This window comes from Balaenoptera acutorostrata, chromosome 10 (assembly GCF_949987535.1).
Source record: "Balaenoptera acutorostrata chromosome 10, mBalAcu1.1, whole genome shotgun sequence".
Lineage (NCBI taxonomy): Eukaryota > Metazoa > Chordata > Mammalia > Artiodactyla > Balaenopteridae > Balaenoptera > Balaenoptera acutorostrata.
In genome coordinates, this window is record NC_080073.1 from 15,693,937 (window position 1) to 15,982,294 (window position 288,358).

General features: G+C 37.5%; 1 protein-coding gene and 2 non-coding genes across 15 annotated transcripts; 2 read left to right on the plus strand and 1 right to left on the minus strand.

The window, feature by feature from the left end:
- Positions 1-21,836: 21,836 nt before the first annotated feature.
- On the minus strand, positions 21,837-229,186 carry CHL1 (cell adhesion molecule L1 like). Of its 13 annotated transcripts, none has more exons than XM_007192457.3 (29): positions 229,118-229,186; positions 223,231-223,340; positions 178,392-178,471; positions 105,479-105,659; positions 99,682-99,787; positions 96,494-96,681; positions 85,424-85,546; positions 84,202-84,372; positions 83,204-83,251; positions 81,272-81,392; positions 76,512-76,696; positions 69,918-70,049; positions 62,538-62,678; positions 62,100-62,211; positions 60,584-60,750; positions 56,018-56,183; positions 49,755-49,879; positions 46,001-46,102; positions 45,620-45,817; positions 43,982-44,052; positions 38,977-39,199; positions 37,608-37,723; positions 37,268-37,472; positions 36,915-37,037; positions 34,115-34,294; positions 30,647-30,808; positions 29,875-30,006; positions 28,126-28,198; positions 21,837-25,519 (listed from the first exon to the last, which is right to left on the minus strand). In XM_007192457.3, the coding sequence occupies exons 4-29, from the start codon at positions 105,567-105,569 to the stop codon at positions 25,303-25,305; spliced, it is 3,678 nt and encodes a 1,225-aa protein (XP_007192519.1). In that variant the 5' UTR covers positions 105,570-105,659; positions 178,392-178,471; positions 223,231-223,340; positions 229,118-229,186; the 3' UTR covers positions 21,837-25,302. The 13 variants fall into 13 exon arrangements, with proteins under 13 accessions (XP_007192519.1, XP_057411091.1, XP_007192514.1 ...); XM_057555108.1 differs by lacking the exons at positions 223,231-223,340; positions 229,118-229,186 and adding exons at positions 169,253-169,276; positions 217,996-218,178; XM_007192452.3 differs by lacking the exons at positions 223,231-223,340; positions 229,118-229,186 and adding exons at positions 198,957-199,100; positions 217,996-218,178.
- LOC114239177 (U6 spliceosomal RNA) lies at positions 140,446-140,548 on the plus strand. Its single transcript, XR_003624375.2, has one exon. It is a non-coding gene; the product is annotated as a U6 spliceosomal RNA (small nuclear RNA).
- On the plus strand, positions 225,306-225,409 carry LOC114239176 (U6 spliceosomal RNA). The gene has a single exon (XR_003624374.1). It is a non-coding gene; the product is annotated as a U6 spliceosomal RNA (small nuclear RNA).
- Positions 229,187-288,358: the final 59,172 nt, after the last annotated feature.

Here is a 288,358-nt window from a genome sequence, read left to right on the forward strand (position 1 = left end):
CTATTACCATTTTCTTAATTGTTTTGGGTTTGTTTTTGTAGATCCTTTTCTTTTCTTGTGTTTCCCACTTAGAGAAGTTCCTTTAGCTTTTGTTGTAGAGCTGGTTTGGTGGTGCTGAATTCTCTTAGCTTTTGTTTGTCTGTAAAGCTTTTGATTTCTCCATCGAGTCTGAATGAGATCCTTTCCAGGTAGAGTAATTTTGTGGTAGGTTCTTCCCTTTCATCACTTTAAATATAGTGTGCCACTCCCTTCTGGCTTGTAGAGTTTCTGCTGAGAAATCAGCTGTTAACCTTATGGGAGTTCCCTTGTATGTTATTTGTCATTTTTCCCTTGCTGCTTTCAATAATTTTTCTTTGTCTTTAATTTTTGTCAATTTGATTGTACCTCGGCATGTTTCTGCTTGGGTTTATCCTGCCTGGGGCTCTCTGTGCTTCCTAGACTTGGGTGGCTATTTCCTTTCCTATGTTAGGGAAGTTTTCGACTATAATCTCTTCAAACATTTTCTTGGGTCCTTTCTCTCTCTCTTCTCCTTCTGGGACCCCTATCATGCGAGTTTTGGTGTGTTTAATATTGTCCCAGAGGTCTGTTAGGCTGTCTTCATTTCTTTTCATTCTTTTTTCTTTATTCTGTTCTGTGGCAGTGAATTCCACCATTCTGTCTTCCAGGTCACTTATCTGTTCTTCTTCCTCAGTTATTCTGCTATTGATTCTTTCTAGTGTATTTTTCATTTCAGTTATTGTATTGTTCATCTCTATTTATTTGTTCTTTTATTCTTCTAGGTGTCTGTTCTTTAATTCTTCTAGGTCTTTGTTAAACATTTCTTGCATGTTCTCGCTCTTTGCCTCCATTCTTTTTCTGAGGTCCTGGATCATCTTCACTATCATTATTCTGAATTCTTTTTCTGGAAGGTTGCCTATCTCCACTTCATTTAGTTGTTTTTCTGGGGTTTTATCTTGTTCCTTTATTGGTACATAGTCCTCTGCCTTTTCATTTTGGCCATCTTTCTGTAAATGTGGTTTTCATTCCACAGGCTGAAGGATTGTAGTTCTTCTTGCTTCTGCTGTGTGCCCTCTGGTGGATGAGGCTCTCAAAACTCCAGAACCCCACACTCTGGAGGCCCTGCTTTGGCCTGCATTGGACATGCTGCCTCTCCCCTTCTGCACAGGTCCTCTGTGAATTCTTAATATCTCTGCTGTCTAGTTACTTTTTCAGTTTGTGAGGAACCTGAGAAAATATTCTTTCTTTAAAATATCATTAGTAGGAGCAGTAATAGTACTACCTAATTTTATTGACTACATAGCTATATGCCTGGTACCACTTTACATGCATTTAAAGATTGTAACCATCAAGACAGAGACTGAGGTGGGAAGAGAGGGAGAGAAAGAGAGAGAATATTAGTTTCCTCAATTACAGTTGATGAAACTGAGTGATACAGACTCTGAGAGATTAAATAACTCCCTTGAAGCCATTTACTTAGCTGGTAAGTGGTGATGCCAGACAGTAAATCCAGGAATGTCTGACTCTTAAAACCTAGGGTTCATAACCACAAACCCAGGAAATGCAAATACCCTGTGTATGTGCTGCCAGTCCCTATTCCTATGTCCACGGCAGACATTATTAATCGATACTGGCACTTTCTATTGGACTACCTCAGTGTGCCTTCCTTCCCCACAGAGCTCTGCCAACAGCCACTACTGTGTGATTGGAGTTGGCGTGTAACATGAGTTGCCATTCTTTCATCAACTATACTGACTTAAAAATTCATACTCTCAGTCACTAAGATATACTTTGAGGAAAAAAGTAGGTAACTCATCATCAATTATTATCACACTGTCAGTAGTAATATCACATAGGCATGGTTATATATGTCTTTTAGTTGGTGACAGGTCGGAAAAGAAGTGAAGGATTGTTAATTTGGACTGCAGTGCATGCAGCCAAAGAGTGATGATCACAGACTTTGTTTGATATGGAATATGCATTTTCAATTATTTAGGCAAGTGACTCATTGTTACTAGTTCCAAAGTATAAATAACACTTTAGAGACCATGTGTCCAACCATCTGCAGGATTCCCGTATAATGTGTGTTCTAATGATCTTAACTATACAATTGGGAGCTGTGCAAGCAATTAGTTGCTTTCTCTTTGTCCTCTGATTTCACCAAGGCTGGCAGAGGAAGGAAGAATTTTGTAAGGAAAAAGAGTAAAGACAAATAGTTTTAATGGGTGGGGGTGTCATGAATGCTATGGCCATTTGCGCATAGTCCCAAAGAAAGTATGAGGGTCCTGAAATCCTTAAAAGCAGGTTAAGGTCTTCTGTGTTACATTAGTTTCCTGAAAATCCTCAGACTATAAAAAATGGAGAACTACCCACCCAAGGGAAGCACAGCAGTGGGCTACAATTAGGAGTCCATAGAATTTTTCAACACTTGTTTCAATTATAACAAGTCCCATACATTTTTCTGAGAAAGGCTGCAGACAATGATCATTTTTGAAGTGATGATTTCAGCGAGAGGATGGAGAAATCCATGATGGCTGTTACAGAAGCTTTACGTCTAGTAGAGTAGAAAGATGCAAGACCTCTGGTGAGATGAAAAATTCAATAGTTCCTACTTAAAAGCTCTTTTCCTATAACTTGTGGTACAGATAGTAGTTAAGACATTAAGATATTTTATAAAAATCCATAACATAAATTGTAAGGGATTTTATATTTTATGTAAGCAGTTATGGGTGTTTCCATATTGACAATCATAGTCATTTTCTTACTTGCTTTCACACATGAAAATCATTACATCTTACAAATACTTACATTTGGCTTAAAGTGTCCAGCAACTATTTGGCAAGAACCTATTTTGTTTCTTGTTATTTTAGTTAAAATTTTCTTACTCATTCCTTCCCACAAACCTGAAAGTTATCATCACAGATGAGAAAACTGAATTTTGAGGGGCTTGCTAGGTCATACAACTGGAAAGTGGGGGAGCCAGACTTTGAAGTCTGAAATATTGGGTTCATATCTACCTAAAATATTGAAGGCTACCTTTTGGATTTCATCACTACAGGTAAGCAATGTGACCTTAGGCAAGTCCCTTTTTCTGAATTCATCATATAAAATAATGATGTTAAACTAGATATCCTATTTTTTTCTACCAAGGGATTCTAATCCTGAACAATGACAAATGTAAAAGCACAAACAACACAGTACATTATAGAGGTTATACATACACACACACATTATATCCATATTTGCATACATACATATTAAATACATATATATTTAAATACAAATATATATAGATATATGTGTATAGATATATGGATGTAAATATAGATAAGAAACTATGCTATATCTATATACATTTTTCTTTATTTCTTTTTTTTTTTTTTTTTTTTAACTTTTTGGCTGCACCACACAGCATGTGGGATCTTAGTTCCCCAACCAGGAATCAAACCCATGCCCTCTGCAGTGGAAGCGTGGAATCTTAACTGCTGGACGCCCACGGAAGTCCCTATATCTATATACTTTAACTACATGCTATAACTAGCACAGTGACTTCGTCAAACATTTTTTTTTTAACATCTTTATTGGAGTATAATTGCTTTACAATGGTGTGTTACTTTCTGCTTTATAACAAAGTGAATCAGTTATACATATACATATGTCCACAAATCTCTTCCCTCTTGTGTCTCCCTCTGTCCCACCCTCCCTATCCCACCCCCTCTATGTGATCACAAAGCACTGGGCTGATCTCCCTGTGCTATGCGGCTGCTTCCCACTAGCTATCTATTTTATGTTTGGTAGTGTATATATGTCCATGCCACTCTCTCACTTTGTCGCAGCTTACCCTTCCCCCTGCCCATATCCTCAAGTCCATTCTCTAGTAGGTCTGCATCTTTATTCCCATCTTGCCCCTAGGTTCTTCATGACGATTTTTTTTTTTTTTTACATTCCATATATATGTGTTAGCATGCAGTATTGGTTTTTCTCTTTCTGACTTACTTCACTCTGTATGACAGACTCTAGGTCCATCCACCTCACTACAAATAACTCAGTTTTGTTTCTTTTTATGGCTGAGTAATATTCCATTATATATATGTGCCACATCCATTCATCTGTCGATGGACACTTAGGTTGCTTCCATGTCCTGCCTTTTGTAAATAGAGCTGCAATGAACATATTGGTACATGACTTTCTGCATTATGGTTTTCTCAGGGAATATGCCCAGTAGTGGGATTGCTGGGTCATTTGGTAGTTCTATTTTTAGTTTTTTTAAGGAACCTCCATACTGTTCTCCATAGTGGCTGTATCAATTTACATTCCCACCAACAGTGCAAGAGGGTTCCGTTTTCTTCACACCCTCTGCAGCATTTATTGTTTGTAGATTTTTTTTTTTAGAAAGTTGTTTTTTGTTTGTTTGTTTGGTTTTTTTTAATTTTTATTTATTTATGGCTGTGTTGGGTCTTCGTTTCTGTGCGAGGGCTTTCTCTAGTTGTGGCAAGCGGGGGCCACTCTTCATCACGGTGCGCCGGCCTCTCACTATCGCGGCCTCTCTTCTTGCGGAGCACAGGCTCCAGATGCGCAGGCTCAGTAATTGTGGCTCACGGGCCCAGTTGCTCTGCGGCATGTGGGATCTTCTCAGACCAGGGCTCGAACCCGTGTCCCCTGCATTGGCAGGCAGATTCTCAACCACTGCGCCACCAGGGAAGCCCGGTTTGTAGATTTTTTGATGATGGCCATTCTGAGTGGTGTGAGATGATATCACATTGTAGTTTTGATTTGCATTTCTCTAATGATTAATGATGTTGAGCACTCTTTCATGTGTTTGTTGGCAATCTGTATATCTTCTTTGGAGAAATGTCTATTTAGGTCTTCTGCCCATTTTTGGATTGGGTTGTTTGTTTTTATGATATTGAGCTGCATGAGATGCTTGCAAATCTTGGAGATTAATCCTTTGTCAGTTGCTTCATTTGCAAATATTTTCTCCCATTCTGAGGGTTGTCTTGTCGTCTTGTTTATGGTTTCCTTTGCTGTGCAAAAGCTTTTAAGTTTCATTAGGTCCCATTTATTTATTTTTGTTTTTTTCCCCATTATTCTAGGAGGTGGGTCAAAAAGGATCTTGCTGTGATTTATGTCATAGAGTGTTCTGCCTGTGTTTTCCTCTAAGAGTTTGATAGTGTCTGGGCTTACATTTAGGTCTTTAATCCATTTTGAGTTTATTTTTGTGTATGGTGTTAGGGAGTGTTCTAATTTCATTCTTTTACATGTAACTGTCCAGTTTTCCCAGCACCATTTATTCAAGAGGCTGTCTTTTCTCCACTGTATATGCTTGCCTACTTTATCAAAGATAAACCCACGTACCTTATCTGCGTGGGTTTATGGTATGATATGGTCACCTTATCTCTGGGCTTTCTATCCTATTCCATTGATCTATATTTCTGTTTTTGTGCCAGTACCATACTGTCTTGATTACTGTAGCTTTGTAGTATAGTCTCAAGTCAGGGAGCCTGATTCCTCCAGCTCTGTTTTTCTTCCTCAAGATTGCTTTGGCTATTCGGGGTCTTTTGTGTTTCCATACAAATTATGAAATTTTTTGTTCTACTTCTGTGAAAAATGCCAGTGGTAGTTTGATAGGGATTGCATTGAATCTGTAGATTGCCTTGGGTAGTAGAGTCATTTTCACAGTGTTGATTCTTCCAATCCAAGAACATGGTATATCTCTCCATCTATTTGGATCATCTTTAATGTCTTTCATCAGTGTCTTATAATTTTCTGCATACAGGTCTTCTGTCTCCTTAGGTAGGTTTATTCCTAGGTATTTTATTCTTTTTGTTGCAATGGTAAATGGGAGTGTTTTCTTAATTTCATGTTCAAATTTTTCATCATTAGTGTATAGGAATGCCAGAATTTCTGTGCATTAATTTTGTATCCTGCTACTTTACCAAATTCATTGATTAGCTCTAGTAGTTTTCTGGTAGCATCTTTAGGATTCTCTATGTGTAGTATCATGTCATCTGCAAACAGTGACAGCTTTACTTCTTCTTTTCCGATTTGGATTCCTTTTATTTCTTTTTCTTCTCTGATTGCTGTGGCTAAAACTTCCAAAACAATGTTGAATACTAGTGGTGAGAGTGGGCAACCTTGTCTTGTTCCTGATCTTAGTGGAAATGGTTTCACTTTTTCACCATTGAGGATGATGTTGGCTGTGGGTTTGTCATATATGGCCTTTATTATGTTGGGGAAATTTCCCTCTATGCCTACTTTCTGGAGGGTTTTTATGATATATGGGTGTTGAATTTTGTTGAAAGCTTTCTCTGGATCTATTGAGATGATCATATGGTTTTTATCCTTCAATTTGTTAATATGGTGTATCACATTGATTGATTTGCATATATTGAAGAATCCTTGCATTCCTGGGATAAACCCCACTTGATCATGGCATATGATCCTTTTAATGTGCTCTTGGATTCTGTTTGCTAGTATTTTGTTGAGGATTTTTGCATCTGTGTTCATCAGTGATGTTGGCCTGTAGTTTTCTTTGTGACATCTTTGTCTGGTTTTAGTATCAGGGTGATGGTGGCCTCGTAGAATGAGTTTGGGAGTGATCCTCCCTCTGCTATATTTTGGAAGAGTTTGAGAAGGATAGGTGTTAGCTCTTCTCTAAATGTTTGATAGAATTCACCTGTGAAGCCATCTGGTCCTGGGCTTTTGTTTGTTGGAAGATTTTTAATCACAGTTTCAATTTCAGTGCTTGTGATTGGTCTGTTCATATTTTCTATTTCTTCCTGGTTCAGTCTCAGAAGGCTGTGCATTTCTAAGAATTTGTCCATTTCTTCCACGTTGTCCATTTTATTGGCATAGAGTTGCTTATAGTAATCTCTCATGATCCTTTGTATTTCTGCAGTGTCATTTGTTACTTCTACTTTTTCATTTCTAATTCTATTGATTTGAGTCTTCTCCCTTTTTCTCTTGATGAGTCTGGCTAATGGTTTATCAGTTTTGTTTATCTTCTCAAAGAACCAGCTTTTAGTTTTATTGATCTTTGCTATCATTTGCTTCATTTCTTTTTCATTTATTTCTGATCTGATCTTCATGATTTCTTTCCTTTTGCTTACTTTGTGGTTTTTCTGTTCTTCTTTCTCTAATTGCTTTAGGTGTAAGGTTAGGTTGTTTATTTGAGATGTTTCTTGTTTCTTAAGGTAGGATTGTATAGCTATGAAATTCCCTCTTAGAACTCCTTTTGCTGCATCCCATAGGTTTTGGGTTGTCGTGTTTTAATTGTCATTTGTTTCTAGGTATGTTTTTATTTCCTCTTTGATTTCTTCAGTGATCTCTTGGTTATTAAGTACTGTATTGTTTAGCCTCCGAGTGTTTGTATTTTTTACAGATTTTTTCCTGTAATTGATATCTAGTCTCATAGCATTGTGGTCAGAAAAGATACTTGATATGATTTCAATTTTCTTAAATTTACCAAGGCTTGATTTGTGACCCAAGATATGATCTATCCTGGAGAATGTTCCATGAGCACTTGAGAATAATGTGTATTCTGTTGTTTTTGGATGGAATGTCCTATAAATATCAATTAAGTCCATCTTGTTTAATGTGTCATTTAAAGCTTGTGTTTCCTTATTTATTTTCATTTTGGATGATCTGTCCATTGGTGAAAGTGGGGTGTTACAGTCCCCTACTATGATTGTGTTACTGTTGATTTCCACTTTTATGTCTGTTAGTATTTGCCTTATGTATTGAGGTGCTCCTATGTTGGGTGCGTAAATATTTACAATTGTTATATCTTCTTCTTGGATTGATCCCTTGATCATTATGTAGTGTCCTTCTTTGTCTCTTGTAATAGTCTTTGTTTTAAAGTCTATTTTGTCTGATATGAGAATTGCTACTCCCGCTTTCTTTTGATTTCCTTTTGCATGGAATATCTTTTTCCATCTCCTCACTTTCAGTCTGTTATGTGTCCCTAGGTCTGAAGTGGGTCTCTTGTAGACAGCATATATACGGATCTTGTTTTTATGTCCATTCAGCCAGTCTGTGTCTTTTGGTTGGAGCATTTAATCCATTTACATTTAAGGTAATTATCAATATGTATGTTCCTATTACCATTTTCTTAATTGTTCTGGGTTTGTTATTGTAGGTCTTTTCCTTCTCTTGTGTTTCTTGCCTAGAGAAGTTCCTTTAGCATTTGTTGTAAAGCTTGTTTTGTGTTGCTGAATTCTCTTAGCTTTTCCTTGTCTGCTAAGGTTTTAATTTCTCCGTCAAATCTGAATGAGATCCTTGCTGGGTAGAGTAATCTTGGTTGTAGGTTTTTCTCCTTCATCAGTTTAAATATGTCCTGCCACTCCCTTCTGCCTTGCAGAGTTTCTGCTGAAAGATCAGCTGTTAACCTTATGGGGATTCCCTTGTGTGTTATTTGTTGTTTTTCCCTTCCTGCTTTTAATATTTTTTTCTTTGTATTTAATTTTTGATAGTTTGATTAATATGTGTCTTGGCATGTTTCTCCTTGGATGTATCCTGTATGGGACTCTCTGTGCTTCCTGGAATTGATTAAGTATTTCCTTTCCCATATTAAGGAACTTTTCAACTATAATCTCTTCAAATATTTTCTCAGTCCCTTTCTTTTTCTCTTCTTCTTCTGGGACCCCTATAATTCGAATGTTGGTGTGTTTAATGTTGTCCCAGAGGTCTCTGAGACTGTCCTCAATTCTTTTCATTCTTTTTTTTTATTCTGCTCTGCAGTAGTTATTTCCACTATTTTATTTTCCAGGTCACTTATCCGTTTTTTCTGCCTCAGTTATTCTGCTATTGATCCCTTCTAGAGAATTTTAATTTCATTTATTATGTTGTTCATCACTGTTTGTTTGCTCTTTAGTTCTTCTAGGTCCTTGTTAAACGTTTCTTGTATTTTCTCCATTGTATTTCCAAGATTTTGGATCATCTTTACTATCATTAGTCTCAATTATTTTTCAGGTAGACTGCCTATTTCCTCTTCATTTGTTAGGTCTGGTGGGTTTTTGCCTTGCTCCTTCATCTGCTGTGTGTTTCTCTGTCTTCTCATTTTGCTTAACTTACTGTGTTTGGGGTCTCCTTTTCGCAGGCTGCAGGTTTGTTGTTTCCGTTGTTTTTGGTGTCTGTCCCCAGTGGCTAAGGTTGGTTCAGTGGGTTGTGTAGGCTTCCTGGTGGAGGGGACTAGTGCCTGTGTTCTGGTGGATGAGGCTGGATCTTGTCTTTCTGGTGGGCAGGTCCACGTCTGGTGGTGTGTTTTGGGGTGTCTGTGGCCTTATTATGATTTTAGGTAGCCTCTCTGCTAATGGATGGGGTTGTGTTCCTGTCTTGCTAATTCTTTGGCATAGGGTGTCCAGCAGTGTAGCTTGCTGGTCGTTGAGTGGAGCTGGGTCTTGGCGTTGAGTTGGAGATCTCTGGGAGATTTTCGCTGTCTGATATTACTTGGAGCTGGGAGGTCTCCTGTGGACCAGTGTCCTGAACTTGGCTCTCCCACCTCAGAGGCACAGCCCTGACGCCTGCCTGGAGCACCAAGAGCCTGTCAACCACACGGCTTCAGAGTTATGTTGAGTGACTGGGCACATGGAGTTCAGTTGAAGGATATTTTATCTGTATGCTGGTGTAAACTTTAGTGGGTCCTTTCTCAGTCCTGTAGACATTTCTGAATCCCAGGGTAAAAGTCACTTGCAGTGTTCAGGTAGGGATCCGTGTCATGGTGGCCAGGAAAAGGCCCTGACCTTCGACCCGGCCTCCATCCAGGCTCTCCTACTCCTTCCTGGCTGCCATGCCCTGCTCCTCCTCAAACATTTTTTTTAGATCTCAGTTTCTTCTTAAATTAAACGTGGGGGTGACTAGATCAGGAGTTCCTAAGAAAGGTGAATAAACTGTGCTTCAGCAAATCCTCCAAACCCTTGTTTAAATGGAAAATTGTGCATATGAGCAGCTTTGGGAATCTGATGAAAGCTATTACAGATTTTTCTCAGAAAATAGATATGTGCAAATAGATTCCAGGCTTATCTATCTGTCAGAATAGTAACTCCCGGACTATGAATTCCGGAAGTTTTCATTGTGACATTCTATCACTGTAAAGTGCTCTTCATAACAGGTTTACTTGAAAATGACCACTTTTAAAATTTGAGTTGTATTGCTATTTTTTCCCTTACAGTTGAATATAAATTGTAGGAAATACAGTATTCTTAATTATATTTCTAGAGTACATTTTGGGACTTCTTCTACATTTTGACACATACTGCCAAATTGCTCTTTTAAAATGTTTTACCAATAAGTGTTACCAGGAGTTATCAACAGTTGACCATCTCCCTTGCTAACCCTAAATACTATGATCATTCTTCCTCTTTACCTATCCTGTGGAGACTAATTGTGCTCTTTCTTTACATTTTAATTTTACTGTTACATTTTTTGCACCCTGTTTGCATGTCTCAGATTTGAATTTGCCACAGCTACAGCCTTGGTTGTAAATATTTCTAACATCACGGCAAAATCTGAGAATGAAAAATGTTACCCTCTGAACAGTTATAGTTTCAGGAAGAAGTACGAACATAGTTGCTTTCTCTCTGGAGTAGTGGGTTCTCGTGTAACTCTAGGAAAGTTCAGTGTTGGTATAATCTGCATGTTTATTTTACCATGTACACTAGGCGTCCCCATTAACTAAAAAACTTTCTAAAGATCTGTGAAGCAGAGGCTTGGAGGATCCTGGGAAGTAGGATAATTTCGAAATGGTTTACAGTAATCTGCTGTAGGCATGCACTTCTGCAGCTGCTGGGATGATAAAGAAATGGCCGAGAGAGTGGGGTAGAAACTGATTAAAGGTTTTGAAGGATTTAAGAAGTGTTGCTTATTCCAGTGCAAAGAGACTTTCTGCTCAGACTTGTAGAGAACCAAGAACTGTGAGATTGCTCTGCCGCAGAACCAGAACAGACGCTGAAGCAATTTTCCAACCATTTCATAACTTCTCAGAGTCCCTCAAGAGTAGCTGTTTCATTTGCTTAATTAAAAAAATATATATAGGGACTTCCCTTGTGGCGCAGTGGTTAAGAATCCGCATGCCAATGCAGGGGACATGGGTTCAAGCCCTGGTCCGGGAAGATCCCACATGCCATGGAGCAGCTAAGCTCACATGCCTAGAGCCTGTGCTCTGCAACAAGAGAAACCACCGCAATGAGAAGCCCAATCACCGCAACGAAGAGTAGCCCCCGCCCGCCGCGACTGGAGAAAGCTTGCACGTAGCAACAAAGATCCAACACAGCCAAAAAATAAATAAAATAAATTAAGTAAAAAAAAAAAAAAAAAAAATATATATATATATACACACACATATATACACACATGTATAATAGGAAGTTGTGCAATTTATCCTAGACCAGCATTTCTTGGGGTAAAAAAGAAAACATCTGTCAGCTATCTGAAAACACTGAAGATTAATATTACTTTGTTGTAGATTTTAGTCCGTAAATCATCAAGGGGATATGCTATTACTTATCATTCTGGAAGTTAATTTACTACTTCTGTGAAAAGAATATTCAGAGAACTGATGGAATGTAATTTTGTTCTTTCTAAATTTTTCTTTATTTTAATGGATTGTTTTCAAATATCGGCATTGTTGTAGGTCAGTTGTTCTCCAGGTGCCATCACCTGACCAGCAGGGGAAGCAGCAACATCTGGGAACTTTTAAACATGCAAATTCTTGGGTGCACCCCAGATCTACAGAACCAGAAATTCGGGATGGAATCCAGCATTCTTGTGCTAACAAGCCCTTCAGGAGTTGCTGACAGTGCAAAGTTAACTTTTATGTACTGAAGTGAAAGTTCAACTTGAGTTTGAAGTTAATGTTTTATTTGTATTAGATGTCAACTCAGATTTCACCTCGTCACTTTTCTTAACAAAATAGTTTGCTTCAAATGGCACTCTATCTTTTACTGCAGAATGATCAACATGATCATAACTACATCTTTTCAGTTAACAGTTTTTAAAAAGTGTTTCATTAATAATGTCATAATGTGTGATTAGCACTTTGCATATGGCTGAGTTATTCACATATTTGAACTCATTTTCATCTTTACAACAGGCTGATGATACAGGTGTTACTATTAATTTAGCTATGCAGATGTTCAGCAGAAAATACTGTATCCTCGTACCTATGGTATTTATAAATTACAGAAAAAAGGAAGAATTATCAATTTGTTTAGAAATAGATAATAATATAAACAAATTGGAGGTCACTTCTGTTTCTACCAGAAAGGAAAAGATGAAAAAGAACATATTTTTTTCATGTCCTAAGTATTACCAACACAATTTCATCATATATTAAGAGTTGAAAAATCCTGATCCCTTAGAAAAGACCTGTATAATTGACAAAACTTGAATTAATGAAGTTCAATAATGACCATAACTTAGAAGTGAAAAAGTAAGAGTAAAAATCTCTAAGTAATATATACACAATACATGCTTCAATCTTGAAAACTGCCTTCAAGGAAAAAAACACCTTGACTGCAGAATGCGTTCTACAAAGGGTATAATATTGTGAAACACTCCCATCTGGTGGTTGACTATTTTAATTACATTTTTATTAAAATAGCAAAATTATAAGATACTTCCACTCTTTAACTTCATCAAAGGGCATGTGTTGGTATTTTAAAAATTAATTGTAAAACATAGTAAATTTTTATACTCTATGATGAAGTGTATTATCTTAGAAATATTTGTCCCATGAAATTATACACATAAATTATAAATATTTAATCATCAAAATCATTCTAATATACATTGTACTATAGTTAACTTCTTTGTATGTAACTTGGTGAAATTTACCTCCCCCCCCCAAAAAATTTGTATTCAATCTCATAAGTGGTTTCACTGAGTTAATTACTGAGTTACATAGTTGTTTTACAAAACATTAAAAACAACTTCTCCTGAAAGCAGAAGAGAGGGCTTGGCATCAGCTTTGAAAAAAATTGTTTTTCCATGATCAGGCCTGCTGTATGTAGTTTTGTATTTTTATTGAGGCACCTGTATATTCTTTTTTAAAACTGAGATATAATTGACATATGACATTATATTATTTTCAGATATACAACATCTGACTGGATCTTTATATATATTTTGAAATGATCACCAAAATAAGTCTAATATAGTCTAAATGTATGAATACTTATAAAATGCAAAATTCAGGTCAACAGGTTTTATTTGAAGTATACAATATTAGGTAAGTTACAGGTGTACAACATAGTTATTCACAATGTTTAAAGGTTAAACACCATTTATAGTTATTATAAAACATTGGTTATATTCCCTGTGTTGTATAATATATCCTCCAAGCTTATTTATTTTGTACATAATAGTTTGTACCTCTGAATCCCCTACTGCTATCTTGCCCCCTCCTCGCTTCCCTTTCTCCAAGGTAACCACTAGTATGTTTTCTATATCTGTGAGTCTGTTTCTTTTTTGGTATATTTACTAATTTGTTTTATTTTATAGATTCCACATATAAGTAATATCATACAGGATTTGTCTTTCTCTGCCTGATTCATTTCACTTAGCATAATGCCCTCCAAGTCCATCCATGTTGCTGCAAATGGCAAAATTTTGTTCTTTTTTTGTGTGTGTGGTTTTATGGGGTTTTTTTTTTGGCTGAGTAGTATTCCATTGTATACGTATACCATATCTTCTTTATCCATTCATTTCTTGATGAACACTTAGGTTGCTTCCCTATCTTGGCAGTTGTAAATAATGCAGCTACAAACATTGTATGTATCCTTTTGATTTAGTGTTTTTGTTTTTCTTAGCTATGTACCCAGGAGTGGAATTGCTGGGTCATATGGTAGTTCTACTTTTGTTTTCTTTGAGAAAACTCCATACTGTTTTTCACAGTGGTTGCACCAATTTACATTCCCAAGAAGAGTTAGGGTTTTCTCCACATCCTCTCCAATATTTATTATTTGTGTTCTTTTTGATGATAGCCATTCTGACAGGTTTGAGGTGCTTTAGATTCGCATCTCCCTGATGATTAGCGATGTTAAACATCTTTTCGTATGCCTGTTGGCCAGAGTATTTCCTCTTTGGAAAAATGTCTGTTTAGTTCTTCTGCCCATTTTTTAATTGTTTTTTTTTTTCTTTTATCTTGACTTGTATGACCTATTTATATATTTTGGATATTAACCACTTATCGGTGATATAATTAGGAAATCTTTTCTCCATTCTGTATGTGTCTTTTCGTTTTGTCAGTGGTTTCCTTTTCTGTGCAAAAGCTTTTAAGTTTAATTGGGTCCCATTTGTTTATTTTTGCTTTTATTTCCTGTGCTTTAGGAGACAGATCCAGAGAAAGATCACTGAGATTTATGTTTAAGACTGTTCTGCCTATGTTTTCCTCTACGTGTTGTATGGTTTCCAGTCGTACTTTAGATCTTTAATCCATTTTGAGTTTATTTTTGTATATGGTGTGATCAAATGTTCTAGTTTAATTTTTTACATGTAGTTGTCCAGTTTTCTCAGAACTGCATATTGAAGAGACTGTCTTTTCTCCATTGTATATTCTTGCCTCCTTTGTCATAGATAATTGACCGTAAGTGCGTGGGTTTAGTACTGGGCCCTCTATCCTGTTCCATTGATCTGTGTGTCTGTTTTTGTGTCAACTTTGTAGTACACTCTGAAGTCAGGGAGTGTGATTCCTCCAGCTCTGTTCTTTCCTGGTATTGTTTTCTATTCAGAGTCTTTTGTGTTTCCATACAAATTTTAAAATGATTTGTTCTAGCTCTGTGAAAAATGCCATTGTTATTTTGATAGGGATTGCTTTGAATCTGTAAGATGCCTTGGGTGGTATCATCATTTTAACAGTATTAATTCTTCCAATCTATAAACATGGTATATCTTTCCATCTCTTTGTGTCATCTTCAGTTTCTTTCATCAGTGTCGTACAGTTTTTGGAGTACAGGTCTTTTGCCTACTTAGGTAGGTTTATTCCTAGGTATTTTATTCTATTGGATGTGATGTTAAATGAGATTGTTTCCTTAATTTCTCTTTCTGATATTTCATTGTTAAGTGTATAGAAGTACAAGAGACTTCTGTATATTAATTTTGTATCCTGCAGCTGTACCAAAATCATTTATGAACTCTAGTAGTTTTCTGGTGGTATCTTTAGGATTTTATACGTGCAGTATCATGTCATCTGCAAACAATGACAGTTTTACTTCTTCCTTTTCACTTTGGATTCCTTTTATTTCTTTTTCCTGTCTGATTTCTGTGGCTAGAACTTCCAGTACTATGTTGAATAAAAGTGGTGAGAATGGACATCCTTGTCTTGTTCCTGATGTTAGAGGAAATGCTTTCAGCTTTTCACTGTTGAGTATGATGTTAGATATGGGTTTGTCGTATATGGCCTTTATTATGTTCAGATGTGTTCCATCTATGCCCGCCTTCTGGAGAGTTTTTATCATCAATGGATGGTCAATTTTATCAAAAGCTTTTCTGCATCTATTGAGATGATCACATGGTTTTTGTTTTTCATTTTGTTAACACAGTGTATCTCATCGCTTGATTTATAGATATGGAAAAATCCTTGCATCCCTGGGATAAACCCCATTCGATCATGGTGTATGATCCTTTTAATGTGTTGTTGGATTCAGCTTGCTAATATTTTGTTGAGAATTTTTGCATCTATGTTCATTCATCATTGATATTGACCTATAATTTTTGTGTGTTATACTTTAGTCTGGTTTTGGTATTAGGATGATGGTGGCCTCATAGAAAGAATTTGTAAGTGTTCCTTCCTCTGCAACTTTCTGGAATAGTTTGAGGAGGATAGGTGTTAGCTCTTCTCTATGTGTTTGGTAGAATTCACCTGTGAAGCTATCTGGTCCTGGACTTTTGTTTGTTGGGAGCTTTTAAATTACTGATTCAATTTCTGTACTGGTAATTGGTCTGTTCGTATTTTCCATTTCTTCCTGGTTTAGTCTTGGGAGATTGTACGCTTCTAAGAATTTGTCCATTTCTTCTAGGTTGTCTATTTTATTGGCATATAGTTGTTTGTAATAGTCTCTTATTATCTTTTGTATTTCTGTGGTATCAGTTGTGAGTTCTTTTTCATTTCTGACTTTATTGATTTGGGCCCTCTCTTTTTTTGTGTGCGTGATGAGTCTGGCTAAAGATTTATCAATTTTTTTTTTTTTTTTACAGGTTTCCTTTATTTATTTATTGGCTGCATTGTGTCTTCGTTGCTGCATGCGGGCTTTCACTAGTTGCAGTGAGTGGGGGCTACTCTTTGTTGTGGTGAGCAGGCTTCTCATTGCAGTGGCTTCTCTTGTTGCGGAGCACGGGCTCTAGGTGCACAGGCTTCAGTAGTTGTGGCACGTGGGCTCAGTAGTTGTGGCTCACAGGCTCTAGAGAACAGGCTCAGTAGTTGTGGAGCACGGGCTTAGTTGCTCCACGGCATGTGGGATCTTCCTGTACCAGGGCTCGAACCTGTGTCCCCTGCATCGGCAGGCGGATTCTTAACTGTGCCACCAGGGAAGTCCCAGATTTATCAATTTTGTTTATCTTTTCAAAGAACCAGCTCTCAGTTTCATTGATCTTTTCTGTTGTTGTTGTTTTCTGTCTCTATTCCATTAATTTTGCTCTGATCTTTATGGTGTCTTCTACTAACTTTGGGTTTTGTTTGTTCCCCTTGCTGTAGTTCCTTTAGGTGTAAGGTTATGGTGTTTATTTGAAATGTTTCTTGTTTTTCAGATAAGCTTGCATTGGTATAAAGTTCCCTCTTAGAACTGCTTTTGCAGAAGATTTTGGGTTGTTGTGTTTTCATTTGTCTTCAGGTTTTTTTTAATTTCCTCTGTGATTTCTTCAGTGGTCCATTGGTTGTTTAGCCTCCATGTCTGTGTTTTTTGCAGTTTTCTTCCTTGTAGTTGATTTCTAGTCTCATAGTGTTGTGGTTGGAAAAGAGGCTTGCTATGATTTCAATGTTCTTAAATTTATAGAGGCTTGTTTTGTGGCCTAGCATGTGATCTGTCCTTGAGACTATTCCATGTTCACTTGAAAAGCATGTGTATTCTGCTGCTTTTGGATGGAATGTCCTATATGTATCTATGAAGTCTACTTGATATAATGAGTCATTTAAGGCCAGTGTTTTCTTATTGATTTTGTCTGGATGATCTGTCCATTGATATAAGTGAGATGTTAAAAATTCTCTACTATTACTGTGTTACTGGTTTTTTTTCCCTTTATGCCCATTAATATTTGCCTTATGTATTTAGGTGGTCCTATGTGTTTAGATGGTCCAAGGCAGCTGACTGCAGAACCCCAAGGAGCCCCAAGGCTAGTGCTGGCTCACTAGTGGTGGGCAGAGTCGGGGTCCAGAAGACTCTGGTGCAGTTGCCAGCCCAATGGTATGTGAAGCCAGGTCCTGGGGTTAGCGCTGGCCTACTGGTGGGCAGAGCCGGGTCCTGGAGTCTGGTTGCAGGGTGCAGGGGTCCCAGAGCTGGTGTCTAATTGCTGGGAGGGGGGGGTCAGTTCCTGACACAGTTGGTATGGGGCCTGGGGTGTCTCAAAGCTTGTGCTGGCTCGCTAGTAGTGAGGGTTAGGGCCCAGCTGGTCCCAGGGCAGGGTCTGGCCTGCTTGGTGGGCATGCTGTGCCACTTGCTGCAGGATTGTGGTTTTCTTATGTCTGCTGTCTGCCCCCTGGTGGTTGAAGCCGGTCCAGAGGCTAGAGCAGGCTTCCTGGAGGGCAGGGTGAGGGCCCAGGGGTTCTGGGGCTGGTGCCTGCCCCCTGGTGGGTGGAGCTGATTCCTGGGCTCTTGGGTGTCCAGAGGCAGCTCAGTGGGTCTTAAGGCAGCCTGTCTGCTTATGTGTTCCTGCCCAGTTATTTGCTTGGCCTGACACATGCCAGCACTGGTGGCCTATAGGCTATTGGGCCAAGGTAGGGCTGGATCCTGGGGCTGAAATGCTAGAGCAAGGATTCCACGATGGTGCTTGCCAACACCAGTATCCACATGGTGGAAGGAGCTCCCAAGAATGGTTGCCACAGGGTCTTTGTCCCCAGGGTGAGCCGCATCAGCACCCTGACTCTCCACGAGACTCTCCAGGATCACCAGGTAGGTCTGATCCAGGCTCCTATCCATTTACTGCTTCTGCCCTGGGTTCTGGAGTACAGGAGAATTTGTGCGCACCCTTTAAGAATGAAGTCTCTATTCCCCTAGGCCTCTCGTTTTTCCAGAAGCAAGCCCCACTGGGCTTTGAAGCAAAATGCTCTGGAGGCTCTGCTTCCTGGTCCAGGACCCTTAGGCTGGGGAGCCTGACATGGGGTTCAAATCATTCACTCCTTTGGGAGAACCTGTGCAATGTAATTATTCTCCAGTTTGTGGATCGCCCACTCAGGGATATGGGACTTGACTATATCACCAGTCTACCCCTCCTACCTGTCTCCTTGAGGTTTGCACTTTAGTAGCAAGTCTTTTCTGGTAGGTTCCAGTCTTGCATCAAGGGCAATTCTGTGAATATTTGTGATTTTGATGTACCCTTGTGAGGAGGTGAGCTCAGGGTCTGTTTCTACTCTGCCATCTTGTTTGATCTTTCCCAGGTCAGTAGGTTTTAATAAGCAGACTAATTTGTGTTTTCCCTTACTGTTATTTGTTGTTTCCCATTTGGTGCTTTAGCTCATTCATTTACCCAGCAATTATCTTTTTGAGATCTATTACATGCTGGGGCCAATTCTGGGTGTCAGAACAGGGAAAAAGACAGGCAAAGTTGCTTTTCTCATGGAGCTTGCATTGTAGTAGGAGCAGAGAAGAAAACAAAAAATCACATAAGGATATAAATTAATACAGTAATGATTGCTTTGAAGAAAGAAAAAGGAATAAAGTAGCAGCCCGTGACTATTTTAGAGTTGATAGTCAGAAACATCTTGTCTGAAGCAGTGACCTTTAAATGGCCTATGAGGCAGTTTATATAAGATTTGGGAGAACATTTCAGACAGAAAAATAGCAATTGCAAATGTCATTAGGTAGAAATGAATTTTCCTGGGCTCTAGAAACACAGAGAAGGTCAGAGTGGCCAAAGCATAGCTCTCTCCAGAAAGAGAGTATGAGATACAGTCAGTATGGTAGGCAGGTCACTAAGATAGCTCATATGGTCATGTGGTTAGCAATTTGGAATTTTGGCTAAGTTCACTGAGAAACCATTAATATAATCTGATTTATACTTTGTAAAGCTCCCTGGGATTGTTTACAGATTGCAGAGGAGGACAAAAATGAAGCAAGAAAACCAGCCCTAGGAAAAAGATGTCTTTTGCTTGGTTTAGGATGGTGGTAATAGTGGTGAAGAACTATGAAAGGGTTAAAAATGTATTCTGGAGCTAGAACTGATAGGAGGTGATGTGAAACAATGAGAGAGAGTGGATCCAGGAATGACTTTCAGGCTTTTGGCCTGAGTCATTGAGTGGATCCTGGGGTCATTTATTAAGACAGAAAACCCGGGGAAAGAACAGTTTAGGAGTGCTAATGGAGATTCTTTCATATTTCTGGACTCGCATTTTTCTCAAGTGCATTCATTAGTTGGGATATCTCCTTGTGACTCTCATTCTTTTATTTATTTAACACATATTTAACAAATGTCTGTCAGATGTCATACACTATACTAGACAGTTGATGTTTCCAGTAAAAAAAAAAAAGAAGATGCAGCCACTACCCTTATAGAACTTCTAGACTAATCAGAGAGATAGACATGGTAATTAAATAGCCATACTATAAAAGTAAAACTGCAACAGTGATTAGTGCAAAAAATGAGAGGTAAGTAATGTTGTGATATGCTAAAGTAGCGTGATTTGACCTAGTTATGGAAGTCTTGGGAGGTCTCTCTTAAGAAACGACATTAAACTTTAAAACAGATCAGTGATCTTGTGAAGAAGAAATAAGAAGTTTAAGGGGTTCATGACGGGAAGAAATTGACCAAATACTTGGAGCTGATAAAATATGAGTCTTAGCCTGAATTCCTTAACAGCAGAGCCTGCAGCAGTCAGGATATGGGCTACTAATTTACTAGGGAGTACCGTCTTTATAAATTAGTGTTCGGCATTAAGGGAAAGGGAGAATGAGGCAGGGAACAAGTGAGAAACTATTAATAGAGGATGCACTATTCCACTGGTCACTCTTAAATGCAAACGACTGCTGTAATCCATGGGACCATCCTGTAAAAGGGAGGTGGGAGGGGACGTGGGAAAAGAGAGAAGGTTGTAATCTATCCACCAGTGTCCCTGTCTTATTGTGTAAACCTTTCCTCCATGGGGTGTTACTTCCTCCATGAGCAGGGTTCCGTGGCATCTCGTGCCATAGTAGCAAGGGAAGAAGCCTGCCGGAAGAGCTTCGTCCCGAGCACCCCACCCCCCCACCGCCCTTAATCTCCACCTGGTTTTACTCAGCTGTAGTCCACGCAGAGCCGCTCACTCCAGCAGCGGCTGCTACAGGCAGACAGCACCTAGAGTATCGGAAGCAGGGCATACGAGGCATTGGATGCAATCACTGTGGCAGGATGGGAGTGAGGAAGGGAAGAATGGGAAATGATGGGATCTGCGAGCTTAGGAGGAGTCTGACCATGCTGGATATTGAAGAACAGGTAAAGATGTTTGTCCCTCTCTTAAGGGCACTGGGAAGTCATTGTGGGGGATCAGAATAGGGATGAAAGTGGTCCAGCTAATGTGTTCACAGGGCAGAGCAGGGGGCTGATGCAGGACATACACAGGCAATAATCTCAAGAGGATTTATGTAGGTTGAGTGTGGGGGACGGGAGAAAGCTGGGTGTGAAGGATGGTGCCTAGGTTTGTGGCTTGAGTACTTGGATGGGTGCTGTTGCTTCAAATCACTGAACTGTACAGCTGCAGGGCGGGGGGGCAGGGGGGAGGCGGGGGGGAGCTGAACAGCTTTGGAAGGGGGCAATTAGGCCTTCGCTTTTGAAACACTTCTCCCCCAGTCATCAGAGAGCAGACATCAAAACTTCAGCTATAAGAAGAATTCTGGGCTAAAAATACCTTGAAGTCACTGGCCTGCATGTGACAATCAAAGCCTTGGATGGATGTGACACTTCAGGGAGACAATAGAGTGGGAAACAGACTTGGAATTGAGTCTGCCAAGAACTTCAGGAGCCAGTAAGTTTGGATGCCATATTTTCTTCCTGGAGAATTGCAATGTAGCAAAATTATCAATTCATTTCAAGTACTGCTTTTTAGGTTGCATGCAGTGAGCTGTTTTCTAGATATAGTTTGGCTTGTTTTCCGCTATTATATGTTCTGACCGCATTATCTTAAAACCATGCAGTTTCTAAACATGATCAATAAGTCAGCTTTAAACTCAACCTCACCTTTCTAAAGCATTCCTAAGAGGAGTGAGGGAATAAAAAATACATACTGTATGTAAACTGCTTAGTACACAGAAAACACTTTTAAAAATCACAATTGTCCATAGATTGTCTGCTGAGCCAGATGCAGTGCCCCAAATACCCACTAGCCTTATTTGAAAGTACAGCATATTGGATGTTTTCTTGCCAAGCAACATTTCTACATTGTTCTAAAAACAATCAGATGAATATACATTCATCTTAATTTCACATCTATCATAAACATAGAGTTTATTGGCATATTACAGTTTGTAGATGTGCATGATGTTAGATGGTCTGTTTGTAAATATAGTCATTCAAATCAAAATACTTTATTTACACCTCATTTATGTTCTACTAAATTACAGTTCATTTGTAGATATCCCAGGATCAGAGGCAACTGAAGTTAAGGTTGATACGTAAGTTCTGATTCTTCTCATCTGGGTAGAAAAGAATACAAACGTTTTTAGAGTACATGAAGGCGAACGTTTATTTGGAAAGTTGAATTTCTTGTATACTGAAAATATTTTTTTAAACCATACATATTCATAAGTGTAATACAAACACCACCTACAATACAAACACATTTTAAGCAAGTTCTACTATGAATATTAATCTAAGCCAACAGAAAAGCAGGTAAACCAGTTTCTACATACCTTGTATCTGTTTTGGTGTTGTAATCAAACGATTTAAGATACAAACAAAGAAAGCTTTGGCTCAACCCTACTTATTTCACTATGGGCACACTAGGATATATACGACCACAGATTACAAACCCAATCCCTTTATGATCAATGTAAAATTGTTACAAGAATCATATCTTAATGACATGTAAACATTTTTAGGGTTTCAATTGGCAATTATGTTTTAAATGCTTAGAAAATCACACCAACAACATTTCTCATTTTTGTTCTCTCTTGAGCTCATCTCTTCCATGAATATAAAGTAGGAAAAATATTATTTGAGAATTCCAGCATAATTTCATTGTGCTTTACACTTTTATAAACATGGATACATCTAAAACATCAGATGCCTTTACACCAACAGAATAAATCCCCCAAATTCACATTTTCTTATAAATACACATGCAAAATTAGTGAAAAACACTTTTGTATAGCAAAGACCCTGCTTAATTATCTTCGGATTAATAATTTTTGATGGCATGTGCAAATCCTACTGCTCATTGAACAGTAGATTTATTTCCTGCAGATTTGTTTTTCTATAAAAATATATTTATGTGTTCACAGGAAAAAAGTTGAGTTGGTATGTGTGGGGTGATTTTCGACCTATCATTAGATTATAGGTGTATGAAGTTAGAAGGCATGTTAGCTTTTATCATTTTCAATTTTTTCTTCATAAAAAAGAACACCCTGTGACAGAGAGAAGGTAACTGAGATAATCATTAGCACTTTAGAGACAGTTTGAAGCAAAGGGGTCAAGCAACTTGTCTACGGTTTATGTACAAAATCAGTGCTGGAACCAGGAAGAGAACTTGGATTTTCCCAACCCTTGGACAGCTCTCTAGGAACTGATCCCCACCACCGGTCCTTGAGATTATATACAACCTATTACATTGAAATCCTATTGACAGTAGACTAGAGAAGGTTAGTCATGGACCTATTCCTTCTGTGAAGCTTCCCGGTAGAAACCACATGCTATTGAGAAAAGGTAATAGAGAGTGATAGCAAAAGGCAGTCTGAAAGCAATCTCATTTTTCAAATCCATAAGTTTTGGCCGTTCAGAAAATATGAGCAGGAACATCCTTATTACTCACACAGTTAACGGAGAACCCTGCGATCTAGGAAAAGCAAACATTTCACTATTTGTTTCCTTCTAACTTAAAGGTAATTAAATTGATAATCTAATCCTAATGCACTTCTGAGATTATGTCCATCCTGCACGATTCTGTTAAAACCTTGTTTAGAGCAAGTGGAATACTAGTGGAACTAAACCCAGAAGTCCTAACCTTGGCCTCATCGATAGCTGAGTACCCGAAATTCCTCCCAGGTAAGCCAAAACAGGATGATTCTTCCTTGAGAAAAGCTGTGCCTTAAAATTAGATGGGGATAAAGCTCAAGGGGCTGGATGGGTGGGTGCGTGGGTCCTCAGAGTCAGGGTGAGGCCCACAGTGCCTTCCCACTTTGGGAATTCTTACTTCAGAGGGGTGGTCAAGTCCTGAGCCCACAAAGTATTGTTTTAAGTAAGACCTTCTTTTGCCGCCTCTCCCTTTTGGAGGACAGACAAGGTTTAAAACGATAATTAGATATTCCATGTGGATTATTGCATTGACCATTATATACACACTCCCTCATTTTGGTCCACAAGAAAGAGAGCGGGCTACACACATCAAAGTCAAGGCTTTAACAACATACACTGATGGGTACAGTTCAAAAAATAAAGTAAAATCTGAGAGTCAATTTCACTTAAACATAATTAAGAAATGCACTTAAGAAGAATGTCGAGGTAAGGTTAAAAATTTTTTCCATAAAATGAGAAGCTCCACACTGAATTTTACTGACATGCATGCACCGTCCTTCATAGTATTTCTAAACCGCTTCCACGTATAATTTTAGAAGGACGAGTAGCTCACGTGCCAGGGAATAAATTCCCTGAATTTGTACTGGCTTTGACAGAAGGAGAACATAGAAGACTATCCACCCTGAAGATGTTTAAAATGTGATACAGGCAAAAACCTATGTATAGGAATTTCTACTCTAAACAAACAGTTTTTCTTTTGGGGGGCTGGGGTAGGAGTACACTCAACAACAAAAATGTACTTTGAAAAATATGGAATCATTCCCCTCAATATTTATATGATATTTTATTTTGAGATGGTGGGAAAAGCACATAAGAACAAAATCCAAATGCTTTGTACAGAGTCTTCAGTTTGGGAACCTCATGTGATTGGTTGTAGCTTTGGAATGATGAAACATGGTGTATTACTATATACTCCAGCTGTACAAGACATGCCTGTTAATGATGTTCTTTTTCTCACCCCAAAATAAAACAATCTCTATTTTAGACTGTGTAAATATTAACATAATATTTACAATGCATTCATGAAATATGTGGAACATACCATTATACAAACATAGAGAAAAGGTACAAGCAATCAATTTAGAAATGGAGATATTAAATAGATACCAGTTATTAGACCACAGCATTACGGACACCTCCTGCCTGTTCTTTCATAAGATAACCTTCTGACCACTGCTTCTTTTGCAGCTGAATTGAGTCCAATAAAACACAAAAAACAAAGATGTTTGTAGATGTCATAAGTGATAGAAAGTACAAATTCACGTTGATACTGAGAAAGGTAGAATTCTGTTTAAGCATGAGCATCTCTGGGCAAAGAGTTAGTTAGGAGCTCAATAAATACTAGTTGATCATTTCACCTAAGACTTCTACTACTCAAATTTTAAATAATAAATTTAGACTGTATATATTCAACGAACTGTTTAAGTAAGACATTCATTCTCTTTACATTTTAAATAACCAGTTTGCTTACCATCTTTTAACCTGTCAGGAAGCGAAGTCACTAAGACAGTTCTCCGAGACGGAATACACATGTGCATACACAGAAAACCCACAAGGTAGCAACATCTCTGCAAACACAGTGAAGAGTAAAACCAGGCAAATATGGAGTTCACTGGATGGATACTTTGGATTCAGGTGAGGTGAATCTAAATACAGGATTTGTTTTGTGTTCTGCATTTTGAGCACCTGAAAAAAAAAAAAAACCACAGGCGTGTAGTGCTAGATATTTTACTTTTTCAAGGCAGTGCTATTGTTCTCAACACAACTGCAGGAAGTTCAAATTCTGGATGAAGTCTTTTGCCACAATGTTTCTATTCCTATAGGAAAAGTTCTTGCTCCCTTGAACAGATAAATATGGAAGGTTGGTGTGAACCGCTGATGTGTTTCTATGCTCTGTGTTTACGCTCGGAGTGGAAATGTTGCTGTAGAACTTCCATTGCTTTCCGCCGATCCTTTCTCCTTAGATCCAGCATAGGCGCCAATAAATGACCCATCCTCACTGAACAGACCGTGGTCACCTTCTCCATACTCGACTAAGCTGTCGGCACTTTCTGTGGCCTGCATATCCCTGTTAAGGGACCGAAGGCTTCCTTTGAGAGGTTTTTCATCGCTGTCACTAGAAAATAAAAAAAAAAGAATTCGACAAAATCTAACGTGGGGTACTCATGTAAATAAAGCAAGACTCAGGCACAAGTGCTAATAGGTTTTTACACTTTCCGGATATTCATATTAGCACTGAAGACAGGTAAATCCTGAATGACTCCTTTCACAAAGAAATGTTTAAATCATCATTACCAATTTGTGTCGTTCTGAGTAATTGAGAAACTCACAACAGTCCTGCTTGCCTTTAAAATTGAGACATGCAGATATTCAATCTGTTGATTACATAGAGAACAAATGTTATTTCCTTCACTTTCATGAACTTCTCGAACCCTAGTCTCGAACTCAAGTCTCGATCTTCTGTCTTTCTTTACCTTTGATCCTGCATGTTCCTCCAAATCCCTCCAGAAATGTCTCTCTTGTTTAGGTTAATCAATCAAATTCTGTTTCTGGTAACCAAAGAACTTTCTTTAATAAACTTAGGTTTGTTAAATTAAAAAAAGAAAAAAAGCTGGCATTTTTAGACCAGAAATACTACAAGTATCCTATATTCATTTATGCTTTGCGTTCTATTCTTCAACAAAAGCAAGTCTGAGTTAGTAAAAGGTCTATAAAATGATATAGTTTTCTTAATTTCTAGATGATGGTTTTTTTTAATATCAACTTCCATCACACTAGAAAGCTGTACACCAAATTAGAAGATTTTATAAAATTCTAAAACAGGAAAATTTGGGAGAAAAATATAATTAGCATGCTAGTAGCACTTGACAGTATGTGGTAGTCACTGGTGCTGTTCATCAAATAGGTCCATATCTCAGCTTTCGGGAAGCATGGCAGGATGATACTTCACTGCCCTCTGAGTTAGGCACTGCCCTGTGACTTGCTTTGGCCAAAGTGAGCAGAGGTGACATATGCCACTTTCCAGCCTGTGCTCCATTTGCCATCTTCCATTTCCTCTGCTGTGCTGACCCTCAATGCTCGCTCACCAGCCGGTGCTCCCAAGTGACCAAGATGGCTCGAGCCATCTGCGTTGCACACGCAGTTTGAGAAAGAAAAATATAGGGCTTTGTTTTCAACAGCAGCATGACCCAGACTGTCCTGCCTCATACAGTAACTGGCTCCCGAACTGGGATGCTACAGTTATAAAAGCAAATACGAAGAAAACAAAAAGACAAAATGTGGCATTACCTTAAGGACCAGGCCACAAATAATAGCGAAGCAACTCTTACCAGAAGCTGGAAAGACGAGAATTCACGTTACGTAACTGTCTCCTTGCATAATTTTCCAGATAAACATGTAGTTTTGGGGAAAAGATGAGGGAAACTGTATTAACTAACAAGATGCCAGGTGAAAGCTTGCAGGGGATGATTGTACCTGTCTTTTTTTACAGCAGCAGCAAAATATGAGGGAATGGGTTTTAAATAAGGCATGTCTTAGTTTTTTCCTCATAAAATCGAACTAGTAATATCTGTCTTTCAAAAGTATTTTCAACAGTTGCCAGAGGCTCTCAGTGATCCCTGCCTTGTGGGATTTGAGTCACCATTTCCTAAATGTGTATAATTAATTCCAAGTTTTCTTTTTCTCTCTCTCTCTCCCTTCAGCCTTTAATGCTCCTTCGTGGAAAGCACCTCAGATGGAAGAAAGAAAAGTTAAGTATAGAGCGAAGTAGAGCCTAGAATGAGGCTCAGATGTACTTCAGTTAATGCAGGATGGCTGATCAGAATACTCCACATCCCTGATTACAGTAATGATCCAGGGTGAGGCCAATCAAGTCCGTTATTTGGTATGGACGCTGGTCTTGTGTGCCAATGGCCATGTATGCCTGGAAACTGTAACAGCCCCTTTGGCTGCCGTATACAGAGGACCTGACCGACAACGATGGCATCCTAAAAAAGAACAGGTAAGAAAAGAAGAGGTACCTACCTCATACCAGATTTCTTGCAATTTCTCCTACGTGTGACACACTTTTATACCTTCATAAGTTTGGTCTGGGAGTTAAGAGTAACACAGTCTTTTTCGTCCTTTCCTCCTTTGGAATGGACCCTTCCCAGAACTCCTCTTAGGCAGAAATGGTTGCTCCCTTTTTCACTCTCTTATTCCCTTTCATTAATTACAGTTATTTGCACTGATACTTTTTTCCTCTGAAGACTAGGTTCATCTTGAGGACATGCTCTGTGACTCAATCACCTTTTAGGTACACACCGTAGGTGCACAGGATATAGGTTTATGGGTGTAAACTGCACACAACCTGGGTTCACAATGGCCATGGTGAGGAGAGACTACAAGCTGTTTTAGCTGCTCCATATATAGATATTCAATCTAAATAACAATAGTGTCCTTTGCATAACACCTTTCAAGAAAAGTGTCCTAGCACACACGCTACCTAGACAGCAGTTACATCTCCACCTCGGCACAGAGAAATCTGACTGCTACCAAATGTGATTGGGCCACTTAAGAAGGCCCCCCCCTTTTTTTTTTCTTTTTAAACAACAGACTATTCTTTATAGGAGTATTAAAATATAGTCCTGTAATCGTTAAAAAGAAACACTTTTTTATATTTGTAAGCTTATAACCTGATGAATATGTGATTTGGTACATTTTTCAATGGAACGTAATGTTTACCTGTATTCACCAAAGGTTTCGTCTTTCACTGACTGAACTTCTGGGTCTGGATGCAGATCTTCCTTTTCTTTTACTGAAAAAAAAAAAAAAAAAAAGGAGGAGGGGAGTTAATACAAGGAATTTTTAAAGACATATTTAACAGTGCTGTTGACAGTGAAAGGTTTGTTGTGGTTGTACCTATCACCCATCAGAGTTATCTCTGCGTTCAAATAAAAAAAGAAAAAGGATTCTCTGGCTTGTCTTTATGTGTCATCAGAGTTACAGGCTGCTGCAGATATGCACACAAGTAATGTAGTGTTATGTGGGCAACGCGTCATACTGGAAGAGTCCATAACTTGGACTCCATAACTTTGTTATGGTCTCTTCATGAAGACCAAATTACTGTGTACACATTTTACTATCCTAAACTTTTTGAAGATGTCATTGGCTGATAGCAGATCTATGTCATTAAAGTAAAGGGAATTAAGAAAAAGTCAATCATTTGGTGGTTCTCTCTCTCTTACTCCAAACTGCCTCAATAATCAGAATATTCAAGTCTATCATGACATAGAATAAATTAGATTTATTCTGCATAGTGGGGTACAGGCCAAGGAGGCTCTCGCTTCACTTTACCAGGAAAACTCGAACTAAAAGCCTTCTTGATGGCACCTTTTACTACTAACTACTTGCCGAGACCTGAGAGTTTCTCTTAGTTGTCCTAAAAATGAAATGCTGACTTGTTTTTCTTTTCTGGGCACGATTTGAAGAAGCTTCTTCAGAATTTGCAGAGGGCAACATTTCACAAATGACAGTTTGTTGGGGACACTCAAAAGGAAATGCTCTATCTATCTCTTTAAAGTTTCCAGTTAATTACCTCGAGCGTTCATTAGTTAGTCATTAAAAATCTAATTCCTAACAAATTCAGTCTAAGCAAGAAAAAACATGTATAATGGCATAAATTCTGTGTAACTTTACAATTTAGAAATTATTCTCTCGTTTGATTGTACAATATACACATAATGGGCTCCCCAAAATATTTGCTGGATGAATCATAAGCCAGTAAAGAATTTCACACTGATCTGAACATCAGCAAACGAATAGCACTGGGATCCAAATCTTTCCCCCTGTGTAAAAGCATCATGAATGCTAAGCAAAAATAATAGTAACAACAAAACATGGATATCCGAAAAAGACAAGAAATTTGGACACTGAATGAAAGTAAAGCCAGATATTAATTAATAATTAATTAATTCAAGAGGCAGTGTATCCGATATATGTCATGGTAATAAGAAATGCATTCCCAGCACTGGTTAAGATAATGCAGTTGACTAGCAGAGCCAGTACTATTAGAATGGACTAGTGCAAAACAACTCTGGGTCATGAATGTGTAGAGAGGCATACTATAAATGGGTCCTTCTTTAAACATTGAAATATATGAGTGTGACTTAGTAACAGGTCTTCCCAACATCTGTGATATTTTATGGATAGAAAATAGAAGCTTGGAAGTATTATATGTCTCCCTAGAGCCTATTTTATATACTAGAACCAAGAAAACAAGTAACCACCTAGAGATAATATTCTAGACCACACGTATTCCCTTTGGTTAGTTAATATAGGAATTTCTTTCCCCCTCTCAGTATACCTAATGTGCTAATATCAGTTTGACTTAAATGTGTAATTTAAAAAAATTAAAGATGTCTCTGAAGATGGCCTCCTAGAAATTAAAGAGGATTTAATAAAATTCAAAGTCATATTAAGAAACAACTTTACCTGAGTACTTTCCACCTTTGTTCCTCTTCACAAAGCAAACAGTCAACAATATTAGCGTGAGAAGAGCAATTGCACACATCAATCCAATAAACCAGCCTTGCGTGGAGATGTCATCATATAAACCAGCATATTCTGTTGTACAAAGAGAAGTCACACGTTGAGCACTAGAAACGGTCTTTGGAATTATGCCCCTCTGGGGAAAATTAAACATCATTTTTAAACGTACAAAATAGCATCAATTTTATTTTTCCTTGGAGTGACCCTAGAGGGAATGTGATTTGAAGGACATTTCATTGGGAGAATACTGATAAATCATTTAATCATTTTTTAGAAAGGGCCCTCTCAAATTGCGTTTGATTCTGAGAATGAAAACCAAAGAGAGACAGTAGAGACAGATGCAGTTAAATACAGCAGCAACAGCAAGCAAGCAAAAGCACAAGCTGCCTCGGTTACATGCAGATTGCTATGGAGATTCTGGGGTTTTGGTTGTGGTTTTCTTTTTAGTTTCTGTTATTAACACATGTTAATTAGCAGCAGACATTTTTAGGCAACTACTCTGGTAAAAAACAATAAGGGATAACTCGGACCTTAGTGAAACATTTTTCATTTTGACAATTTTAAAATGCTATGCCAAAACAAATGGAAACTACTGTTTTTATAGCTAACATACTTCGTATTTTTATCTTTAACATAGGAAGTATGTAACATTAAATAATCTACAGAACACAGATGTATTGTCTAAGATGGCTCCAAACAGAGTCTCATTTCTCACCTCTCCCTCTTGTCTCAATTACATCTTCAAAAATGCTATTGTTATCAACCCAATTCTTAGTCAATAGGCGAACTATATGTTCAGCTCCCGGCTCAAATGCCTCTACTGGGTGAATCTTTTGAGTAAGATTTACTCCTTCTGATATCTTCCCGACACTTTTACCTAAGAAACGTACACAGTTAAATCATACGAATCGTCATCACTGAAAAGTAGGACATGAAAAGTAAAAAAGTATTGTTATTTGAGATGAATAAGAGAGCCCTTTGTAGCATTTTTTCCCTCAGTTTCTGAATTATCTGAAGATCAAGAAAAGCAACGTTTCAAGATTTTCTTTTCTAATATGCTGATATGGAGTAAATGAAATGAACTGAATTCATGTCCTTTTAAGATGATGCACTTATTAATGAAGTGATTGATACTATAAATCCGCCTGGTCATACGAATGGTTTAAAACCAAACACAGACTTCAAAAACGTTATACAATGTCATCTGTTGCAATTTGGACTCTCACAAACCTAGCAGGGACGGAATATGGCAATGTTGGCTTATAAGTGAAAGCACATGGCATTAAAATCTTAACTCTGTATTATTACTTCTTTTTGCCTTGGTTGTCTTCATAAATATTGATGGAATAGCATCATAGTATGCTCATATATTAAATATTTGAAAACTGTAGAAACTTAAGCTACATAAAAGTGCAGGTTTACAGGTACATTTAAATGAAATGCATTGAGATTTTCAAAGTGAGAAATTTACACTTTTCAAAAGAAACGTGAATATGTCAATATATTAATTGTAGAATATCAGCAGATAAAAATATGACTCAAGTGTCATTAAAGTATACATTTAATTTCTAATATTATAACAAAATACCTAAAATATTTTTCCTTTTGATCCATACTTTTGCTACAAATTAACTCAAAAAAATAAATGTAAACCAAGAAATGTTAACAAGTTATATTGAAAAGGAAATATATTCCATGTTGAGAATATTAGGGGTTATTACACTGTTGTAAATGAGAATGTGTCACACGTTAAAATTTAGTTACAACTTTTCACCACAGAGTGAAAATTGATGATATAGTTACTGATAACACAAGGACCGTTAAATAATGGCACTATGGGAAAAATAAGACCCGTTATATTAGCTGAAGAAAGCCTTCAAGATTGGGCACCATTGAAACAAAACACAATTAATTTGGCCTTTGAAAAACAGAAATTTAGTGTTACATTAAGTAGTGCAAGCTTTTGAAAAATAGAGCAAAGCAAGTGTTTTATTCAAACCAGTAATGATACAAAAAAGAATATTTCTGATGAACTCCATTTTTTTCCCCCAGTTAGATTAGGGAATGTGAGCCACCTGAAACTCAGAGTGACAACCAGAAAATGATGGGGAAAAAAATGCTTGTGTATCAGATCCCACTCTCTGACTTAATGCCAGATGACCTTAAAATGTGCCATCTATGGAAAGAGAAGAGAGATACACAGAAATACATTCCAATTTGCACAGGACTTATCATTTTTAGAGTATTTAGTGATAGCAAGATGGATCTCCTCAGTAGAAGTATATATATATATTTTTCTCTTTTTTTCAAAGATCATGCCGAAATTGAGTGGCAGAAGGAGATTACAGTTTCTTTCCTGTAAATATGGCAAGATAGGCCTATAGAAGAAAAATCAGTGTCAACTAGGGAAGGGGACAGTAGCTGAAAATGCAGAATCCTGAAAAAGAGCACAAACATACTAGTAAGAAACATTTTCAAATTACAACACATGAGAGAGTGAACAAATATGCTGTAAAACACTCAAGCACATTAGTTATAGCTTTAATTTGCAGAAAAGATGTAGCATCATTTATAAAACCACATAAACAGCATTTTCTACCCTCTGAAGAGAGTTTGTCAAACATAAACACAACCAAGCCCAAATTCTCCAAATATTTCCATATATACTAGAATGCCTAACTATTGTAAGGCAATTTTGTGAATTTTTTTTCTTACATGCTTCAAATTGGCAGGAATGGGATTAGCATTTCTGACACATACTATGGTCTTGGTCCTAAAAAACAAAAAACAAAAAAACCCTCTCCATGCCTTAAATTCTGTTTTAGAAAATACAAAAGTTGCATATTTACATTACCACTATTCTGACTTATTTTCTTTGTGTTGAACACTTGATACCCATTTGAACTCTTGAGAAGTAAGAACCTTTTAGTCTAGAAAGTTTTCAATCACCATCTTTAAATCTACCTCTTAGGAGTAAGTAAATGAGTTCTTCATTTCACTTGGTGTCTAATTCATCCTTGGGAATAACTTGTGGGTTTTTGGGGAGAAACCATTTTGAACATATACATATATTTTTTTCCCCATAAAAGGGAGTTTTGAGTATTTAGGGAGTCTGAGGAAAACATAAGCTCTTCATTATTTAGCTACAGTAGGAACAAAATAAGAGGAAGAAACAAACTGACAATAAAGGTCACAGCATAACCATTCACACAAACACACTGATTTTACACTGATTCACAAATTTAAATACATTTCCATATGTATCTTTTATAAATGATAGACAATTCAATTTTCTTCATTATTTTTTCTTTTTCCATAGTCTAAAAATTGGGAAAGCATCCAGAACAGTGGACACATAGTATATGACACATAAATGACTTATTTACATTTCCCTTCCTACCATCTCCCATTTCCTTTTGCCTGCCTCAAATATCCCTCTAAGTCTGATCGACTTGAATTCTACACAAGGCCCTCTTTTTAAACTTATTAGTGTGTATATCCATTCCTCCAATCCATTTCCCTTTCTTGTTCTACCTTCTTATTTTCTCTCCTGATGCCCTGTTGATAACATAGAAAGCTTAGTAAAAATACCGCTAAAATCATAATTGGAGAAATAATTTGGGAAGGGAAATGGCCATGAGTTGGGAAAAAAAAAGTGCAATTGCATTAGGAGAATTGTACAAATGAAACCAGAGATTTATGAGCCATTTTCAAGCTAGTTATTTGGCATCAACCAGTAGAGAGTAAAAGAAAATTGATATATGAATCAATGTATATATGAGTCATGACATGAAGGTGAAATGTATTAGATCAGTGTTGCAAAAGGTCTACCAGTGCAAGAGGCAAATATTTTCCTGTGTAGAAACATTTCCAAAAGAAAAATACCCCTCTACTAATCTTACGAGTAACTTTTTGACCTTATATCCCCCTATTTTAATTAAGCAAAATTATAGTTCCTGACCTTATATACACTAAGGCTATAGTTTGATTACTGATGTGTAGAAGTTCATACATTAAGTCAACGTGAACTTTAGAAACAAGATAAATAAATTCTCTACGTCAGTGGAAAACAGAAGGTCAGACAGATTGAGATCACAATCATTTCTAACTTAACAGTGACTAGCATGGCGCAGTCCTTTCAGAGCAGTTTAAAACATAGCATGCATAAACCTCCTGTACTTACTCCCTTCTCCTAACGTGGAGCTTTCCTCAGTGATGGGTTTTCCACAGCCCTTTGAAGTGCAAGCCCTCAAGTAGAATTTGTACTTGGTAGTTGCATTGAGGTTTGAGAGACGCCAGCTGGGCTTTGATGGAGTTGTAATGTTGATATCATTTAGTTCTCCAATCTCATAGGTGTCATTTACTAAAGAAATAAACAGGCATATCAACGGCTCAAATTTCACAGCCTTAACCATTCAAGTTATGTTGTCTCTTATTTTTGCTTCTATGTATGCTGTGGTCTGCAAGATATTATCTTAATTATTCAGAGCTATCAACTTACTTAATTCTCTGAGGTAGATGTAATTATTATGATGTATTATACATGGGAAAATTAAGGTCTAGCAACAATAAACACCTTGCCTAGACCTAGAGCCACTAACTGGCAAGCTGGGATTTGAATCCAAACTACAGCCTTTTCACTCCAGAGCCCATGTTCTTAATCACTATGCCGTACTGGAAAATCACCCCAGCTTTACCACACCTATTTAAAATGATGAACTTTCCCCCATTATTATATTTTCATTGTATCCTTAAGTATTTTTTAATCTCCTTCTGGTGTGATAATTTGGACAATAATTTACATGAGTCTTCTATAGTTTCTGGTTTAATATGTGGCACCAAATAAGTACTCGCATATGTAGACTCAAGAAACTGGTAAATTACATATTTAAAAATATCTACTGTATACTAAGCACTATGTAAAGTGATATACGGAAAAAGATGATTTAGATAGTGCCTTTCAAAGAATCTGCCACATAGCAAGATCATGATATTTGTTCAAGAGCACAAAGTACTGTAAGACTGCCATAAGAATAATCCAAGAGATGAAATGGTATTTCCAAAACTGTGCAGCCATTAGTGGTAAGAAAATGACTAGAATAAACACTCTTGACTCTCAGTCCAAGAGGCCATCAAAAAATACATTTACTCTTTAACATAAAAATGCCTCCATTGGTCTATTTAATGCAACGATATGAATGGAAATGAAAAAGAAACTAATAATCCAAACACAGGAAAGAAGAAAGTAAAATAATCACCATTTGTAGATTATTGGAGAGCATTCCTGTAAAATACCACCAATCAATTGAAAAACTACCACAATCAACGTAAGAATTCAGGAAAGTACAGAGAGAGCTCTCATATACATAGTCGACAACTATTTAGATCATATAAGAGCCACAAAAATATATAAGCCACCTAAAAATATTTCAATCACTTAATATTAATAGAGAGCAGAATAAGTATATAATTATATCATTTTATTAAAAAATCCACATATCAAGTGGTACAGTAACCACTGCAATTGTTACTATTTCAGCCTTTTCTCTATATATTCTAAGAACTTGTTTTAAAAATAAATTTATAGATTATATACAGCTCAACATGAAGGTTGGAATTTAATGTTGAGTTTCTTCATTAGGAGGATAAAGATAAGGCATATCTTTATCAAACAAAGTGACATTTGAAAAGTCTTCAAATATTTCTTCACTGCTTTCTACGTGTTTGAAATCCAGTCCATGGAATAGTGTAGGCTTTACAGTTCAGCATCTAGAATGACTGAGCTGGGTCTGAATCCTTGTGTAACACTTATTTTACTGCACAGCTCTCTGTAAGTGAGCTCTATATGCTTCTCATCCATAAAGTAGTGATGGTACATACCTCATAGATTTCCTGTTTTAATGAAAAAAAAAAATGCAGGGAGAATTCTTAGTACTTACTGATCCTGCTATATACCAAACACTCAAAGACGCTAAAATGTTGCCTCTATAGGGTTATGGCTGTATCCATTTAATCATAGGTACCTAAAACAGAATAGGCCATCAGAAGCTAAAGCTGGTACCTGACCTGAATTGCTGCAAGCCTTGAACTGACTGATGGCAGTTGAGGGCTATATCAAGTTGACTTTTGCAAGCAGTGGAGACTGGGTTTCTATAGTCCTGGTGTTTTTGTTGTTTAGGAATTCATGTCTTCAAAGTTTAAATTTTTTCTTTGAGCTCAGTCCCCTAATTTCCATTTTGAGATGATGCCTAGATTTGAAAACTACTGAAGATGGGAGGTGTTATGATTAAAATGAGCTGATTTCATCTAAACATTATTTTTTTTACCCTAACGGCACAGCAGCATAGGGGGAGAGCCTAGGGTAATGGTCCAAAGACAACTCCTTGGTTCTCTCAATATTACATGACTGTACCACTGCGCTACCAATAGAGGATTCTCAAATACAAATATATGCAGGGTTGAGATTGGAAACATGCACCAGAGACAGAACAGGCAGTGTAGTGTGGAAGTTAGTGTGCTTTGAATCTCTACTACATCATTAACTTTTTTCTTTGCGTATTTCCTAATGCTCAAGGCCTCTTATATATACGTATTAAATGCATGTTTTCTGGTACCTATTAACGTACTGCTTTTCTTCTAAAACAGGAGTTGGCAAACCTTTCCGAAAAGGACTAAATTGTAAATATTTTAGCCTTTGTGGGCTATGCAATCTTTGGGGCAACTACTCAGCTTTGCCACTTTAGTGAGAAAGCAGCTATAGACAAATTTAAGTGAGTGGACATGGCCGTGTTGTAATGAAACGTTCTTTATACAAACAGGCAGCAGGCTGGATTTGGTATGCCAGGCGGTTTACAAACCCCTGTGCTGTAAAGGAAGTATGCCAGCTTACAAACCATGAATTGGATTCTCAGCATGGTAAACCAAATACGCAACCAGAAAAAATGAAACATTACTAGGCAAATACAGTTCAAATATGTACTTACTTATCTGGTACTGTAATAGATAGCCAGTTAAGTTTCCATTTAATTTCTTAGGTAGTCCCCAGGATAAAGTGGCAGTGTCTTTATCAACTTTGATGACCTTGAGAAAAGTTGGCTTTTCAGGTACTGGAAAACACAAAGCCAACAACAGACGCTCATAAATTGGTAAATTTCTTTTAAAAAATTACAGTTTATTAAATTGAGAAGCTAACTCATATGACGTAAGTACAGATTAACTAACTAATAAGGGAGGAAATGTCTTGGCCATTGGGATATTTACTTTGTTATTTATTTTAAATTGTTATTTATTTTAAAATTGGATATTTAATTTATTAAATACATCGTTATTCTCTCACCTCCTTCTGGTGTTTGAAATATGTAAGGCTCACTCTCTGGACCAGCTCCTTTGGAATTATAGGCTAAGACTGTTAAGTGAAATTCACTAAAGGCATCTAGGGAAGGAACCATTCCATAGTTTCTCTGTCCTGAAAATCTCAGAATGTTTACTTCTTTGGGATGTGTTCTTCCATCCAACAGACTTTTTGTTTTCCACCAATTTACCTGCAATGAAAATAGGAACCCTTTAACATATCAGCCGTAGTGGCACATTCCCTTTTGGCTTCTTCTGGAATCAGTTCTTATTTACAGGAAATATATTAATTCCACAGTGAGAAGAAGAAAATCTATGATAAAAACCTGATATCCTTTCAGATGTCCATGTACTCTTTCCTTTGGAATTGTTGACCAGGTAACTTTAACTAATGTGCTGTTTATCACATCCACCCCATGGATCACCGGAGCTGTATCAGGATCTGTTAAGCACATGAGAAGGATTAGCTTTCAATAATCTCCAAGCACGATCATTAGGGTCATTTCCAAAAGGTGATCTTTCATGTTTTGTAATCTGAGGAAAACACTTGTCTCGAATCAGTTCCAAATGGAACCAAGAGTTTCTCATTACAGAAGAGTTTCAGGGTCCAAATCGGTTTCTAGAGAAGAGGAGAGCCTGGACCACACTGAGAAAATCCCCCCCCCCTTCAGATGGATACAGTGTGGGCAACGTAACTGGAAACAGTGGCCAGTAAAATCTTCTCTGGGCATCTGCCTCCGGAAACATGTGAGCTAGACTAATAATATAACTAAAATTACTGGGGAGTTTGATTAATCAAATATTAATAAGAAGAGCTGACATTAATTGAGCATATTCTGTGTGTCAGACACTGTGCTGAGGGCCTATACTGGATTGGCTCACATCATTCTTAGAACAACCCTATAAAGTGGTATTATTATCCCCATTCTACAGGGGAGCTAACTACAGACAAATAAACCAAACCCACCACAGCCAAGACTAATATATTAGTTCACAGTGAGAAGTCCTGTGTAGTGAGAATTTAGGTAGCAGGTGAACTAGACCTTCTTCTATTCTTGGATCGAAATACTACTTCGGATACCGCAAGAACAATGAGAATAACTCCTACCGTGCAGAGATTTGGAATGCAGTCTTTCCTTTTTCCAATAATTTATTTGCAGCTGTTATTATGGTTTAAATATTTAATCATAAGATCATATCACCAGTACCTCAGAACTCTGTGTGTGTGTGTGCACGTGCACACATGCACGCACGTGAGATTCTATATGCAAATCTGGGTGTGCACCTCATCTCCGTTAGGAAGGCTCCAGCTGTGAGGCCAGGGTGCGACAGCAGGCAGCTGTTAGGAAGTCCCTGACAAGTAAGGGCAGATGTGATTGGAAACCTTATGACAGTTATGCTGCTTAACTGTGGGCACTGCTGATTCCAAGCCTTTGATTTTCATTATAGAAATAGCTTTTTTGGGAAACTGAATAAAATTAAACCTTTCAACATTCTTCCTTACCACCCTATACTGATCAACTCTCCTGCAGTCAACCCTGGAGTAGAAACTGTGTGTTCTATGTCTTTTTATCTCCTACAGCTAGTACATCCACTTTGCATGCAGTAGTTGCTCAAAACTATTCATCGACAGAGTGTAACATACTTGAGAGAAACGATTCTTGAAGTACTTGGGGTTTCAGATGCGCCACTTACAGTCCTCTCCAGAATAGAGGGTCACTGACTGAGGCTCAGGGCCAGAGCCCAGGTGATTGACGGCTTGGACTTGGACATCATACGGAGCATAGACAGCAGATGTCATCACCCGCAGGGTGTGGTTTGTGACTGTTTCCTCCTCCCACTCCACCGGGGCGCCCTGTGGTTTCCAGGTCACTCTGTACTCCAGTCCAGGTCCATTCTGCTCCATGGGTTTCAAAGGCTAAAACAGAAGACCAGACTCATCCCGCGTGATCACAGATATGCTGAGTCAGAGACAGAGAAGCCACCCTAAGTGGCCCAAGAAACGCTGCAATAAAGGTATCATTTCTTGGGAGATCTTCAATCCCGCTCTTTGGTTTGGAAATCCTTGTGAAAAATGTTGTCATTCTGTAAATTTAACCTTGAAAGTTACTCCCTTACCTCCCCAAGTAGAGACTCTCACAATTTAGATGCCTGGATTATGCCTAACAGTTCACATATGAAAGAATTTACTAAGAGATTCCACAGAGGGTTTTAGCTTTTGTTTACACTTTGTTCTATATTCTGGGGTTTTTTCCCCACTCTCAGAGAAGTTGCAGAAATAAAAAGGGCATGGCCATGAATTCCATGGATGTAAATGGGATTTTTTCCATGGCTTTTCAGTCAGAACTCTTTCTACCTGACTCCATCCATCCTCCTCCATCTTCCTTCCAAGAGAAGAGAGAGAGCAAGTAAATATTTTTGGATAATATGCATTTTTATACATTAGTACCCAGAGGATGTACTCCTCTCTACAATAAAATATTTCCCCAGCTCCTTGCCCATTCTCTTTCTATTTCTTTTATGAGAAAGTGTTCCCCACCCTCCACTTTATTTTCCTGTATAGAAATATATAGTGGAGGAATTTCTCATATAGGAAATTGGTTATTTCCACTCCAGTTTTTAATCGAACAGTACTTTAATTCCAAAAACATCAATGTGATTTAAACCATCTGTTTAATATCATAAAAATGGGAATGTGCATTTAAGTGAATCAGTTATATAGAATACATAAAAATGTGATTTTAGTCATAGATTTATAAGGGTCACTTATATAAGTAGTAGTTTTGTCTGTATATGCAAGTGATTCAATAATATCATATATAGTGTTCTCACAGAATTTGCAATGCTTCTGGACTCAGTCTACTTTACTAAAATACTTATTAGAGGGATTGGATGGAATTAAGTTGAAAGTATAGCACTACATCAGCAAAATAATTTCAAGTCTATGCCTATTCCAGGGTGAATACTTAAATTAGCTAGGAGGAAAAAATATCAAAACAAAAACTTTCTGAGATTTTCATAGTCATTGTTTATGTTTTGCTTTCCAAGTTTTGCCCCAAGATATTTTCTACTCTCATATAGATATAAATTCACCAGAGGCTTTAGCATTGTCCGGATAAATCAGGCCACAAGCTTTTAGTTCCATACTACAATCTGCAATTACAATTTCCTTCAGTCCCACCTGACAATAAATGTGTACAAATACTATAATTCAATTTACACATGTTTTGCTTCAAGAAAAATAGTTACATTTGATAAAGCTCTCTGGAAAAATTTAAAACTAACTGTGCCACCATAGGCAACACTTTTAAGAAAAATCTTACCTAAACTGCCAGCCTCCTTGGTGCCTAGGCTCCCAAAGAAACTGCAGGAATACTTTGTATTTGGCTTTCAGACAGTGGACAACAAAACCTCAGCAATTTCTCAAATAGGCCCCCACCAAAGATAACAGACCAGAGGAGCAATACGGAGTCAGGGATGTGAGTGGTGGGGAAGGACCACCAGCCTTCCCTCCGCTCATGAAGCTGCTCGGAAGGAAGAAATCTCTATAAAATAGGTTCTTAACTTGATGGCTAGGCATCTCTAGATGGGGTCCCTGAGTGCCCTTCAAAGGATCTGAAAAGCCGTGAAACTGTTAGCAAAACTTTCTATGTATAATTTTCTAGAGCAAAACTATACTTCTATCGTATTGTCAAAGAGATCTATGGACAAAGCAAGGTTACAATGAGTCATCTAGAAACTGGACAGATTTTCTGTACTGCCTAAATTCATTTTAAAGGTGATGGATTTTCTTATTATACTTGCAGTAGAAATAATAAATCCTACGTCCTTTAGTAGTGAAACAACTTGGCTGTGATCATACAATCAGGTAACTGAAGCAGTTCCTATTTCCCAAACATTAGTGAATTGGGTTTTTTTTGTTTGTTTGTTTTTGGTTTGTTTTTGTTCGTCTGTTTTCTGGAGTCTTTGAGATTAGAAATTTGCTATTTTATAGAAGTTCAAATTTAACATAAATACATTTACACGTAAGAACACAGGGAAAAGTCAAGCAAAACTCATCATGGTATAATTATTTAACCAATCAGGGTGCAGTGGGCTCTTTTTCTCTGTTTTGAGGGATAGGCTATTATCATTTTCTTACACTTAAAACATGTGGGTGAGTCATGACCTACTTAATACAAGAGAAGTGAATCTTAGAAGATAATGCTAACTAAAAAGATTAGTTCTATCAGTAAGTTCAAATTTAATACATTACATTAAAAAAATTTTTCTATCAATATTAAATGTGACACATTTTAAAGATAATTCATATATAATAGAACATGAGCTAAATAAAATAAACTGAAATTCATTTTTGACTGTAATATAAGGTTCACCCATTCAATGAGTAAATGCATATTCATTAACAAGCTACATACAAAAGTCTGTATATTATTTTCCTCCATTGAATTTTTCAAAATGGTATTGTTTTATTTCTCATGTATTTGCTTATTGTCTGTCTCTCCAACTAGATTATACATTCCAGGAGAACAAAGACTTTTTTTTAATTGCCATAAATAAACCAAGGACCTCATAATACATTACTTTTATTCATATTTAATGTTAAAAAGAAAACAAAACAAACAAAAATTAGGGACAACTAGTCTGTTCCTATTTAACCCTTTTGTGAAAGATTTTTTTTTTTTTTTAAACAAATTGCTTCTCTCTGGTCATTATCTTGTAGACAGGAATTATTTTGTGAGTCAGTCTTTGGATGGGATCTGGTAATACGTTCACAGTGTGTGCTTGTCAACTTGGGGAATTATCTGGCATTTAACTCCTTTTTACAGGATAATCGATGCAAAACAGTAACTGATGAGTAAATGTACTTAAACTTCACTGGTTGTGCTTATAGTTGTTAGACCTCTGACATTTCAAAATGATATGAAACACAATGGAGTGTATTATGAATGTAATTGTCAACATAGTTCCAAATCTCTCTGAGTACTTTCTTCCTCTGGTCAATTAATCACTAAATTACATGTCATTTACTCTTCAAAGACAAATTGTAAACACTTTCATGGTATAATCCCATTCTTCCAAGAAGAGAGCATTAGTAATCAGTCTTATATATCTTTGGTGGGGGGGGGGCGTGGGGGGGAGAGAGTGATTTATGAATAAGATGATCAGTAAGAAGGACTGCAGATTCCTGCCCTCTTTTCATTACTGACTCAGGGCATGGCATCTGGATAAGGTCACTAAACAGATAGTCCCAGCTTCTCTGGACAGAATGTAATGCTGATACCATGGAGCTACTGTAGCCCTCCCAGAGGAGTGGTGAGGATTACGGAGCTAATGTTAGTGGAAAATGGTATACTTCTCTGAGGATCTGACCTGGTAATTATACACTATTAACTGTCATCTAATCAATCAGTTATATCATCTCTCTTACAGAAATTTCCATGGAATTTAAAAGAAGATAAGATACTCTAAAAGAATACTAATATAATTTCAAATTCTAAATTAAATAATCATCAGGACAATGTGGCAGCAGCTATTTATGGCCACATATTCAAGAAAATAATAATATTCTTGAATATATTTAGTTTCTGTATATTACCAATTTTTTTTTCAAATTTGTAAAACTTAATTTCACTGAAATGGGAATAAAGGGTTAGTTTTGACATAAAATTATTGACTACATATTTTGCAGGTATGGGCAATGTTATCATATAAGACCAATATATGATGAAGAAAAAAGGAAATCAAACTTTGTACATTCTAAAATTCTTCAGAAAATCACATCTGAAATGAGGTGTGGAAATAAACTAATATTTTCCAGCATACATTCAAAAATGTTTGTAAAATTCAATGAACTCAATGTCACAAAACTATTGTTAATCAAAATCTTTGGATGGCAATCTACTTTCAAGTAAGTTAAAATACTTGTTCATCAAACATGTCAAAGTAATAGAAGGGGAAAACAGCTTTCCACTGTTACAGAAGAAATTTAGAAATGACATTCAAAAAAATTAAAGTCATCTGAGCAAATATAAGATGTTATGCCAAATTCAAGGAGGAAAGTCTATTTTAGTAACTTTTAACAGAGATGTATATAAAGAGAAAATGAGTAGGGTTTGAAATCCAAAGATATTCATGTCAAAATCTTAGCTCTGTTGATTTCTAGTTGTGTGGTGATGGGCCAGTCTGTCTATCAGCCTGGACCTCCGTTTCTGTATCTAGAACACAGTGTTATGATGCTCTCTTGACAACATTGTTCTCAGAATGTGAAATGAGTATGCAAAATACCTAACAGTGCTCAGTAAGTGGTGACTATTCCTTGCGAGTCATCTTTTTGATACGAATAATCTTTATTAGTCCATGTACCAAAATTTACTGAAAGACTTTCAGTATTTTTTTGAATGGGAGAGGATTTAGAATATTGGTAATAAAAATATTAGGAATTGTAAACTTTGGGGGATGGATTATAACGAAATCAACCTGTGTAACCTTTCTTAAATTATCTACCACCGTTAAACTCTATTTCACAACATTCTAATCATGATGATCTTTAAAATATACAAATAAAATATATTTATAAAATATACAAAGCTTAGCCCTTTGTTCTTAAAAGATATTATTCTATCATTATACTTAGCATGTGGACCTAAAAAAAGGAAAAACACACAAAGGTAATAAATAACACATAAAGAATCCTCACCTCCCATTTGATAATCATTTCCTTGGGTTGAGAAGCTTGAACCCTTATGTTTTGTGGATTCTTGTCTGGAGCTGAAAAATTACAAGTATTAAAATTACTTTTTCCCACTGTGTGGTCCATAGATAAATCATCATATCATCCCTCCTCCCACAAAAAACAGATTTTTAAAAACTTTGATTATATTTGTTTATTTCTATCTGGCCCAGTTTGAAAAAAGATTTACGGCAGTTTTTTTTTTCCCCCAGCTGTACTGAGATACAATTGACATATAACATTGTGTAAGTTAACATTATGTTAAGGTGTACAACATAATGATTTTAGAATGTATATATATCACATATATATAATATTTATATGTGTATATTGTGGAATGATCACCATAATAATGTTAGTTAACACATATATCACCTCACATAAGGCAGCTTTTAAATATATATTTTACTTCAGGGAGTAAAATCGTGTTCATGGAGTGATATAATTATTATTCAATGGAGAGTGGAAGGTTTTCTTTACCTGTCTTCATTTTAACCCTGCTTTTTAAATTTTAAACCTGCTTTTAAAAATCTAAACCCACTATTTAAATATACATTTTAAGTTTTAAATCTGCTTTACCTTTTCTATTAGAATTATTGTTAGAAATTTTGTTGTGAACCCTCTAAGTGAATAAATAAATAAATAAAATGAACCCTCTAAGTGAATAAAATTAAAGATCATGTATTAATATCAACAGCCAAGTTTTAGGGGCATCAAATAGGAAACAGCAGTTAATGTGCCCATGAAATATATTCAGATGGATTCATTTTATAAACAAGGGCTAAATATGGAGTTTAGTGCCAAGATTAATTTATACTAAAATCATACAAGTATCTGATTCAGTTATTATCTCCCCTTGCTTTTTCTCAATCCTAAAAGAGAATTCTATCCTAGCATATTTATTTCAGCCAGAGGAAAAAAAACCAGGCTATGACCACATTGATAACCATCCCAATTCAGTAATACAAATTTCAGCACTGTCATTATTTTATTGGTTTATAACATTATATAGTCTCATTTGTACAATATTATAGTTTGAATTCTGTATACACTACTACAGCATGCTCATTCTTGAGAATTTTTTTCAAAAGCATCTTGGGAATTTAGATAGGTATTAGATATCTGTTTAGCTATTGAGATAAAAAAATACACTAAATGGATAAAATTAATGACATTAGATGCAATGAAAATTTAACAAGCTGCCTATAACATGTCAAATGTTTTATTTCAGAAAGTTGAAATGAGGAGAAAAATAAACAGAGAAAGTTGACTTTCTCCCTATATACTGAACTTCAATTTAGAACTTACTTTATGGTACCTGATTTTAACACGATACTTAGCTATCAGAAATTACTCAGAGTAGTGCTTGTTCATGTATCTCCTTGTAATATCCTGCTATCTATCAAACATTTACACACGACTTTTGAGACTGATGTACTTTAAATAGTTTGCGTGCTGTTAAGTTTACAGAGCTATTCAAGCTCTCTACTGGGAGAAATCTAAAATCCTACACCAGGTTATCAATCCTTTTCTTTTTCCTCCCTAGATGTTCAAAGATGCAACAGACTAAAACTTGTTAGGAACTTGAGGTGTGAACTTACATACCTGCTGGGGGTGTTTCATGATGGTCTGATGGCTGGCTAGGCTGGCTTCTCCCTACTTCATTCACGGCTATGACCCTGAACTGGTATCTCACATACGGAGCCAAAGATAACATGACTGTTGTTTCCTCTCCTTGGACTCTAGTCAATTCTTCCCACCTTCCAGGTTCCTCTCTGTTTCCTTCAAATTCTATAATATACTCTGGCAGTAGGAACATAGAAAAACACATTAGAATGGATTGAGAATGTTTAAGTTATACTAAGATTTATATACAACATTAAACATTTTAAAGGATGTTCTAAGGATAATCCACCCTTGGTGGTATTAATGGCTTCAATATTAATTTTAACTCTGGAAACTACAGTTATCCCAAGTCTTCCCTACCGCTAATATTGCTGTTGTGATCATCTCCAGCCTCCCATGTCAGCCGAACACTTCTGTTCTGTCTTTCAGACAAGTGAAGGTTTTCTGGTGGATCCGGAACATCTGATTAATAATGAAAAATAATGGTGAGGAGAAGGCAGATCATTGCCTTTGTCGATCCCACTTCCTCACTCAGGCACATTGCAAGCCCCCTTCCCCTCGGGGCCCCTGTCTCCACTCTGAATGCCAAATCTCACCAATCCTTCTGGTTCTATTTCAAATGGATAGGGAGGGTGGGAGGGAGATGCAAGAGGGAGGAGATATGGGGATATATGTATATGTATAGCTGATTCGCTTTGTTATAAAGTAGAAACTAACACACCATTGTAAAGCAATTATACTCCAATAAAGATGTTAAAAAAAAAACCCCAAAAAACAAATGCAGCTTCCTTCACATCTGTACATTCCTTCCCTACTGTATTACCTCACTCTATGGTGATTCCCAGTTCTCAAGGGGCCATCTTTGCCCACCGGCATCAGAATATTTTTTAGGAGTAGTTATTAACGATGAAGATTTCTGGGCCCTATTTCTCTGGCTTACTGAAAGAGCTGGGCCCAGGAGTCTGCATTTGTAAACAAATGTCCTGGTAGATATCATGAACAATGAATTTTGAGAAACATGAACTTGATCAAGGAGACCAGTATCTTCCAGCTCATATGCTTATTTATATGCCTGGTTCATCTCCTGTATGTGTCTAAACGGATCTTCCAGAGTAGGAACCATATTTTATTAATTTTTGCACCACCCACAGTGCCTTGCACATAAATGTTTTGTGACTAAATAATTAAGTGAAAAATATATTATCACTTCAACCATGCATCTAATTATCATATTAGAGCAATAAATTTAGGCCCTATGACTACAGGAAAATAAGGGAACATGAACTCAGGCTTTCTTTTCTACATGGTTTGAATTTTTATTTTAATTTGTAACAGTGAGTTATCAGTATATTATAGCAACTTTTATACTCTGTTGTCCTGGAGTTCTAAAGACGAATAGGAAGAGCGTTTATACTGGAAGAGGAAGATATGGCACTGAATGTTGTGACAGAGACTAGAAAATTGAGTAGGCGATGACAAATTTTAAGTGTTAAACTACATGGAAACTTCTGGTACTTTAAAAATAAAAGGAACAGTTAAAAAAAAATCTGATCCCTCATGATCCTGACTTCCAAACTTTGGTTTCAATTCTCCCATGTATTCAAGGACATTTATCTTTTCTCAGAGACAATGGAAGTAATATCTAATGGGGCCTTCTTATGGGCTCTTTCTTCTCCAAGTGGGAAGCAACATCCATGGCTCCTGCTGAGTATTTGACAATTGTTGGAAATTTATACTGACAAAAAAATTGTTTTCAATTCAGAAGAGAATGTGTTTATTTTAAAAATGTGGTCAGTGGCTGCGTCCACACTGTAGAGCCTTAAATAAGAGCTTATTTCCTCAACAGGCTTGAGGATCTCTGAGCTCAGAGAACTTAGGCTCCTCTCTTCAGCACTGACTAAGGCCACTCATTTCTGATGTTTTCTGAACCAGCCAACGCAGCCTGTTGTGTCTGACATTAAAATCTGCTCTTTCCGAGAACCACATGGAGCTACGATTGATGGACTGCAGTTGAGACCTAAACGAATGATGCTCTTAAAGGACGTTTCTGGCAAGGCTTCTGAAAGTAACTTCTGTTTAAAATGGGCCAAGCATAGACTTTAAAACACTGTTTTCCAGGAAAGAGAGTCTTTTAGAAATTATACATGGATTTGTCATTTGTTACTGTCAGTTATGGGGCTATGCTTCTTAAAATCAGAGGCTGGCCTGAAAATTAGAATGCAAATGCCAAGAAGTGGTTAAGAAAATGCAGCCTATCTCCTAGATTATTTTTTATTATTTTCTTTTCATCCTAAAAACATTTGGTAATTACCTCATAAGTAAATAGTACATGTAATCCTAGCCACTATTTATTTAAAATGATCAAAATTTAACGGTTCTAGAAGATGGCAGCCTCATTACAAGACAGATGTATTAAATTTCGCAAGAAAATTTAGATGGCATGTACCAAGTGGTAGGGACCCCAGTCTCCTTGCCATTGCTCAAAGTACTCGGGGGCAAAGGCCATGGATCCTACCTAACATTTACACTTATAATTGTCGTGCCTGGGATAAACTCCAGTTTACCTTAGGCTCAACTCTTTTGTCTGGAGAATTACTACTGGAATGATTACTAAGGACTGAACCTTTCTGCCCCTGAGGTAGCTGAAACATATCACCTAAAGGTTTCATTCTTTTGAAACAAGTCCATACCATCTACCACCTGGGAACTACATTTTTTGTTGTTGTTGTTGAAAACCCAACATGGTGGCCATTTGCTTCGCTTGAAAGATGGTGGTCATTTATCTCAATTAAAATATAGTGGCCATTTGCTTCACTAGGAGAGAACCTGCCTATTTACTCATTTTTCACCAGCCTACCTCAAAAGAGACTGAATTCTTTCCTCTCAGTCTGTACCCATGGTAGGCAACCTACCTGTGAATCCCAGCAACCAAAGCGCTAAAGATACAAATACCTGTTAATAATCAGGATTAATCTAGACATATGGTAAAGGTGTTTAGGCCAAATCAAACCTCTTCTAAGGACTATCAGGAAACTCAAGGAAAACTAAATGGTGCCCACTGAAACAGAATTATGAGAGAAAACTGTAAAAATGTCTTTATCAGTAAGGGTCCCAGCAGAGAGTAAACAGTTCACACAAGTTAGGGTACTTCAAAGAGATTCTAATCAAGACTCTTTCAAAAGATGTGAGCGGGATATCCAGGGTGGGGGGTGAGGGGTGGGGAGGGCAGTTACTGGAATCCCATCAGAGGGAGCTGTGTGGACAAAGCCTCTGAGAGAATCAGTGGCTTTGGCAGAGGGACACACACAGCCAGCCTGCAGGGAGGGATTATCCAGAAAAAAACCACTCTCCCCCCACTGCCTCTGCTGCCAGGGCTCCCCGACGGCTGAACCGAATGAAAGCTTGAGGGTAAGTGGTTTGTTGGTGTCCACACAGGTCAGGTTTCCAGATTCAGAGAGCTGGTGGACGGTGAATCTGGAAGGGAAACTAGGAGAGCTATCCAACAGACGGTCTAAGAGCTATCAACATGGGTAACTGCAGGGGTAATTGCACTGATTACACCAGTGAGGTGTGCACATTGTTTTCTAATTAGTATTATTATTTTAAAAAATCAGAGGCCTTTCTTTGCAGAAGAACCCTTGAAGTCCCTCCCTCCCCCCCTTCCTGGGACCCTGGGAGCTGAGCTCGGTCTAGGCCACTGGTTTAGGGCAGGACCACTGTTTAATCACCACTGGGCCCCTACCCTGACCCTCCATGCTAACCCATCTCCATTCCTCAGCCACATTTCTCTGTGCACTAGGAAAGTGTAAGCTCAAGGGTCCTGGGAACTCAAGCATGCTTCAGTTTTCTTTCTGCTTATAGCATCACCTGCCTCCCACTGCTTCTGGCAACATTACCCAAGTAGAAAAAAGAAATTAAGCAGCAATTAACTTCTTTAGAACCAGAAGAGGCGAAAGCATTCGAAAGTAGGGTCACTCTTTAATAGAAAATTTCAAACTAACAATAAATTGCACGGGCTTAAATAATCATTGGTTTAATTGCCTAAGAACAGTGGAATTTAATCAGTAATGGAGAAGAAATGAACAAAGATTTCTTTATTCGTTAGTGCACTTACCAAGGACAGTTACTTGAGTCATAGCAGCAGTGCTATCTAGAGCAGTGTGAGCTGAACACGAGTATACACCTTGGTCTTCTACGGTGACATTAGATACAGTCAAATTAGCTCCATCAATAATTATCCTACCAGGAAAAAAGTGAGTCTATCATGAGGATGAAACAAACAGAAACAATAGAAATGTAATCCTTTCAAAACTAAATATTCCCCATAGAAAGCAATTTAAGGAAGAATTTAAAAAAAACTTGTCCCATAATGCAAATTTTATTAGAGAATGCCATACTTGAAAACTGGAAAGTATTATTCAAGCACACACAAATGTCTACAAGCCATGAAAGGGATCAGGTTGGTTGGTTGGTTGGTTGGTTTTTAAATTACCAAATCCAACCATCTGTGATTCATGGGTCAGTGACGGAACCATCTTGCCTGGTGTGTCTGAAGCGTGTACCATACCTCACAATAGCTAAGATAAATTTGAATAATTCTTAAGGTATGTTTAGGGAACCACCTACATAGGATCAACTTGGGTGCTTCTTACAAAGGCAGATTCCTGAATCACACCCCAGTTCTACAGAACCAGAATATCTGAGATGAGGTCTGGCAATCTCTATTTTTGACAACTTTCTCTTTTCTCCATCCTTCCACCTCCCACACAGAATGCACTTTAAGATGTGATAAAAAGTGAACTCTGTGACTTATCTGAACAGTAGATGGCAGACTAGTACTTCTTTTTGCAAAACATTTGGTGCTGGCTTTTTTATTATTTGTTCTCTTTTTGCCAATTTGTAATTGAGTTTACTATATGAATTTTTAAAATATGAATTATACCTTTTACCCTATGCCTGTGTATTGTTAGCATAACTATTCAAGTATTTTTTTAAAAAATAAAGTTCCATTAAATCTGAGATATATTCACAGCAGTGTGCTATTTAGTTGAAATAAACAATGTCTTCCTTGTGGGGAGGGAGAGAAAATCTTAAATAATTTAGTTTCTTAACATAAAACTCATATAGGCTGCTGAAAAGTTCGAGTTATAGAAAACCAATTAAAACTGCAGTAAAGTCAAACATGGTTCCGCCCTTTGATTATAGACAAAGTCGGCCCCTTACCCCTCCACCAATCACTGAATGATTTGCTAATCAATACTACCTGGTATTGCTAGTCAAGAATCTCACTATAATTCTAATGATAAAGCTTTGACATAGTTTCTCAGTTCATGTTAGTTATGTGTCCATTTGGTACAAATATCGAAATATTACATACACTGACAATTTTGCAAAGTTTACCTTCTTAGATGAAGAAATACAATTTAATAACCTCTTCAAGAGGGCTGTTTGTGCCCTGCACATCCACGAGGGCCCAGGGGAGCTGAAGTCTAGCCTACAATCTTCTTGCCAAGATTTGTACCCTGCTGTGGGGCTGCTTCACGCCAGAAAGAAAGGGCAACTTAGGGGCAACTTTTCTGTAACGCACTGTCTTTTAAAACTCACAAATGCACCTCGTTTTAATCAAGGTAGAATGACCCCCTGGTCCTTGAAATCTGGTAGCTATGATGTACTCAGGGAGGTTATTAAAAATTTCCTTTGTTAGGCTCAGTCCAGTTTCCAAATCAGAACTTTTGGGAATAGGACAAGGGCCACTGCATTTGAACATGATACCTAGGTAATTCTGGCTCACATCAAAATCTGACAATTATTTGTGTTAGCAAGGATACACTCTGCTATGCTGAAGTAACAAACAGCTCCAAATTCTCAGTGCCTAAGACCACAACTCTTTATTTCTGTCTTACACTATGTTTCCATCATAGGTCAACTGTATTCTGCTTGAAGAAATCCTTGTTAAGCACATTATACATTTTAAAAATGGTTTCTACTCTACATAGAACCTGTTCTCTGGTTTCATCTTCATCTCTGTTCCTCTCAGTCTTTTCCCCTGTTTTTACCTGCTTAACTACCTCCCATGAGAAACTTGCCATCATTCTACAACCTCTCACCTCCTTCATCTGAAATATCCAGATCCCTAGTCCCCGAACCATGTTAACCTCCAGTGTTTTCTTGCTCCATTCCGTCTTGTAACAAATTTCACTCCAGGCAATATTAAAAATCTTGCTTTCTTTGGAGACCTGTGTTTGAGGCTCAGTTCCACCAACTATGACTTGTATAATCTTGCACAAAACTTGGAGCCTAATTCACCTTATTTAAGAAATGGGGATAACAATATTTTCTTTCTTTTCAGGAGAAGTAAATGAGGGAAAACACATAAAATGATTTGTGTATAGAGCCTGGCTTACTATGTCCTCAAAGAGTGTTACTAATAATAGTAATCAAATTGATTTAATTCATTGTTGGCTTGTAACTAATCACATTTCTTAATGCCCCCAACTCCCATTCCTCCTGCCTTTCTGCTTGAACAAATTACCTTAGTTCCTCTTTTCTTAGGAAGAGGCCCTTCTATCCTTATAATCTCTGCCTAATCTAATGCCTTATAACCTCTGCATCCTTCTCCCCTAGCCCTGAGTTCTACCCCATTCATCTCCTGCCATTTCTGAGGGGAAAAAGAAGTCCTTCCTTGATGCCAAGATAAAGCCCTCCCACTTGTGCTTTTGACACCTTTTCCCTCTCATCCACCTATTCACGGACACATGGACACATCCCATATCCCTCTGCCATCCCTCTCCTTCAGGACTGGGTCGTTCACTCTGTCTATGGTCATGAACAGTCCCCATTACATTTGTCAAGGACAGTCTAAATTTTAAAAGTGGTTTGATAGCATATCCATACTCCATTTCATTTCTCATAACAATACTGTATTGTCTAGAGCCACCTGCAGGTTAGAAATCCACAGAAAATTCCTTGAGGTCATTTCAGCCTTCCTAATAGGTTTACTGTGAGGATAATAGAGGGAAAGCATGTATGGGAGGCACTAACATAACATGAGGCACCCAGCAGGTATAATGGTCCAGGGTAGCAGTTTCCAATGCTTCTCATACCCCTGTACATAACAGATGACAAAAGGGGAGACAAGAGGTATTTTACTTCTCATTTTCCTCTATGTGCCTTTGGATTAGAAATTTAACCACTTTCTAGGTAAAAGCTTCTGGTTCCCAGCCTAGTGATAAGGAGAAGGTGTCCCAGCAGAAGGTGAGAAATGGGAGCTTACTAATGGTTCTACAGAAATTTAGCAGATACCTGTGATCTCAAGTCCCTGCTACAATTCCATGCCTGCTCCTGGCTCCAGTCAAGACCAGCCTGCAACAGTCACTCCCAGCCCTTCCCACCCCAAATATCACTTCTGTGTTAAGAAAAACTAGAAGAATGTCTGCATTACTTAGGTGACTCAGAGAGCCAGAGGCTCAATTGAGTGTCAGCCCCAGCATCCTGCAGAAGCTATAAAACTGAGTCACACAAAGAGGCTGGTTGGAGAGTCTGGATTCAGGGCCTAAATATGCAGGTCACATTACCAACAAGGCATGAGTCTGATTCCCTTCTTGACTATAACCCAGAGGTTATATGGAAGACCCCAAATAACTACATAGTTGACAAAAGAGGGAGAATTTGGGGGGGATCTGAGCAGTTGACAAATCAACTCACACCTAACCAAAGGCTGAAGATCTCTGTTGCAATGTGTAGCCTGTTAGGTATCAACAATTATCCTCCTTCTCTGTCACTGACAACTGGTTGCAGTACATATGCTGCCTTTCCACAAACATAAAATACAGAGGAGGGATGAGATGGAATATATTAAGTACCCAGCCTGAGACCAATCAATGCCTTTATATAGAAGTGGCACACACACCCACAAATACCAAAAAAGACCAAGCAGGTAACAGAAATGAGACAAGACTACCAGAGAAATGAGGAGAATGAGTCATCACAGCTAAATTGGACTGAGTACTGAGTATATTCTAAGTGCTTGGCATTGACTCATAATAACCCTATGATGAAGTTACCTTAAACAATTTTTTTGAACTAAACTATGTTATAGAATATAAAACTAAGGCACAGAAAAGTTAGGCAGCTTGTCTAAGGTCACAGACCCAATAAGTGACAAAGCTGGGATTCAATCCCAAGCCCCTGGGTTCCAGAGCCCATGCTCTTAATGATGACACTGTCACCATCTCGCCTAAGGAATGCAAGTCCTGTCTGAAGACCTTCAGATTTAGTTTTTCAGAACGATGAACAACAAAATAAGATGGCGGGTGAGATTTGGATCAAGGATGGTCAAGTTTTAACCCCTAACTCAGCAACAATGCAAAAGGAAGGGGAATGTCCTCTGCTCCCAAAAGACAGCACATGCATTCATTAAATATTGACTGTTTTCTCTTCCTTTGATACACTTAACAGTGTTTAAATATAGTACTAGTCAGCGTCTAGTCACACTTACTCTACATTCTCTCTTCTACACTTTTACATATTCTTTACAAAGAAGCTGGAAGGCTCAAAAATATACTTGTCAATACTTACCAATGGGAAGGATCTGAGATATGATTTAGCTTCCACGCATGAGATAAATTCCTATGAGATTGGGAGGTAGAAGAGAAATGGGCACCATCTCCTCTGGGGCCTTGTGAGCAGACAGTGACTCTGGCAGATATAAGAGCTGGCAGTGCTGGACCCACCAGGAAAACCAGTGGGGTGAGGGGGGCAGTGAAGACAGCAGCAATTTCCAGACATGTGAATTGCAGCTGCAGTGCCACATCACCGAGAACCCAAAAGCTTAGTAAGCAGCACCCATAGACCTATCTCCTCCACTCTTTCCAATGGTTTTGTGAGCAACCAAGCCCATGCAATAAATATTCCTCAAATAACAGGAGCGGTTTCTGTTGCCTGCACTCACAGGATGGTACACGTTACATGAAAAATCGGTAGCAAAAATGAGAGAAATGTGTGGAAGTAAAGTGAAACAAGTACACTGTTTGACCTTTTAAATACTGCCTTAAAGACTAAAATGTAATAAGCAGTTTTTATATTTTAATTCAGTGTGTATACTTTTACAACTATTTTTCTTTCAAATGCAAGGTTTAATCCCAAGCAAATATTATGAGATATTATAATAGTTTACCATAAATGGGTGTTGTGTTTTGTTAAATTCTTTTTCTGCATCTATTGAGATTATCATATGGTTTTTATCCTTCAATTTGTTAATATGGTGTATCACATTGATGTTTTGTGTATATTGAAGAATCCTTGCATTCCTGGGATAAACCCCACCTGATCATGGTGTATGATCCTTTTAATGTGTTGTTGGATTCTGTTTGCTAGTATTTTGTTGAGGATTTTTGCATCTATGTTCATCAGTGATATTGGCCTGTAATTTTCTTTAAAGACATACCAATTGCCGACAAACACATGAAAGGATGCTCAACATCACTAATCATTAGAGAAATGCAAATCAAAAACACAATGAGGTATCACCTCACATCGGTCAGAATGGCCATCATCAAAAAATCTACAAACAATAAATGCTGGAGAGGGTGTGGAGAAAAGGGAACCCTCTTGCACTGTTGGTGGGAATGTAAATTGATACACCACTATGGAGAACAGTATGGAGGTTCCTTAAAAAACTAAAAATAGAACTACCATATGACCCAGCAATCCCACTACTGGGCATATACCCTGAGAAAACCATAATTCAAAAAGAGACATGTACCACAATGTTCACTGCAGCACTATATACAATAGCCAGGACATGGAAGCAACCTAGTGTCCATTGACAGATGAATGGATAAAGAAGATGTGGCACATATATACAATGGAATATTACTCAGCCATAAAAAGGAACGAAACTGAGTTATTTGAAGTGAGGTGGATGGACCTAGAGTCTGTCATACAGAGTGAAGTAAGTCAGAAAAAGAAAAACAAATACTGTATGCTAATGCATATATATGGAGTCTAAAAAAATGGTACTGATGAACTTAGTGGCAGGGCAGGCATAAAGACGCAGTCATAAAGAACGGACTTGAGGACACAGAGGGAGAAGGGGAAGCTGGGATGAAGTGAGAGAGTAGCAATGACATATATATAGTACCAAATGTAAAATAGATATCTAGTGGGAAGCTGCTGCATAGCACAGGGAGATCAACTCAATGTTTTGTAATGACCTAGAGGGGTGGGATGGGGGAGGTGGGAGGGAGGCTCAAGAGGGAGGGGATATGGGAATAAATGTATATATTTAGCTGATTCACTTTGTTGTACAGCAGAAACTAACACAACATTGTAAAGCAATTATACTCCAATAAAGATTAAAAAAAATAGTTTACCTACCTGCCATCCTCTGTGCCATTAATTTCAAAGGCTTCTCCATCTTTACTCCAGGATAATTTTAAACTGTATTTCAAATGTGAGTCACATTTGCTCTCACAATGTAATTCAAGTGTGTGTGATCTGGGGACACGAGGATTCTTAGGAGAAACTCTAAGTTTTGTAGCATCTGTGTTTATAAAATAAAGATACTAGTTAGAGCTATAGAGCACAGCTTACTTTGGTATCAAGTGCCTGCAATTTAATCAACCAAAATGGTCAACACTGATAGTCAAATCCTCATGCAATGTTTGTCACACTGTTATTTCCTAACATCACATATCATTACTATTTTCATTCCTTCCAAGCCAGGGCACCTGGGTAGAAGTATTATATTAATAGCAATTTCCCAAGAGTGTAAGCAAGCAAATGCCTCTGGATATTGAAAATAATATAAATTGTCCTTCTAGTGCTTCTGGACATGTGATCAAAATACCATAAAGAGGAAATCAATTAATTTTCTATTAACTTGTTTATTATCAACTCAAATCTGAGGTTAAATGGTGAAGCCCATGCATAGATGAACTAACAACATGAAGGTGTGGAATGCGAACATAAGCACCATGAACGTGGAGGCTTTGCTTGTTTTGTTTCATTCAAGTAACTCCAGAGCGCAGAAGGGAGCCTGTGTACAGTAGGTACTCAATACGTATTTGTTGAATGAGTTACAGTGAGTCATATTTGGAAGGTAAATTAGTAATAACAATATGAATAAAATACCTAGGAATAAAAATAAAATACCTAGGAATAAAAACAAAAGACCTGTATGCAGAAAACTATAAGACACTGATGAAAGAAATTAAAGACAATACAAACAGATGGAGAGATATACCATGTTCTTGGATTGGAAGAATCAACATTGTGAAAATGACTATACTACCCAAAGCAATCTACAGATTCAATGCAATCCCTATCAAACTACCAATGACATTTTTCACAGAACTAAAACAAAAAGTTTTACAATTTGTATGGAAACACAAAAGACCCCGAATGGCCAAAGGAATCTTGAGAAAGAAAAATGGCGCTGAAGGAATCAAGCTCTCCAACTTCAAACTATACTACAAAGCTACAGTAATCAAGACAATATGGTACTGGCACAAAAACAGAAATATAGATCAATGGAACAGGATAGAAAGGCCAGAGATAAACCTACGCACACATGGTCACCTTATCTTTGACAAAGGAGGCAAGAATATACAATGGAGAAAAGACAGCCTCTTCAATAAGTGGTGCTGGGGAAACTGGACCGCTACATGTAAAAGAATGAAACTAGAACACTTCCTAACACCGTACACAAAATAAGCTCAAAATGGATTAAAGACCTAAATGTAAGGCCAGACACTATGAAACTCTTAAAGGAAAACATAGGCAGAACACTCCATGACATAAATCACAGCAAAATCCTTTATGACCCACCTCCTAGAGAAATGGAAATAAAAACAAAAATAAACAAATGGGACTTAATGAAACTTAAAAGCTTTTGCAGAGCAAAGGAAACCATAAACAAGACGAAAAGACAGCCCTCAGAACGGGAGAAAATATTTGCAAATGAAGCAACTGACAAAGGATTAATCTCCAAAATATACAAGCAGCACATGCAGCTCAATATCAAAAAAACAAACAACCCAATCCAAAAATGGGCAGAAGACCTAAATAGACAATTCTCCAAAGAAGATATACAGATTGTCAACAAACACGTGAAAGGATGCTCAACATCACTAATCATTAGGGAAATGCAAATCAAAACTACAATGAGGTATCACCTCACACCACTCAGAATGGCCATCATCAAAATATCTACAAACAATAAATGCTGGAGAAGGTGTGGAGAAAAGGGAACCCTCTTGCACTGTTGGTAGGAATCTAAATTGATACAGCCACTATGTAGGACAGTACGGAGGTTACTCAAAAAACTAAAAATAGAACTACCATACGACCCAGCAATCTCACTACTAGGCACATACCCTGAGGAAACCATAATTCAATAAGAGTCATGTACCACAACGTTCATTTCAGCTCTATTTACAATAGCCAAGACATGGAAGCAACCTAAGTGTCCATCGACAGATGAATGGATAAAGAAGATGTGGCACATATATACAATGGAATATTACTCAGCCATAAAAAGAAACGAAATTGAGTTATTTGTAGTGAGGTGGATGGACCTAGAGACGGTCATACAGAGTGAAGTAAGTCAGAAAGAGAAAGACAAATACTGTATGCTAACACATATATACGGAATTGAAAGAAAAAAAATGGATCTGATGAACCTAGGGGCAGGACAGGAATAAAGACGCAGACGTAGAGAATGGACTTGAGGACACGGGGAGGGGGAAGGGTAATCTGGGACGAAGTGAGAGAGTAGCACTGCCATATATACACTACCAAATGTAAAACATAGCTAGTGTGAAGCAGGTGCATAGCACAGGGAGATCAGCTCAGTGCTTTGTGACCACCTAGAGGGGTGGGAGGGAGGGGATATGGGGATATATATATATACATATAGCTGATTCACTTTGTTATACAGCATAAACTAACACAACATTGTAAAGCAATTATACTCCAATAAAGATGTTAAAAAACAAAACAAAACAATATGAAGCTCAAACATTGGTACCATGGCTCTCTTGGAAAATGTCTGTTTCTTTATAATTGTTTCAAAACATATAATCCTTACTCTTAAGGACCATATTAAAGGCAGATATACTTTACCCCAAAGTGGCACTTGGTAATCCTCTCAGAAGCCAAATCTCATGAGCTGACCTCCAACTCCACAATCATGTTCTAATATTTGCTATCTATATGTTACTCAAGAAACTGATTAAAAATTGAAGTGTTAGTAAAATTGAGTTTTTGATATTCCAAGCATGAAATTTGAAGAGGTTATCAAATTGTGTTAATTTCAAGTGAATTACTAAACATCCTACTCCTAATTCTAAATTTAAAGAAACCCACTGAATAACAATTGATACCATTTAATAAGCACTTATTTCATTTAAATAGACTCTGGGAAGAAGTTCACATTCATTGTGACATTTTACAACAATTCTATGAATATTAATATCTCTACCTTACCGAGAAGATAACTTAAGGCTAAAATGAAATTAAGTAAGGATACTAACATTTTCTAACTAGTAAGGGACTGAGCTGTGAATTGAACTCAAGACTGGAAGAGACCAACGCTCATGCTGCATAGCCTCTTATTCAATTCCATTCCTGACATTCCTTTTTCATATGTAAAAAGTATGCCCTTAATTCTCATGGATACGATTCCTATATAACCCTTACATATAAAATGGACATTAGAGCAGACCAAAAGTTTATGAACTTGGCCTTCTCTCTGGCCACTAGCAGTTTTGAGGTCCACTTTGGGCCAAGCACTGCGTTGGGCAATGGGAACGTAAAGGTTCATTTGGATTTCAGATTTCACTCCCATTATCTTTCACCTGGCGGAGTTGCTTATCTTTGATCTAGGTTGGTTTTATAAAGTATAAAAAGAATCATCTTCATTGATGTTATAGGAGCATTTTAAAAATTGCATATACCACTTGAAAATGCAGGGAGACATCCACTATAAGTAGACATCAATGAATATTAATGTGCCTTAAAAATATAGTCCATGGGGCTGGCATGTTGGATAACTTAGGGTATAGAAAAAGATATGATGAAAGAATAAAAGAAGGAAAGAAGGGTGTGTGTGTGTGTGTGTGTGTGTGTGTGTGTGTGTGTGTGTGTGTGCAGAGAGAGAGACAAATTTTAAGGTAGCAGTGAAAACAGATGATTAAACAAATATGTACCTGTTATCTAAGCAGAGGTAGTAGCAGGCCATGAGAGTGACCTGTCACAGGAAATACAAACCCTCCCTCCATTTACTATAGAACCTTTCTATTCTTTGTGTTTCCCTGAAAAGGGTTCTCTGAGCAATTTTAAAATCAAAATATTGCTGATGCCTGTGGATCTGGGTTCCAGTCAGCCTGAATCTAGGTGCTGAGATGCTCCTCTTTGGGACACTGACATATCTTGGCACATACTTAACTACTGGGAGCAATTAAAAATGAAACAGGCTACTTGAACAAGAGAAAGAATACAGAGCTGTTTATGACTCAAGAAGAGGACAAAACCCTCCTCATTTTGTCATGCCGGAGTCTTTACGAAACCGATCCTTTATGAGTTTATTTGTGAAATTTTTAGTTCAAAGAGTTGAATACTGGTGACATTACATTGAGTTGGTTATTGAAATAAAATAGAGTTACAGGAATACACCAAAATAGGGGACTTTTAAATATTACTGGTCATCCATCACCAAGAACACCTAGTTCCCTCTTACAATTGTATAAAGCCATGGACACATCATCGACATATCCTATAGCTCTTGTGAGGGTCGTTTAGATGAAACCCAATGTAGGAGTTTTGAAACAGTCTAAAGAAATTTAACGGATGCCTGAACTTAAATCGTATTGTTTCACTTGGGAAAATGAAAAACTGAAGCCATGTGACAATTCATGCAAAGTAAAAACAAAATAAAATTACTTCTAATATCCAAGTTGGCTGTGACTGCTGTTTTTCCTTTAGCATTTTCTACCCAACAAGAGTAGGAACCAGCATCTTCTTCTGTGGTCTCGTTGATCTGTAATGTGCCGTTCTCATGGAAGTGATACCGTCTGCCTTCAAGGGGTTTTGCTTCTTCCACCTTCTGCCTATAGAAAGTAGAAATCAATTTGGGTTTGATAGAATCCTATACTCTTTTGCAAACTGGCCGCTGATGTCATTCAGTCTTATCCCTTCTTCAGGAGCTTAGCAGACCTTATGAAATGTTCCATTAGAGTTCACAATTTTTCCAAAATAGGCGATAGGTATACATCTTACCTGCCCAAATAGACTGACTGGAGGAAATCTGCCTCTGAGCTCTATGCTTCTGCTGTATTTATAATAGCGCTCAGTACCACTTTGCATCTGTCCTCAGAGTTTAATAAATAGTTTCTGCCTTACTGATGGTGAAACCTTTAGTTAGTCATTGCTTCAGGGTACTAAATGGGAAAACTAGTAATTGAAAGAGATAATGAACATTCTGAACCTCCTGCTGTCCTAGAGGAACACTGGTCACTCAGAAATATTATAGGCCAGGAAGTCTTTCCTGTCCTGTGGACATGGATTACATTGACCCTCATTTCCAAGCATTTGCTGCCACAGCTTGATTCTCCCTATACATTTCACAGTAAGAGGCTACTGGAGAGAAAATATCCAAAGGACAAAGTCTGGCTGCTGTTCACACGAGATTTTACAGGGCGGGCACTAGGGTAAGGGAAGTGAGGCATTTGCCTCAGAGACAAAATTTAAGGGTTGCCAAAAAGAAATCTCAGTATCATCAAGATAAATATTTTAATGAGGTATTTCTAAAAATCAAAAATAATACAAAAAAATCCACAATGAACAAAATATCCAAATTTTAAATAAAGACAGAATCTGACCCTATACTTGGATGACCTTGCCTTGCTCTCCTCATTCTAATCTCAGCCCTGCAGAGCCCTGGGAAAAATTATTTAAGACTAGTTTAACCAAGTTTTTCTAGTGAAGGAACAAATATGGTCGATTCATACAATGATGTGTTTGGAGTTACTATACCAACCCATATATCAAAATTAAATTCAAAATACATGTTGACAAAGTTTTAAACATAGGCACTTGGAATGAAATACAGACTTAAGAATTATTTAGATAATACCCAAAACAACAACAGTAATGTATGATCTTAGATATATCCGTAATGGAGACCTAAACTACCTATAAAATTGTCTTAGCAATCACTTCGATTTTTTGCTTTCCTTTGTGAGCAAAAATGGCTCTCCATATTTCCCCATGTGAGAGAATACTACAAATCTAGTCAACAGTGCCAGGAAAGGTAGGTAAGTAAGTTTGCTACCTTATTTCTCAGAGCCACTTGCTACATGTAATAACTTGACACAGTGCAGCCTGTCAAATGATGGATGAAGAAACAAGGCACAATATACAACTGACATTCTCTTAAGAAAACCGTGTAACAGCTTACCAGGACACAATTGCCTCGGGTGAAGCAAAGAACTCACAATGTAAGAAAGCACTGTACCCAACCACCGTAGCATAATTTTCTTCATCTGCAGTTTGTATCAACGGACGGACATCTATTGGAAAACAATATAAATGCAGTTTTAAATGTTCATATAAGTAATACAAGAAAATTAATTTTTTTCTATATCCTAGCCATATTAATAAGGGAAAGCAGTTGAATATCACAGTACGTATTCTTGAATTAGAAAGTATCCCAATGCAATACATTTTTGGAAGTATAACTTTTAGTATGAGGTCTCATGCTCAAATGTAAGGTGAAAGGTACTTTGATTTTTCCCCATGTTTTATGTGCCAAGAGTTCAATCTACTTGTGAGTATGACCGTGAACATTTTCCTGTAGAAAAGAGCAGACAAATAGTCTGCTCCCAGGTATGCTTACCTACAACATCGATGTTGGCATTGGCAAGGATAGTGCCATGGACATTCGAGGCTTCACACTGGTACACAGCGGTGTGATTCGGTTGCACATTGGTAAAACTGATTTCCCTGGGGGAGATGACATCACCAGAAAATGGATTTCCTACAAGAGATTAAAGACTGTCAGTGTGATAAAAAATAGAACCTAAAATATTTATACACTATTCATTAAACGTGTCACACACTATTTATATTTTAAGACCAGTTTAGGGTGAGTAAGAGTTCATTGAAGCCAATTCTTTAGAATTTCTTAACATCAACCATGATTTTTGCTTTCCAGACCCTTCTGCAATTTCAATCGTCCTTCAAATGAGTATTTATTGCCAAAATATGTGTTGATCTCTAGCTGTCTGCCGCTCCATACCCACACCCACAAGTAAGATTCCACATTTTCTGTTTAGCACTCAAGTCCCACTACGAACTGAATCTCACTTACTCTTGTAATTGAAGTCCTGATACTGCCCCGCATAAACCACATGACCAACACAGCTGGATCCCCCCAGTCCACCAATACTGACTGCTATCTTCCCCCTTGACATGTTGTTCCTCTGTTTCACTTCTCTGCCCTTCTGCAATTTTCCCATCTACGCCATTCATTTCAATTGCCCTGCTTTGCTATTTAACCACTTCAGATAAATAGCTCATATATTTCATTTTCCCAGGAGGACTAAACTCTTCTTGAAAGCACAGACCAGGTTTTCTACCTTTTCGGCAATAAATCTTACCCCACTGCTTATCCACGTATAATTCTGGAAATATCTTTTGGAAGTGAGAAAATCTAATATTTATGGTACTTTATTTTTTTTTTAAGATTTATTTATTCATTTATTTATCTTGGCTGCGTTGGGTCATCGTTGCTGCACGCCGGCTTTCTCTACTTGCGGCGAGCGGGGTCTACTCTTCGTTGCGCTGCACAGGCTTCTCATTGCGGTGATTTCTCTTGTTGCAGAGCACGGGCTCTAGGCGCACGGGCTTCAGTAGTTGTGGCACGAGGGCTCAGTAGTTGTGGTTCGCAGGCTCTAGAGCACAGGCTCAGTAGTTGTGGCGCACAGGCTTAGTTGCTCCGTTGCATGTGGGATCTTCCCGGACCAGGGCTCGAACCCCTGTCCCCTGCATTGGCAGGCGGATTCTTATCCACTGCACCACCAGGGGAGCCCCATTCCCACAGCATTTGGCCATGTGCCAAAGCACGTGCCCTGCTCTGAAACTACAAACAAGAAGTGGGAAGAGAAACATATTAGCTAGGAATGTTGAATAAGGGGCACAAATGTTAAAATTTTTCAATTATGGGCTTCCCTGGTGGTGCAGTCGTTAAGAATCCACCTGCCAATGCAGGGGACACAGGTTCCATCCCTGGTCCGGGAAGATCCCACATGCCACGGAGCAACTAAGCCCGTGTGCCACAACTACTGAGCCCACACACCACAACTACAGAAGCCCACGCGCCTAGAGCCCATGCTCTGCAACGAGAAGCCACCACAATGAGAAGCCCACGCACCACAATGAAGAGTAGCCCCTGTGTGCTGCAACTAGAGAAAGCCTGCATGCAACAATGAAGACCCAATGCAGCCAAAAAAAAAAAAAAAAAATTGAAAAAAAAGAAAAAGCGACTATGCTAAGTTTAACGTCATAGAAAACACTGAATATTACATAATAAACTAGATTATTTATTTAACATCTTTATTGGAGTATAATTGGTTTACAATGGTGTGTTAGTTGCTACTGTATAACAAAGTGAATCAGCTATATGTATACATATATCCCCATATCCCCTCCCTCTTGCGTCTCCCTCCCTCCCACCCTCCCTATCCCACCCCTCTAGGTGGTCACAAAGCACCGAGCTGATCTCCCTGTGCTATGTCACTGCTTCCCACGAGCTATCTATTTTACATTAGGTAGTGTATATAAGTCCATGCCACTTTCTCACTTCGTCCCAGCTTACCCTTCCCCCTCCCCGTGTCCTCAAGTCTATTCTCTATGTCTGCATCTTTATTCATGTCTTGCCCCTAGGTTCTTCAGAACCTTTTTTTTTTTTTTTTAAGATTCTTATACATCATTTTTCCCTCTGGGAGTAAGAAATAAATACATCTTTACACTTAACTGTGAGCTCCATGGGGGCAAGACCTTGTCTATGTGTTGTACACTATGTTCCTAGTGCCTAAAGAGCAGCTATCACAGAGGAGGCAGTCAGTAAATATCTCTTGGAATGACTGAAAACATTTTTGTTGGGTGGCATTTTACCCATGGCAGAAAAATAGCCCCTGAAAGATGGCCACAGTCTAACTGGATTGGATGATTATCCTGGATTATCCAAGGGGGCCCAAAGGAATTATAAGGCTCCTTATAACCAGAGAACCTTTCCTGGCTATGGCCAGCCAAAGAGAGACGTGACTATGAAAGGATGGTCGGAGAAATGCAACGTTGCTGTTTTGAAGTTGGAGGAAGGGAGCCGTGAGCCAAGGAATGTGGGGAGCCTCTAGGAGCTGGAGAAAACAAGGAAAGGGTTTCTCTCCTAGAGCCTCCAGAAAGAAGCAGAGCACCACTGACACCTTGATCTAAGCCCAGGGAGACTTGCGTTGGCCTTCCAACCTACAGAATTGTAAAATAATAAATGTGCACTGTTTTAAGCCACTGAATTTGTGGTAATTTGTTATGGCAACAATAGAAATTTGATACAATACCGTAGGACAATTTATCTCTTAAGAAGCGTCAAGATGAGTAGCTCTTAAAGTTTTTTAACGTTAAAAAGAATTGTGTCTTTGATCTCATCCTGTACTCTCACACCCTACTTCGAGTTTTTACAAGTTTCAGAGTAAACCCCATCATCCTGTTCAGTTCTTATACCATTTGCCCCATGGTAAACTGAGTCTGCATAGCATTACAAAAAGAAGAAATGAAACTATGGCCTCCTGTTTGGGTGACAAGTAATTAAACATTGCTCCAAGATGCCTTCTGGGATAGGTATGGAAACTGCAGAGTATTGTGGCATACAGACTTCCAGGAGCTTCCAGAATTCTAGAAAGCCAAGTTCTTAATCAAACAAAAACCACTAGTCCTGACATAAGTTGTCTTTGGTCAGCTCAAAGGGCAAAAATGGAATATAGGGGGAGAAACTTCAGCTCTGGAATTAATCATTTCAGTTCCATTTATGGCTCTAAATTCACTCGGGTAGTGTCCTCAATCAAGTAAGTAATGTAATCTCTGAGCCTCATTTGCCACATCTACAACCTGAAGAATAAAAATATCTCCTTTGCAGGGCCCACTAGGAGGCTCAGAAATATTGGATGCAAAGTATTTGAAAAAGGTTAGGCTTGTAATCAATAATAGTAATCATTTTGATTTAATTTTCAAATATTCTATATAAAGGATATGTAATTGCTAAAAATATAAGCTTAAAGAGATTTCAAACCCTTTAGTGATCCCACTGTCATCAAACATCCCAATTATAAATGGTTATGACCTGTTGGCAGGGAAGCAAGGAGAGCTGTGGAAAGAACACAGAACATGGGTTCCAAAAATGTGGCTTTGGTTCTAGGTCTGCCATTACTCAGCTGTGCTATCTTGCATTAGTTTGTCTTCAGCCTTGATGTGCTCATCCATCAACAAACGTGTTGGCTCTATTTTGGATATAAATCCATAACCTAACTGTTACTACTACCAATCTAGCCCAAGGGCCCAGTATCTTTTAGGCAGCTCCTAATTGGAGTCATACAGTTGCTTCTCCATTCAGAGGCCAAAAAAATTCTTTGTTAATAAATTAGAGCCTGTCACTCTTCTGCTCTAAATCGTCCAAGAGCTGCCCATCTTATTCACAATAATATCCCAAGTCCCCTTTTGGACCTTCCCCTTTACATATGATATGGTCCCTGCATCTCCGGACTAATCTCTCCCAGCACTGCCCCCTCCCTCCTCACTCACTCGGCTTCAGCCATACTGCAGTCCGTGCTTTTCCTCAACACTCCAAACATACCTCGGGTCTTTACACTCACTGACCTCTCCACCCTGAAAGCTCTTTCACAGGTAGTTGCATAGCTGCATCACTCACCTCTTTCAGATCTCTACTCAAAGGTAAATAACCACAAGGATCTTACTAGTATTATCTTAAAATCGGAGAGCAGCTCTAGGTCCTGGACTTCTCTTACACCCACCCCTTCCCCAGCTAGTTTTCACTTTAACCACATTTATGTGTTTATTTGTCTATTGCTTGTCTCTCCCCACTAGAATGTCCGATTCATGAGAGCAGGAACTGTCCGTTTTATTCACTGCTATCTCCCAAGCAACAAGGCCAGTGCCTGGCACAAAGAAGGCATTCAATAAATATTACTGAATGAAATAATCGATCTGTTAAGTATAAATAATCGTACTCCCTTTAAAAGGCTCATGTGGGGACAAAGCAGTATGTGAATGTTCTTCATAAACAGCCAAGTGCTATTCAAATATAAAATTTTATGATTTTATGTTCCAGAAAATCTGCATTTTTTATTTTAGCATCCTTAACATTCTTTATAAACAAAAGTTGTTTTCATTTCTGATTTACCTGAAGTCTTATTTTTCATTTCTTATTCTGTTCTCTAAAGAGATGAGGAAAAATGTCTCAAATTGAGGAAACTAATAATGAGGGCTGAAGTGTCATCAACAGATGAATGAATAAAGAAAATGTGAGATAACTGCTATATTTAAAATGGATAACCAACAAGGACCTATTGTATAGCACAGGGAACTCTGCTCAATGTTATGTGGCAGCCCGGATGGGAGGGGAGTTTGGGGGAGAATGGATACCTGTATATGTATGGCTGAGTCCCTTTGCTGTTCACCTGAAACTACCACAACATTGTTAAATCGGTTATACTCCAATATATAATAAAAAGTTAAAAAATAAATAAATAAAAACAAGACAGATTCACAAAAGCAAAAAAAAATAGAAAATGTGAGATATATATATATATCATACACACACATATGCACACAATGGAGTATTATTCAGCCATAAAAATGAGAAAATCCTGTCATTTGTAACAGCCTGGATCAACCTTGAGGGCATTATTGTAAGTGACATAAGTCAGACAGAAAAAGACAAATACTGTATGATCTCACTTATATGTGAAATACAGAAAACAAAACAAGCTCATAGATACAGAGAACAGTTAGTGGTTGCCAGAGGGTGGGAAGATGGGCCAAATGGGTGAAGCGGGTAAAAAGGTATAAACTTCGAGTTATAAAACGAATGTCATGGAGACATAATGTACAGCCTGGCAGTAATAGTTATTAATACTGTATTGCATATTTGAAAGTTGCTAAGAGAGGAGATCTTAAAAGTTCTCATCACAAGCAGAAAAATTCAGTAACTCTGTAAGGTTACAGACATTAACTAGACTTAACTGCGGTGATCATTTTGCAATATACACAAATGACAAACAATTACGTTGTACACCTGAATCTAATATAATGCATGTTCATTATGTATCAATTAAAAAAAGAAAAGAAAATTTTCAGAACTGTTCATTGTTTTGCCAAAGTATTTGTATTTTAAATAAGTAGGCACATTCTTTCTTCTGAAAGCTATAACAAGACAGAACTGAAAGTGATTTTGTTTCATTATCTGCTGAGAAAGTAGATATGGTCATACTGTTATTTGACAATTTCTAGATTAATAGTCATAAGCTTATGTGAGTAATAGATATTTTAAAATAACTATCATTTTAATTTTCAATCTCATCATCGAATGTGTTCGGTTAGTATCTGCTTGTCATTGACACTGCACCTATTGTCATACAAAGAAAAATAAAACAGATGTGTTTCTCAAAAATAACAATGAGCACGAAGGCTTCCTGAGTATTTGCTATGTGAAAACAATAGTAAACAATACTTTGGGAGTGTTGTTTGTGTGGCAGTCACTGTGCTAAACATTCTCTATGTGTGTCATTTAATCTACATAAAAACCCCCAATGGTTGGTGCTATTTTCATCCCCATTTTACTGATGAGGAAACAGGTTTTAAGAGGGTCAGTAATACACCAAATCACACAGCTAGTAAATGGTAGAGCCTGAATGCAAACAAAGACCCTCTGGATCCAGAGTTTATAAACTTTCACAATGATCTACAGATAAGTAATATCCTGCTTGGTAGACACCATTGATCTCTTTCAATTACAACCAACTACCATTAGTTCCATTTTGCAGTTAAAAACTTAAGCTTCAGGAGATTCCCAGCTGTATGATCTTGAGCTGTTTCGTGAATCTCCCCAAGCTTCGGTGCACAGCCGAGCTGGGACTCCAGGTCTTTATGTCACCAGGATGCCTACCCTGATACGAGTGGGTCTAGGGCAAAGGAACTAATAGAATCAACACACATATGTCTCCATATTGTAAATGCTCTAAATCAAGCTGATCAATTGACCAATAAGATCTGTTCTATTATCCTACTTTAACAAAGACATTCAAAATGACCAGGGACGGGACTTCCCTGGCGGTCCAGTGGTTAAGATTTCGCCCTCCAGTTCAGGGGGTACAGGTACATCCCTGGTCGGGGAGCTAAGATCCCACATGCCTCGCAGCCGAAAAACCAAAACAGAAAACAGAAGCAATACTGTAACAAATTCAATAAAGACTTTAAAATTGGTCCACATCAAAAAAAACTAAAAAAAAAAAAAAAAAAAAAGACCAGGGCTCTAGGTTCAAATTGAGGATTTGGGACTTCTTGGAGCTCTATGCTGGAACACAGTGGAGTGGGGAGATTAGGCCTTCAGCCCTGGTCCATCCCTTCTTTTCCACACCCAGCCCATCTCGGAAGGGCTCAGAGCTGACTGCACAGGGGATTTTTCTGGTCTTGGGTACTGAAGCTTGGTCGAGAACCTGCAGTGAGCCAAGTTCAGGCTTTGCATGTGTCTTTGGCCCTGCGGATTTCTCAAATCATGGAGACAGGCATGCCATAGCAGGTCCTTGTAAAGAGCAGAGCACAGTGGGGAGCCCCTGTTGCCTGGATCCAAGGGAAGTCCTGAACTGCAGCCTGTGCTCTCAACCACTAGGTCCCTGCACCTGTTTCTTCTCAGGGAGAGGAACCTTCCTCCTTGGGTGCATCCTCTATGTCATTCAGTTGTCTTATTTTTTAAACCTTATTTTTATATAATTAACATAATAGCCCAACAAATATTATTTATGGCTTTTCCATAAATCTAAGCATAAATCAAATTGCTTTGAAAGATGCAATTTTGGATTTCCTGGTTAGATCTGTCTTGTCAATCCAGCCACTTACCAACTCCACTTTAGCCATAACGAGGGTGTCTAAACACCGTGTCCCAGCAAACCACTGCCTTCAGCATTGCCTCACAGTTGTTTCCACTTACTCTCAATTGGGAAACCATTGACTCTCCACTTGATTGTGGGCTCAGGTTCTCCTTCAGACTCACACAACAGGATACCACTGCTCCCAGTGCTATACACGCCACTCTGAGGTTTCTTTGTCCAGCGAGGGGGCTCTGGAAATAAACTGAAGAGCTCATCAGCATTTTCTCAATCACAGAAGGTCCAAAAATGTTAAGGGCTGTATTTCTAGTATGCACCAGCAGATGGCAGACACAACAAAGTGTTTCACACTAGCTGTTTTTCATAAATGTTCTCTAAGGCAAGACGGGCATTGTTTTTGCCTGGAATAGGGTTTGTGTGTTTATGTGCTTTTATGTGTGTGTGTGTGTTGCAATCTGGAATCTTAGCATGTATAATAAAATCAACACACTAAAAACAGTTACCTACAGTCACTTTATTTAGCTACACAAGTATCTATCTCATTACAGAAAATGAAGGAGGGGTAAACATGTGAAGTTTATTGAGTGCAAGTCATCCAAAGTGGCTGATATTCAAGAAACATATTTTGAAAAATTTTTAATGAAATCAAAATGTTCAGCCGTTATTTTAAATATTTCTTAATTAATGACTCTATAGTATTTATCTGTCCATATCTAATTATCTATCTTAAGAATTTGGGAGACATTACTTCCTAGAAATTTTTTTTGCAAGGGGGTGGGAGAAGGAATCCTGAAACCAATATTTACCTTTTTGCCTTCAAAACAATGGAGGAAAAGATAGATTTAAATCATATACTTGCATCTTTCTATGCCCTAATGCTCCAATCTTATAATTCTAAGTGGTGCTTCAGTATAGCAGGAGACATTCTTTAGTGCAAACATTACTGTCACGTTTTGTCACCTTAAGTATATTACTATGTCAGGAGTGAAGAAAAGATTCATATTAAAGTGTGGATGCTTTGGATAATTTGATTTCAGAGAAAATTGCACAATACCAGCAGGTAGTAATTCCCATCAAGTGTTGCTTATTTTCCCCAAGACATTTCTGGATTTCCGTTTTTAGTCGGAAAGGAAAGTCTTTAAGATACATATATGTATAAAATGAAAAATGTCATTTAAACAATTTTTTAAGGAAAAGAGGGATTATGTGGGGAAAAAAAAAGTCTATAAATTCACCAGGGAAAACAAAAATATACAAATATCCCTGGCAAGTTTAAGTCCGAGCAAGAGACATGGCTTTGTAATTATTCAACAGGGTATGGACTTGTTAAATTCCAAGTTATACATGAGTCTTCATAATCTACAATTTGTAAATATTTAGTCATTTAGTTTAAAATGCAGTAGTCCAAATTATAAACTGCACATGACCCTCCTAGGTGAAGGGTTTTAGTTTTTGTGTGTTTGTCTGCATTTTTTATGTGACTGTTACTTTCTTTTGGTCTTTTCATACAACCACAGTGAAATTAAACATTTGAGTTAGAGAGAAAACATGAAATTTTTCTTATTCACAGTAGAAAACTAAGACTATTGCTTTCAGAGCATGTAAAAATACAGGAGATCATGGGGAAATAATATATAGCATGGTGACTATAATGGATAAATACTACTGTACTGTTTATTTCAAAGTTGCTAAGAGATTAGATCTTAAAAGTTCTCATCACAAGAAAAAAATTGTAACTATGTGGTGTTGGATGAAAACAACACTTTTTGTGCTGATCACTTTGCAATACATACAAATATCAAATCATTGTGTTGTATACCTGAAACAAATGATGTAATATGTCAATTATATTTCAATAAAAATAATAAAGGATACCATGTAATTATGACCTTTCTCTAAATCTTTATAATAAAATCAAGATCTCCATTTCTATTCTCATCCTACAAAGTTCATTAACCCTTCGGTATCTGTATTGAGATCTACTACTGTTAGATCTTAGGTAAAGGGTGCTTAAATGACCATCTTATCCAACCATTTCACCTTACAGATGGAGAACTGAGCTTTGGAGAAGTCATCTAACTTGCCCAGGGTCACCAGGAAAAGAAGCCCCACTTTCTGTTCTTGCCATTCCATGGACCTGCAGACCTACTGGATGATCAGCACCGAGACTCTGAAGTAAACGTGGTGTTATTTCTAACTCATTACTATTTCACTAATTTGGATCACAGATAGGAACCAAGTCCACATAGCTTTACCAACTTTCACTCTCTGCTTCGAAATCCACGCTTCCCCAACAGCTATCAACTGACTCAAGAGGTTTTGGGTATTCACTAGAAATCGTCGTTCAACTGTACCTGAACCCCTTTCTCATAAGCTTTGTTTATAAAAGTTTGGAAATTTGATTTTATGCTTCTCATCCCTGTTTCTCCTGAAGAATTAAGCTGTTGCTGAGCAAAGGTAGAATTGGCCGTGCAAGGTGAAAGGGACTTCACGCCTGTTTTGTTCAGAGCATCTTCTTCTTGGGCCTGTCATGACACTGCTCTCAATTCCAGCCCAGACTGAGAATCTCACAGTTGGGATCCGTAGTGAGAGCACCTAGACTAGATCACTAGATTAGTGATCTCTGAAGAGCCAGGGCAGAATTGTTCTCTTTCTGGTGACTCCTCTGCTTTGTATAGGGGAACAAAATCTGCCACCCCAAAATATTTCTTTGGCATGCAGATTATTTTGAGCTGAAAACAATCAAGGCCCGAAAGACTCAGGAAGAAACTCTGACCTCCCCCCTAACCGCCTAAAATAGTTCAGATAGAAGGCCTGTTTCTGGAAGAGAGCTACTACAGAAATATCTGCCAAGAACATGGGCTAGTTGTGGTAGGGGCAGCTCTGCAGGGCCTAGAGATTAGAGTCCTCTCTGTGTCCCACTGTCTCTGTCTGGCCCAGCAAACATCTGTGCACCAAACATTTGCTCTTCCAGCTCCAGCCTTCCTTGGAGATGCTGTCCTCTCCCCCTTAGAAGTGCCAAACATCCTCTTTTGTCTTTAGCTGAAGATGGTATTTAAGATGAGGCTTTGGCCATTTGGGTGAGTTACTCAGTTTTTCTGGCTCTCTCCCATGTATACATACTATTACACTTTTGTTTGATTTTCTCCTGTTAATCTGTCTCATGTCAATTTAATTCTTAGATGAGCCACAGCAAAATAGAAGGAAAGAGGAAAATTTCTTTCTCCCCGACACCGGCACAATGAGAACAGATGCATGTGGGGTAATTCTGAGTTGAACTGAAATGACTGGTCCCCAAAGACTCCGGTGAAAAAGGCACAGAGTAAAAGAAAGGGGCCTTGGACAGGAGGGAATCACTGACTTCTGGTCATTCACAATCTCATAATTTCACATCTTGATTGAACATATTAACCTCGTTGCTACTTTGTTGACAATAGGACGCATGGTGAGCCTGAGGACACCGGCTACAGGACAGGAGATGTCTGGTGGCTGAAGTAAGGCTAAGGGCATGCAGGGACAGAGAACAGATTTTTCCAGAGGCTGGAACATGCAACTCTATTCCTGACAGGTAAGATCTATTTGAAAGGATGAAAAAAGGGCTCAAGAGAGAAGAATGATTAAAATGGAAAACTCTGAGAGAAAAGAACATCATTGAATCCCAGTCTTGTATCTATTATCCTAAGATCTATGGTAACTGATGAAAACAACTTATGTTGAAACTTTACTCATTTAGTCATAATTGTAAATTAAAAAATAAGATGATAAAATTCTCTCACACTGCTCAAAACTGAGACGCAAATGTCTGAACATTTAGAATGTAATAAGAGATGTTTTTCACTAGAAGGAAAACAAAATAAAACAGGAAATATGGTACCTATGAAACATACAACACAGGTTATTTTCTTATAACAGATTTCTATAAAATATCTATAGTCTAACAAATCAAAAATTATTAGGTTCAGCAAACTTGAATTTCATTGCAACTTTTTGGAAATAAATTTATTTGAAAATGAGGCTTCCTTAAATAGATCAGTGACTGAATTGCATTTGAGTTCATGACATCTTTTTAAAATGCAGCAAAATTATGGGTATATAATTATGTATAAATACTTTCCTATTATACTTACTAAGTTTCAAAAGCCTTACATGATACCAATGTTTGTGCTGTAAACTTTTGTAATGTGACTTTATATAATCAGTGGAAATGCGACTGTGGTCATACTTTGATTTCTGGATTTAGAAACTTTTAGATGCCATTTTTATAGATCTCTTTCCATTGAATGTGTAATATTATATTTGGACCATGGATTCCTAGAAAGGATAGATGTGCCTCATCAAGACATCCTGGCTGTTGTTGCTTATACATATTATAGGATTTGAAAGTGCAGTTTGTTTTCCTACTTAGAATGTTGTAGCCTAAATTACGGAGTTTGTGTTCAGTAATAAAGAAGAAGTATCACAGATATAGAGAATACACGAAAATACATGCTTTTACTTAAGCACAATGAGTGTTTTCAGAATGGGCTAGATTTTCAAAGTTCACGGTAACATTGCTCTTTTCCTATATGGCTAATCCTTGTTATTTAATTTGAGTGTCCAAGCGAGAGACAAAGAAAGGGAAAGAAGAAGGTGCGGGAAGGCAGAGGAAAATTGAATGAAAGTGAATTCCTCCGTCCATATGATTAATGAAGGATATATTTACTGCTTTCACACTTAACAGAAAAAAGACATCTTGAGCTCAGTTTGCTTTTCACTCTCATGTGTGAAGAAAAACTCCTGAAACATACAACTGAGGGCACATTTAGTAGTTTCTCATTAAGGATAAAGGATTAAATGTTCCTCATAAAAACATTATTTACATCTCAATAGTGCTAATAGCTGTTTTATGAATAGTGAGTACAATTTGTTCGGGAAACCTATATTCCTTTGGAGTCCTACAGTCAACATTTTAAATCGTGTAATTAATTTTACATCCTTGATTTTGTTCCTTTTGCAACCTTTGCAGTTCTTCTGAAAGCTTCAGTCTTACAGTCAAGAAAACCATGGCCAGATTGTTAAAATATTCAGCTACCGTAGCAATGTTCCAGCCATCTGGAAGGATTTCTAATAGTCAGCAACTTGGAGTGGAGCAGCTAACAATGAGACCTGTCCGGTTCCTGGGTATGTGCTGGAGGTGGCGGGGGCGGGGGGCTGGGTCAGGGGGTTACAGAAACACACCCCTGTTGCATGGTATAGCCATATTATGTACAGGCATCAAACGATGACTAAAATTAGAGAAAAAAATGAATCTGCCAAACTCTTCCTCTCTGAATTTCTTAGTGAATAATTTAATGTCAGAGGAATATGTCACTGTTGGCAAATGTTGATATTTATCCATAATACTAGGCTTTCTCCTATACAGGTTTTGCTTGTGTTGAACTCAGGGAAACGATATTCTCCTCTTTGGTTTTTCATTCTTCCTAACTTAACCAGTCACACACATTGTGAGAGAGGTCTTGGAAATATGCTGCTCTTCCAAACAGCAGCATGATTAAAACAGTTATCTTAACATTTACTTGTGACTATAATTTGGGTCTGAGTATTTTTTTGTTCCACTAATTAAAACAGTGGGCCTTTGCTTAGGCATTCCTTGTGCAAAATGAAACTTTAAGAGGTGAACTTTATTGGAATAAAAATGGAAGACTTAGAGCACCAGTTCAATAAATGGAAACCTGAAGGAGACCACTCCTTTCAATAGTTAAGCCTACACGGCACTAAATAAGTACAAATGCAGTAATCATCCCATTAATTTGATCAATACAGTCAACCAAACCATACACAGAAACCTCAATGTGATCAGAACCACAGAAAATAGTCTGCATCAATCAAATTCACAGGATGACTGGGTAACCTTTACATCTGCCCAGCAGGCAGAACCCTGCTATCTACGTATTGTGGCTTACCTTCTTTTTAAATGGTGACATCATCACCTACTTATTTCTATGAGTACAACAAACAAGAGCCCAACTTCTATTGCTCAAAAGCCTTGTTTACAGAAAGTTGACTTGAATATAACGTGTTTTTCTGGACCTTTTGACAGAGAAATAACACTTACACCATACTGTCTATGTTTCTTTCCCCATTAGTAACATATGAAACATTATCTGAACCCAAGATATGGATTCCTAAAATAGGAAAGAAGACAATAATTTGTCTGACTCCCTCAATTCATTGGTGAAGAAATGGAGGTTCAGAAAGGTGAAGTAAATTGGGCAAGGACACAGGACGTTAATGAAAGGACTGGGAAAGTCCAAGGTCTCTTCCAGGCCCATCATCATACGTTCTCCCATGGTAAGGCTTACTTCTTTTAAGATTTCATATTATGCAGTGTCACACATATATTAAAATAAATTTTTCTTCTCATAATATGATGATATAGGAGATTAGGTTTAGTGACTATTCAAATAAATAATGGAAGTCAACTGTGTTCAGTCCCTAACCAGAGATCTTTTCTTGTCATTTGTCCCGTCTATGTGGTTTTGTGGGGTAAATGACAAACCTGATAATTGAAGTGTAATATATTCCATTGCTCTCTCTAGAATTAAAAGTTGAAACAGCTTACCTGTTTTAACATATATGCATTAGAGGTCGACTACATATGGATTCCTTTTTTGTTTTTTCAATAGAAGAAAAATAAATCAACGTGGGAAACGTACCTTCTACTATAACATGAAAATCATGAATGGCTGATCCCAAGAAATTGCTGGCTGTGCAGCGATAGTTTCCTTTGTCCCGGTAGGAGACATTCTCTATCTTCAAAGTTTTGCCATAATTTTCTTTTGTTTCTCTTTCCTTTGGTAAATCACCTCCCATTTTGCTCCAATCAACCTGTGGAGTTGGTCTGTGAAACAATACATAAATGATAAACATTTATTTTAAGTGAAAAATAAAAAGTAAAGAAATCCACAGGACACATCCCTCACTGTGGTGCTTTTAGGTCTGCACTCAAGAGTTCCACTGAAAAACATCAGGCTTCCCAGTGCACAGACCTGCCCACCACTATCCATGGTGAACATCAGGGTTGGATCAAGTCTCTTTCATTGCAAGCTCCTTCACTAAGCTGCTTCCTCAGAAATCCTCTATTTCCTCTACTGAGAGGGCTAACTCCATGTAAGTGCTGAATCGATATGGTTAGATGAATGATAGATTACTGGACCTGTAGAAATATTACAAGATATTTTTCAAGTGTGTTATCTCCTTGTGGATGGTTTGAAAGAGCCAGAAATAACGGCCCTCTTCCCTAGAAGAGTTTGAAAAACACGATAAAGTAAGGCCCAGCAGCAAGTAGCGGGAAACTGTGGTACCCCCTTTAATCCTTATGAAGCTGATATTGGACAATAAAACTCAGATGTGGGAGCCCAACGTGCTGTCTGGAACAAGGAATAGCTCATTATAGGGCAAGGGGGGCTCTGCAGCACAGACCTGGCCACCCAGGTAGTTGTCCACCCTGATGGGGAATACACCAATAGAGGAATGAACCAAATCTCCCCTGCTTAGAAAGATTAGATCACGCAATCAAAACAAACAAGTGATAAAAGAACAAAACAAAAACCAAACTGATAACTTGTCACACACCAACACAATAACTTTTTACACCTTATTTGGGTAGAAAACAAGAAGGAGGATTCAAGCCAGCTGGGTTTAAAACAGAAAAATCCCACCTCATGAAAACCAGACAACTGGGAGAAGAGGGACCCTCTAGACTTCTGTGATTTAAAAATGATGTGCAAAACACTGATGCCTGATTTTAACTGATAGATTTTTTTTTTTTCTCCTCTTCACTTGGGCTATATGACTGAGGGGAAGACACACTGTTGTTGCTTTTATTGATGATTTTTTTCCCTTCCCACTATATTTCTTTTTATCATGAATACCTGAAAGTTATTGAGTATGTCCTAAATGTGGTCATTACTATCATCATTTTACCCGTGAGGATTCTAAAGTTCAAGAAGTTAATTTGTTTCAAGTCACTGGGGTAATAAATGACGCATTAGAACTTGAATCTGCCTGACTAAACCTGTTCTTTTGATCAGGGAGTTCTATTTTATTTGTGCTTTTCCAACTCTTTTTTTTTTTCCTTTCTAACCGTGTATTCTTGGAATATAGGCTTGTAGGCAACTTAGATACTAGTTAATAATTGAACAGTTCATATTGTTTGTGTCAATTATCTCAAATTGTACTGTTAGGCGGTGGTTAAACTAATTCAGGGATTAGGCAAAAAATATTAGAGGTAAAGATGAAGGTCTTTTACACACATCTAGTCTCTTCCCCTTCCCTCGAGGCTCCAGTACTTACCAGCCTTACAGATCTGGCACCGCTACCTCTTATTTTACCAGGCTTACAGTACATGGCACACTTCTGTAGGAAACGGTGATGAAGCCCAGACAGGTAGTTGTGAGAGTATGTTAGCCACTGGTTTCCTGAGCACACCACCCAACAGGATGCATAACCCACGCCTCCTAACTGCTTGCTTTGCACTCCATCTGTCAAAACGGCAATTTGCCAAATTACAGGCTGCTCTGGACCTCAGTTGCTCCAAATCAGGAGTTTTTCGTGAGTCCATGCTTTAATGGTACAAGCATCTCACTTGCTGTAAAATCTTTTTTTTTTTTGGTTAGGCCTTGGAAACCAGTCTGATCCTCTAATACCTATTCTTTGAAAGAACGGGATGAAATGATTATCTGTAAGTATCATATGACTATGAGACATAATTCACCTAAGGACACATCTATACCATTGCAAGAAGGTCCAGTGATATTCTTGCTAATTTTTTTCTTTCTTTTTTTTTTTTAAATTTAATAAGCATTTACTAACAGCACTAGAACAATAAATTTTTGAAGGAAAATATATTGCTGAATCCATTTTTATACATAAATATACACCATGTCATCATCTCGAGCTTTTGTTCCGGTCTTTGCCCAGCCAACTTTAATTCTTATACTTTCTTTGTTTGCAAAAGAATCGTACCTAGCTTAAACTCGTGAATTTACAAAACAGAGAGAAAAGAGAGAAAATCTGAGCCCAACAGTCAGCAGAGGGAATTTGCCTTTAATCCTTCTGAAGCTTTCACAGGTTGTGACTGAGTGTGCACTGGCCCATGAATATGGTCTTTTCCACTGAGGGACTCGCTGTCTGCACTTCTTCTGGGGAGGGAACACTTTTCTTTTCTTTTCTGAATGAAATTCACAATGTCATTTTAACTATTCTCAGTTTCCACCTTACAGAATCTGTAGAATCTGAACCCTTCAACCTTTCCCTGTGAAAGCCTTCCCATTTTACTTAACGGTGTCAATATTTTCATTATTAATAGCCATTTTCTGAAACATCTACTATATCCCACTTCTTTAGATTCAGGGGTAATGCCATCCTTTGTTCACCCCGCCTTTAACTGAACAAAACAGTTCATTTGGTTGAAATATGCCAAAGAAGTTAAATTTAGAGAGAGTTTAGGGTTCTGGAGACAAATAGGATGGAATCCCAGCCTCCACTTCATACTAAGCATAGAGAGGTGAATTCAACTCTCTGGCCTACATTTGCCTAACCTGCAAATGGGAATAACTGTCATGAGAAACAGTGAGGATAAAATGAGCTAATGTATATATGTCAATGCCTAGAGCAGTGGGAGAGGGAAGGTGGGAGGGAAACGCAAGAGGGAGGGGATATGGGGATATAAGTATACGTATAGCTGATTCACTTTGTTATACAGCAGAAACTAACACAACAATGTAAAGCAATTATACTCCAATAAAGATATTTTAAAAAATGAGCTAATGTATGTAAAGGGCAAAACTTAGCGCCTGACACATAATAAACAGGACAACGTCCTCATTATAATTATATTTGCTACGGCGGTTTAAAACTTCTAAGGAGAAAATTTTTCAGGTACTCTAAAAGTTTTACAATGTATCACCTTCACCTGAAAGGCAACCAGATCAGCCAGGATTCCCAACCCAAACCCACGATGAGTAAGAAGAAACCACTTCAGGTGAACCTCTTCTGACAAGGCATCAGGCATCCTCAAGTCCCCAAAGACAACACATATTGACGTTCACTTTCTTCTTCTATATTGCCTCATGACATTGCATTTTCCAAAAAGCACATGAGAGCCTTTCTATTATATTGAAGACAATCCATGCAGTCGCCGGCACACTCAAGAGGTAAGTTATAGCATTTGTGAGAAATAGGAAAAAAGGATTACTGACATATTCTCCCTGCCCAAAGAGTCAACCAAGAATAGTGATGAACCCTGAAAGAATTTAATTCCTACCACTATAAACCCATATGAATAAGAACAAAAGAGTAGGCAGTTACCAACATGATTCAAACTGAACCTGAGTCTTTCATCTCCTCACGTAATACAGAGACCAAATTCCAGAACAGAGGCCATGTCCCTGCACGTCTAATTAATTTACGATCATACACTTCAGCAATTTAAGACAGATAAGCAACTTGAATATTTCTGCTGGATGGAAAGAGAAATTTCCAAAGCTTAGGGGTTGTAAAACCATTAAAATCTGCTCCTTTTCTTCAGAATCCAATTTAAAACCACCCATTCAGAATATACACTGGATTATGAATGAGTATGAATTTCAAACTCTAGTCCATGAACCAGATGCCCAGCTATGCAAATCCCTTAGTTTACAAACTGATTATGTAAACTTGGGTGCTAGGAAGGTGGAATGTATTTTCTCATGGTATTCCCAATGGCAGGGATGGGTATGTGGTGGTAAGCATAGAAGGATGAGGATAGGAAACAGGTGACCTTGTATGACCAAGTATTAACTAAGATCGTCCTTGTTTACACTGACTTACGGTAGTTACTCAATAAAGTCACAATTTCAAGAGGTGACCAAGCGAAGACTCCTTATCCTTTACTTGGAGGATTTGGAAAAGTGTACTTCTTCAGTCATGAAAAAAGTTTGGTTCATTAGTTCTGATGTGAAACTCTCTTAAATTGCATGATCTGGACCTGCTTGTGTGCAAAGGACAGGTGGGTGAAATAATAGATAAATAGGGCTCCGTGGAACCTGAAAAAAACATTAACAAGCAGGAGCAGGACACATAATACAGCAGAGAGACATAAACCTTTGCACTAATAGTGATGGGCTGACTCCTAACAACCTCGTGCTCTAAGGATGGCATCCCACTGCTGACTGAGGCAAGGAGAATGCTGTCACTGACACCTCCATTCACACTTTCACCAACTGACAGAGCGATCTAATTATAAATCAATCTCAGTCACAGCCTGAAATCTGTAGAGTGAAGTGCAAATTACTTTCTCCAGGAATGTAGTAACAGGATTTTTTTTTTTTAAAAGAAATCATTTTTAAAGATGGATGCAGGCACACCCTTCACTGCTACCTTATTCTTTACAGAACAGAATGGAAAAAATCAGGAACGGGGTCAAGTTACTCACAGGCCTTCAGCAAAACACTCGAGCAGCAGGGTGTCCCCTTTGAGGATGGTAACCGAAGACTCACTGCCGCTCTCGGGAGAAGGCAACAGTAGTCTGGGTTTCCTTTGCTTGATTGAATTCGCTACAAAGCAGAACAGAAAAGGCTCAGATTTTTTTTTTCAAACTAAGAAAAGTAAACTCCTTTGGCACTCAATCTTTCTTAAAAGATATTTAACCATATGGACCTATGTGTGTGTATGTATATTTACACACACATTTTAATTTATTTTCACACATTTACTTCACATGTATTTCACACATTTTAATATATTCCCATTTAAATAGATTCCACTCGTACCACGAAGCATGGGTTGCCCTTCAGATGCATTAAGTAAGTATTGCATCAAGTTTTATAAAGGTTATGATTTAACCCACATCTTCAAATTCAGAAGTTCAAACACTGTTCACAATAATTAGTTTCTTGATGAAAGCCCTTAAGTTAATTGACAGTCAATGGTTTTATATTCTACATTTTAATCATACCTGTTCATGTTTGATGGCCATGTGTATTTTTCTTGAATTTAAATGTGCCTAAATATTTGACAAGCTTCCTGGGCCCTGCACCCAGAAATTCTGATTCAGGAAGCCTGTGGTGCACACCAGGCATCTATGAATTTATCAAGCTCTTTAGGTGACTCTATTTGCAATCTCAGGCCCTCAAAGACAAACACTGTTGTAGGAAAGATTCAGAAGCATTCTCAGTAACTGGGTAAGGAAATGTTCCATTTCTTATTTTCCTAAGAATACTTTCAAATACAATGGAAAATGAGGAAACTTCCATTTTCAATGCAAACTTTGATTTCATTTCCAAGTGTTCACACAAATTATGTTTCACATCCAATGTCAAAGTAATTTGATGCGATATGCAAAGAGTAAACAGGTGACGTGCTGTTATCAGAGTAGACGAATGAAAGTTACTGGCAGCAGTGTGTACCCTGCTATAGCTTCCTTCCAAGTGTTTATTTCTTGAAAAATAATTTAGAACATGTAGTATGTGCAATGATTTTTACTGAGTGCTGGAAAGATATGACAATATATGTTTGTCTTTTTGACCTCAAAGGAAATGATGTTGGCCATATATACCTAGTCAGTCCATTTTCAAACTGAGGGTGCACCAAGAGGAGCCCTCATCCAGCCCTGTCGATGTTACCAGTGTATTAGATATCTAAGTTAGCATGGAGGGTTCAATGCTGGTGCCAATTTTAAAAGGAATATTTGTCGCATTCAAGCAAATTATTCTTTTCTTTACAGAAAAACAGCCTACTATATAATTCAGGTTTACTCAGGCATCTTCCATAGAACACTACTGTGGTAACTGCTCTATGGGAAACAAAAAATAAATTAAAACCTTTTCATAGACAAATGAGTTTGGAAAATGCTGCAACCTGTATTCTTTCTCAGTGAGTCACAATGCGCAGTTGTGTATTAAGTACCCCAAGAGGTCTTGCAAGGAAAATAACCATTTAACTTTCTTACACCCAACGCTTTCCCTAGGTCTATTACACTCGACCAGTCCTTTTTCCTTTTCTTCGTATAACAGCTCTGAACCAAACGGCTGATCAACCATGAGAGACATTTTGGGAGACCTATAATAATTACTCCATTAAAAATGTGTTATATATGTGTTATGTATTTACTTATGTTAATTATATCATCTATAAGTATATAGGTGTATTTATATAGTTATGCATTTATAAATATCACTCCTTTTTACATATATTTAATGGGGACGGGAGAAAATAGAACCCTCTACGCTAAGGAGTTTTCCTTACTAAGAATATTAGTATTTTAGTAAACTCACGAAGGTATTAAAGGAAAAATTCAAATTCTAAGATGACAACGAGCTACCGTAGGTGAAAATAAATGTCAACATTCTGCACGTCATCAACTTACCCTTGGAACCAATTTCTGTGGATGAACTCGAGTCATTAGCATGCTTTACTGAAATAAAAAAATGGAAGAAAAAAACTCACGAACATAATGGTAGATGCGGATATCAAAACAGAATGAAAAGCCATAGTTTTCTCTTAGAAAAATTACAAAATGAGATATAACCATGCTTCACTAGAACAGCACCTTTGGGGATATAGTTGAAAAATATTTATAACGAGCTTAACCTTGAACTACTACAGATGAAATCCAGGTGGAAAAGATACAAATTATAGCTCCATTAAAGAGAACTGAGGTTGCCCAAAGGATGCTATAGTGAAGCCCTGGCATAGTGAATCTACACACAATGATGAAAAAATTATGAACCAAATTAGACAATGGAATGGTCATGCCAACTTTTGACTCTACCAGAGCCCATTACTCAGTCAGTGAACTGCTGGAGATTATCTCCGCCCTTTGAATCTATGGTTCCTTCTCCCACTAATAAGGACTGTTTTCAAATGTAGGAACCCAGACTGGCATCTGCAGAATCAAGTAGGATAGAGGAGCAATTCAAATAAGTTTGCCAATTTGGGAAGGACAAAAAAGCTTGATGTGATAAAAATTGTAATACTGCTTCTTTTTATTTTTGACTCTGTTCTCTTCTCCCACATTGTCAGCCTGCCGGTTTATCCAAAATCACAGAGATCCAGAGCCTGAGACTTGCTTAGAAAACCCTGGAATTTCCTCGTGTATTTCGCCCAGGGGAAATGACTAGACCTTCCAGACGTCAAGTGAAATACATCTGTACCGTGAATTGAGATTTGATTTTCTGGATGCAGGAGACAGAGCTACCGTCGATGTACAGCTGCAGATGCCTCTTTCACTGGGACGACATCTCTAGAGTTGAACTAAACGCTGGTGGAAAATATCAACCCAGCTCAACTGGCTTCAACCAGAATAAAATTATAGACACATTGTATTCCCCAATCATGCTGGCATGATAAATTATTTGGACTTACAACTGTTAACTGTTAGTTTCATAGGCATTTTCTGCACAATAGTCCTTAATCTTGGGAATGCAGCAAAGCAACAGTAATCATTCCGACTGTCTTTTTCTTCCACATTTGCGAAGTACAGATCTCCCTTTTGGCTCATGTATACTCTTTCATCTTGTTCGATGTGTTCTAATTCTGGAAAAGAAATATCTTGTCATTAAAAGGGGCAACTGTCCTTTATCATGTCTCATCTCCTTTTTTCATCATCCTTTCCTTTATATTAATTTCATTTTATTTTTCATGTTGGCTCTTCCTATTCCTCTCAAGTCTGGTCTTACGATAAAAGCAATTAGTGAGTAAGAAGTAAAAGACAAAAAACAACAACAAAACCCTTGGGAGTGCACTTACGAGTCTGAGCATTCTACCTCTCCTGACCATCCAGGACTCTACCTGTGCTTTATGGGTCTGCACTGGCTTATCTGAAAACTGGTCCAATTCAGATAATGGCCTAATTATTACTCTTATTTTATTAGGATCATATTTCTTTAAAACAAATTTCCACAGAAGTGTGTCTGAGATATTAATCTCTCTTCCATGGATGCAGCCTGGAAAGTTCTAGGATGAATGGAATCTGGAACTTTGGCTGCAGCCAAGAGTAGCTTCTTTTGCTTTCTTTCAAATGCTGTACGATTATTATTTTTCTCTTGGGACACAATGGAAAAACATTTAGAGAGCCCTGCTAAGGCACATGCCAGAAGTAGGCTTTACAAGAAGCTGGAATTCCAACTCAAGAATTGGTAAAAGTTTTTGACAAATTAAACACAAAAGTTAATACTAATTTCTATGTGCGTCACTGTATGACGTGGGTACAACATTATTAAAAGAGAAATTTAAAGCTAGCAACATAGATACAAGCCATCCTCAGTTTTGACATGGATAATATCCCAAAGGTAAGTTGTTTGGAATACAAAAAGTATTTCCTTCATAGACATACTTTATCATATCAATAGCCTCTACTCTTTCCAGATATGACAAAATCCAGAAACATATTTAGTGGTTTTCTAGTGCTTTCATGTATATTTAGAACTTAGAGAAGACAACAGATAGAAATAGTTTTTAAAATCTACTTGATTTCACATTGACAACCGTATATTAATTTTTTATCTTTAATTCCACTATGTTATTTTACATGATGCATGAAATTAAAATGTCCCCTTAGAATAGAATAGAATAGAACATTACTTACCAATATTCATCCAATAAATGTGTAAAGGTGGGAGGCCTTTGGGAGGGTTGCACGGGAGGACAATTGGATCGCCCTCCTCCACTTCAAGAGGGTCAATTTTTTCTTTTGGGAATTTTGGAACATCTGGTATAAAAAATCATTTAAAGACATTATTTAAAATTTATGTTACAAGTAATGTTTTAACGTTACAAGTAATATCTTAAAGCGTTCTTCTTTTTAAAAATTAGAGTATTTTTAATAAATTCAACACCCCAAATCTTGGTTCTCGTATCTCTCCTGAAGAGGAAAATACTGTTAAAAATATGTGGTGCATCCTTATACAACCTTAAAAATATTTCTGCATTTTGTAACTGTAGACAACAAATATCTTTGCTGTGACATCAATAAGGCAACAGTATGCTTGTGCATATTTCTCTGTGCAGAGATGTAAGCTCTGAGTCATAGGAGTCGCTCGTATTAAGTTTTGATAGATAAGGAATCTTTTTTCTCCAAACACTGTGATTTATTTTTAGGGAGATACTTATTTTCTGTCTTTTGCTTTATTGTGAAGCCCTTGAATGTAATTGGCAAATATTCCATTCAGAGCATAATCAAACTAAATAAACAATTCAAAGCCCATGTGGGGAAAACAGTACGAATGCAATGAAAAGCCAAACATGATCACTATATGCTGCAAAGAGAGTCATTCACATTGAAATCACTCCCAGTAAATGAAAATATTAAGTGAAATGGAACTGATGTAGGAAAGGAGAGTTTGCAGTATTTCAGCGTATTGTTTCTTTCCCATGCTGGAATCAATTTCCTAAAAATCAGTGCATTGGGACTATAAGTCATAACTGGGCAGAAGTTGAAATCCGACACCAATGTTTGATATTCTTATGAAGTTATTTATAAAATAGTTTTAGGAATATTCAAAATATATTCTGCCTCAACATTATTTGTACCTTTCAACTTTGTTATGGGAATTTGCATTATAGAATTACTCAGACTCTGATGGACGAGAAGGACCTTAAGAAGGTATTTATAACCTTCCTGACCTGATGGAATTTATTAGCAGGTTTTCCATCTTTGTATCTCATTCTTAAATTATGGTTCACAGAAGATTATCATTATTCTTGGGAGTCTAAAGATATACTCATTTATTGTACAATTTCTTCTTGAGAAGCTTTGTGCAGTTCCTGTATATTTGTTCCCTTGCCCCTCACCCCCTAACCTAACTGCTTGTGATTGAGGGAATTTGCTGACATTTCTTATCGATGCACTAGCTGGTTACAGTGAATTGCTTTTTGTCTAAATTCAGGGACCTTTCAAGGCTTAACATTGCAGGGTGCAGTGTGGTTATTACACTGCCTTTGCCAGTTCAAAAGGCAGGCATCAGTCATGTGACAGTCCTCAGTGGATTCCCTCTTGGTCAACTCATTGTAACAGATTTCTCCTGGTGAGTCTGGAAATACATTTGAGATGGTAACTATCTTGGAATCATCCTTTTGCTCTAGGTAGCATGAAATTTCCATCAAAAAATGGGACAGAATGCTGAGTACATTCCCTACCTTTACCTTGTAGGTAAAATATCAATACCACCTATCTGGTAAAAAACTTAGCTTTGACTGACAAATGTTATGCAAGTCATTTTGCAGAAAGTATACCTTATGCAAGTAAAGTAGAGTAACTTACAAAACTAGTATGTACCCTAAGCTCTAAATTCAAATCACCTTTTAGTGAAACTTGCTATAACTGAAGCCTGGTGTTTGTTGGTATTGAAGTTAGCTGTGTTGCATGGTAGTTATCGAATCTGTTTATATACAGATACAAGCAGCAAAAGAGGAAGGGAAACATAGATTAGGAAATGGAAGGAACATGTAATCCTGTTCTATAACCAGCAAACTTTACAGTGCCAAATATGAATATACAGTTTTCTGGGTGGTATCTACTGTAAAGTAGCTAATTAAGTTGCACAAAGCCCTAATTGGAGAGCTGCCTCTTCAGTAAAAATTTAATAATTCAAACAGATAGTATCACCAGTGAAGCACTATTATCCTTGCATTAATTAAATCTACATTATAAAATTCTAATTACAAAAATGTAACTACGTTATTCAACTGGCTTCCAAGGCATCAATAATAAAAAATAAATAAAATAAAATTTAGAAGTCTACAAAACCTTTATCACATACCATAAATCTTTGGAACAGCTTTAACCAAAGATGAAATTAATACCTGGAAACAGGGAAGAATATTTATATATTTAATAATTTAAGGTCTAAGAATAAACACTGTAAAGGACATAAATTTGTCAGGTTTTCTTAAGTCTTACTCTTTGAAACTATTTAGCGAGTCTGATGCAAAGCTAAAAAGGGAACATGTTAACATCCACAGATAAATGTGAAATTTAATTACTCCAACTTAACAGCAGGCATGAAGTTGACCTTAATTCAAATAAAGAAATGAGTCTATTTAAAAATAACTCCAACCAATGACTTTTGCTAATTGTGTTTCTCTGGTATAAACATTAGCATTGTTGAGTCTGGACAGACGCAATACTTTAAAAAATGAATTGTAAACAATTGTTTTTCTTTTGCGTGAGCCAACTACCCTGCTTTAGCTTACCAACACATTTCAAAAGAGTGCTCCGACATCACCAAAAACAAAATCATTTAACTGTGTTTCAGTAAGACTGGACTTGACCATGGAATGGTCTCTTTGCAAAGGGATCAGAACCAACTTCTACATCAGCATCTACCTAAGTAGGACTTTAAAAATTTTTGGAAATCCCATCATAATCAAGTCTAGATGAAGCTATATACATTTTGTCCCTATCAGTCTACCTGCATCAGAAAATCAAGCAAATCATAGCACTCATCTCTTTACTGTTCTCCAGCAAGTTTCCACATTTATTATTCAGTGTAGCAGACAGATTTCTAGTAACAACTCCAAGGGTACAATTTCCTGAAAACCCATCTAGCATGAAAAACCTTTCCTAGAGACAAAGTAGCTACATGTTAGTCTACTTATTGGAGCTATCAACACACGGCAAACCTGCAAATACAAAATCTCTAGGGGCTCTACAACTTGAGATGCTGACAATTGGTTTTGAAACTCATCATCTCAATTCTTTCAACTTAATATACTGAAAAAAATAACATCTCTGTACTTGAAATACAGAGACTTCTGAAAAAGGCATTTTTTATCTATAGGATAGCCTACAGGATAAACTAGGCTCTAGTCCAGACACTAACACTAATGGCTATGTAGCTTCAGACCAATATCTTTACCCTTCTGTGCCCCCTTTTACTTTTCTCTGGCGTCCTAGAATCCTTTCAACTCATCTCTCTGGGCTCCTCAAAAGTCTCACTAGGTTAGAAATTTCTTAAGAGCAAGCTGTAGAGTCCCACCATTCCAACACACTTAACAGTAAAGAATTGTAGTGAAATGGCATCAGAGTAATTTAATTAAATATAGATCTTTCCAACTAATCACTTCAATGAAAAGATACTGGTGACTTAACCACCATCAAGTTTTGTAAACTACAGATTATCTTTCTCTGGCACCCAAAGAATAAAATCAGATCTCCCTATATTCTCTACCTCTCTGTGAGTCTGATAATTACTGCCAAGGTATGTTCAACAAAGAAGTATAACGCTTTCTAACTCATCTAGAAGATGTGTCAACAGAACAATCAAAGCATAGGCAACACTGTGTAGCACCGCGTTATACACATGCTCTGAAGCCAGCTGCTTAGCGCTGAATCCTGGCTTCGTCACTTACTATGTGACCCGAACCTGTTACTTAAAGTGCTTCAGTTTCCTCACTCATAAAATGGAAACTGTCATGACACCTAATACATTGATTTGTGTCAAAGTTTAAATAAACAATTTCATATAAATCAATTAACATAGTGCCGGGCACTTAAAAATCACTCAATATATGTTGGCTCTTATTCAAATGTTTTCACTTTGCATGGTACACCCAGCCACATTGTATAGAGATGAGATGGGCAAAGGGACAAAGAGCTTTCCTTTGCTGCTGTTACTGATTTTTCGTGTAGCCTATATCATAACAACTTCTGCAATTTTATGCAACTATTTGGAATTAACTTTATTAGAGAAAATAGGGAGGGGGCCAGAGGGAAGAAACACTATGTATTTCATGGAGAACCTATGATTTGTTTAATGAATTATTCTGTGCTGCCCTTCCTATGCCAAAGAACTTTATCTATTTTGATTTCTCACTGTTTACAGGACTGGCCTGGGGAGCTTTTGAGTGCCTTTCATTTCCCTTGAATGTGCTCGGGAAATTGCTTACAGTCTGGCACCATTATCATGAATGCATGCTACTGAGCTCACATGCTGTATCACCCTTAACTCCAGTTTCTGTCTGCAAAGAGATTTAATTGATTCCCATTTCCTGTGGTGTACTCCATTAACCCACTTAGAAGTACGGAGAAATAACATTGCCTTTCAGTCTTGAACTCACACTAAGGAAGGACAACCAATTCAGCCCATTTCATTCTAGTCATTCACATACTCTGACGGATGACAGCAAAATCCTGGGCCTTAATTAAACCTTTAAAACTCTAAGTTGCACTCTCAACTGAACAAATTGATCTTCTTTGGTTGGTTTGCATATATTAGTAGAAGAAGTTAACATATGCTACTGGACCCCTGCTTTTGCTAGCCCTCCCAAATCAGAGCAGTAAATAGCCAAGATATGTCTTAAGGAAATTGACCTGAGGAATCTGAGGAAGCTGTACAAATGTAGAAACCCAGCACATTAAAAATTCAAGTTGGTTTCCATTAAAACAGTATTCAGATGATTTCATCCCTAAGCCTGCCATTTCTTACATTACTTTAATAGTGTGTAGATATTGCATTATTACTTTTATTCATTCTTTTATTCTTTAGTCTATGAACTAATAAGTCAATCACCGATAATATGCATTCATGCAGCATCAAGACAATGTAGAGGAGGAAGAATAAGACAGGATGCTATCTTTCTCACTTTTAAGCATCCTGATTAATCATATGACAGTCAAAACACTCCCCCAAACAGTAAATAATGCTTTTAAAATGCCATAGAATTTACACGTGGATATTCCTAACATTACTAATTATTGCTAACGTTTCTTCTTGTAATAGTCAAAAGTTAGAAACAATCCAAATGGATATCAGCTGGTGAATGGATAAACAAAATGTGGTATATCTGTATCATGGAATATTATTCAGCCATAAAAATGAACACACTACTGATTTATCCTACAACATGAACAAATCACGAAGAACAGGCTAAGTGGAAGAAGCTAGATGCAAAAGATCATATATTGTATGATTCCATTTACATGAAATGTTCAGAAAAAACATTCATAGAGGCAAGAGTCAGACTGGTGATTGCCTGGGGCTGGGGGTGGGGAGAGAGAGCACCTACAAATGGGCACAAGGAATCTTTGGGGGATGATGGAAATGTTCTAATACCGGCTTTTAATGATAGTTATACTAAAAATTTTTATGAAAAAAAAATCACTGTGTACCTAAACACATAAAATTTATGATGTGTAAATAATACTTCAAAAATTATTTAAAGAATCCAAGGTAAGGAAAATTAGTACAGGCTAAGATGGACTAAGAATGCTAAATGGAGAAGGCTGATCTGTGCCCTGAACGATGGATAGTACTGAACAGCCAGAACAATTCTTTATAGCATCATTTTAACTCCAGTGACGTCTGTCATAATGAAGGCAAGAATACAGCTCACCTTCTCCCCAGACCCACTCACCACACCCACAGAATTTAAGTTTCTTGGTACAGTCTTTCTTTTGTTCACTGCTATATCTCAAATTACTAGAAGAGTGTCTGCCACATGAAGGGAGCTTAATAAAGATCTGTTGAATAATTCACTAACTCTCCATGCCATATCTTGGAAAATCCATTTAGTTAAATGATTTTTCCCCATGTTTGAAAATAGCATGTTGTGTTTGGTTGGTTGTTTTTCTTTTACTCTTTTTCCAGCAAACTCAACTGCAATTTTGTTAAAAGCAGAAAAGTAAACATTGTGTATAAAGGTCTGTTTGTAGGGAGTAATAACCACATTTTTAGCTACTGTACTTGTGTTCAAACTTAGGTGGATCAAGCCTTTAAGGTTGGTCTAAAGAAAAGTTTAAGAAATGAGGGATACAAACTCTAAAACTCAAATTACAAAGTTTAATATAAAAGAAGAATCAATTCTTTACAGCTTAAGAGAAGAATCAATTGATAAAGGTGGTAGGAAGCTTTAAATGGTCTCTGATTTATAAACTCCTAAGAATTGGGGTGGCAGTCCTATTCAACATGTAAATGATTACAGAAAGCTGTTAGATGATGAAGTAATTTCAGGAGGGGCTGGAAATGATGCATAAGAAACCTAATTTATTTTGCTCTTTTCTATAGCAGCAGAAAAGATGGAGCAATTACCCACTACATAGCTCAGATTCAACTCTCATCTCTTAACTACAATACTAGCAGATTCTGGCCAGAATTATCCTTACATTGTTCATGTCTTCAGTTGGTCTGCTTAGATAATGAGAGAAAACATTTTTTTAAATCCTCATTGTAGAATCTTATACTAAAATGTGCCATTTCTTTCTCTGCAATGGATCTAGCAACTGCCTTTTTCCTTTGTGTCTCCATAGCAACCACTAGAATTCAGGTTAGGGATCACCGTCGTGCCTTGTCTTCTACAACAGATTTTTAACATCTCCCTTTCTCTCCCTCTCTCCCATCTTACTTCAGTCAATTAGATATATATTATATAGTTACAGTTCTATGTTATAGACTATAGTATAGTTATATAATATAGACTGTAAGTATAGCTTTATAGTTATATGATTTTATGATTCTCAACCACAGTTTTCTGACCCAGAATTCATGAACATTTCCTACTGAGTATCATTTCAAACCCAAACTCCAGAGGCCAATTTTCAACACTGTATGCCACTGCTCTGTCCATTATTATTCTATAATATCACACTTAATAACCCAGGATATCTAATTAAGACAAATCAGTATGCTACATACTTATTAATTTTATATATATTAAAAGACCATTTATAAAATAAATGTAAAGAATAAAAAAAAAGAAATACAACACTCTACCTACCACCCATCATAAGAAAAACATAAAATCACCATTATCTTTCTGTTTGGTGCAGATCCTACCCTTTCCCCATTCCATCAGAGGTAACTACCATCCTAAATTTTGTTTTCATCATTTCCTTGCTTTGCATTAAAATTTTACCACATGAAATGATACTCCTAAACAATATGTTATTAATTTTTACATATACTGACCTTAAATCAATAAAATCACCCTTTTTTCCTAAGATTTATTTTTATTGTTCAACATATTCTTAATGTTCATCAATTTTCACTGCTGAGTAGTAATTTTTGTATGAATATACCACAACTGTTTCATTCTATCATGAATGAACTTAAGTTTTTTCCAGTATATTTTAAAAATACAAAAATGCTACCACAGCTATTCCTGGTGCACGTGGCTAAGGGGCATGTGCACATGAGCAAACAAATGGAATTTCTGGGTCATAGGTGAGAACATCTTTAATTAAGGAGGCAGTGACAAATATTCTCCACAGTCCAAGAAGTAAACTATTCTCATCAGTGGTGGATACGTGTTTTGGTAGCTGCACATTCCCACCTAAAATTGTGACTCTCAGACTTTGTTATATTTCCCAATTTTGTGGGATCAAATGCTTTTATTATTTGAGTTACAGTAGATCTATTTCTGATTACTAATGATATTAAAAGCATTTTCATATTTTTATTTGTCATACCAGTCTGAGGTGCAAGTTCATGTCTTTTACCACTTTATTTTTTGTTTTTTTCTTAAAGGATGGTAAAATTATTTATAAATACATTAGTATTATCTTTAGTTATAGTCATTGGCAATGATTTTTCTTCTGGGTTGTGGCTTACCTTTTCCCTTTCTTCCTGGGGTCTTTTGATGAAAGGGAATCTAAAAATCAAATGTAGTCAAATTATCCTTAATGGAGATTTAATTTGTCTTGTTTAAGAAATCTTTCTCTACCCTGATGTCATCAATACATTGTCTGAATCACTTTCTAAGTTAAAAAAATTTTTTTCCTTGCAAAGTTAAGCCTTTAATCCACTTGGAATGTATTTTTTATATGATGTGACCTAGGACTTGAAATAAGTGTGTCTCTATGTGGATAATCAGTTGTTCCATACCATTTAGGGGGAGGGAGGGAGGGAAGGGAGGGAGGGAGGGAGGGAGGGAAGGAAGGAAGGAAGGAAGGAAGGAAGGAAGGAAGGAAGGAAGGAAGGAAGGAAGGAAAGGAAAGGAAAGGAAAGAAGGAGGGAGGGAAAGAAAAGAAAAAGAAAAGAAAGAAAGGGAAGGGGAGGGAAGGGAAGAGGAGGGAAGGGAAGGGATGAAAGAAAGGAAGAAAGAAAGGAAGAAAGAAAGCCCATGCCAGCTCTTTCACACTACTTTCACATATATGAGGGCTGGTTTATGGGTCCTCCATGCTGTTCCACTGGCCCATTTGTCTAACGCTGTGCAAAACCATAGGCTTCATTACTGGAGTTTTACATTGAGTCTTGTTATCTGATAAGACCAACTCCTCCTGAAATATTCTGCAAGTTTCTACCAAACCTTGCACTGTGTTCCTCAAATACATTTGGGAATCAAACTGGTCACGTTTCACAAACAGACAAACAAAAACCAAATAGAGTTTTGACTTTGATTATTCTATACATCAAGTCAAGAAGAATTAACCTTTTAGCTTTACTGAGTCTTCAGATCAGTGAAAATGGTATTTTTTTCCCACATCTAGATCTTTTAAAAATGTTTTTCAATAAATATGTGTACTTTTCACACTTCCTTCTTGGATTTATTTTCTGCTTCTATACTACTGTTCCCCTTTGCTCTGTTTTGAAGTTTAACCTGTTATCTAAAGATAGCTTATAACAATTTTAAGATGAAAATGAATGAGCTAATAAGATCATTAATTTCCATCCTTTCTTCTTTTCTATATTTTGAAGATGAAAAAAACTCTCTCCTCATAATACTTTAGCTGCCTCAAGTCTGTCTTGTTAAGCATAATTTCTACTATCATCACTTCAAAATACATTCTATTTTCCTTTGCCATTTCTTATTTGGCCTTTGAGTCAGACATGTTTTAATTTTGAAAGATATAAGACTTTTTCTAACTTTCTTTTTAATACTGATTTCTCCATTGTATTTTGGTTGTATTTACTTCATAGCTAATATACCATCAAATATTGAAAAACATTCTGCAGTTTTAGGTATAATGTTCTATACATGTTCATTAGCTAGAGCTTGTAAATGGGTCCTTTAAATCTTCTATGGGCTTTCTAATGTTTCCTCTGCTTGAGCTACCAAATAATGAAACAGATATGTTAGCATCTCTCATTACTATGGTAGATATATTTCTCTTTCCCCTTGTAGTCCCTTTTTCTGCTTCAAACATTTTCGTATTATATGTGCCTAGTACATTAATCTCCAGGAAGCCTTTATAAAATAGTCTATTTTGACTGATATGAATATAGCCATACCTACTTTTCTTTTGAATAGTATTTACCTAAGTCAAGATATTTATTCAAGATATCTATTTATGTTTTCAAAAGATGGGACATCTTTTCCATGCTTTTAGTTTCAACAATTCTATTTTCTTGTGATTTAGATGTGTCATATGGTAAATAGCTTATAGCTTTTAAAAAATTTTGGAGCATTTAGTCTACTTACTTTCACCTTTAATTAGTGATATATTTAGATTTATTTCTATAGATTTTTCTTTCTTTTTCTCTCCTTTCTTGCCTTATTCTTCCTCATACCACACAGTTTGATAATCATTCACATTTGCTCTGTACATTTAATGTAACTATTCTATAAATTTTAAGATGCATATTTTACTTGTCAGAGTCTAAATTTGAGCTATATTCTCTCCTCTAGAAAAATATTAAAAACTTAAAAAAATTTAAACCCAGTTCCCTGTCCCAACTTTGAGGATAATGCACACAAGTTTTTCATTATTTGTTTTTCCAAGGTTTGCATACATTCTGCTCCCCCAGCATCAACTGTCCATATCCTGGAAGGTCTACGACTTTGAGTCTCTTCAGTGTCTAGAACTCTGTAAGAAGAAATTGCCAAATAGCAACCCTTGACAGTTTTATACCTAAGATTTTTTCCTGTAAACCCTTTGGTTAGGATCAAGTAGTGTTGGATACCTTAAAATCTGGGAAAATAAATGACCACACTTGGAAGTCAGTCATCAGAGATCCCATGCTGCAGAGGCCAGATCTGATAATGAAGAAGTCGCTTACTCTTTGGGATAGTTATTGATAAACAACACTCTTAAGAGTAAAGGAGCTTGCAGTTTTCCATGATTATGATTTATGGAAAATATTACTACTGTATACTAATCACTGGTTCTCCTCTCCTAGGGGGCACCCACAATACTGAACTTAAGTGGGCCCATGCCATTTGCTTTGCCCCCACCTAACAAACTGTGAGTAGAAGCTGCCTGTGTAACTTCTTGTTGGAAGCAATGTTCTCTGTCCCCCACTCGTTGACCTAGATGGCACAAGTTTCACATGGTGCTGACACAGGATGATGGGTATCTCCATTAGCTTGGATCGCCCAGTGGCTGCAAGGTGAACAGCTGCCCTAAAGAGCTGCCAGACCCACAGCAAACTGCATCATCAAGGAATAACCTTGTGTTAACACGAGGGCTTGGGGATTACTTGTGACTGCAATATAATTTAGCCAAATCTAACTAATATATTTAACTTTATCCTATGAGGCAAAACAAATACTCTTTTTTTCCCATGTTACATAAATTATTACTGAAACACAGCAAAATTAGGTTGCTTTCAAGGTCATCCACTTCTAAGTATCAAGATCTGGAAGACAATTTCCCTTCTAAATAAAATATAAGGCCTATATAAGCTGATGAAATGAATAATCTGTTATTTCACTGCAGCCCAGTATAATGCCTGCTAAACTTCATTAAAACATTAAATGAAATCTCCATTGTAATACTTACTTGGAACTATAAATTCCATTTCTTCTGACATAGCAATTCCCAGTTTATTAGAAGCAAAGCAGCGGTATTTCCCTTGAAAGTGAGATATGTGCCCCTCATTTGGGATTCTGAATGTTCCCGAGTTGTTGGATACAATTATCCGAGGGTCAGAGAGATCAAAAGGCTTGTCATCCTTACTCCACGAAAATCTGTAAAATAAAACTAAAGTTAGTAATCCTGAAAAATCGTATTTCTTACTTATAAACAAATGTACAGAAATGAGGAAACTGAGATATTTTATAGTAAAAAAAGAAGTATATATTTACATATTTAATTGAATATAATAGAATACAAAAAAGGGTCTCTGAAGAATCTGAGAAGTCTTACAAACTGCTATGGACTGAATGTTTATGTCCCCCTAAAATTCGTATGTTGAAGCCTAATTCCCATTGTAATAGTATTTGAAGGCAGGGCCTTGGAGAGGTGATTAGGTCATGAGGGTGGAGTCCTCACAAATGGGATCAGTGTCCTTATAACAGAGACCCCAGAGAGCATTCTTGCTCCCTTCCATCATGTGAGGTTACAGGGGAAAGACCGCTGTCTGTGACCAGGAAGCAGGTCATCACCACACACTATATCTGCCAGTGACTTGATCTTGGTATTCTCACCTCCAGACCTGTGAGAAATATGTTTATTGTTTAAGCCACTCAATCTGTGATGTTTTTATTACAGCAGCCAGAATTGACTGAGAAACAAGCCATGAAAAAGCTGTGATAATTGAGAGGAAATAAAAGTGAAAATAGGTTTTGTTCTGTTCTTTTTAAAATTATATTTTAAAACTTTTCCAATTAGAAAGATAATGCAGGATCTTTACTAGTATTTTAGAGACTGCAATATTTGGAGACTAAAAAATATAAATATACAATATGTCTGTGTGTGTGTGTGTGTGTGCGTGCGTGTGCGTGTGAAGAGCTCACTCAAAATTCAAAAACACACAAGCAAGTGCTATTAAATTTGGTCATATATCATCAATATTTTTGGACATAGCTGTAACATATTTGAGACCACAATGGATGTATAATTTTTCCATGTGAGTTTTTCCAATTATTACAATGTTACTAAAGACAGATTTTATTACCTTCTGTCTTACAGTTACTATTTAACTTACTTAACCATTTCCATTTTTCCCTTTTATGAACAATATTGTTACAAAAAACCCTACATATTTATTTTTGGGGGTACTTATCCAAATATTTCATTAGGTTAATTCCTTAAAAATGAGACTGATAAACCAATAACATAAGAAATATTTTATCACTTTTGATAAACATTGCAGAATTGTATTCCAGAAAAAACATACACAATTAAATTCCTACCCCCATACATAACAGAGTCAGTTCTATGGACAAGGCTGTAAAAAGCCTTTTTTTAAATTATATCAATCCAACAGATATATAATGACTTCCCAATTAGATTTTATTTAGTATTTTATATATGAATTACCCATGCAAATTTAGATTTGCTTCAGGACAACACAGTATTACATAATCTGATAATCTTTCAAAAAGAATAACAAAATTTCATGAGAGACATATTTTTCTTCGGAGCATGTCTCTCTCCTGACAACAACTTTCACTTCTTTTCTCTCTATATGTTTTATATTTTACTGCTTTTACTTACAAAAGAACACATAGAATCTGTTCTTTAAAATTCCAATACATTGACTAGGATAACTCCACATACTCAAAATTAAATATTTCCAATTGGTGACATGTTATATCTTTCCATTCATTCAAGTTTTCTTTTATCCTACTCTGCAATGTAGATGCTAAACAGTTCATGTTACGTAGTTTTTGATATCAGTTTTGTTGATATTGCTGTTACTAACTATTGAAATTGCTGGATTTGCTCCTTTTACTATTGTGATGGGATATTTTTTTCTTTCTTGTTTTCTAATATTTTCTGTTTTGTATAGGCATTTAATTACACCTTAAAAAAAGAATAATGATAGACTGCTTAATTCATATTTGTAAAATCTTGTTTTTGGCCAGTGAATAATGACAATTTAACATGTTAATGATTCACTAATAATTTTTAAAATATCCAATTATCAGGCAATAAAAATGTTATTCACATTACAATTTTAAATAATCAATTTCCATTCTTTCATTCTTAATGGATATAAAATGATCAGGTAAATCAATAAAGGTATGTAGGTTTGCTTCCCAGAATCATTTAGAACTTTAAAATTTTTTTTTTTAACTTTTATTGGACTATAGTTGCTTTACAATGTTGTATTAGTTTCTACTGTACAGCTAAGTGAATCAGCTATACGTATACATATATCCTCTCTTTTCTGGATTTCCTTCTCATTTAGATCACCATAGAGCATTGAGTAGAGTTCCCTGTGCTACACAGTAGGTTCTCATAAGTTATCTATTTTATACATAGTATCAATACTGTATATATGTCAATCCCAATATCCCAATTCATCCCACCTCCCCCGCCTTCCCCCCTTGGTATCCATACGTTCGTAGTACTTTAAAGTCTTCAATTCTCCCCACATCTTTTCCCTCCTCAATCTCAATACACACACATTTCTTTCTCTCCAAACTGGGAGGTACTTAGAAAAAACTTCATCAGTGATTACAGTTACCTACAGTAATAATTGTTTCATTAATAATAGAATACTAGATAGTAATATCTCATGTCATTTGTATTCTGCCATCTAGGATGAGTCGACATTTCTATGACAACTTAAAATATATCAAGTAACAACCTATTCACTGAATACAATATGGTTACATTAAAAGACATGCAATAATAAATATGTACAGAATATCATTTATAAATATATTAACTTTGGCTTAATAAATGCAACCTTGCACTAATCAGAATAAAGTATCTTGTTTTCTAGCTATCTTGTTCACTCATAAGGTAAAGAATTGTTTAATATTTCCACAACGCCAAAGCCTATGCTAAGTATTTAATGTAAGACATTTTATGATAAAAGTAATTTTAACTGGCAAAAGAACATATGTAAAATAACAAACTTTATTTTTATAGACATGGCTATCATTCATTTGGAAATCTTTACTTTCAATCATATGTAGATTTATAGTCCAATAAGCTTATACTGATTAGAGTAAAAATTAATATAAAGGATTGTATACATTTAAATAATTATTTAGTTTGAAGGAAATACTCACGTTGGTTCTGGATTTCCCTTAGCTTCACATTCAATTTGAAAATACTCATCAAAAGGAAAGGCAACTTGTACTTTTGACTGTTTTATGATTGTTGGAACCTGTTGAACTAAATATTAAAATATGTATTTAAATAACATGCTCTCCAAAAATTGGGTGAAGTTAGTTTAGCTACAACAGAAATACTTTGAAATAAACACGCTTTCTATATTGGTAAGTACAAGGATTATAAAAGAATGAAAATTATAGAACAAATCTCACTTCCTCTTTGCAAAATGTATTTAGCTGTAGGGAATATACTTCACTGCCATCAATTCATGTTGTCATATAATTTATTTAATGCCAGACTAATGTAACAGTGTAACAACTTTAAAACATCTATGTTTAAATTATTGGCATTTCATGAACGTTGATGTGTTTATACAGTTTTACTTGGTTTGGTCGTTGACAATTCTGTTTTTTTCTTTACAGTTTTGTAAGACATTATAATTAATTTACTACTTCTGTATGATTTCTTCCATTGATATTTGATAATTTATTTAATAATTTTATTTTTGGACATTAGATTTTTTTCATTCAATAAGCAGCCTCAAGCATACAGATTTTTCCTTTATTGAATTAGTGACATGATAAATTTCCAGGCATGGACACAAATGGTAATGACTATGGATAAATGTTAATATTTCACAAGGGGCTATTTACCACAAACATGAGTACAGTGGTTTCCCACATCCTTGCCACCAACGAACAATAGCATTTTATAAACTTATTTATTTATTTATTTTTGGCTGCGTTGGGTCTTCGTTGCTGTGTGCGGGCTTTCTCTAGTTGTGGTGAGCGGGGTCTATTCGTTGTTGTGGTGTGTGGGCTTCTCATTGTGGTGGCTTCTCTTGTTGTGGAGCACAGGCTCTAGGTGTGCAGGCTTCAGTAGTTGTGGCACACGGGCTCAGGAGCTGTGGCTTGTAGGCTCTAGAGCGCAGGCTCAGTAGTTGTGGTTCACGGGCTTAGTTGCTCCACGGCATGTAGGATTCTCCCTGGACCAGGGCTCAAACCCCTGTCCCCTGCGTTGGCAGGCGGATTCTTAACCACTGTGCCACCAGGGAAGTCTCAAGAATAGCATTTTAAAACAATAAGATACTTCATTAATTATTAGCAAAAAAAAAACAAAACAAAAACCCTTCTCCTCTTTATTTTTATTTCTATTTATTGCTTTTGTTATATTTTTCCCTGAGCTTGCTTATTATTTGTAACTTCCCATTTACACACATTTTTAAATATCTTTTTCCCACTTGGAAGCTTGAGGGTACTTTTCCCCCTTATAGAATTTAATAATCATTAGGATAAAAATAATAGCTAATAAATGATAGTTTCTTTTAAAAGGATTCCACATATTCAAATAGTCCCTCATCTTGTGATAAACATTTGTAGTGTTTGACAAGTTAAGTACCTTCCAGACAAATTTACAAAGTAGGGGGTGACTTTGTCTCTTACCAATTCAAGCAGCTGGATGGCATTGCCGAGAATTATGATTATAAAATAAATGTACTAATGCTGAAGATACAAACTTGGATTAAGTTTTAAAATAGGACACAGATCATGATATATGTTAAGATCTACTGTCACGGAACACTCAATAGTTTTCAAATTAAGACATTACAATTTTAGTACAGTTCTAACAACCTCTGTCAGGGGACAGGATTGAATTCACAAGGAAATATAAATGGTTCAGTAGCAGGAATCTGATTCTGGCAAACATACTTTGAGAAAAGCAATTTGCAGAAAGGCCCTGAGTGTGATTCACATAGGTAATATTCCACAGTGGAGTTACAAATAGACCCTAAAACCCTGTGACATTGAGCCAGGCCCTGAACCACTATGTTTTCTCATTTGTAAAATTAGAGATTCAAGCCAGGTAAGTAGACTTTTTGGTCACTGAATCCCTTTACAATCTTAAAATCATAGGAAATCCCAAAGTGCTTTTGTAAACGTAGGTTATATTTAATAATATTTACCATGTTAGAAATTAAAACTGAGAAATCTTCTAAATATTTATTAATTCATTTAATACTATCATTTGTTAAAATAAATATTTTATCAAAAATACTAAATATAATGAGCAAAGTGGCATTGTTTTACATTATTGCAAATCTTTAATATTTTAATAGATGGCAGCTGGATTCTCATATCTACTTTGGTATTCCACATGTTGCTGTAAGTTGTTCTGTTGAAATAAATGAAGAAAATCCAAACTTATATAGATGTGTACTTGAAGAAAATACAACCTTATATAGATGTGTACTTGAAAAAGGGCGACATATTTTATAGTCCTTTCTGATTATTGTGGGCATTGTTTTTGGATAGTACACCAAAACTCACCAAGTGGCAGTTTCTTAAAGGTTTACTGCAATATGGAATCTGAAACCATATGGATAAATTTTCATATTCTATCATTAAAGTGTTTTATCCATGGGTGCTTTTTAATTCATGCATGATTTTGTAACATCATAAAATATTCATCTGGAAAAAAATATTGGTTCACTGAGTTATGCAGATCTTCCAAATACTGACACACATCACTATACAATATTAAAAATTCACATTTGTTAATATCATCACTGATCTAAGAAAAGCCTTAAATGTGGGGAAGCTGTCAATCTCACAGTGGAGGATACAAGTTTTCCACAATTCTAATTTTTGCTTCAACACCCAAATTTTATCATTGACAACATATATTATCAGTTGTTTCTCTTGAAGTGACAGGCTCACTTGGTTCGTTTTGGGGAAAATACCCATCAAAGTAATCAAAGTTTGTCTGTCAGTTGTACTTTTAAGTAAAAATGGTATTTGGCTTGGCACTCATATAATGACACAATCAAGGAACAGAGACTGTCATAGTACTCTGTTACACAGCAGAATTATTTTATGTATATTTCTCAGTTCATCCCACAGAATATTAAAAAGAATGTACTCAAGGATGAAGATTTAAGAAAATCAATAATGTTTAACCGTTTCAACAAGGACAATCTTAAGCAAAACTTTGGTTCATGTTTTTTGATGTTTTGTTGTTTTAGTGTGAGTATACGGTCCTGAGGAAACCCATGAGTTTGGTGTCAATGCCTTAATGTGTGCTGGGCAACTGCAGTTTTAGCACCACTGCTTTTGTGACATCAGTGCAAATGTCAACATGATGGAAAAGGAAAAATGACATTTTAGTATTATTATGAAACATTTGATTGCATGCACTGCCTGAACAAATCTCTGTGACCCTGAGGGGTCCATGAATCACATTTTGAGTACTGATGGCCAGCCTAGAATAATAACTCAACAACCATTTCCCATTTTAAACTTCAGTTTTCTTTACTTTCGCCTAATGAATCTGATAATTGAATTTTACTAGTTTAGTGACAATGCAAGCGCGGGCTTCATATTCAGAAACATTTTAATAACGTGCAAAAAACATTCATATCTTCATTGACATTTACCTTGTTTCTGATTACCACTCTTTCTCAGTAGAGCAGATCTTGAACTTACTGAAAATTCATACTATTTAAATGTTATTACAATTATAAATGGTGAGGGTTGATGCACAATAGCAACAGTCCCTAAGATATCAGCTAATAACTTGTGAACAACTTGTTTATTAGAACATTATTCTTTCTTAAATTTGCTAAGGTTGTAAAGTCTCAGCCATAACTAATTATTCAGGGAGTGGAGCTAATAACCTTTGGGTGTTTATAAGAATATGTATTCTACATTATAAATCCTTTCCTCCATAATTAGGCCAATTACAGAGACACCAGACTCATTGACATTCAAATTGAATACCTGCCTTACTTGCATTTGGTAGTGAGAGCTCTAGAGTACTGAAATAAATGGGTAGTATTCAGATGTTCTGAAAACATGTCATTAATATTTTATAACAATTGTTGTCTAACGACATTAGAGTGTGAAAATGCATAAGTAACTGAGACAACCAGAATAAAAATGAGTCTTATGTACTAATACAAAATTTCCAATCACCACTGGTGAACTAAATGAGAAAAGATGGAGGGAAAATGTATATGCTATGGTCAGAATGTATATGCTATGGTCAGGAATCTGAATCAGGAATCCCAGTGCATCTTTGGTGCTACTGGGAAGAAAATGTAAAATTATTAACCCCTTTTTCACGAGGATTTCCAAGAACTGTGCTCTTAATTTGGCACTGCATACTCAAAGCCCAAAGAATGTACTTAAGATGAATTATTTCAGGCTCTTGACCAGTGTTTGTACAAATAGGCCAGTATATGTGGTGTGTAGGCTAACAGATTTCACCTTGACTAAAGCAGAACTTTAAATCTGTACATCTGAGAACATGTAAGTGAAATTCCTTAAAAGGGTGAATATTGACACAGAGACTTGAGGATAGTACAGAAAAGATTCTTACCTTGGGGATGAAATACAAATGCAGGGCCACCCAAAGTGTGTCATGTGAAACTGCTACATCAAGTATTTAAGGCAGCCCTTAGGAAATGGTTTTGGAACATATTATACACTCAGAGAATTATTTCCTTTTCTAGTCACACTCAGACTGTCCAAATACTTCTGAAGAAAAGTTTCAGTTGCGTTAGCACCTCTCTAACATTTCTTCAACTTTCTGAAGTCAAGACTAGTCCTTTGAAATTTAGATGATCTGCACAGATCATTTCCAATGCTAAGGTTCTAATAAATATTCTTATATCTTACATTTTAACTCTCCTAATTAGGTATGGAAGAAATAGTAGGGGTTAATACTTGAACTGTATGGATAAAAATACCTAAGTAATCTCTCAACGGTCTTTTTTTAAATCTTATGTGCTTATAAACAAGAGAAATTCCCCAAACCTGTACATTAAATAGTTAATACACTATTACATAAATTGTGTTTGCAGGTGTACTGTTTTTTGAACTTCTAATTACTATAACTTGTTGAAACTGATTTATGATAAAGAGTTACATCCATTTTACCAATATATGTTAAGATATATCACGACTAACATTTTGATATGAATTCACCCTATAGAATGCTCTAAATTTGCAGAGGTGGTATCATTTTACACTTTTAGTTGTGTACTATGAAAACGGCTTTTTAATATTGTCCTAATTGTTTTCATTCTTAAATATATAATTAAAAAAAAATTTTATTGGAGTATAGTTGCTTTACAATGTTTTGTTAGTTTCTACTGTACAGCAAAGTGAATCAGCTATACATATACATATATCCCCTCTTTTTTGGATTTCCTTCCCATTTAGGTCACCTCAGAGCACTGAGTAGAGTTTCCTGTGCTATATAGTAGGTTCTCACTAGTTATCTATTTTATACATAGTATCAATAGTGTACCACTCTTAAATATATAATCATTTTTTGAAAAACAATACAAAGTTAAATCGGTTCCTTTTTGGCCTGATTGGTTGAATGCCAGTAACTTCTGAGTCACAATTCTCCCTAAAATAAACTAATCTGATACATAAAAGTAATAGCTGTTGCTAATATTGCAGATTATCTTACGTGGTGAAATAGCACCTGATCTATAGGTTATATTTCTTGTTATGTGCCAAGTTTGCCTAAGAGGCAAAAAGCTGCAAAATAATTAATTATAGCAGGCGGCCAAATATAAGTCTTCTGAAAAATTTAAAAGAACATGAATTCTGATGATAGATTGCTGTAAAATCTATAGAAATATGGTAGAAAAATCACATCCTCAACATATAATTATTCTACTTAAAAATCAAAATGCAAATATGGACTTTTATAAGTAGGTATTGAATGTTGTCACTTTACCTGAAAGTGGTATATCAACAGCTGTTGAGAATTTTAACAGGAAGAAAATTAGAGATGTGATTAATCCTCTTCCACTTAACAGCATCCCCATTGTTCTTCAGGAAGGAAGCAACCCAGAAGGAATGAAAATCCTAATGTCTCTTCTTACTTTTGGTTGAAAGCTGCGAAGAACGTGGTTAACCTGGAAACAAACAAACAAACAAAAGACTAACAAATTCATGTACTGTAGGGATTCTAAGTTCACGTACTGTAAAAGGTCAACATAACAGCAACTGAATACATTTTTCTGTTGGCAATAATTTCCTCCTTATGAAACTGTTCTCAAATAACTCCACACAAATCTTAGTTTTTCCTTGTTGTATTTAAAATAAAAGACAGTTGATAAATGCTATATGGTAAACCAATAAATCGTATTTTTTTGGTCAGAGGAATTTTTACTTGGAAGGTACTTTAGTATACTCTAATGAATTTCAGTGGCTATGAGAATAACCTCATTTAGGTCATTTCATTCAAAAGGTGACTCTTTCAATCAATTCTTTATATCAATCATTCAACCCCATCTAAGTCATTCATTAAGTATCACAAATTTAACATTTAATTTTCCTGTCAAACTACCTTTTCATGTTCAAAATTATCACACTAATAGATGGTGAATAGCAATATATAGGGAAGGGATAAAGGAAGAACAAATGGATAAGGACCGGCCATGTCAACTAAAATTTACAAATCTAGGCTTTACTCAAGCAGAAGATAAGAGCATCAGTTACTTTCCACTTTGGCAGAATGTTTATTCACTCCAATGTTGACGTAAATAGAGTAAGGATTAAAATATCAAATTTCCCTTACTTTCTCTTATGATTTTCCTTTTCTTCTGAAACATTATGATAATAGACATCCAAATGTTGTTTATAATGTATTGTTTTTTAATTGAATGAAAGATTCTTTAAACTCTAGAGTAATTTACAATTTTTAAAAGTTTCACACACATGATTTCATGTAATCCCTTAATAACCCTTTTATTGCCCTATCCCTAGATTACCCTTCCCCCAGTGATAACCATTAGTTTGTTCTCTGTATCTGTGCATTTGCTTTTTTGCTTTATTCAGTAGTTTGTTGTATTTTTTAGATTCCACACATCAGTGATATCATACAGTATTTGTCATTCTCTGTCTGACTTATTTCACTTAGCATAATGCCCTCCAAGTCCATCCATACTACTGCAAATGGCATAATGTCATTTTTTTTATGGCTGAGAAATATTCCATTGTATATACAATACCACATCTTCTTTATCCATTCATCTGTTGATGGATACTTAGGTTGCTTCCATACCCTGGCAATTGTAAATGATGCTGCAATGAAAGTTGGGGTACACTGTGTTTTGGGGGGATTTTTTTGGATGTATACCCAGGAGTGGAAAGCTGGGTCCTATGGTAGTTCTATTTTTCGTTTTTTGAGAAACCTTAATACTGTTTTCCACAGTGGCTGCAGCAATTTACATTCCCACTAACAGTATAAGAGGGTTCCCTTTTCTCCACATCCTCTCTTATTTGTGTTGTGATAGCCATTCTAATGGGTGTGAGGTGATATCTCATTGTGGTTTTGATTTGCCTTTCCCTGATGATTAACTATGTTGAGCATCTTTTCATGTGCCTGCTGAACATCTGAAGTTCCTCTTTGGAAAAGTGTCTATTCAGTTGTTCTGTCCATTTTTTAATTGGGTTGTTTGGTTTTTTTTTTAATGTTGAGTTGTATGAGCTGTTTATATGTGTTGGATATAAAACTCTCCAGAAAGTGGGCATAGAGGGAACATACCTCAACATAATAAAGGCCATATATGACCATCCCACAGCTAAAATCATACTCAGTGGTGAAATGCTGAAAGCATTTCCTCTAAGATCACGTACAAGACAAGGATATCCACTCTCACCACTTTTATTCAACATAGTTTTAGAAGTTGTAGCCACAGCCATAAGACGAGAAAAAGAAATAAAAGAAATCCAAATTGGAAACGAAGAGGTAAAACTGTCACTGTTTGCAGATGACATGATAATATACATAGGAAATCCTAAAGACACCACCAAAAACTATGAGAGCTCAGCAATGAATTCAGTAGAGTTGCAGGATACAAAATTAATATAAGAAATCTGTCACATTTCTATACATTAACAATGAACTAACAAAATTAGAAATTAAGGAAACAACCCCATTTACCATAGCATCGAAAAAAATAAAATACCTAGGAATAAACCCACCTGCAGAGGTAAAAGACCTTACTCAGAAACCTAAGACACTGATGAAAGAAATTGAAGATGATACAAGCAGATGGAAAGATATACTGTGTTCTTGAATTGGGAGAATTAATATTGTTAAAATGACCATAGTACACAAGGCAATCTACAGATTCAATGCAATCCCTATCAAAATGCCAAGGGCATTTTTCACAGAACTAGAATAAATGATTTTAAAATTTGTATGGAAACACAAAAGACCTCAAATAGCTGAAACGATCTTGAGAAGGAAGAACAGAGCTGGAGGAATCATGCTCCCTGACTTCAGAGTATACTACAAAGCCACAGTAATCAAAACAGTATGGTACTCGAACAAAAACATATACATAGATCATTTAAATAGGATAGAAAGCCCAGAAATAAAGCCACATCCTTATGGTCAAGTAATCTACAACAAAGGTGGCAAGAATATACAATGAAGAAAAGACAGTCTCTTCAATAAGTGGTACTGGGAAAACTGGACAGCTACACATAAAAGAGTGAAATTAGAACATTCTCTAACACCATATACAAAAAAAAAAAAAAAAAACCCTCCAAATGGATTTAAGACTTAAATGTAAGACCAGATACTATACAATTCCTAAAGAAAAACATAGGCAGAACAATCTTTGACAAAAATTGTAGCAATATTCTTTTGCATCCAAAGCAAAGGAGATAAAAGCAAAATTAAATAAATGGGACCTAAGTAAACTTACAAGCTTTTGCACATCAAAGGAAACCAGTGACAAAATGAAAAGACAACCTACTAAATGGGAAATTTGCAAATGATATAATGTATTCATAAAAATGAATTTGCTTCAAAATGTGATAATTAGTTTCTTCAGGTACATAAATTTTTCTATAAAAATAATTTACTTATTTATTCACTTACAACTAGTAGAAAAATTAATTCCATACAGTCAGATAAGACATTAAATTTATATTTAACTCCAAATATTTTGAGTTTTTTACTTTGCCTCAAGTTGTACCTCAAGATATTATGGACCGGAACTTTTCATATACTTATGCAAGTAGGTAAAATTTATAGTAGTAACTAATGCTGCTGTTTAGCTGTTTTAAAACTTTGAGAGTCTGAAGAGACAACAATCTCATTTATATTTTAATTTAAGAAAAGCTACATTGAGCAATAAGGAAAATACTGCCATCCGCCCCACAAAACGTTGTGAATGTTTGTTCTTAAATTAGAGTAATGCCATTACTCTACTTTGTCTGACATCAATTGACCCATTTGTAAAATGGGAATTGGAAAAACAAAAACAAAACCTACCCTTGTGTGGTTCAGAATAATTCCTAAAATAACAAATAACTTACATTGGTAATTAAAAATATTTTCAAATGTGTCATTATGTTAAATGACACCCATTTTCCTGGTGAAAGAATTATTCCAGTCAACAAAACAAAATGTGAAAAAAAATTGCTTTCATTATAAAAAGCAGAACATTGCCTAAGGACAAAAACTCAGTTCTGCATATTTGTATAAACTTGGGGGGTACTGAACCATTAACTATTTCTAAGATGAAAAGTCAGAAGAAAATATTAATGCTGTGGGCTTTGAATTTTACTTTTCCTTCTCTCTTCTGAAACACTCTGGTAATAGTAATCTAAATTCACTGTTTATAGTTATATATCACTCTTTACCTGCTATCTATTATTTAATACTCTCTTCCATTAATATTCAATGCTGATTTAAGGGCATTTCATGTATTTGTTTAATGAGCTGTCCTCTATCTGTAAGGAATAAGGCTTTCAAATGCTATTAGGAGACCATATGTCCAGATTAATATATCATCCTACCCAGAAATAGAGAATAAAAACACCAGACAGTCAAATATGTGAGAACAGGCTTAATTTCAATTAACCTACTGATTTAGGCTAGTGAGCTCAACAGTCCCTAATTGCCATAGTAAATAGCTTATAGATATGAATTGTTCAAAAGTGATGATATGACTTTTGTAATTTTAATTATTTTAACTACATGGTCTTGATGAAAGAAATTCTCTCCCATAAAAGTATGTCACATTGAAGCCTTGGCTTAAAATAAGCCTCTAAATTAAGCGCCATAACAAACACTGATGACACCATCAGTTTCCAGAATATGGATAATGGTTAGTTTGATATCTGACTTTATCTCCTGCAGGGAGTAGCTTCAATTTACCTGAGACTTATATGTTAAGAGGCTGTTATAGAAAAGTCATTGGAAATTAAAATGTGACCCCCTGCAAGCAAGACTCCATTATGTGGTGATGATGACAGCCCAACATAGCTTTCCTATTGAAAAGGAAAAGTCAGTCATAATCTCATTGTCAGAATGCATAAAGGACATACTATTTAGTAATTATGTTTTACAACAGTAAGATAGCAATAAAATTATGTTCTCATTCATCTTTCTTCCAAGAATATGAATTTAATGCCTCACACCAGACCTCAAGATAAAAGCCACTATTGGAACTCAGGACGGAGCTAACACTTAGACAAGAAAAAAATATACTAAACTATTTTTGTGGCACAGTTTCATAAAACTGATGTCTGATTGAATGACATTAACTCAGATCCAAAAAAGAATCAATTAATTTTCATGAATCTGGACCAATTGGGTTACATCTTCCTACTATGCTACCTCATCCTCGGAAAGAAGAAAATCATCCCTGACATCTCACTCAAACGGAAATAGGTGTCTCCTTGTTATTAACAACTGACCCTTCCTGACTGCTTCAGCTTCTCCAGGATGACTAGCGTGACAATGATTAAGAACACATTGGTTTCGAGACAGCAACTGAAACACGGACAGGCATGCATACCACATGAGACACTTCTAATACAACAATAAGGAAATGAAGCTCTTCATTTCTCCAAAACAACAGCCTCTAACATACACACATCATCAACATTAGAAAGTGACCTCACAGATCCTTCTCATGTTCTTAAAGTAGCTCCACTGTGGTAAATCTAGAAACAACTTACTCCCTTAAATTCATTTTCTGCTTTAAGAAATGGAAGAGAGTTGGCTAAGCCTTTTCATTCCACCTGGCCTCCACAAGTAAATGTCAAGATACTGTGGCCTGCTGACCAGCCACAGAAGAGTGTGGTATGTAGTAAATAAGAACATGGAAAATGGAGTCAGTTTATCATGACCTCAAAGCCACTGCTCACTAATTACGTGGCCTTGGGCAGTTCACTTAACCTTTCTCATTCACCTCTATAAATGAATATGAGTTGCTGCCCTGTAAGCATACTTATGAGTGTTAAGTGAGGCAATAAATGTTTAGCATACATGACACGAGAAAAAATGAAATTTACTACTAGTGATAGCGATGGTCACTTTCTTGTTAGTGGTAATCGGGATATACCCTCTAGTAATAATATTCTGATTCAAAGAGTACAGATAACTTGTATGGCTTCTATTTAAGTCATAAAATTGTAATGACCAAAAAATAAAACACGTTTCACTGAAGTATTTAATGGTGAAATGATATTAATTGATTTTAAACACTCTAAAAAAGATTTTTTCGAAGTGTGGGGGGACTGTGATAGTTTTTTTGTTTTTTTGGGTTTTTTTGACTACGATAGATGGATAACAAAAAGTCTTCAATTCTCCTGCATCCACGTGCATTGCCAGATGACTTTACAGGTACTTCCTGACTTCTTAAATCTGGCTGGCCTTTGACCAATAGAGTGAGCTCTGAGCTAGGGCACTGCATGTTTTTATTCTCTTTTGGAACTCTGCTCAGGGTAGACTGCACTAGCCTGCTGGAAGATGCATGACATCACCCATCACCCTCTGAAATCCTGGCCAACAGCCAGCCAGCCACCAATGTAAAAGGACAGCCATCCTAGACGAACCAGCCCCAGATACATCAGCTGGACACATATGCAAGAGCCAGCTTGATCACTATCAGTCCAGACTGGCTAAGATCAGCAGAACTGCCTGACAGATTTCAGGACACACTACCCCAAAATATGATACTTTGGCATACTGAATATCTTAAGCTGAAGGAATTTTAGGAATGGGAAGACTCTTTGACCTTCCCCTGAAGCAAATTCATAAAACCCTCATGTAAGAGTTGCTCTCCCTATACAGAGAGGAAAAGAAGCATCCTTATCTCCACAGATGGAGGGACGCTGTCAAGAATCTAAATAAACAGACCTTGCCAACTTTCTTGCCGTTTACTATACTTAGCTCAGACCCCTTTTGTTCTACCGTATTTCCCCCACGGCTTTCCATTCTTTCCCAAACCTAGCATGAAAAAAATTCAGGTGTAACCACCTCTTCAGGTCTTCACTTCCTTATGAGGGCTCCCGTATCACATAAAACTTACATGACATAAAGTTGCATGTTTTCTGTTCATCTGTCTTTTGTTACAGAGACCCAGCCAAGAGAGTAGAAGGAAAAATATATTATTTCCTCCTCCACACACCCAAACAGACAGACTTAGGAACAATAATAAATGTTTCTTGTATGAAATCAATCTGTTTTAGCATGGTTTGCAATGCAGAAAGAGCTAGCAGATATAGTGCACATAGAATAAAAAAAATGACACAATATTGATAATTGTTGAAGCTATGCAATAGATATACATGGAAGTTCCTTACACTATTCTATTTTAGGGTATATTTTAATATTTCCGTAATAAAGATATTTGTAAATGTTTATTTAGTTTGTGGAAATCAGAGATTAGCCTAAAATATTCCAACAGCAATAAGGAGATTACTTTAGGCAAAACAAAGTCATGAGAACTTCCACTGGCATACTTCTTTAACAAAAACAAAATCATAGGCAGAAAGATTCCTTTAAGTCTACCACGCTAACCAGACCTCTTTTGTTTGAACTAGATTCAGAAAAATTTGGGTCCCTTTAACATAAATGTATCTGTTCCACACATCCTGCACCACAAGTAAATAATGTAACACAATGTCTGTTCCTTATTGTTTTATGGGTTTAGAATGTCGCAGTCCAACTAAAGAAAATATAAGCCCAATATATAGTAATTATTTTAATCTGGGTAGCTGTTAGTATATATTTGATGTCTTTTGATATTTCTTTCATGCTTTCAGTCTTAACTCACTGATTTTGCATTGTTTCTGTTGGAGTCTGCTTTAAGTTCCATTAATGAAGTATAAGAAAGGCAAAAAGGAATAAAAGAAGTGAAGATTACATTGTCACATTGGACTATTATATGCTATCTTTCTAAATCAAAGAGAAACACAAGTATTTTAAAATGAAAGGTCTCGGGCTATTGTTAATATATTCTGAATAATAATCGTTCCCTAATAACCACTTGGTTTTTACACTTAACAGTAATGGTGTCGTGTTTACACAAAACCTTTGATACTATTGTTCTCCAAGGTCCTGCTGAATTATAAACACTTTTTTTTCCTTGAAGGAAATAATGTAACACAAATTCATATACTTGAATTTCAAAATAAAGACATTTCTACTTCATTTTAAAAGGAATGCAATCTGACCAGTGAGGTGAATGAATCAAAAGCAGCTTAGGAAGGCAGCTAGTTCAGGATAGTAAAATTTATCTTGGTGGTATTTTTCACATTCTTGGCATTTTCTGTCAATAATTATTCACAAACATGCTCAGGTCAAATTTCTAAAGAGAGAATATAATAAAGCAATTCCAAAGGAAAAAAAAAACCCAACTCTTATGATCCCTGTTTCTAAAAGCCTCATTTCTACTGCAGCAGTTACACAGAGCAGCTGTGTCAGCGGCAGTCCACCTGCCATTTCTAAAGAAGGCATAGAAGGTGAACAGCCCCAAAAAGTGCTGTGTTGACATTCCTCTTCACTAAGACACAGCATTGAGTTGTTGTTGCCACCGTGATTTCTAGAGATCATAATTAACTTCGGCACGCTAAATCATTAAACAACATTTTTCTACTCGGGAAGCTTGAAATAGATCAGCAACCTTTATTATAGTCAGCAGGAAGGGATGTATTATGACACTGGCATCCAAATTGTGGTTTTAAAAATAACTCACTGGATTTGTGTAATAGTCTGGGACGTTGCCATAACATAGAATTATTTAAATTTTATTTTCTTTTCACACAATAAGGGCTTAAGAATCGGTGAGCTGCAACAGCAAGTGTCTTATATAAGGCTATCTGACATTTTCATGATGGGGTGGATGTCACCCTCACTTCCCTGTGACCTCAAGTGTCCCTTTATGAAACTCCTTTTTACGTGCTTGTCAACCTATGGCAAACTATTCCCCTGATTCAAGAATTAGGTCGTATGGGGAGGAAGTCCAGTGTATTTCTTAAGACTAAAGTGTGATCTGAATCACTCAACACCTTGAAACTGGGAAAGGATAAACACAAAGAAAATGAAAAGGCTTTTGTTCACTCACATGCTTGGCTAATACCATAAATCAATTTACAAGTGTCATAAACATGTTAATCCTGAAATAACTGCTAATAGCTTTTCGCTCTGAAAACAAAGGAAATATTGTACATTATGGCCAGATCCATTCAAATTCTGTTTCATGTCACTGAAGTGACAAGACAAAAGAATTGCTTGGAGTGGTAATTCATCCTCCCTACAGAAGCTCAAAGAAATGTAGATTTTTATTATAAGCAAATTGATGTTATTGGAAAAATGTCAGCATTAATAATTACGTTGAATAAACTAATACCATTAATAATACCAATTGTTTAATTAAATAGCAAAATACTGTGCTTGAGCTCTGACAGGACTATAACTGACTCTAAGATTTTTTTCTTTGTTTGTTTTCCCCTTTATCTGCCTACAGATCCAAAATTCTTACCAGGCAGTATTCTGAAATGATATCTAATTCAAATTCTTTCAAGATGGAAAAAAACAATACCACCATATTTCAAGGTCACTTGACTATAAGGATGGAGAAATTACACTTCCTCATGTAAGTCATGTTCTGAGTCATTTCTCACTAAACTCATATATCAGTGATGATCACCTAGTGAATTTTTTAAAAATTGAGGAATAACACAGAGGTACTAAAATACACAGAACTCAGGTGTACAGCTCAGTGAATTTTTACATATGTATAAATTCATGTAACCACTTCTCAAACTTTTTAAGGAGTTCTAGGGACACAAGGCATTACATTAGCTTCCTTCCTAGAGGATTCCAGATGGCCAGTTCACAAGAAAGCAAAACCAGTTTGTGTTCCTCTAGCCTACTGGATCCAAATGCGGGTGGCAACTGGATTATGTGTGTGTGCGTGGAGGGGGGCAGTTTTGGTTGTCACAATGACTGGAGAGTGCTGTTAGCATTTTCTGTGCAGGAACCATGGATCCTAAATGACCTGCATTGTTCCAAGAAGTCCTGCCCAATGAACAACTGCCCTAGCTGAAAAGCTCCCCCTCCACCCCAAGCTATACTCATGTTTAGTGTGCTTGGTGAAAAGAAGGTTGTGTGCTCAATAAATTAGGGATATGCTATATGCGCTATTATATGCACCTGTGAAAATTTTCAGTGCGTATTAGCATCTAAAGGCTGAGAACCTTATTTTGCTAAATTCAGGGTTTCACAAACTTATTTGACTATGAAAATCTGTTTGTGTATTTGTGTGTGTGTTTGTGCAATGTTCATCAAAATCCACACATGGAAGAAACTGCTTCACGAGTCATCATCAGAAATAATAACTGTTAATGATGAGATCAATAATAGCTATCAGCCTTTAAACTTTATTGAGCAGTTTTTATGTGATAATTCCTTTTACACTTAATTCTCATATCTGCATGATGTAGATATTACAATGACAATGACATCTTATTTTATATATAAAGAAACTGAAATACCGAATGCCCAAAGTCTTACAACTAAAATGTTGAGTTGAAGTTAAAACCAGTGGATTATGTTTCTAGAACCATTATTCTTAACTATTACGCCTACAACCATTTAGAAATAATCTTCAAGATTTCAAGACATTTATTGACTATCAGAATAAAACTAGAACAAAACACACCAAATTAAGAAACATTTGGAAAGCTACTATGGAAAGTTTGTTACTGAATAATTCCATCAGGTCTTGAATAATATCGCCTAGAAAAATTGGCTAAAATACACTAATAGAGCATTTCCTTCAGAGAAAAAATTATCTCCAACTAGATAATCTAGAACTTTATATCACTCTAAAATGATCTCTACCAAGAAGAGTCCATCACTTCTAATTTGAGTGAAAGCATTTGTGGATTACAGTCTCATCTAAAAAAAAAAAAGAAATCACTTTTCTAAAATAAGAGAATTGAAATACATAAAAGAAAGAAATTACAACAGATTTCTGAACTATAATCAAAGATCAACTCAGGATATAAGTTCTTAAATTAAAGAAAGCATCCTTACAACTCCATTTCTTTTTCTATCTCACTTCTAGCCCCACTTCACAATACCTAAAATTCCAGAAGATTGCTAACAGCTTTTAACAAATAAACTATTGATATCCAGCTGTCAATTAGATCAAAGCTCAATTTTTAAAATTTTTATCCTCCCCTACTTTTCTCCTTTCATTAACTACTATCCCCTCTATTTATTCCTTCTATATTTCAACTTTGCTGAGTATCAATAAAGACATTTTCAAAAAGGAAATGGTCTACCCCCAGCTAAGTTAAAAACTCTTTTCCTTATCATTTAAGACCAATGACACAAACATATGTGAAAATAGGTTTCATTGAGTCTGGAAATCAATGATAAAAACCAACCATAAGCAAGAATTTTATAAAAGGATAAATTATATAGATATAATATTTGATTACAACTAATTATTACATTTTTTTAAAAAAGAAAATTGATTTAAAAATATCCCTAAGTTTTGGATGGTTTTAATATGGTTTTTCACTTTTCTGTATTAGTCAAATGCTTTTCATGTGCACAGTCTACTTATACAACTAAAGAACGGTTCTCAAGTTGTTTTTGCACCTGCCTCATGCACGGATTTGTAAGAGATTGTACATTCCTCGAGGCAGGCACCAGATGCTATCTGCCCTTATTTTGCATGTCTGAAATGCAGGAGAGGGACTCCCCGGATAGTGCAGTGGTTAAGAATCCGCCTGCCAATTCAGGGGACACGGGTTCGAGCCCTGGTCCGGGAAGATCCCACGTGCCGCAGAGCAACTAAGCCCATGCACCACGACTACTGAGCCCCGCGAGCCACAACTACTAACCCCACGTGCCACAACTACTGAAGCCCGCGCACCTAGAGCCCGTGCTCCGCAACAAGAGAAGCCACCGCAATGAGAAGCCCGTGCACCGCAAGGAAGAATAGCCCCTGCTTGCGGCAACTAGAGAAAGCCCGCGTGCAACAACGAAGACCCAATGCAGCCAAAAATAAAATATAAATAAATAAATAATTTCAAAAAATAAAATGTAGGAGACACTCAATAAACCTTTCTGAATAAATGAACGAATGAATTTCATACACATGTTCACAAAATATATTCTGCATAAACATATACAATGTTGATAAAACGTTAAATACACTTTTTTCTTGCTCACCTAAAGACAACTCAGAAATTAAATTTTCTGAATTACTTATTACAGTAAATATGGATTTGTGTATGTAAAACATTGATCTAAACATTGCTAGGCTTCTTCCAATAATAACAGCTAGTAGAAATAGAACTTTCAATGAATATCAATTTTATCAGTGTCAACTTGAGGCCAACTATATTCATAGCTTTTAGTGGTTCTGACCATTGCCAACAGAAGTGAAATATTTTACTTTCTAAAATTTACTTTAGAATACTTCAACATAAACTATGTTAGAGCTGCATAGATATGATGTAATTTTAATCTATCCCATGGTGAGTCTACATAATATTTGAAAGGTTTTAATCATAACTCTTCTCAATTTCTAATCAAATGTAGCAGAACTGGCTACTACAAGTACTTCAGCTGTCTTTGTTTTTTAAAATATCAGATGGCTTGTTAATCACCAGGAAAGATGTTAGAAGAATGTTCTATAGTAAAACAAGTGGTGTTCAAGATACAGGTGGTCTCGCTAGAAACGTTTGTCCCGACACAAGCGCCGTTGCATAAATGGGTTATAAAAATCAAGGAAGCCCTACAGCCTACAGACAATTTCACTGCACTCCAGGCTAAGGATCCCACTCATTCCTGCATTGAGAGTGTTTTCCTCACTCCAGCTTGAAGGGTAGCTGAATCCAGCAGCTAGAACAGCAACTCAGCTGACTACAGAAGCTTTCTTGCAGAGTTCTATTACAATGCCTCAAAGGTTTAATGGACAGGACGGCACTGAGCTGAGAGAGTAGAGGGTATAGGTGAGTGTAGTGTGCACGTGTGTGAGCACATGTATTTATTTGATGGTTAATAAATATTGGGTTGGCCAAAAAGTTCATTTGGGTTTTTCTGTAACAAACTTTTTGGCCAACCCAGTATTTATTCTCCTGGAAAACTTCAGCCTAAGACAGTCCTTGCCCCATAGCACCTGATAGCCAGGTTACGAGAGATGACAAAAACTCTCTTCTTCCTCTAAGTCCTGGAAACTACCAGTATCTAGAAAAAAAAACTAATGATGAAAAAAATGAATTGGATTAGGTCACGATGCTAACATCAAGAAATGATTATATGCTGTAAACTTTCTATAAGGAGGCACTTCCAACAAAGATACTTATAAATCTTATACTTATACTTATAAACTTCTTTATAAAAAGAAGTTATACACCATTAACCTTAACCTTATTCTATTTCAAACACTTTAAGGAATAAATCCCAACAACTGGTACTTGAGTGTGGTCTTATTTTTCTCTCATCTTCGAAAGGCACTTAAGAATCTTATAGTGACTGGGAGGGTCATCATTGTTATCAACTTCTAGTGACTATTAAGCACAGGAACAGGTCACTACTAGGTCTTTCAGGGTGGACAAGGCTGGATGATGAAGATAACAGGTCCATGATTTGGGGTATCTTGCTTCTGATTTTCTGTCTATACTATTTCACAAGCACTTGTTAATTTTTTCATTTTTTCTGTTTTGTCCCATTTCTTTTCCCATTTTCTGAGGCAAAAGCATCCGAGGCAATTTATTGGTTAAAAATGCTAAAGGCCATATAGTAATACTAAAACTTTCGACTTATTTTCTCTTTAAATTTGTAGTTCATAAAAATATCCCTCTTGTCAATTCAAAACTTTTAGGTGGGATATAATGAAGCAAATCAACTATGATTAATGAGATCTGGGGCATATTAAAGAAATAATATTTATGCATTATCACAGTCTAGGGGTTGTCAAAATGGGATTCCTTTATTTATGTTTATAAAAAGGTGTATTTTTTTGCAAATAGTCTGATAGATGTGTGAATGCCTAGTTATGCTAGAAATTTTAAGCTTGTCACCAAACAATTCCTAAAAAGCAATCCTATTCAACTCATAAAATTCAAAGAATGATTTCTAGGTACTTAAGAGAAATTTATAAATAGGTTATAATTCCCTTTGGCTCATCATTACTCTTTTTTTTCCTTCACTCAAAAAGTTAGCTATTTTATTTAAAAAAAATTTTTTAACATCTTTATTGGAGTATAATTGCTTTCCAATGGTGTGATAGTTTCTGCTTTATAACAAAGTGAATCAGTTATACATATACATATATCCCCATATCTCCTCCTTCTTGCGTCTCCCTCCCACCCTCCCTATCCCACCCCTCTAGGTCATTTACAAAGCAATTATAATTATATTTATTTATATTTATATAAATATAAATATATTGATATTTATAAATTATAAATTATTATAAATTTAATAATAATATTATTAAATATATATTTATATTTATTTATATATATAATTATAGAGTGATATTTATAGAACTAAACAACATCATTTACAAAGGAATGATGGCATTAGAGCTGACAAAGTTGATTCATCATTCTTTGTACTTTTATGAGAAGAATTAATGCAGAATCCTGGGCCCATGACCTAGATCTCTAAACCCTTTATATCTTGTACTCACTTTCCATGAATAAGAAATAAGAACAAGAAAGCAATATCACCTTATATGTCGTTCTGAACTGATGACCTTGTTTTATTTGTACAATAAGCAGTTAGATACAACTTTCTGTGGTAGAGTTATACAGCTTTCTTAATACATATGTTAACAATATGAAACAATCTTATGCCTTTTGATTCTAACACTAATTATACTTTTAAAATTGTACTCGGTATTATCACATACCATTAAAAATTTTTTGTTGTTTACCTATTTTATAACAAAAACATAACCCTGTGAAATTCTAACAGAAAATAATTAAATATATTAATATATAATATTAAAATAACAATTAGATTAATATTTAATTATAATAATTAGATTAAAAGATTACATACCTCCCTTCTCCCTCCACCCCACCCAGCCAACAATTAAGGTATGACCATTTCTAGACATTTTTCTATGGGAACATATATACTCTAAGGATATAATTTATCTATTGTTACATAAATGCTATCATATATCTATGATATTCTGTTAAGTGAAAAAGGCAAGCTGTGAACAAAGAAGAACAAAAGAATGTTGGTCTACCACTCAGTTCCACAAGGGTTAAGTCATAACCCACTGTCTTTGCCCACCCACTGTGTCACCTGAAAGGAATTCAGGATGAAAAACAGGATGGGGCCCTCTGTGCTTTGGATATACAGGCCCTTAGATAGTTAGATGCATCTCTCAGGAAGAATTTTAATGACCCCAGATTCTTGCATCTCCCCATAAATAGAAAGGCACTAAAATCATTAACTTGAGATATCTGTTCTTTGTGATTAGCAGTAATCATTTACCAAGATGTATTCTGGACTGCATTTATTTCCTAGGCAAAAAAGTACATACGTACATACATATACATATGTGTGTGTGTGTGTATACACACATATATATATATACATACGTATATATATATATATACACATATACATAGAGAGAGAGAGAGAGAGAGCGAGGCTTCTCTTCCACCGCTTCAGAGCAGCTTTGTCACAGCTAAGTGAGAGGCTGCCTCCCAGGCTATAGTCACCAGTAAGGTCCCTGAATAAAACTTAAATCCACAACTCTTATGTTGTGTGTCTTTCTTTAAGTCAACAAAATTATAGAGTGATATTTATAGAACTAAACAACTGAAGACCATAGGGCTCTTCCTGGGAAAGTCATTTCTTCTCATTTCAGTTTAGAAAAAGAATGACTGAAGGAAAAGCAAACATTTTAAACTTCTCCAGCTATAAATTATAATTAGGACATAGGTTGCTGCCAGTATGATGAAAGTTTTTAAGTTCATCAACATCCCCAACATTAATTCATTTGTTGGATATTTCTAAGTGCAAAGAACATTCTCTCTAAGTACAAAGAACATTCTCTCTACTACAGAAAATTTTCTTTAATATTACATTTTGTGACTCCAAAGACAATACTATATGCATTGTGCCAACTACAAATTGGCACTTGCCATCTGCCTCTACAAGGATTAAATCACAAGCTGCTGTGACCACTGACCTTCAATACACCCTGATCTCCACTGCAGGGTGGAGATCAAGAATGAGGCACTCGGTGCTCTGGGAAAAACTGGCAGAACAGGACTTCGGATAGTTAGATATTTTCGGTAGACGATTTTATGAGCCCAATTCTTCATCCTCTCTTATCTAGAAAAGTACTAAAATCGTAAACGGCGACATCTGCTCCTCGTGACCAGCAATAACCTTCTGTAAAAATGTGTGCTTGATTGCATGTATCCCCTCTTCACCAAAATCACGTATGCACAGACCTCGCCTCCTCTTCGAAGCAGTTTCTCAGAGATATCTGAAATGCTGTCTCCTGGGCTATAGTCCTCATTTTGCCCCAAATAAAACTTAACTCACAATCTTACACTATGCATTTTTTTCAGTCAACGATTGGAATATCCTGAGTCACTCTCAGATGACAGTGACAAAGAAGGTGTCTCATAAATGTTTTGATGAAACTTGATGTGAACCAAAAGTGACTTTTAGCCATGATAATATCTTCCTTGTTAGAGCTCTTTCCCTTGAATGAGAGATCTCAAACTATCATCCTTTGCTACTAACATACCATTAGCCTTAATAAATGATACGCTAGACGTATGCTTCTTTCATTAATGCTGTGGTTTGTCATACAATCTGAATTCAACAGATCTAAAAGAGTCAAAAAGGAAGTAACATTTATCCATGATCAGGTAAAACTGCCGTGTGATTTGTTAGAGAGTAATTGATAAATAAAGCTGCCATCCAACCACCCAAAGAGTGACTTCTTTGTGCAAGAAGATCCCCAGGCAAGGAGGCAATTTCCATATAGTAATCACACAACAAGGGTAACTACTGTATGGCAATGATGCATCTTTTTACAAGTGATTTTCACAGCATGATTTCTGCATTTTGCTCCTTACACTTTTAACTAGACAATGCTGAGTCTCTGCAAAGAGCTAGGTAATTGCAAAGGAATCCATTCTCTGAGCAACCAGAAATCACCTCCATTATGTATTGAATCATTCAACAGAGGATAATGGTACTCGGAAGATAACTGCTGACTCTGACAAGTCACTTTTGCTTATTTCTTGGGTTAGAGTTGCCACTAGAGGCTGGCAATCAATTCTCTGAAGCAGCAAAAAGTATTCTTTTGCATTCTCCTTATTTTTGGGGGGGCGATGTATAGCTGGAACAATCTAGTTTCTCCAGAGATGTGTCATTTGCCATCTGAAGCACTAGGTAACACAAAAACGTGGTCTGTGGACTAAGCCGGCCATGCCTATTCGTGCATGCAGAAAAAGCTGTGGAGAAAGCTTTATGAGACTCCCCCTCTCCTAATGCAGACCCTCTGGGGAGATTATGATTTCCTTCTATTTTTGCTGTGGTTCCACAGCACTCCCTACCTGGGCTGTATTCTCCAAGTAAAGAAGATGAAGGTTAACAATTGTTTAGATAGGAAAACCTTAAATGGTATCTCACTCTTAGGAAACAGATAAAAGTCTTACCTTGTTCTCTTAGGAAACTGTTGACGGAAACCGCCCGCCTTGGCCAGGCACAATGGTAACAAATTGCATGAGTTGTCTCGCAACAAGAGGTCCCAATAAGGAACAAGGTGCTGCCACCAAAAACTAACCGGGAGAGTTCAGGAGGGGCCAAAAGGAGGACACAGGAGACAATACATCCTGCCACCTCCCAGAAACCCTCTCGCTGGAATCCGTCTTGGCTGAGAGATGCACACACCACCAAGAAGGACGCTGACACAGAACAAATACGGGCCAAGCAAGATGACTGGCGAGAGACAACCGTGAAACTAATCCCATTACCATAAAGCCTGAGACTGCGAGCCACGTGACAGAGCAGTTCTCCTGGCTTCCCTTACCCTGCTGCTCTCCACCCAGGAGCCCCTTCCCAATAAAGTCTTTTGTTTTGTCAGCACGTGTGTCTCTTTGGACAATTCATTCTGAGTGTTAGACAAGAGCCCACTCTTGGGCCCTGGAAGGGGTCCCCCTTCCTGCAACAGTTCCACAAGTTCAGAATGGTCTACATCCTGCACACATCTCTCACTGCTCTCTCTCTTGCTCCTAACTTCCCAAACACTCCAAACTCTCTCTTGCCACAAGCCTCTGCCTCAGTCTGGAGCACTCTTCACTTCCATCACCTTTTGCAGAGACAACTCCTTATCTTTCATTTCCCAACCCGCCTTTACTTACTTAGAGAGCCTTTCAATATCACAGGCTTTAGTTACACTGGGGTTTTTTCCCCCCTAGAAGCAAGACTTTTCCCATCAGAACATGTATACAAATTTGTAAATACACATTCACTGGCATGATATCTGATGATATTTATCTCTCACTAGACTATAAACTCATGAGAGCAAGAATCATTCAGTCTTTCTCATTGAATGTGCTTTCCCCTTCACTCCTGCGAAGACAACTGAACCACGTCACTGAAATCCATGTCTTCTCCCCCAGTGACTCTGCTTCAGATCAAATTCCTGCCTGCCTATAAGCTATCTCCACCTGAAAGACCCAAACCTCAACCTTTAGATTCCTCAAACTCAGCAAATCCAGAGGTGCATTTATTTCCTCTCATGGCAGTTTATATCTCAGCACCGTCACCCCCCCGCCAAGCCTGCCATGATCAGAGCTAAAAGCTTGAGTCCCCTCAGTGTCCTAAACAAATCTTATTAGTTTTCGTTTCTGTCAGTTGATCTATGGTTGCCTCTCTAGATTCTCTCTCTTACTACCTTATTGCTGTGCATTATGGCAGGCTTCTAACAATTTTCTCTAACTACATGTTCTCTAAGTTTCCCACTTTTCCCTTTAAATTCTTGACCAGTTTGTCTTTCTGAAACCCAGTAATGATCTTGTCATTCCCCTACTGAAATCTTCTAGGTAGATGAGGTTAAACATTTTGTGTTAAAGTGGGACCAGGTGCTGCGACCTGGATGGAAGGCAAAGGGAAGTGGATTTTTTTTTTAATATCGTATTTCCAAGCAAGCTCACTATTTGTAGGTTTCTGTGTTACCATGGCTGTTCGCAGAGGCACACAGATGCAAACTATAGATGGGGACTAATTGTCGTCCTGAAGCCACCCATCATTGCTGATGCAGTTTCATTGCTTCCCAATCAGGTTAGTACAATGTGCAACCTCCAAGCCTATGGGAGCATAACATATAAACCCATTCTCTCACCGTGCACAAACTCATTGAAAGAGAATGGGTTTTTAGCAACACAGTTCTAATTAGCTGTTGGACTAGATTGTCATTTATAAAGTCAAGATACTATGTCCTCCGAATATGCTATGAGCGTTCAGTGTTGCAACATTTCTACCTAATATTGTACCTGGAACATAGCAAGTTCTCAAAAATTGGTAGCAATATTGGAAAGTTTTATTATAATTTATTCCTATCGACATCATTTATCATCTGGCCTAATCTACTTACCCACCATTTTCTCCCCTTACCACCCAAAAAGGAACCAATGGTAAATATTTACAATTCCTTGGGCCCACTGCGTTCCCTTATGCTTTGCCCATCTCACTCCCCTTCTCCTCCCCCCCACCCCCTGAAAGCATTTTATCTTCCTGCTTTACCCCAGCAAGTGCTGACTCATCCCTCAAGATTTAACTTGTACGTTGATTCTGCATTTCTGGAGATCAACTGTGCTGCTCTGCCGAAAGATAACCAATAAATTTTTCAAAGCACCCTTATCATAATGTGTTTGTTTTTTTTTTTAAACACTTCCATCACCTCACATAATTACACATTTTTTGTGGGGTGTTAACATTTAAGATCTAGTCTCTTAACTTGCACGTATATAATACAGTATTGCTAATTATAATCACCATGTTTTACATTAGATCCCCAGAGCTTATTCACCTTTTAACTGGCAGTTTGTACCCTTTGACCAACATCTCCCCATAGCACCCACACCTCAGCCCCCCTTCTACTCTCCATTTCTGTGAGTTCAACTTCTTTAGGTTCCAAAGATAAGTGAGAATATACACAATCAAGTAAGAACAGTATTTATCTTTGACTTACTTCACTTTGTGTAATGTCACAATGTGTTATTTATTTACCTGGCTATGTTCCCTCCAAGACAGAAAGCTCATGGGAAGCAGGAATTCTGTCTCATCTATCCTCCTATAGTGTCTGGCACATGGGAAATTATTCAATAAATGTCAGCAGAATGAGTAAACTTGAAACATGTACCAATTGCATCATCCACTAAGAACCTTACCCTTCTCACAGTATCTAACCATGTTATAGCACTTCACCATTGCACTGTTCATACTACTTAAAAAAAATTGCCATCTGTTGAAAGACTCGTTCTGTGCCACATACCAGGTTTAGGGTTTTAGATTCCTTCTCTGTGATGTTAGTTTTGTGTTCCCCTCATTAGATTGTAAAAATATTTGAGAGCAGGGGCTGTTTCATTCATCTCTGTATCCACATCACTGAGGAAAAATTTAGGAAGAATATGGTTAAAGAGCAGGTCTGCCATTCAATATCTCCCTTTACCAAGAGACCACCTCTCAGAAAGAAATAAGGTGACCCAGTCAAATCTCCAGCTAATGGAGATAATGACAGACTTCCTTGCAAGTAAGTTAACGGCACTGACTAGTGAGAGAGTCCTTATCTATGAAATATTGACTGTCTAGCACTGCCTATGTTAAATGACCCGGAATGTTAAGGTTAGTGGGGCATAGTCTATTGAAAAAAGCTGTGTTATTATCTGAACATAAAATGGAGATTTTTATGATCAAAATACTCCTTTGTACAAGTAATGAGAATGGCACACATCACTTAGAGACCTCCTGTGTGAAACTGGGCAGCATGCATGCTCTGAGGCAGCAAGGAAGGATGTGGGAACTCCACCGGAAGTCAAGTACTTCTCCCTCAGGTAATCACAAGGCACAGGAAGCAGGAAGAAGTCCTCAACCTCCGCTGAACTTCCCAAGTTCTTTCTTGCTGCATGAGAGCATGCAAGGGGCCCAGTTTTACACAGGGCTTCACCTTACATGTACCCTTAAAATTATTAGTCAAAAGAAAGAAGTCCTGAAACATGCTACAATGTGGATAAACCTTGAAAACGTCATGCTAATTGAAAACAGTGGAACACAAAAGGCCATATATTGTATGGTTATTGTACAATTCTACTTATATGATATGTCCAGAATATTTAAATCCACGGAGACAGGAAGTAGATTAATGGTTGTCAGGGGCCGGGAATTGGGGGGGGGGGTGGGGAGATAGGGAGTGACTGCTAATGAATACAAAGTTTCTTTTTGTGGAGCTGAAAATGCTCTGCAATTAGTGTTGATAGTTGCACAACTCTGTGAATGTATTAAAAACCACGAAACTGTACACTTCAAAGAGTAAATTGCATGGTATGTGAATTATATCTCAATAAAGCTGCTTTTTTTCTTTCAAGAAGTAATAAATATATACAAATGTTAAAAAAAAATTATTAGTCAAGATACATTTGGGTCAGATCCGTGATTCACGGGATTCTGTCTTTAACAATTCAACCCACTATATTATCTCAACCTCCAATAGATATTTCCTAAAAGAACACATTTTTATGCCTATTTAGCATAACGGGCGGAAATTCTGAGGGAGATCTCATTGGATATATCCAACCAACATTCATAGGCTGATACACTGTTTCTTTCTAGGACTCATAACTACTGAAAACAGAGAAGAAAGTTCGGTTGTATATCCTCCGATGGAAGTAACAAGTCCACTTAGGAGTCCATTAACATAATCACATATGATTATCAAGTGAGCCACCTAATACTTGCTACCTCTGGACCTTAGAGCTATAACAGACCTATAGAGTTAGTTTGTATTTTGAAGTCTAATTCAGCTCTATCATCACTAGCCCACTGAGATGGCCGAGACAACATTTCCTGCATCAGAGTAAAGAAATCACAATATTAAAATCAATTTGGTCTCCTGTTGTTAACCGAGGGTCTGTTTCTTCAGTCCCGCAGAGATAAGGCAAGAATGGAGCTCTCTTTGAAGCTAACAAAAGCTTAAGGTCAGATCATCTCCATGGGATACAAAGCAAACCCAGGGAGAAGTAACAGCCAAATGATATTTCAAGTATTCTATCAGAAGGAGTACTGCTATAATACACAGCATTCATGCACGACTGGATACAGTTTTGTTCTCTCTTCAGTGTCTGAAGTATTGCAGGATTTTAAAATATATGATGTTCTATCTCCCATTGATTAAAAATAGCACTACTTAAGAATGGGTATTATTACACTGGTTCATACCATATTGAAAGGCATTTTGTAAGTATGAAATCAATGTTACCCACAATCCCCAAAGGATAATATGCCTCCTAATAATGCCAAAATGTTCTACTTGGCAAAGAAGAGCAAATGCAAAGATGATGATGAAGATAATAATAATATCACTTTAATTTTCTTAAAACAAATGACACTTTTTTGATCTCTTGTCTTCCCCTGTGTCAATCTCTGGTCCTTCTCTCTCATTATCTTTGGCTCTCGCCCTCATATTTATCTCCCCATCCTCTAACCATGTCTGTTCTAGTCCTTTTGCTTGGTACCTCTCCCATCTATGCCCTCCTCACTAACTTCAGAATTCCCAACACCTCTTTCTGTTCTTCCCCAATGCACATATTCTCCTCCCCACACTTGCTATCATTCACCCTGTCCCCCTGACTTCACTATGCACTTTAAGTGGCGTCATTATATGCGTATATATTTCAACAAACCTAAAAAAAATCATATGTACATTGCTTTAACTATTCTGCTCTGACTTAAGTCTATATTTCCCCCCTTACAGTGCTTTTGTCATGATATGATGAACAGCTATTATGTGTCTATAATCCTACCTTTTTTTTTTTTTAATAACTTCCCACGCATTTTGCCCCCAGTGTGGCCTCATGGTCTAAGGTGGGTCATCCACAACCCCTGACTTCTCCAGGTCACTGTGATATATGAATGTGTGGCCCAAGTGTGAGTAATGAAAATGATACCCTGAGAATTCCCAAAGCCTCTTTTCCCCTGTGGTCATGAATTTATGAAAGCATGGATCAAAAACTGCCAGGGGCCATGGTTCTAAATTCATGGATAAGTCAATTTAAAGAAAAAGTGAAACGTACGCACAAATAGAAGGAGAGACAGATATGAGAGGTGAAAGCATTCGAGTCCTCGTATCAGTATCTGTAAGGCCAGATCCATCCATATTTTCACACACTTTTCTTATAGGAAATAATAAATTCCATATTTGACATTAACTAATGTGAGCTCAGTTTTCATCACTTGCAATTTATCTGTAAAAATATAAAAATCTATATATTGGAGTACAGATCTGAACTCGGTGATAGGCAGGCGTAGTTTTCAGTTTGGAGAAAAACCAAAATATTTATCAAGTAAGGAATTCAGTGTATAATGCGTTGCTAAAATAGAAATTTCAGCTGAAACACCGAGACTCAAGAAATACATTCCAAAGAATATGATGGATAAATCATAGCATTCACTAAGAAGGGTCCTAACCTCCTCACCACATCAAAGACATAAAAAGATGGTGAGTTGGATGAAAATTAGAGAGTATTTCTTTAGACAGACCTGTGCAGTGATTCTGACTCCCATCCTCCCCCAGGTAGGAGGCGTGCTATGGCTCCACCTTCTAAACTTAAACCAAATGAGGCAGAGTTAAGAGTTGACAGATGATTGTACAAAACTACTTATGGTCACCACTTAAAACCTAAGCCTGCAACAATGGAACAGAGCATACCTCTTCACTAGACAAGCAGTCTGCCATTTGGTAAAGAGCAAATAGTAAAGGAAGTACAAAAGAAAAGCCACCGTCATTGCTTTGCTTCATGGGCCCTTTTCATGTGCTTAGCAAATTGCGTTTGACTTGATAATACTTCCAAATTCAACTACATTATCTAGAGGAAGAGAACTGATTTTTTTCTTTCTCTTAGAATAGGGCTAACATTTTATGTTTTTAAGGACTCTGGTAGAGATGGATGATTCAGAACAGAAAAAAGCCTTCCTTTTTAAGGGGAGCAGAATTTGCCAGGCCCAAATATGCCTCTTTGGCATACGGATCATTTTAGGCTGATTATTTTAAGAAATAGCAGACGCAGGATAAGTTCTAAAAACTGAGTAGAAGTTACTCTTCTGTGAGAGATAGTTACACTATTTTCATTTATGAGGGTAATCTCCCCATTTCTAAGGGTTTCTCCCTCTCTGTACCAGGAAGAGAAGAATGACTGTAAAACTCTAGAAACTCCTATTCATGGAGAAAGCAATGACTTAAATGGACACGATAAACTTACCCTTGTTCACTGTGCTTTTTCCTCATAAACTCACTTATCTGGCCTCCTCTCCTACCTCTAAATATCTTCCTTTTATCTTTGCTGAAGACGGTTTAAGGTTATTGCTTGGGTCATTTTGGAGAGTTACTCAGTTTTCCAGGATATCTTCCATATATACAGGAGATATACATGTTATTAAACTTTTGTTTTTTTTCCCACGTTGATTTTTTCTTTATTTTTTATTACAGGGGGGTCTCAGCCAAGAAACTAGAGGGAAAAATCATTTTCCCCCTCACACACTTTCAAAGAACAAAACATTTGATAATTCTGCATCCATGACCCCTTTCTTCTCATGACTTAATGCTACTTTTGAATATACTTTTTGTTGGTGGTGGTATTATTTTTGTTTAAGACTTACATATCTAAGTCCCATTCAGTGCTTTTGCCCATTAGTCAAAAGGCAAGTAATGTTTAAGCAGCTGTTCCTTTTGTGGCTCTGGGGCACTAATAACTCTTGCAATCAAACACTGTGTGCTCTTTGACTTCTCCCCTAGCTTCTTTGAAATGGTAACCATTCATGTAAGGATGGTAATTCTGTATGGACCTTTAGCTCCTTATCACTCTTATGGGCCCTCTCAAGAAATGTGAAATCCAGCTCTCTCTCTAAACCCTTGGGATCTCCAAACTGTTGGGATGCAGATTGGAAGGAAAAGTGTGCTTACAAACAGAAATGACTTGGTGGAATCATATTGATGGCTATAACACCCAAGAAAGAAAGTGTTAAAAACAAACAAACAAACACAGGCCCAACATAGAGTCACTTATGCTAGGCCATGCTACCTAACTAGAGCTTAATACCTAACCTAACTGAAGCTCAGACCTCCCCCAGAAATGTAGTCCTAACTGGTCAATCAAGAACTTTCTGTTTAGCATCAATGAGGTAATCTGTCATAGGACCATCTCCAACCCCCAAAGGAAGGTGACAAAATCTGCCACACAGACTGCTTCCTCTATAGGTAGGTTACCTAAGCCTGAAATCATCTTTTTTTGTTTATGAATTCCTTGTCTTGCCTTTAAAAACCTTTCCCTTTCTGTAGCATGGAGCTCCTCTCTACTCACTAGATGGGATGCTGCCTGATTCATGAGTCTTTCATTAAAGCCAATTAGATCTTTAAAATTTACTCAGTTGAATTGTGAAGTTAAAAAGGAAGGAAGGAAAAAAAAGAGTCAAAATTTCATCTACCTATAAATTATCATTTTAGTAAGTAGGATTACAATAAGCAATCGAAAATATCTTAGAACAGCATTACAGTGTCTGGCACATAGTAAGCATCCCATAAATGTCTCTGAAATCAATAAAAAAGAATAAATCAATGACATTGACTCCCTACCCTTTAGACATATATTGTCATGCATGGTCATGGTGAGTAGTTTGAAAGGTGAATTCTGGTCAACTTCACTTCTAAAGGTCAAGATGTCTGGTCAACTTCACTTCTAAAGGTCAAGATGTGTTCCGTCCTGCGATGTGGTGAATTGAACTTATTAACTATGTTGATTTAATTATTAGTTCCTGCTTGGTGTATTGTTATTAATATATTAATTTCATATTCAGAAAAAAAATCTGCACCCTCCCCATGTTCATTGCAGCATTGTTTACAATAGCCAAGATATGGAAACAACCTAAATGTCTATCAATGGATGAATGGATAAAGAAGTGTGTATATATACACAATGGAGTATTATCCAGCCACAAAAAAGAATGAAGTCTTGCCTTCTGTGATGACATAGATGGACCTCAACAGCATAATCCTAAATGAAATAATTCAGACAGAAAGATAAATACTGTATGATCTCTCTTATATGTGGAATCTTAAAAACAACAAGCTCATAGATATAGATATGGAGAATATAGAGAAATGGGTAAACTGGGTTTGGTTTTAAGTTTCAATAAATTGAAAATTTTTAAAAATAAGAATTATTTTTAAGGATTTAATGAATTGCTACCTTTCAAAATACAGTAACAATAGTGACATGAAAAAAAAAAAGGAAGAAAATGGAAGGGTTTCGGTTTCTCTTAGATGCCTAATATATCATGACGAATCTTGGTATAATTTGGTTTTGGTCATTGTTTTTAGAGTATCAGTCACAAACTATAATCCTACTTTGCTTTTCTAAGTATATGTAGCTAAATAATACTAAGTGGGTAATGTGAGTTCTGATAATTTTTTTTTTTTTATTAATTTTATTTTTTTGGCCGCACCGCATGGCTTGTAGGATCTTAGTTCCCAGGCCAGGGATCAAACCCGTGTCCACTGCAGTGGAAGCACAGAGTCCACTGGACCACCAAGGAATTCCCTCTTTTTCTACTTAAGTCAGTGGACTCAAAAATAACCTCCTTGATTTTAACATTTATTGTTAAAAATCTTGTACAGCCTTTCCTCGTATCTATGTTACAAAGCACAATGTAACACACAAACATGAATTCAATGGTATCTTCAAGTCAGAGGGGCTGAGAATCATCATTTGGAACCTTTGACAGGAGCACAGAGGTGAAAGATGAAGAGGAATAGCCAGTATCTCAAACATTAGAACATATCCTGCCTGACCTTTGATTTCTCAACAAATATTCCATATTATTGGCTTCTGTTCATTTTACATTTGCTTTTTTTTTTTTCCAGGAAAATGGGGAAAGATCCAGCTAGTTTACATATCCAATCTATTTCTTTTCCAGCTAAAAAGTTTCTATTTACATTTTCTACCTCAGCATTTCTAAATTTTAATAATGCATCAACAGTTCATTATTTAAAGGAAAGATAATGTCTTACAAACTAACCTAAGGCATTATGCTGTATCTATATACTTACATCCAAACAATCAATAAACATTTATTGGGTCTTACCATAAACCCATAAGTCAGGATGACAAAAATCATTAAAAAGCATTGGTACTTTATTTATGCAAGAATATCAATTTTCCCCCCAACAAGATTTACCTCCTGGGGCGTGGTGAATCAAACTTACAAATTATGTTGGCTGTATTAATTTCTATTCTAGTGCTGTAGACAACGTTTCTAATATAAAAATTTTATACTTAGAAAAGAATTATTTTAAAAGGATGTACTGAATGAATGACTTAAAAAGATGACTCTTTATTTCCATAAGTAAAATAGCAATAAATATGTATACGGTAGAGGCAAGCAAAACTTTGTGATTAGGTATGTGCACATATCACAAATAGCCTGTCAGTGCCTAAAAGATTAGGACTCATTCAAGCAACATTTTCCCTGTTTGCAGTAACAACACAAGCTTTTACAGTCCTGACTTAAAGCATCTTTGATGAAAATGGTGCGTCTGTCATTTAGATACGTTTGTAGGACTTAACATATGGAATCAGCATTTCTGGATTGTGAATTCGTAAGAAACACCTTTATCATTTCCAGAGCTTGTACATAGCAGAAAGTGCAATAAAGAGTGACATACAAATAATAGATAGTTTTAACATTTATGAAAAATGCAAGATGAATCATTGTGAGCCTTTGTTTCTCCTGTTTAACACTGCTATCAAAATAAGAACGTGGATTCAAAGGTAAGTATAAATCCTGCCTCAGGAGTATTTCCAAACATGCAAAGGTTTCATAAGCTGAACTGCAAGAGAATTTCCCTGCTGTGAGGCTCTACAGGACCAGTACAGTCGGCAGGATGTTAAGAATCCTTCCGCAAACATATGTTACCTAAGCTACTGGACTGATCCAAGGCTCATTATGTTTGCTGACAATCATTTTGAAAAAGCATAGGTCTAACACTTCTAAGGCAGCCAGTCATCATTTCAAAAAAGAATCAAAAGGTGTCCTTTAAAAGTCTCTAATCTGAAGAATAATGGTTAATTGAAAATATCAGTATTCCAAAAAATTTCATACTTGACTGCTTAAGTAAACCAATTACTTATTTTGTAAGTTTTTATCAGTGCCCTTAAACACTGTTATAAGAAAGCCAAGGGGATGGCCAGAGTGATTAGGCCATCTTTCCACTGCTAGAATATTTAATTCCCTCTGAGGAAGAAAAATAAAAAATAAAACCAAATTCAACATGAAGGAAATTATAGTTTATTTATTCAACTTGTTCTGCAAGGAACCTCAGTAATAAAAAAGATGCAGGTAGAATATATTTATAAAAATAGTGAAACAGAGTTAGGCTGATATGTATGATACTATTATAAATTTACATTTATGTTTTCAGAGGACAATAGATTTGAAAGTCCTTCCTCTTTATTAACTGCAAAATTAACCTTTTGTTAACCAATCTTTCCTCCTGCCCTTGCATTAAGGGAGCCACTAGTTAACTATTATATTTAAACATACATATTAAATAGGCAATCCTTATTTTATAGCAAAAATGTCCTATAGTAATGTGTTAAACTGTATATCACTTATAAATTCATCAAGATGCTAATTACCATGTTATTAAAAATCGTTACAATTGTCACCATAGCTAACATTTTTGCATGTGGTTACAGCTACACTCACCTTATTGGCATTTGATGTTAACATCATTTCCACAAAGTTCCTCTTTCACGAGGAAAGGGGTTCATGCAGTCCTTAAAGCATTAATTGAACGCCTACTATGCTCCCAGAATAAGGCCAGGGGTTGGGAAGGAGAAAGGGGTGAAGACATGGCTCCTTCCTAAATTGTATTAGTCAGGGATGGCTAATTAGAATCTCCCTCAATTAAGCAAATAAGGAACCAAGAGATGGAAGGCAATACTAAACCAAAGTCTTCCATGGGCTCATTAAGACCGAGAGCTAGTTTTCTCTTTTCTAACCTAAAAAGCATATGCAGGTGGCCCTCATTATTTGCAGGTTCTATATTTGCAAATTAACCTAGCTGCTAAAATTTATCTGTAGCCCCCAAATCAATACAGTACTTTTCTGGTCATTCACAAACATGTACAAAGCATCAAAAATTTTTGAGTTGCCTGATACAAGTGTTTCCAGCTGCCTTGAACAAGGAGTTGGCTCTGCCTTTTTGTTGCAGTTCTCATACTATAAAGAAGTGTCCTTCTCACAGTCTATTTAGTTTTTCTTGTTTTTAATGCCCTTTTTCTTTTTTGGCCGCACCACGCAGCTTGCCTGCAGGATCTTAGTTCCCTGACCAGGGACTGAACCCGTGACCTTGACAGTGAAAGCACGGAGTCCTAACCACTGGACCGCCAGGGAATTCCCTCGTTTTAATGCTTTTTGTTGGTGATTTCACTATATAAAATGGCTCACTATTTAAAAGTGTGGTGCTCAAGTGCTGTCTACCGTTCCTAAGTTCAAAAAGGCTGTGACGAGTTTGCAGCAAAAACACATGTATTAGGTAAGTTTCATTCAGGAATGAGTGACAGTGCTATTGGCCCTGAGATCAATGTTAATGAATAAACAATATATATAATGAAGCGTCTTTAAACAAAAACATACATACAACAAGGTTATGTATTGATCGGTTATCGAAAATGTTGTGATCAAAAGCTCTAAGAAACCTAACCCTGTGTTTCCCCTTAGGAACAATGGTTCAGTATTCCATCAGTATTTGTGGCAACTTTATTGAATGTAACTACCTTAAATAATGAAAATCAGCTGTAACTGTTATTGTTTTTAGTTATATTTTATAGCATCTCTCATATTTTTGAATTAGTTTGAGAATAATCTTAATCCATAATAAAAGATTAAACCAAAAATCCGAGGATTAAGTAACCTATTATCCATAATTTCCTTCACAATATTAATTGTATCAAGTTTTCATGTGTTTAAGGTAAAAAGAAATGAACTTTGCAGCAGTGAATTTTTAATCGCCAAAGTATTACATAAACATTTGTTCCACAACTCCCTTTTAAATGAAAAAATATTTTTTAAGATCATGAAATTAAAGCCAAATAAATGATGCTTATATGTATATACACATATATAAATATATATATATATATATATTTTTTTTTTGCTTGAATTCTAGGCTTTCAGTTCACACATTTCCCCTAGATTGCACTTCAGTGTCATTTGATCTGTGTTCCAATGGAAGAGATATTGATTAAAGGTATTCAAAAGAATGGAATAGGTATTCTGATAGGTAGGTATTCTAAAATGCTTCTCAGTTTCACAATAAAGCTTATCCCCAGCTCTTTTTAATAACCTGTCTTCTCCATATAAAAATGGTGTTCATGGTCCTGTTGATTTTAAAAATACTTTAAGGTCCACCCCTGTGAACAAAGCCTGACACACAGAGAATGCAAAGATGAAACCCCACCCCCACCCCGCACACATGCGCGCGCGCGCGCACACACACACACACACACACACACACACACACACACGTCATTTCTCAGGAAGATGCTGAGAGCCTTGACCAGTAGAGGCAGGGGTTGGCAGGGAACTGCTCACATCCTCCTACATGGCCCCCTCTGGTGACAAACAGCATTTGTGAAATAGCAGCCCAGGGGTCAGGATAAAATCTGTGGCAATGGAACTGGGCCAAAAAATAGACTCAAAGGAACAGTAGATATGTAACCTTGACCTCATTAGCAGCAAACAGTAACCAACTGCTAATTACCTTATGGCTATATTGTAAACTGATAACGTGTGTATGTAAATTGTGTATGTTTGTATATAAATTGTGTATGTGTGTATGTAAATTGGGTATGCTTGGCACCTAAAATTTGCAAGAATTTAACATGATTTAAGTTAGGGAGAGATGGTACTAGATTAACCAACACCCTCTAATGGAAAATGAAAGTTAAATCTTAAAGTAGTGATGAACTTTCTGGTGCAAAACATACTAATTGTACCAAGTATATTCACTTAGTCACATTAATTTAGCTTTGTTCTGTCCTGTATTCTGAGGAGGAGATAATTCGATCAGAATCAAAGTAAAACGAAGCTAGCTAGCTAAAGGTTACCAGTAAAATAATACGTATGTTCTTCAAGAACAAAAATAATTCTTTTAGTAGGCACATCACAATAAAAAGGATGCTGTAAGTAAATTAAACAGTTTCTTAGAAATCCAGTTAGTTCCACGTATTGAATATATAACCTCAAGGATTAATTATATCAGATCAGAGAGTGGCATTTATAACCTCTACAGAAGAAACTTTAGGATAGATTCTAAGATTACAAAGAGATGTCTCCCTCATCTTCCCCAAAGCACAGTTTTATAGCAACAAATAACTACAAAGCCACATGCCTTTAATGTCTCAGTTCAAGTTTATACAAGAGACGGTGAGAAAACAATCCAAGATATAAGCCTACCAAGTGGCAATTACGGTTTGAACGGAAAAGGAAAGATCTCCAGCATCTAATACGTATTGAGTGTCTATGAGTGCCAGGCACAGAGCTAGCATCCAGAGACACAGTGAAAGACAAGACAGACTTCATCACTGACTTATTAGAATTTATATTTTAATGATGGCAAAGAGAAATACAAATGAATATAATGGTCATGGTAAGCGCCACGCAAGAGACAAACTGGGTGACGTAACTGAGAATAGGGTAGGCAAGGACATCTTAGGGGGCTTAAAGGAGGTCTCCCTTGGGATATTTATGTTGGAACTAGAATTGTGAAAATGGGGGTAATGAAATTTATGAACTATGTTCTTTGTGAATTTTGTTCATATGTTGCTCATTAGTATAATTATATTCAATTATGAAAGTGGGGAGGAGAAAAAAAAACTGCCAGAGAGAAACATAATGAGCAAAACTATATAAAGTTTCATCACAAGTCTGGAAACACTGCTCCCTCTCACTGCAACCATTTTTCTTTCCTACCTCAAGCACCAATGCAGAGTCACATAGGTTCATAATCAATAAAGACCACAAAACCAAGAAAAGAAAAATCCCACAATTTCTGTTGTTAAGTCACTTCGAGGATATAAATTGCTCATAATAAAGCTATTATTTATCAAGCCTTGGCTATGTTATATGCATGCTATGTATAGTACTTCATTTAATCCTCACAAGTCAAGAAGGCAAGTGTTATAAACTCTGTTTTGCAGTTGAGTAAACTAAGATAGAGTCTAAATAATTTGTCTGCAATTACACAGCTGTGGAGGAGTCGGGTTTGTACTCTGAAGCACAGTTGGACCTGTCAGACTGTGATTTTTAACTACTATGCTAGAAAGCAAAATTAAGGAAAGAATTGAAATGATTATCTTCTCTGGCTTTCTTTATTCATCCAATCATGTTCCCACTGACTGTACTGAATTTTGTACTCAATTACTTAATTGCAGTATAAAAATAGACTTTGGCTTCTCCGGCGACACAACTTTTACAAGCCAGTGATACTTGTAGAGAAAACAGTGGGAGGGACTTCAGATTTCACTGAAATGCCCGAATCATACAGCTGTAACGATACCTTCCTCAGATAAGAACTATCTTATCTTGTAGTTTGTATTTTTGTTTTGTAGAATTCCACATTTCATCAAGATGCCTGAATGGCAGCTTGATCCAGTTTTGACTTGATCCAGTGTCTACCATAAAAGATGAAGATGTGATAGTGAAGTCATTATTCTAATTAATATTTCAATCATGCTTACAAACAGCCTTTTACTTCCAATAGATAAACCAGCTTGTAAAAGGCAAGCATACCCCAAAAGATTTATCTAGGATTTCTCTTCAAACAGGAAATACAACCAGTGTTCAGACTATCTTATTGTGATTGGTCAAAGAATGACAGAATAGATTCTGTGATATTTTATACTTAATTCATTATCTACACCAATGGAATTATAAATGAATCCACATACTCATAAGTTCATAGTTCTCCATTACCACTATATATAATTATCTAAAATATAGCCAGCTTATTCAGTTATGCCTACCTTAAAATGGGTATTTCAGTCCAATTCGAATTTAAAGAAAAATTAGGAATGTCTGATTAATGATTTGGGGTCTAACGAAGTTAGAGAGAAAAGTCATTCTCAAGATAAACATCATTTCCCTCCTTTTCTTTAAATCTATCAGGCCAGGATTTTCTTTTAGCAATTTTCTCTGGTCACTCCCACCTCTCCAGTGATATACAATGTCAGGAAGGTAGAAATCATATCTGTCATGTTCTCTGAATAATTTCCAGCTCTGGTCACAGGATGTTTTAAAAGTTTGCATGTCTCACATGTGTTTTTAATGGTCCAGTATTCACAGCATTGTTATGAGAGTGAATATCTTTACATTGGTAGGACTATACACCCTCATTTAAAAATGAGCCAGACTTCAATTCGTTTGGAACAGTTTCTAAAAATTTCTCTACAAACATTCCAGTGTTGTTCACATGTACAGATAAGTCAATATGCCAGCAAACGATCACCTCTTTACACTCGTAACATAAACCTTGTGTGAATAAGACATAAGTCAACATGAATGCATAATTCATTCACATCCTTGCTTTGCTGTCCTCATACTACTCAGGTTTCACATTGTCACCTCAGAGAGTCCTTCTTAGTTCACTAATCTAATGGTACCCATCATTCCCTCACAACCTCCTGCTTTATTATTAACAGAACACTTACCAGCGATAACTTTTGTTTAGGCATTCGTTCTTTTTTTTTTCCCCCTGGTTCTAACCAAGGCCAGTAAACAGCATAAGAACAGAGACTTGTATTTCATGAATCATCCCCACTACCTAGCAAAGTACTTGGCACATAAGAGGTATACAATAAATGCTTGTTGAATGATATGTGAGTGGATGAATCAATGTGTGAGAATGGAAACCTGAGAAACACATATGGAAATACATTCATTCATCCAATAAATACCCCATCTTTAGGCATCATTTAATACTGATTTTTAAGAACTTGTATATTATGATGAAAGAAGGAAAAAATGCCTTTTATACCAGTGGTTCTCAACTGAGTGCAGAGGGGAAGGACGTTTCACAATATCTAAAGATGTTTTTACTTATCACAACTGGCAGGGTGATACTGGCATCTACTGGGAGGCCAGGGATGCTGATGTGAAGCATCCAACATTGTGTAAGCTAGCACCCTACAAAAAAGAAGCGCCCAGCCCCAAATTTTAAGAATGTTAATGCTTTATACTATTCTCTATTCCTGGTAAGAATTTAACTTAACACATATTTATTAGACAACTATCATATGCTAGTATCAAATTGAATTCCTATGAAGAAAAAAAGACATGTTGTAGATGGATTACAAACAGATTGACTAATAGATAGTTGACTTGCTAGATGGAAAGATAGAGGGATATATGGCTGGATGAATGGGTACTTCATAGATAGATATATGCATATATAAACCAAACTACAGCAGTGACAACACTCCGTGTTGGACTAAAATAAACCATATTAGTGATTGCTAATTGCAGGACATTTACAGTCTTGCTATCATCTTATTGTGCCTCCACAGAACTTGTTCTTTTTAACAATAAAATATTGGACTGCATAAAAAGATGCACATGAGTTTGGGGAGAGACTGTATGGTCATTTTGGCATTATTGCTAACGATATCTGTGAACAGATTGGCTGTAAGTGAGAACTGATCACCAGTTTTTAGTTAGGTGCCCCATGAAGTAAATATAATGTCTTCTTCAAATGAAAGGCATGTGTCTCTTTCCCAAAAACGAGCATCACTGTGACAAGTGAGAAATGTATTAACTATGTAGATGGAATGCTTCTGCATATGATTCGGTAGCAAACTGGAATCTAGGCAAACTGTTTGAGCAGAGGCTTTTCAAAAACAGATGCTCCAATAGTGGGGATTATACTTAGATCACTGGACAGAAAAGAAAAATTTTATTTCCTTGGAGGTCCTACATTTTACATAGCATGGCCCATAAATTGGGTTATAAGTAGCAAAGGCAGGATTTATAAAAAGATAGGGAGTAGAGGTAGCTTCCTCCAAGTCTTCCTCATTTCCACTATAGTATGGAGGGACCCACAGTGTATGCTTTGGAAGCTCATATACTAAAACTGAGATGATACGGAGAAGATTACCATGGTCCCTTTTTAAAGATGACATGTAAATTTACGAGGTCTTCCACATTTATCAGTGGGATGACATATTCAAAGTGCTGATGATCAACCAAAACCTCTAAGTCCCTCAAGACAATTCTTCAAAATTAAGGAGAAATTAAGACATTCCTAGGTCAACAAAAACTTAATTTGATGCTAGCATATCTGTCCCACAAGAAATATTAATGTGACTCCTTCAAGCTGAAATGAAAGGGCACTAGATGTTAAGTTGAATTTACACAGGGGAATAAAGAGCACCAGTAAAGGAAAATATATGACACTGTATACGTATTTTTTATAACTCTTTTTTCCTCCTGATTAAAAGATAATGACATGAAGCAATAATTATAAAACTACTGATGAGCTTACATTGTATAAAGATGTGATTTGTATGACAATAACAGCACAAAGCAGAGAGGAGATAACAGGAATATATTGGGGCAAAGGTTCTGTATACTATTATTTAGTATTAATCTGATAGATTGTTTTAGGTCAGACTAATTGTAATCCTCATGGCAACCATTAAGAAAATAAAATTTAAAATACAGAAAAAGCAGCAACAAGGGAAGTAAAATGATACACTAGCAATTATTTAACACAAAAGAAGGTACTAAGGGAGGAGTAGAAAAACAAAAAAATTGACAGAAAAAATAGCAAAATGCTAGATGTCAATTCTGCTGTATCAATAATTACATTAAATGTAAATGGATTCAACACTCTAATTTGAAAGCAAAGCTTAAAGAAAATTTTCCAGCTAGATGCTGTTCAGAAGTGAAGAACTTCTGATTCAAAAATGTTTATAGGCTGAAAGTAAAAGGAAGAAAAAATAAATACCTTGAAAAAGTAACCAAAACACATCTTGGGTGGCTATACTACCATTAGACAAAATAGACTTTAAGAAAAACATTGTTACTGAAGACAAAGAGGGACATTCTTTATAATGCTAGTAAGTCAACCTGTCAGAAGATATAACAATTATAAACTAAGTGTACCTCAAAAGAGTCCAAATACACAAGATTAAAAATAGACAGAAATGAAGGGAGAAATAGACAATTCAATGATAAGAGTTAGAAATTTCAATACTTCTTTCAATAATGGATAAAATAACTAGGCAGAAGATCAACAAGGAAATTGAAGATCCAGAAGTTTCCATGGGCTTTTGTGGGAGGACACAGGAAGAGCTGAATAGAAAACCACAGAGCCACTATACCAGGATGGAGTAAACCCGTATTAGTATGAGTTCTCCAGAGAAACAGAACCAACAGGATATGTATATATGTATATAGATGTAGATACAGATATACAGAGATTTATTTTGAGAAACTGGCTCACACAATAGTGGGGCTTCTTAAGTTCCATTTGTACAGAGTAAGCTAAGAGCCTGGAGACTGAGGAAAGAGTTGCAGTTTGAGTCCACAGGCCGTCTGCTGGCAGACTTTCTTCTTGCCATTAGGCAAGGTCAGACTCTGTTCTATAAAAGACTTCAACTGATTGCATGAGGCCCACCCACATCACAGAGGTCAATCTGCTTTACTTAATGTCCACCAATTTAAACGTTAATCTCATCCAAAAAAATACCTTCAAAGAAACACCTAGAATAATGTGTGACCAAATATCTGGGCACTGTGGCTTAGCCAATTTGACACAAAATTAACCACTACAGGCTCCAGTGATGAGTTGGACAGATGATGTGGCTAAGACTCAGAGGGGCCTAGCACCACGTATGGCTGTTAGCACAACTCATGTCATCTTGGGCTCTTACATTTTCTCCTGTGCTTCCACTGACCCTACCCAGGACTGTACTGGGCACTAAATCACTTCTGTTATGAAGGGCTTTGTAGTTAACAGGTATCATTTAATAATCCTTAGGACCAGATGGCCTCTATGCTCTGTTAGTCCCATTACTCCCCAAACAATGATGACAACTTGCACTGACTATTCTCCCCAGCCACAAACCTACTGACAGTTACCCATTCATAAATCTTGACTTAGGAGTTCATGTCCTGTTTCCAAGCACCTATCCCTATACCCTAGGTTAACTATAAAAGTATCCCAATGGTCCATCGGCAGTTTGGAATGCAGCTGCAAATGCTTCCAGATCCTTGTCTGCCCAATCCCACCCTGTGAGTAAATTACCCTGTAATAAACTGCCAGCCTCACTTTTCAGTCTCACGATGCATGCTCAGTTTGGTGGGCATGTTTTGTTCCCCCTGTTCTCCAACACACCACTTAACAAAACTTGAGGTGGATAATCAAAACCAGAGGATTTCCGGGCCCTGGTAGTGCAAAAGAACCAGCAGAATCACAATTTTACCAGCCTCATAATTTACAAGAGCCTGGGGTGCTGGTCATGACTGGGTGATTGAGATACTAAATGCTAACCGCAGGGCATGATGGTGAGAGCAAGAAGGGAATCAGAAGATAGCACAGGCCTGATCACTTGGCTATGAGCCCCTTTCTATGCACCCATGGAGTCATGTAAATTCCCAGGCTCTTTGGCAATTTCTTGGGGAGTAGAAGTCTGAAAAGGAATGACTCTGAAACACTGAACAATGGCTAAGGAGACTAAGTTACTCAAAACAGTTGAGGTTTTACAACCTGAACACTACTGAAATTTTGGACTAGATAATTCTTTGCTTTGGAGAGATATCCTGCACGTTGTAGAATGTGTAGGAGAATCACTGACCTCTACTCATGAGAGACCAGTAGCACCCTTTCCTTTCCCAAGTTGTGGCAATCAACAATCTCTCCAGACATTGTCAGATACTCCCTGAGAGGCAAAATCACTCCAGATGAGAACCACTAGGTTAGAGAATGTGATATTCTTAATTGGAAAATTCTCTAGCCAAAAGTTTTATATATTGTGTGTGTATGTGTGTATGTGTGTGCATGCGTTTGTATGTGGGTGTGTATGAGTGACAGGGAGGAGGGGCACTTACTAATAGTTAACTCCTAAAACCAGGGAGGAAAAAGATTGCCATCTATAACCCATGAGAAAAGAGTATGTATTAAACTACCCATCTAACAACACACCGAAGTTCTTGTAGTTGAACTCTTTACCCTTCACTGATCCCTCATAGAAAAAGTCATTTAGTTGATTATAGTCGAGGTGACAGTTTTCATCACCCCCTGACTCTTGCCTCGTGTGCCATTCTTGAATGCTTGCCTTTAGACAGATTCAGGTATTCTTTCTCAGATCCTGCTCGCATGTAGTAAACATACCAGAAGCAGTTGTGAACCAGCTTTACCAGTAATGAAAATATTTCAGCATTTTAATTCTTATCTAAATTATTTTGTAGGTCCTTCAGTTTGTCATTAATGATAAAATGATTTGCCACAGGTTATTTTCTTCTTTTAAGAACACTGACTTTCAATTTTCTTGACAAATTTTGTTATAAAAAGGTTTATACACCATCCATGTCAACACAACAGTCTCTTGAAAAAACCCTGCAAAATCTCCCATTCTTTTAAGTACAAATTGTCATCACTGTTGCTGAAATTAAGTCTTAGTCTATCAATAACATTTTAAAATCTATTTTAAAATTTTATCTTAATTCTGACTTAGCAAAGATATTCCATAGACCCATATAGCACCAGTATAGACCTCTTTTTATTTATTTCTCTTTTCTTTTTGTCTAGTGGAAATCTGATTTTATCCCAACATAAGCATAATCAGCAGTTTAGAAAAAACACTGGACAATGTGAAGTAAAGGACTATATTTTTATGCAGTGGTTTTATACTCAGCAGGAAAAAAACCCCTGCTTGCCAAGTAAAGGCATTAACACATTTTCAAGGGACTTCACAAGTGCAATTTTTTCCCTTGGCTCAGCATTTCATTTTTACAGGATCTATTAATCAAGTCTAAGCAGCCTTTAAATCCCCAATCCCTACTTCAGATTGTTTCACAACTGCTGCCCTCTTCTCCCTTTGTCTCTAGTACTATCTTCCTCTTTCTCTATTGCTTTAACTCAGCTCTTTGCTCTACTCCTTCAATCATCCCCATCTACCATCCTTTGAGAACAGCAGCCATCAATTTCCAAAACCATACAAGGACTAACGTTTATACTTTTGAAGGGAATTCACTGAATAATAAAGATCATTTAAGAAATGCCAGGAAAAATTTATCACTCCAGAATTTAGAGCAACCAGTACAGACTGGAGAGAGGAAAAAAAGGAAAAAGATGACAAATTCATCTTTGTTATTTATTGTATTTGAATATTAAAGCTCACAGAATCTAAGAAGTGTTTAACTTAATCAAGAAGAGACCAGCTATAGAAAATAGCTCCCCCTTAATTACAGTAAACCTTTTAAGAAGCTAAAGGTATGTAAAAAGATGTATAAGATTAAAAAAATAGTACGGTGATGAAAGGAACCAGGTATCTCCTTCACTAAGAAATTGTTAGATCAAAATTTTTTCACTATTTCACTAAAGTGGAAAGCCAAGTAAGTGGTTGGCTATTTTCTTCTCTGTCCTTATCCTTAAAAGTAACTGAAAAATTCCCAAGTACCTAAAGGCTAAACATCATTAATCTATTTTTCTCAGATACCTGTCATAATTCTGAATGTTGTTATTCTTCTATAGGTGCATTTTATTCATGTCCCCATAAGAATACTAAGATCTGGGCATGAGAAATACAGAGAAATCAGAGCAACCCCAACTTGCTTGAAACCATTTAACAGCCGAGGGCAAATCCAAGCTTCCTGTTTTTTTCTTCCACAACAAGACTCAGAATAATGCCATTTCTTGCTTTGTTCCTATCCTTGATAGAGTTCAGATACTAAAACATTACTTCCTGTCTGAGATTTGCAGACTGCCATTCATAACACCATAAAATACCACTTTTATTGAGTAACTCTGTGTGTACCTCTGCAAGGAAACGGTCTCTTCCTTAGGTCCAATATCCCCAATCTACCATTATGCTTCTTGAAGTGACAGAAAACTGCTTTCAAATGCAATTTCTACCCCGTCTTTTTATAGATACTGTAAAAAAGCAGCAAATCAAAGGGGAAAACTGGTTAATTTTATGCCAATCACGAAACCTGGTGACAGGTGTTGCCATATGTTGCAACAAGATCTCTTGACCATGGGTCATCGCTTTGAAAGCAACGAGAGAATGGCTTGCAGTACTGTGACACACAAAAAGGCCCCCTGGGATCTCATGCAAAGAGACGGGTATGAAATTAACTTGTGGCATCACGGTATTTTCCAAACATGACAGCTCCCAGGTCAGTAGCCAGTTAAGCACAGTGGGGATTGTGGGGTGGGGGGGGAACTTTGGCATCTAGTAAACGATTTCAGTGGAGTCTCTGGTGAGCCCTAAGAAAAAACCATCCCCAGAGAGATGTCTAGAAAGGTTAAAACCATAGAAGGCAGTGGGCAAATATCAATACGTTACGTTAAGCAAAGTAACTCTGTTTTGGACAGTCTCCTAATTTTACTTTGCTTCCTGGACCAGTTTCCACAGAGAAGATGAATAAAGTATTCAGTATGATGATTTTGAAGAGCTCTTTATTTCTTCCCTGAATTAGAACAAGAGTTTCAGTCATGAGTTGAGGAAGTACTGAAGCAACCACGCTTCCTCCCAACACACACACAAGCGCGCACACGAATGCGCGAGTGTGCGCACACACACACATCTCTGCCACATGAAGTAAAACACAAATTCCCAAACTGGAACTTTCACAATTGTGTTACATGCGCAAATGTAAAACCTCTAAACAGTAGCGGTAAAATCTCATTATAGAAAATAAAGATGTTAAAAGAGCAAAGCAAAACACTTGCATCATATAATAAATGCATGTGTCACAGGCTTACTTTACTGACTTCTGAGTTAATTCCCTTTCCTACACCATTTCCAAATGTCATGTCAAGGGTAACAGGTGGAAATGGGCAAATACAGAGCAGGAAGAATAAGCAAATTTAGCATTTAGAAATACAGCCACCTAAACCAGGTATTTATTTTCTTTGAATTCCTAGTATAAAAACAACACTTTTGCACAATTTTCATAGTACGTTTTAAGAGAAACAAATCGTAAGCACAGTGATTGTAGTTTGAAATGCAAGCAATTTTTGGTCCTGAAAGCATAAGTTACATAGGAATATGAATGTGGTAGGGAACAAGAAATTACATGGGACTGAATGCTATGTTCTTCTGTCAACAGGCAAATTAAGTGTATTAATGTTGTGTGTATACAAATAGAGACTATTAAACTCTAGTTTCACAATCTGGGCACTAGTTACTAATTCCTAGTTCTTTATTTTACTTTTTTAAATACAAACTTTCCTCAGAATTACTTTATGATCCTAGTATGTGGACATCACCATTTAATTCTAGGACCGGGAATACCTTAATTATCAAATAATATCCTTCAATTTCCAAGCAGATGTTTAATACATTTTAAGACCAGTAAGCATTCAGCACATATTATAAATGATTTCCTGGAATGACTATATATGTAACTAGCACTATATAACACATACTATGTGCCAGGCACTGTTCTAAGAACTTTATAAGTAATTCACTGAATCGTAATAAAACAATCCTCTGAGGTATGTACTATAATTATCTCTAACTTTCAGATGAGATAACATGGAAGCAGAGAAGAGCCATTTTAAATACATCTACAGCTAATATGTGGAATACTCTACAACTGAACCAGAATCCAGGCTCTTAAGCTCCATGCCATGATGCTATGAAGTCCTTTCCAGATCAGTGCTCAACAACCTTTCCAGTCGTGAGGTTTTCCCTGGGACTTAAGTTCTTTTTGCTATTGCCATTTAAACTTCATGGACTAAGAGAATGGAGTCACTGGATTCCGTTAGTTTTAACTACACCACCAGCTTGATAAAACACCAACCTTCTTCCAAGCAGGTTAAATTCTTCTGCATCCCCAGCCCACCACCGCCCGCGCAAAGCCTCCGAAGCAAGACTCTAACAGTCTTAATGTTTCAACGACGCCAGCCTTCAGAACAAGATGATTCATTCAACATATTTTATTGAGTAACTACAATGTACATACATTATATATATATTATATGCATTAAATAGAGTAGTGAATTAAACAGACATGATCTTTACCTTCACATTTTATTTTGGTGAGGAAAATATATATTCATTGTCATGATTACTTTTATAACATAAAATTTATTTTTAAAAGAATGGTATAAATAGGTGATTTAGACTTTGAAGTCCAGTAGGTCTTCAACTCTAACTCCCTGATTACTAGGTTTTAGAACTTGAATTACTTTCTTAACCTTTCAAATTTACAGTTTTTTCAACTATAAAAAGGGAGTAATAGTGCTTTAAAGATGAAATGAGATTAAGTATAAAATGCTTAGAAAATTGCTTGGCACATATATATATATTCAATTAATAGTATCTTTATATCATTGTTAATGTTTAAATTTTACACATGCATCCTTTTATGTAAGTTTATCTTTACACAAGTGTTCTTTTCAGACTAAGAACTATCCTTTTGAATAGTAGTAATGGCCTTTTTTCAATTTCAGGAAATAAAGATTTCTCATGATAAAACAGTAAGTTTATTAAATTCCCCATTCAACAGTCTTATGAATGCATAAACAATTAGACTACTGGAAAAAAGGCAACACACCTGGTCTCTAGGTGTCCACTCTTCCCTGTCCATGACACCATGCAAACCATCTGTTGGCTCTTTCTGCATCAAAATACTGAGTATTTCACTACACTAATTGACAAAATTGTGTCATTCTACATGGCAACTAAAACAATTCATAACATACGTTTTTTATCATAGACATGAAGCAAACCTGGACCCACTCTTGCCATCAATACACATAAACAGAAATAAGAATGTAATATTGTGGAAGTTAAAAGCACTCACAAATAACTGGAAAGCAGGTAGGATATTTGCTTCTGTTCTGCGATGATAGGTTTATTTTTTCAATCAGACAATGGAAATCTGACCAATGAATAGTAAGTTTAAAAAACAAATTATTTTAAGATAGCAAAATAGCCAGCCCTACCACCCAACAGCTAAGTAAATTTGGGCCATCACTGATCCTGCCTGCCCTCCCCCAATCTAAGGGGTAGTTTCATTATTAGCAAATGGGTAGAATAATCCCAACCAGCACCTACTGTGTGCACAGTGCCATGTTAGGCACTGAAGATACAGTGGTGAGCAAGACCAGCCTGGAGCCTGTGTTAACAGGATATACTATCTAAGTTGCTTAGTCAGAAAAGGGAGGTACTTCTTTCTCATAAAATGCTGAGGCTAAGTTATATGGTCCACTAGAATGATACATGAAGATGCTACAAGGATCACAGCAGTTTATATAGAAAACTTAAGAAATTAAATATCAGTATTTCTTGCACATTAGCAATTGGGTAAATCCTCATATAAATGAAAGAAACACAGAAAAACTGGGCATTGACTGAGGCAAAATATACTTGTACTTCCCAAACTGGAGGAAAAATTTTTTTCAATTACAGATGACTTAGATGCTCCTGAAAATGGCCAAAAATATTCTATTTAAAATTTGAAAACCATGGTAGGGGAATCTAAAACCAAATAATGTGCTGTTTCCAGTGAAAGGGAGCTATTGGTACCATGTGTGTCAGCTTACTTCACACTCAGACTAAAAAAATAAATAAACCAAACAATGATTTCAACAGAAAGTTCTATTCCAGTATCTGGGTTTAGAAGCTTGTGGATTGGTGAACTTGAAAATCAGTTCTTTCCTCATTTAACTTATTTGAATAGTGGGTATATTTATTCTGCTTATCTAAAGACAGCTTTAGTTGGCTTAATAGTTTTGAATGTTAATTTGAGCATGGTTTAACCCAGGTAAACTCATTTATATTAGAATAGTGATGTATATGAATAGTACCTAAAATGTATGCGTGTGTGCACAATGCTTTACAGGGATCAGAAATTCCATGTGAGACAGTACTCTGTCTAGATTTGTTCTTTCCAAAATGGTAGCCATTAGCCACGTATACTATTTATATTTACATTAATTAAAGTGAAACAGAATTAACAATTTAATTTCTCAGTCACACTAGTCACACTTCAAGTGCTCAACAACCACATGTGACTTCAGGCTACATATTGGACCAGGCAGACACAGAACATTTCTATCACTGAAGAAAGTTCTATTGGGCAGATCTGGTGTGGACATTCGTTTATTTTCATTCATACATTCATTCTTACTCATTTTGGGTTCTTGGCACCACAAATATTAAGTACCTACCATGTGTCCAGCCAAGGGCTAAGCCATGAGACACAATGGTGAGCAAATATATTGTTCCAGTTACCACAGAGCTTACATTCCTATGGGGTAAATAGACATTAACTAAATAATCACACAAATAAAGATAAAACTGAAAATATGGTAAGTGCAAAGAAGGAGAGGGAAGCGGTGCTATTTTGGAGGGAGGAGATCGATCTACCCAGCAAAGATGACTCTGAAGTGACAACTGACTTGAGCTAAGGTAGGATGTCCAGGAGCTAGCTGGGCAAAGAGGCAAGAGAGTGTAGTGGGCACAGATACAAGAGCATGTGCAAAGGCTCTATGGTCAGGAGGGCCTGGAGAAAATGAGGAAGGTAAAGGTCAGTGGATGGGAGTTGGTGAAGAGAGGGGGGATGTGTTCACAGTTGAGCCTGCAAGTTACTTAGGTTTATATTACTGAAGCTTTGTAAACCATGTAAAGAGCTTGTCTTTACCCAAGATGATCGAAATTAATTTTAAGGCATGCCAAGTAATGTCAACCAGAATGACGGTATGATCAAATTTGTATTTCAGAAAGAATCTCTATGTAGAGTATGAGGAACTACCATATGGGCCAGACTATGTAAGAACAGTTAGGAGACACGTCCATGCATATTATCATCCGGCCACCTGCCACCTCGAGTTTAAATATAGACAGATTATAATTTTAAAACAAGAAGAATCCATACTTAAACAGCGAAATTTTTGAAAGATGTTATTATAATAGAAAACATAAACCTAACATCAAACTCATGGATCTGATAATTTCCTAACATACGCAATTTCATCCTTCCACAGAAGACAACGGGAGAGGGAAGCGACAGGGAATGATGTGAATATGCTGGATTTAGCTCCCACAAGTACCGATGAGGCTTAATGGCAGAATAAAGGTGCAGAGAGGACCCAGCTCCTGAATAAGATTAAAGGAGATGATGGGGCCTAAGGAGAAAATGATGAAGTTTGGGAGTCATAATTATCTCAAAGAAATTAAAGAGCTTAAATACTTGTGAGGGAAAAGGCAGCCAAACTGAAACATATTGATTCAGGTTCTTGGATGAGGAACTCTGAACGTGGTCACAGGAGGGGCAAACTCTTTTTGGTCGTGAAAAAGCCACTAAGCAAATTCTAGCTATTGTACACTCAGCAACACCAAAAAGACTGAAAAATGCACAGAACTTCCATGAAGTGCTTGATCTACTATGACCTCCTCACTGTTTCTAGAGTATGAGCCAAACTTCCTTTCCTAAAATCTTTGCCACTGCTGTTCACCTCACTTGAATGGCTCCTTCCCAGATACTCACACAGCTACTACTCTGGTCCAATGTTACCCCTTCAGAGAGGCCTTCCTTGGCTATCATATTTAACAGTGGCCCATGTCCACGCTTTTACATTTCTTAATAGGAAATATCACCACCTGACACTTTATTACCTCTTGATTGGTTTGGCTATTTGTTATCTCCCTAGGTTAGACTATAACTCCCATAAAGGCAGAAATCTGTCTTGTTCATCTCTGTATCCCCAGCACCAAATGCCTGGCAATCATACGAGTGCAATAAGTACTGGGTGAGTGAATGCTTGAAGGAATGAGAGGATGTGTTGAGTCGAGAGTACAAATCCAGTGGTCAGTCATCTTTGGAAAGTTTATCACAAAATGTGCTGAGTGCTACTTTGAACTAGTTCAACATAAACTCTTGCCTGATCTTGTAACGTCTTTTCCACAATGCAAACAACTCCATAGTCTTTCTAGTTATGAGACTGAAAAGTCTCTCTTGCCTTTGTTGGCTTCTTGCAATTGAGTGTCATCGCTAACACGTTAACTTCCTAAATAAGCTACCTGAGGGAAGAATCTATGTCTACCTCATCTTCCTATGTCCACAGAACCAAAACAGTATTTTGTAATGAAAGGAATTTGTGTTCTTGAAATGTTTCTGAGATGGAAACTGCAAAGGGGAAATAAAAGAAGGCTTGAAATTTATGAATTAGAAATATATCTATTACTGGGACTTCCCTGGTTGTCCAGTGGTAAAGAATCTGCCTTCCAATGCAGGGTACCTGGGTTCGATCCCTGGTCAGAGAACTAGGATCCCACGTGCCGTGGGGCAACTAAACCCACAACTACTGAGCTTACGCACCCCGGAGCCCGCGTGCCACCACTAGAGAGGGAAAACCCACACGCCACAACTAGAGAGAAGCCCAAGCAGACCGCGCACCATAACGAGAAGATCCCACATGCCCCAACAAAGATCCCATGTGCCGCAACTAAGACCCGAAACAGCCAAAAAAAAAAAAAGAGGAGAAATGTATCTGTTACTAAACCTAAGACTTGGAAGAAGACCATAAAATCCATTCAGAAATGCCAAAGAACAGTGTATTGATAGGAATAAAAAATAAAATTATGAATTGAAAATATATCTCACTACCCCTAAGGTTTGGAAGAGTACAAGAATACTTGCAAATTTCACGAAAAACAAGGTAATGAGAGAAATAAAACAACTACAGCAATAAATATAGATACATCCTGAGGCTTTGAAAAGAATAAATTTCCCCAATATTTTTGGTATTGCTACATGTGCTTGTACAAATAAAATGTTTTAAATAACACTAGCAATATTATGGTAAAGTAAAAAAAACAATGACAATTTAAAAGTAATTAATAGGTATAAGAATTCCGTGTATGTAAGGCAACTGATAAAATTATTTATATGCATATTATTTATGAACATAAAATTGCATTTACCCAATTCTGCTGAAATCCTGCTACATTTGCAGAAAATGTCTACCGTATGATTTCACAGCTAGCACATATCAAAACAGTGTTTTATCACAATGTGATTTTTAATAGCTAGAGATATGACTACCAAATAGAAATGTCACAAAAACATGATCTCCACTTAACATGAAAGACGACTTTCATAAGAGTGCTTCGAACACAGCACGCATATGAAAGAACCACGATGCATCCATAACACACAATACTCTCACCACATTCATCAATGTTCACTTTGATTTCCCTTTCCTGTCTCCATTGTTCCTCTTCATCTCTTTGTCAGATAACGTTATCACACATTTCCTGATTTCTACAGCTTAGCATGAAAATATCAGCCTTAGCAGCTCTGCATCCCTGGATTTCTATTTATGCCAACGTCCATTCAAAGTTAAAAACTGTGACAGTTTCTCCACCCTCACACCTTCCCTGTATTTCATCTCATGGGAATTTCTACTTGGTAAATATATCAAGCAGACTTCTGTAATCTCCCTGTCAACCACTCTGCCTATGACTAGCTAGAAAAAAATCAGTGGGCACAAGGGGTCTACATGCAGGGAAAAGAGAATAGGAGGTCTCACGAAGTTCTCTAATCCAGCTGTGATTGGTTTATCAAGGATTCTCACCTAAGTTGGAACATTAGCCTGAAATGATTTCACCTTTTTCTTCAAACATTACTTTCAACACTACTTTGCCAAATTCTGCTTTCCCACCACTCTATGCTATCTTATTCCATAAGCCTCAAGTCACTCTTTATCACTAAACCTCAGGCTGGTTCAAAATGCTCCCTCCTTCCCCACTTCTGGCCAGAGCTATGCTGGAAGGAGCTGGAATGAGGAGAGCAATGTCATCGCTTCTTTTATTCCTCCTCTCTCTCTAGCGTCCTGGAATTCGAACTGATTCTTCTAGCCTGGATCTTCAGTTGTGTCGGCTCCTGAACAGGCCCCGGGCACTCCCACGTCTACCCAGTTTCCACCCCTAACTACAGAGCCCAGACCCTCTTGTTGCTGTTGTCACTGCGCTCCTAGCAACCCCCCAGGGTGAGGTACCAGCTACTTAATACAAGGTCTGTTTGATAGATGGGACATTTCAGGCACCCTGCTAGGCCCAATGGTGAAAGTCTGGGCTGCTTTACTGGGTCCACCCTACCTTCTCCCCTCAGTTTGCTCCTGCCCTGCTCACATCAGCACAGTAGTAAATCAGGAAGTCATCACTGATTCAGGTAACAGGGAACAAACTGTCAGTCTCCCAGCTTTCAGGCATATCAATCTGTGCGAATGTTTCATTGACCCCTTCACTTGGCTTTACAAAGGGAAAAGCGCTACAGAGAGAATCCCCTCTTACCACCGACAATGTACATTGCGCAAGGCTAAAACATTTCAAAGAGCCACTCTCACCCTCCTGGCCCTAAATCGTTCTGTGTACAAGCTGGACAGCTGAGGTAATGGTTGGGGAAATCTGGCTTCTTTTTTCAACTCTTGGGAAACCCCTGAGTGGTATACTAGTGTAACCGAGCAGGGCGCTATGAAGCCTTCCCAGAATAGACCCCTTCTCATGGCCTCCACCTGCTTTTTGTCTGTTAAAAAAAAAAAAAAAAAATTTAGTCAAAGAATAAATTTAATCAGAGAAATGAGAAAATGCAGAAATAAAGGAAAACAGTCAAGAAAAACAAAATAATAATACTTTAGCCATTAAACAAAGTCAAGGACCTTTAGTTCTTCCTCAATGACTGTAGATGATATTCTGAGCCATCTCCTTTGAGCTGTTTTGCAGATACTGAAACGCCCACCAGGTGGAAGAAGTTAACTGTCTGCTGCCCACAAGCACGTAGACCCCAGACCAGCTGGAAGCAGAAGGTTGAAGATGCTGACTCCCGATTACCTCACCACCAGCCAATCAGAAGAATGTCTACGGAGCTGACCACGCCCTGCTCTGTGGACACTGTAAGACTCCTCACTACCCTCTCCAGGGCTGGACACACAGTTCTGAGGGCATTAGCCCACTGTGACTCCCTTTCCCTGGCAAAGCAAGAAAGCTATTCTTTTCTACTCCACCCAACACTCTTTCTCCAAGTTTCTGTCAGGCACCAGTGAACAGAGGCCAAGTTTCAGCCACACTAGGCTCCGCTCTGCTTTCCGCTGTGGGTTCTAACTACTAACTTGGGAGCAACAACAACAACAAAAACACAAAGTCTCACTCAACATCCTTTCAACACTCATTACCAGAGAAGTCTAAATTAGGCTAATATTTTAGCCACCACCTGAATCGCTCTTTGTCTGTATACCCTCTGTTCTAGAGAAGCAGAGCGAATTGTTTCCTAAAACTGAGTCCTAATAATGGACACAGGATCTAAATCCAAATCTGCCATTAGGATTGTTTTTTAATTGTTTTCTGTATGCTAAATAAAACTAAGATTTATAGGTGCCTCTGAATACATAATTATTAAATTTTGTAACATATATTTATGGCATGTATAATAATCTTGAGTAAAGGAAAAGGAACCTGTGTCAACAATTCCATTAATTATGAAATTGAATCCAATATAAGCACAAGCTAGTCATCATTAAATATACTTTCCATGTCACTGCTGTAACTTCCAGAAAATCTTATACTTTATTATTCCAAATTAGTATTTGAGTCACTGTTTGAAATAAAATGTAACATAGAAGCTTGGGAAATATACTGAAAATCTGCATGCAAAGAATTAAACCTATTGAACATGTGCTGGGGCAAAACACATTTAGAGCAAGAATAAACAGAAAACGTGATAATGACAACAAATATGAATGGAATAAACTACCAGCTGTGATTAAAAAAAAAAAAACAAAGCAAGTTTTTTTTCATAGGAAAGACACACCATTTTCAAATTGACCATCACCGACACAGATGATCAAACTCATGGCTAAAGATGAAACTACTGATGCAAATGCATTTCTAGGATCATCATTAGAACTTCTCCTTAAGAAAAAGCGCTCAATTAGCGTTTAATTGTTTCTTGGAATTATTTCACATTTTAAATCTATTTTCTTAACAAAATACCTCTTAAATCAGAGTTTGCCAGAAAGTTATATGTACTTTTCTTGAGTTTTATACAACTTAATGGAGAAAATCAACATGAATCTGGCCTTGCCTTTGAGATACACAGAAGAGTTTAATTAGGTGTTAATGTTAAAGCAGTGAAGATCATAAAATACAATGTATAAGGTGATTTTAGATTCTCAAGACAGGAAATTTTGTGTATGGAATGCATTTAATTTTAATTTTCCTCTGGCAAAATAAAAACAAAAAAATTTTCAGTTCTCATAATTTTAAGGTAATATCAGCCACTAGAAACTTGTCAATACTAAAAGTTCTTAGAAAGTGAATACAATTTTAAGGAGAAGTAAATAAGAACAAAAATATGAACATAAAATAGAGGAAAATGAATAATCCCAACCTGCCCTAAGCCTAAAACACCTCAGGGTGGTGAATTTGGATCGTCTGCTAAGGAAGTTGCTACCAGGGCAAGGAGACAAATTCTCATCATATTTGGAGCCACGAGGGAAACGACAGCACGAAGCTTCTTCTTAGCATAATTTTGAAAAGAGATCTTGCTGCCAAGTAAATCTGCCTTAACAAAAATGGTAGCACTTATTTTTTCAATTGTTCAATAGGCATTTATTTAAATCCTGGTGTATACAGTGAAAGGGTACAAAGTAACAAGAGCATAGGATCCTTACCACTGTGAAATATGAACAATATACTGGAAATAGCAGGTGAATGCAAGGAACCAGACTCACCAATATGAAAACTAAGGACAAATTATGCTGGTAAATACTATGGAGGTGCAGACACATGATTTGTTATCAGCCAGCTTCCTGCAGACTCAATCCCTAGCATTTGAAGTAGGGGGAGAGTGAGATGATTTCCTGGATGTCTTAGTCTGTTCAGTCTACTATAACTGTACCATGGACTGTGTGACTTATAAACAACAGAAATTTATTTCTCACAGTTCTGGAGGCTGGGCAGTAGTCCAGGACGAAGGCGTTGGCAGATTCAGAGTCTGGTAAGAACCCTCTTCCTAATCACAGGCGGCAGTCTTCTTACCGTCTTCTCACACAGTGGTGGAAAAGATAAAAGAGCTCTCTGGGGATCTTTTATATAGGCACTAATCCTATTTGTGAAGGCTCCACCTTCAGGACCTAATTGCCTCCCAAAGGCCCCACCTCCTAGCACCATCACACTGAGGATTCAGCTTCAACTTAGGCATTTTCAGGGGGTCATAAATATTCATTCTATAGCACTGGACCCTAAGATAATCAGGGAACAGTTTTGATTAATAACTATTGTTTTAATAACTACTGTTGTTACAATATAAAGTGTAAATAACTGTGTCTTAGAGTTTCCTAAACTGCTACTCCCACGTGTTGCCTCGCTGATTTAGAGAATCTCCATCCCCAGGTGAGAGCTTCAGTGGCCACGCTGGGCTCACAGGTGTTCCAGGACTATCCAATTTGCTCTTACCTTATTTGTTCTAAGTGACCATCAAACTTTCCCTCCACCTAACTTCTTGATGCAGGAAAACCACATAATCTCTCTCATACAGGTTGCCACTGAGGGGGAGCGATGTATGCCACCCCCAAATGTGCCATTTTGGCATGTAGATTGTTTTGAGCTGAAGCCAATTAAGACCCAGCAGACTCAGGAAAAGCTTTTTGCCTCTCCCTTAACTTCCCAGAACAATATATTAATAGATACGGAGCCTGTACCAGGAAGAGAGAGCTATTGTCAGAAATAACTTTTTATATCAGAAAGATTTATCTGCATGGCATGGCAAACATCTGATTACTAAACGGGCTCTTCTCACATTCCTGTGAATTGTCTTCCACCCCTTTAAAGCCCGTCTCCCACCCCCTTCTCCTTAGCTCAGGATGGTATATAAGCCTCAGCTGCCTGACTGTCCGTGAGTCTCATATTTTTTTATGGAGCTCCCTATGTACAAAATTGTTTTTCTCCCCTTAATCTGTCTCATGTCAATTTAATTATTAGGCCAGCCAAAGATAGAAGGGAAGGAGGGAAAAGTTTTCCACCCCATCACAAAGCAAGCCTCTATCCTGATGTTACTGGCACCAAAGCCAAAGCTTAACATGTTTACAAATAAAGAGCAGGTGTGGTGCCAACTTAAGTCTCAAGGAAAGGGGCTAATTCTTCCATAAGTTCCATCAACTCCAAGACATCCCAAAGAAACTTTACAATCTGAGTAAACATAGCGTGCCTGTCATGCAGATAGAGCTTCAAGGTCAGTCCCTACCCCACTTCTCACCGGATTGCTGACTGAACCTCTTCCATGTAGAAATTCTAGAGCTGCCCTGGGTAAAGACATATCTTCTTTTGCCATCTACTGGTGTCACCGTTGTAGGTGCCTATTGGTGCCACCTGTAGCTCCAAAGGAACAGGGGCTTGAGCTAAGGCACCTGCTCTTGTTGTTGCCATAGCTGCTGGTAACATGTCCCGACTAAGCCACGTAATTCTTCAAAGTGCAAGAAAGAAGACTCTTTCCCCAGGCATTTATGCTTAACCGAGGACGCTGCACAACAAAGTTGGCCATGGTTACTAGACTTACCACACTTTGTGGACCTTTTCGCAAGTGCCCTTGAGAAAACGATCTGCTCCTAGTGGACGAGGTACACAGACCCAGAGCCGCCACCCCCTTTAAACAACCACTGGTCTCATTTTTTTCTCTGCATGGAATTGCTTGGGGGGGGGGGGTTGGTTTGTTTGTTTATTTTCCTTAGAAGGCTTGTTGTTTTGACCAAGGCCCCAGAGATTTCAAGAACTTCGAATACTGAGGAGAAACCTCTTCCATTCCAGAAGATTCCTGGGGTGTTTATCCAAATTTACCACCTCATTTTCCATTGCACTCCGCACCTGATAGCAACCATCAAGTTGAAAAACCTTGAAATTCCACCTCATTAAACCCTCTGCTTCACTGTGACTACTTAAAAGCCTCTTTCATTGCATTCCCCACACCTCTCTCTCACACAGGTTTTGAAAGAATGCGGGGATATTATATTATTGTATAGAATTTGAGAAACATTCTGGGTAGGGGCCACCCTCTTCCTCCCTTCCATATATCATCCTTCTCCTGGGCTTGGGGATCAGATCAATCAGAGTTTGCATTTCAACTGAGAAACTCAGTAGTTTTTGACTAAAAAAGTTAGTGTGAACCTCAATTCCTTATCTATAAAATGAGGATACTGAGAAAGCACAATTCTTTGAGTTACAGAAATCAGTAAGTGATATAAAAGTATCATCGTAGTAGATTTACACAGTATCTAAATCTCATTTACAAAATATACAAAAGTCTGTATCTCACTTGTAGTTCTTTCTTAATACCCAAAGTAAAGTGCTTTCAAAAATGCTCGGGATTATTAACCAGGAAGCAAAGACTGGAAAGTACTGTTGACACAGAGTTGTAGATGTCTAATTCACCTAGCACTCTGGTCTTTTAGGCAAATAGCCCATTATGAAAAAAGACAGAAGGTCTTTGTATTCCAGAATGGTACATTTTCCCTACAACCCCAAGACTATTTTATTAATCAGAATGTCCTTTGTTAAAAGAGTAAGGATCATGCATTCAGAGTTAGATAATGACCAGTCTCAAACCCCTCCCCCCCCAATTCTGAGCATCTCAAAGACAGGAAGTGAATCTGCCTCTGCAGTCCTCATTATGGCACACAGTAGGTGCGCGATATACTTCCATATCATGCATACGTGATACAGGTCGGGGGCACTGTGCTAGTCTGACAGTCCTGAGTCATTAAAGATGCAAATTGCCAGCAAGCATTCTCATCGTTGATCTTTTGTAGTATTGTTTTCAAAACTACTTCTCCCTTTCTAAGTTACCTGCTTATCTGAAAACCTACACAGTTTTATTACTACCGAGTTCTTATTTCCACTGGAATACAAATAGGGCCTCTACACGTTCATTTTCAAAATGATTCCCTAGGTGTAGGAAAGAGAGCAATAAAGGCAGGGGTTATGAACAGTATTATTTACTACGTGGGCTTGTTTAAAAAGTGCAGAAAGAAACAATTCACCTGTCCTAGTCATGTGGCAATGAGTTTAGTGTCATTTGAACAGAGTACATAAAAAGAATCATTCAACTCATTTAACGACTAATTGGTTATCCTTATAGTAAGGTCTGAATGACAGCGCCAGAGCGAAAGCACCCAAGGGAGAAAGAAACTAGAACAGAAAACTGCAGGCATTTCTGCAAATCTATCCTCAGACAGTGATAGTGTAGCCTATCAACACTATCCGTCTTAGATAAGCTGACACTGGACAGGAACACACAGGAAAAGGTCATTCTTTTCAAATTAATATTGGCACTTTGCACTACCATCATGTGGCCCCGCACACGGATATATTCAAAATAGCTTACACAACTGTATGCAGCCAAGAACAAAGCAAAAAAACTGTGGCATCCTTAAAATCACTCTTTAAACACCCACTAGCCAACACAGATATGGTGAATGTTCTCTATGTTCTAGAGTCTGTAAAAATCTAAAAGTAAGAGATACAAAAGCAAATACATGCATAAATAAAAAATAACATAATTCTTGTCATTGAGAAACTGACTCCATAAATCAATTATGTGAATAAATCTTAGCTAGATGGAGAGATTTGGAGCAGTGACAAATGCAAGTGGCAACAAGGGACTTCTTATGTTTTGTCTGGAACATCCCATCACTGTAAGTTTCCAGTAACAAATGAGCATTTCCTTTCTCTAACATTATTCTTTCTTAAAAGAAAACAAAATAACCAACAAGAAACATGCCACAACAAAACAATGAAGAAGATGTCGAAATTCAGAACCATCACAGTATAAAATGACAAATTTTCAGTTAAATGTTCAACAAGTCCCTTGCATTCTTTTTCATTAACTACTCCAAGAGCCATAACCTCTTAATGCATCAATACCACCCTGGGGATGAGACTGAATTAGCTCCTTCAAATGGCGAGGAGTTCATTTGATGAATCACCACAAGTCTGAGGGCACTAGAGTGGACAGAAGCTGGTCGATAGGGCAGCTCATTCCCATTTCTGAGGAGCTTAGCTGCTTGGGCATCGGGATTCTACTTGGGTGCAAATCATTTAGCAGGGAAATTGACACAAGAATCTACTCTCCAAATTTCCCTCACTTTGCACTATGTTTTGGACTGAATATTATACGGTCCTCGTGTTTCAGGGCCATTCTGAATTCTACGGGGAAGGATACTCTTTAAACATCTGAACGAGATGATAAAAAAAACTGTCATTAAGGATTGACAGCTGATAGCAGTTTACCTGGTAGTTGAATGGGTAAAAGGCAACTCAGAAACCCTTGAATCAAAGCGGGGCTGGGTGGGGGGCAAACTCTGCTCACAGGTGTCTTTGGTTTACCTTCCACATGGACTTTTTTTGAAGGCCTGAATTAGCTTCCATTGCTTAAACATTAAGAGTTTTAACAGTAAAATTCAGATTTCTGTCCTTTCTCTGAAAATGTAGAAAGTCTGACAAGACTAGTCCTGCTTTGGCACCTGGCAATGATCTTCCAGGGCGTGAAATCAAGGGCAGTCATCAGTTAGATCCCTTAAACTATAACTTGCTTAATAAATACTATCCTGTAATCGGCCTCCACTGACTAAACTCCTTTGAATTGTTCTTGCAAATCGCATACCCTCCAAACTTCACACAGCTTACTTAGACAAAACATCACAGGACTCCTTTAACTGCCCCTATAGATAACACCTCTGACTGATGGGTTACTATAGTAACAACTGCTTAAACTGGAGCCAGTCTTGCCCAGTTCAAACCGGTAGAGACCACCGACCTGTGTGAGTGTCCAATTGTCCGTCTTTTGACAACTGACGGCTCAGAACCCCACCCTCAGCTCACATTAACTCTACCACTTTCTGAACATGCATCCCATGAAGATGTGTGTAACTCAGGTACACCTGCACAGAACACTGATTACTTCACCATTTTCTTGCCTCCAACCATCCCTCCCCATGCCTAAGACCACCCTGCTTCTTTATCCCATAAATATCCCAAGCCCTTCACCTTTGAGGACCCTTGTTCTCCCCTCTCCTCACTTGTCTGCCTCATGAATAAACCCTCTGTCTGTGACAAACCTTGGGGACTCAGCGTTTGGCTTGCTGCACGTCGGGGAAACAAACCTCATTCAGTAACAAGTAGAGCAGAGGTTTCCAGTTTAGAACAAGCTGTATTCTCCAGGGCATCAGTCCCTACTCCTCCCTATCATCTTATACCGCTCCTGACGCTCACCCCTTAGCACTTAAATGTGTGATTCATGCCCTGTAACTACTGCAGATCTTGGTTGTGAATATACTTAAGCTATTAAAACTCTCACGCTAAATTATTGACTTGAAGAAGTTGTGAAGAATACATATTGTTCAATACCTTTGTATTAAAATATTAAACACTGAATTATACTCCATCAATAGTGGTACTTTCCATTATTATCATTTTATTCAAAATTTATTTTTCCTTCTAAATTTGATTTAGGTCTTTTAGAGCCGATTCTTTGTGTCTCACATTTTAAAATAATTATTCTATTCTTTGTATTTCAAATTTGACAGATACATTAAAAATCAAAGAGACATATAGGTTTTAAGGCTGGAATGTTGCTTCAGTATCATTCAGCTCCAATGTATATATTTTACAAGTAAGAAATCTTAATAAATGTGTGACCTTTTGAGGGCACACAGGTAGTGAATATGATATTCAAGCATGGACTATGATTGCCCAACCTCAGTAAACGCTCAACTTTAGTAGCAACTGGCATTACCTATTCCATGATGCTTCACGAGGGAGAAAAAAAATACCGTTTTCTGAATATAAGAAGTTTCTCCCATTCTCTCCCCCATCTCCCTCCCTTTTTTCTATCTTTTCTTCTTCCTTCCCCCCCTTTCTTCTCTCCCCTCCCTCTCTTCCTCCTTCATCCCCATTTTAAAGACCCAATATTTAATTCTTACCTCCAAGTAAACTAAACATCATGCTAAACAGATAACATTTCAGTGGAGAGCAGTATTGGGTGATATTTGTATGCAATTTTGTTTCATTAGGCTTGTATTATGCAGTACTGGACCTTCTTTTTGTACAATGATCAAAGGTAAAAACATGGGTTGTGTCCAGACCAGCTAGCTGAGAGGCAGAACTAAGTGACCAAACCACTGTGGGATTTAACAGCTTAGCTCATCGTTCAGATGATTCACATTTATTTCTGGAAAACAAATTCAGTACAATTAATTTAATAAGTAAAAAAGGGGGCAGACAGAATGGTTTCTCAAACTGTCACAAACCAGATTTCCAACAAGCTGGTGGTTGCAGAGCTGCTGAGACCTCATGGAAAAGTCCGGGAAAAATAATTTCATTTTAAAACCATTTTGGCTTTCCTAATCTTGTTTGTTTCTTATTGCTCTTCTCCCTTATTTTATTAGTAATGAAATTTATAGGAAAATAAGAGTGTCTCCTTCCGTGGAAAGCTTTTATGTAGATCTCTTCCTTCCACCATCCAATGCATTGAGTCTTTGAGATCAACATTTTGAACAAGTGTCACACACTACACCCCAGTGTTGATGAGGTAACTTTTATAAATGACCTCCCTGTCTTGTTTGTTTGGTAAGCTACAGTAGTCTGCAAGTACCCATACATGTATGGATCTCTGCTCTCATACTGGCATGAGAATGTGATTTAGCAAATATTATGGTTTGGGAGGTAGTGATCCCAAATTGGACAGTAATATGCAAATGACTTAAAATGTAAGATGGAAGTGGTTATTTCTAATGGCGTTATACAGACTTATGTCTTCTTTTAAGAATGTAAAGGAGAAGAACCATTTTTGGATATTTCAAAAATTTACCTTTTATATTTTATTTACAGTTTTTGGTGTATTAAACATTGTGTGCACGTATGCAAAAACAGCCCTGCTAAAATTTTAGAATACAGATGAATTCCTAGAATCCCGGGCCCCGCAGCCAGACTGGGGCCCAGGAATCTACATATGTAATTAACATCCCAAGTCATTCTTGTACTCATTTATGCAATTATTCATTTAACAAAATCTTGTGACAAATATTATGCTCTGTGCTTGGTACTATGGATAGACAAAGCCCCTGCTTTTGTAAATTGTTTTAATACATAAATAAAAAGATATAAAGTGCTTGGTAGCCACAAGAGCTATGAATAGAAATCAGATAGGGTAGAGCAATAGCAGGCAAAGATGGATGAGATAGCAAGATGGGATATTCAGGCAAGACCTCTATAATAAGATGTTGCGCATATAAATGGCTCAAGGACCAAAACCGGCGAAAAACTTCCTTTGAACAGGCTAAGTAAAAATAAAACTGATGTCTTGCTTTTCAGCTTACACATGGTGTCAGATATTTCCTACGTCTTCAAATGTCTAATTTCTCTTGGGACTTAACGGTTTACTCTTATTTCCCTGCAATTCCTATTTCCTGCTACACACACACAACACAAATCACACATATTTTTATTAGAAAGACATTGGCATAAGTTTAAAACAAAGAAGATGTGGCGCAATTGTAGTATTTAAAAAAAAAGACAGTTAATGAATGCTGTGATAAAATTGCCAAAAAGTTGGTAATCCTAGGATATAGTAAAAGAAATTTGGTATCTAGAATAAAGAATGTGATTGTCACAATTTACTTTTTTCCCCTAAAGGAACACCTAGACATTTTTATCCAGGCTTAGGTGCTTAAATTTAAAATTGATTCAGACATACAGCTTATTCAGAGGTGAGCTCCCAAGGTGGGAGGTGGGATGGACACCACCTCGTGGAAAGAAAGGCTGAAGGAGCTGGGGATGTTTTCTGGGGAAAAAAGATAACTCAAGTGAGACATAAAACCTCTCTTCAAACATCTGAGTGTCACAGAAAAGGAATTCGATTTTGTTTTCTAGGGGCCCAATGGGCAGAACTGGGAGAAACAAATGAAAATTCCTGGGAGAGAGATTCGAGGCTTGGAGTTACACAAACATGGATTTGGAAGCCTCAGGAAGGAGCCCTCTTATCAGAGGAGGTGAAGTAGAGGTTGATGACCGTGTATGGGAATGGTAATGCAAACGCCTTCACGCCCCAAAAGAATGGTTGAATTAAAGGACAGCTGAGGTCCTGCTGACTCCTATGACGCATGACTCAGAATTCCATGACTCATAATAGTAGGACTGACTGCCCAATGAAACAATAGTCCCTCTTACTCTCACAGGCCTCTCAAACCAGAAGGCATGTTGGTGCTGCCTGGACAGATACCCGTGTGAGAAGAACTGAACAGCTGAAGTTGATGCAGTTGACCTTTAAAAGGGCCCTACGTGTCCTTCCAGGGCTTGTCCACCCCCTTTTGGGGGCCGCCCTCTCCCAGCATCCATTGTCATCTCCCACGTGGCCCCAAAGACATACAAACACATCCCCAGAACATGCTGCCTCTTTCGGAACCACTCAGCCTGGGGTTCCCCAAGAGTCTATCTTCCTCAAGGGGAGATATCAAACTAACAAAATAAACAAATTCAATGTTTCTCAAGCCATTCAAGTGATACATTCATGATTTTTTTCATATGCGTGCATTACTTGCACTTATTTTTAATTGACTTACTTTTCTATTTAGATTAAAATATCTTAAGATAATATGTTCTCTCACTACTACAGAATGGGAAATCAGCACCACATCCCATAAAAATAAATACACTGAAACCTAAACAATTAAATTCTAAGCAGACATTGTGACCAGCTGAATCTTGGATTTTGGAGTCTGGTCTCTTTTTATGAGAAAGAGATGGTAGAAAGTGTTAAAAATTTATAAAATCATGCAAGCACAAAACTAGTTTTTGACTTAATCCAAAGTATCAAAAGAGAATGAAAAAGGAAAAGTATTTCATTTATATGTCTGCTATTTAATTATACTTAATCTTAGATTATCTATGATTATTTTATACTCCATCAGTGGTACTCATCCCATAACTAATCAAAGCTAATACCCCCATGTTAGAGAAGACATGAAGCCTTAACCTCTAAAATTACCCAGGTGGACAAAACTTTAAGGTGAGAATGCCAGGCACCATGGAAAATCCATGGAGAGATCTTTAATCACCTACATATTAAGTCCTCCCTTGAACTGGAATTTCCATGTAAGGACAAACACAGACACAGGCAGGACTCAGTTCTTGTTTCTAATGTAGTTCCCTTTTGCCTAGATACCAGGGCCGACAATACAAGGTTGTCCAGTCCAAGTCGTTCACTCATTCAATCATCCCAAAAATATACTGGGCAACCACCATATGCCAGCTGTTCTTCTAGGCACTGGGAATACAGCACTTAAAAGACAGATGAGGTTCCTGGCCTCACCTCCGAATCTGCCTGGGAACTGAGGACATTTCTTCCTTTGTCTACTCTCACACTCTCACCTTAATTCCTGGGATCTATGGTCTCATTTCTGAAAGGACAGGGAAGTAATTAGAACTATACAGCAGCATTCATCAATACTGCTTTTGCTTCTTCACTTTCTTTGGGCTTCTGCTTAGAACTAAAAACATGTTAAACAAAGTAAGAGAGTTCCATGCCTCGGTTTGTGTGTATGCATGACAGAGAGAAGAAACTACAAAAGAGAAGCGATATTCATGAATGCAGTTTAAAAATACAGTAGAACTTTGATTAAGTATTCTATATCCTGGTCCTTTATTAAATCTCCAAATATATGTATATCACCAGAGCATGTCATTTCACCCATTACACAGTAAAGCAGAGCTTCTCCTTTTGAGTGATGTACAGCCGTTGTACAACTCGAAGGAAGAACTCTGCATAGAATACAAATGAATGGTATTCCCTGAAGTTGTACAAGGCAGCATTCTTGCTTTGGATGTAGGGAAGAAGGCCTTACTTAGGGCAGTGGTTTTTCCACCAGGGGTGATTTTGTACCTTCCTTATAGATATTTTAACAGACTAATGCTTCTCAACGCTACTTGTCAACTAAAATCATGGGTAGAGGTTGAAAAGAGCACCCACACCCACCACAACAAGAAATAGCTATCTGGGCTTCACCTACAAAGTTGGAATGGCTGCCCAGAGAGCCTTAGATCTAAAAAGTGCCACAGGAAATTATGATAGGCAGTCAAAGGTGAGAACTACTGTGCTAGGTTGCCAGGAAACACTGGGGGAAATCAACGCAAGAAGATACAGCTTGCAGCATATACATGAATCATTTATCTCTGCAGTTTCCATATTTCAGATACTAAGCTTCTTCCACCAGGCACTGACACTTGCCCAAAATAAATGAAAACCTTTAGCATTTACACTTTTTCCCAGAGAGTATACCTAAATAATTAGTGTGTGTGTCTGTGTGTGTGTGTGCGCATACACACACACACGCCAGTTATCAGATACAAAGATGACATGGTGCCCATCTGTGCCTCTCTGTGACCTAGAAGTTACTGAATTCTAAAGGTCATTTGAATGACCCCACTCGTAAATCAATGTGGTATAAACTATAATCATTTCAAATGTCAGAAAAGGTTTTTATAATCTCATGAAACTCTAGGAAATATTCCCATTGCCTTTAAATCATAGCAACTGGAACTCTAGCCTTTTTAGTGGATAAAGAAAGATATTTCTTAAACTACACACAATTGACTAAGTCACAACTAATAGCTCAAAACATCCCTTTCCCAGAAAACAACTGCTTTTTGAGACTATAATTATAGTAGCAAGCCAGTGAGAAGGTTAAGAATGAAAGGGTCTATAAATAGCATTCTGAAAGAAAACACAAATTCAAGTACAATTTCATAGGGCAGAAATGGGCTCCAAAGGGCGGAGCCATGGTAGCTAGAGATAGGGGGAGGCGAATCCTGGTGCATGAGCAGAAAAAAAGGGTAGAAACAATTGAAAATACAAGTCTAGCTTCTTTGCGTGGCTTACAAGGTCCTGCATGGTCTGGTGCCTGCCACCCTCTCAAGCCTCTCTCCTCCCAGCATCTTGTGTTCTAGCTTTACAACGGTCATTTTTAAGACCCTAGAAACAATCTAGCTCTTTCTCTGCTCAGACTTCAGAGCTATACTTCCCCCGAGCCTGAGGGTCTCAGCCAGCTTTACCTCCTCAGAGAGGCCTCTTCTCTAGCTGGGGACGAATCTTCAGAAGTTACCATAGCACATTTGTTTCCCTGGGAAGCAGACTCTGGTCTATTAATGAGCCATCTGAGATCAATGCATGAGGAAGGGATAGCAAGGAAGTGGAAGTGGACAAAGGGAAAAGCTGAGCTGTGACACAGCATAAAGAGAATCCTCAGCCCACCCTCCAGGGAGTTCTGAAGTGGGCATGATCCTTAGAGCTGTGCTAATTTGGGTTAGGGTCCTGGGTCTTTATCCCTCTACATCAGGCAGTAGATGTCTCCCTGGAAAGGAGACATGACCTTGAGCAAGGGGGTACTCTCTTCATCTGAGGCAATCGTGACCCTGTCTGGGTGCTTACACGTGAGGGCTGGTTGCTGGCAGCACTCCAAGCGACAGACGGAACAGCTGGTTCTCAAAGGCTGATCGGAGTGGAGCGTTACAGAATCTACCACTGTGACTTTATCTCACTGCTCCTCCATTCTCTCATTTGTAAAATGAGGATGATACTAACAATCTCAAAAGATATACAATATCTAACATGATGAATGACTCAACATTAAGTTCTCAATGAATGTTAAATTTGCATCTTTACCTACTCTATTCAGAAAAAAATGTGGATGCAATTTTGACTAGGGAGCATTTTTTCAAAAGACGATTCCTTTCTTTCTCCCTTCATCCACTGACTCACCCAGTATCAACTGAGTGGCTACTAGGTGTTAGGGATTTTCCAATATGCGAGGAAAGAGTGTTGTAGGTTCTTGTCCAAATGGAGTTTACACTTTAGTAACAGGAAGAAAGAAAATAACCATGTAAATAAATAAGTAATAGAACACTGTTAGGAGTAATAAATGTTAACTGAAGGTTGAAGAAATGTGTTTCTTAAAAAGCTGTATTATTGGACTCATTAATGAGTCACATAAACCCAAATCAAACTAACTTAATTAAGGGAATTTATTAGCCCACAAACAAAAAACATATAAAAAGCAGAGGGAGAACCAGCACCACGGGCCTCTGAATTCTGCAACCCAAACACCATCAAGCCATCTTGCTTACTCTTACTTCTGTCTTGTTTGTTTGTAGCATCATTCTCTGAGACTAGCTCTGTTATTCCAGCGTGAGTTCAATAAATCCCCAGCGAAGGATCCTGAATATAACCAAACTGGCATTACCTGCCCCATCCTCTAAGACTGTGGTGCTAAGGGAGGATGACTGTATCATAATTCGATAGGTACACAGCCTCATAGCCAGGGCAATAAAAGTCATGTTGTTAATAATTATCGAGGCCTTGCCATGCAGAAAATACAATGCATTTACATAATTGCATCTATTAAAAAATAAATTCTGTAAGTACTATTATCTCCTCTTTACTGAAGAGAAAACCAAAGCTCAAAGAGATTGAGTAACTCACAAAAGCACACATTATTAGTAAGTATTGAAGGTCAAATCCAAACCCACTTCAATCAGATCTCCAAAGCTCATGCTCATAACCACTAGGTAATTAGGCCATGCTAATGTTGGTTACTATATAGTTATATCATAATCAGTGTAATTATTTCATTACCTTAATTAATCCATGCTAATCGGTCTTCCATCCAACATGAAGGCATGATAATTGGACATTCACAAATGAAAAGCATATCCATACCAAGGCCAATAAAATGGGAAATGGCATAAGAAAAAAAGAGCAGAGGAAATCAAGATGAAATACCATTTAATGCTATAATCGTTGAGGCCAATCAGACAATGATTGACCAATTTAACCATATCTAATTCATGTCAGGGGTTTGCATGCTTCCATTAAGTTAGGAGGAATCTATATTACATTGGCAAATCAGTGAAGCACTGTAAAATGTACACTAGTCTAGAAGCTAGGAGATATAAGGTCTAATTCTTATTCAGTAAGTATGAATTTGACTTTGAATGAGTCAACATCTCAGTTTTCTAACCCATAATTTAGGGACAGTAGTCCCTAGGCTGTCTATTTAATATGTTTACTATGTATTCCCTAAGGGTTAAGATAAAGAAAAATAGAAAAGCACTTAGAGTATTTATCACACAAAACATGAGGGTGAGTTTTTAAAATACCAAGTAGAAAAAACATATATCTGGATTCTTTCTTATATCTGTAGCACTAGAAAAAAAGATTAAATGTTTAACATAATACAGACAAAAGTAAACTTTGTAAAGCTGAAACATGAGTAATTTAAGTGAAGCATAAACAGAGTGAAGAAGATGCTCCAATCAAACCAAACACTTATGTACTTAAATAAATAACAAGGTGTAAAATAAATCATTTTCCAGATTTAGAAATGTTATAGAATTTCACTTTGACCAAAGTAATCTTAGAAGTATTCTTATGCATTTTATAAGAAATAAGAAGACACTTTTCTAGAGGTATTTCTACATGTTATGGTGGTTGAAAACTTTGGCCTGAAAGCTCGTTTTTTATCCTTCGATTTTACAGTCCTAGAATTTCAATTTCCAACTCAGCTCGATATTTTTAGTTGGAAAATTAAGTTCATTTTAAAGAGGACTGTAAAAACGTGACAATTACAAAGGGAATGATTTGAGAAACCAACCATAATGGGAAATTAAACATCCTACCGAAATCCTTTAATGGCTTTTTAGCAGAAGAAATATGTGCTATAAAATTTAATCTAAGATAATAGAAACTTCTAAAATGTGGATTATAGAAATGTAAGTAAAGTTGCTAAAAGGTGGAACTGTGCTTCTTTTCAAAATCTACTTCCCTAAAACAATACTTTCCCTAACCTGACAGCATATAGACTTCCCATACCTGGAATGAAATTTCCAGCTTTAGATTTGCCTGAAAAAATCATGGAACCATTAGAACAGGAAGGAAACTTGCAATCTAAATCCAACACCCTCCATTTTATAGAAGTATGACGTTGGAACTCAAAGTAATGAAATGATATGCCTAAAATCACACTACAAACCAGTGCTAGACGTCAAGGTGATGGTGGTGATGATGATGACGATGACAGCTACCACTTACTGAGACAATTCTGTGATGTAAGGGTTATGATCAGAAGCCTAAGGTTCGGAGAGGTGAACTAATTTGTCAAACCCATTCTCTTAATCAGTTTACTATCTACTGCACTGTCCTCTGCCCTGTATCTGGACCCCTTTTCCACCACCACTTCCCTTCCAAGAAAAATGAAAGTGTGTTAATAAAATTCTCTAATCAAATGGATCCTTCTTACCTTCCCTTCTGGCCCAGTTTATTTCCTACCTCTGATCAGGCATCAGTTTCTCAGAGAAGCTCTCTCTGACCTTCATAGGTCAAATCCCCATTTAACTCTCCTTAGTAGCATTGATCAGAGTGGCAATTTCACATTTTTTTGCATGATAATCTGATCAATATGTGTCTACCCTAATAGAGATAAGCTTCATGAGGGTAAAAACTGCCTGTTTTAGTTTGCTGCTGTATCCTCAGCCAAGTGTCTCTTAACAGTTAAACAAAAATAATTGTTGAATAAATTAATTTTTAAAAAATGTTTAATTCCTACATATGAATGAAGCATCCTATATTAGACAACTGTAAAGTGATTTATAAGATTTATTTTGCTTTTACTGCCATTTTACATGTGGCACAGGTTTAAAATGTTGAAAAATATGTAAAGTATGGGTGACAGGAGAATATAATGTATAGAGATATTGTACACAGTTAAGGAACTTGTTATACTCACAACACGGAGTGAAATACCAAAAATCACATAAGGGTTGATTAACCGGTTAACAAGCAGTTAACAATTAGCATGGTAACATGGACTGAAGTCTCTGACCCAGTCCAAACTCAAAAGACAATAGTTACTCAAATATAAAATAATTTGCCTTCTGTTTCCAGTTGTGAAAAGAACCCTGATATAGACAAGAAAGGGCCGCAAATAACAGGAAGCACTGCCTAGAGTCTGTATGCAAGTAAGTTACTTAAGCTAATGGTGTCAGCTACTCTCGATCTCAAAAGCTGACCTCACACGTACTATTAAAAAGAAAAAACAACAAGATTCATTTTCACTTTTCTAATAGTGCGTGCTGTCCTTAAGAAGGGGAGATTATACTGTTCAGCGTTCTTAGAGAGCTTTGATGCATTTCTCCTTCTCCCTCCTTCTCTTGCTTTTTTTAGGGCAGGGAATGTTGTGGCGTCTGTGGAGGCCCCAATCTTTGATCTCTGTGCGTAAGGCTTCTTTCCATGGCAGCGTCATTTATGACAGGCTAAATTAGCCTTTGATCAGAGGCTCTGATTTACTTCCTACTTCCCAGCTTCATCACCAGGCTCTCAGATGCGCCTGCCCCTCTGTCCTCCCCAGTTCAGGTGGTGACAGAAGTGATGTATTTCATTGCTTTGCTTCTTCTCCAAGGCCTCAGATATTTGCACACATGTGCAGTTCAACAAAATCTGCTGTTTAGGGGAGATGCCTACGATTTGTCTCACTGTTATACACGGTATTGTTCCCCAACATGGATTGCCTTAGGGCAAAAATGGCATTTTGTTGAGGAAACACAGTTTTCTCTCTTCATTGGATTCTACTCTAAGTCATTTGTTTGCTTGTGCTACATATTTCCATGGACATTTTATTTGTGCAGTAGGTCATGTTGCTACTTGAAAAGTCCTTTTAAATAACAATATAAGATCGATAGTGTCTGTTTATTAAAAAGATCACCCAAGTTTTGCTGGGTTTCAGTGTCTCTTTGTCTTTAATATTTTTATGGTCATTTTACTTCAGTCTTTTCTCTGCAAAGGAATAGCAACATTTTTCCTATTGAAAAAAGGCTCTGCCTTCTGCAATTGCATAGAGAAAATAAGTAAATGATTAGAAAATGGCTAAGAAGACTAAACCCAACCCTATTAAAATCTTACAAACCAACAGACTGGCAATAACAACAAAAACCTGCAAAATGATCACAACGCTTGGCTTTAAAATAAAACTCTTCACACAGTGCTCATTCTACATTCTTCTGATTTTGAGACGCCATTTCCCTAGTGACTTAAAAATCTACCTGTAGCATTTTAACAACATATTTGCATATCTCAGCTTCCCTCTGGAGCCTTACTGCGTTTTCATGCTTTAGAGATCGCATTTATTTGTGTACGTGATTTGAGTAAAAGCAACTGTAATAAGACTCCAGTTGAAACAAACATGTTTTTGGCACCTAGATACCAAAATTATGTGTGCAAACTGGAGGTAATCCAAAGAACAGCCACGAGAATGATGGAGGGAATGAAGTGCTTGGCTAAGGAAGAAATGCAAGGCTTCTGAATGTCTCTAGAGTGGATAAACAACAATAGAGGAACAAAACAGCCCATAAATATTTAAAAGGTGTAAACATCAACTTTTACAGAGGAGAGGAATGATTAATTCTGGGACAAGGGCATGGAGCTAGTTCTGATGCTCTTATATCACAGGAAGGAGAAAAGAAAAGAAAAAGGATACTGTTTAATGTCATCATTTTGGAATATGCAATATTAATTGTGCAGAATATTTTAGCATCCAATGGAATCTTATCGTCTCTGAATGCCCCCTTTCAAGAGATGCTGAAAAATCAACACTTAATTATTCAAAATAGGGGAACTTCTTTCTGAGGAGATCAATTTTACTCAGCTTCCACTTAGGATTTCTTGAGGAGAGCCTTTCATTTTGGGTACGACTCATTCAACAATTCCTCACGCTTTTATTTCAGAATGGTCCTGAAGTGAATTAGCCATAGGCAATGCCAATCCGGGGCCTCTTAGCCAGGTGGGGCTATTAAAGAGAGGAGAGTTAAGGGAACATTAGAATTCATCAGAAACCAAGTTTAAGTGAAACTAGAAACTGCTAGCAAGATTGCCTAGACTATAGGACCCAGAGAAGCAATCTGAGAATTTAGCCCAGTAGGTGTCCAAGGAGTGACCTATCAGGAGAATCTTTCCCTCCCTCTGTTCTTCCTTTTAAATCTCCCCATCCCCTACCTTTATAAAGCATCTAGTGGGTGCTAGGGTCTATGCTCAGTGGTAACAAGGCAAATATATATTTGAACTGGGCCCTGCCCTCAAAGACATATTACTGAGACAAATGTGTAAACAAATAATTGAAACTTAGTGTAAGGTCCGTAAACAGAGAACAGACAGAGGCAGGATCAGCCAAACAAGTTGCATTTGTGCAGTGCATTCATCAGGTTCTCCAGAGAAACAGAACCAATAGGATATATATAGGGATAGAGAAAGACGTATTACAGAAATTGTCTCATGTGATTAAGGAGGCTGAGAAATCCCATTGTCTGCTGTCTGCAAGCTGGAGAACCAGTAAAGCCAGTGGTATAATTCAGTATGATTCCAAAGGCCCAAGAACCAAGAATGCTGATGACTGAGAGCAGAAGATGGGTGTCTCAGGTCAAACAGAGAACAAGTTCACCCCTCCTCTGCCTTCTTATTTTCTTCAAACCCTTGGTGAACTGAATGATACTCACTCAAATTGGTGAGGGTGGTCTTCTTTGTTCAGTCTACTAACACAAATGCTAATCTCCTCTGGAAACCCTTACAGACACACCCAGAAATGATGTTTCATCAGCTATCTGGGCATCCCTTATCCCAGTCAAACTGACATTTAAAATGAACCACCACGTGCAGTAAATGCAGCACACTGCACTGAGAATATTTCAAAAAGGACAGGCTGTTATATCTTGTTCTGCCCAGAGTATGGGAGCCAAGCCGCGATGTAACTGAGCATGCAGAGTGCTCTCTGAGAGGAGACATGGATTTCACTGGAAAATAATCAATACCTTTATGACAACTTCACAGACCAGCAAGCGAAGGCAGCTATAATCTTCTCTCACATAATAGCACTATACCAAGATTTAAAGGAAAATACTACTCTCTCTTACCTCCTCTCAGGACCTGCAGCCTAGTCTTTGATATAAAAGAATATTCACCCAAATCCATAAATCAATAGGAGGAGCTGTGTGTAGACATAAGCACCATCAACCAGTCTCGGCACATGACCCAAGGCGACTCACCATATTTAACAGAGCACATATTCTATTGTGACCTTCTGCTACAAAAATACAGTCTCTATCATTCAATTACTTAAGCCTTCTGTTAAGATGTATGGATAGTATCATCTTCGGATAAAGTATGCATAGGTATGGCAATGATTAAAATGTATAGATAAACCTATGTTAATGTGCTATGCACAAACTCAAGGTCATAGGACCCACCTCCTAGAGAAATGGAAATAAAAAGAAAGATAAACAAATGGGACCTAATGAAACTTCAACGCTTTTGCACAGCAAAGGAGACCATAAACAAGATGAAAAGACAGCCCTCAGAATGGGAGAAAATATTTGCAAATGAAGCAACTGACAAAGGATTAATCTCCAAAATTTACAAGCCGCTCATGCAGCTCAATATCAAAAAAACAAACAACCCAATCCAAAAATGGGCAGAAGACCGAAATAGATACTTCTCCAAAGAAGATACACAGATTGCCAACAAACACATGAAAGGATGCTCAACATCACTAATCATTAGAGAAATTCAAATCAAAACTACCATGAGGTATCACCTCACACCAGTCAGAATGGCCATCATCAAAAAATCTACAAACAATAAATGCTGGAGAAGGTGTGGAGAAAAGGGAACCCTCTTGCACTGTTGGTGGGAATGTAAATTGATACAGCCACCATGGAGAACAGTATGGAAGTTCCTTAAAAAACTAAAGATAGAACTACCATACGACCCAGCAATCCCACTACTCAGCATATACCCTGAGAAAAGCATAATTCAAAAAGAGTCATGTACCACAATGTTCACTGCAGCACTATTTACAATAGGCAGGACATGGAAGCAACCTACGTGTCCATCGACAGATGAGTGGATAAAGAAGATGTGGCACATATATACAATGGAATATTACTCTGCCATAAAAGTAAACAAAATTGAGTTATTTGTAGTGAGGTGGATGGACCTAGAGTCTGTCATACAGAGTGAAGTAAGTCAGAAAGAGAAAAACAAATACCGTATGGTAACGCATATATATGGAATCTAAAAAAAAAAAAAAAGGTTCTGAAGAACCTAGGGGCAGGACAGGAATAAAGATGCAGACATGGAGAATGGACTTGAGGACACAGGGAGGGGGAAGGGTAAGCTGGGATGAAGTGAGAGAGTGGCATTGAGATATATACACTACCAAATGTAAAATAGATAGCTAGTGGGAAGCAGCTGCATAGCACAGGGAGGTCAGCTCCATGCTTTGGGACCACCTTGAGGGGTGGGATAGAGAAGGTAGGAGGGAGAAGCAAGGGGGAGGGGATATGGGGATATATGTATACGTATAGCTGATTCACTTTTTTATATAGCAGAAATGAACACAACATTGTAAAGCAATTATACTTCAATAAAGATGTTAAAAAAAAGTATAGACTGTGCTGTAAACAAGTTCAAATACATTTGAGTGTTGAAAAACACAACAGCAAAATCAGTATTCATGTATTGTAGTCTAATCAGAGTCTTGGGGATTATTTCACCCCATATTTTTAATTCTTGAGAGGTTGTATGGGGGGACTCTCTAAATCAGAGATTCTCAAAAGAAAATTAATGCTAAAGTATGTTTGTGTGTGTGTGTGTGTGTGTGTGTGTGTGTGTGTGTGCCTATATCTCCTAGGACTATGATTCCCTAAGGACCTCCTGGAAGCTGCACAGTTGAATTTCTCAAGCTCTACAACGAAAATGGATGGCAAGGGAACTTATTTTGTAGAATTAAATAATGATTTGGTTGATCATCAAGAGGAACACAAGAAAATAAACATAACTCAATAAAATAAAGAATGCATTGTTATGAGTGAGCAGTTGTTTTGCAGGTTGCCATCCATTTTCATGACATCAAAAGACACAATTATTAATACATCATCATGACACAACCCCAATTAAAGTTCCTCATGGTAGCATGCTAACATCTTATTTTAAAAATTTAATACCCCAGACATTGTATTTCATCCTTTAATTTCTGAAAAGATTTACCTAGGTTTCTTAGGATCTAGAAATTCATTTAGGATGAAATCATAAAAGTGTTTTAACATAATAAATGTACTCCTCATAACCAATCATCCTCAAAGGATTCGATTAATCAGATTTCAGGAAGAGTTTTCTCTAAGAATATGAGTATATATCGCAAATGCTTTTTAATCTTCTAATAGACCAGCAGATTCACTGGAGTTAGAAAGACTGCCCAGAGTAGCCTCTTGCAGCAAGTTCCAAAGGGAAGATCTAAATATAGTGGAAGGGCAAAATCACTCCACTGAATGAGACGGAGAGCACAAGTTATTCAAAACACACACACAGTTTCCTCATAGACCTCTTCTTGGAATAGCCCCACATTTGTTTAGAAGGCCCCTCCTGGTTACCAGGCAGCAGGTAAGCTAGCAATGACTCAGAAAGTCAAGGAGTTCCACCTCTTTCCACATTGTCTTCCTTATAGCTACTAAGATCCCAGTATACAACCAACATATAGAAAGATTTTGCATGTACCCCAAAACATTTTAATTCTACAGGAATCACATTCTTTTGCTAACAAAATGTGCTCTTGAGAAAGTAAAAAGAATATTATTCTTTCATTGAAAAAAATACCATTTTTTTCTCATACAAAAAACTAGTGAACATAACAAAAAAGCAGCGGACTCACAGATATAGAGAACAAACTAGTGGTTATCAGTGGGGAGAGGAAAGGGGGGAGGGGCAATAAAGGGGTAGAGGATTAAGAGGTACAAATTATTAGGTATAAAATAAGCTACAAGGATGTATTGTACAGCACGGGGAATATAGCAAATACTTTATAATAACTATAAATGTAGTATAACCTTTAAAAATAGGGAATCACTTTATGGTACACCTATAATATTATGTATCAAGTATACTTCAATCAAAAATACTGTTTTTTTCTCAAATTACTTTGTCTTTAAAAACTATTAATGATAGTAAGGGTTGACATTTACCGAACAATACTATGGGCTCAACACAGTGCTAATAAGCATTATCAAAATAATCTGATTTAACCCACACCTACAGGAAATTACAACTATTTTTCTAATTTTATGAATTTGGAAATGGAGGTTTAAAAGGGCTAAATAGCTTCCCCACAACCAGATCCTTGTGGATCTGGCCCTTAAAAGTAGACTTTTTCTCACTCTTCCAAACCCTTTGAAATTTGTTACAATTCAGCCTGGTACTGCACAAAGAATTTGAAAAAGCTCCAAAGGAGGATTCAGGTCAGATTTCACACTGATCCAAATCCAAGGGACAGTTACTGAAGCTGAAAGCCCTTCAGACCATGAAGGGGTGAGCTCTGTTTGACTGATGAAAATATAGGTTTTCTCACTAAAACTTCAAGCCTCCTAAGAAGCCAACCTGCTCAGATCCCAATGGAGAAATTCATTTTTCTATTAAAAATGACATTTAGGTAAATATCATCAAGATGCAACTTTCAAATATGCCCAGAGATCAGCTAGCAAGAAAAATAACTTTTAGTTATTCTGCTCTTTCGAAAATAAGCCATTTTAATGGAACTCCAAAAGCAAAAAACAACTCACATTATATATCTGGTCCATATCCTGGGTCACTCTCTATGGCTATATTCTTCTACCAAGCATTGCAATGATTAAATGCATTCAAAATGCATAAAGCACCTGATTAAGGAAAATATTCTTACCAGGAAATTAAGTTCCCTTTAGTTCCACTATGATATGTCTGCAGCATTAACACAGGGTCATTGTTCGTAGTTTACAGCACCTAGAGACAGATTAGAAAGTTGTAATTTTAGAGATAATTCCCATCTAAGGATCCACTTTTAATTTTTACCTTTTCCCTGTTTTAAGAAATTGATTTCATTTTTCTTTCTGTTCACCCCTCAAAAAAATTCCCAAATACCTAAACAATAGCATTGCTCTGTCGCTGAGGATAAAACACATCCTCTAGACTTCTATCTATGAATAAATGAAGCAGAGATGCAGAAAACAGCCACATAATTACTCTCCTTATTGAAAGAATTATTGACGTGTCTTTTCTCGAGGATTCAAGTATTTTGCAACAGACCACAATTTGTGCGAATTTCTACTTGGCGGTCCTCCATGAACTGTTTTTCACAATAACCATTTGCTTTTGTCTGAGGCTGTGACCAATCTATCAAAATAAAACTGTATAGACTAAAACGATGAGAGCTCTATCAGGAAGCACTCTCCAAGATCAGAACTCTATGAATCAGAGTTAACATAAACCTTCCATTCAAGAGGCCATCTCTCACCCAGGTGTGTTATCATCAAGCCTCCCATCTTTTAAAAAATCAACATGTGAAATGAAGGAAGTGTTTCAACCAGGATATACAATCTTTTTAATGTTATTCCCAAATCCTTTGAGAATTGGCTCCCAATCTCTAAAAGACTATTTATAAGCTTTTTTTCTGAATGCCATCCTAAGAGTACATCTATGAAAAGCTAAGATTTTCTGTTGAACATAAGGACGTCAAAATAAGTCAAAGATTTTTCTCATACCAGTTGTCTTAACTTAATGAGTATCATTCAGAAGAGCTAAATTCCATCTAGTAATTCTAACTAATTCCTGTAGAAACTACTAAAGAGATTTATAAAACTACAATATCTTTCGCCTCAAGAAAAAGAAGGATAGCTAAAATATTCAAGCAACGCACTTCCTTTCTGTGCATTAATTGCCAATCTCTTTGGCCTTATTCCAAAAGCTGTTGCCAGAAAGTTATAAACAGATTGCAATGCCTCTGGAGAGAAACTCACACCAATACACTGAAAAAAATTCCACCCTGGCAAGTATGAGAATAGTCCCCACTGCTTTCCAATTGACCAAGTGACACACTGTACAGACTGTGCCCAGTATACTTCTGTTTAGTGACCTCATTTCAATCCCTTTAGGCCGACTTCTGACACTGTTATAATTTGCCTTATTATAACAAAAAGAACTGTTTATGGATGACTCACAAAGCGCAAAACATTTAATATGGCTCCTAACCAGTGGGATCATGGTACACTTAGCTTGAGTATAATTGTATTTATTGAGGTCTACAGGCTACTAGAAGCTTTTTCTCTAAATACAGGAATATAAAAACTGGCCATCATTTGTTGTACCCAGAATCCTCTGTGTTTCAGTAGTCACCCCGTGGGGAAAAGAAAAAATGACATGTTTCCGCGTGTGGATTCCACATTAGATTTGCTGATTGTCCCGCCCCATTTACTGAGGCTAAAGTTAAATGATATAATATAGGATGTCCTCTACTTATCCCAGTGATAAAGAATGTCATAAATTGGGTATATTCTACAGCCAGGGAGCCACTTTTATGGTTTCCATATTAAATCTCTCTAAGACACCTCTTCAAAACCCACCCATCTCATATAGCTACTGCAGGTGGTTCTTCCCAATGGGTCTCACATTTTTACCTCTGTCAATGACACCCATGACAACAGGGATCAGTGCCTGTGCTGAATTATCCACACTCTCGCTTAGCAATTTCAAGATAGTTGTTTGGCATCAGGCATGGAGTCTGTAGCTACTGATCAAACTTATTTGTATGCTCACAGCAGCAGCATATGCCTGCTGAGCTCTCATCTGCTTCATTCAACTTTGGTTGAGAAGGTACTCACATTAATCACAGATATAAGTTCTATGCTGCTAATCCAGTCATTCTGTGTGTGTGTGTGTGTTTGGTGTCGGTGTGTATAAAGAATTATTTCTGTACTATTAGGTCTCCTTTCATTCCTTCATGTTGTAGGTGTATGATCTTCAAAAAGGGGTACGCAGACAATCCCTTAGAATGCAACAAGTAATACTAAAACATATATATGTATAACTGATATTGAACATATATATTAAGGCATATAGTTTGATATTAAAATATCCATATACACATATATGAGCATATATGTTATTTTTATCACATTGTATCTCATTCTTTTAAATTTCTGTCTGCTTTTCTGTTTTCTTATGGTAAATATTAGCACACTGTGAATCTGTACAATTTGGGATATACATATGTTGGAAGTATAGGCTCAAATATTATTATGAGAAGGGTCCACACATACACACACATACTACACTACTGAAGTCTAAGAAAATATCTTTCTGGTTCTACTTTTATTATATTTAGCAGGATATATAATCTTTTGAATTTGTTTGTTTAAAGCCTTTACCCTTTCTCCTATCACCAGATATTAGTATTAGAGATACTAATAGCTTCTTTTCCCTTCTTAGAGAAAAGTTGCTTGTTTATTTTTCAAAGTCCCTAAGTTTTTCTACTTAAGATATATTAATAAACATACCTACCAAATGCTAAGGGAGGAATGAGGAATACTGAAAGGAACTCTGAAGAATTTAGAAGCATAGTAAAGTAAAATGGGCATTTGAGCCCTTGTTGGTTGTTTGCTTTTCATTGAAAAAAAAAAAAAGGACAACTGAAAGAAACTACAGTGTAGGCACATCAGACTAATTAAGTTAAACTCAACTCACTCGAGGAAAAAATAACAGAGAGAGAAAGTACACTACAGGGAAAAACAGAACTTTCTCAAAGTAAGAGGCAGTTAAAAAATGGATTGGGGTCCACCCAGTGAACAGTGAACCCATGGCAGGTATAAAAAAGCAGGAGCTTTGAATCAGCTGAATTCAGGTCGACATGCCTTCCTGATATGAACATCTTGCTGCTCTGAAGTTAGTTAGAATGTGAAAATAGTATTTTTCACACAATATGTCCCCTGCAAGCAAACCTATGACTTCATAGGTGCTCAGCAAAAGAAATGGTCTGATCTCTTACAATGCTGGGGGAAAAGCTGGCTGTATAAGAATTATTTCGAGATAACGTGCAATTTTTCTACATGGCACCATCCTAGGGTGCTTGCAAGGTGAACTCTCCTTACCACTGAATTTACAGCAAATCATACGTAAACTGTAACTGCATTCTAGACAAAATTAGCAAGAGACCAATGGCTATCGTAAATATTCCTGCTAGCTTCCACTCTGTATTAACACAGTGAATCTTGAGCTCCATAATGTCAAACCTTGATTGTCGGTGTAATCCCAGTGCCACTGATCGGCAACATAATGAAGCTTAAAAAAATACACTTTGGATGAATTAGTGATTGAATGTATAAAAGCTACACATATCAAAAATTAGTGGTCCTTCAGTTCTTTAACCTGACAGTCATAGGTGCGACTGTCACTCTGATAGAGGCGGAAGGAGCACATTAACCACTGTATTTGGCAAAAGAGACATGGAAGCATAAGGAAAAAGAGCCAGAGGAGCTAAAACTAAAGTGAGTGTGCACTTACTCACGGTGTGATCTTTGGCTAATCACATAACCTTTCAGAACTCCAACTGTCTCATCGGTAAATAAGGGATAATAGTATCTACCTTGCAGTACAGGGTTGAGGGAGAGGGCTAACATGTACAAATGGCTTAGCTCAGGGATGGGACCTAGAAGGTGTTCAGTGACCAGAAGGGCAGCACAGATCTCCATCATCACCCAGAGGTAGGCAGTGAGGCTGGGAGGGGCCCCTGATCAGTGCCCCCCACAAGCTCAAACTCAGCCAATAGGTGGAAACCACATCCTAGGATAGGCACCTTGACGGCTGCTGTATAAGCTACCTGGGTGGACAGTACATGCCTTATTCTCATGAGACAGAAAAGGATTTCTTTACAATATTTTTTTTGGCAACTTTGTGAGCTCCTCAAGGCCAGGAAGAACACTTGTTTTATTAATTTTTGCCTCCCTCAGACTCAAGCACAGTGGCTCTCAAGGTGTCAAACCCTGGTTGCTTATGAAATGTACACTGAATGAAAATGCCTATTTTGTGTGTGTGTGCGGGTGTGTGTGTGTGTGTGTGTGCATGTGTGTAGTGTATTTGGAATAAAGTGGATATTTTTTCTTTCCTTTTTCCTTTTAAAAATGTACCTGATCTTGGGCTTCCCTGGTGGCGCAGTGGTTAAGAATCCGCCTACCAATGCAGGGGACACGGGTTTGAGCCCTGGTCCAGGAAGATCCCACGTGCAGCGGAGCAACTAAGCCCATGCGCCACAACTACTGAGCCTGTGCTCTAGAGCCCGCGAGCCACAACTACTGAACCCGCGAGCCACAACTACTGAACTCGCATGCCACAACTACTGAAGCCTGTGTGCCTAGAGCTTGTGCTCCGCAACAAGAGAAGCTGCTGTGATGAGAAGCCTGTGCACCTCAATGAAGAGTAGCCCCCGCTCGCCGCAACTACAGAAAGCCCCTGTGCAGCAACGAAGACCCAAAACAGCCAAAAATAAATAAATTAAATAAAATAATTTTTTTTTAAGTACCTAATCTCAATCTTTGACCACTGGAGAGTTTCTAGTGATTTATAAAATAGACTGAGAGCACCTCAGCTTCTAGTCAATATTTGGGTCAATATCCCTAAGACGTTGTTATCAACTGACATTTACTTGGCATGAATGAGCTCTTGATTCAAATCATGGAGGTCCATACCCTCAAAAATGTGTGCCAAGATGCTCGATTCAATTATGTTGAATGAATATAGTATCTTTTAAAAAGGAAGTGATACGTGATGCACATAATATTCTCTAGGATATAAGCTGGTGGTACAGTAGAAATGAACACACAACAGATATTCTTCAATATGCCTAACAAAAAATGCACAATAAAATGAAAACAAACAAATGTTTGCTTTTGGAAATTATTTACAAGCAAAAGCTTACACAAGCAATATGAAGATGTTGAATTTGTTCCTACAAACACTTCTGGAAGAATACTCTGAAAGAGTCCCTATTCCTGATCATTAGTTTTAGTATTTGTTGACTAAAAAAAAATTATTGACCCCCTACTAAGGAACAATTGAAGACATACTGGATGCTGGATGCTGTGCTAAGCAATTTATGGATTATCTTATGTAACAGAGTGCCCTCTAAGTTAGGTGGCACTGACCATAATTTTATAGATGATTAAATGAATTCAAATAGGTTAGTTAGCCTGTACAAACTCACAGTAAGTGCCAGAGCCAAGATGTGAACCCAGTCTGTGCAACTCCAAGCCCATGCCTTTACCTACTAGCTTACCTTCCCTACCACATCATTCATGTCAAGTGCCATGAGTTTGAGAAAAGGACTCCATAATAATTATTTCTCTAAGTTCTACCACATTTTTTTTGTCCAATCACATTTTAAGATATACATTCAACTGTCCTAAAGATGCTAATAGCATAATATGGTGAAATCAGTAAAGAATATTCCAGGGCAATCAGACGACCTAATAAATATTATTCCTAGCTCTGTTATTAACACTGCCTATTAAGCGCAAGTTTTTTAACCAGTTTGGGTCTCAGTATCTTCATCTACAACATGAGAGTGTCAACAGTGATTTCGAGTTTCTTTTTGTCTCAGAAGTCTATAATTACAAGAAAAAAAATTCTCTGATAATGGAGTTGAAGGAGGTACACAGAAGATCAATTAAAATATTCAAGAGGCTAGGATCATGAGACATACAAGGGAAGACTAAAAAGATTAGAAGTCTTTAGTGTGTAAAGATGAATACACAGAACAGATAGATCAAAATAAATAAAATCTTGAAGGATACAGGAGAGGTGAATACAATTACCTTTTCTACAACTTGGACTGTTAAAACTTAAAAGCGGGGAGATCCCTCAGAAATGAGGTAATTCATACAGAATAGAATTCTATTACTATGATAGGCCATATATGTTAAAGAAATAGTTTCCAGAAAGGTCAAGACATATTTTTGGCAAGTGAACTCATAGTTTATTCACAGAAAGGAGGGTTTATATTTCACCATTTGAGAACATCATGCAGAACAAATACACTTTCCCAAGAACCCCTTCCTTCCCTATAGATGGCTAGTCTACAAGGATCTGGAATTGACCAATGATATCAATTATCCTCAGGTACTCTGGATTTTGATTCAACTCCATCATGTAGCACACAGGAAGTAATCAATAAATATTTGCCAGAATGAATGAGCTCTGTCACTTACTAGCTGTGTCACCTTAAGGAAATTACTTAACTCCTGTCTTCTCGACAATCAAATGTGGCTATAATTTATTCCGTTGACTACCTGAAAGTAAGAATCAGCATGACTAAACTGCAGGACAAATTCTCAGAGGTGATGTTTTCTGCCAAAACTCCTAGGAAACCAGCTATAGCCAAGAGTTGAAGGCAGTTTGTTGTGCAGAACCCTGAGGTGGAGGAGCAGGACCGGTTACTTTGGAGTATGACGGGCAGGGGCATCCCCCCATTTTCTCAATATGTCAAATGCATGTAAGTATTAATAGAAATCATTTTTGAAATGGTTTTGAAAGCAATAAGCAAAAAGTCAATGTTTTAAGTTAAGAATAAATCAAATAGATAATCTTTTAGATCTCAAACAGGATCTAGGTCTGATTTTATATTATCTTCTAATGCAATAGGAGATTGGCTCCCCAGGTAGTAGGAATGTCCATTACAAATTTGCAGTAGCAATTCTGAAAACAATTGATTGAGGAGCACTTTGCTTTTATATATGATCCAAAATGTACGTGACAAAAATCTCATATATCAGAGAAGCGAGGCTCCTTTGACAAAAGCCTGATCAAATCAGTTGATCATGGGCAAGTTAATAGCAAAAGCAGACTCATTTAGTGATGATAAGAGGATATGTTTATGTGGGGCTTGCTGTATGCCAGGCATTGTTCTAACTATTCTGTATTTTATGAATTCATTTCATCTGTACAACTCTATGAGGTAGACACTTTTTGTTTTTAACGTCCTCGTTCCAAAGATGAGAAACTAAGGCAGAAAGAATTTACATATTGCCTAGAGTTACAAAACCATTTCTCCGGAATGCAGCTTTATAATTTTGATAGCCTTAAATACTGCCAAAGATATTACTGCAGCATCAGGACACTTTTAAAGCAGACCCTCGTTCTTTAGGGCTTCAAGCTTAGTGACACAAACATTTCAAATCATGATTAAAGAATGGAATTACAAACCATTAAAAGTCACACTGGAAAATGTACTGAAACTGCCTGAGAGTCTTTCAGGCACATTTAGGTATGAAAGGAAGTTAACATGGCTATTATTAGGACTTTCTGTCCCAAAACATTGCACAAGGGGTCTTTGTTTATTCATTCAAATATTTATTACTTTTCTACTCTGTGTCCTGCGCTGTGGTCAGGCACACCCATGAATGGGGAGCCCTATGTTCCTGAAATAGGAACTTATCTAAACAAATCCAATCCCAGGATATTATTCCCAATTTCCTGCTTGAGCCATTCCACCTGCTGCTTTGGTCAGAGCATTTGCTCAAGCGGCTTTCAACCCCTGACTGGTCTCCACTGTTCCTGCACCACTGGCTTGTGGACCTCAGACTCTCCTTCCTTCTCAGCTTCACCAAAGCACACCCAGGGCTACACTCTCTAATCTGCCCTTGAAATAAGACTACATTTCAATAATCTGTCCACCTTCCCCAGATGTTTTCAGCACTGTATGTATTTTAGTCTTGATAGCTACTTAAGGTTTCACATCACAGGGAACCTTAAGAGACAAAGAATTTTCAAGTGGTTTCACTACCCCATCCATGAAAAACTCATTTTCACCCATGAATTCATGTTAGAAAGGCTTCATAGGAAATGACAGTTGGTTAAGGTGGATAACTGTGTGGGGGTTTTTTGCTTTATTATGAGTGTAATAAATGTTCACTGTAGAGATTTGGTAAAATACAAATGTATATGCATGTGTGTGTATATATAAATATATACATATATGTGTGTATGTATGTGTATATACATATATACATATAAAATAGAAATCATCTGCCAAAAATAAATATTACTAACATTTTAGTGCATTCCCTTCCCCAATTAATATATCGATATTCAACTAGTAGTACAGCTACACACACAAATATACACACATACGTGTATGTATGTATACTAATGAATATCTAAAAATCATAAACTGTTTAGCTATACATAACATTATGAACATTTCACTTTATTGAATAACCTAACATACCTTTTATGTTCATATGCTTGGGCCAATATTCACATAACTGGAAATCTAGCTTGATTTAGATTAAACATATGAAAATATGCTCAAACAGTAACGTAAAATGTTTACTTCCTGTAATTTATAACGATGAAATTTTGGTTAACAACCTAAATGCTCAGAAACAGAGAAATAATTAAGTACTTAGAATATAGCTATGTATTAGAAAAGTTTGTAGCTTTTTTTAAAATGTATTTTCAAAGAATATTGAATGCTAGAGAAACTTCTTATGTCATAATATTGGGTGAAACCAACAAAATTTTATACAGAGTTTGAGCTTGATTTTACAAAAAAATTATATGTATCTATATCTACCTGGGGAATAACATTGAAAACAAATACATCAAATTACGAGCATTGCTTTTGGGGGGAAAGGGGCAAGGAGAGAGTAAATATGATCTAATTTAATAGATATATTTTTTAATAGTCATGAATTATTTTTTTGCACCAAAATGAACATGATAAGAAATGAAAACACTTTTCTCCCAAAGGCTGCATAGTTATGTGAACTAGGTAAGTAAATGGCCCAATTTATCAAGCTGAAAAGAAAGAAATTGCGTTCCAGTTTTAGGGTATAGGGTGGGTATGGGAAAGCAAGAGAGGCAGCTGAGAAGTCTCAGAAAACAGAGCAGAGTCAAGAAGATATATGAAGTTTGGGGAAGCTGAAGATAAAGACAAAGAAGAAATAAAAAAGAGATGAGGCTGAAAAAATGTAATCATTTCACAATGTATATCAAGTTATCACTTTAAATATAAATGATTTTTATTCATCAATTATACCTCAATAAGGCAGGAAAAAATAAAATTATGTTTCTATTTAAAAAATAGAGATAATTTCTAAAATGATGATCATATTTTATATACACTCGTTGGCAAGTGGAAACTTTGTTCTATAAAAAATTTCTAAGTGCAAAAACCCAACTGTGAAAATAAATAAGTAGCAGAGCATGGAAAAGTTACTCTGATAACTCAAAAAAAAATCTAAAACTGCTACAAAGAGATGTCATAAGATGTTCAAAAATTAAAGTAGGCTATTGTTATTTATAGACTTTAAATGGTATAGTAACTATTTAGCTTATAATTTATTAAAATAAAATGCTAATTCTAATTAATCGTAATGCAGAAGAAAATATGCAAATTCAATGACAACTCTCAAAATACTTTTAATGGGGACCAACTCAAAATAATTCTGTATGAAGGGCTCCAGGGAACTGTGTGCAAGAAGAATAATATACAAACATAATTGTGTCACTCAAAAGACCAAATTAATAATTTCTAACAACCCACCAATATGTAGACCTAGACCATGATTCCCCAGTGCCTCTTCACACTGAGCTCAGTACAAGGTAGATGCCAAAACCTCTGAATTAAAGAGATGAGTATGCAAATTCCCAGTATGACTTTCTGGTCAACCAGCAGTGATTGCCATGATTTCCACTCCTACTAAAAATTGATCAGCGAATCAATGAGAAATATAAGGGGATCAGAGATTTCTGACATGAAGAGATAGAAAATCACTAATGATGCTTTAAAAAATATTCATTAAAATAAAATTTATTTTGGGCTAGGTAAGGCGAAAGTATAGTTAAGGATCACACCAACACACTGAGGGTGAGATACATTTGGGGCGATAGAGAATAAGAAATAAAGTCGGAAGATACAATTCTGGTTGAAAATTTCAATTAACATTAACTTTTTAAGATATCAAAAATCAACATTTAGAAAAAAATATTTAATGCAATCCTATTTTGCAAAATTTCAAATTGGTCACCTAGGGCTAGGCCTGTTTCAGTTCTCCATGGAATTGTGCATCTGCAATTACCTAAGACATTTAAAGCAAAGGAGGAAGAAAAGACAGCAGTGGTGGTAGTGATGATGGTGGTTGTGTTACTGTAAAAAAGAAAAGAGAGAAGAAGGAAAGAAAAAAAAAATCTGCTTTAATTATGGGAAATCACCGAAGTAATTTTTTATTGTTTATAAATATTGGGGAAAGTTATTCAGATCTCCAATCTGCATTGATTTTTATCCCCCAGGGAACGTGAAAAAGAGATAGTATAGTAAAACATAATGCAGAATTTCAGTTAGACAAAAACTCTAAGTAAATATAAACCAATATACTAAATTCACTTTTCAGGTATCCAATCCTATAGTAGTAGGACTACCAATTAATGTGAAATGAAAATTAGTGATGATTATCCAGTTAAGAGATTCTTAACCCCATTAGAATCACAAACACACTTGAAAATCTGGAGAAAGCTGACTCTTCAGAAATATACACACATATTCATGCATTAAATATATTGAACACAATTATAATGGTTTCAAAAATCCCCTCTGATTTGGATCATTCAAACCACTCAAGATAAAGTTGAACATAAACAGAGGATGTTCAGCCTTAAAATAGGGAACTAAAATATATCATAATTGTTTAATCAACTTTTATTGCAAATTACCTATCTTATATAACAATATAACATCTTACATTTTATAGCACTACATGACTTTTTTCATTTAATCCTTGAAATAACTTTGTCTGTGAATTTTATCAGGTTCATTTATAAATCAGGAAAAATACAATCCAATGAACTAAGTTACTCTTTAATTTCACACATAGTAAGTGACAAAAGTCAAGTGTAGAAACCATATTGTGATTCCAATTCTAGTACTTTCTCAACAGCATCATAATCCAGTTTCTAAGCTAAACATAAAAAGTGGTTTTCACTTTGTGAAGTTAGACAGTTTAAAATAACACAAAACAAACTCAATCCTTTACTGTGAAAGGAAAACATTTTTTTTTTTTTTCCAAATCATCAGCTGGTGGTTTGTTATGAACCAGTGAGCAAGCTGTGGACCAGAGCTTTCCTACTTGGGATTTTGTCAGTTTAAAGCCTTTGCTTTCATCTATTTCTGTTTAACATGATAACACAAAAGTCTAGAGAACCACCACCTTCCTTAGTTTCTTCACATAATCTGGACTCATACAGGAGCTTAAAAGACATGTTTTATACTCTTCATTATATACCAAATGCTCCGTATTTATTATACAAGAAGAGATCCTTTGATCCTTCAGAAACAAGCTCCTTTTTGAAGCCTTGGCAACATAATGTTCAAGAGGGCTCCTCCAACAGGGGCCAGTGGGTCACTCAGCACACATTATTTTTAAGTACATACTTTGTACAGCTCCTTATTAGGTCTTTATAATAAGGCAGAAACTCGGGGTGGGAGGATCCATCCAAAGCAAAACAAAACAAAAGCAGCAAACACTAAGAGGGGTTCAACTCCTTCACTTAGTGAGCCCTCAGTGAAATGGAGAGAGGAAATTTTATCTAAGGAAGGCTGGGATGGTGGACTGAGGAGGGGCACGGGCACGTAATTAATTTGCAAGTTCAAGACCAGAAACAGATTAAGGTTAAAATTGCATGCAATCAACATTATTTTCTGTTTTCTCAAAGCCACCTAAAACATTACAAAGTATAATCTGAGCCCAGATATAAGGATCACACAGAAATCTCAATAGGCATTTTATAATTCCACAAGAGTGAAGAAACTAGTAGCTGAGAGCTGAATTAATTATCTGGAAAATTCAAGCAAAAAATCCTTTCCTCTAATACTTCCATATCCACAAATATTTCAGGAAACATTAGGCTCTAGAGACCTACATATTCTAGAAAATGGACTAATTTCAGAAAAGCCAACTCTACTTTGGACATTCACATTCTTTTGGTTAGGAAATGTAATATTCTCAGGTCATTTCTTGCATTAATTATTCACTTAGTGTACCTGGAGTGGATGCCACTGAATTTGCTGCTGTGTTCTAGGGCAAAATTTGTGGAACTTATGGATGGACACAAGGGGAAACTGGCTGGTCAGTGAACGTTTTGGGAATGGCATTTTTTCCTGTCATTTTTACACATCAGTGGTCAAAATTAATGAAGTTTCTGAAGGAAATAACAATTAGAAAAAAAGATTAGGACAGACTTTTAATAAATTGTATCAGACATAAACCATGTTGGCAGAAATTATAATTAATAAACGGTGAAATGTAACACTGCCTTAAAATAGAAAGCAGAATCTCCTTAGAAACAACACACAGGCTAATACAAAAATCAATGTTCACCGTGCTGGTTGTTTGCAAAATTACACAATTAATTCTGTGTAAACTAACCTATCAGCAAGGCACACTGCAGGATTCCTGACAACTATTAGGCTGCACAATGTATTAAAGAAAGAGAACTTTAATGAGATCCCATGAGAACCTAATGATTTAAATCACTTTTTTTCCCCCTAAAAGAACATTTTTACACCACTTAACGGACATTATTTTCCATATCTAATATACATATGGTCGAATCCACCAGGAACCAGAAGACAGTCTATCTTGAGTCTAAAATATGCTATTAAGCTGATTTCAAAGTAACAAAGGATTTAGAAATCTACATGAAAAAGATGCCACCCTTATCTTCTTAGATTTGATAGTAAACTACTGCTATCCTATGTCAGTGAGCTCTCACAGGGGCTAATTAGCCATTACAAAATTGTATTACCACATGATATACCACTCGAAGATATGTGGTCTTGTGTGCATTCAATTTATGTAAATTATAATCTGGCTTATTCCACTACAAAAATAACTAGAAATAAAGTAATCATTTAGGTATAACCATTTTAAAGATTTTAAAATGATTATACATGTACCTGTTACACATGCACTTACACTTACATAAGCATATAAGTAAAGATGTTTACATTCATCTGTAGGTATTCCCTTGAACACTTAACATATAAATAGACAATTCTGCACAGTTTAATCAGAAAAACAGTTCTTTTTTTTTTTTTTTTTTTTTTTTGGATGATTGGGGTAAGCCTTTTAGGGACATTTTTTAACTCTTAGATTGAATGTAATTCCATCCAAAAGCATACCACTTGGATAGAGGCAAAGTGATTCTTCAAAAACTGCCCTGTGCCTTCATTACATATTCAAGTGAATTGAAATGCCCTTGAAGAAGACATATTATTGTTACATATTCCAATAACCTCATTAAATTTGGTCTTAACTTCTTCTGAGCCCTGATTCTGTAATCCTGACAGCAATCCTGTCATAGATGAAATCCAGTTAGGCATTGTCTACCTCTATACCAAAACTGCATGCCAAAATAAATGGATGCATGGATGGATCGATCTGTCAATCCATCTATAGATCGATTAATACACAAGGGCATTAATTGCAATAAGCGAAATTGAGAAAAAGAGAAATGCTGTCAATCATCTTCCTGGAGCCAGTGTGGACATCCTAGGGAACCCCACGTGCACTCACGAGTACTGGCTGGTTTGCTTCCCTTTACTCCACTGTTGGAATCAAACAGAGCAAAATTGCCAGTGGGAGGTCAGAAGCAAAGAGTACAGGTATCTTAAAGAGTAGAAAGATGGGGAAAAGTGAGGAGAGACCAAAAGAGGAAAATCCAGGAGGAGAAAAGAATGTAGGCGCACAAAGGAGAGCAATTTGCCTGAAAGACTGGAAGCCTCCAAAGCAATAAAGACAGGCGACATTTCTGCAGTGACGTGTCAGCACGAAAACTGCAGCAAGGGCCCACACGTGCCAGCGCCGTGCCACATGTCACCTACTGTCTTTCAAAATGATATGAGCCTTTTAGCTCTTATTTTCATATAATAATAATTAAGAATGTTAACAGAAAAGACAGGGTTTTGGTTAGTTCATTTTTTTTTTCTCATTTAGCTCAGAAGCACAACACTCGCCTACTTAGTCCAAGGAACTAGCACTGATATCTCGGCAGCATCACTAAGCGGAGCACACATACCCAGTGCTACTCTAGACCCCAGCTTCAGGTCTTGCTTCTCCGGGCTGATGTATCAATTCCTGTCTCCTTATGTTTCTTCTCATATAGCTTTTCTATGAAAACAGGCTGAAACAAATATTAAAAGTGATTTACGAGACGGCTCCGTACTTGGTTTTAATAGATGGGCATTCATAGGTGGTTATTACAGTAAAAGTAAGATGAACATGGGGTGGGAAGGAGGTGGCTACCATTGATAGTCCTTATAAACCCTGGTAATATCGATTGGGCTGGCCAGAAAGTTCGTTCGGTTAGTGAATCGGGTGTTCAATAAAATTCTTGGTGAAAATGAAAATTGTGTCTTTTTACTTAAAATCGAATGAACTTTTTGGCCAACCCAATACACCCTGCTACTTTCTTGTATGATATAAATATTAATTTTACCATGAAGACTCCTGGTGAAATTATTTACCTGAACTAATAGGCATGAATTAATCTGACATGCATTTCAGTATTCACCAAAAATTTCCCACTTTCAACAAGAAAATATTTTGAGAAGGACTAAGACACGCTTCATAAAGGACAGTCTGGTACCCTGTACAGCTTCCATCGCAGCACTTATTATTCATCTATTAATCGTCTACCTACTGAGCTAAACAGTAGGTTCTTTCAGCGTAGGTACCAATCCACTAGTTGCTCACTATTGTTCCTGAACTTAATGGAGAACTTGGTATACACTCAGAGCTCAGTATTACATGTTGAATGAATAAAAGGTTTATATACTTAATCCTCTAGTCAATTAGTACCTAACACAGTCCTTTTGAGTTCTTTCAATCAATTTTTTGCACTTTTCTCTCCCACTGAAGTCTGCAATTTGATGTAACCAACATGGTTTTGGATACTTCACTGGATCTAATAGTGTTCACAATTGCAGCAAATACATTTTTAGCAAATGCTACATGCTGCTCACTGTTCTAACAGTTTTTAAAAGAATAATCCATTTAGTAATTGCAACAATCTTCACAGAAAGGTCTTATTCTTTATACGTGATACAGTAGCAGTTTTACTACAAAAATTGACCACGTTTTGAATAGTAGATTAGTCCCAAAGAAAGATGGTATAGCACCCATATAAAAGTTAACTCTATGGGTCAACACTTAGAGGACATTTACCTTCTAATATTAACATCACAATGCATATTTGTTTTCCTATAACAGTTCACTTAGGTATCACTGTTTTATATCATATGATAGTGATGGACCATAAAGCTTTCACCCAAAGGTCACTTAATATTATGAATCTTTCAACCAGAAAATAGTTTGAAGGGTGGTATGTTTGGCTGAATAATGAATGACTCCCAAAGTTGTCCACATGCTAATCCCTGAAACCTGTAAGTATGTTTGCCTTACATGGTAAATGGACTTTGCAGATGTGATTAAATTAAGGATATTGAGACAGTGAGATTATCCTGGATTACGTGAATGGAGCCAATGTAATCACAGGGTCCTTACAGGGAGAAGGTAGGAGGGTGAGAGTCAGAAAAGGGAATAAAAGGACAGAGCAGAGAAAGAAATTAAAAGATGCTATACACTGCTTGCTTTGAAGATGAAGAATGGGGCCGTGAGACAATGCAGGTAGACTCTAGAAGCTGAGAAATATAAGAAACAGATTCTCCCCTAGAGGCTCTAGAGGGGGCACAGCCTTACTGACATCTGGATTTTAGGACCTGTAGCCTCCAGAATGGTAAGAGAACAAATTTAAGCCACTAAATTGGTGGTAATTGTTAATAGCAACAATAGGAAGCTAATGTAGGTTGTGTATAGAAATGTGTAGATAAGAACTCACATTTCAATTTTGAGGGGCAGTTTTTGGTACTTCTTTTGGGTTCATACAAATGCTGCCTTCATTCTAATTATTTTATAAGAAGATGAAGTAATATTATATTTATAAGCCAAAATTAAAATTACACTGCTTTTTACAGACACTTAAGTCTTTAAATAAGATTTGTCATGTAGGTAGTCTCATATTTATTATTGAGCACATAAAATATTTTCATAAATTAGGCCACTTAATATTAAGGTAAAATGGATTAATATCTTGTATAAGTTAAACACAGCATCTACAGTCTTATTAACTTAATATGAAACAAGTAATTTAAACTCTCTTCAGTGGTGTGCTCATCTATATTCCAAGATAAGATAAGAACACTTACAGAACTGAGAAGAACACTGGGAAGATTATCTGATATGCAAGTACTACTAAAGTATGTCTTTGAACTTTGTGTAAGTACTGGAATGTTACTATGTAGATCCCCTCTACTCTTATAAAGAAGAGACTGAGTTGATTTTTTTTTGCCTAGTTTTTCACAGCTACCATGTTGAAAGTGGAAAGGTATGAGATTTCTCTTAGATCTAAGCAAGTGAATCTTTGAATACGTTTACGGTCTAGTACAGGTAAATACTCTGATATACTGGCATTGTAATCAGGAGCTGAAACAAACTCATATATCAGTCTTCTAATGATAATGTTTCCACAACTGAGGACTCAAAACCACTAACTCTAAATTTTCAATTTCACAATGTAGCTTAGGTGTTTTTATGTTATGAAGAAATTTAAATACAGAAAAATAATATAGAAATACCTATATGATTGCCATCTAGAATTAACAAATACTGACATTTTGTCATATTTGCTTCATAACTCAACTTTTTAAATAAATAAAATACAAGAAATCAAGTCGAAGCCCCTTAAATTTCTTTTCTAAATTCCACTTCCCGACTTCCATGGTGGTCCAGTGGTTAAGACTCTGCACTGCAGAGGTCGTGGGTTTGATTCCTGGTTGGGGAAGTTCCGCATGACGCACAGTGTGGCCAAAAAAGAAAAAACAAAAAATCCATTTCCTTTTACCTCCAGAAAGAACCAACATAATCCACTTACTGTATAACAATACATGTTTTATATTTTTCTACAAAGACAATATAATTTTGTATGAGTTTTTTTTTAATTCACATAATTGGTATCATCCACAAAGTGTCATTCTGAGACTTGCTTTTTTTCAGGTAAACTGTTGTTTTCAAAATCTACATTTAGATTTAGTTCATTCATTTGAACTGCTCTATAAAAGTCAAGATCTATATATTAAATATTTTGTATATGTCAAAATATTCATTCCCTTTAGAAGGACATTTAGGTTGGGTTGTTGTTTTGGGGGGTTTTGTTTTTTGGGTTTTTTTGTTGTTTGTTTTGCACTTACAAATGGTTGCATGGAACATACTTGTACATTTCTCCTTGAGCACATGTGTGAGCATTTCTCCTGGGTGATCATGTAGCAGGCATGTGGATGAGCATGTGGCTGGCCATTCCAGGGTGTAAACATTTTCAACCTTTCTAGCTCTTGCGAATTCCTCCTCCAAAAGGGGATTATGTCACTTTACACTCATACCAGCAGAGTATGAATGCTTCCACTTCCTGGCATCTTCACAACAGTCAGCACTAGAGGTTTTCATTGTTGTAGCCTAATAGATGTTAAGCAGCTTCTCACTGTGATTTTTTAAAAATCAGCTTTATTGGGATATAATTCACATACCATAAAATTACCACATTTTAAATGAACAATTCAATGGGTATTGACAAAAGCATGCCGTTGTTTAAACATCACTATAATCAAAACAGAAAATATCCATCTCCTCACCCCCCTACCCCCACCCACCAGTCCCTGAAGTCACTGATCGTACCTCTGTCCCTTCAGTTTTGCCTTTCCCAGAATATCATATATCGATAAACAAAATCATACGCCGTTTTTTTGTGTGACTCCTTTCACTAAGTATAATGCTTCTGAGCGTCATTTATGTTACTGTTTATATCAGCACTCATTATTTGTGACTGCTGAGTAGTAGTCCATGCTATGGATGAACCACAGTTTGTTTTCACTGTGATTTTAATTTGCACTGTCCTGATTACTCAAAAAGTTGAATATTGTGACATATATTTTGAGTCTCTTTTTTTCTGAAATGTGTGCTCTCTCTTTGCCCATTTTCCCATTGTGTTGTCTTTTTTTCTTATCAATTTAAAAACGATTCTTCGTTCTTTTTGTCATTCTCAGCATAAGTGATAGATATTTTTCACATAGATTTGAAAATAAATACCCAAAGTGTAAACTTTAATCCTCCTAGAAGAAGAACACATTTAGCAGCGTTTGACATCTACATGCCAAAAAATAGGGTAGGCATCTGGATTAAAGTCAGTGTACTTTATTTTCTATTCAGTAAACCTTTAAATGGTAGAATGGTTCTTTCCTAGGAAGGAGGGAGGTGGGTAATGTGTCCTATATTGACTTGGGGACACTTAATATGAAACATTAATATACAGCAAGAGAAAAAGATATCTAAATTCTATGTGAAACAATTATCTCACCATTTCAACCAACACACATCATGCTTATGATCAATAATTGAACGGAAAATGTCTTTCATCTTCTACACCCAACACAAAACTGCTGTACAAATTAATAAGCAGGTTCTCCCAGAGTAGTGTGCATGTACTCTTTCTGCAATTGCATGCCCTCATCCAGACCAGAAGCTCACTAAATGTCACTCACCCCAGCCCTGAGCCCCCCTGGGGCTCATACAACTCACTCTGCTACTAAGCAGCATGGAAACAAATATCTTAAACCTTGTCATCACACAAGTCCTTATTCTTTGGTTGTTTCCTATGTAGGTTTTCTGCCTGCAGGGGCTGTGTGTTATTCCTTATAACAACCCCCAAACCACCCATATCATCTTATTAGAAGTACAATAAACAGTCTCGCTTACAAAATCCCCTTTATCACACCCTGGTTCAAGTCCAAAGCGTTCTCATCTCCCATGTGGAATACCAACTGATCTTGCTCTCCATCATAATCGAGTCTTCACACAATAGCAAAAGCGATTTTTTTTTAACAAACATAAATCAGATCAAGTTGCTTAAACTACCTGAAGAACTGAATAGACATTTTTCCAAAGAGGAAATGCAGATGGCCAACAGGCACATAAAAAGATGTTCAACATCGCTAGTCATCAGGGAAATGAAAATCAAAACTACAATGGGATATCACCTCACACCTGTCAGAATGGCTGTCATTAACAAGAACACAAATAATACATGTTGGCGAGGATGTTGAGAAAAGAGAGCCCTTGTACACTGTTGGTGGGAATGTAAATTGGTGCAGCCACTGTGGAAGACAGTATGACGGTTTCTCAGAAAACTAAAAATAGAACTACAACATGACCCAACAATTCCACTCCTGGGTATATATCCAAAAAAACCCCACAAACACTAATTTGAAAACATACATGCACCCCAATGTTCAAAGCAGCATTATCTACAACTGCCAAAATACGGAAGCAACCTAAGTGCCTGTAAACAGATGAATGGATAAAGAAGATGCAGTATACATGCACACACACACACACACACACACACACAATGAAATACTACTCAGCCATAAAAAAGAATGAAATAATGCCATTTGCAGCAACATGGACAGACTTGGAGGGTATTATGCTAAGTGAAATAAGTCAAATACAAAAAGATAAATCCTATATGATATCACTTATGTCTGAAATCTAAAAAACACAACAAACTGGTGAATATAACAAGAAAGAAGCAGACTCACAGATATAGAGAACAAACTAGTGGTTACCAGTATTGGGGCAATATAGGGGTGGGAGACTGGGTGGTTCAAACTCTTGGGTGTAAAATAGGCTCAAGAATGTATTGTACAACACAGGGAATGTAGCCAATATTCTGTAATAACTGTAAATGGAAAGTAACCTTTAAAATTGTATAAATTTTTTTTAAGTTGCTTAACTGCCTGGATTTTTTTGAAGTTACTATATTGCACTTAAAATCCATATTCTCATGCATGACCTAGAAGGCCTTATATGGTCTGCCCTAACCTCACCCGTGCCAAGCTCTCCCACGCTCACTGCACTCCAGGTCTCAGCCTTCTGTCAGCTCCAGACGACGCCAAATTCGTGCCTTCCACACTGCCTTTCCACTCCCTGCCCCTCTGCCTGGAACTCTGCTCTTCTGGCTCTTTTCCTATTTGCCTTCTCCCCTTTCTGGCTCAGCTTGAAAGTCACCTTCTCAGACAGCCCTTGCCAAAGTAAGTTCTTTCTCTCATTTTTCTCTACCACAGTCCTTTGTTTCTTTCCTATAATGATTTTACTGTTTATTTATTTATTGGCTGACATTCTCAGTAATGGCAAACTATGAGAGGGCAGGGAATCTGTCTTCACCTTAATGCTTAGCACAGTGCCTGGGATTTATAACAGCTCAATAAATATTTGAGGAATGAATGAACGACTCCTTGAAATCAAAACTACGCACATACCACACACACACACTTCACCTGAAGACGCTGGTTCTTCTGTCTTCTATTTGGGAGCACAGCTACAGCCCCATAGGTAAAATTTTCTGATATGGTTCCTTGCCAGCATCAATCTGGTCAGACCAAGTTGCACAGAAGATAATTCCTCCCCTGATGCACACAGGACTGAAGGGGGAAAAAATCAAGCTAGTAAAAATTTCCTTCCTCTGCAGACTTTTAAACTGCTAATCGGCACAAGCAGCTTGTAGCAGATTGAGCTCAAAGTGTAGCTGAAATGGCACATAACTAATTCCAGGTGATTTAATATCTTACATTGCCCCAGTGAAAATATTGACAAAGAAGAAGAACACGATTTGGAGTCTTTCTGCACTGCTGAATTTGCTGTTAGCTTTGGAGCCTCTATCAAGGCATTTCCATTAATCAGCATTGCTGAAGAAAGGAAGTCTGGGTGTGGCATGCAGAAACCACTGCCAAATTGGGAAAATGCTAGAAAATGGTAAAATGCTAGTTATCTAGGTATGAATATTTAGGAGCCCTTTCTCAAAATGTATGGTTCCCTTGGTGAGTGTCAAAGTAATGTCCAGCAATGCTCCTTGACTGGTCGATGGCACATGCCTAAGGAGGAAATAAGTCTCCTGAATATACTGCCAATACTCACAGGCAATTACCAGTGTTAGGGGAAATATGACGTTGAGATTCTTCTAGCAAAGTCACATCTTACTAGTGGCATCTGTAAGCACAAACTTTTTTTTTTTTTTTTATAAACAGGTCTGGTGTAAATTGACTATTCTAGGGTTCAGAGGTCATTATTTTATGCATAAAAGCTTTCTCTAGGGACTTGCCTAGTGGTCCAGTGGGTAAGACTCCATGCTCCCAATGCAGGGGGCCCGGGTTTGATCCCTGGTCGGGGAGCTAGATCCTGCATAAATGCCGCAACTAAGAGTCCACATGCCGCAACTAAAGATCCCGCATGCCACAGTGAAGATCCCACATGCTGCAACTAAGAACTGGTGTAGCCAAAATAAATAAATAAAATTTTTAAAAAAAGCTTTCTCTAGTGCATTAATTCAGAATTCACTCTCATTAGCTTTATGAAAGATAACAGTCGCTTTAATTCTTCTCCTGACAACATCAAAAAGAATACAAAAAGCAAGGAGATTTTTTTTTTCAATTGTCATATAGGAGAGTCAAATTTGAAATCATGGGACATCAAAAAGAAAAACAAAACTGTAGTATTTAGAATTATTGTGCCATATACCCTCAAAGATACATTTTACCCTCACTGAGCCAAAACTTCAAATACCAGCAATACTATTTCTCCCACAGTACTTCAGTTTAAAGCTGTACCATTAGACATCAGTTTTTAAATATCACCTGATCAGTAGTGTCCCTCTAAAATACAGCGGTATTTTTTAAACACCATATTTTGTTTACATATTCTGGCAGCTAGGTCTCAGATCCTAAATTCTTAGGTTTAAGATATCTCCAAATATAGATACTCTCACTCAGAACATTCATTATACCGATTTTCGAAGGTTTAGGCTGGCAGTTGACAAATTTGATAAAACCGACTGATTCATGGAGCCAATAAATGAAAAACAAGTGGAAATGTTGAAAGTCAAACAAATTTAGAAATCATAATATGGTAAACCCAGAGGTAAATTTCACCATTGAATCATTCAACAGATGTCAATGCCACCTTTGTCAAAGACAAGTTGTAAACCTTTTGAGAGAGATGCTTCAATGCACAGAACAGTTTTATAATTAATCACCTAGTATGTGGCCAAGAAATAGATGTTGCGTTTTGCCCTCAATAAGCATACAGTGGCATAAGCAAACCCACTGACAATTTTAAGAGGTTTTCACTTTGCTGATGAATGCTTTATGAGAAAGCATAGCCTAAGAGAGTGAAGGCAACGTAAGTGAGGTTCTGTAGATTTGCAAAAGAGCAATTACATACACGTATACGAGTATGTGTGTGTGCTGGCTGTGTTTAAACTCTCAACTTTTAATCTCTACATTATGGCTTGACACTGTTACTTAGTAGATGTACATAATTATTCTTTGTAAGGATATTTCACATCACCGTAACTATTGCTTTATAAACTCTACCAACGGAAGCACTTCTTCCAAGAGAACTCTGGATTTTTGTGTATTTCTAGGTATGAATAAAAAATTCATAGCAATTAACACAGAGTGCATTATTCAAGGAGCTATCAGAAGGAAGAAGATCCATTACTAATCAATATTGTGGGTATTCATTTCTGTACCTTTTTTAAAAAGTAAAATTACTTAAAGTTGTGAGATTATACAAATAAAAACAAGAATTTAGAGAATCCTGATATTTCATAGTCAGACCCTAATATTTGAAGTCCTTATCATTACTTTCCTGTTTCCCCTTTTTTTCATTTCACATGCATATTATGTTTAGAAAACTGACCACAGAATGACCATATGTGCATTATCTGAGCTTCCATGACTAAGAATGGGGTCCTAGAAAAGACTAGAGAACGCAGAAATAGCAGTACTCTGAAACATGGAGGAGAAATTAACCCAACTTTAAAAAAAAAAAAAAAAAAGGATAGCGCTGTGTTTTTCTACTGGTTTCCTGGCCATCTTAAAACTGAAAATCACTTCACAAGGTCACTGGCACCAAACATCCCTACGATGGCTCAGGATGCCCATACCCCTGACCTCTCTGCCAGTCAAGCAGGCATTAGGCTGGCTCCCTAAATGCAGATGCTGTGACGGTACCATCTTCCAAGTATGTTTGGCTTTCTGTAAGCCTACTGCAAATTAGGGAGGGTTCTTCTTTTATAATACGTGGGAAGGTCTTTCAGAACTTGAGAAAGGTATTCAAATCACATTTTAACACTTCAGGTCTTCTCAAACAGCACTAGATTACACTGTGACAATTATTGCTAAAAATCAAATGCTCATTAAATAGGGCTTGAACATTTATTTTGTTTCAGAGAAATTATACCTGAAATGGAATTTCGTCTTTGCCTTTCAAGTTCTGCCTTTTCCCTGACACCTTTTAGTAGTGCCCAAGCTGGAAGTAACCTTTCTCTATTTTGACCACACATTGTCAGTACATTCCAATGGCATTTATAATCCTTTATTTTGCAGTATACTTATTTGTGTACATGTCCCAGCTCTTTAATTAGACTGGAGTTTCATAACATTTCAGGAATACAAGATCCCAGAAAATGCAAACATACTCATATTAATAACATTTTACGGGCATGTATTCAGGGGTAATTGTAAGCATCTTCAGGCCACCAACCGTGTCTAATTCATCTTGGAATTTGTCCATTCAGCGTAGTGATTTTCACACAGTAAGGACTTCCTAAATTTTCACATAAAGATTAAATGCAGGAACATAATAGAATAAAGAGAGAGGGGGACTGTAATGAATTTTTCTTAGGGGTGTCTTCACCCTCCTGGAGTTGGGTTGCATGTCCTAGCATAGTAGTCTTAGTATTGAGACAATCTTGGAAAGTGGCTTTGGGCAGGATGTAAGTGAACATCCTTTCTCTTTTAATCCTTCTGACTATAAAAACCTGGAAGTCTCAGGTAGGTTCTAATATATCATTAACAGCGCTTTAACTCTTCTAATCTTGCTATTTCATAAAGAGGGAGCAGGACTTAAGCCTGGAGCCTTGGTCAGGCAATAGGACCTCGCTAGAATGTAATGACCTTCGGTTGTTTTTGTTGTATTCACGTTTGTAGTGACCTTTCATTATTTCCCACTGACACTGGTGTTTCATTGATAGCAGTGAAATAAAACTTCCATTTTAAGTCAGTGTCTTTTTATAATGAGCCAGTTAAAAATTTAAGTGAATTATGGCAGACGGCACAAAGATAAGACAAAAATCGTGACAATGGTTACATTTCAGCGAGTACAGTCTTAGAGAATTGTAGATTACTGAGTGACCAGTGACTTTAAGAAGAAAGGACAGCAGGAAATGTGTCTGAGAAGACAGACAGGAGCAGCGAGCTGTCCAGTAACAGGAGGGGGTCTCTAAGGATACAGGAAAGAAGAGGGGAATCATGAAGCCTGAGTCCGGCTGGATGTGGAAACCAAGTATGACAGTTACTTGGCCTGCAGAGCAGTGGGGAGCCAGGGGAAATTTTCAAGAAGTAAGTGACATTATGGTCAAAGTGACAAGCGAGAAAGGGGATTTTAACAGTGACGTTTAGGTCTTAGTGGAGACGGGCGACAATAAAATGCAGAAATCCAGTGAGAGAAAGGTTGCAGTGGTCTAGTGATTAGAAGACTGAACAAGGAATTTTCCGGAATAGCTCATGAGAAATAAATCTCAGTGTGTCAAGAAGAAAGCTGAAGCAGGTTTTCTGGTTGTTTAAAGTAGAGAAAGGTTAAAGAGGACAGAAAATGGCAAATTGCTAAAGGGAGATGGGAGAAAAGATGCTCTCTGCTGCAGTAAAAATGTATTTGCTATATCAAAAAAAAAAAAACTGTGGGGAAACCTAGGATTGCTTGTGTTTCAGTAGTCCTAATCATTTTTTTAAGTACAAACTCATTATAGAAACGTCAGTTTACAACCACCACCAATTTCTGCCATTTCTTTCACTTTTTTTTCTGAGATCCAAGAGAGCAGAATTTAAAATTTATAAGGCTTTAGGTTATATTATCGAAAAATGAAACCTGTTCAGAAAACTTGCATTTTCTGAATAAGGAAATCTTTTATCAGTCACAAATGATTTGCCATTAAAATAACTTTAAGACAAATCAGATGACCTGATTTCTAGTTCCACATTCACACATATGAGTTCCACGAGTTCCCTTAACTCTCTGAACAGGATCAATACCTACCTTGCTTAAATAGCTAGCCGTTATGAGTATCAAATTAAATGTACATACATTGTGTCTTTCAAAGGCAATTTAAAGCATTACCAGTATAGAATTAAATACACCGTAGCATAGCCTTTTAGGGTTACACATATTGCATTTTGCCTGTTGACATAATTTTTGAAATATGAAAAATATAGTGCAATACTCTGCTGGTGCTTTTGGCAAGACTGCAGGAGAAACACATCTACTCACGTTTATCAGAAAGGTGGGAGTCAGAGGTATAAGAAAAATAGCATGCTTGGCTCCCAAGTACTTAGAGAAAAATGACATGCTATAGAAGGAAGAATATGATGGGAGGATTTGAGAAAATAGAAAGGCAGAAGCAATGAGAACACAAACTGAACCTACATCAGGCATGGCGGTAGTTGTTCTTCAGCCACTCTCAGTGAGCACTTGAAGAGAAAGAAATAGCCCAAGAAAGCTCCCCGGCTATATATTCTTGACCTGCTTCTTGTTCTGTGCACAAGAAGAAATAAGAATAATGTTGGTCCTCGCTACCCATTAGCGCCTTCCCATTACAGTCACGCTTCTGAAAGTTACAAGTAAAGCAGGGTTGCAGCCAAATGCACAATCATCATTTCAGGCCAAGAAGCATGCTTCCTTTTCCATGTGTGGCTGTAATGGACAAAGAGAAGGAAATGGAGCAGCTCTCCTCTCTCCCTCCTCAAGCCTGGTGCCTTATGTAATCTAAGTAGTCACCTCCTTGATTCCTGGCATTTGGGTTTCACCTTGGCCCTTCTGACTCTAAGGAGGTACTCCTGGTTCTCCCAAGCCCAAGCCATTTCCAAGGTAAATGGAAAAGAGTAAGAATAAATGTAAAGGGATCAGAAGACAAAAGCATCAGAAAAGCCTATCCCGCTAAAGAATCTTTAGCCAAAAGTATTCCTGGCCAACTCGTCCCTCCCTTACTCTCAGCTCTAGCCTCTCTCTCCAGACAAAACCATAGGCACTTCCGTGGAGCCCAAGTTCACCCTCTTGTCACACTCCCTTCTCAAAGGCATTTGTCTTCCTGGGCTTAAGATATTTAGGAACTGGGAAAGACAAAGGACTCTCCCCTTGGGACAGAGAGTAGTTCTACTTGTTCCGTGTTTCTTCCACTTTTTAATCAATCGTGTACGAAGTACATGGTGTCACAGTGGGTTTGATAATCCTGTTGTTAGCATGTCTTTAAAAAAAAAATTTCTTCCTACCATGTCTACTAGAATCCTCCAGCAAGGTGGTTAGATGAGTCCTCTCTTTGAATGTGGACTAGTCTTTGATGGCTTGGACCAATGGATTACATCGGAAGGGCAACTCCAGACCCGGCCTTTAAGACCACTGACAATCTTCTAAGTTGAGCTCTTGGAGCCCTGAGCCATCACGCAAGAAGTCCAACAATCTGTTGCAGAAACCAGTGAAGAGGCCATGTGGCTACATGAAAAGGAAGAGAAGCCCAGCTGAGCTCAACCCAACTGGCTAAAACAACGGACATGCAAGTGAAGCCATCTTGGGGCCACCAGTCCAGCTTAGCCAGCATCTGGAAACCACGAGGTGACCTCATTTGTTACGAGCTGGGGCTAAAGAAATCACTTACCCCAGCCCAGCCTGAATTCCTGACCCACAAAATTATGAAATTTCATAAAATGGAGTTTTAACTTGTTTAAGTTATGGGTTAGTTTGCCATGTAGCAATAGATTTATGGGACAGCGCCCCTTCACATTTTACATAAATTGCTACATGGTCACATTTCTGAATCATTTTTCATCATTTCCCCTCTTAGCTACACATAAGCCTCCAGGTATTTTTCTTCCAAACAATAAGCAGCTTGTGTATTTCCCCAAGAATCTCATATGCAAAACACGTTATCTACTGAGGTCTTCAACAGTTTTAAGCCATATGGTGAATTCCCGGTACACAATTCAACAAAATAAATGATGAAAATAGCGTGAACTCAATTTCAGAAGCCAATGGAATGGTGATAGTATTTACACAGCACAGTCTCCCTAAGTGATAGTAATAAAAAATACATTGTGATTTCCCTATAGTGGGCAATACAAAATCTTATCTGCAAAGAATAGTACCTTGGATAGTTATCAGTGCATTGCTTCTAGAAGGACATCTTGTAAAAGGTTTGGAGGTTTTATTATTGCTGTTTTGTATTTGTATTTAACATTCTTAAACAGCTACATCACTAGTTAAGACGGTTTTACGTGATTTTCAGATAAATGATCTGTACTCCTATAGGTGATACATGAAAATTTATCTGTTCTATTTTAAACTATGTTGTAATTCCTTAATGACTCAGAACCATCCATATACTCATGATTTCTGAGTTGTCTTTTTCTAGTGTTTCTATCCTTATCCCTTGCTGAAGAGATGTTAGCTGTAAATTCTTTTGTCTGTGAATGAATCTGCAATATTTCCTTCATCTGCTCTAACTTGCAGTTTATCATGTTGTCCACTAAAATAAAACAGACAATTAAGCTTACTGGGATGCTTCTAAATTAAGAGTAAATAGTCATCGAATGAGGCTGGTCTTTCCACAATAAAATGATTGCAGTTTGGTGAATTTTTGCAGATTAGATTTAGGTTGCTATGATGCCTCTTTTGTTCAATTTTTAGGTACTAGCTTAGGATTTAAATACTGGAGTTACCTGGTGAGTAAACTCCAAATGAATACCTATCATTACAGTCATTGATTTATTTGACATTTTTACTCTTATTTGTAGCAGTAAAACAGCATGGAGGAAAATGAGCATTGTTTTGGCAATAGATGGGAAATATTTATTTTTAGGACATCTGCATAGGTCAAAATTAATTGGGATTGAAAGTATTTAATATGATATGTTAACTACAGATTAATAAACTACTCTGTATTATTCAAGGCTTCCAATTTTATTTTTTAAATATTTATGGACTGGGAGTAGCTGTGTAATTACTTCAGTTTCCACTTCAGTTTTAGCATGAGTTGTGAACAGTGTACACGCCCCTGCCCACCCCATGCACGTATACACTTACAGCCACCCACATAATCTTGCTTCATTTATGGAACCAGTTGTAAATAACCAAAACCATATTGGTATGCAATCTTCAAAGACAGTAAATGCAATGTAAATCCAGTTGAATAAAAATCTAGAACAGGGCTTCCGTTCCCTTCATACGACACAGAACCAAATGGACAGCCAAATTAGCCTCCCATTAAGGACACATTCTAGTTTTCAGAGGAGACAATCAAAGGACTCTCCGCCAGAAGCATCCAGTCTGTTAAACCCATTATTTAAATGAACTTGGGAAATGATGACACAAACCTTTCTGTCCCTCCTCATCAGCTCAGAATTTGGAGGGGCAAAGGAAGTGGAATGCATGCTTAATTGAGGCAGTAAATACTAGGCTGTAGCAGACTGTTATACTGTTAAATACAGCAATGGGTTTTTAATGGCTGCTGTCCAAAATTACACTGGAGAAAAATGGTTTATTAGTAATAATAATAGCTGGCGCTTTTATCCTCAAAGCACTTAACAAATATTAGCTCATTAGTCCTCCAACTGCCACTGGGAGGCAACAGCAAATGTTTCTATCCTCAGTTTACAGCTGGTGAAACAGGGAAATAGAAGGTAGTAACCACGTTTTCAAAAGGAGGTTTTGTGTATGGAGGTCAATTTCCAATTCAAACAACTCATATCAATTTTTATACATAATTGGATGGTATTCCCTCTAATGACTGCCAGCCCTTTTTTGAGGGGATAGTGATTAAGGTCGAATCCAATTTATTTGAACTTGACTGACATGAGTTGTACCTAAACTGCTCAATGTTGGTCCTTTAGCATTATTTCAAGCAAATCAATTGTGTTCAAAATCTATTCAGTCCAAATCAATTACATGCAGAAACTTGTATGCATGGAAAAAGGTCTCTTGAGATCCTTTGAAATCTAGCTCCACTGAGAATTGCTGGAGGTCACAGTGTGAAATGGGGTCGAGGTCAAATTTAAACACCTTTATTTTGGCTTTCTACTTTTAACCATTCTCTCAGCTCTCCTTTGTGGAAAATAGTATATGTCTCACATTAGTGAACAATAACGAATAACCCCAAATAGTCCGTTATTCCTTCTGGTGTAGTCCATAGATGTTAAAATTATTATATTTTTCTTTGTTTACTTTCCATCATGGACAATGTTTTCAATTTCTTGCCATTGTATAATGCCTTAAGTATTTTAATTTAATGAATGATTTCTCTGCTGTGTCATCAGATGCACTGTACAGAACAAGTTTAGAAAGTCTCTGAATTTGTAATACAAAAATAAGTTCATTTATTGAGGAGCCAAGTGCTGTACTCTAAAGAAGCAGGCATGGATCAAACAAAAGCCTTAAAGCAAATCCACTCCATATAGTCTAAGGAAATGGGATCTGCTCTACAGACAAAGGAGAAAGCAAAAACACATTTTTGCCACTATCTGTTATATAAAAAAGAGCCTTTTGGAGTCAGTGCTTGAGAATGCTACGTGTATTTTGCATATTAGAAAAATGCACATTTTTTTTCTAAACACCACACACCAAAAAAATCAAACACCTCTCAAAAATCCTAAATATATTGCCCATGCCTAGAATAGAGTTGATATCATTTTCCCTCCCTAACCTTATCTTAACTGACAGCTGCTAATAAAGACAGTGCCATTGTTATGATAGGTGTCATTTTCAAGAACAGTCAGGCTGGGATATGGCATCTACCACTGCCAACTATTTCTATCTTAATCTGGAGTGGCAGATACACCTTTGTGGAAATGCTAACCGTGTAATGCAATTGGTTTCATATAATACCCAGATGTGAAGGAAATCCATGCATATTGATACTATAGAGCATCAGAAACATTCCTGCCAAGAAATAAGAAATGGTAATGAGGGTAAGCAGAAGCTTTGGTGAGGGTGAAGGTTGATTTTTACATATACTGGTGCCCAGGACACATTTCAGGAAGACTCAGACACCAAACACTTTTATGACATGATTTTGGAGAAAACACAAATGTCCTCCTTTCCCAATGCATCTCCCATATGGCAGTGCCTCACAATGAATCTTTGCAACAAGAATTTTAAATCCACCATTTTAAATGCCACCATTCCTAGTATAAACATACAATATCATGTAATACCTCAGGAGGAGCCCTTATTATCTACTTTTCCACATGTTTACCTGAGGTAATAAGACACAGAACAGGTAAATCTGGTCAGACAACAGGGATGAGTGCTGGCCCTTGATGAAGACCATAGTTAGAGAATCCTACTAATCCAGGCGGGTACTGACGGACATTGCACACATGGGAAATGAAGTCAAAGAGAGAAGAGAAAGGGTGTGCAATGGACTGAATGTGTGTGTCTCTCCCAGATTCATATGTTGAAACCCTAATCCCAGTGTGATGGTATTTGGAGGTGTGGCCTTGGGGAGGGAATTAGATCATAAGGGTAGAGCCCTCATGAATGAGATTAGTACCCTTATAAAAGGGACACTGGAAAACTCTCTTGGGCCCTTTCTGCCATTCTCTCTGTGACAATTCAACAAGAAGTCAGCAGTCGGCAAAGCAGAAGATGGCTGGCACCCTGATCTCAGGCTTCTAGTCTCCAGAACTGTGAGAAATAAATTTCTGTTGTTTATAAGCCTCTCAGTCTGTGGTACTTTGCTACAGCAGTCCAAACTAAGAGGGGGTGCTGAAGGGGTCTGCTGGACTCAAAGGCAGCATAGTGTAGTAGTTAAGATCTTGTGGCTGGGGAGCAGATACTTCTGAGTTTGAGTCCCGGCTCAGCCACTTCCAGGCCATATTGTGTGACCCAGGACAAGGACACCCCTACGTCTGTGACACTCAGCGTTAAATGGGTATTATAATAATAGTACTTTCCTCAAAACACTGATGCAGAGATTGCAAAATACATCATAAACATTTAATAAGTGATGGCTATTTAAGTGTTTGCCTGTCACAGCCTCAGTCCTGCGCAAAGCAGTTATTCAATAAAAGCTTTTTAATGATTGGTCGCTGTCAATGTCTCATAGAATACACAATCAATCAATCAACTAATCAATCAATGTGCACTGGAATTACGGAAGCTATGTAAAAAAATCTAATCTCCCTATCTTTGGTCAGGGCTATATTCAACCTTGGAAATATAATTGGTGAAGTTTTCAATACTTCCCCTACATTCACTGCATCCCTCAGCATATACATTAACTCTCAATTTGCTTTTAAAAAAAGAAATCAGCTATACGGTAGTTCTCTTTTTTTTTTTCAAACAAGGAAATCTAAAAGCTGTAGAGTGGATTATGAACTTGGTTACGTATCAGGATATCTGCACTTTAATTCTGGTTTCACCACTGCCCAGCCCACTATTCGACTTTGCTTCAGTTGTTTTTCCTCTATAAAATGAGCTAACAAACCTGTCACTTTTTGTCTGCCATGTTGTTGAAAAAGTCACATGAGATATGGGAAAATTCTTTAAAAAGCTCAAATAAGTACTCAAATCATGCAAGACATGGTGATTTTTTCAATAGAAATATTCAGAAGGAATCTTCCAAATGGATGGAAATGCAGTGTCAAGAGTCTCACAAAAGGTCAATACTTATCTTCCCCTTGAACCTTTGCACATGAGAGGTGTTATTTCCTTTGAACACATCAATATGTAAGACATCCCATAGTAAGCTGATATTCTGTCACATTACATTCTTTAGTGGAGGTCTTCAACACAATAACAAACTGAATTCACAATCAACTCTAATAGCATCAAATCATCAAAAATCTCCCCATTTTTCTCACCAATTTACCTTCTATTACACCGACTACATCCCTTGGCCAGAGAACATACAAATTTCTCACATCAGGATGCTACCAATGCATCCCTAATCTATTTCCTCATCCTCTTTACCCTGATACCACTACACCAAAGAGAGGTACCCTCCAGAGATCCAAATATCCAGGTCACAATGACTTTAGGCTGCCAGACGATTATTTGAGGGTGTCTCCACTTCCTGGGTATGACACCTGCAATCCCTAGAGTTAAAATCACCACTTACAGCAAAAGCTTTTGTTAGGGAGGAACCTCTGCTAAAAATGCAAACCTGTTATCTTAGAAGAGAGAATACATCTTTTGCATTATTCTCTCTGCTGTAAAGCTCTCATCTTGGAAAGCAGAGATAATGCAAGGGAATGGGCACGTTTGTTTTGAAGTTTGAAGGCTGCAACTGAAACCCACCTCTGGCCATGAGCATGCCCACCTGGGGCAATGAAAGAGGAGCCGAGAAAGGAACAACAAAGGAAAAGAGGAAAAGACAGCCCTGAATGCAAATTTAATGATTCTCCATTTTGTCCTGCTTTTGGCAATTCGAGCCTCCTTCTTCCCCATTACCCACATTCTATACATTTGAAGCCTTCAAGGTGCGCTTGATATTCTTCATTAACCCCCCAGATTCAGATCCATTCTCCACCTTCCTCCAGGCTGCTCTGTGCAGAGGGATCCAACTTCAGCAGGGCACTTGGACCAGGCTCCCTAGTCCTCTGCCTGCTGGTGGGCACAGCCACTGCGAGGAAGGAGCAGAAGATCTTGGGGTAGGGGGAGACCAGTGTCCTGTGACTCAAGAATGGCTATGTTTCTCTAAAACCACAGTTCCTGTCTGCAGCCTTCCCCAAAGCTATGGCTCTCACCTTCCAGTAACTTTTCTCTCTTGTCGTCCCACTGGACTAAGGGCAGTAACAGCCCCAGGGGTGCCTCCGCAGCCCTTGCTGGTCTCCCTCAACCCTGCCCAAAAAGATGTGGTCCCTTCTTTAAACGCCCTTCAATTGCCCCATTTGAGTACTACTTATATACAAGAAAAAATCAAAGTGAAAGCAAGAGAGCGCCAGGTTTTATCCAGAGAAGATGAAAAACTCTGGGTCCTTTAACATTGCCAAGGGGACATGTTACCCAGTTCCAGCCAGTGGTACTCTCTGCCACCTGGGCATTCAGGTCCAATATTCCAAGAACATCAAGTTTCCCAAGATAAGTCAGAAATATGAATTTTATGTGAAATATTTGGGTTTTAAATATTGGCTCAAATATTTCTTAAACACGCCTTGGGCCAAAAAAACACATATGTAGGTTGGGTTCAGTCCAAGGGACACAGGGTTGGATCTTAAATAGACTACGGTGCCTCTTCTTAAAAAAAAAAATCTGCTTTTCCTTATAATGCAGAATTATAACAAGAAAGGTAGAAATTCTCACCTATACAGCTCTTTCCTACACAATTATTTAGTCCAAAAACAACAACCTTCCCTCTCTCATTTGAAATCTCAAGGCAAAAAGAGAGGAACATCCAGAACTCAAAAGTGACAGGAATCTTGATATCTGGGTCTGTTCTAAATGTATGAATCTAATCAAATCATTTAATTTCTGTATGGCTCTCTCCATTCATCCGCAAAATCAGGATAATGACTTTTTTCCTACCATCTTCACAGAGACATTTGGCTGAAAAATGAAATACATAGTAAATGAAAAGCACTTTTGAGCTCTTCAGAGAATAAAGTGCTGTCTAAACCAAAGGGATCAGTAAGAAAAACCTCAGAGGTTTATCAGAGCTCTTCTTTTTCAACCACATTTCATGATGCCAAGGTAACTGTGAGTCAATGCCTCAGGCCAACATGATATTATAGAAGACCTACCCAAATCTAAGGCGGTGGTTCTCAACTCTGGCATCAGAATCTCACCGGAAGCTTTCAAAAATCCACATGCCTGATCACCACCTCCAGGGATTCTTATTGAACTGATCTGGGTTGCTAGTTTTAAGAAAAGGTCTCCGGGTGATTCTCATTTCAGCCAAGCCTGAAAACTACTACTCAGGATCTTTCAAAGATGTGAAACGATCACAACCAGTATATGTGCATGTAATTGATGTAGGTGTCAACCCATGTTCCATACTTTTAATGATAATAATATAATAAGCTCATACTTATTCATATACATAGACACACACTTATGTCTATCTCTCTTGTATCCATTCATACACTGAGCGTGGAGTAACTATTGTAATAAAAAAGCCAGAATTTACTGAATGCTTAATGAGTTCTAATAAGTTGTCTACATAGATTGCCCCATATAACGCTCATAATAACACACATGAGCTGGGTATGGATATTACTCCTCATTTCCATAGATGAAATCAGTCTTAGGGAGGTTAAAATGACTTAGCCAGGGCCACACATTGAGGAGTTCACAGAATTGGATTTGGAAACCTGGCAGCCTGACGATTACAGCCACACCAGTTTGCTTCCCACTGTGCCAGAATCTGTAGGGTTTATGAGATGCATAAAATGAAGCATGTGCCCTCAAAAGATTTTACCATCTGAGAAGGGAATTATGATGCACACTGAAATTCACAGGCTGAATAGGAAAATGGTATATTGTAGTCCCTGGAGTCAGGGAGAGGTGGATTGAAAGATCGGCAATGGCTGGCTTTGCTAAGCTCCTACTTCACAACTATAGGGGAAATGAGATGCACCCAAACATCTGAGGAGAGAATGTGATAAGACCGCCTGGAGAAGAAACCCTGGTCAAAGAACAAAGTGCATTTATATATTTGCCATTCAGCACATTTATTATTCTTATCATCTCCCAATATCACTTGGACTGAATGTGTATGCCCCCCCTAAATTTACCAAATTATGTCAATCGTGACTTTTGAAGACTTCACCTCAGTTCGAAATTTATTTCTGATTCTTATTGAAAAATTGTGTACACACAATTTTAACATACACACATACACACACACACACACACACACACACACTCCCAATAATTTGACTTCCAAAGAGGTAAACGAGTTGCAATCTTTTGGTAGTAATTAACTAATGTGAAAATTAAGTAAACATTTTTTACAGAAAATTTTTAAAAACTCAAAACAGAATATTCTCTCTCTTTGTATTTTTACTATCTAAACACAATGGGAAGGTAAGCAGGATCATTTTTTATCCATAATACATAAAATCTCAATTAGTTATGGTCTATTTGTGCACTGACTAAAAACATTCGTTAACAAAACAGAATTTTCTAGTTTACTGGATAAATATACCAGGAGAAATTGCGGAATAATGTTAGGTTGCCAAGCAACCACTGCTCTACTCCCTCATTCATCAAGCTTCTTATCCCAGTGCTAGAGAATTCCAACCGATTTGTTTCTTGAGAAAATTACAGTGACTTTCGGTAACACAATAACACTTCTATTCTCAGAAGATAAACTTAGATGTTCTTTTGATCAAAGGGATGTGTTAATTCATTATTCTCTACATGGTGCTAATGAGAAAGCTATAATTAACTAACTACACTAGTGCCACACATAAAATAAACTGCAGTAATTAGTAATGTTTAAGGTGTTAACCAGCTTCCAAAATCAGAAAATACAGAATCTTTCCTCCAATAAAGATGTAGAGAAAGGAGAAATCACCATAACTAATTAAATTGAGAATTGTTTCCATTCTCTACCCTCTCCCCCCCAAAAAGGGATAGAGGCACATGATTGCCAAAATGTGAGAGATTTCACTTTAATAGCAAAGAAAATGGCTCAGTGCCAATTCTGCTTGTAGGTAGACATAAAATGCTGGAGAATAATGTAATCTTTTCTTTGAAAGAATGCTTAGCACAATATTTTTCCAGGAATGAAAAGAAAGAATATTAGGCTTTCACTCATTAGCCGTGTTAATTTAGCATACTGCATGTAAATCACCATAATAATTGCATTCTCTTCATACTGAATTAGTTAGTTAGAATGAAGCTGTAATCAAAATGTTCATAATTGAAAATATAGTATTCTCGGTCTCGTTCTGAAACAATAACAAGGAACACTGATTGAATCAGATAATACAGTACATCATTGAAAACAGCCTTGGTATAGAGACAAGTTGGTCCTCTAGATTATACCTTAGCATGTCAATTAGCTCCCCAGATTCAGAACTCAACACTTCTGGATCTGTCATCGTTTTTTATTGTTACCCTTTGTCTTCAGCCTAACTTAAACTTTCCATGTGCATTACTGCTTAAATTTTTAGGGAAAATACAAAATAGTGAAAAGCTAAATTTTGTTTCTAAAAAGTATTAGACTCTATGGCACTGCTGGCTGTCATAAATCAAAGGGCAAAATAATTTCCAATAAATGAAACATTTAATGCCAATGCTCCTGGGAAAGAATGTGTAAATGATCACATGAATTTCAGGCAAGCTGTCACACTAATTCCTCAAGGCACCCTTTAAAGATGACATATTCACTGTGAAGAAGGGGGTGCTGGTTGTCGTGCAAAAGTCAAACTTGAATCAATACTCTACTATCTGAATTGATATTCACAGGGCTTCCTGACACTCATTTCTTCAAATCTAATGCCATTAGCCACCCTCTATTACTTAATTTTCTTTTATGAGATAAAAACTAGTAGAATCTTAAATCAGTCTTAAATCATTACTTTTATTTATAATTCTCCATTAAAAAAATGAATCAGGCTAAAATATTTCAAAAAAGCAATTTTGGGTCAAACAACCTGCTATCTTCAAAGAATTCAGAAGTTAACTATAAAAATCAAGCTCCTATCCAGCAAACATTTTCCTAGGTGAGGTCTATTTTGTAAAATCATAAGGAGCTTTGTGATGGTGACATCTGCCTGGTTTTACTTGCTTCAGATTCATCAAAACTTGCCAATATTTTAATAAGCAAGTAATTTTAAAATGCATTTAATACTACTTCATTTAATGAGATGAATTAACTTTAAGGTAATAAATATATTATGTGCAATATCAAATCCTGTCAGACCTGTAATTAGGTCAATGGTGTCTATAGTTTGCTCATCACCAGATATGTTGGAGCACCTATATAACCAAGAGTAGTAATAAACATCCGTAGCCTTTTCTTTAAAGGGAAGGGCCCATAAGATGCAACAGAGAACAATCTGGAAAACATAGATTAATCATCACAGTCCTGCACTTCTGCAGTGAAGAGTACAAACATGCTCGGAAAGAGATTTTAATGAACTTTCCTAGCCAGTACTCACACCTGCCCAGACATAACTATCTGTCTCCATTTATTCACTGACAATATTCAGGAGCTTGTGAGGAATGATTATACACTGTGTGCTCTGCCATTACTAGAGGTGAATCCACTGCAGCACTTAAGGCCATAAAATAGAAAGCCATGTTATACACTAGACTCTAGAACCAAGTTAAATTTTGAAAGCCACAGGGTGGTCCCTCATAAAGAGAATGAAATTAAGACAAAGCCAATTGCAACATTAGCAGGTGAAAGAGGAAACACTTTTACACACAAAGCGGTGAAAGCAACTGTTTTTTTCTTGTCACTAAAAGTTTCCCCCAATAGCTTTCTAAGCTTCTCTCTCCATCCAGTTGGTCAGTTTATATCTTCCAATCTGCTCCAAAGCAACGCTTTGTAGGAGTAGGACTGGCCAGTAATATTAATGTCAATTGATGGTCTACAAAATTAGAAATTAGTATTTTGCCTTCAATAAAAATGCAGAGTAATGAGAACACGCCATATCTAATCGAGGACTAACTTATAATAAAAGTAACGGCGTCAGCAACCATAACTTTTGGTGTTTATTATGCATCAGACACTGAGCTAAACTGTCTACTGGAATTATCTCATTCCAGTCGCTCAAAAACCCTAAAAGGAAGGTATTGATATTATCCCTATTATTTAAAAGGGTAAACTGAGGGACGGGTTCGATAAGTGGCTCGTCCAAAAGCACACATCTCAGAGACGATGGACCTGAAATTCGAACCCACGTGAGCGCGGCGAGAGCCTTTGCCTTGCACGAGCCCAGGTGGCTCACCAGTTGCCCACCTCCGCGCGCACGCGCAAATGTGCCCCCCCACCTGGGGCGTTCCCGTGAGCGCGCCATCGCGCACGCGCGTGCCAGGCGCCGCTTGCCAGCTCTGGGGGCTCTTTGGGAGCTCACGCGGGCGGGGCTGAACCCCCGCACCCCTCGAGTTGGGCTGGACCTGGATCTTCCTCCCCGCCTTGCCGCCCTGCTGTGTCACTACACACCCGCCTTCAGCCGCTCACCTCCCACCCCTTCCCCTGCCCGCCCTTCGGCTGACAGCCCGACCACCCACCCGGCGCTCGCCCCAGGGCGCGGCTCCGGGCGTGGGTACCTGAGCTAGCGCGGCGGAGGCTTCTAGGGCCCTGGCTTGTCGCAGGAATTCCTCAGTCCTGCCCTTGCATGAGAAAGTGAGGCTCGCAGCGAGCAAGAGGAGTGGGAATGAAGGGGCTGGCTAGCGTCCCCCAGTCTCCTGGCTCCAGTCCCTGCTCTCCAAATTAATCACTTTCTCCCTGCTCCCTCCCCACGCACACTCTCACTCAAAAAAAAAAAAAAAAAAAAAAAAGGGAGGGGGAGAGGCACAAAGAGGAAGAAGGGACCTTCCATGACTGGCATCTCTAGCTCCCCCAGCTTCGCTACCAGGGAGCCATGGCAACACGCCCCCAGCCTGCCCCCTCGCCCCCTCGGTGGTCTGGGGAGGTGGAGCTCCTAACCCTCCCAGTTTTCTCGCCCCCCAACCCAGCTGTCCACAGATCTCCCTCTTCCAGCTGGCGGCGCGTACCGAACCCCAGCGGGATCTGGAATCCTCCCCTGAGAGTGGGAGCAAGACAGTGGGGCGGGGGTGTTGGTGGAAGAGAACTGAGCCTTACGACCCAAGAGATGGTAAGGGGCAGAGAGGAGTGAAGCCAGGACTGACCCCAAACCCAGCTGGACCTCGCAGCCCCCTCTCGGGAGAGGGCTGGAATCTCCAGGAGGGTCTGGGATCCTCTCCAGAGGGTAGGAAGAGATGCTGGTAAGGGAGGTTGGAGGAAAGACAAGAGGGTCAACCTACCCGTGACCAGGCGGAGAAAGTGGGAGCTGGAGGATTCGAGGACCCGTTTACTCCGTCCGACTGACCGGAGGGGTCTGAATCCAGCCTCAGCCACCAGGGGGCGGGGCTGGGAAAGGGGGTGTCTCTAACTGGCTTAAGGCTGAGGGACCTCGGACCACCCTACTTCGTGCAACAACGGAGCCCTGACTGCGCACCATCTCCGACCCACAATGGGTTGACCCCCCTCCTCCCAGGAGCAAACCACTTACCCTCCTTCTGTCTCGCTCAAAGATTTGGGGAGCCCCCAGGGCTAACGAAACAAACGCAAACTGACCCTCACCCCGGACACACCTGAGTCGCTTCCTGCACCAGATCCGTTCGGTACCTTCCCTCGGGGAAACCTCTCCCTCAGGCTGGCTTGGAACGGGAGAGGGACGTGGGGGTCCAGCAGCTCCCGGCGGATCCACGGGAGTTTCTTGCCGGCCGCTCCCAGCTGATCTGCACGCGGATCTGCCCGCGGAGATGCCGCCGCGCCCCGCCCACCGCCGGCAGTGGCCGAGAGGACGCGGACCTGTTCTGGCTTGCGCTCCGCTCCACGCCCACCCGGCAGAGGCTGCTTCGCGCCTCTCGTCTCTCCGCTGGTTCTGCTCCGCCACCCCTCACCCACGCCGCTTATTTTCCTTCCCTTTGCACACTCCCGTGGGACAGGGAGAGTTACAGGCTTAAGACTTTTATTTCATGGTGAAAAGCAAGGGACGAAGCCAAAACTTTGCTCGCCATTTTCCACATCTATGGTCAAAAGAGGTCAAAAGATCGCTGCCCCTTTTGTCTGTAAAAAAAAAATTTTAAAGAAACCCCTCCTCCTCCCGAGAGTTCCACTCAGTACATATTCCAGACACGGGTCGCCAGTCTGGTTTTCTCTCAGGGCTGCATGTTGGAGGGGTGTGATGCCATCCATGGACCTGTTAAGAAAAATTCTTTTTGCTTTCCTTCCTCATTTAGAGGCGTGATTGGACGTGCTATTTAATTTGCAAATGATGCTACTTCCATAAACTGCCAAATTATTGTATACATAAATTTAGGCACCTGCTTCTGTTACCATTTTAAAAAAATTGTCCTAACACTTACGGTCTATAATTTTACCATATTGTTCCCTAACATTTTTTTCCTATTTATTCTGTATTAATTCACTATTATAAAGTAGAAGAAAATCCTGTGTGCTTATTTCCATTGCAAAAGGCCACTTCTGATGCCTTATCAATTCCACCAAAAAAAGCAAATTTTATTTTAGGATTCCAAAATTAATCTGGGAAGGTTACAGTCTTTGCGGTGTAAGTGATTTATATACCCCTTTCATTTTTTTCTCCACCGTGATCATATTTTCCAAAATTTTCACACAGTACTACTTTTTAAAAAAAAATCCTGTTGAATTTAAGTTCTCTTTGATGGTTAGAGAATCACTGACTTCTAATTTTTACTCTAGTAAGGCAGTGAGATTGACCTTACAGTCTGGTTTTGTTCTCATCTAGTGCATTGAACAATGAGGACATTTAGAGCTGTGAGCTACCCTCAGAGCTGGATGCCGCTATAGTGAGCAGCAAGGGGAAGGCAACTCAGGATTCAGCTTCAGAAGCAACTGAATAAAATATTTTGAAAAGGAATAAATGAACTTTTAATTTTAATAATTGCTAACCTTGAAGCCCCAATTCTGTCAGTTCATGTGTGGGCATAGTTCTTACTGACTGCATTGCAAATTGCAAATGCAAGTGAGGGCAGGATTTGTCCTGAGTTTAAATTGAACTGCTGGAGTAATTTCTTCGCCTGAGGCATCATTATTCACGTGGCATGTCTTCTAAAGTAGAAACAAAGATAGAATATTGAATAAAATTCCGACAGGGAAAATACTGTGTCTGTAGGAAAACATTTCCAAGGTCAAGGAGACACAAAGCCAAGTTGATCTCCGGAGTTTACCACCTTCTGGATAAACATCTGCTGAGCAAAAGACTCAGAACTCCATCCTGGCCAAACCAACAGAATACTGAAACATATTGTTTTTCTTTTGTCTATGATGAGTTTGCTTGACATCTGGATCATTATTTTAAAAACAAATGTTTATTGAGCACCTACTATTTATCAGTCATTGTTCTAGGTGCTAGGGTACAGTGGAAAACTCAACAGGCAAGGCTAGTTGCGTCTTTTTAAATCAACTACCCAAAGATATATAAAAGAATACCAAGGTAAAATACCTGAAACAAGAAGATGAAGTGTCAGTTCTTAAATATAGGTTTTTATTAAAAGGAAAATAACAATAACGTACTTCTGAGCCCCTGGCACTGCATATAAATTAGGAAATAGCCCAATAGTAAACCCATGGCTTACTAGGGACAGCCATTAAGTCAGCATATACACAAAAATCTTTACCCCAGGCAGCTACATTTTAAGAAAGAAGTGAAGGAAAGAAGAGAAAGATAGGTAAGGAAAAGGGAAGAAAGGGAGGGAGAGACGGAGGGAGGAAGGAAGAGAGGGAGGAAGACAGGCAAATGATTAACCAAGAAAGGAAAACAGTATTGAGAGCAAGAAAGTATTTTAGCCAACTAAAGGAAGTTTTTTTTAAAAGGAATACAAAATGGAGGCAGTGACTTAAACTTCCACATCCAAGAAACACCTCATAGCTCTTACCTCCAAGGATAAGTTCATATTTTTAATACATATTTAAGGGCAGGCAACCAATCTAGGCTTTTCTGTCCCAAGAAACTTACAGCTCCACTGCCTCAGCTTCTAGGAAGACTGGAACCTGAAACCAGAAGGCATCCTTCAGCCAGAATGGATGTTTGCTGAAGATACCTTCTGCTGCTGCTTTGAAACCCTCTCTTGGCTCCCATTCTCCTGTCTGACACTTTATTCAGCACATTTCCCACTCTACAAACAATCCTAATCTATCAGGCATCACACCTTTGCATGTGGGTGCTGGAGAAAGACTAGATACTTATGTCACATGAAAATTTGCTTGCATTAGCCTTGAAAGGTGTGAATTGCTCTCTCACAATGGAGGAACACCATGTAAAATAAAAATTCAACTATTAAATCACAAATGAAGGGGAGAAAAGGAATTCTTTCATGAATAGAAGCAGAAAGTGAGAGAGATTGGCCAGTCATCTGGAAAAAAGAGAAGAGGTATTAAAAGTTGGGGTATTTTTTAGCTTTTACCCCGGCCTAAACCATCATTTGGTATCATTCCCAGAGTAGGGCCATTGGAGGAATACTGCCTTTTGGCAAAGCCCCGTAGCTAGTGATATGGCATCACTCCTAGAAAAAATTGTTTAGCAGAAGAGCTGTAGTTTTGGAAATGGCATTTCAGTCTATCAGTTCAGAATAGTCACAGATCGACAGAGGTTTGCTGGCCAACTGCTAAAATAAAGGAAAGCCGGATGTTCCACTGAGGGATAAACCCTCAAAGGCAACCTTGGAAGTACAAAGCAGCCACCTTCGGCTTAGATATTAATCAAGCTAAAGAAGACCACCATATTAACTCTGAGGAGTTAAAATGACAGAGTCGATAGATACTCCTTTAAACTGTCCTTTAATGTGAGAACAAACGACATGTATTAAAAATCAAAGGGCAATAATTCTGGAACAAATAAAAAGATAAAATCTTGTATTTCATTCTGTGGATCATTAATATGTGTGATCCACCCTTAGGAGGTCATGGAACCAGATACTTTAACTGGATTCTAAAAGGGCTAGCTAATGTTATGGTCATTAATAACATTATACTTATATAGCTAAGACATTGCTTGTATTTTGTCAAATCTCAGGCTTCAGGGCATTTGTTGATTTCTTGTGGAGATCAGAAAGATTTCCTATCCTCCAACCAGAAACGCCCAACTGACAATTATGGCTAGCTCACTTTCCTATTGGTGATTGCTCTAAAGTCCTAGTCAATCAAATTTCATCTCAAAGACCTGTGAACTGGGTTATAGAATGAATTCACATTTATTGGGGGAAAACCCTGGTATTTTGGGAGGGTGGGAATTTCATCTAAACCTCTCTACTTCCAACATAATATAAAATCTTTTCAATCTGATAGGGACCTCAGATAAAATATTCTCCTACAACTTCTTTTTATATTGATACCTGAGATGGGTAAGGTTCAGAAATTTTCTCAAGGTTGTACAACTGGTTAGTGGCCTAGAAAAAACTGAAAAATCTCCTAGTTTTTAATCTTGTATCATTTTAGAATATGACAAGACACTGCCATCTTGGAAGATAATTTTATTTATTCCAATTCTGCTACAGCAAATAAACATAGGCTGAACAGTGAGATGGTGAGTGATACCACAAGAATAAGGGTATTTGTCTCTGATATTTACAGAGAAAAACAGTTTAGTCGAAGTAAAGGACTTAGTTTATCCTTTTTGCCTGTCTATTTTGTCCAATTGATTTTGGACAATAGGTTTTACCACTGTCAACATGAAGTAAACACGTTAGAGAAAAAGGAGAGAACCAGTGGCTCTCCTTAATATAAGACCTTGTGGCAGGGGACTTCCCTGGTGGCACAGTGGTTAAGAATCCGCCTGCCAGTGCAGGGGACACGGGTTCGAGCCCTGGTCCAGAAGGATCCCACATGCCACAGGGCAACTAAGCCCGTGCTCCACAACTACTGAACCTGCACTCTGGAGCCCGCGAGCCACAACTACTGAGCTTATACTCTAGAGCCCGTGCTCCGTGATAAGAGAAGCCACCGCAATGAGAAGCCCGCGCACCGCAAGGAAGAGTAGCCCCCGCTCGCTGCAACTAGAGAAAGTCCGTGCGCAGCAGCAAAGACCCAACGCGGCCAAAAATAAATTAAAAAAAAAAAAAAAAAAAACCTTGTGGCAGGATGTTGTTTGCTCCCCTCCATTCTCCTGCCTCACCCCCAAATCTGTTCCTTTTTTTTTTTCTTCCTGGGCACATGGCCACCTACCAAACTACATTTCCCAGTTTGCCTCGTGACCAAGTTTGAACCCAAGACTAAGTTCTCACTAAAGCGACATGAAGAGAAATGTAGTTGGCAACTTCCAGGTCATCTACTTAAAAATAATCTAGATTCACAGCTCTTTTTCCTTCTAGCTAGCCTGCAGTGGTAAAAGTTTTATGTTGAAGATGACAAAAAAACACCCCTTAACCTGAGTTGCTGGATGACTCCATGGATTGGAGCCCACTTCCTACCAGGAAATGACTTTATCTCTTCTTTGAGCCAATGTCTTTGGGGTCTCTTTATTATAACTGTTTAACCTTTCCCCTAACTAATACAATTGTGATCTCTGTCATCAGAACGATTTCAGAATAGTAAAGGAAAATAAGAATGGAACCTGCAGTGGACAGTGCTATTTTTTTTTGTTTGCCTGGCATTTATCTGCATTCATAGAGCTCAACCAACTTTAGAGAATAACATTCCCCTGTGTTTATATGGCTGAGTTGAGGCTAAGTCCAATGCTTCTTATCTACCTCTGGTCCAGGTGACACAGGCATGAACAACCAATATTTTCTATCCCTCTGATCAAAGCAATGAAAGGCAGATTCAAAAGGAGCCAATGAAAGACCTACCTTGGACTCACTCTGAGCAATGGGGAGAAAAACTGAGGATTGCTCAGCAGGCATGAGGTAAGTGAGGCTGCTTTTTATCAACACTTAGAGCACGCCTGAGAATGAAGGCACTGCAGGGAAAAGAAAAGGAGAGAGACAGTTACTTGACATTCTTATTTGAAGACTTAGATCTTCAAATAAGCTGAAAGTTCATTGTTTATTAAAAGCTGAAACTGGAATACATCTTGACTCTGTAGCTAGGTGAGTGGAAAAGTATTTTACATAAAATAGTTTGCATTGGTTTCCTGTTTCTTGTGATAGAAATCATTTTTATTCATTATAAATGCCCAAGTAAGATTATTCTCTTGGGATAAGTTGTTTAGTAAAAGGGATGTGCATGGTAATAAGTCTTCCTTTCATGAGATCACCGATCTGATTGGCATGACCCCCTGAAATACTCTGTCCAAACGATTCCACCCTATATCTGAGTTCAGCAGGAAAGGACAAAGTGATCTATTAATGATGCCTGTCATTGATATTACACAAGAAATGATTCTCATGTGCCATAGGTATTTGTCATCCTTGTTTTAAGTCATTCTTAAAGTTTGGCATAAATCTAGATGTATGTGGACTTTACTTTTTTAAAAAAATTATGACATAATAGTACATTCTTTGGGGGCACATTTTTAGCTCTTTTAAAAAGAGCCATGGACCAATTAGTCCTCTCTATGTAGTGTTTAGTGGCCATAATTTGTGCTTTCAATTGACTTTTTTCCTGCAAAATAAACGAATTAATTAGCAGAGATGCATTTAAAGCACAAATTGCTAGTATGTTATACTGTGTTAACAGAAACCATAACTCAATTATTTATAGTCATTGCACTGGATTTATTTTCTTTCAGGGGTTAAATGAGACTTATCAATCGATTTTTTCATGTTGTTTTTCAGAATATGATAAACAGACAATCTCAGTAACGCATTCCAAACCCTATGCCACAGTACAATAAGCCCACAGCAAGGATTCTGAATCCCCTGTTTGACACAAAAGATTTGCCTTATCGTATAGGCATTAGTTCTTCTATCTTCCGCTATATCTTTTGTGTTTCTCACTCGGTAGTTTTTTGCCAGCTCATGCTAAAACATTTAAGGGCACAGAACTATAGGTACGAGTTTTACATAACCCTTATATTGCCTATATATAGTGTTTCCTCCAAACAAGCAAAATTTATTGGCTTATATTCTTTTTCCTATTGCTCAGCCCATCGCACCAATACAAATGGGAAACACGTTTAAAATTTTTCCTATCTTGTATAAAGAAGCCAGCATAAACGCTTCCTAAAATTAAGCAGATTTTAATACCCTCAAATATAAGTAAAGGAAGAAATTTGATGATGAAAGTCTGGAATATTCCAGGGTTCCTAAAATATTCTGATACAGTACCCAAAGAAAACATACATGAATTGACAAGTACAATGAATATATGCAATGTAGATAATAACGGACAACCATAGAACATAAATCAAAGTAAATAACTTGATAATATTTTGGCTAATGAAAATAAACAAAACAAAACAAAAAAGCAAAGCCCAAATATAATTGCATTACCCAATTTTAGGACAGACGCCATTTTAGATACCATTAATTCATGCAACAATTTTAGGAAAAAATAATTACATTATGTATTACTGTTTTAAGATTAAATAATAAAATTAGCAATTATACTCAATAAGTTTAAGGATGCCCATAAATTTGGACCCAGGATTTCCACTTCTACGGCTCTATACAATGTAAATAACCTGAAATACAGGTAACTCAATATGCCCATAAATACGCAATGATAAAATTAATTATAAATACATGAGAACATAATTACCAGGTTGAATTATATGAAATTGTTCCTATGTCAGTCCTGCAAAGATGGTGATTTCACATTGTTCAACCTAATAAATTATTCTGCAACCTTATGATGATTAAACAGTCTAAAATTATATTTTTAAAGATTTGTAATATAAGAAATTCTTTCCAATGTAAAGTTGTGGAATTCTAGTTATGGTTCCTTTCAGGACCAACCCTCCTGTAGATAAAAACTGTAAAGAGTGCTCACTTCGGCAGCACATATACTAAAACTGGAACGATACAGAGATTATCATGGCGCCTGCGCGAGGATGACACGCAAATTCGTGAAGCGTTCCATATTTTTCTGTTTAAAAAATTATATATATGTAGAACAATTGGGGGGTTTGAATACTCATTAGATGTTTGGTAATATTAAGGAATTATTGTTAATTTTTTTGTTGTGATAATGATATTGTGGGTTTGTTTGTTTTCTAATCCCTATCTAGAGATACATGCTGATATATTTAAAACAAAATAATATGATGTTGGGAGTCATTCAAAATAATCTGGGAGGAGGGGTGAGTAGTAGCATTATTGTTGAAACAAGATTGTCTATGAGTTAACTGTTGGAAGCTGGGTGACATGTCATGGTGGAGGGGGTCCTCAAACTCTTCTCTCTTTTGCTTATGCTTGAATTTTCCATAATAAAAACTTAAAAATAAAATAAAAACAAACAAGCAAACAAAAAAACTGTAAAGAATGGATAGAATATAAACATAATAACTGAAAGCGTTGGAAGGTTTCCCCAAACAGGCAGATGCTGGAAAGGGTAGAAACCCAGAGGAAGGAAACAGCACTGGATGAGTTTCCTATTTTTTAGCTTTTAACCAGAGGGCAGGACCCAGTCTGTCAGCTAGCTCAACAGAAATTTTCCAACCTCAAACAGAGAGACAAGATTGGAGGGAGAAAAATGAATGCAGCTTCAAAATACTTAATATGTGTATAATTGGAGTCCCAAAAGAAGAGAGAAAGATGAGGCATAAAATATATTTGAAGAAATAATAGCAAAAATTTACCGAACGTGATGCAAGTCAGAAATGTATAGATTCAAGGAATTCAGCAATGCTATAGCAGAATAAATACAAAGAAAACCCCACCTAGGAGCACAGTAATTAAGCTGCTAAAAAACAAAGAGTAAAAGAAAACCTTGAAAGAAGACAGAGAGAAAAGCAACACATAACATACAGGTGAATAGCAAGTTTAAAGTGCTAAAAGAAAGAAAAAAAAAACCCTAGAAGTCTAGATCCAGTGAAAGTATTCTTCAAGTATGAAGGCAAGATAAAGATAGTTCCAGATAAAAGAAAACTAAAGAGGGTTATCACCGTCAGAGCTGCACTACAACAAATGTTAAAAGTAGTTTTTAAGGCTGAAGGGAAATGATACCAGATGAAACTAAGATCTTTAGAAAGAAATAAAGAACCTGGAAATGGAAATATGTGGGTAAATGTAAAAGACTATTTTTTTCTTCCAATTTATTTAAAGTATACGTGACTGTTTAAACAAAAAGCCCTAGCTCTTACTTCCAATAAAACTGAGACAATTCTCCCAACTCAAGAGAAAATGCACATTATCACACGTACAAAAAAAACCCATTTCATATATAAAGATATGTTTCAATAATTTATATTCCTGAACAAAAATATAGCATCTTTCATAATGTAGATTTCATCCAGGGTTTTATTATTAGCACAACTACAAAGCTTGCAGAGATTTTACAGAAAGATCAGCCCAATTAGATAAAAATGAGAATCCTCTTTTCAGATCTAAATTTTGCATCATTATCTCTCTAGGAAGAGATCATTAAATTATGATTTAGTCACAGAGCTGTTTACTGATTAGAATGCAAAACACTTAACCATTTGCATTTGAAAACAAAGTGGAATATATATAGCTAGTCCACTTTAAAACAAAAGAGCTTAAAATTTATCTACATTTTAATGAATTGCTTAAGAGGAAGTACAAAACAACTCTCTGCCCAGTATAGTGTGTTTTTTCTATTATGCATGCTCAAAGGAAGACTCGTTTTGGTGGAAACATCTAGGGCTGATAAACTGATAAATATCTTACACACAAGGTAATTAACAACAATTCTTGTATACCAAACATGTTTTCTTTGCTTCATCCAGTGAAAAATACATTTGGGGGAAACTTGTTTCTGTTTCTCAAAATTAGACTGATGTTTATTCCAGGACCAGATACAATTTTTTTTTTTAATTTATTTATTTATTTTTGTTTGTGTTGGGTCTTCGTTTCTGTGCGAGGGCTTTCTCCAGTTGCGGCAAGTGGGGGCCACTCTTCATCGCGGTGCGCGGGCCTCTCACTACCGCGGCCTCTCTTGTTGCGGAGCACAGGCTCCAGACGCGCAGGCTCAGTAGTTGTGGCTCACGGGCCCAGCCGCTCCGCGGCATGTGGGATCCTCCCAGACCAGGGCTCGAACCCGTGTCCCCTGCATTGGCAGGCGGATTCCCAACCACTGCGCCACCAGGGAAGCCCGAGATACAATTATTATGAACCAAAAAAATATTTATCTTAACGGTATTTCAACCAATATCATATCATGTCTGTTCTTTCATGCAACAATTGGCTATCATTAGCAGAAGATATTTTTTATTTTTCATAATTATCTAATAATCAGAAATTATGAAAGCATAATGTATAATGCAATTTTTGTGAGTTTTCAAGGCACTGGTAAGTATTAAGAGTCCAGTTAAAAAAGAGGACAAGACGGAATAAATAAAAGTAAGTTTGTTCTATATTCCTAAACATTTTTCTTTATAAAATAAATATTTGGAGGATACCATGTTTTTAACACACGTAAAAATACAACAAATCTAATGTACATACAAAAAACACAATTTTCCACTAAACGCTACTGAAACAAATTGCAAATAAAGTTTTTATAAACTGATATTATCTGGCAGCCTAATCATGTCTTTAATTCACACACTCACTCCAAAATTTAGATATAGTGAAAAGATAAAATGCTCACCAAGGGACTTCCCTGGTGGCACAGTGTTTAAGAATCCGCCTGCCAATGCAGGGGACACGGGTTCGAGCCCTGGTCCGGGAAGATCCCACATGCCGCAGAGCAACTAAGCCCGTGCACCACAACTACTGAGCCTTCGCTCTAGAGCCCGCAAGCCACATCTACTGAAGCCCGCGTGCCTAGAGCCCATGCTCTGCAACAAGAGATACCACCACAATAAGCCGGTGCAGTGCAATGAAGAGTAGCCCCCGCTCGCTGCAACTAGAGAAAGCCCACGCACAGCAACGAAGACCCAACACAGCAAAAAAAAAAAAAAAAAAAAAAAAATGCTCACCAAGATATCTAATGAAGCATAATAGTAACCTTTTGAAAAATTTAAAATGCTATTGAAGTATTTTCATTTTGAAAGTAAGTTAACATATTTACTAGGGACAAACTGCAAAGCCTTACTGACTAATTCTTACTCAAATGATTTAAATATCAAAGACTGTTGCCCGATTTTGAAGGTGATAGCTCGCAATTAAATTCTGTGAAAGTTTGTGAATAAAGCAAGGCATATGTTCCACACTTGACGAATTACACACATCCATTATAAGATCTAGAATAGAAAGACATTCCCATGCCAACCTTCAACCCTCAACAAGAATTTATTCAAGCCATAACTCTACACTGATGACAGAGCAAACCAACATAAAATGGGAACTTTACCAAAGGAATTGTTTATAGAAGGTCAGAAGAGGTTTCCCGTAAAATGCTGTAGAAACCCAACTGTTTTGTTCTATTTTATACTTACCATAATAAACTCCTATCCTTTAAGTTATAGAATTTTCTCACCATCATGTGATCTAAAATGTAAGGTGAAACAGGCCCTTGTTGGAATTATCTCAAAGAGGGAAAATAAAATATGGTCTCTGAAATGGTGACTGCGGTTTTGTTCATATCCTTTGGCAAATGAATTAGCCTCTTTGGGAATTGGTAGTTAAATGTAATTCTGGTCGTGGAGAGCATCACCAATTTTGTACTTACTTCCATCAGTAGGTGTAATCTTGTATATTTGTTGAAAGATGGATGACTTTGTGCTCTTGATTCCCCAGAGATTGAAATTCTGTAAAAGGGTACAGAAAGTGTCATTAAACGGGGCATCTACGGTGCACATTAAACTCAGAAAAGTGCATAATAAAGTCAGAAAAATAACAAGCCTAAAACATGAGCAAACATTGCTTCCCTAAGTAAGCAGGAGTAATGGAGAGAGACAGAAAGGGAAAAACATAAATCGCATAATGCATACTAAAAATGCTTCATCTAGAAAACACATTTTTATACCTTTATTTCACATTCCTTGAGAAATAAATAACCCTATAAATAAAATATGTGGTATTCTAGGGTCAAAGCGGTAAACTGAACTTAAAAGGATCATTCAGATTTTAAAAGGGAATTGGAAAATAGGCATAGGCACATAATTGACAACCAGATGCTTTTGTGAACCTTAGACTTTGCGAGCATTTCGGAGGCCCTCCAAGTGAAGAATACAGTTCAATTGTATAGTGATACCATTGTTCATATAAATTATCTTAGGAGAAAGAGTCTGTAATGCTACCTGAATCATTATCTAACACATATATACATCATCTGCGTATGGGAAACATGTAACATGGAAAACTCTCTTTGAACCAGAATAGTCAATTTTCTAATATTTGGAATAAATGGAACTTTAGTATGTTTTAAAGGCCACCTTGAATACCTTATGGAAGCAATAGCTCCTTTTTGTATCTAAAGTTGGAGAGATTCACTGCCTTCATAACAGCCTAATCCTTACCAAGTGATATCCTGTGGAGATGTTCAGTACCTGCCATAATAGGGATTCCTTTCATCTCAAATGTAGCTCTGATAACGGTGCGGCTTACAGGATACTCAGGAACTGAATAGAAGTGGAGCACCCTGCTATGAGCTGGAAAGCACAGGCAGGATCTTCACCACTCTGCCAGGCCAACGCCAAGGCTCCAAAAACAAAGGGCTCTTTCCTATTACAGGTACACACAACTCATGCCAGGTGCAATGCACTCCCTAAGGCTCATTTGTCTTCCCTCCACGCATCGACGTGGTTATAGTCCGATTTGTCCAAATAGCCATTTTATTAAGGCCCTCGGTAAATACTGGCTTGGCATAGTAGCTGACCAAGTTTAAAAACAAATATATTTTATTCTGAGAGGTAAACTATTTAAAATAGCTCCTTGGTCTTTACAATCACAGTATTTGATCAAAACAGCAAAACCACCAAAGTAGAGCCAAATAAGATGTTTCCATCTAAATTGATTTTTTCTCCCGATGGGGAAAACAGGGGTGATGTTCATATATAAGCATAATTCCGTAGAATAATCAAGTTCTTAATCATTCTGAAGACTGTATCTCAGAATTATAATCAGCTGATTTTGTTCTCTAATTTTACAGCAGTGGAGATGACTTGGCTGGTGTATCTACAGACTTCTTGTCTTGTAACAAAGCACCACATGCATTTTTAACCATAAATTAGCCTTGATTTGATAGTACTGAATGTAACCATGGAACAAAGTGACAACATGAATATATCTTCATAAAATAAAGTGATCTGAAAATTCCTAAATCATTTGCTTCAATCAAAGAAGTTATATTTCAGTAAATGATCAAGTATTTGCTGAATACTTATTATGTACCAAAAATAAAAACTCTGAAATAATGCATAGTTCATTCTTATTCCACTTGGGACAATGCAATATATAAATGGGGATAAATTATAAAATTGGCCTTTATAAGGGTCAAGCATACAGGAATAGAGGATCACTGTAAGATTTTAAGTTATTTTAAAACACTGATTCCATCAAATTTTTCCCATACTCAAAAATCTAAAACGTCTCCCCATCATGAATAGGAGGAAGTCCACATGTCCTGGCTTATTCCTAGAGGCCAACACCAATCATACTCAGTCTCACCACTCACAAGCACACAGCCTATGTTTGTGCTGGGATGTTAAATAAACTGATTCCACAAAGACCGTAGCTCACCCATGACCTTGAATCACCATAACTCTAGACGACCCATCTTGGCTCTTAACATGTGTGGCCTTATTGTCACAATTATCCTTTCATTTTTCATTAACAATAATAATGACAATCATAAGTGCTAACATTTATTGAGGGTTTATTATAGGTTTGCCACAGTGCTAAGGTTTACATGTGCCACCTCCTAATCTGTACTTACAAAACATCTCTCAAGGATGTACGATTATTATCCACATTTTACACGTGAGAAAATGAGTCATGGAGAGGTTAAGCAAATTGTCTAAGGTCATAGAAAGCGATGGAGCCACGATTTTAGCACAAGACAGTTTGAGTCCATAGTATATAGATGTGATCAATGTCTAGTGTTCCCCAAGAGAAGGTACTTTTTGAAAAGCTAGGAGTTGTCTGATATTTCATGTATCACTCACAGTGAAGCCTGCAGACTATTTGGCCCATAGTAAGGCCTTAATGATTGTTGAATCGATGCATGGATGGATAGATGGATGGATGGATGGAAGGACAAATGGAGAGACACTGAGGGCAGGAATTAATTCAGGGATGAGACCTGAGGTTCTTTTAAACAGATGGTGAAGATAGGATACTTGGCACGAAGGACAGGATTTGAGAACCGAACAAATATGAGAGGAGAAGTAGGAGAGTAGAACATGACTTAAACTTTGTAAGACTGGGAAATTGAAGCAAATGTGGCAAGTTAGAAAGATGAATCAAGTTTCAGACCACATATTCAGTTTGGTTTTGGACTTGCTTTGATATGAATAAGATACTCATGGAAATATCAGCTAATCATAAAGTTGCAAATGAGAGATTTTGAAGCATTGAACCTAAGGATTTTGTTTTGTTTTGGGGGTTGTTGAGAGTTGCTGCTCTGTAAGGGTTCTCGAGAGTGTGAGCTGCAAGGGGTGGGGGCGTGCGGAAGGGGTACAGGAATAAACCACATCCACCATCACATTTTAGGAGTCAGAGAAAGAAAGCCATCAAAACACATGAAGAATAAAGTATAAAAAAGTAAGAGAAAAACTAAAAAGTACAATGCCATGAACATTACAGCAGAAAAGTATGTCAAGGAAATGGTATTTAACAATATCAAATGAATAAAGGGCTAAAAAAGAAAAAATAAAGTAACTGTTGACTTTGCTGAAACATTGGTAGAATTATGGTTCTAGAAATCTTATTTCATTAAAAATCGGGTTATTGAAAAAAAAATTAATAAACTGGATTAACTTTTAGAGAAGAGACACCTAACCTGGAACACTTACAGTGAATTTATATGAACAAGGAACAGATTCTGTGAAGCCACTAGGATTTTGGAGAAGGGACAAAAATTTCGTTATATCAGCAAGCATTAATTGCTCTAATAAGGCCCATAAGATATAAGTTTTCCACCAAATAAAATGATAGTATTATGTTTTTAACCTTTATAATATAACCATCAGATCATTAGAAAACAGTTATTAATGATCTGATTTTACAAAGCCTGAGTTATGGTAACATGCCCCTGTTAATACTAATTATCTGCATCTATCTAAAAATGCTGTTTCTATATTCTCTATTTCTGTGAGTGGCACTGTGTTAGTTTGCTAGTGTTGCTATAACAAAATATCACAGATTGAGTTGCTTAAACAACAGAAATTTATTGTCTCACAGTTCTGGAGGCCAGATGCCAATATCAAGGTGTTGTTAAGTTTGGTTTCCTCTGAGGCCTCTCTCCTTGGCTTGCAGATGGCTGTCTTCTCACTGTCTCCGCACCTGATCTTCCTTCTGTATGTGCACATCCCTGGTCTCTCTGTGTGTCTTTCCTCTTCTTATAAGGACACTAGTCAGATTGGATGAGGGCCCATTCTGAGGGCCTCATATTAATTTAATGACTTCCTTAAATGCTCTATCTCTAAATATAATCATATTCTGAGATATTGAGGTTTAAAGCTTCAACATATGAATTTTGGAGGGGACACAATTCAGCCTATAACAGGCACCAAGAATCATTCATTATTTGACCCTTGTTCCTTTCCCCTGCGTCACCTCATATACTTGCCAAGTCTGATTAAGTTTATCCCAGAATTGTCTTTCATTTCTGTCCCTTCATCCCCATTTCTACTGCCACCGAATCCATAACCTCATTTCTTTCAGTCTGAACTTCAGTAAACTGTCCTTCTGTATTTACTTCCCTGCATCTTCAAACCATCCCACAATCTGCTCAAAAATCAACAAAGGGGCTTCCCTGGTGGCGCAGTGGTTGAGAATCTGCCTGCTAATGCAGGGGACACGGGTTCGAGCCCTGGTCTGGGAAGATCCCACATGCCACGGAGCAGCTGGGCCCGTGAGCCACAATTGCTGAGCCTGCGCGTCTGGAGCCTGTGCCCCGTGACGGGAGGGGCCGCGATAGAGAAAGGCCCGCGCACCGCGATGAAGAGCGGTCCCCGCACCGCGATGAAGAGTGGCCCCCGCTTGCCGCAACTGGAGAAAGCCCTCGCACGAACCGAAGACCCAACACAGCCAAAAATAAATAAATAAATAAATAAATAAATAAGAAAATCCTTTAAAAAAAAAAAAAAAATCAACAAAGGTTTTCAACTACGCTATGAAATAAAGATCATACTTTTAAGCCTATCATTCATAGAAGATTATGTTTCTAGCCTTCTATCCTAATACCTGCTTTCATTCAAATTTGACATATATTCCCCCAAATCAAATCTGGTTTTCTTAACACTCAGCATTTAATTTCTCTACTCCTTGCTCCTGGAAAACCTGTGCTGTTATCTTGATCTACCTTAACTGAATGTATTTTTAAACTCTCCAGCAGAATGCTTCTGATCTCCAAAGTTATTCCATAGAAATTCCCTTCTGAACTTCCATCACATCTTCAGTTTCACTTACACTAGTGGAACTCCATTTTGTCTTTTCATTACTGTAATAATTATTACATTAGGTACTGTGCAAAATGCTTGACATATATTACCTCATTAATCTTCCCTTTCATCCTTAATATCTGTAATTCTTTTCCCCATTTCACAGACCAAAAAAATGAATCTTAGAGAGTTCATTATCTTCCTGAAGTTTACACAGGTAAAAAGTGGCAGAGCACACACTTGAATCTAAGTCTGTCTGCTCTGGTTCCAGTGATTTTAAACACATACTATATTACCTCTGCATACTTATACAGAAGCTTTTCTATCTGTGAACATCTCACTTATGAACTTCCATGGATGTGGTCAAAGCCATTTTAGAAAACAGAAGCATATCAACTCTGTCAGCTGCCAACAAATGGCATGTGATATAGGGTCACTTTCGTCTCTGCCATTGTGCTCAAATACAGCCCATTTTCAATTATGGATAGAATCATTCATATTTTAGTCACCTTTGTAACCCATAGTGTCTACTACCTGGTGTGTCTTGCATATGTATATACTACACAAAATGATGCACAAATCAACCGGACAAATGAAGAGTATTATCAATTTCAACCAAGAAGATCACCATATTCTCACATATGATGGATTGCCATCTATTAAAAAAAGAAAGGAAAGGAAAACCTATACAGAATTAAAGTTTATGTTATATTTTTGCTCTGGATCATTTCTCTCCTCTTAGGATGTCAGACATATATGGCTTTCAAAATATGTTCCACTCTTTTTAAACAGAGTGAACAAATTAAAGTACTTACAGACACTAATTATATAAACTATTCATATTTGCTTGATAATATATATGTACATATATATATTTCTCAACAAATTAGAAATTTGGTGTTATCTAAACTAAATAACAATGCGTATTTATTTTAAAAATCATGACCACTCATTTTACTACCATGACTTAAATCATATCTACACCAAGTAAAGTGAATAACTGAGGCAGTCATCCAAATAATTCAGATCAAATTAACTTTAGTATAAAAATTCAAGCAATTTTCCTTTCTGAATTATCCTATTAATTGTTTGTACTCTGAACTTCACTGTATTTGTGAAGAAACAGCATTATTTCCAAATCTCTATTACTATTAAGTCTGGATCATTAATTAGTAATACATTTTCTGAGTTCAGAAGGAAATTACACATGAGGCAGTGACCATGGGCATAAGGAGTTGACTCTATTAAAAGACTAATTTTATGATCAATGCAGTAACAAAAAGAAATCTCAATATGATCATCCAAATTGATTTAGTTGAAACAACAAAACTATATCTGCATAAACACAGTCTGAATTTCACTTTTTCCATGGTGTTCTTAGTAGGTTAGCAAGTACAAAGAGTCAATTCATGAACCTTCTTTACCTCAGGTATATTCTGGGCAGTCTATAGAAGGAAAAAATAGTCTCTGGACCCAAATTTCCAATGCCCTGTCTTAGTTTGACAAAAACACATAAGGGCAAAGATGTATGTGGGCTAATGCCTTAAGTTCTTCAAAATGAAGAAATGCTTACAATGCATTTAGAAAGCATGTTGGTGACAGGCAAATGAGACCTAAATTTAGCTTGAACTGTGGTGAAGCGGATAAAGAGTGATTATGGCTGTTTGTTCTGATGAGGTTAGTAGCCTGGATCATGACCTCTTGAGAAAAATAAGATGGAGTGTTCTAATGGATTTTTCTTAATCCAATGTAGAAATGATATTGAAAAATGGTTCTTAATTAGCATCTTCCTCTTCACCTGCATTTGGTGTGACATCCCTGCATTTGCTTTGATAGTCTGAGTAATACAAAGCTAAGTCTCAAAAGGTGAGCTCCTTCTCTCTGCACTGAGGACATGAGAACGACAAATTTAAATTGGTACCATGCAAACGAAGAAAGAGATGTTGCCTCAAATTTTCACAAGTAACTCAAATTTGTATTGCAAAGTCACAAGAATGCTGGCCAATGTTACAATATAGCACTTCTAATTCCTTTACAAAATTAAATTATTCACTCTTGACTCTATCACTCAACGGATATACAACATTAAAAAACACAGCAGAAAAAGCATGGTGGTGGATATTGATCGGTTTCAAAGGCTTTGTGCAGTAATAGCCCTTGAGAGTCTATGCACAGTAATTCATCCTATGTTTAACGATGTAAGGAGAGGGTGCCAGATTTATTTTTTCCTTACTGCCTAAAGAAACAGCCGTTGTTCAACATCCCCTCTCTGAAACAAGAAAAAATAAAAAGAATATAAGATTCTGAAAATCCTTCCTCAACTAACCTAGTGTCTGACTCCTGTATTTTGGCTAACATAGTACCTTACCACGAAGCGTTTAAGTTTCTTCCAAGATTTTCCTGCAGGAAATCTACTAAAGACCTCGGAAAGATATAGATTGTTTGGGGGTGGTAGTTGGCTGGGGCAGGGGGGCACAAGGTGTGAGGGCTTGCTGTTCTGACCCATGTTTTAAGATAACCTCATATCAGGAATTAAATTCAACGTTCAGAATCCATTCCAATTCCTTATCTTTAAAACCAATAGAGCTGGTAATTCGGAAAAGCCGGATGGATAAATGGAAAACCAGACGCTGATTTCCTCAGGAGAGTCAAGCTTGCAAATCCCTGCTGAATCATGGAAATTAAGCATTTCCCCGAACCAACCTTTTCTTTTGCCCTAGGATAACCTGATCACATTTCTTGGCTTCATTTTCTCTATTGGGCTAGCAGTAATGTGAAACGCAGAGGCCCTGTCAGACCTAAAGCCAATTTCAAAGGAAAGCCAGTTCCTTGGGGGAAAGGCAGCCATGCAAAGGCAAGATTGTGCTAATAGTTAAATCCCATCTTCAAATGCCACCAATTGTCTTAAGAGAAGATGAAATAGGAAGAGAGAAGAGAGAGAACCAATATGAGGAAATAAAGCAGCAATGAGAAGGAACAGCAGAAAATGGAGACAGAGGAGAATCAGTGGAAGAAAGCAGTGAAAAACAAAAGCTCCTCCATGTCTTAGGAAATGTACTATCTATCCTGGGATCTGCAAGCAAAATGCAGACTAGTTCTTCACAAATAATTTGAAACATTCTTCATGCTGATTTGTTACGTGAAAGAATTAATTCAAGGTGATATTTCATAACACCTTTGAAGCTATTTTACTCTGATGACTATTTGGGTAATAAAATGAGAATCATTGGGAAAAAATAGCTATTTATTTACTTACTTCATGATACTACTTTATAATATTGACTTTCAAATTCTTCGTGATTTTGGAGAAAATTTAGCTGATACATTCTGAGAATTATTAGGTTTTTTACAGTATTGGCTATTACAGTTTATTATTGTTGCAGATTACATTAAATATTGGCTATTATAGACTATGTCCAAGTATTATAAACAGAGGTGTTTGAAGAAGAAATTTTTGGTACTACATGTATGTTGGGTAAGATATTATTATTGAGAATTGGTACAGAATAGAAATATTACTATTTAATGACCTTCCTTAACTGGTCAAATTACCTTTGAATTAACAGTTCGTAAGGTGTATGAATACTAATCAATACAATGTGTATTGTTAACATGGAAATTACTTAACAGCAAGTCATCTTTTTTTTTTTTACCCTGAGTGGCCATAAATTCAACACAAATTCAAATTAGAATAAAGTAACATTCATGTAGAAATTATTAAGAACATTGTTCATTTAGAAGCTTCTGAGCATAGCTTGCTTAAGTTAATTTATTCTGAAATTTTCAAATAACAAAAGGAAATATGAAGGTTTATTTTCAATTGTTTAATGAGCCAAGCTGAGTAAGATGCAGAAGACACAAATCACAATTTCATTCCCAAAGACCACTTACTTCCTCATGCTTAGACTAGAGATATTAAGATTTGTAATTCTTCATCTTTCTTAGTCCCACATTTGGATTTTAAGAAGCTCCTGTTCCTTTGCTTTGCTAAATCACTGTCATGATTTAGACATCATAAGGAAAGCATAAGAAATAAGAATATAATTTTTGCTCTAGGTTTGAGGATTTAAACAGGTACATAGGAGAGTGATAAGTAAAAGAAACAGAATTATAAGAATCCAGGAAAAAACAAAAGGCAAATGAAGATAAACAGAGAATGAGATTGCATGCAACAGAAAAAATAACAACAATAACAATTTCAGTAGTTCACGTTTATTGAGAACCTATTATGTGCAGCACACAATTAAGCAATGTGGTTTCACAAACTTTCCAGAAGAACAAACTGAGGCTGAAAGAGAATACATAACTCAGCCAAGGTAACATAGCTACAAGATTATTGAGCTTGGATTCAATCCAGGACAGCAGAATGTACACTGCTCTCTCTCACCAATGGCTCTATTTCTGAATAAGATTAGATTTGGATAGAATTTATTAAACTTAATTCAGGAAAAAACACACCCTGAACTACCAGGATTCTTTATATCTTATATATTTAAAAAATACTTTAATAATGTTGTGAAAATTTGTAATTTGTAATCTCAACTTGTAATATGGAATTCCAATTCCAGAAAATGTACAGACACATTCAAAGTTATATCCATAAGAAAAAGAAATTTCTTTACTATTTCACCTTAAATTCAAAATATAAGCTCGGAACAGCATTAGCTATAAATCAAATTAATGAACATATTAATAAAATCCTAGTGATATTGCTGCAGTCCAGTGTGAAATACAACCCCAGAGAGTACTGTCATATTTCAAAATAAAAATACATTTTGCTAAGTTGGTAGGAATGAGATGTATATCTTATTTCATAGCTACTGTTTGAAGACCAAAAGGTCTACTTTCAGATTGAGGCACGCCTTCTCTAATGTCAGATAAAATGTTAAGAACTACGCTTTGAAATTTCAAAGAGGTATCTTATAGTTTATCATCTCAGAGTTCATTTGCTATCAGTTAGGGCTTTCGCTCTAGAAGCCTGGAGCTGAGAACAATTCAAGGTCACTCACTTGACAAGTTAGAGCTTGGAAAGAGAGCACCACATGCAGTGAATCTGGTTCAGATTAAAAGACTCAATAATCAGCTATGTCAGTCCACCATCCCAGAGTACACTTTATAACACTTGAGGATTTTATAAACTTAAAAAAATTACATCTTTAAAATTTGCTTTCAGATGGAGTGAAGTTGTCTCTGTCAATAATGACTTTAATATTTTCAATACTTTAAAGATCATTTTAGATTTGTCTATATATGTTAGATCCCAGGTAGGAAAAATTTAGAAATAAGAATGGATTTGATTTTTCTTTTGTTTTGAACCTACACTCACATGAAGTTTTTATTTACAAAATGGTGAAGGAGATTACTTCCGGAACAAGAATAATTCAAAGAAAGCATATGCTCGTATGCTTGTATACAAGTATATACATAGTTGTATATATGGATGCATACTTCCATGGAATTTTCCATGCAAACTTCCTGGAGTTTTCTGGCATTTTCACTCAGTTTTTCAATTCCAAATTACCTGCATTGAGGATGAATAGAATTTAGATAAGAAAGAAATATATTAATATAATTATAATATATAATATAATCCAGTGGTGGGAACACTTAAGCAAATGCATATAGATGGGCATAATTGTAGCTTGTTTATTATACATTGAGAACAGTGGGCCATCCGGACTTAAGGAATGTGTTGGAGAAGAATGGTAGCAGGAAGAGAGGCAGTCAATGATGAGTATTCAAAGAGAGGCAAAGGAGTTTGGATTTATATGTATTTAGATGTGGGAACCTAGCAAGGATTTGAGCAACAGCAGAAATGGCATGGCTCCAGAAATGTGACCTTCAGTAGTGAGTAGGATGGATTAGAGGAGAGAGACGAGCTGGGAAATAAGCTAGGAAGATATCGCAATGATACAAGCATGATTGTGATATGGTGGCCAGATGGAGTTGGTGGGGGGTTGGTGGTGTGACACTTCAAAGACAGAATCGGGAGAACCTGGTGTCTTTACCGCCCACATACAAAACCTGAACTAAGGATTCAATCTGGGCATTGGGGAAATTGGGAGAAAAGTCTTTGTATAAACACCAACTGTGTGATCTTGGGCTCATTATGTTTTCCCTTGAGATTCAATTTCCACATCTGCAGATAAGGTTATCAGTAGATGCTTTTTCTCAGCTCAGAAAGCTATGCTTCTACAATACAATACACTGAAAGAGTGGCCAGAGTAAAATGGACTGGAATGAGATAAAGAAAAAAGTAAGAATGGGTAGTTGTTTGTATATAAAACATAATAGAGCACTTAATATGGATGAGGAATTGTGTTAATTATTTCATATTTATTATCTTGTTTAGGTCTCATAGCAAACCAGTAACTCAAGAGGTAGATAAAGGAACGAACAACAAACCAATAGAAATACTTGTCGAGGGAGACAGCAAAGTATCCTCTGGGGAAAGATGGGCTAAACTGACAGGGTAGAAATCTGAGGGTGTTCTGGAATGAAGCAGTCTCCATCAAGTCTGGCCCAAGTGGCCTGGGGTTCAGTTTAATATGAACTCAATGATATCTCTTATTTATTTAACTCCCAGTGGCCCATCTGAAAAGAAAGGGCAGTGACACCCATCTTAGTCTACATTTACCAGCAGGCTGTGAATCTTCTTCTTTTCCTACTTGCCAACCTCAGACCACTAAATTCCTATAGCTGCCTTGTTACTAAGCCATTTCAGCATCAAATGCATTCCTTTTTGGCCTCTCCTGACCAGGAGCAAAGTAGAGAACAATTGTTTAGGTGACATTAACACTTGAGCTTAGATTAATGATGCCAAATCTGATTTATATTGTCTTTCCTCAGCCATATGATCTAGCATTCTCTGTGCCCTTTCACTGCAGTTGCACATTAAGCTGCATGCTTTAGAGGTTTTCTGCAACAACTCACAGACCACTTTCCTAATCAGTATTCGCTAGTATCTTTCCTTCCAGCAGAAGCACATTACTTTTTTCTCCCTTTGTTCTTATGTTTATTCTTGTAAGGTTTCTCAGCATCAACTTTTCAATTTATTAGTCTGGTTTCAATAATGACCGAACATCCTATAAAAATATATATTTACTTTGCTTGATAGAAAAATACACCAGCCTGTTTATAGGAAAATTACGAGGTAGAATTTATGAGGAATGCCTAAAAATAAGACATCTTTCTTCAACTGGGTAATCAAATATTGACAGAATTTTTAAAGTTTTAAGATTTATGGTGGAATCTTGTTTTAGGTCTTATAATAGATGACATATTTTATCTTACTGTGTGTAAATCATTTTGGTCAAAATGTGCATAAAGGCATCAGTTTGTTTTGGAAGAGAAAGAATGAATGCATTATGAAATTGTTACAAGACTTTATTTTTCTTTAAGCTCTGGTATGTAATTTTTTTAAAGGCAACTAATTGCAAAATGTTATTGAATCAATCTCAGATATAAGATTTTCAGCTTATGTATTTTCAGCTTTCTTGACACAAAAATGTGGAAAGCTTGATGAAAATCAAAGAGTATGAGATGCTGGTTAAAGATAATAATCTTTTCATTCTGGGCTCACAGACTGTGCCACGGAGAAAGCACAGGCAAACAAAAGCATTAGGCCCCAGGCTTCCAAAGGAGGAACAGACAGGATTTCAATCCGTGGGCTTATTCAAGTGGTGGTCACTGTGATTCACTAGCTGAATTCTGGCTCTAATTGCCATTACTCAGAGTATGCCTATTTATCCCCAGACAGGACAAAATGGCTGTTTTTGTAGCCCAGCTTTACAGCAGCACATTTGCAACCATCAACACTTGCAATTGTTCTTTATTCATGCCTCTAAGAATACAAATTGCACTGAATGGTGAGAAATAGCAAGATAAGTAATGCTTATGTTTTAAATCAATCAGGTTATGCATTCATTCATTCATTCACTCATTCATACATACATACAATATATATACTAGACATGGTGCTAAATGCTGTGAATAAATAGTGAAGAAAAGCAGACAGTCTCTACCTGCAAGGAGCTTATGGTCTAGTGGGGAGGGGGGTGGGAAGAGGCGACGTTAATCAAAACATCACACAAATGACAACTATGACATAGGCAGTGAGGGAGAGGTACATGTGTACCAGACCCCATAAGAGGAGAATACACACCACGGTCAAGAATCTCGGTGAAATTGTCCCAGAGGGAGTAACACAGCACTGTGATAATGTGAAACGAGGGAGTAAATTAACAGGGTGAAGAAGCAGCCCAGGCAGAAGAAACAGGATGGGTAAGCCCCTGGTGTGAGGGGAGCTTGATGAAAGGAACTAAAAGGGCAGCTTTGTTGGAGTACAGATTGAGATGTTTTAGCATCGCAATGAGAATCCAGTTTTAACAAGAGTCCTCTGGGCCATAACATGGAGTTTTGTTTTATCCTGTATGGAATGGGAAAATATAAAATTGTTTCAAATAGGGAAGGCATCATCAGATTTGCATTGTAAGAGAATCGCCCTGGCTTCAACGTGGAGAATAGATTATAAGAGAAAATCAGAAAATCCCCAGTACTCTTCATGGTCTGCAGTGCAAACAAGTGATGAGGCAATTACATTCCCATTTTGGCTGTACTGAAATTAGAAAGATAGCAGAGAAGATATACTTGGACTGAGCTGACAGGTTAGATTGTGACCCAATTGCTCTGCAGAGCATGGTCTGATTTTAGAAAACTAATGAGGTTGGAAACAAAGTTCTCTATCAACCTCTTCACTTCCATGACCCCCAACTCTGGTTCAAGTCACCACCATATTTGCCTGCATTACCTCAATCACTGTCTAAGAAGTCATCCTGCTCCACTCATCCCCATTCACTCTAATCTCAATAGATCATAGATCTATTAGATCTAATAGATCGCTCTTTTGCTCTTCCAATGGCTTCCATCTAACTTGGAGTAGAGGATACATTTGTCACAAAATGGCTTTCAATGCCCTAAGACATCATCACAAGCTCTTTTTCTTATCCTGCTGTTAAGTCTTTAACTTCATGTGCTCCCCCACCCCATTCTCTTCTCTCCAGCCACGCCAGCCGTCTTGCTGTTCTTTGAGTAGGCATACTCTTGCCTCAGGATTAGGACCTGCTATTCCATCTGCTGGAGCACTCTTCCCCCGATATCCACTTGGCTGGCTCCCTCATCTCTTTCAGCTTTTTACTCAAATGTGCCTTTCTCACAGAGACCTAACATGACCATCCTGTTGAAACTTGCAATGACCCCTTTCCTCAAGTTCTCCCTAACATCTCTCTCCAACCCACTTTTATTCTTTTTTCTCCAAACCATGCATTATAAGCATAGAAAAGATGACTTGCTTTATTTGTTGCTTTTATTTCTTATCTGTCCCTTCTCACTCAGATTCCTTTTCGGGTTTTGTTGTTTGCTGAGTCCCCAGCGTCTAGAAGAATGCCTGTTGCCTCATGGGCTTCCAGTCCGTACTTGTGAAATGAATGCATCTTGGGCCACTGTCCAGTGCTTCTGTCCAAGGAGTCCAAGCAGGAAATTTCTCTTTCAAGCATTTTGTTGCTAAAGCAAAGCTTATTTATTCTCTAATTAGACAGTGTCCTCTCCATATCAGCTACTTTTTTTAAAGATTCATTTCTTCATTCAAGTTGTATTAATGCAACAAGTATTTACAGGGCATCAACTCTGAGATGAACTCCATGTGCTATGCTGGGAATATAATCAAAATGTATAGATTTGGCCCTCAAATATCCCAGTCCAGATGAGGGCTTACATATAGGTCACAGGTGTAGAGTAGTATGCAAAGTGTTATTTTCAAGGTCAGTCTGCTGCTCCTGGAGAACACTTAAGAATGCTTGGGCATTTAGGAAAGACTCTATGGTGGAAATTATTTTGATCTAGGCTTGCAAACTGGCAGTCAGCAGGCTGACTCCAGACTGAGGTTGTATTTAATGTGGCACATAGAATATTCTCTGCCCTCATCAAAATAAGCAAATGAGTATATCCATATATACACTATGATTTTAAAATGGGACACTTCATATTAAAATCTGGATCCCTTATTACTCTAGAAAAAGAATCTTTTAAGGAAATAGAAGATGTGATAGCACTGTAGCCATATCCTTCATGGCAGTGATGAGATTAAGCTGATCATTCTGTTTTTATCAAAACAAGAAGACAAAGAAATGATCAAGAATGGAGAAAATATTAAGAAAAATGGAATCAAGCATATCTCTTGTTGCAAGTGTCATTTCTACGTGTTTAATAGGTAACTACCAGCACATTCCCCTCATTTGCATTATTCCCCTGGTCCCTGTAGGCATCTGAGATTGTATAATGTGATGTAGACCTTGAAAGATGAGTTGGGAAGGACATTGCAGGCAGAGAGAGCAGAGAGGTAGAGAAGAGGATGTGAGCTGCTGGAGAGAAGAGTGTGTAGAAGAAGTGGTGGGGAGCAAGGCCATAGGGGAAAGCTGTGGCCAGATTATGAAGGTTCCTTTATGAAATGCTAAAATGTTGAGATTACCCTGTGGGGGAATAACTGAGGCAAATGTATTTTTCAAGCTGTCGAATGAATTATTCATTAATCCTGTTACACTTGTGAATTAAAAAGGAATAAATAGGGCTTCCCTGGTGGCGCAGTGGTTGAGAGTCTGCCTGCCAATGCAGGGGACACGGGTTCGAGCCCTGGTCTGGGAGGATCCCACATGCCGCGGAGCAACTGGGCCCGTGAGCCACAACTGTTGAGCCTGCGTGTCTGGAGCCTGTGCTCCGCAACAGGAGAGGCCGCGATAGTGAGAGGCCCGCGCACCGCGATGAAGAGTGGCCCCCGCTCGCCGCAACTAGAGAAAGCCCTCGCACATAAACGAAGATCCAACACAGCCAAAAATAAATAAATAAATAAATAAATTTATTAAGAAAAAAAAAAAAAAAGGAATAAATAAAACTGAAAATGAAGATCTGAGGGATTTTCTATAAATTTAGCTCCATGAACTTGAATACAATTCTTTCAGCTGCTCAAAGCTGTTTGCTACTTTCCAGTTCATGAGTATGTTGTAACAAGTTTGACGTTGTGGGAAATACAACCTCCAGAGGAGTTTTTATATTAAATTTATTGTACTAGCATGAATTCATAATTTTATTTATAAACTTCAATTAAGATACAGTAAAGAATAAGATACAAAGAAATGTATGCACCGTGTGCACACACGAATGACACGTATCCCAAAGCTATAGTCAACCCCAGGCTCCCTTGCGGCTCCCACACTGAAGTTGGAGATGAATACCCACCACCCGCCTCCACTTCCAGTTACAAGAGTCTAAGTGACCCAGTTATGGCCCAAGAGACATAAACAGAAGTCTTCCAGGGGGACTTAAGAGAAAATATTTGCTTTCCTAATAAAAGGGAAAGGCATGTCTGGCACAGACCCTCTTTTTCTTGTTCTTTCTCCTCTTCCTACCAAATGCCAGCATGTAACTGTCATTCTGCTCCTTTCTTGGAAGCCCTGAAAATATTCAGCTACTGAAGCCCTCTCTGGCTTCTTGTTATGTGAGAAGGATAAATGTCTCTTTCTTTAAGCCAATTCTCATTCCTGGTTGTGGTAGCCTACTTCTAAGAAGTCCCTCAATGATCTCACTTCCTGGTATTCAAATCCTTGTGTAACCTCCTTCTCTGGAGGGTAGGTGAGACCTAGGTACTTGCTTCTCAAAAACAGAATACACCAAAAGAAAAAAAAAGAAAAATGTCAAAAGTGATGGAATATCACTCCAAGATTAGTTTACACTCGACAGTAAGTTCCATTTGGCTCTCTCTCTTGCTCTCTTGAGAAACCAGCTGTCATATTGTGAGGTGCTCTTTGGGAAAAACACTGGTGTCTCTGGCCAACAGCCCACAGGGAATGACACTACCCAACAAGCACATGAGTGGGCTCAGAAGCAGATTTTCCCCCATTTGAGCCTCGAGATTACTGCAGTCTCAGCCGACACCCTGATTAGTCTTTTTTTTAAAAAAAATATTTATTTAATTAATTTATTTTGGCTGGGCTGGGTCTTCATTGCGGCACTTGGGATCTTTTAGTTGCGACATGTGGACTCTCAGTTGTGGCATGCATGTGGGATCTAGTTCCCTGACCAGGGATCGAGCATGGGGCCCCTGCATTGGAAGTGCAGAGTCTTACCGAGTGGACCACGAGGGAAGTCCCCACCCTGGTTAGTCTTAGGAGAGAACCTATGCCAGAGGTACCCAGCTCAGCTGCACCTAGATGTCTGACCTGTGAGATAATAAAAGTTTGTTGTTTTTAGTTGCTAAGTTTTGAAGTAACTTGTTATGTAATGATAGAGAATAATACACGAGCAGACATTAGAATGCCTAAGGGAGCTTTTTAAACATACCTGTGCAATGGCCCTGAAAGAGACCAATTTCGTCAGAAACAGAGAGGGCTGGGGCCCAGGAATCAGTCATTTTAAGTAATGTCTGGGTAACTCCAATGTCAGCCGTACTTTAGAACAACTGCTTCAAGCTATTTCTGGCTGGTTTTCCTGCATCTTGCAGCTGAACAGATTCCTAACTGTTATGACTTCTAATGTCAACTATACAACAAAATATTTTAGATTTTGTTCAAATTCAAAATATTTTAGAATTAGATTTCTTAACCTAATTCTGGTTTTTCTTTTTGCATTTAGCAAAGTGCTGAACTTAACCTTTGTCGTTGCCTTATATCATTACAAGAGTTTTGATTTTCTTTACCTATTATTAATTTTAACATGTCAATTTTCGGAGGAAGGGGAAACCTATTCTTTTCTCCTAACTATAGCTGCCTATGTTCTTATCCTTCTAAGTTCAGAATAGATATAGAAAGAAATGTCAAGTTATAGGACCGTATCAGGCACTACATAAAAAGAGCATAAAAACCCTGTCTCTATGTTCCATTCTGTGAAAAGACACCATAGGAGTCACATCTGGATACTCGGTCCCACTTGCTGTCCTCACTAAGCAAGTCACTGTTTTTGTGGTTTGTGAATTTTTACAAAGCGTTCAGGCAAAGTTTGCTTTTTAACTTTAAATAATTTTTACACATTTGAGGTAGCACTTACTGAAAGTACATGAACTGGGGATCCAGAAAGAATTGGTTTTGAATCCTTATTCATTTACCAACTAATTCATATTGAGTAAATCTGCTCATATGCTGTTCAATTTCTTCATGTATAAATAGGAATAATGATATATACTTTACAGAATTATTATGAAATTTATACATAAAAATATAAAGCTCAGATACATCCTAGACACTTAGTCAGTGCTTGGTAAATGCTAATTGCCATCGCTATTATTGTTGATATTTTTGTTTTTAATAAACAAAAGAACAGTTACATAAAATATAATGTCATGGTTAGCTCTCCAAGGATAACAATAATAATAATTCAATATCTAAGTTTCTGGAAAGCACATAAAAGAGGAGGATAAAATGTTTTAAAAATTCATGTCTAAGGGTAAGCTGGGACAAAGTGAGAGACTGGCATGGACATATATACACTACCAAACGTAAAATAGATAGCTAGTGGGAAGCAGCCGCGTAGCACAGGGAGATCAGCTCGGTGCTTTGTGACCACCTAGAGGGGTGGGATAGGGAGGGTGGGAGGGAGGGAGATGCAAGAGGGAAGAGATATGGGGATATATGTATATGTATAACTGATTCACTTTGTTATAAAGCAGAAACTAACACACCATTGTAAAGCAATTATACTCCAATAAAGATGTTAAAATAAATAAATAAGTAAAATAAAATAAAATTCACATCTGTAGAAATTATTACCTTGTAAAAATGTTCTAGGGCATAAACCTTGAAGAATTTTGGAGGTGGTACATAACCAACGTTAAGAGTTCATGGGTACTTTTAAAACTTGAAAGAACCTAGTAGGAATTAACAGGTACTGTATATTTAAGTGAGGCAAGGGAGCTGGACTAATGAGTCCCATGAATACATTTTATTAGGATTTATGTTCTTTCTGTCTGGATCCTGCCAAAGCAAGATTCCCATATTGGAAAGTAACAAGTTAGACTACAATGTAACAGCAAAACCATTGGAGCTTTTTCAGGTAACATTCTATAAGAGTTGCCTGAATTCAGTTCATATTGCATAGTAAAATTAACCACAATCTGGACTGTCTAACATAATGAATCTAGAAATAAGGGTTATAAACATTAGGTAGTAATAAAAATCAAAGAAGAAAATAATGGAAAGAAACTTGAAAATACTGGCATTTTATGGGAATTAAAGTAGGCTTTAGATTTTGGCAAATATGACCAAAGTTAGAGTTGTCCTGGGCACAAGAAAAATCAGTAAAACCAGCAAATTTGATACCCTCATGAAGCTTAGAGTCTAATGAGAAGACGTAAGTGGAATGAATAATGCAAATGTGTTCAGTGTGACCATGAAGAGGTATAGGGTGCTGGCTACAGGAACATATAATAACCATACCTAACCAAGGTGGGGAGTTAGCATAGGTTTTCTGGAGGATGAGTTTTAAATTCAGATCTAAAGACAGAAATCATATTAATATATACATATGGAAGTCACAGGTGTTATGACAGGCTTTTGCTATACAAAGAATTACTAAAATTAAAGGAACGTCAACTGGAAGAAATCTGGGATATTATCCCTTGCAGATGAGAATCATGAATGACGTGCCTGGACCCAGAAGAAACTGTCTGGTAACAGTGTTCATGCAGCGGACATAGTTACAGAGAGTAATTAGGGTGGCAGAGCTCAAGAACCTTCTTGCTCAGTGCCTGGGGTAACTAGAAGAAAACAGACATGAAGACATTGTTTGTGAGCTTGGTTACCAGGTTGTTCCTCCAAAGCCCATCCTATGACAGTAGTCTGGCTTTAAGATAGCATCTGGTCTTCTCTGTTTCAAACTCTTTTTAGTCTCATGAATATTATTACTGGCTAAGAGCTTTTTCTTTCTACTCAGTGCAATTTTGTCTAGGTGGTATGAAAAGCTGTGTAAACTTGGACATCAGAATGGAGTGTAGGTGGGCATGAATGAGAATTAGGGAACGTGGTGATTTATGTCTAGGCGCTGGCTACAAACTGCTGTTTAGCTCACCAAATCGCTGAGCTTCTAGTAGCAAATACTAATGCCGTGTTTTAAGACTACCAGGTACTTACAGTGCATCAAAAATTATTCTAAGATTTTCACATATGTCAACTAGCTTAAGCCTAGGTTGGTAAACTGGGATTAAATAATTTGCCCAAGGTCACACACTTAGTAAGTGTGAAAGCCAGAATGGGAAACTGGAGGTCTCTCTGCAGTATCTATGCTCTTAAGCATCTCAAAGGACAGGTTTTGTTGTTGATTGTTTTGTCTTTTTCTTTTTTCAATAGGTAGATGAGATGTGGTCTGAACAAGCAACGTAATAATTATCTATGGTGATATGAGGGGCACTAGAGGGGTGAGTCATCTCAGGATTGTGTTGACATCCTTGGGCTCCATTAGATGCCTGTGCAGAGATGATGCCTGCCTTCAATTCAACTCCTCCTGGCCCAAGACAGAACTTAAATTCTACAGCGCTGCAAAGCAGAGCTGCCAAAGGAAGCCATTGATTGTGTGGATCAGGGAGTTACGTGGGGCCAGGTCTCTAGAACAGGTGAGACTACTATTAAAATATATGGCCAAAGTCTACCCTTGGTATGTTCCGTTATAAATTTCAGGGGTGGATTTAAAAGGCACAATTTTAACATCACTTGAGAAAACAAACCCTGGGGTGTACGGTGTTGTTATTCTCATTATTATTTATACAGTTATGTCAGTCAGTATAATTATTATCATTATTCTTGATGTTTTGATCCACACTGCCTCGCAGATTTTGCCCTATCATGAGAAGGAATGCATCTGCTTTGCTCACCGCTGCAGACACAGTGTCTCACAGAGTTCAAATTTAAAAAATATTTGTAAAATAAATGTATCTTAGTAGAGAGAAATATTTACTTTAAATCCACATTAATTCTGGTGGGTTATTTATAACACATGATAAAGTTAAACACTCAAGAACATAAAATATGAATTAAAAAAAAAGATATCCAACATGCACACTTAAAAAACACACCAAGAGGAGAGGGAAATAAAGAGTTGTTTAGTGGGTATAGAATTTCAGTTTTGTAAGATAAAATAGTTCTAGTGATTGGTTGCACAACAACGTGAATATCTTTATCATTACTGAACTGTACACTTAAAAAATGGTTATAATGGTAAATTTTCTTTTTTAGCACAATTACAAATTAAAAAAAAATTGTCATAAAGAACATTTGCAGAGTAAAACTAAAATAAATAACCAGGTAAATTAAAACAAAAACATATAGATTGTTTAGAAAAAAACATATGCAAGGCTATAAGAGCTGTGAGTCCTTGATATGCTGATAGTAATTTCTTTTGCTTCTCATTTCCTGCTAAATTTTTGCGGCTAGAATTTCCCTTCCCTACTCTCAGATCCTTTATCAATGAAATGCAATCTGTAATTGCAAAAACTTTGTCCAACATTCTTAGGAGAAAAGGTCTCTATCATTGTAAGTACTCGTGGTGCTTATAGGGAAATAAAATATCTTGTCTGCTTAATTGTAGAAACTTTACAAGACCATGTTTCTGTACCTACAACTCTTCTTTACTTAGATCCTAAACTAGAATCATGCTAATGATTAATTTGGACATGCTTAAGACTATTCTCTACTTGTAGTGCCAAGTGCATTTTTTGCCACTGATGACCTGCTTTGGGAGAAATACCCTGCTGTGTTTATTATTATTATTATTATTATTATTATTATTATTATTATTACCTCTGACCATTTCTGAAGGCTTTCATACAGAAAAGATTAAAAAAAAAAAGAAATTGCTATAGATGCAATGTTTGTATTCCCCTAAAATTCGTATGTTGAAAACATAATGCCCAAGGTGATGGTATTAGTAGGTGGGGTCTTTGGAAGGGGGTTAGGTCTTGAAGGTGAAGCCCTCATGAATGGAATTAGTGCCCTTTAAAACAGGCCCCAGAAAGCTCCCTCCCTCCTTCCATCACATTAGGCTACTATGAGAAGTCTGAGACCTGGAAGAGGGTCCTTACCTGGCATGCTGGCACCCTGATCTACTATTTCCAGCCTCCAGGACTGCAAGACAAAAATGTCTGTTGCTTATAAACTATCCAATCTGTGGTATTTCGTTATAGCAGCCCGGATGGACTAAAACACAAACAAACAAACAAACAAACCAAGCACAACATTGCTGGACAGGCAAGATCACTGAACTTGGAAGAAAACCGTCTGCATTAACATCCAGTTGGGTTTATGAACTAGTTCATATTCTTGCTAAATCTCACTTTTTTTTCCCCCAAACAGAAGAGCTCTTCAAACCAGATTCTATTGTTTCTCCGACAAATGTATTCTGACATCTGAAGTAGGTGCCAGGAGATTTTCAGGGTTTCATTTCTCATTTTGCCAAAAGAGCATTTTTTTCCTCCCCCCCCACCCTTTTTTTTTGGCATGCACGCCTGCACACTGCTCATGCATTATGCATACACATAGATAATTTTGTATGTATGCACTAAATGAGAAGTGGCCTGTACACTGAGATTTCAAGAACTTGAAGGAGAGCCCTGAATTCCTGGTGTCATGACCTGAAATGCCTTTCTGCTCTTGATATTGCCTCTGTAAGAAACCACACATTTAAGTAAATGACATTTATTCCAACTCCATGACCCATCATGGTCTGGTATAGGTCAGGGCAAGGAAGACTAGGGAACAGAAATCTATAGGTAACATTATCTGAAGGTTCCAGTAGGAAGCAGAGTCCAATCAGATAAGGTAAGGAACTATTTACAGATGTATAGACAGGTTAAAGGAAACCACAGTGGATGTTCAGGCCTAGAGCCTGGCAATGGTAGGACACCATTAGCACACTTGAGCTCGAGCTGAGGGGAGGAGGAATAAGATAAGAGTCAGATATAACTGTGCAGCAACAGAAGACAAGAGCTGTAATTATGGAGGCAAGCAGCCTCTGGAAAAAAATGCAGCCCGAACAAACAAGCAAGCACAGAAAAAAGAAACCTACTACTCTCTCTGTATGTATGTAGGTCTGCTGCCAGTGCCTGCCACCACTCAAACCCTGTGGCACTGCTTCTCACATGATGGTGATGTGGCTGGTATAGGGACCCTACTCTGAGAACCATGGAGGTACAGGAAGCCAGCCAGCAAGAAAGCCCAGGGGATGCAGTGCATAAACAGTCACCCTCCCCAGACAGGCACAGAGCAGAGGAGGAGAAAATATGATTCTCAGGATGGAAATGGAAAATAGCCAGCACAGTGAGAGACCATCAGCATGCAGGGAAGAAATCCAGAAGGCAAATACAATATAAAGTTGGCGGGTTGTGTCCATGAATCTTTCGGTAGACAGCAGGAAGAATGCCAAGAGCGAACGGAAGGCTTAGTTCTTTGAATGAACTTGGGGAACAATGCGAGATCCCAGTTCCTAGACTGGAAACAGAGGTAAGGATCAGCTATACCAAGAATAATACAACCTCAATGTAGGATCCCAAGTGGTAATATAAAGGGGAGGGGGTTGTGCAGTGAGTTATAAGCAACAAGGCAAGAGCTTACAGTAGAAATTGGATCGAGGATTCCATGATGCTCAACTTTGAGCTACTGACTTGGACTTCTTATCCTTCCCCACAACATTGGGCAAGATTGGTCCCAGTGTATGGTATGGGAAGTTCAACAGTTCCCATTGGTAGTTGAACTGACAAACTAGGAAGAGAGATCTGAAAAAATGAGTAGAGAGCTTTTTAATCATATAATTTTGCACTATGGCTTAAATTAATGTACTCCAAATGTAGAGGAAGGACTTGTAGTATCAGCATCACCAGGGAGTTTATTAAAATTGCAAAGTGTCGGCCCCCCTACTACAGAGGTATTAAATCAATCTCTCTGGGGATGGGGTTCACAAATCTGCAGTTGAGCAAGTCAAAATCACTGGTCCTCAACTCGGTGGCACATTGGAGTTACCTAAAGTGCTTCTTTAAATATCATTGCCTGTGTTCTACCTCCAGAAATTCTGATTCAATTGGAATGAGAGGTATTGTAGATTGTTCTCAAAGACGGCTTTCACAATCTCCCATGCCCCTATGGAGGACTATTTGCCACTCCACCTATCAAGAGGCAGAGTTTATTTCTTCCCCCTTAAAGTCCAGGCTTCATGATGTGGCATGTTTTGTCCAATAGATTAATAGGAGTACGATACAAAGAGTGACTTAGAAAGACTTGCACATTAGGGCTTGCTCTTTTTGGCTATTTTTGGCAACCTGAGATCATATTGTGAATAAACCCAAATGAGGCTATTAGAGAGGCCACACAAAGGGGAAATGAGGTGCCCTTGCCTGATGATTTGCCAAACACCAGGCATGTTAGTGAGGCCACATTCAGTCATTCAGCCAGATGACTACACGAATGACCATAGGTGAGCGGAATAGAAGAACCAGGTGGCTGGGCCCAGCTCAAATTGCAAACAAATATGTTTTTATTTTAAGACCCTAAGTTACAGGATGCGTTGTTATGTAGCACTATATACTGATACAGGGTATGACCTGAGCAATTAAGGTTTTAAAAGCTCTCCAGGTGACTTTGATGTGCAGCAAAGTTAAGTGCCGCTGGTATTAAATCACCTGTTCTTCCACATGATTGTAATTGGAATCATCTGGAAAGCTTTTACTATTGATGGCTGGGCCTCACCCCAGGGTTTCTGATATAATTGATAAAGGGTAAATCCTAGTCATTAGAATTGTTTAAAAATTCCCAGGTGATTCTAGTATGCAGCAAAAGTTGATGACCACTGCTCTTATAAGGTATTTTTGTTCATATGGAAATATACAGTCATTTGTACCAACATCTTAGTTGTAGAGGCACCATGGGTGCGAAGGATAGTGAAAAGAGAGGTAAAGCCCTATTAGGCCAAGAACTAGCCCTACACACACTTACATCCCTTTTACACAAATATCTATAGATCCTCACCCTCCTTGGGATAAACAATACTTGATAATGAGCATGGTTGGGGCCTTCAGATCAGTTTGCTAAATACCAACCTCAAGGAGCATGCATTCTCTCTACCTATGGCTATCATATAAATCAGAAATTATTTGTTCTTCATTGTCTATAGACTCACTGTTTGTTGACTGGCTAGAATTCAGGGAAAAAAAGCTTTAGTTGAATATTAAAATTGAGAACTTTCACATAAAAATCAGGATATACTGTGGGTCTTGAAAAATCACGGTCTTGGCAACACTGATGCTCTTTCTCAAAAGGCAACAATTTGAGGGAAGCAGAATTGCTTGTAGACACTTCCTTCAGATGGATATCGTGGTCTTGAGTTTACAGCAGTTCCCCTTTTCCCAGCTCCTACCTGCATCCCCCCTCCTGCCCTACCCTCCATGTCCAAGGACTGCATCTGCTTTATTCTTTAGGTTACTTGCTAAGGCCCCTGTGGACAATGGATATTTTGCATTCTCTGATCATTCTTTTCTTAACTTCCCATTACATTTTGCTATTTCATTACTTTCTTCCTTATGTGGTTGTCTTTTAGTTTACATGGGCAAATCTTCCCTATCCAACTAGACTGCAAACTCCTTGAAGCCAGAAGTACTGTATGAACTTCTTTGACATCTCTGAAGGAAGCCAGCACAGCGTTAGATCGACAGAAGAATGCTTAATAAATATTCATTGAAATACATTTGAACAACTTGGAAGAGGGTGGTCATTAGTAACTTGAGTCAATTACACATCCCCTTCATTATAATTACTATTCAAGATTGAACTGATGGTTCTGGAGCTTCACAGAATTACCATGTTAGAGCAGCCTGAATTTGGGAAATAAAAATCATTTCTAAAGGAGAAAAAATGATTCACCCTATTGCTTCTTAGGGGTTGTTTGCATGTCATATCTGGTAAGGTGTTCCCTGGTACTAACGTAATTAATCTGGTTCTGCATCTTCTATCACTGTTTTCAAATCATATGTCTTAATATATAGTTTCCCTGCACTACAGGTCAAATAATAAAGCAAATTCATTAAATAGCAGCTTGGTATGCTCCTAAGTGTACCTCTGCAAGAGAATCTTAATAATCAAAGAAGTTGCTGATGTAGGGTTATGATAAATTGCTTTGCTACAGGGTAATATAAACCTTAACTAGTAGGATGAATACTTATGCTTCACAAGGAAAGCTGAAATGCTGGAAACTCTTTAAATATGTGCTTCCTGATACATGAAGACAATCGTCTGCAAATATTCTACATGAGACACAATATGACTTCCATATTAAAGTGAAATGTCTCCTTAGGAAAAAAGGCTCAAAGAAAGATGTTTTGAGAAAGGAAATAGACCCACGAAAGAATTTAATATCACCAGTGTATTTTGTGGAAACATCTTTGGATCAACGATTTTTAAAAATTCTTTTTCCAATTTCCAATTATCAAACTTAAGAATGATTGGTTTTCAAAATTCTTTCTGAACGCAAATTTTCATGGCTGATAATGATGAAAGGGCTTTAGCAACTGAAATCCCCAGGGTTTAAAAGTAATTAACACAGAGAACACTTGTTTTCTAAGCTTTCCTCATATGTTGATATTAAATACAACAAGAAATACCAGCTGAGGGGTCACCATACTTGCTTTTGTGTAGAAGAAATAGGACAGCAATATCCTGAAATCTCACGGAAATGTGACCAATGGCACCAGCAAATAGCTGGCTGGAGATATTTGGTATTTTTTCTTTGTCAATGTGCAGCTGTTGTCTCATATTCTTTTTGGGATAGCCCATTTTACATAGTGTAATTAATTTTTGCTTTTTCGTTTATTAATGCATCCCCCCCATTTGTTTGATTTTCCTTTGTTGTTCTCCTACCTTCTTGAACTGTATGCTTACTTCATTTATTTTTTAATGTTTTCTATTATCTGTGTTTGCTCTTAAGTTTATAAGTGTTTCTCCTGACGTCACCTTGGCTTCATTCTGCAGGGCCTAATGTAGTGTTCTTAAAACTTTACATTTCTAAACCATTTGCAGTTATAAGAAAGTCTCCAACTTAAAATGGTTCAACTTCCAATTCTTTGACTTTACAATGGTGCAAAAGTAATTAGGTGTTCAGTAGAAACTGTACGTGGAATTTTGCTCTTTTCCCAGGCTAGCAATATACAACACGATACCCTGGTGATGCTGGACGGAAGCGGCAGCCACATTGCCCAGTCGCCACGCGATCACAAGGGGAAGTAACCCATACATTTACAACCGTCTGCACCCAAACAACCATTATGTTTTTCACTTGCAGTACATTGTTCAATAAATTCCATGAGATATTCAACAATTTATTATAAAATAGGCTTTGTGTCAGACGATTTTGCCGAACTATAGGCTACTGTAATTGTTCTGAGCCTATTTAATGTAAGCTAGGCTTAACTGTGATGTTTGGTTGGTTGGGTGTATTAAATGCATTTTGTCTCACTGGAGTTTCAACTTTCCAGGGGTGTATCAGAATGTAACCGCATCATAAATCAAGGAAGATCTATCTATACCTATATTTCATATTCTCTTTTCAAGGCTTATTTAGAAGTGTGGCTTGTTACAGTCTTTCAAGGAATGATGTTTGGGTATTCTTTAATTCCTACCTGTCTAACTTCATTACCTCTTGATTCGATTATTTAAGCTATATAATTTCTGCTTCGGAGACTGTATTGAGACTTTTATGTTTGACCTAATACGTGAGCATTTTTTGGTTCCTGTGTTTAAAAATATGTGTTATGTCTCTTTTTAGAGTTAAAAATATCTAGATATACTTATTAATCCTATAAAATTTATTAATCATATTATTCGTGTTCACTTTCTTTACTCAATGTCAACTTGATGTCAATTTTTAAAAGGGAAATGACTTTCACTGTGATTTGGGAAAGTTATTTCTATTAGCTTTACAGAGAATATTTTAATTTTATGTGTTTGTGAAGAACCACATTGTGAGTGGGATATAAAAATTTTTAAAAAAAACAAAAAACTTGAAAACACTGAGAGGAAGGTAAAGGGAAATAAAATAACTCAAAAACACGTCATGGGGACTTCCCTGGTGGTCTAGTGGGTAAGACCCCACACTCCCAATTCAGGGGGCCTGGGTTCAATCCTTGGTCCAGGAACTAGATCCCACATGCATGCTGCAGCTAAGAGTCCACATGCCGCAACTAAAGATCTCGCATGCCACAATGAAGATCTGGCACAGCCAAAATAAATAAATAAAATAATAAATAAATAAATATTAAAAAAAAGAAATAGCAAGCAGGGTGGCACAGTGAAAAAAGCAGTGCACCTTGGCTTTGAATGCAGTTCCCTTACACATTAGCTGTGTGACCTTGGGCAAGTTGCTTACATCCTCTGAGCCTGAGAGTCTTAAACTGGAAATAGTAAAGCCTTTCTTATAAGGTTGTTATAAAGATGAATGAGGTAATCTGTGTAAATAACTTAGTGAAGTGAAAGTGTCTGGGACATTAGTAGGTAGTCAATAAAGGGCAGTCTCTATCATTACTGTAGTAAAACTAACAATACTAATATAATTTAATTATTATTCATGAAGCTTCTAAGGGGAATTAACATTCAAATAACGATGTGTAGTTCATTAGTTATTTACTGCTGCATAACAGTATTACCACCAACTCAGTGGCTCAAAACAACACACATTTATTATCTCACAGTTTTTGTGTATCAGGAATCTGTGCACAGCTTAACTGGATCTTCTGCTTTAGGGTCTCTCACAAACTATTATTACACTGAAGGTGCCGGGCAGGAGTGGGGTCTCATTTCAAGGCTCAAGGCTGCTTCCAAGATCATGTTTGTTGGCAAAATTCAGTTCCTTTCAGCATGTTGGATTGAGGACCTTGATTTCCTGTGGGCTATTGGTAAAGTCTACCATGTGGCCTTCTCCATAATGTTACCCACACCCTGGCAGCTTGCTTCCTCAAAGCCAGTAAGGGAGAGAGGCTTCTAGCAAGACGAATATTACAATCCTATATGCCATAACCACAGAAGAGACATCCCATCATGGTTTCTGAATTCTTTTGGTTAGAGGTTACAGGCCGCACCTACACTCGAGGGAGGAGATTACAATGAGGGTATGAATACTAGGAGGAAGGCAAGATGGAGAACATCTTAGAATTTCTCCACCACAGGTAGAAACTAAAGGGAGGGGCTTTTGGCTTCATTTAAGAAATACTTTAAAATAATTAGGACTATTCAAAGAAGAATGGGCCATACTATGAAGTGCTCTCATTGACCAGATGGGTTCATCAAAGATATTAGAGATTAAATGTGGCATGAGGGAAATTCTGGACAGCGCATTTTCAAGTTACCTTCCTATTAGGATATGATTTCTTTAGAATACTGCTGAGAGTGCTTCACTACGATTTTCCCTGAATCATATTCTAGTTGTTGGCTTACAGGAGACCGATGTCTTCTTAAGAACTGAGTGTTCAGGAAAAAAGGAGTAAGACTAGCTAGCCCAGTATCCACCCTCTACTATCGTCGATCATTTGTGAAACTTAAATACCCTTGTATTCAACTGTTTTCCCTGTTAAATCTTTGAGATGTCATTGTACAGGCAATAACCTAATAAAATAGTTTTCAGTTTTAAAAAAACAAACTATTATGTTGACAAAAGAGGTTTAAAGAGTCTTCAGTAGTGAGTTTAACAATTGTCATTCCCCATTCCATGTTCAGAAAATAGCAACTGAACTCATTCAATATTTGTTGAATGCATAACACATTTTGCTTGAAGTCAAGAGTGAAATCGTAGAGTCAGACTGGCAGGGTTTGTAACCCCTTCTCTGAAAATTACTTCTGTGTGACCTGGGACAAGTTACTTAATTACCATTCGCCTAAATTTCATCATCAGCAAAAGTGAGGGTAATAATATTGCTCTTCACACAGCTGTTCTGAGGATTAAATAAATTTATTCTTGTCAAGTTTTTACAGGACTGTCCTAGGTGTGGAATAAATTTTCATTATACTATTCAGTCAAAATGGATTAAAAGTAAGAACAGATGATGGCTTTTGGAAATTAAATAATTTTTTTAGCTAATAATTCTTGCATGTAAGTATGTAAATAGCCATCACAAAGTAAGCTTTCACACTTCTATCATATCAAATATTTTATCATTTATAGGGCACATATAGAACTATCCAATTCCCATTTTGTTGCAGTTTGATTACAATGCTTTGTTATTCTTAATGAGAACCTTGGATTTGATTATAATGCAAGAAAACAGGTGGTTACTCACATTTTAATAATAGCAGGGTAATGAAGCCTTTGTCTTCCAATTTAATTAATAGATTGTCTCCTTTTGATCCAAAAGCAGTAATCGCTTTTGGTAAATAATCAGCCTGCCAATATTTGTCAAACATTTCACACTAAATTGCTATCATTTGGATTACAGATGTATGCGGTTCACAAACCCTCCTCCTGGTTTTTTCCCAGGAGCAATGCGCAACTAAATCAACTCAGAAAGAACATGAGGATTTGGAAGAACTAATTTGAATATATTAGAAGACATTTCACAAAAGTGCTAGTTTGCATTCTTGCACAGACTTGAGCAATGCTAACAAATTGCCTTGACTGAAAAAGGCTGTTTCCTTCCCTTTCCCATTTCTTTGTATGTGGGAATTTATAGAAGAAATATTTTACACTGATGGTGAGAGAGTTTTAGAATTAACCTGCAGGTTGAAATAGTGTAGCTTGCCAGTATGCCTTCACCAACTTCAGTTTCCTGGTCAACCAGAAATCTTTTTCTTTAATCTGCCAAAGTCATGCCAATTGCCATAAGGTCATAGGCGCCAGTGGGGTGGGCCTCACAAATATTTCCGTTCAGGGCTAATTAGACACTAACAATTTCTAAGAGATGCTAGTCTATCCTCCATCTCTACCTTGACATTCTTTTAATTTGTGAGGTAGGGACGAATTTTTGTACTTTTTAAAATCTTTAAAGTCATTTTATTCAATTAAAAATAATTTGGCAATTTTGTTAGCTATATGTAAAACTCATATATTATTTAAAGTAAACAAATAATAGAATTCACAGCCAAGAAAATAAAAGTGCTTTCTTGTTTAAGTCCCTTAATAAAATTTCATAATTTTCTTAATATATACTTTTATGCCAATTTTTTTTGAGTGAGATATAACTGACATATAACATTAGTTTCAGGTGTACAACATTAAAATTTGTTAATTTCTGTACCTTGTGAAATGATCACCACAATAAGTCTAGTTAACATCTGTCACCGTATATAGTTACAAATTTTTTTTTCCATTTTTTTCTTGTGAGGAGGACTTTAAAGATCTACTCTCTTAGCGACTTTCAAATATGCAATACAGTATTATTAAATATAGTCACCATGCTGTATATTATATCCCCATGATTTATTTTATAACTGGAAGTGTGTACCTTTTGACCCTCTTAACCCATTTTGCCCACTCCCTACTCCCACCTTTCCACATCCACCAGTATGTTTTCTGTATCTATGAACTTGTTTTGTTTCTTTTTTAATTTTTTAATTTTTATTAATTAATTAATTAATTTTTTGGGCTGTGTTAGATCTTCGTTTCTGTGCGAGGGCTTTCTCTAGTTGTGGCGAGCGGGGGCCATTCTTCATCGCGGTGCGCGGGCCTCTCACTGTCGTGGCCTCTCTTGTTGCGGAGCACAGGCTCCAGACACGCAGGCTCAGTAGTTGTGGCTCACGGGCTTAGTTGCTCCGCGGCATGTGGGATCTTCCCAGACCAGGGCTCGAACCCGTGTCCCCTGCACTGGCAGGCAGATTCTCAACCACTGCACCACCAGGGAAGCCCCTGTTTTGTTTCTTTGCTTGCTTGTTTGTTTTGTTTTTTAGATTCCACATATAACTGAGATCACACAATATTTGTCTTTCTTTGTCTGACATTTATTGTGATATATATATATATATATACATATATATATGTATATATATATATATCAATCCTCTCTCCATTCATTGATGGACACATTTCCATTTAGCTATCATAAATAACTCTGCAATGAACATGGTGGGGGGGAGCGTATATCTTTTAGAACTAGTGTTTTTGTTTTCTTTGGATAAATACCCAGAAGCGGAATTGCTGGATCATATGGTAGTTCTGTTTTTAGTTTTTTGAGGAACCTCTATACGGTTTTCCATAGTGGCTGCACCAATTTACATTCCCAACAAGAGTGCATGAAATTTCCTTGCTCTACATCCTTGCCAACACTCATTATTTCTTGTTTTTTTGATAATAGCCATTCTAATAAGTGTGAAGTGATGTCTCATTGTGGTTTTGATTTGCATTTCCTTGATGATTAGTGATGTTGAGCATCTTTTCATATACCTTTTGGCTATGATAATAGCCATTCTAATAAGTGTGAAGTGATGTCTCATTGTGGTTTTGATTTGCATTTCCTTGATGATTAGTGATGTTGAGCATCTTTTCATATACCTTTTGGCCATCTTCATATCTTCTTTGGAAAAAATGTCTATTCAGATTCTCTGTCCATTTTCTGGTCCAGGTTGTTCATTTTTTGGCTGAGTTGTTTTGCATGTTTTTGTACAATTACAAATACATTAAGAAAGACAGAGATCAGAAGACAGTTTGGATGTTTCTTACAAAACTAAACATACTCTTACCACACGATCCAGCAATCAAAATCCTTAGTATTTACTCAAACGGAGTTGAAAACTTATGTCCATCCAAAAACCTGCACATGAATATTTACATCACCTTTTTCATAATTGCCAAAGCTTGGAAACAACCATGATGTTCTTCAGTAGGTAAATGGAAAAATAAACTGTGGTACATCCAGACTCTGGAATATTATTCAGCACTAAAAAGAAATGAGCTATAAGCCATGAAAGGACATGGAGGGACTTTAAATACATATTACTAAGTGAAAGAAAGCAATCTGAAAGGCTGCATGTACGATTTCACCTATAGGACATTCTGGAAAAGGCAAAACTATGGAGACAATAAAATGATCAGTTGCTGCCAGGAGCTGAGGGGCTGGGGAGGAGAGAGGGGAATAGGCAGAGCACTGATTTTTAGGGCAGTGGAAATACTCTGTATGACATTATAATAATGGATATATGTCATTATAAATTTGTCCAAATCCATAGAATATAAACATCAAGAGTTAACCCTAAAGTAATCTATGGACTTTGAGTGATCATGATGTGTCCATGTAGGTTCACCCTTGGTAAAACCTGTACCATTCTGGTGAGTGATGTTGACAATGGAGGAGGCTATGCATGTGTGGGGATAGGGGGTATAAGGGAAATCGCTGTACCTCCCTCTCAATTTTGATGCAAACCTAAAGATGCTCTTAAAAAGTAAAGACTTTAAAAAAGAAAAAGACAGAGGCAATCTCTCCTACATCAAAAAGAATAGCAGCCTTATTCCACTAACCCATAACTCCAGAAATCAGCGACCTCTGCTAAGGGTGAATATGTTCAATTTATAGTGTGCCCATCTTTCTTCCTTTCTTCCTACTGCCTGCTAACTTAAATGCCCATTAAATCTGTGCACTATTTATTTGTAATATGAGCACCTGTGTCTCAGCTACTAGACCAAGATAGCCAGCTGATTTCGCATACCACCGAATGGCAAACAGACAGCCTTACTGTTTCAAGCTGTTTTACTCATGCACACGCGCACAAAACTCTTGAAGGTATAGTGTGCCCAGCTATAAGAAGTAAGAGGAACAATCCTTAAGGATAATAAAAAGTGTCTTTTCTCAAAATCCCCCAACTTTAATATAGACAAGTAATAATAGCAGAAGAATGCTCTGGAGACAGACTGTCTGATTTTGTATCATGGCAACCCTTGGGCAAGGTATTTAATGCTTCAATTCTGGGGACACGGGGTTTTTTTTTTGTTTTTTTAAAAAAATATTTATTTATTTATTTCTCTGACGCGGGATCTCCGTTGCTGAATGAGGGATCTTCGCTGAGTCAGGTGGGATCTAGTTCCCTGACCAGGGATCAAACCCAGGCCCCCTGCATAGGGAGCGAGGAGTCTTAACCACTGGACCACAAGGAAGTCCCTGGGGACACGGTTTTTATAGAGAAGACGCTGCAATTATTTAATTGCTTATAGCTTAAGTGGTTGCCTTATTTGGGAATCCCGGTTGGCTGTTTGTGATTGGTTGTTCTTAAGTTTCGTTTTCTAAGATTCATGTGCACTGACTCTGGCTTAGGTTTGGTTTGCTTACATAGGCTACTGAGGCATTAGAGCAACCTCGGTTTAATGGCCTCCTTGTTGAAATACTTTAACTGAATTTAATGCTTCAGCTATTACTATGGCCATACAAACTCATTCTGGCAGAGAATCCGTAATGCTTTGCATGTGGTCCTTTTTGATTAAAGCCACACCTACCACCTGTGAACACAACATATGTATAAAAAGACTTAACAATTAGCCCTTTCAGAACCAGTTCTGAAATTAATGCATTTTGAACGAATTCACCTGTATTTTTCCTCATCAATATTGCTCTTGTTGTAAATGCCTTTTACATTAAAGAGTTATATATTTGATTCATCTTTGCTTTAGAAAAATTTTAAAAAGTAAAAAGTATGAGCTAAAAGACAATATTAATGCATTAAGTAGAAATATTTATTATTATTCTGTTATATAGATTTTTTAAATTTATTTATTTTATTTTTGGCTGTGCTGTGTGCGGGCTTAGTCGTGGCGAGCGGGGGTTACTCTTTGTTGCGGTGCACAGTCTTCTCATTGTGGTGGCTTCTCTTGCTGCAGAGCATGGGCTCTAGGCGTGCGGGCTTCTGTAGTTGTGGCCTGTGGGCTTCAGCTGCTGTGGCTCACAGGCTCTAGAGCTCAGGCTCAGTAGTTGTGGCGCACGGGCTTAGTTGCTCCGCAGCATGTGGGATCTTCCCGGACCAGGGTTCAAACCCGTGTCCCCTGCATTGGCAGGCAGATTCTCAAACACTGCACCACCAGGGAAGCCATGTTATATAGATTTAAGTACATTGATTACTGTCATATATGATACTATTATTTGAATATAGGCGTTTCTATTGTCTTAGCTAATGTTTATTGAGCTCCTAGAACGGGGCAGACGATGCTCAAATGTTCTTATGTATTTCCTTAATCTTCCAGTAAACTTATGGGGTAGGTGTTGTGATAATCCTAGCTTTACTGATGAAGAATGAAGAAACAAACACTGAGGAGGTAAGTAACTTTGCTAACACCTTACATGTTGTAGTGGATGGACCAGGATTTGGATCTAGGCAGTCCTGCTTCAGTGTTTTCCCCAAGCCCTCCCTTATTTGTTAAACAAATACAAGTTGACCCATTAAAAAATAATATTTCCTGACATTACCCTTACACTTCCTCTTCCTATTTGTTGATTCTCCGTCTTGTGGGTGTTGAAATTGAGAGACAAAAGGATTAAGTAATTTGTTCAAAGTCAGTCGGCGAAAGTAGGGAGCCAGGACTTGAACTCTGGCTCTACTACCTCAGCTGGGAGCACAACCACAGGTTCTGTTGAACAAGTAAGCTGTTAGTTTTGAGTTTCAGTTGAAAAGAGTTCTGAAGATGGATGGTGATGATGTTTACACAAACAGAACGTACTTAATACCACTGAACTGTACATGTAAAATGGCTAAGATAGTAAGTTTTATGTTACATGTATTTTATTATAGTAGATAGAAAGAAAGCTGTTAGTTTTTATGTAAAAAAAAAAGTATTTTCTACTTGGTCTGGCTTTCATTGCTAGTAGAGCAGTTGAGCCTACCAGAAGTATCTCCTTCTATAAGTGCTGGCCTTCTGGTCCACCTGGCCTTCAGTAATGCCCACTATCACTGTCCCTCCTTACATTTAAGGCAGACTCACTTTGCACCTTACTCCATTAATAGAGTAGCATCCATTCATCCATTAACACCCATTAACACACCATCCCTACAGTCAGGGAACACCTGACTGTAGCTTTAGAAAAGAGGGTTCCAAGAAAATGAGTCATGGTACCAGTAAATTTCAACAAGTGCTTGATGGAAGAAATAAGAAAGATGGAAAATAAATTTCAACTCCTCACAAGGTCCTGACAGAGAGCAGTGAAATGGGAAGAGGGGAAGGTAGCTGGGGAACCTAGGAGCATCAGGACCAGGGATGTTCCAGCAGGGAGTGATAACAGTTTAAGTCCACCAAATGTAGAACACCACAATCTTACTCACCTCAAATCCTCACCCACTTCTGTAGATTAGCAAAGCCCTATTGTTTTACAAAACACTTTCTCAGACAGTATTTTATTTTTTTGTGTACCAACACTACCAACAACACAAACACAAATGAAATCTGTGGTGTGACTAAAATTTCTGCATGAGTTTAGAAGACTGGAAGATTTGATTTGATTTGGTTTTTTTTTGGCCTCACTGCACAGCATTCGGGATCGTAGTTCCCCAACTGGGGATTGAACCCATGCCCCCTGCAGTGGAATTGCAGAGACTTTTTTTTTTTTAACTAAAAAAAAAAAATTATTTATTTATTTATTTATTTTTGGCTGCATTGGGTCTTAGTTGCAGCATGCGGGATCTTTCATTGCAGCGCATGGGCTTCTCTCTAGCTGTGGCACACATACTCCAGAGCGCGTGCGCTCTGTAGTTATGGCACATGGGCTCCAGAACACGCAGGCTCTATAGTTGCAGCATGTGGGCTCTGTAGCTGTGGCTTGCAGGCTCAGTGGTTGCGGCTTGTGGGCTCAGTAGTTGCGGCGCAGGGGCTTAGTTGCTCCGTGACATGTGGGATCTTAGTTCCACCACCAGGAATCACACCGGCGTCCTCTGCATTGCAAAATGGATTCTTAACCACTGGACCATCAGGGAAGTCCCATAAGTCTTTAATTTTAAAATGACAGCCCTTCAAAGTGGAACAATAACAAGAAACTCTATAGGAAACATATACACAGATACAGACTCTACTGTTTCACAGGTTAAAGAGAAACATTGACATTTCCCCAATGTCATTTTATCACTTCATCAGTGACATTCTGGTCTATTGGGGGATATGATAAGATGGCTAATAAATCCAAAATTAACCAAGGTAGCTGTGAAGGGGACAGCAGAGGGCGAGAGATGATTGAATGCTGTCAATGACTGGGGTAAATCTTTAAACTTCCCAGACACAGATTGAGAAGGAGGAAAAACTAGTCAGTATTTTAGTTCTGTGAACACATTTTCAATAGGCTTATCCTAGGTAATTATTTCCCCTTGTTTATGAAAGAATAGAGATATTTTTTGTGTGTGAGCTTAGTTTAAATTGGAATGAAAACATTACTGTAGTAAAAAGGCTTAAGCATTCAAGCTTTTGTCTTCCAATTACATGTTTAGTAAGGGTTTCTAAACCCAGTAAAATAAAATCACAAATCAAGAACTTGACTTTGTGAAGAATAGTTATAATTTATAAAAGAAACACTTTTTAAGGTGGTATGAACTTGACACTAATCACATTAGAATCTAATTTCCCCCTAAAATAATCCAACATTCTAGGAAAAATTAAATAGAAGATAGCACCTCTTCGCTTAGCTATTTTATTGTTCTTTTTTGTTCAGCCTGGGCACTCATGAGGAAGGGAAAAAAAAAACACTTTGTAAATATAAAGAAGTGAGATAAGATCATAAATTTTCTGTACCTGCTAACTTTAGACAGTGATTAAATATTGAAATAGATTTACTTCACTGAAAACTCCAAAAAAAGAAAACAAAGTTTCTTTCAAAAATTAAAAGTGCTTTCTGAGAAGGTACGTTAATAGTTTCAAAGCTCTAATAAGAAAATGCCATAATATAATATACTAAATGACCCATTCCATAACATTATAGCTTTGTTTGACATGATAAATTGCTTTATAACATGCTAGTGTACATTAAAAATAAGTGAGATTGCTGTAAATCATGGTTACATCTGTTTATCTCTTATTATTATTACTATTATTTTTTTAAAATTATTTTTACATGTGACTACAAACCAATGCTGGAAAATGAAGACTTGTTTCCTAATATTTGTAAGATAGGTATCAACACGAACTGTGGAAATTGATGTCTCTGTATAATTGCTTAGTTTTACTCTGGTGCACGTCAATATATTTTCATGATTTATTATTAAAATGCACCTTGATCTCTACCATCTGAATGACTTCTTGACACTGAGCTGGCAAAATAAGAGCAATGTGAGTAAGCTAAACATTCATTAATGCCACAAGTTCAGGAAAAACACATATTAGATTTTTATAGGAACACAGGGAAACATCTGAGGTTATAGAAGTTTTATACGTGACAAGTTTGGTGTGTGAATACAATATGACATTGTATTGTATATTGAAAATGTATAACAATGGAGATAAGTTGGAACTTTACAAGATGTCTTAGCTTTTTCTTTTCTGTTTTCCCTTTCTGTTTCTTTTTCTATTTCTCTCCTTTCCTCCCCTTTTCTTGCTTTCTCTTCTAGAACAATTCAATCTTAAAGACTTTGATAGAGTAGAACAGAGTAAGTATGTTCACTGTAAGTGGGAGGGGACCACAGTGGAGGGTGTCAAGGCAAACTGGATGTCTACGTAGGAGGGCTACTCTGTAGCGCATGTTGGAGCCTGACTGGGATAAGAAAGGCATCAAATGCAGAAAAGCAGGCTGGTGGGGATCTTAGGGCCCAGTTGCATGATGAGGGTATTCACATAAAGGGGTGCCAAGTATAAGGTTTCTCAGTCCAAGTGGGTTGAGGAGGGTATTCGTGTGAGGAAGAGGGTGCTGGCCAAGACAGGATATTAGGTAAAGAAGGAACGATCAAATAAGTATATAAAACTAACAGGAGCCAGGTTTCTCACTATCAGAGGAAGGGTGACACAAATAAGGAAGAGAATTACATTGAAATATATAGTTTTAGATTGAAATTGACAGTATTGCTATGAACTCATTGTTTTCAACATACATATGATGGATATGTAAAAGAATATAGATGCATATGTGAATGTACTTTGTATATATGTGTGTATACATATTTACAGTGACACACCAATAGCAAAGAGCACCCAAATCTTGGCTTTTAAATATCATTCTTGAGCTCCTTGGAGAAATGGATAATTCCAGGGCTGAAGGAGGAAAAGAAAGTACAATGTGATCCTGGAATATCTTGTTATGCCAGAAAACATGGACACACTCAAAAACCGGTGGCAGGGACTTCCCTGGTGGTGCAGCGGTTAAGAATCTGCCTGCCAATGCAGGGGACACGGGTTCAATCCCTGGTCCGGGAAGATCCCACATGCTGCAGAGCAACTAAGCCCGTGCACCACAACTACTGAGCCTGCGCTCTAGAGCCCACGAGCCACAACTACTGAAGCCCACGTGCCTAGAGTCCGTGCTCTGCAACAAGAGTAGCCACCGCAATGAGAAGCCCGTGCACTGCAACGAAGAGTAGCTTCCGCTCGCTGCAACTAGAGAAAGCCTGCGCACAGCAATGAAGACCCAGTGCAGCCAAAATAAATAAATAAATAAATAAAAAATGGTGGGAACATTTCAAGAGGGTGCAGAAGCCAGCTATAAGGAATTCCCACTGGCAAAATGAGACAGTTAGGCATCAAAATAAACCTAACAACAGATTGTAAACCACAGAATACAATAGAAAACTGAGTTCATTATACAGATATAAATAAATTAGTTAATTGAAAGTTTTATAAGGAATGGGCTATTTACACAATTTCTAAGTACTTCTCAATAAAATAATCATTAATTACAAAGAAAAAAAGTGTACCTTTACATTGAAGAAGTATAGAATATACCATCTTAAAAGAAGGCTCAAATGAACAAACAGAATGAGAGAAATAGAAATCACAAGCTATGTAAGGATGCAGGGAGAAGAACATAGCAGCAGTCCAGTGATATTCCTGCTAAGGATGCATTACCTAAATCTAATCATGACGAGCCTTCACACATCCTCACATTGACGGACAGTCTATCAAATAACTGGCCTGTGATCTTCAAGTGTCAAGGTCATGAATTCAAGCAAAGACAGAGGGATTGCTCTACACCCAAATGTGGCTTGCTCAATAACCCAAATGATTCCGAACTGGATCCTCTAACTGCAAAGAACATAATTGGGACAATTGGTGAAATCTGAATGGGATCTGAGGATTAGATGCCAGTTAATGAAACGATTCTAATTTTCTGCTTTTGCTGGTTGTATTCTAATGAGGTAGGGGAACGTCTTTGTTTATAGGATTCTGGGGGACAGGGTCTGCATTTACTCTCAAATGGTTCAGAAAAAGGTTCTCTTTTAATGTACCTGCATTTTTTTTCCTGTAAATCTATGGTTGTTTCAAATTTTTTAAAATGAAAACAATTTTTGTATCAGAGTTTCTCACAATACAATTTGTTATTCTCCCAATTTAAAGACTGTTGTAATAATTCTGATTGCTTTTACAATCTCCGAATTTTAATAGATGCCAGAGACTTTTACCACTCTAGAGAATTTCTATAAAATTCAATTATTTTTCTAGCTCATTTTATATCTTGCTGTGATGTGTTTACACATTGTACCCTGGGACCTAAGGATAATATGGAAAATCAACTGTTAACAAAATGAAATGTAAGCCCTGTGACAGCATATATCATTCTTATATTTGGTTTCAAATATGCCTATTTAATTCCAGTTTAGAGTGAAATCAGATAAAATGAAAATTCTGTTTAAGTATTCTCCATAAGTTAACTGAGTCCCCAAAGTGATTAGCCACAAAGAAATTTTAATTAGTTTGATGAAATCTGCCTTTCAAGCAGTTGGAAATTTGGAGATCCAAGAAAATGATCTGTTGGGTTTTTTCCTTCTAAAAAACCAAACCAAAGCAAAACAAAACCTGAGGAATTAAAAACCTTTGTCTGAGAGGAGCAGAGAATGGACTCCCTGCCAGCACAGTACAATTTGTATGCAACCTTGTTCCTCCACAGTTATCTCTGTTTTAATGTGCGTGTGGGGTTCTGGATTGCAAAGTTGCTAAGGTATGCATGATACTGCAATGTGAATAATGGTATTAATGCAGACAATACGGATTATTGACATTATATTTTACATAAAACCAGATAAAACAATAGGCCTTGCATACAAATCTGTGCTGAAAAGGCACAGCCTTATCACATTACCATTGATCAGTGTGAATTTCCTTTTCAAAGCAGAGTTCCAACCAGGGTCTGGAGCCAAGTTCTTTTCTATGTGTATGCAAAGACTTCATTTCAGACACCTTGGGCTGGAGCAGCATGTAAATTGTCAGGAAAAAATATCGCTAGCCTGGAGCTACCAATAGAGCCAGTTGTACAGCCAAATGTGCAGATTTGGCAAACCAGCTGTTTTCCCTGCTCAAGGAATTTCCATGTTGTGCTCCTGCTAAGCAAATCAAATAAGCATTACATCAGCGGCTTTTATACTGCATTAAAACCTGAGGCTTTTGTGGAGATTTAAACAAAGGTTACTCTATATTTTCTCTTCTGATGATGAGTATTTCTCTACTTTTTAAAAAGGTACAAGTTCCAGATATTGAGAACAGTTAGCAGACGCAAAGTTATCCCACATATCGGGGATTTTAACTATGATAAAAACAGAGGGAGAGGGAGAGACTAAGGCAGAGAGAAGGATTAGCAGGTTGCAAGAACATCATGTTGTTTCTTTTGTTTCTAGAGGAACAGATCCGCGAGGACAGTGATTTCTGTCTCTCTAGTTCACTATCAATATTAATTAATTAATTAATTCTATCAGTATTGTTAGCACATGGAAAAGTGCCTGGCAGACTTTAGAATTTAAGAGTGCTAATTTTTAGGCTAGGAAGAAGTGAATTATGTGAAGTTCTCACCACGCGTTCAGATCATCACTCAACTTGGGAGAAGGTTAATTTTGAGAGGATGAATCCTTGTAAAATGAAAAAGGAAATCTCCTCTCATTCCTACAGTCTCTGAGAATATGACTTTCTGGTAGAGTTTGCAGTCAGGTCAGAGGACAGTCCAGACCAGTTTCTTAGAGCATCATTCATTCATTTAATATATACTTACTATGTATCTGCTATGTGTCAAGCTCTGTAATATGTGCAGGAGAATTAAACATTTATGGATAATGTCCCCATCTCAGGAAGCTCAGTGAGGGTAACTGGAAGAAGGAGATTCTGCAGTACAGTACGGTAAGTATTAGGAAATGTGAAGGGTGTGGCCTTTGACCAGCTGATGCTAGTATTCATAAGGAATAAGCATAAAATAATACGAGATGCGTTTACCAAGACAGACAGACAGAAAGGAAGGCTGAATAGTTATGGTACTCCAATTATAAAAGCCCTCAGGTATGTCTTCTAAGTGATAGGACAGTTTCTGTCTTTATTTTAATCATTTGCGTTGAGCTCACTGTCTTCAGGCTGCCTGAAACCCTTGTCATTTAAAACTTATTATTTTACAGGCTATTTTTTTTTTTATCAGTCACAGTGCTAATCTGGGTCCTTCTAGCAAATCACTAAACTTGAAATGGAGTAAGACTGTTGGAACACCACCTAACATTTGTTTCAGCTGATAGAAATATTATTGTGATTTTTATCTGTTTGTTAATTGCGGTTAATTCTCTTTTGGTAACTCTACTGCTTTCTTCTTTATTTTTCCTGATAATGTGCTAATAGGACCTAATTTTATGTATAGATATTAAAGGAGATACACACACGTACAGATTTACATATGTTTATATGTATAAATTTATGTGTACATTAATTGTTGCTTAATAAAGAATTTGACTGCCCTTTGTCCTTGGTTACTTGGAGAAAGGCTATAGATCCTTGGAATTTCCCAAACAATAAGTGTCTCTGTTATTCATGAGCCCCTTGGATCACACCTCAGTTGATGCTAAAGAGATGAGTCAGGATGGGGGGCGGTCATCAGAAAGATCAGCCTTTGCTTACAGGATGCGGGCTTTGAGCCAGCCCAGCCTCCACGTAGGGGTGGAAATTGGGGGCTGGAGATTGAGTTCAGGCGCATAGCCAATGATTCCATCAATACTGTTTATGTAAATGAAACTCCACTAAAAAGTCTGGACACCAGAGCTTAGTGGAGCTTCTTGGCGATGAACATGTCAGTGTGCTAAGGGAGTGACATGCCCTGATTCCATGGGGAGAAGGCATGGAAGCTCTGCATTTGGGATCCTCCTCGACATCACCTTATGTGTCTCTTCAGTTGGCTGATCCTAATTTACATCCTTTATACTAAAACTTTAACTGTAAGCACAGCACTTTCCTGAGTCCTGTGAGTCCTATGAATGAATTATTGAACATGGGGAGGGATCATAAGAAATTCCTAGTTTTGTAACCGGTTGATCAGAAGTACAGGTGGCCTGGGGACCCTCAAAATCACTGCTGGCATCTAAATGAGGACAGTCTTATTGGGGACCATGCCCTTTAACCTGTGGTAGCCTGATGCTAACTCCAAGTGGGTTAGTTTCAGAATTGAACCGTAGAGCTTCAGTATACATTACCTGAAGGATGAAGGTCTGAAAACATGAATGACACATGGGATTCTAAGATAATGTCTTGTTGTAATGCCCAATATTTTACATAACTTTTTTTTTAAGTTATCAAGATCCTTTGAGAACAATGTACAATGCCCAGATTGGCTCTGTCCATGGTACAGATTTACAGTCAATGCCTTTCACTTTGTATTTAAATGTTATTACAAAGTCGTTTTGTTGTTCATCAATTGATACATATGTAAGGCTCCAAAGAAAGTGGTCAGTACATAGGCAGTGCTCAGTTCATGTTGGCTTTCTTCTCACTCCACCCTTTTGATAACTAAAAGCATCTCTGAATAGGTATCTCTGAATAGGCACACACTCTGAAAAGGTAAATCCTTTGGTGATGAAGAAAAATTCCCCTTTTAAATACGTGCTCTGACAATATAGTCCCCTCAGCAGAGGACCCCAATCAGATCAGAGGCGTTGTTATCACCATAGAGACATAGTATAAATGGATTTATCTGCATTCTCATTTCTTTTTTTTTTTTTTAACTCATTTTCTTTCTTCTTTTTTTTTTTTAAAGAGCTCCTGACTTATTTATTTATTTATTTACTTTATTTTTTTGGCTGTGTTGGGTCTTCATTTCTATGTGAGGGCCTTCTCCAGCCATGGCAAGTGGGGGCCACTCTTCATCACGGTGCGCGGGTCTTTCACTGTCGCAGCCTCTCCTGTTGCAGAGCACAGGCTCCAGATGTGCAGGCTCAGTAGTTGTGGCTCACGGGCCTAGTTGGTCCACCGCATGTGGGATCCTCCCAGACCAGGGCTCGAACCCGTGTCCTCTGCATTGGCAGGCAGACCCTCAACCACTGCACCACCAGGGAAGCCCTGCATTCTCATTTCTGCTCTCACTCTGAGCCCCACAGCCCTACATCCAAAGGAAAACGAATATTTTTCTGGCACTGGGATCAGGAATTTCAGAACTTATTTTATGAAGCCATTAGTGCTTCACCAACAAATGAAAGAACAGGTGTTAAAGACATGGGTTTTGGGCAGGAGGAAGGTATTTGGGATTAACACACATGACTAGGGATAGGGTGGTAAATTATGACCAATATCTGGGGAAGGACTTTAGCCATTATTTGGATTACGTTCTCTTTGTATTAGAAGACATTTCTTTTATGAACAAAAATTGGTTTCTTTGGAATTCTCCTTGCCCTAATTTCTTTCCATCTTTGGGGCTTCTACTCATTTGCATGACTGGCCTAGAGAACAATTTATCATCCCTCTTTTACACATCTGATTTCCTAAAGGTCGCCTGGCAAGTCAGGGATGACATTGGGCATATTCTCTTGGGTAGCTTCTAATAACTGCACTTCCTCCCCAATGCTTTGGGTGTCTGGCACATTTGTAATTGACAGAAGGATAACAATGCAATCTGGCTGGTTTCCAAGGCCACCCTCAAATAAAACTGGTTGGTTATGCGGGTGGTTAAACTGCCCATATCCACACCTTAGCCTCAGGAAATGAAAAAATAAAAAATCCAAAGTAAAGAAATTTTCTAATTGGATCATTATTTGTTTCTTTAATTTAAAAAAAATGCATTTAATTAACCATGAACCTTTATAAGCAAGCTGATAAAAAATCTGAATGCTACTTAAACTCTTTCCAGCTATCTTTACAAAGCCCAGCCTGTTTCTGTCTGTGATACCTTATCTTTTCACAAGTGCTTTGTGCACAGAGAACTCTGGTTACAGATTAAAGCTAGTTTCTGAGCGGTGCTTAATCAGGCTCACCCAGGTAAAAGTGCCTGTTTCTGGAATGATGTAGGGATGCCAAAGTGGAAAGAATTTCACCTGTCACATCTCTGATTAGAGCGGGGGAAAAGTATCAATGTTCCTCTTCTTTAAAATGTGGAAAAAAATAAGAAAGGTGATATTTCATCAGCAGCAGGTGTCAGGTAGGTAATTTATTAACAGACTCGAGATTTTGCAATTGCCTTTGTACATCCCTTGGCAACCTTGTATTTGCCTACTAAAAACCACAAAACTTTCTGTTTTAATATCAAGAATTTTTGGTTTTGTTTTTAAAATATAAATTAGAGGTGTTATGATGATGATGAAAGAATACTTATTCTGCTTCTGAAACAGAGCAGATAATTAAACAGCGTAGATCTTATTTTTTTTTTGAATTATATTTTATTTATTTATTTATACAGCAGGTTCTTATTAGTCATCCATTTTATACACATCAGTGTATACATGTCAGTCCCCATATCCCAATTCATCCCACCACTGCCCCCGCTCCCCCGCTTTCCCCCCTTGGTGTCCATACGTTTGTTCTCTACATCTGTGTCTCAATTTCTGCCCTGCAAACCGGTTCATCTCTACCATTTTTCTAGGTTCCACATATATGCGTTAATGTACGGTATTTATTTTTCTCTTTCTGACTTACTTCATTCTGTATGACAGTCTCTAGATCCATCCACATCTCTACAAATGACCCAATTTCATTCCTTTTTGTGGCTGAGTAATATTCCATTGTATATACGCACCACAACTTCTTTATCCATTCGTCTGTCGATGGGCATTTAGGTTGCTTCCATGACCTGGCTATTGTAAACAGTGCTGCAATGAACATTGGGGTGCCTGTGTCTTTTTTTTTTTTTTTTTTGCATGTGTCTTTTTGAATTATGGTTTTCTCTGGGTTTATGCCCAGTAGTGGGATTGCTGGGTCATATGGCAATTCTATTTTTAGTTTTTTAAGGAACCTCCATACTGTTCTCCATAGTGGCTGTTATCAATTTACATTCCCACCAACGGTGCAAGAGGGTTCCCTTTTCTCCACACCCTCTCCAGCATTTGTTGTTTGTAGATTTTCTGATGATGCCCATTCTAACTGGTGTGAGGTGATACCTCATTGTAGTTTTGATTTGCATTTCTCTAATAATTAGTGATGTTGAGCATCTTTTCATGTGCTTCTTGGCCATCTGTATGTCTTCTTTGGAGAAATGTCTATTTAGGTCTTCTACTCATTTTTGGATTGGGTTGTTTGTTTTTTTAATATTGAGCTGCATGAGCTGTTTATATATTTAGGAGATTAATCCTTTGTCCGTTGATTCATTTGCAAATATTTTCTCCCATTTTGACGGTTGTCTTTTCGTCTTGTTTATGGTTTCCTTTGCTGTGCAAAAGCTTTGAAGTTTCATTAGGTCCCATTTGTTTATTTTTGTTTTAATTTCCATTACTCTAGGAGGTGGAGCAAAAAAGATCTTGCTATGATTTATGTCAAAGAGTGTTCTTCCTATGTTTTCCTCTAAGAGTTTTATAGTGTCCGGTGTTACATTTAGGTCTTTAATCCATTTTGAGTTTATTTTTGTGTATGGTGTTAGGGAGTGTTCTAATTTCATTCTTTTACATGTGGCTGTCCAGTTTTCCCAGCATCACTTATTGAAGAGGCTGTCTTTTCTCCATTGTATATCCTTGCCTCCTTTTTCATAGATTAGTTGACCATAGGTGTGTGGGTTTATCTCTGGGCTTTCTATCTTGTTCCATTGATCTATATTAACAGCGTAGATCTTAAAAATTAGAACTTTTGGGCTTCCCTGGTGGCGCAGTGGTTGAGAATCTGCCTGCCAATGCAGGGGACACGGGTTCGAGCCCTGGTCTGGGAAGATCCCACATGCCACGGAGCAACTGGGCCCGTGAGCCACAGTTACTGAGCCTGTGCGTCTGGAGCCTGTGCTCCGCAACAAGAGAGGCCGCGATGGTGAGAGGCCCGCGCACTGCGATGAAGAGTGGTCCCCACTTGCCGCAACTAGAGAAAGCCCTCGCACAGAAACGAAGACTCAACACAGTCATAAATAAATAAATAAATAAATAAAAGAACGTGAATTTCTTTAAAAAAAAAAAATTAGAACTTTTTGTTTGTTGAAAGTTTGGGTAAAAGATAAGTATACAAATTTAATTAATTATACTCCTTTGAAATTTGATTAATTGTAATATATAATATTCAAACAGCTTTTCAAACTTAGCAAAGTACTTTTATATATATATATATTTTTTTAACATCTTTATTGAAGTATAATTGCCTTACAATAGTGTGTTAGCTTCTGCTTTATAACAAAGTGAATCAGTTATACATATACAATATGTTCCCATTTCTCTTCCCTCTAGCATCTCCCTCCCTCCCACCCTCCCCATCCCACCCCTCTAGGTGGTCACAAAGCACCGAGCTGATCTCCCTGTGCTATGCGGCTGCTTCCCACTAGTTATCTATTTTACATTTGGTAGTGTATATATGTCCATGACACTCTCTTACCCTGTCACATCTCACCCCACCCCCTCCCCATATCCTCAACTCCATTCTCTAGTACTTTTATATTTTAACTGCTATCCTAAATATGGTAGATTGCATGACTGGTCCTAATTCTCCACCCCTCCTGGTATGCATGCTGGTCTGTATGCACTTTGCCATGTGACTCTGGAGTGGCTCTGACTTAGGCCATGTGACTTGCTCTGGCCAATAGAATGAGGCTGGAGTGAATACATGCCTAATCTGTGCCTAGACCTCAGGAGGTCTTGCGAGTTTCTGCTTGTGCTCTTGTGCTTCAGCCACCACCATGAGGAGGACATTCCTGGACTAGTCTGTTGGTTTCAGAAGATAGCTGAGGGACATATGGAGCAGAACTGACCCACAAAGCTCTCCCAACCAAGCCAAACCTAAGGAGTTCTCAGTTGCCCTGCAACTACAGGAACTATAATAATAAATCATTTTTCTTTTAACCCCCTGAGTTTGGGGATGGATTGCTATGTAGCAATAGCTAACAGATTCTGCAGTATAATAGGCTGGAGTGTTGCACTCTTCATGGTTTACTGAGGACAATACAGAGAGCCTAAATAGTTAAATGGCTTACTCAAAATCACATGCAAATCAGCATCACATTGGGCTTAAACACATCTCTTGATTTCAAATCCCCATGTTTTTTTTACTCTGAAAACATTCTCCTTACCAGGTCTTGCGCCCTGTTCTCTGTAAGTACACATCTTGCTCAGAGCATAAAACCCAATAATTGAATGGAACACTTAATTTCAAAAATGGCTGAAAAAGAAGTGAGTCATGGAAGGGTGGTGAAGGCTTTAAACGTTACTCGGTTTTTACCCAAATTCAACAATGTCCTGAGCTGGGATCAAGAGCGGTTAAGCTTGAAAGGATGAAGACAGGCCAACCTCCTATTTAGTATATTCATCTTCATTGCCTGGGGCTTAGAAAGTCCCATGCAACTGGCAACATTAATTAAGTCTGCTCTTGTAAGAAATTCTTCAAGGCCCTCTCTAAATGCCACATATAAAGCTTTTATAAAAGACAACCAAAGGTAAAGATTTGAGACAAACTGAGGCAACCTATATTCATACATGGAAGAAAAAATTCGTGCAATAGAGTACTGAAAAGCCATCAGATTTCAACTTCTATCTGGGCATCCTTTATGTTTGGCAGATGGGAAGAGATTGTTGTTTTATTTCTTTTTTATTCTATTTTTGCTTTTCTAGGGGCATGTAGAAAGGCAGACTCTGTTACTTATTTCCTGTAGAGGTCTTTAGGGACACATTTAGAGACTAAAACCAATACAGTTACTTTGTCATCTTATAATATATTTTGCAGATGCAGCTAACTGAGCAGGCCCCAGTGGAAGGCTTTTAATAATTGGGCTTCCAAAATTGTGTGTGCACTGACAGGTAATATTCATGCACATAAATTTGACAATAACAATCTCATTGCTCTCATGTTTCAACTACCACCTACATGCTGATGACTCTCAACTTTTTAAATCTAGCAGAGACTTCTTCTCTGAATCTCAGCCTTCTATATTCAACTACTTTTTCAGATATCTGCAAGTGAATGCCCCAGGGCACCTCAAAATTAACATAGGCAAATCTAAATGTATCATATTCCCCTTACCACCTTTTCTTCCTGGAACCCCTGTCTTAGTTAATTGCCTCACTATCTACCCAGTCACCCAAATTATCATTCCAAGTATCATCCTTGACTCATCCTATTTCTATATTCTTCACACTCTATGGGCACAGTGCTCTATCAGTTTTACCCCATAAGTATTTCTGAAATCTGTCTCCTCAATTACAATTCCTGGCTTTCCAACATTTCACAATTGAAGTATTGTGCCTTCTGCCTTAAACCCCCGAATCTCTCTTTAAATGAAAGCTGACCAAGTAGCTCTCACAACTGAATGGCTTCCAATAATAATCTACTTAATAAAATCCAAGCTCCTTAGCATGGTCTTATAGGGCCTGAGTAGTGTGGTCACTGCCTCTCTCACAAGGCTCATCTATACAGAGTGGACTCTAGAAGCTGACTGGCTTCTTATTCCAGCTTCACTACTCTCTGCTTGTGCAAACTTGAGCACGTTTCTCAACATCTTTGTGCCTCAATTTTCTTGTCTATAAAATGGGATTATAATACTGCTTATCTCAAAAGGTTGTTATGAGCATTAAATGAGTTAATATGGTAAATAACTTAGAATATTACCTAATACAGAATAAGCCCTCCATAAATGTTTCTCAGACTCCAAATTTCTGCTTTAAACATTCTGATCTACCTGTCACTTCCTGCATGTACCAGGTCGCATTCTATGTTCATGCCCTTCCTTAAGCTGTTTCCTCTGTCTGTATCAAAGTTCTCCTTTCTTTGACTATCTCCAAACCATGCTTCATTTGATCATTAATTGAATCATTTATTCATGCCTTCATTCATTCAATGAAGTATAATTTCTTGAGTAGTAACTCTTTGTTATGCAAGCAGCATACAAAGGTGACCACAAACAATATGGCACTCTGGCTTCAAGGAACTTGTGGGTAGTTGGGGTTGGGAGATGGATAAACACACAGTCATAGTCACTTAATTAGAAGATAATGTGTGTGTGTTGAAGAAAAGACTAGAGAATATAGAAACATATTTGAGAGGAAACTGTATTTGACGTATGCAATTTTGAGGAAGTATTTCAGGTATCCCATCCTCCAGGAAATTGTCCCTGATAAGGTTAGCTTTTTCTACTCTGCATTCTCAGAGCAGACCTGGTATATAAGTCTGCTTGGGCTGCTATAACAAAATGCCACAGACTGGGTGGCTTAAACAACAGACATTTACTTCTCACAGTTCTGGGGGCAGGAAGTTTAAAGTTCAAGGTGCTAGCCGATTCCTGGTGAGGCCTCTCTTCCTGGCTTGCAGACAGCCACCTTCTCACTGTGTCCTCACATGGCTGAGAGGGGGCAATCTCTCTCTCTGCCTCTTGTTATAAAGCCACTAATCTCACCATGAGGGCCCTACCTTTATGACCTCATCTAACTCCAATTACCAAAGGCACCATCTCCAAATGTCGCATTAAGGGTTAGGGCTTCAACATATGAATTTTGAGAGGACACAATTCAGTCCACAGCACCTGGTTAGCCTACCCCAGAGAACTCACCTTAAGTGATCAAAAATATCTGTTTCCTTTTCTACTCTCCCTTTTTGACTACAGTGACTTGAGGACAAGCACCACATCTTTATCCATTGTTTTCTGTCCCCATTAGCCAAGAATTGTTCTCATAGGTTGTTCTTCATAGTTTCAGCTTGTACATGAGTAAGTGGCAGATTTCCATAGGATTCCTATGCCCTATGTTAATCATGTCCAGATAGAAAGTGTTAAAGACATAGCACCGCTGAAATGGGGTACTATAAGTTCACACCTGCGTGAAGTTAATTGTCTCAGTAATGGCTCAAAAGACATAAGACAAAAAGACAAAGATCTAACCTAAGACGTAAGCAACAGTTTGCTGAGAGGTTTCTGAGAAAAAGCTTGCTTCCTTGATAAAGGAAATCAATGCAACTGGTTCTACCCCATTCCCTTTTGTCTTCTTTTTGCTGTGAAGGTGGAAATGACATCTAACAATCATCTTGAGAACTGGAAGAGCTAGGCTTGAGGGAAAGGCCAAGGGAAAAGTGCATCATCACCCTAATAGCACTGAGCTATTGAACCGATCCCGAACTACAATATCTGGAATTCGTATTATATAAGAAAAATAAACTACTGTTCACTTAAGCCAAGGTAGTTTGATTTTTGTTACTTACAGCTAATGCACTTCTGACTCCTCTTTCCAATCTGCTCATATAACACATTGTTTTTGCATTTTTACCATAGCTACATTGCATCACAAAATAAACTATCATTCTCTCCAAACTCTTACGTGTGGAAATAACTAGATCATCTTCATATTCCTATCTCACATGCACTTTGCATATGGTAGACAAAATAAAAGTTGCATAGATGTGAAATGGCTGAAAATGTCTCCTCTTCTAAGGGATATTTACCTTTGAATAAGTCTCTATAGGAAAACTTACTATAAAGAAGAATCCTTCATAATATTAAGTTGGTATCCTACAGTATCCAACCTAGTGACATCATAGGAACTCAGCAAATATTTCAGTATTCAAAACTAAGAATAAAATATCTCTATAACCTCGTCTCCCAAAGATGGTCACATTTAATGTTTTAGTGTATTTCCTTATAGTATTTTTTCTCTGGATACAAAATATATACGTTTTTCATCTGTAACATCAAAACGTTATCCAGTTAGGATCCTATTATACTTACTGTTTTGTAAACTACCTTTTAAACAGGATCATTCGTTGTGAATATTCTTCATGACATGACATTCTTTGACAACCTAATTATAGTAACTCATATGAGTTTGTTATTTAGCTGTACCATAATTAATTTATCTGTTGGATATCTAGGTTGCTTCAGTTCTTCTTGCCATGATGCCTGTAGTGGTTGTGTGTTGCTTTCATTTCCTTCCTAGTATTATTTCTTTTGGGGCGCTGCCATTCCCTTAATTCTGGAGCGATGTTAGTCACAATCTATTGCCCATCCCTGGCTATGGTGACCTTGAATGAATTAATATTTCATCTTCTGGAGAAAGCAATTGGTCTAATATTAAGACTATAACTCAGGTAAAATCAGAGCCCTTTTGGGGATTTCTATGTAGATGATGGGGATGACTGGGAGAGGTGAGGAAGCTATCACTTTTCCTTAGTGTTACTCACTTATGTTGATGTGGGCCATTAGTTCTCAGAAGCTAGCTTCCAAAGTATCTTGGGAGAAACCTACCTATGGTTAGGGAGAATAAGCATAAGATAACGGTGGAGACTGGTTGAGAAGTTAACGAAGAGAGAAAGAGCACTAAGTTTCTGGATCGAGCTGTGCCTGAAGCTATTCTACTTCTGGATCTCTTAGTTCTAGGAGCCAATGTATTCTTCTATTTTTATTATTGTTATTTTCACTTAAACTAGTTTGGGCAGGCTTTCTGATAACATCTAAGTAATAAGTCTAATAGAGTAGTCTGCTAAATTCTTCACGAACAAATGAGAATCTCTTCATTTCATTTTTATGGCATTATTATTTTGATGTACAACTGGTAACTATATATTTTTAATATGATAGTCATGTCCTGAAAGAAACCTGGAAAATACATGGTTCATGTGTTGTATTATGTTTTATACTGACTTTTCAAAATGGAATAGGTTTTACTCCTACCTACCACTCTTTCAAGAGCCTGTTTAGTTCCCTCAGATGAGTACAGCACATGGTAAGTGTACAACAGAATAGTGATGAGATTATCAGATGATTGGATTTGCCACATGAGGAGCCCCAAGGGTTTCTTTTTAAAGGTACATTGATTCCCTCAGGTTATGATCAAACACTATATCAAACACTTTGAAATACTGTTCTCTTTGGTCTTTCAATTTTATATGGTTGTAAAAAACTTCATTGTGTTTGTTGCAATTTTTTAGCATGAAATGTAAGCTGAACTTTAAGAACATGAATTTTACTTCCAGGGAAGGAACTATAAAAGTCCCATTGACTTTTATAGTCCCATTTAAACACAGATGATGGAACTATTTGCTAGGTTTTGGGGTTTGAATTCCAGGTATCCACACAAGTTCTGACAGTTCTGACAGTTTGACAAAATCATAATTTGAAGGTGTTAGAAAGCTTTTTGCCATACAGGATCATATTTAAGATGGTAAAGATAACATTGCAGGCCTCAGAAAAAAAGGAAAAGGAGAAAGGCTTTCATGTTCTAATTTGTTCCTCCATCACTGAATAGTGCTTGTCATGTTTTTTTTCTCTACATCATCCTAGAAACTCTCCAGCTTTCCTGAGAGTGTCCAACTTCTGTATGGAATTAAATAACAGCCAAAGAAAAAAAACATAATGCTTAGGTTTAGTCATAAAGTTTAGGTCTATTTCAATATCAGAATCATCAGAGTCACAACAGCTAATTAATGAGGCAGGTGTCGAAACTAAGGCAAAGCAAATGACTAAAACAAGGCAGCTGGCAGGATATAATAAACTACAGTAAGTCCCCTACATACGAACGAGTTTTGTTCTGAGAGTGCGTTCCTAAGTTGGGTAGTTAGGTACCCAACTAACACAATCGGCTATATAGTACTGTACTATAATAGGTTTATAATACTTTTCACACAAATAATACATACAAAACAAACAAATACAAAAAATAAAAGATTTTTAATCTTACAGTACCTTGAAAAGTACAGTGGTACAGTACAACAGCTGGCCTACAGGGTCTGGCATCGAGTGAACAGGCAAGAAGAGTTACTGGCTGGAGGAGGGAGAAGAGGTGGGAGATGGTAAAGCTGAAGGATCCTCAGCAATAGGAGACGGAGGGCAAACTGCAATTCACTCACGTCTGACGCTGATGGCACAGGTTCTGGTTCCTTGCTGGATTCAATTCTATCTACCCTATTGAAAAAACGATCCAGTGATGTCTGGGTAGTAGGTCATTTTTTCTCATCATAGATCACCCGGTAGCACTGGATTGCATTCTGAACGACTGCTGCAACCTTTGTGTACCGTTCTCTGTTAGGGTCCAGTGCCTCATAAACTAACAGTGCCTCCTCAAATAAAGAAAATCCCCTTGCCATTTCCTTCGTGGTGAATCTCTTCGGTTCTTCAGTTACTTCTTCTTCCTCTTGTCTCTCTTCTTCCTTTCTCTGGGCCTCCAATTCATCAGGTCTTCATTAGTAAGCTCCACATTCACATCTTTGAAAGTTTGCAACTTGAAGGTTTGTATGTAGGGGACTTACTGTATTATAATTGTTCTACTTTTCACCACACTGACCGATATGCCCATCAACTATATCATCTTTTCTTCTTTAATGAGTTTATTTGGCTATATGCCTTTCTGTCTGATATTCTATAGTTCGTTATAACTGAATCAAATGTGCTATTGTTAAGCATCCCCTTGTAGGCTGCTATAAGCGTAAATCCAGAAAGAGTCCATGCTTGAAGGAAACCCCAAGCCCTGCAGGGGCCAAGCAGGTGCCTGCAATCTCAGAGGAAGACCATCCTTCAGCAGGATATCTTGCCTCCAATGGCATGAATCAAATGGGAACCCCAGAATTCTTCTTCCTTCTGGCAAGGGTCCCCTTTAGCCCTCTTTTCCCTCAGTGCTAGCAGCCTCTTCACCCCTCTGCCTTGGGACCACTGGGGCTAATCACTATGCCTTTTGCCCGGGTTGGGTTGACCATCACAAGATGTCCATGTTTCCCACATTGTTGCTCATCATCCAGGCTCCAGACTCTATCCCTATTGCCTTTTGTGACCTTTATTCCTACCTCCCCGTCTCCTAAAACCCTTTCATCGAGCGCCGTGAAACTCTAGGTCAATCATCAGCAAACATATTCTCAGCTTCATCCGCAAACATCCGCTCCTTCTTGCTCATAGAAATCTGCTCTCCTCTGATGGCACCATTTTCCCTGTAGCACTTTCAAGGGGTGACTCTTTTCCCTCCTCCAATTCTCTTGTCATAGCACCTGGAGGCAGGATAGATGTCCTACTGCTCTGCACTGACACTTCCAGACCATTCTTTCTTGAATCTTAAACATTCAGCTTTGCATCTTATCTCATACAATATTCCTCTTTATGTTCCATCCATCCTCTTTCTTTAGAAAAATTTTCTTCTATTACACTCACTTTCTTCAACACTACTGATATCATAATTCTTGATCATTTCTGTAGCCACACAGATGATTTTCCAATGCCCTCCTCCTAAATTCTTGGCCTCTGCTCCAGTGATTTTGTCCTACACCCTATCCCAGGGCCTCTATATCATTGGCATATTCTTGACCATGTTATTTACCATTAATGGCATCACATTCCATTCTACTTTTCAGTTCCCGTCTTGTAGAACCTAGGCTCCAATAATACTCAACCGCTCCTAAATATCTAATGAATTGATCCCACCAAGTTTTCATTGTTCTTCACTGCCTCCCCACTAAATCTTCTCTTCCCTCTACATTCTGCTTAAATTTCATGGTCAGTTACTATTTTCTCTTATGATTTAACCTACTACAATCATTTCCTTGCAACTGCATCACCCCTCTCTACTCTCTTGGCAAAACCACACTGCTGGTTAAATTCACATCTTTGGGTACTTAATACCTCCGCCAGCACTGCTGAAATTGGCTGGAGAAGACACAAAATATTCTGACTGATATCATTTTTAATTCACCAAAACCCTCAAGGTGGTTCCAAATCATTCCCATAAACATACTGACATGTTGCCATTTATCCCATGTTAAAGAAAATTCTCTCCCTTGATCCCACTTTCCCCTGAAACTATCACCCAATTTCTTTTCTTCCCTTGAAAGATTAGCTATATTCTATGTGACCAGTTATTCTACATCCATCTCTCTTGCCACTACTCCAGTCAGTTTTCAGCCCCACCATTCCACCATAACTGACTTTCTGAATGCTGACAATGACCACGCTGTTACTAAATCCCAGATCACAGCTCAGTCCACATAATGTGAAACTCTCAGCAAAATGTGCCACTGTTGATTTCTCTCTCCTTGAAAAGTTTCTTTATTTTGTTTCCAAGACATCTGGTTTATCTTATTTGACTCCTACCTTTCTAATCACTTACTCTCCAGTCTCTTAGGCTGGTTCCTTTTCATTTCTGCAACCTCTATATGTTGTAGGAGCCTAGAGCTCAGTCCTAGGACCTCTTCTGCTTTTGCTATCTACAGTCACTCTTAGGTGATCTCAGCCAGTAACATCACTTTAAATACCTATCTCTATGCTGACGTCTCCTAAATTTCTATCTCCATTACAACCTCTCGTCTGAAATCTACATTTGTATGTCCAACTGCCTACTTGATGAACGTTACATGAATGCCTAAGAGGTAAGTCCAATTTGAGTGTAACTAAGCTTATAATTGCTTCTTCACAAACTCCCTTTCCCCTTGTCAAAACTTCTGCAGGGTCCTTCTTCTTGGTTAATGTCTATTCTTTTAGTTCAAGCCCAAACTTTGATATATTCCTTAACTCTTCTTTATCTCTTACACTCCATATTCAGTCTATCAGGAAATCTTATCACTTCTAACTTCAAAACATTGAGAATTCATCCCGTTCTCACGGCTCCTACAGCCTCCATCCTGACCAAACCACGAGACCTAGATTCTTGCAATAATCTAATTGGTCTTCCTCCTTCCACCTTTGCCACATCTATTTGACACACTAGCTAGAGTGATCTCCTTAAAAAGTAAATTATATCCTGTCAATCCTCTGCTTAAGGTTTACCAGAGTTCTCATTGAGACCAGATTTAAAGTTCTAACTAGGACTTTTAAGGTCCTACTTTTTCTAACCCTTGTTACCTTTCTAATGTCATTATCTCATCCCTTCTCCCAACTGTCCTCTCCTCCAGCCATGCAGCGCTCTGATGCTAGACCCAGCTTAGGACCCTGGTACTTGTTCTCCCCTCTACTTGGAATGAGCTTCCCCAACCATTTGTCTGGTTCACATCCTCACTTCCTTCACAACTTGCTCAAAATTCCCCATCTCAGTAGGGCATTTCCTGACGACCTTTACTAAAACTTCCTCCAACATGTCTTGGTTAAAGTTCTTCTTTTGCATTTATCACTATCACACACGGTGCACCTTGTATTTATGTAGTTTACTGTCTCTCTCCTCCACTGGAATATAAGCTCTGTGTTGTTTTTTTCTGTTTACCATTGCCTCCCCAGTACTTCGATCAGTGTCTGACATATAGTAGGAGATTAAAAAGTATTTGTTGAACAAATAAATCCCCTTGGAATTTTATGTGGCAAGCACCAACGGAAGTAACTTAAATTTTTTGCAGCTGTCTCTTTATTGGGTGAAGTCTGGACAAAAAAGTACAAAAAACTTAGGATAGTTACCTGGACTTGAGATAAGTCTATTTTGTGCTCACCTCAATATCTCCTGGCTTCTTCTTCTATTCCTTTCCCCCTTCTTTTCTAGAGAACAAGGTGACAGGTAGAAAGTAGGTGCCATGTTCAGCTTTGCTGTGGGAGGGGAAGTTGCATGCGCAAATGAATTTGCTTCAAACCCAACCCAGTATGTATTATAAGAGCCTGTGGAAATCATTACGGTCCAGCTACTCAGACCTGAAATCATCATCTGCCTCCTGCAGCCCTTATCCCTGTATCGATCCCACTACTGTCGACCAAAGAGATCTAGTCTGACATTTCACTCCCTTACTCAGGGTCCCCTGGATATGACCCTCATCCCAGTAAAGACAGATACTCAAAAGCATGGGTTCTTATATTTGTGTAAGCTTTTCCACAGTCAACAAATTACCCAGGAACTTTATTTGTTCAAAGAATCATCCATAAGCTTGTAATGAAGTTCTTTATTAATCTCAATCTTATGAATTTTCCAAATGAAAAATTCGTTAGAACTTGCACTAGTTCAGGTCCTTATCCATTTTTTTTCCGGCTCAGTTCCTAGCATTTCCATTATGCCTTGCTAAGGAGACCACAGGGCTCCCAAATTGCTGCTGAGTGCATAGTGTTTGTATAATAAATATGATTTGAGTGCTTCAAATGTGCACTGAATTATGGAATCTCAGGTTGTAAAAAACATTAAATCATCTAGCTCTGACACTCGTCCACTGATTCTTTCTCTGATGTTCCCTTTTGAACACCTCCTGAGATGGAGCACACACTGCCTCTTGAAGAAATGCAAATATAGGCCTGTTACACAACTCTTCTGTTGAGTTGTGATCAAGTTAATTTGTATATCGGGACCCACAAAATGGAGGCCACCCCAGCGGCCCAGCCCACATCACAAATCTAAACCTGCACTTATGGGAAGCAAACTGTCAAGGAAACCTAACATACAACAATCACAATCCTCCAACTCAACTTTAGCTAGCTTACCTTACCCTAGAAAACAGAACCTGCTAGCCTTATAAGGAAATCCCTTACAATCCCTCACCAATCACCCTGTTTCCATGTTGCTTCTTCTAATGTTCTATAAATTCGCTCTTGACCCAAATCCCTCAGGGATAGTGCTCCACTGCTTGTGAGGCACTGTACTCCCCAGTCCATGGATTGTTTTCCTTTGAATGAAGTACATCATCCTCATTATTAAGTTGTTTTAGTTTTGCCATTTGCAGCCATAATTTCTGTCGCCTCATTTATAATATTGATCCTAGTTTGGTTGCAGGGCAGAGTGGTACAAGAGAAAAAGATTTGGATTCAGAATGAGATGGCCTGAGTTCAAGTCTGATTGAACTGCTTGATAGCTTAGTTGTTTTTGGACTCTACACTCATCTGTTGAATTTCACTTTCTGAGTCCGGTGAATGAATCAAGGTAGGCTGAGGGTTTTAACAACAGATTTCAAAGTGTGCAATGGCTCAAGCTCATTAGAAGCTGAGTTCGTACTACATCACAGTACAGGGA

Coding starts and splice junctions, on each gene's coding strand:
- CHL1 (XM_007192457.3), bottom strand. CDS start 105,569: ATGGGGATGCTGTTAAGTGGAAGAGGATTAATCACATCTCTAATTTTC. Junction 62,212..62,537: donor TGCCAACATCGATGTTGTAG/GTAAGCATACCT, acceptor GTTTTCCAATAG/ATGTCCGTCCGTTGATACAA. Junction 37,038..37,267: donor ATTTCAAACACCAGAAGGAG/GTGAGAGAATAA, acceptor TGTGTTTTCCAG/TACCTGAAAAGCCAACTTTT.